The sequence below is a fragment of the Coturnix japonica genome, chromosome 1 (assembly GCF_001577835.2).
Source record: "Coturnix japonica isolate 7356 chromosome 1, Coturnix japonica 2.1, whole genome shotgun sequence".
NCBI lineage: Eukaryota > Metazoa > Chordata > Aves > Galliformes > Phasianidae > Coturnix > Coturnix japonica.
The window spans coordinates 94,298,273-94,580,839 of NC_029516.1; the positions used below are offsets into that span (position 1 = coordinate 94,298,273).

The following is a 282,567-nucleotide window of genomic DNA, read 5'->3' on the forward strand; positions in this document are numbered from 1 at the left end:
CCTTCTGCTCAAAACATTTGTCTTTATCTTTTTCTTGCATCTCTCCACTGCATTAGCGCGTACAGTGAGTGTACCCCTTAGCATATTGCAGTGACTGTAGGAAGGCACAGTCACCTAATTGCAATTAAGCAGTAATTTATATGTCTGCTTAAGCACGACCAGTATATAACTACTCACATACAATCAAGCTGACAAATACTAAGGTGACTTTCAAATAACTTCAGGTTATCCTCATATGTGAGTGTTTCAGGACTAAGACCCACACAGATACAGAAACACTGAAAATACAAACACAGAAGTAAGATACCGTCTGTAAGTTTTACTGCTGTTTTTGCATTATTTTACTGTAACTGTATTCAGAACACATGTGACTTTGTAGGATGTAAACCTCTTAAAGTTGCCAAGGGAAGAAGGGATTTCTTGTTCTCATCCTGTTGGCTATTTATTGAAGGCTTTACATTGTAGACAGAAGATATGTGGACCAAAGTTATTTAAAGTTTCACTGGATAAAAATAATAATAATCTACTGAATATTCACTTAATGAAATAAGCATACACAATTTCAAGACAGAAAACTTTCCCTGTCAGTCCAAACTCTCCTTCTTCAGCCTTCTTTCTTTTCAATACACAGACTGGAAGAGTTCGGTAAAGCCTCCTATCTTTCTCCAGCTGTGCATAAAATCTGAAGGACAGCACATGTTGTCATCTCTTTAAATCAGGTGTCTGCAACTCCCATCTATGAACTGTGAATTTATTTTTCATTCAGCCTGGATAACAATTAATAGCATACTGTTAAGGAAATCTTTCTCGTTAGTAGCGTGAGGAAATCATAAAGACACAGCTGGGATCCCAGTAACAGCTTTTATTGAGTAGGTATATAAACAAACACAGCTTTGCTCCATATGTGGATCTGAACTTGCATTGTAGAAAAGTGGGAAATGCAGCAGGGTGTCCCACAGACCTCCATACACCACAGTCTGCAATGCAGAACTGTGTGCAGGAGTTGCTGGGATCAGCTCCTTCAGCCTGGTATCCTTCCAGACAGGATGCACCAAGTTCTGAAGTCTCCAAAGGCTTCAGGATGCGTGTAACCAGCTTCAAGATCCAGTAAAGCAATGCTCAAACCCCTTGAAGGCTTAAATTAAGAGGGGTTGATTTTGAAGGAGCTACAGGACACACATTAAGAAAATGAACCATTTTACGTCTGTATTCACATCAGTTCAAATGTTCCAAGTTTGATCTGAGTTAGGACAAGAGCAGCCACCTCAGCAAAGCTTTCCCATGAAGGCTTTCCTGGGTGCATTTGGTACAAAGGCAGGGCCAACATTTTTACCCATTACCACCACAACCACCACACTACCCAGATGAAAATGGTCAGCCTAGCAGCCACCTTCTGCTTCAACTGCCCCAATTGGATATTTATGCATCATTTTAACTGGAACAGAACACTTTCTTACAACATTCCCTGCAGGTGGACACAATCGAACATTAAAAGGCATGTAAAAATGAACTTTGCAACTGTCTTCTGACATTAAGTTCTTGTTGTTTTGGCTTTGTTTTTTAATTAAAATAAAGCAGGTTATGAGGTGCCCTTTGGAAACGCTCTATCTTTCTGCATACTTGCTTCAAATATGAGCTGAAAAAAGAAGCCATGATGCTTGTATTTTAGCTAGTGTCAAGTTTCTACATAAAGGAGCAGAACAGTGTGAAAGGTGTATGAATAAACAGCCGCAGTTCCCATGTATGGACCTTCCAGTCCAGGAAATTAATGACAACTCAGAACCATGTTCCTCTAAAATTTCCTCCACTAATGCACATGAACCAGTTGGAGCACACAATTAGGAGAAGGCTGCCTGTTTCCAATTAGGTCTGAAGAGAGGACCTGCCTCCTTCCTAAATGAATTGCAGATAAACTTGCCAGAAGTGGGCCTCCTTCTGTCTGTATCCGCTTAAATCAGGGACAGCAGCTTGCAGCATCACACCAGGGCAAATAGGGTCCAGCCTGCCCCATGAGTGCTGCCTGCCCGCCCAAGGCTCCCATCCTCCCCTTGAAGGGCAGCCACAGTTCAGTCTGGCCAGCTTTGTCCTCTCTTTTTCCACCATTTTCCAACAATGCTTGGTATATAATGCTTAGAACATCTGTATTTAATTCCCTCCCTTCAGTCTGGAGGGTCGGTGATCTTACTTTCAAAATCTTTGTCAAGAAAATGAAGATGATGGAGCAATTTGAAGGGGAATGGCAAGTTATTTTTGCTGACAGGATTTCAGCAAATAACAGTTCTGGCTAATTATGCTGTAATTGATTTGGCATGTTTGCATGGACTTTGAGAGACTCTTTTGTGTTTTTATCCATTACAAAGGGATTTTGAAATACAGGCTGTTTTGCTTTAAAAAAAGAGAAACAAAGTAAATAAAATTGAGCAATTCAATTAATTTACTCAGCTCCCTCAGGAACAGGCAATAGCAGTTATGACTGAAAAAACAGATATTCCCATATGAGGAGCGCTCTGAGGAGCTGTAGGAAAGGAGATGACCAGGATAACTGGGAGCTGACTGCTTAGCATTAGCTGCAGCCTAGTTTTTGCCAGAAGTCACAACAGAGCTTTTTCTGTCCATTTTTATGATCAAAACCCCTTGTTTCACAATATATATATTTTTAATGATCATTTTTAAAAGGAAAGAAAATAGCTGTGCATTTATGTGAGAAAGAAATATCTCAGTCTCAGATCCACACTGAGGAGAATTTATGAAGTACAGCCTCTCCCTTCTTTTTCCCCCATGTATTTCAGAAGTTAGGCCAAACTTGCATTTCAATCTAATACTGGGAGAAATCTTTCTTCTTGTCCAGGATGATCTAAAATCGTCCGGTCCTTGTTCTGCAGCATCTGGCAGGGGTCACCTCTTGCAGTCAAGCTATAAATGATGAACATGAACCTAAGGAAATGAGAAAAAAAAAGCTCTGCTTGTATGAGGACATTAACATTGTTTCTATACAACGCAATCTCTACAGTACAATAAAAGTTACATTTGATGGCCTGTAGGTGTTCAGCTTATAACACACGCCCAAGAACACCACACATGTGCTTTGGTTCATTCAGTCACACAGCAGCTCACTCATCAGAAGTGTGAGAGACTGAGGTTATGTTTCCTTCTGGGAATGAATATATTTGTTGAGACTTAGAAGTATGGCATCAAAAAGCGGCATTTAATTCCATCATCCCTCACAAAGGTATTGTGGTTTTAATGTTACACCCATGTAAATACAGTGCAATTTGCCTATTTAGCCTTTTTCTTAATTACTTCCAATTGCATCATCTCCCAAATGCTCTTTTTCACAGTAGGTGCTTCATTTTTTGAATTAAATGTCGCCCAACAAAGTCTCAAAGGAAGCAGCGCATTTACACAAACCAGCGCCATGTAAAAATAGGGTATTTTGTCATGAAGCACAGTGAAACTCTTATCTCTGAAGAAGAGCGATGGCTGTACATGGTTGCACTCAGGGTGCAGACATGCTGGGGACACGTCCCCATGCCTGCATTAAGTGCAGTAGGGCCTTTAGAGGGCCAAGGCCCAGGTTCACCCCACTGCAGTAGGGCCATGATAGAGTAGGCCAAGCACCACAGTAACAGGGTGTATCACACTGCACATACTGGCCCAACCAGCTCCGCCTTGCAACTCCCAACAGTCAGTATTGCATCTCACATGAACAGAGTCACTGTAAGTGATGGATAGAAGGGAAAGAAAAGCAGCTTGGGCCTTTTGTGAGTTCATATTCAAGGACTAAACATGGCTCTCATGCCAAGTACCATTGCAAAGACTCTCTGAAAATGCATTCAAAGTTTATTTTCAGGGCCTCAAAGGTGCACAAAAGCTTTCAGGATCCACTGCAAAATGTTAGCTTCATGATCTCTGACTTTTCTGAAGAAAAACATCAACTGGACACAGCCCACAAAACACTGTGGCATTGTTATTACAGTGGGACATATGGTGCAGCTTGATGTATGCGTTCACAGATAGCAAAGGAAAAACTTTCATTCAATTAAATGGGCTTGAAGCCAGGCCCACAGTGAAGCCTTGTCTGTAGCTGTTACTGTGATGGTGGATTCTATAACAACTGTATCATAAAACACTTTCTGAAAGAGTCGTGAACTCTGGGAAAAAGTAAGGCTTACATAGTCTGTTTAAACAGAGGAAGTTGCTCAGTGACTTGGCAGCAAAGCATGACCCCCAGTTATGGGTAACTGTAGCCAGCATCAGAAAAAATTATATAAGCAGATAGTTAATATCAAGGCTCACATCTTTCCACTTTGTTACTGATTCTGAGCTGGACCCAAGGACAGATGAGAGGAAAATAAAAGTGATGCATGATGAGCGTGACAGGCCCCTGAATGCAGAGCGTGGGCATTGCTTTTTGCAGTCTGACAGGTCACTGTTTGTATTTGCAATTTCAGTGAAATCAATAGCTAAATTCCTCTTGACGTCAGCTGGGCCAGAGTTTCCCATTTTGAACTAATAAAATGTCAGAGAGTGAAGGGAAGTTACTATCACAAAAAGACAGAATGCAAACATAAATAGAATGGGGATGAATTAATAGTTAACAAACACTCTTTCCTAGTCATATGAAAGATCTGGAAGAAAAAAGCAGAGTGTAAGGAATAAGTTACTCCCCAGATTTCTGTTTTGGGATGATAAATAAATGTCTGAATAAAAGGAGGAGGAGGAAATGAGAGGCAGGAGCACATAACTTTTCACTCAGAAGAGTCTGAATTTTGGCTAGGGAAAGGCTAGAGTGTAAAATCAATTTCTTTTATTCTCAGGCCAAAGTTTGAATAGAGGCTTTAGTGAGAAAGTGGCTTAAATAAGTGCCTTCTCTGACCTCTTATTTTCACTCCTGAGCACCAGAACCAGTCTTCATACTTCATCGATATAACTATAGAGTCACGCTGTAAACAGGCTCAAATAACTAAGCAGTTAAAAAAGACTATATAGGAATTTGTTGGGAAGATGGTGATGCTGTCAGACCTGGAATGGGCATGGACCTGGTGACACCAAGATGCTTGATCCATGTTTGGATGTTCTCTGATTAGTTGTAGAGTTGTAGAGAGCCCTCCTTAGCGCAGAGGAAGGTTTTGCTTGCATGCAAAACAACATGATGATGGCAACAGTTTTGATACACTGCCCTGTGCAAGCTTTAACAAACTTGATGTGCAAGCCTGATTACATTATTCACATATTTCTATTTTCCCTAGGTATTAATCTTCCTTTTTGCTATGCTTCTCTTTTCCCGCATCCTAGGCTTCCTCCAAATAAACAATCAACTCTTAATTAATATATTTTTTTCTTCATTTGGCCCAGTTTTGCTTCAGCTGTAACAATTTTAACATTTCTGATACCAGTATCTAGGTAATACATGCTCATACACTGTTCTTGGCCTTGCAGGATCCTACTCGCTAAAGATTCCCTTGAGTTATTTGTGAGTTTTGGCCATTGCTCACTAACACCTCCCTGACCACATGCAAAATCCAGTCACTCTTTCTAGTTACTGTTGGCACTTTTGTCAGCTTCTCACTTCGTTATCTCTCATGTTCAGTATTTTCTCATGTCCTCCCCACTAGTTTCCCTACTTCCTGTTTGGTTAATTTAACCAGGCCAGCGCCAAGTCAGTGGCCTTGACATCTGCCCATTGCCTTAAAAAAAGAGGAAGGAAAGACAGTGAGATAATGTTTCTCAGTCATTCACTATCAACCTGGGAGACTCTATTTCGCTGTGGTCTCCAGGGATCTTTCCTGAAGCCCACGCCACCCAGTACTCTCAATAATGACTTACGAAATAGATAGGATACTTAACAAATATGCAAATATTACAAAGCTGTGCAAGACTGTAAGCCAACCTGAGGACTATAGCAAAGAATATAGATTGATCTTTTCCATCTGGGGATCTAGTCTGAAGGAACATTAGTTGCAATCCAGCAGGGAGAAGCGCACTGCTCTGTGTGACGGTAGGGACCACCTGCACAAACACAAGCAGGAACAGTCAGTTTTGCAGAAGAGCAGTTCAGATGGTTCAGTGATAGTAGGATGAACTTGAATCTGTAAAAAACAAACTGCTGAGAAGAAAACACCCAATGGTGAGAGCTATGAACAGGAATGCTCTGCATAAGATAAGCAAAAATAATCCCTTCACTCTGTTGGCTCCAGTCATGAAGGTTTTGGTTTGCTGCTCTGCCTTGTTTTTGGGACAGTTCTCCAAGAAGGGTGAGAAGAGCAATGACAAAGGGAACCAGGACTAAGAGAAAAGACTTGTGAAGAAGTGGTGGTGGAAATCAAAGTGTTTCAGACTAAAGAGAAGAAAGGGAAAGATGCCAACAGTCTTCAAATGCATAAAAGGTAGCTGCAAGGAAGAAAGCGTGAACGGTCCTTCACGTGCTCAGGGCACAGAGAAAAAATTAACTGCCTCATGGGAAGACTTAGGTTAGTTGTAAGGAAAGATATTTAGTGAGCTGTGGACACAGCTCTGTACCATCTTGCCTGAGAGAACAGAGGAAGCTCCAGTAGTGGCAGTTTTTGTAAGCCAGCTAAAGTAGCATCTGCCAGGAGGGGTTAAGTACAACTGATGCTGCATACATCTGTGTGACTGACCTTGTGAAATCTTTGCCAGTCATCTCCTCATCAGAGTTCCCAGAGTGAGATGAGAATTTGCTCAGTATATCATTAGCCCTTCTGATCTGATCCATCTGCTGTAGCCAGGAGAAACTGATGGTGGAACTGGGAATTTGTGACAGAAATATGTTTACAATAGATGGCCAAAACCCCATTGTACCAAACCCAGTGGAAATCCTACAGCAGGGACCAACTTCTTTGCATAGAGTTTCCAGATTCCTTTTAGCCAACTTTCACATCAAAAACATTCCCAGAGAAGCTCTGAGCAACTGTATTCCCAGTGCTGAGTCAAGCTGCATCTGGTGTTTTTTTTAATGCCTTCTCTTGGACTTCTTTCCATCTATTTCCCTTTTAAAAGCACTCAAGTCTTCACCCTTGTTTTTATTTCCCTGTATCCTATCATCACTTTGTATATAAGATTTCATTCTGAGAGGGATACCTGGTTGTGTAGAGACGTTTCTTTCCATCTGTTCTTCCAATAACCAGAAGTGAAGGGGGCTGTTTAAGCTGCATGTTTAAATAATTCAGACAGATTTAATTCATATCAAGCGAATATTATGAATGACTAAAGACTCCCCACAAACTGCAAAATGGCAACATTTGCAGGCAACAAAAATGACTTAGTATTAGTCATGAACATGAATGATGATTTGGGTGGAAAGTTTGTGAAGAGGAGCCTTAGAAAGCTGAGTGAATGCTGAGTGAATGAGAAGGAAGATATTTAGTTTCACACTGGCGAGTACTGGAGCACACATGGGGTCTTGAAATTACACAGGTGAACCCTACTTCAGCTGGAAAAAAAAGCCAGTCAGCTGCAAAGGGGTTCATACTAATGACAGCTGCGCTATTCCTGTTTAACAAGTACCTTTGGGCTTTTTTGCCTGAAGAGCAGCGTCTCCTTGCTCACATTAATAGTGATGGTTTTTTTAAAAAACACTATGTTAAGCAGCAAAGAATAAAAGATATTTATTCCAAATGGAAAGGCAATTACCTGACTGATGTTCCCCTGTGGATAAAAACCTACATGTGCTGCTCAGTGGAGCTACAGTAACCCGGTTTTGCAAGTCATTTAGCACATGGAATTGAGTTGTTTTTAATTGCTTGTTGAATTACCTGGGTTTTAGCTCTCAGCCTGTTGCAGCTGTAACTTAGCTACAAGCTGAAACAGGGAAGGTATTAATCTGTGGGTTTCAAATGGAAGCTGCAAATTTCTTTCCTTTACAGGTAAGGTATTTCCAATCTGAATGTAAATTGCTCTCCTATTGGAATAATAATAATAATAATAATAAGGTTGCTGGGGATTCACCCTTCAGATCTCAAAAGAGACTTCTTGATCAGGTTCTCCCAGACGGAGACCAGCTTTGGGCTGGCTTGGGCTTAGTTTTCTGCCTACTAAAGACAGTAGTTATCTCAGTGTTGTCTCCAACCATAGGAGGGAACAGGTTCACACCCATAGTAACCAGGGTTGTTGGGAATCTGATGATATTCAGTGGGATTTATAAAGAATGGCTATTCTGAGTTAGCTGAGGATCTTGCTCCAGGTGTGAGGAAAACCATTCTGACCCCTGCTGTTAGTTCTGAAGAAAATAACATTTTTGGCAGCAACAGCAATGTAATCCTGAAAGCTGATCTGGAGAAGAAATGGTATCACTGCAAAATGCCATTGAGGCTGAACCAAACTTCACTGGTTCCTGCAGTGCAGCAGTTGGAAAATCCCTCTGAAGCCCCTGTCAAAGAGGACTGTATTAGCGGAATCTCTGCCGCACCTCCCATGTTGTCGCTTGTTTGAGGTCTACAACATTCCTTTCCTTTCTCTGCTCTGGGCATGCTTCGGTAGCAGCAAAGCAGACCAGCTCCTCTGTGAGCAGAAAGAATAGCAGCTGGATTCTTTTTGCCTTAATTTCTTGCTCTTCCCATGCTCTTTTATTTTTGCCCAGGTCTCCTAGAGTTCAAAAATCTCAACCTGCTATGTCCCTGAAAATAATTTCCCATGCCCTTCAGCAGTCCCCCTGCCCACAGCACTGTCCCTGCGCATTTGCACTGATCCCACACTGTGACAGCAGCTAGGCTCTGGTGTCATCCCCACAAGCATGTAATGATGGGCTTTGGGGTAGTCTTGATGCGAAAAGAGACCCTCTGCTAAGTGAGCTGTACAGCCACGCAGCAATGAAGAAGGAATGCATCACAGAGTGGACGAAGAGGATTGCTGCTTGTAGATGGAAAAATTTTTTGCATTTCAAGCACCAGGGAAGCTGGACCCCCAAAAGTAACTCACGCTCATGCTTCAGAGTCCTATAAAATAAAGCTGTGATTACAAGTAATAGCAAACCCAAGCCCAACATTGAAGATATCACTTAATTCTTTGCAAATGTGCATGTTTCTGTCATATTTGTTTGCCAGATTCCAGCCTGATGCAATTTGAAGCAGCTGGGACCTTTAAGTCCTGTGTTGACTGGCTTGCATAAAATCAGAGATTCCAGCACTGTGCTGTTCCCAGTCACCACGGGACTCTCTCCTTTTCATCTGGCAGCAAACGCTGTTACTTGCTACCCACTGTGGGTGACTAAACCCCATTCTGGGGAAGGCAATGCCAACAGTTCCCACGTGCCAAAGCTAAGAGGACACAGTGTACAGTGCTTCTTGGTGCTTCATCCCAACATTGTTAGGATTCTGCCACCTAGCAGGACATCATTTAATATCAGGTCAGATATTAGGAACAATTTCTGCTCAGATAGAGAAGACACAGGCTGCTCAGGGAGGTGATGAAGTCACTATCCCCAGAGGTGTTCAAGAAAAGAGTAGATGTGGCACTGAGGGACATGGTCTAGAGCAGTCACAGGCATGGGCTGATGGTTGGACTAGATGATCTTAGTGGTCTTTCCAACCTTAATGATTCTATGATTCTAAGCAAGCCGAGAAATTTGTGATTCTACCTTGCTCGTTGCTCACAGGCAATGGAGCTTGGAAAGTGAGTCAGAGGAGGAAAACACATGCACTCTGCTGGAAGAGCACAGATGCTACACACCCAGGTCCAGAATAGGCAGTGGCAGCAAGCACCATGAACCAATAACATGCTAAAGATAGAACAACTACAGTGAAGAGGCAGCCCAGGAAATCATTATTTCAGTGTGCTACTGCTTTGGTCAAGCTAGTCCCTATAGAATGTGCAGCAGGTAGGCTCTCTAGACCCTGCTAGGTTGTATGCTGCACTGAGCTGCTGATGCCTGAGATGAAAACTCAAAGGGAAAGAAGTCCAGTCAGCACATACATTACACTTTTATTTTCATTTTCCTCTTTTTTCCCCAGTGTGATTCAAATACCATTCTGAGGAGGTCATTTGGAGGAAGGATTTGTTCTCTGCCTAGCTGTGTGAAGCAGTGTTAAGCTTCAGACACAGATGTGCTTTAAGAGCCAGCCAGCACACAGGATGCAACACGTAGATGTCCTTTACAAAGCTTTGACCTCTTCCACAGCTCTGCAGTGAGCTACCTGCTGGAATATAGCAGCGAGGTATATGTTTCTGTGCTGACATAGTCATCACAAGCAGAGACAATGACACTCCAGCGCACTCAGGTCATGAGTTTGGCTTTTCACCCTTTGATGGATTAAAAGCTCACAGACATTGATGGAGAGACTCCCACTGACTCCAACAGTCTCTGGAACAAAACTGAACACAGTGCAAATATCTCACAATACACTGCAGCTGCATGTCCAGCAATGTTCATAACAGGGATTAATCCCAGCCTTGCATCCTCTGTTCTGCATGTAGTCGGAAGAGAGAAGGAGTGCATGTAAAGTCAAGTAAACTTCCCAACTAGGAGAATATGAGTCCCATTCCATTATCCACAACCGCTGCTGCACTTATGATGTCAGCTGTGTGATGTGGTCATGCAACTCCTGATCTCTCCTTGCTCTTCAGCCACACAACAGCTGTATCCAGCCCTATGCACACACAGAAATGCCACTGTGCAAGTCCAAACCTATTACAGCTATGACTTTGCAGAGCCCAGCTCAGCAAGCTGGCAGAGCTAGCAGCACTGTGAAGCTCCTTTTAATGCAGAAGAGGTCATAGTGAAATCCCTGTCTCCTTCCCACAGTAAGTTTTTTGACATGGCTTTCGTTTGGCTGATTTTCTGAGAAAAGAACTCATTTCAGACAAATAGACCTGCTCTGAACTTCATGATGTTTTAAATGATACTGACAAACATGTCAATTGCCAGTTAATATAAGGAAAGAAGGGAGAGGAAAGAGGTAATTTTAGACATATGACACCTTTTGTTCTTAAAAACAAAATGGGAACTTAAACCAGTCAATATCTCATATGGGCCCAAATGATTGCTGCATACAACGGGTGTAAGATGGAATGATACAAAAATGAAAACAGATATTCAAAAGGTTATTTAAAAGGAAAACTCACTAATATGGATGCCTTCACTGGGAAATGCTGAGGCAATCTCCACCAGGGACCAATCTCCAAGAGATGCTGCCTTAGTGGTGGTCAGCCCTTAAATGAGGTCTAGGAGAGGTGGAACCAAGTTCCACCCCTTCGGGGAGCACAGCTGAATTACCCTCACCTGTGCTCCCACAGCTGACCCGACACTTGCCTCAGTGATTAATCAGAGGTTCAGGCTGTGATTACCAGTTTCCTGTACAGATGGGAATGCAGATAATGAGGGTTGTTTTAAGAACTCAGTAAATAATCAAGTTCCCATTTAGTCTTGGCTGATCACAAGCAAATGAATAGTTCCTTAAAAAAAAAGAAAAAATAAAGTAATTTCAGAGCATTTAGCCTTGAAAAGTCACAGTCTATAGCAGTTAGACTTTAAAGTAGTTAGATGCCTCTCTGTAGGAGTTAAATTGGGGACAAAGGGAATAAAATAGGAGGCATATCACTTTGTTGATGTGTGATGTGTGTCTTACCTGTTACAGAAAGTGTTTTCCTAACGATAGGAAAAAGGAGTGATCTTCACTGGCACAGTGAGGCCTTTCTGCTGCCACTCTTACAAAGGATCTGAAGCAGATAAAAACCTCCAAAATCTGTCTCAATCATCCCCTCATTTCATGCAGATCTACTATGCAGATCTCTTTGAAAGTAGCTGATAGTGCCATTGTCTCCAAGAAAAAAATGGCTCTTGAGGACACCTAGGGCCTTAAAAATACCCCTTTTGGCTTAATGCAATACAGAAGGAATAGCAATAAAAGAACATTTCTGGGACTGCAGCACACATACCTGTACTGACAGCAGAGTCAGGGACTTCCGTACCCAGACAGGGCAATTGCTTATGAATTCAACTGAATTTTTGTTGCAGATGTATTCCTAGAATTAATACAATTGTTTAGATGTGCAACAGGAATTTGGGATGAGCATAACATAGAAACTGGTTATGCTGAGCAATAAGCCAGCAAGACATGCTGGATGTTTTGTAGATGTACACTGATGGCAAAGACGACTCATCCTGTGCCTGAGGACTTATGCCATTATCTACCCAAGGTAAGGGCTAACATAAAGGAATGCTCAGTCTCATCGTGTGCATGAAAAGTAGGGACAAATGGGCAAATAAACACCGTGAGCAGAGTGAGGGGAATTTGTGGGAAAGCCAAATCGATATAACTTTTTTGTTTTAGAGTTGTTCTGCTACTTTAAGGGTCAGGTGAATGGGTTGACAGCTGCTAGAAAGTCATTTTTGTGTCTGTGTGTACGTATCAGCATCTGTCTTCATGTGCTAATGTACAAAACTTGCACAGAACTTGCATTTTTCTCAGAATTAGCAGTCCTTTAGGCTGAGGGCTAAGTGTAATTTCTATCGAACAAAGAAATAATTATGGTTCATTAGTAGACTAGGTGCTCTGTTCTCTCTCAATTTAGAGAACTGCCTTTTCTTTCTATTGAATCAATGGAATATCACTTTGTAATAAATACTGAAAAGTACAGTACGAATCTAAATACCAGCAAGGAGAAGAAAAATCCCTTTAAGCCTAGAAAAATCTTGTTCTTTAAACTTTGTGGGTAAAGATCTTGGACAGATTGAAGCCAAAGTAATGACTCCCGCTTATTTTTGTGGGGCCAAGATTTCAGTGTGCTTTATGTATTCTCAGTGTGTATAACTTTATCCTTTCTAAAGAGATTTATAGCAGACAGGGGAAACTACAATGCTATAAAATGCCGGTGTGTACATACAAAGTGAATTAATAGTCACCAAAGATTCTGGCACTTAAAAGTCGGATTTGAAAATGTAGCCCTTTATCAATTTGAACAAATGCATGTAGTAAATCCTGATAATGCCTGTGGAACAGTTTGCACATTTTTGATATTGTGGTTTCTGAGTATTGCAGAATACCCAGCTTTGCTTGCTTAGCACTTGAGCCTGTAATCAGTGGCAGCTTCGTTTGAGCCAGGACCAAAGAGCAAGTCATAGTAATGCACTGCAGAATATTCTGCTCACTGAATGTTGTCTCTGCAGACATTAAGTATAGATCTGGAAACTTTCTGTGGGGAATTTGATCCATTTCCCATACACAGAAATTCTGCTTATACACTGAAGCAGATTAACTCTTGTTTGTAGGAAAATAAGTCACAGGCCTGGATACAATGCAGTATTGAACTATTAAGCCATGCATTTTTCACAGTGTGGAAACACGATCAAAGAACTATAAAAAGGCAAAACTGCAATGTTATAAAGATATAGCCTAGCATGAAATGCATATTTCCAATATTCATACTGTTGATAAGGGAGAGAAATCATGTTGATAGGCAGTTTAGTTGGGCTCAGAATTAACCTTGAAAGAGACCTTTAAGCAATCAGTATCCCCGGCAGTTATGAAAGTGGAAGTGGACAATCAATCTGTAATGAAAACTGATTTTAATCTCAGGATCTCCTGTGAAATGGGAGAGCTGGCTGACTGGTAGGATAGAGAATAGCTGGCACTTTACCTTCTCTTGGAGCAAGTCAGGTACTTTTGCCTGTAAGTCCAGCTCCTGGGAAGCAGCTGTCATTCAAGGTACTGTCATCTTCTGCCTTCTCCTACCATGTGGGGAGGCTGGGCAAGTGGAAGGAGTTCCTATCTCTGTGCTGCAGCACTTCACAAAGTACAATTAAGAACTGTACAGATTGGCATCTCTCTAGGCAAACAGGACAGCCATTGTGTGTCTGGCAGCACGTAGAAACATGAACACTGGGGACTGCCTCATTGAGGGAACAAATGCAAGTTAGAGGGGTGAGGTTGCCTTCTCTGAAATAGACCAGCAACCAGACAGACCTCACTGAATGAGACTCTCTTGTCTCTTTCAGGCAGGTTACTTTTCAACCACCAAGTATTCAAGCTGATGATAAAAGAATTAATCTGATGTACTGCTTATGCATTTACCAAAATGTCCATAAACTGTCAGACTGTAAAAGAAAAATGTTTTATTTAATTTCAAAATAGACCTGCATAACCTTAGCTTTCAAACTGGTGAAAGGAAAACATCAATTGTATAAAATGTGGTATCCATGATCCAAAGGCAGTACAGTTTTAGCCTCAGGCGTTTCCACAACTGCTGTGCTTGGGGCTACTATTAAACTTTTCAACTTGGAAAAGAAATATTTTTAAAACAAGAATAATCCTCCAAATTATTCTGACACAAGTTGGAATGTTTACTTTACATAAATCAATGAGGAACGTTTCTATATCCAGTGTAGAACTTTAAATAGGATTCAAGGTGCTGCAATAGACTTACCACCTACAATACTGAGGCCAAGGGGATCATTTCAGTGACAGCCAGAGATACATGATGGATTTAGTCAGGGGAAAAGATTTTCTTCTTTTCTTAGGAAATGGATTTCCTAACATCTTAAAGCTATTGAAACATGATTCCTAAAACTTCAGCAATCTAGGGCATGCATTATGGACATGATGCTCCCTTGCATATTTTGCAAAGGATGAAAATGTTTAGTAGATATTATAAGAAGTTGCTGACATGAGCAGTATGTGCTGCAGATGATTATAAATACATCTGTAGAAGTTTGATTCAAAGGATTTCATTGACCAACTGTGTCTTTCTCTTTTTTATTCTTTCCCCCCCCCCCTCCCCCATGAATAGTGAAATATTTTAAGGATATCTATTACATGGAAATTCAGGGACATGATGGCATTTAATAATCAGTCATCAGATAAACAATGAAAAGCTGTCAGGGCAAATGTGTACACTTTTACTGTACTAAAGTAGTGTGGTCAGAAGAGCTGTCCCTACACTCATGTTTCTCAAAGCGGTGAAGTAACCATTGTGAGGTTAGCCATGCTTTGAGCACAAGCAATAGGAAGAGTTCCTCCACCCTCCCTCTGCCCTACCAGCATATGAGCCCCAACAAGGGTCAAGCTGTCAGTGGGGTGGGCAAAGAATCATTTCTGAAGGAGGGAGCTGAGGGCCAATTGGTTGGTTACTCAAGTTAGCCAGCCACCCCAGTCTGTGCTTCTGTGCCGTGACAGGAGACCTTATGACTGAATGGCTGGGCCAGAGCTACTTGCTTTTAAAGCCCTGTTGTTCAAAGCCCTGGCAAAAGAAATGGTGCAGCAGGACAGCCACATGTACATGCATACAGGCTCTCTGCCGCATGACTTTTCCAGGGATGGCTCTTCAAGGGTGTTTTAGGGGATGTATATACTAAAAAGGATGGGTAAAATGCACTTCTCCCTAGAAAAACATCTTCACTTCCAGAAATCAGAGGAGTAGTGACAATAAGAAGCACTTCAAATCACAAATCTAAAGAAGTCAAAGGCCCTTCTTTAAAGCTTGCTCTGACCACTTGCTACCCAGATAAATCATTTACATATTTGAACTCCCAGGATACTTTACTAATGTTCATTTGTTGAACCATTTCAGTTCAATCCAAGTTCAGAGCAGCAGCAATTTCTCTTATATCAGATGAGGTTTAGACTGGACATAAGAAGGAACTTTTTCTCTCAGAGAGTGGTCAGGCACTGGAGTGGCCTGCCCAAGGAGGTGGTGGAGTCTCCATCCCTGGCAGTGTTCAAGAGGTGTCTGGATAGGGAGCTAGGAGATATGGTTTAGTGGTTTTCTGTAGGTGTAGTAAGGGGGGGACAGTTGGACTAGATGATCTTGTAGGTCCTTTCCAACCTTGTGATTCTATGATTCTCTTTTGCACTGAGCTTCCCACTTCTTGCCATGCCCTGTGGTCTGTGAGACTGAATATACAAGATGCTTTTATTTCTCGTTAATACAAAAATAAATGACAAACCTGTGCTCAATCATGACCGTCTGCACAAGTGGGCCATCTGCTCCCACGTCACTGACTAATTCATATGCTTAGAAAGGTGAATTGTATGAACAGTTTAAACCATTTGGCCTTTTCAAAGTAGCACTTCTTTTTGTTCCTGCCACACAACAGAAGATTTCTATTTCCCTTTGTATGAAAATTTCCGTAGAGCTTGCTTCAAGACAACCAGCAAGATGAGCCTAGAGGATTCCTAACTCCATCACACAATAATGTGATTATAGCAATTTTTTAGAATCAACAAGTTACCTAAAGGTTCCAATTATCCAACAGGCAAATCACTTCTGGTTGACACATTATTACTGTTTCTTGGACTCCTCCTTCCCTTTGCTGGCTTGTCTTACCCAGCTTGAAATTCCCGTGACAAGGACCATCTTCTTACTCCCTATTTGCAGAGTTTCCAGCACCACAAAGTCCCCCCTAAGGCTGGTGGATATTGTCATCACAGTAACAATTGCAAATATCAGATTTACAGTGGAGCCTCTTGAGCCCTTCTGAGGTTACACAGCTCTGCTTCTTTTAACTTTGCAGTCCAATTTGCAAACCGCACTTATTCTGGGGAGTTTCTGGCAGAAGCTTGGCTTTTAGCAAGGACTTAAAACCACAAAATATTGCTATATTGTACTGTAAGGAAAAGCCTTCTTGAACAGGGGCAGACTGGTGTCCAAACATATGTGCTTTGCTGTAGGTGGTTATCAAAGACCACTTCCGTGGAAAGATGTGTTACCTTCCTCTTCTCCAGTCCTGAATTTCATGCACTTATGAGTTTCTCTGAGGTGACATCAGTCCTCTTCCAGAGTTTGCCACATCGTTAGCAATGGGGAAGGGGGGGGAAGTGTGGCCCCGTGTAGAAGGAAATAGGCTTCCTACCTGGACCTTGAACTTCTGGAGCTTCAAATACAACACTCCGCATTATTCATGAAGAAAAGGCCTTCCCTCAGGATCTCTTCTGTCAGCATCCATAGCCAATATGAAGCATCAACTGCACATGCTGCTATTCTTGCTGGGATTATTACTAATATGCATTATAATAAGGAAGCTGCTGTCTATTCCTAATGAACAGAGAGGATTTAAACATCACCCTTCAAGGGAAAACAGGTGATTCATCTCTCTTACTGGGAGGAAAGACTGACATATGCTGAGCATATTGTACTCTCTCTTGTGAAGTTATAAATCTTCCTCTGTAGGCAAGGATCACTGAGAAGAAAATGCCTTCCTTAGCTCTCCCTTCCCCCCAGAATGGAAACCATTTGATCCTTCTCTATGCTATAAACAAAGCTGCCTGTGTGCAATTGAGAAGAGCTGTTCAAAGATGTGAGATATACAGTTGAAGTCAACCACAGAAAGAATGACTGAAGCTTGGCTACAGCTAATTAAAGTCATTCCCTTACTTCTGCTGGAAACCCAGACGGTCTAAAAATACCGTGGCTCTCTTTTCTGCCTCAGATTTAGGCATGTGCTCTCTGTTTATTTCTTTTCGGTGGCAGTAAATGTTACCTAAGAAGTTACCTCTTTTTTTCTGAAAGCCAGGGCATAGATATTTCAACAGCTGGCTTTTGCATTGGTAAGATATGTCATCATCTATAACCACTTGTCTGTTGAATACACGCAGGCACTTGGTTGTGGTGGGATTGATTTAGATTGCAGAATAGTGAAGCAGCTGAAGCAAAATTCTCACCCTTAAATTTTCTGCAAAACGGTCCTGAAATGGTTCACACAACATGCTGACATCTGAGTATGGGCAACACCGTCAACTCAGAGACAAAGTCTGATCTGGTCTTCCTGCCTAAATTTGAAGCAAGTCAGAATTTCTCCAGCTTCCTATGGATGGCCTTGGCTCAGGGCCTGGATTATATAACTACGTTGAAGATCATAGAATCCAAAGGATGAAGTTTTAAAAGTTTTCCATAAAATAAATGTTTTGTCATTGTTAGAAATGCAGAGTCAGCAACTCTTTCTAACTGCTTCTAGGTTGGTGAGCACACTTTCCTTAATGACCAAGGAATACAAAAAGTCTTGCCAGTATCACTGGTATACAAAAAAAATAATAAAAAAAAGTTGATTGAAAAATGTATTTTTTCCCAAGCATGGTGATGAAAATGCTGCCTTTAACCAAAACTTCAAATGTCAACCCAAATCATGTCAGTTTCGATTTTTTAAAAGCTTCGTAGCTGATTGGAAACAAAATTATATTTTCAACCTTTTCAGCTGAAAATGTTGATTGGAATTAAATATCTAGACCAAAATAGCAAACTTTGCATATTACATGAGCAACAGCTCATTTCTCGTGCATGTAAAAGTAAGCATCTCATGATATGGCTGCAATACCTACACCACAATCCAAGGCATTATGAAAGAGTTGAAAATAAAATCAGTGAGTGAAAGGACTGTGGTATGACAAGAACAGGAGATAGCAGACAACCCTTTCTTTCCTCTTAGGGAAAGAATTCTTTTTCTTGCAAAGTCAGAAGCATTAGTCTGCAGGGGATTCCAACAGGGCACTGAACATACTGCTATGTTGGGGTTTTTTTGTGGGTGCTTTGCCTTCGCCTTTTGGGAATGAGCATCCCAGTAGCTCTAGCAAAGCAGCTGTCTCACTCCAGAATAGTATCACAGAACCATAGAATCACTAACTTTGGAAAAGACCTCTGGGATCATCCAGTCCAACTGTCAGCCCACCCCCACCATGCCCACGTCCCTCAGTGCCACATCCACACGGCTCTTGAACACCTCCAGGGACAGTGACTGCACCACCTCCCTGGGCAGCCTGTGCCACTGCCTCACCACTGTTGCTAAGAAATCCTTCCTAATACCCAACCCAAACCTCCCCTGGTGCAACTTGAGGCCATTCCATCTCATCACTGTTACCTGGGAGAAGAGGACAGTCTCCACCTTGCTGTAACTTACTTTCAGGTGCTTATAGAGTGCAATGAGGTCTCCCCTGAGTCTCCTTCAGATTGAACAATCTCAGTTCCCTCAGTCGCTCCTCATAAGACTTATGCTCCAAACCCTTCACCAGATTCATTGTCCCTCTCTGCACATGCTCCAGGGCCAGTTCTCCAGCACCCAGGGCTACCACGGTTACTCTGGACACTCAAACCTTGTTTGACCCTGTGGGCCTATTTCTCAGTCCCAGACACAGCTGCACCAATAAAGGATCTGTTCTAAAGCAGCCGTTCTAAAGGACCCCAGGATAGACCTGCAGTCCGCTTCCTGCTGCCCTTCTCCCTCCTCCTTCTCTCTGTTTGTTGGCTCAGCCTCTTCAGGTCCACCTGTGGATGGGGAGTAAACTGTTGCTCTGACAAATGCCTTAATCTCCTATCGGATAGACTGCAAAAGTGCACGTGTGGGTGAGACCCTATCAAATATACATACCGCTGCACAGAGTACAGATTTGTACTTTAAAGCTTCTTCTCACGTGTCTGGCTCATAAACTTTCCTCTCCACCCCTCTGCCCTCATGCTGCCTTCAACTGCTGAGTCCACATGTCATGGGTAGACATCCCAGATTTCCCAGGTGGTTCAAGGAATGGTGAAATACATGCAGAGTGCTGGAGGGTTTAAAGGAGAAAACAGGCTTCACTTTTTCTGCTTCAAAAAGATATGTATAACCACACTTACTCTGAGCATACAAACACATGTGGAAAGACTTGCAGCAAAGTATGATTAAGACCCTCAGCACTGCCAAAGCAATGGCAATGGCAAGCAGATGTTTGCAGGGCCTTGTGGAATGCCAGCACCATGGCAGGAGGGAGCAATGCAGTGTCAGAGACTCTCAGAAGCCCCTTCTGGACTCGATTCTGTATCTCTGGGCACTTTCTCCCATTCACTGCACCCTTGTATTAAAAGGAGATAGACTGATTGTGAAATGCAGAGAGATAATGTGATTTGTGATTTGCTCAATTCTGTACATTAGTTCAATAGCACAGTACAGTGACAGCTGCAGACATCACTCTGTGGCAGACTGAAAGCAGCGCAACCTCCAGAACAGGCGGCCCTTGCACAAAATGAAATAAATTACCTACAGTGACAACTTGACAAAAGGGTCAGGGAAAACACGTTAAATTAGACTCCAGAGTGGTGGCTGCTCAAGTTCTGAGAGGCGACAAATCTGAACCACACACACCAAAACCAACTGCTGACCAAACAGTAAAGAAAAAGAAAAGGAGAAAAATAAAAAAGAAGGCTGCCCTGTGCAAGGAGCCATGGACCAGCTCCACTGGGACACGTACCAGCTTGAGGCTGTGCTGTGTGTCCTGCAGCCATTGGGAGCATCGTATAGCAGCATACCGTGCTCAGCAGCTTCCCTGCAGGGCCCCTGCCTCCCTGCATTTCCTGTATCCCTGCAGGGCCACAACAAAACCTCATGATGCTTAGGAGGCAGAGCACCCAGATGGGAAGGCTCTCTTGAAGACTCTCTATCTTTCTTTCCCTATTATTCTTATAATAACAAGATCTTGCACCTCTAGAGTTAGAGACAATCTTTTTGGCAAACGTGCAATCTCTTCCCAGACAGATGTTAAGGGATGAAAATATTCCCCTTTTGGGTTTTCTTTTATACTCCCTTTTTGTGGCATAGCCAAAAAATATATATTAAAAATGACCACAATAACTTTCTGTACAGGCTTTCCCTGATCTCTGTCATAGGGTGTGCATCTGGCTAAGATTCTGACTAATTAATCACAGCACACAAGGCTTTAACCTTTAAATAGCTGAGAAGAAGCCACCAATAGCAGATGTAAGGCTTGACTTTATGGTCAGTGTCGCAATAGAGACTTTATGGCACTTTCCCCCACTATTTTTATGTGTTACTGTTGTACTAAAATCTTGTTATATAAAAACTGTCCAAAGACTTGCAGAAGATGGACAGGAAAAAGAGAAAACAATTGAATTTCTAGGTCTAACTAATTCTAGAAAACAAATCAGATGATTCCAGTTATACCTGAAACATTGGGTGAAAGGAACTTCAAAACTTCCAGGTAAATGTACAGTATTCACCCCATAGAATTTAGATTGTATAGAGCAGGTGAGTATTTTTTTTCCAAGTAATAAAATCACTAGAACATCCAGTTCTGAGTTAACCAAAGATGTTCACAACTCCAGGTCAAAGTCCCATACAGCTCTTCAGTAAAAGGGGGGAAAAAACATTCAGAGAATTTCAAATGTTTCAGCTTCTATTTTCGAAATGACATTTTCAGCTTCTGAATTCACAACAATGTTGTCATTTAAAACTGACCATAAAAAAAAAGGTTCACAAAAAAAGAGATGTAACATTCAGATCACCCAGTAGCAATACCTTGCTTTATTTTCTCTTTCTTTGCTGCTAATGAGCCAACTTCAAACCCCAAACCATTAGTATTTTAGCTGTTACTGCTTTAAAGGAGAAGGAATTCTTCCAAGAAATGCAACTCTTTAGCATGCAGCCACCTAATATTTTTCTGAGTTATATATAGCACCGGTTCTCTCTGGACAAATCTAGTGAGTGCTGAACTCATTTACTCCAGAACGCTTTCAGCAAATACCAAGGATGGCCTCATTAGTATTCTGCAAAGGTTTCAGGATCAACAGTAGCATGCATAATAGTATTTAATGACAGCGGGGCTTATTATCAGAACAATTTGGCCTCATCTGGCCCCTTTTGGCAAAATAGCATGCATAATAAGGTATGTTAATATTCGGCTCTTTGGCAGGTCTTAGAAGATGAGACGGTACAGCTGGCAGGATGAAATGAGAGAAGCTGGAAGTGGAAGACCTGATTTCTACATATTAAATCATTTGACATTTGGTATCTGAAGGGAACACTGTTTGTTTAGAGCTAATATATAACTCGCCAATGATGACAACTTGTAATGACAGCTTTTATTATGGTCTGGTTAATCCTCAAATTCAGCCTTGTCCTTTTAGACCATCTGCCACCAATTTTTTGCTGTTGTTGTTAAGTGTCATGCACTTGAGATGTCGTAGCCATGCAAATACGGAGCATGTGTCCTGGTGCCTCTGTTCACAAGGAGCAGATCAAGAGATACGAGTGCAGATTATCAAATGGGCAAGCAGATGTTTTACCATAGATCACTCAGCATTCCCCTTACGATGACACTCGATGGATGCTGGCTTGTCTGCAAGTCCAGTTGAAGTCATTTTTCTTTTCCACATTTCCAGGCATGGGAAAATGCCACTTTCTTTCCCTCTGAGTGAATGTGGCCTGTTTCTGCCAGAGAAATTACAAGCCTCTCTCTCTACAAACATCAAACACATGCCAGCAGCAATGATTCCTCCAAAGCCTGCGGTGATAACTAGGCGAAGTCATGTATATTCATCACAGGCACATCTGGTCAGTGTGGATGTGACGTTACTATTTCTGTCATGGTCCTCATGATGTCTGATGTCACTCATTTTTGGTATAAAATCATAGAATCATGGAATCACTGAGGTTGGAAAAGACCTTAAAGATCATTGAGTCCAACCACAACCTAACCATACTACCCTAACAAACAACCCTCTTCTAAATCATATCCCTGAGCACCACATCCAAACGGTTTTTAAACACATCCAGGGATGGTGACTCAACCACATTCCTGGAGAGCCCATTCGAGTGCTTTACAACCCTTTCTGCAAATAAGTTTTTCCTGATATCAAACCTAAACTTACCCTGGTGCAACTTGAGGCCATTTTGCCTCGTCCTGTCACTTGTCACCAGTGGGAAGAGACCAACCCCACTCTCACTGTAAGCACCTTTCAGATACTGGAATAGAGCAATAAGGTCTCTCCTCAGCCTCCTTTTCCCCAGACTAAACAGCCCCAGTTCCTTCAGTCTCTCCTCATAGGGCACATTCTCCAAGCCCTTCACAAGCCTTGTTGCCCTTCTTTCAACCTGCTCCAGCACCTCAGTGACCTCTCTGTACTGAGATGCCCAAAACTGAACACAATACTCGAGATGAGGCCTCACCAGTGCCAAGTACATGCAGGATGACTTCCCTAGTCCTGATACAAGCCAGGATCATCAGACTGAGGCAGGGGAGGTTTAGATTCTATATTAGGAGGAAGTTTTTCACACAGAGGTTGGTGATGCACTGGAACAGGTTGCCCAAGGAGGCTGTGGATGCCCCATCCCTGCAGGCATTCAAGGCCAGGCTGGATGTGGCTCTGGGCAGCCTGGTCTGGTGGTTGGTGACCCTGCACACAGCAGGGTGGTTCACTGTGGTCCTTCTCAACCCAGGCCATTCTGTGATTCTATGGGGGGAAAAAAAGTAAAAAAAGAAAAAGAAAAAGAAGAAAGCCTGTCTCTAAGGAGATTCAGCCTGGTTTGACAGAAGAGGGCAATATTTCTTTACATCTCTGTAGAGAAAAACTGCGTGTTATTTGAAAGATGAGTCTCTAAAGAGTATTTTGAGCCAGTTAATTTAAATGTAATAAATGCCCTCTGAATATGCCACTTAGTAAAAATATTAGGCAATGTTAAAGTAGATATTATAGTTACTTAATTGTTGTCAGCGTTAAATCATACTGACCCAAGGAACAACATATAGCCTTTTAACATACCACATAGATGATTGATTTTTGTGTATTATCTCAGGATTAAATCTGTAAAACAGCAATGCAGGCTGAAAATGGTAAAACTGTAAAAATTGAACCTACTACTACTACAACATTATGGAATGTATTAAGTACATTAGTATCAATAAAATACCTTCGCAGGAATCCAGTGGATGAATCAGCACTAACAGTCTGGTCTTTCAAGAGATTTCTGCTTGAATGTACTATCCAACTTATATCCAACAGCCAAACAGGAAAAAAATATAATCACAGTTTATTAAGGAAATAAGATAATTAAGTACATATTTACTTTAAAAGCTCTGACTAGGCTGGCTTACTTCAAATTAATATTTTATTACCCTTCTAAGATAGGGATGTCTGCTAAATTTGAGCCCTTATGACTGACGTATTTATATGTCCTGAGTGGCTTTCTTTATTTCTGTCTGAAGTAATAACACGAGCATGAGTTTTTTTTCCCTTTCCTTCCTCTTCCTGCTAAAAGCTTATATTACCATTTGTCCTTCCCCATAGCTAGGCAGAAAAGCTTCTCTAGAGCTTAATGCAAGTGGTGGTGTAAATAGGTGTTGCAGTTTGCTCTACTCACTGCCAAAGAAAGATTCAAAGTGTTCTCTCATTTCCACATAAGATGATGATATTGCTGCCAGCTTTGTCCACAGCTGCCCACAGTTAAACTCTTGTCCTACAAAAATCTTACTTACAGTTGAATCCTAGGAAGAAAATGGACGTTCAGTTGAGAAATAACAAATTTAATTAAATTATTTAATAAAGCCTGATGTGGTTCTTGGGGTGGCAGCAGCATCCTACTAAAGGCAGTGGGGAGGTTGGCCTCTATTCCTTAAACAGTCCAATACCTTCTGTTGGCAGCTGTTGTTACTTTTCAGATATTCTCTTGTGTAAAATGTGTCTTCCTAACAAGAGTGCACAGCAAAACATATTTCCCTTAAGCCTACGTATACAAACACAACATTTATGAGATATGTTTCCTCTTTTTTTTTTCTTGAGTGATGTTCGTTCTGCAAATGCCAATGCCTTCAGTTGACGTAGTGCTCCTTAAAGAAATCAAAGAAAGGAGACAATGTGATCTGACAGAGAAAACATCTCTAAATATTAATAATAGTCTTTGGAATAAAACTCTGAAGTGTTTGACCTGTCCTTATGCTAAGAGTACACCAGATGCAGTGCATAATGAGATACTGCAGATGATTGGTTCTGAATAGTCTGAGAAGTAAAAGTAGGGTTTTTTCTTTGTCACAAAGGGCTTGGCATTATACTAATTTACTTCAACTGTACTGTATGTTGTTTTCTGTTGTTGTTGCTGTTGTAGCTTCTGTTCTTATTATGTAGTTATTTATGCAGTAAAACAAGTGGTGAAGACAGTGAAATGAGCATAACATTTTGAAGAAGGCTGTATATTGAGGAGTTGCAAATGTGCCATTAACTGTTTAACACATTTCACATTCAAACACTGGTTGAAGGCCAAAATATGAAGATACAAAGTCAATTTTCTTACACTCAAAATAATCATTAAATGAACGCATAAGGTAGAGAAGATCTTGGGGCAGAGTAAAGACTGATGCAAAAATATATTTTTTATATAAACATGGATACAGAACTAGAGAAATTCTGTTGTTAATAGATAGACGCTTGAAATAGATATTGCTTTTATGTTTTATTGTAAAGTCCTCTTCCTATGAGGAAAGGTTGAGGGAACTGGGCTTGTTTAGCTTGGAGAAGACACTGGGGAGACCTCATTGCAGCCTTTCAGTACTTGAAGTGAGCATATAAACAGGTGGGGGAATGTCTGTTTACAAGGGTGGATAGTGACAGGACAAGGAGGAATGGTTTTATACTGAGACAGGGGAGGTTTAGGTTAGATATTAGGAGGAAGTTTTTCACTCAAAGGGTGGTGATGCACTCGAACAGGTTGTCCAAGGAGGCTGTGGATGCCCCATCCCTGGAGGCATTCAAGGCCAGGCTGGATGTGGCTCTGGGCAGCCTGGGCTGGTGGTTGGTGACCCTGCACATAGCAGGGGGTTGAAACTGGACGATTATTGTGGTCCTTTCCAACCCAGGACATTCTGTGATTCTACGATCTTAGTAAATCCTTGCTTACATGTTCGAACAGACATATGTAGTTGGCACTTAGGACTTCCACGTGCTTTGTTGTTGAGGGAAGAGACTATCTCACTCTATATTGCACTGGTGCAGCCTCATGTTGAGTACTGTCTGCAGTCTGGGGCACTGCAGTGCAAAAAGGACATTAAACAGTTAGAGAGCATCCAAGAGAGAGCTACAGAATGGTGAAGGGTCTGGAGGACAAGACATAAAAGGAGCAGCTGAGTCCCCTCAGTGTGTCCAGCCCAGAGCAGAGGAGCTGAGGGGAGGCCTCACGGAAGCTGCAGCTCCTCGCAGGGAGCAGAGGGGCGCACTAGAGACACATAGAATCAGAGTTGTAGAATGGCTCAGGTTGGAAGGGACCTTAAAGATCACCTGGTTCTAATCCCCTGACAAATGTTGTAGGCCAAAGAAATGTCATTTATAACTTAGTATATATTTAAAAAACATTCTTCTGCTTCTTTTGGGGAAAGAAATTAAAAACTTCCAAATGAATAGTTCAGCCTTCATCTGTGTGGGTTTTCTTTTGTTGTTTGATGAGTAAGATCCTAAAGAAGAACTGGCTGCCCTTTTCAGGTAGCGTTTAATGCAGAGTGTTTTTTCACCTGTTAATAGATTTCCATCACATTACTCATGTTCTGAGGTACACATCACGGTAGCCTGTCCTGAATATCAAGCATAATATATAAAAACAGGACTGTCTACTGATCTTGCATTTAATTATGTCTAATAATGCTTAAATATAACAACTGAGCGTAATTAGAATCAAGAGCAAACAGCTTACTTCTGATTTCACAGCTTTTTTTTTTTTTTGTGTGTGTGTGAAGTTGCCTTTGAGATACTGAATAAAATGAATCAATCAGAATATTTTAACATATTGATGCTTTCGAAGTAGCTTAGAATGACCAGTAATTCCAAACCTATTTAGAAACAGGCTCTAATTAAGCCATTTATGACAGTAAGCCAATATCAGTGTTTACATAGAAAGCTGCGTCTTGTCTCCAGTGTCAGTCCTGTGGGGGGTAATCATAGAATCACAGAACAGCTTGGGTTGGAAGGGGCCTCCTAGCCCACCCAGCCCCAACCCCTGCCTTGGGCAGGGCTGCCCCCACCAGCTCAGGCTGCCCAGGGCCCCAAACAACCTGGCTGCCCAGGGCCCCAAACAACCTGGCCTTGAGCACCTCCAAGGATGGAGCACCACAGCTTCTATGGGCAACCACACATTCCAGTACGTAAGGGCAATGTCCTGCCACAACTGAATACTGAAATGGAGTGCTCCTTGAAGACACTCTCTGTCTCAGTCTGGTCTCTTGTTTTCACTCCTACCTCGGCATGCAGCAGGCTTAGACCTTTGAACTCAAGAAAATCTCCCTCTTCAGATGTAAGAAGAGCCTCTTGTATCCTATCTTAGGTGGCAAAAAGCTGGCACTATGGTGAAAGCACTAGACCATATCCAGCCCTCTTGGGCTCATCCTCTGAGATGGATGTTGGACTGCTACCTGAACTTTTTCCTTTGGTTCCCTCTCTGCAAACAGAAAATGAGACTTCATTGCATGTAGAGATAGCTTGAATTTAATAAATTAATTATATCCTCTGCCAGCATAATTACAGTAGCTGAGAGACACAAATGTCTCAACTCAGAGATCAAACATATTTTTGCACTTACATTTGTGTTTTCTAGTCCTCCTTTAAACCAGCTTCCAGAAGAGTATGCAAACAGAATCTCAGGTGGCTCAAGGTCCTGCCTTTAGTACTGGGCAATTACCCTTTTGTTCAAGCCATGCTGAGCTCTATGATATCAGAGCCACACTCTACCAGCACCCACACATGACACTTCAAAGCTTGTTTGTTCAGTCTTTACAGGCTGATTTTGTATCTCTGCCTGGAATGTGACCTTACTCTACCAGTTGGGAGTACCCTGGAACAGTGGATTTCCAGCCCAGCACAGCTACCTTCAGCAGCATGCAGCTATCTGAGGTAGCTTTCTGTCTAAGACATCTCTTAATAAAGCATTTATAAACCTAGTGACAAAGACTAAAAGAAAATCAGGTCACTCAAGGATTTTTCACACTACCCTGAACATGATTAATGTGATGAATTAGATGAACTTTGAAGCCCGTTCCAACCCAAGTCATTGTATGATCCTATGGTCATTAGAGAAATGTACATGAGGAAAGACCAGATAGTCTTGGGCTATTTTACACTAGATGATCCACAGATGTCCTTTACAGAGTGAAGCATAAAATACATGTAAATGTTTGTTGCTGCATGTTGGGGCGGCAGGGGGTGGGGGGGATGGGGGGAGGGTTGTTTTATTTTTAATCTGTCTAACCCCTGTCTTTCAATGGGACTTTGATTCGACTTCTTAGGAAAAGCAGTGAAAAACCTTAATTAAAATTTTGCAGCTCCCTGGACATCTGTTCTCAAGTGTTATATAAAATATTACACATCGTTATAAGTATACATTCATGTTTTATTTTAGACACATTAGTAATTGGGATTTTATAGGGCCATAGAGATTTAAGCATACGGTTGCAGTAATAGAGGCGTGTGAGCACACACACACACACAAATTTCTACTGTAGACTTCAGTATACATATGTATGTCTGTGTAGAATTTTCTGACATTTAAAATATATGTATATATATTTGGAAAGGCTTTTTGGCAAAGAAGCAGTCAACTTTCCCATTTACGATGTGTGCCTTCTTCTAATGCTTGTGCTAGACTCACCATTGCTCTTGCCACTGCAGAAATGATTCAGATGCCCTGTATGAGAGGGTATTCAGGGACAGTAATAACCCACAGCACTTTTCATCCTGTTTGGTGCTCTATAAATGGATATCTGCTACAAGGCATGCTATTAAAGCATCTCTTAAAGATGTGTTTGTAACCGCTAGTCAGTTAGGACTCATGCTGTGTCCAGTGCATCCATCCATTACAGCCAATGCTGCAATATTTAAAATGTTGGAAAGAAGACTGTGAAGGCTCATCATCTGTTTATTCATCTGCTCTGAATGATTCAGCTGATGTGCTTTTTTCCCCCAGATGCATGTTCCTATAGGCCTCTGTACTACAGCCCAAAAGCTGACGGTGAGGAACTGTCCAGGACAGTAGTAGCTAAAGAAAGATCTCCATGTTTCCTTCTATGTCGTGTCATGTCAGACTACACAGGACAACAAATGTAGCAAGTCTACCATTCCACAGATTCTGTCAGATCGGTTCGTTATTGAACTTTGGACTTTCCCCAGTCTCCTATCCCTCTTTGTTTTCATTCTTTTTCCCTTTGGGCTCCAGAAAATTCTGCCCAGGGTGGTGGTGCAGTCACTGTCCCTGGAGGTGTTCCAGAGCCGTGTGGATGTGGCACTGAGGTACATGGGCAGTGGGCATGGTGGGGATGGGCTGATGGCTGGACTGGGTGATCTTAGTGGTCTTCTCCAACCTTAGTGATTTCATGATCGTCTTCCCAACATGTGCAGATGCAGAAAGCTGTCCAGCTTACCAGAACAAACATGAAATGGAGACAGTCTGATGTTACTGACTCACTGAATAAGGAACACTTTATCTGAAACAAGCAGGTTCAATGACCTTATTATCCAACTCAGTGCACAGAACATAGGAAAGAACACAGGTTAGATTCAAGGTGCATTGCCCTGGAGCTGACATCCTTGTGGGCTTGTGGTCAATAAGTCCACAATGACTTCCAGGAAGATCTGACTTACTTCTTCAGTGCTGCCTGGAACACAGCTGCAAGCCTTCACACCTCTGGGGGCCATCTGAGCTGGTGTTCTCCTGTGTTTTCTGAAAAACACCTGGTGCCTGAGGATTAAATTCTGTCTCACAGGACTGTGATATTCTAGACAGACTTTTTTGTAATCATTTTTTTCAAATTAGACTTTCTTGGAATTCTGCATCTTGTTGAGGAAAATTGAGAATATTTATGACTTTGGTCTACTTTGGGGTCAAAACAAACAGAAGAAAATATATGCAGCTCAGATGTCCTTCTTTCTAGCCTGTTTAAGCACTTGTGATAACTAAAAATAGAAATGATCTTTGCTGCTCAGGAGAATAAAAGACTCCTTACAATAAGTCTGTCCTACCAAGCAGAAAAGAAGAAATAAATCCACATGAATAAATAATAATAATTTAAAAAAAAAAAAACAAAAAAAACCAACAAAAAGTCAAACTTAAGATTTCATTTTGAATATTATCTTGGCAGCACATAAATCAAGCCCTAGATCACTGGATTGTGTCCTTTGTGATATATAAAGTTCACAAACAGTGTGCTTAGGTCTGAACTACCAAAATCTGCATTTTCCAAAGCAGGGACTCGGAGTCTACAAGCCAGATTGAGCTGCCAGTGGATAGACTTGAGAAGTACATGAGCTCTGGGTAGTCTCAGGTAGAAGTCTGATGTAGATTACGTCCGTAAGATATGTTAGCATACAGTCTGTGGGACACAGTGAGCTATCATATATGTATGTCTCAAGTTCTGGATTTGTCTTCAGCAGGACAAGGTTTCACAAAATGTCTGCTTTTCCCCTTTGGTGGCCAAAGGGGAAATCGCATGTCTCTGTTGTGTTACTGCCTTGTAGCTAGCACATCTCTGCACTGGCTGTATCTGTATCAATAGAGGTCCTTTATTTAGTGCTGTATACCATAATGTTTCACAAAAGCACGCAAAATTTTTTCCTGTTCTTATTTCTCAAGTGCTCTCATAAGTCAGAGACAAGAAAAGGGTCAGATGAGGAAGGATTCCCACTGCTAAAGTTACCTCAAGGAATTTCAGTGAGGTTTTTAAAGTTCCCCATCCACAATGAGAGGTCTGTCCAGTGAATTTGTATAGCTACATGACTCAGTTAGGGTTTGGAGCTCCTCAATCTTGTATCTGGGCTTAATGGATTTTCAAAGCTTCCACCTCATTGATGTAGCTTCTATGTAGATGTGGTGCTAGGAAATTGGAGCCAGCACCAGTTTTGGGCCATCCGTGTGCTTCATGCCACTATGTTTTAATTTGTATTACACAACAGGTGAGGAAAATCCGTCTTAATAGCATTCTATCATGGGAAACAGATGTCTCTGGGTATGATATACTACACAAGGGAATGAATGAATCAGATATAGTGAGATGCCTTGCTCTATGAAAAGGGATTAAAACACAAGGGAGACTCACCTCTTCAAACCTGGAAGATGATACTGGAATCAGTGAAACTGCTTGAGCAGATTTGCTGTGCACAATTTAGCGATTTGAAGACTGCTTTATCCAAGCAGTGTGTGGTTGCTGAGGACTAGCTATGCCACCAAGAGGAGGTAAATTCCTTATTTCTTCACCCAAGGCATCACTCTGGCCCCAGTGCTGAAGGTCCTTACATAGCAGACCAACCCCAGCACCAGTGGTGATGGAGCAGGAGCTCTCCTCAGCCCTAAAGCCACCAGTCAGCAGGCAGAGTTGCAGGATGCAGGTCATACACTGGCAGTGGGAGAGGGGGTGAGATGTGTGCATCTACCCACTAGGGAAGAAAGCAGCTTGTTTCAGGCAGAAGAGGACATGGCAAGCCTGACCTAAATCTGTGATGGCTCCGGTGCAGCAGACTGGAAACTCAGTGGCAGCTCCATATAAATTAAAAACGGGGCAGGCTTTTGTTGGATCGTGGAAATGATTAGCATGTAACATGACTGTGTCTTACTTAATTGTGTTAATTGAATGTTCCCACATCACATTTCATATTCAGATCACTGCTGAATACTGTATGGAAAAATAGCCACACAGACAGGAGATGAATGTCTAGCCTGTCAGGGAGAGAAATACAAAGAATTTCTGATTGTGAAGGCATAAGAATACATCCAGAGTGATTCTGTACATTGTATGTTTCCACTAAAATGATGAATAGGTAAATAGCCAGGTCATAATTTTTCTTGCTGTGTTCCAGAGTTAACTCCTGCATGCATTGTTCAGGAAGACTGAAAAGGACTCATCATGAGGCTGCTTGCAGGTTCAATCAGGCCTTGCTGATAGATGTTAAAGTGGCTTTCTCCAGGTCACATTTCAGGATTTTCTTTACAACATCATAAGCCAAAAATTAGAACTGGCTAAGAACAGGTATTTTGCATATTCATAAGTACACTCTAAATCTTCTTAGACCTCTACAGTTCTCTAAGCCTTAGAGGGTAATTTTGCTGAGAATGTTATTTTTGACATTAAGGCTGTCATAGGCATTTTAACTGGAATAACTAGTAGCTGTTTGGTGCTAGGCCGGGTATTTTATGGGAACCAATTTTCTTATGAATATGCTGATCAAGTTTGCAAGTAGGCAATAGTTTAAATCCTCCATCAAGCTCTACACAGACAAATATAAACCCACTTGTAAGGGAGAAATATTTTTTCCTGACAATCACAATGACTGGCTACTTCAACACAAGCTCTTTGTTGTCTGATTGAAAGATCAAGTCAACAAGTTCAAGCCAGTATGACTGCTCAGATCAATCCACCGTGTTCCACTGCATGATTTCCTAAATGAACCCATAATTACTTAAAATTGATGGATCTGAAAAGCATTTCTACTCCAGTATTTTTTTTAACTTTAGAAATTACCGTTCTCATGCCTGGATATCAATTTTCAGGCAGCTACCACAGAAAAATGCTTAACCATGATGACCTAATGAGGGTTTCCAAGCCTATATAAAATGTGCCTGCAGTATAGGTGTCATTAGCCAGGCGTCTTAAGTTGCAGGGACAGAAAACCTGAAGCAGAATTTCTGGAATGGGCATGAATGCCTAAGCTTTGTCTGTGGTTAAGGTATGATAAGCTGAGCAGGTGGCTGCTCCTCACAGTTAAGTCAGAGGAGTGCAGGGGTGGTCTCTTCTCTCTCTCTGTCGTTTGCAGTCAGAGGGATGTTGGGGCTCAGATGGATTAGCAACCATAATTCCTTTTCCAGCTGAACTGCTCAGCAGCGTCTTCTGCACCCTATGAATAAGGACCTCTCATGGAGGTCTTCCAGGCTCTTTTATTTATTACATACCCTGGACACAGAGGCAATTTACAGAAGCCAAGACACTGACACAGTCCTGCTAGGTCTCTAACAGACACAAGGCTCTCAAGCATGTACGAAATTTTGTGTGCCCTTACAAAGCTGACTATGGTTGAGTAAGCCTTTAGTTCGAGTTAATGGACTGAGTTCATGCAGCACTGCAGTCCTTAATGTCAGACATAGGGAGAAAGTAAAGTTTTTCCCCAGAAAACCATAAATGAATGACTACTGTGGGGTCTGTTGAGGATTGTCTCCAAAGAGAAATGGAATATTTTCCTCATGGTGAATCACAAGAGAATGTTACTATATCCTGTTTCTTGCATAATCTATATATAGAACAATGAAAGGAATGACTAGTCAACTGTTTGACCTCAGTTTGGGGAAAAAATCTCTCGAGAAACATCAAGAACTCACCCCATTAAGCATACAGGAAAATGTCACAGACCTGGAACCTTAATTATATGCTCATGTCATCCTACTAGAGAGAAAAGCTTCAGATGTCTGAAAAAAAAGAAAAGTATTTGACTGGAAGGGCTTGTTCGTGCTCACATAGCACTTTCCAACAGCCATTCCTTTCTTATTTTTTCTTGTTCTTTTTTTGTTTTTTTAGCTTTTGAAAAACAAACTGAGGTCCCTTCCAACCCTTAAGATTCAGTGATTCTGGGGAAAAAGAAAAAAAAAAAAGAAAAGAAAAGAAAAAAAAAAAACCAAAAAACAGTGCTGCAGAAAGGTTTGTCAAATTGTGTAGACTTTTGGTGACCCTTCTGTTCATAATACTTTCCTGATTCACTTTTTACTAAGGTTGCAAAGGGACTTTTACCCACCACCTCCTGGTGAACTTGTCCATAAAACACATACTATTTTTCAATAGATTTATTTGCTACACATGAGAAAAAATCTCAGCTGGTAAGGAACTCAAGTGTCCAGAATGAATTTTGTTACCTCAATGATTTGTTCAAATCATTACTTTACGAGGACTTCCGCATTACACCTGAACGCTCGTAGAACCCTCAACTAATAGCAGAAGCTAAAGATGGCATTTAATTGGACAAATTTTCTGACTCTCATTTATGTCTATTTTCATGTGGCACATTTATTGGCACTGGAATTATGCCTGTATTTTATTATTAAATATCATTTTGCAAAACTTTTGGCTGAGGATCTTCGTTTACACACTGATTGTTTCAAGCTTCAGTTTGATTAGTACTCCAAACCAGAACTGAATCTGGTGGCAAGGAAGTCATGATTCAACTGCTAGATCCCAGAGAGGTTGGGAGCAGCCTGATATGCCCAAGTCTTTCTTTCATGAAGCTTTTGCAGATAGGAGATGCTCCATGGAGTTCCAGTCATCCTAGCCCTGCAGAGCTCACTGAAATATCATATACACCTTAGCTCGTGTTGCAGACATCAGATTTGAGCAGAGAGTCAATACTGCTCACACATTTAAGAATTACAGTGGAAAGGAAATAATAGTACCTTCAGTCAATGTCTGGAAATAATAGAAAGAAGAGAAAAATAAGAAGGCAAGATAAGGCAAGGTGAGTCAAAGAAAGGCAAGGCAAGGCAAAACAAGGCAAGGGAAGGAAAAGGATACTAAACATTTACAGACACCCTGTGAATGAAAAGAACAAAAAAGAACAAAAGCGTCCATCATGATGAAGGCAATCCAAAAAGCAGTGGCGGAAAACTTGCCCTTGTCCGAACTAACTGGAAAAAAAATCTGAGCTAACATGGGACTTGTGGAAAATAACTACATGGAGAAACTGGCAAAAATGGTAATGGCAGAGCACACACTCTTGTAAAAGAATTAGTGCATTTCCAGAGATATGTCATTATTCTGGAATAAAATCTTTTTTTTTTTCCTTTTATTTAATAAAACAAAATTCTTTGGAATAACTCTGTGGAAACCTAATGTGACAATTATTTTCTCCAAATGGGCAAGTCTTTACTTACAAGGCTGGTCCTTTTGACTTCCCAAGTGTGTTTCATACATGGAAATGCTGCACACTTGAGATCACTACCTTGCTTCTTACAAAAATACTGTTTGACTTTTGTTCTTATTTTGTTCCTCATTTCTCCTCTGTGATGGCTATTTTTATTTTTCATTAATTTGGGGGTCTATAATTCACAGAATCATAGAATCACCGAGATTGGAAATGACCTCATTCAATCCAACTGTCCACCTATCACCAATATTTCCCACTAAACCATTTCCCTCACTACAACATCTAAATGTTTTTTGAACACCTCCAGTGTCGGTGACTCCACCAACTCCTTGGGCAGCCTGTTCCATCAACTTCTCAGAGTAGTATTTCCTAACTTCCTACTTGAATCTTCTCTGATGCATCTTGAGGCCATTCCATCTAGTCCTATTGCTAGTTACATGGGAGAAGAAGCCAACTCCCACCTCACCACAACCTCCTTTCATGTGGCTGTAGAGAGCAATAAAGTCTCCCCTGAGCCTCCTCTTCTCCAGACTGAACAATCCCAGCTCCTTCAGCTGCTCCTCATAATACTTGTGCTCCAGACCTCTCACCAGCTACACTGCCGTCACACACCAGGGCCTCAATGTCTTCCTTGTAGTGAGGGATCCAAACCTGAACACAGTACTCAAAGTGTGGCCTCACCAGTGCTGGGTACAGACAGATAATCATTTCCCTGCTCATGCTGACAATGCTATTTCTGGATATAAGACAGGATGCCATTGGCCGTCTTGGCCACCTGGGCACACTGTTGGTTCATGTTCAGCTTAATGTTGACCAATATCCCCACATCTGTTTCCTCTACACAGTCTTCCAGCCACTCTACCTTTAGCATTGCCTGGGGTTGTTCTGGCCAAAGTGTGGGACCCAGCATTTGCTCTTGTTAATTTCATCCCATTGAACCCATTGGCCCATTGGATAGCCCAGCTATCCAGCCTGTCCAGAGGCCTCTGAAGAGCCTGCCAGGCAGATCAACACTTCCATCCAACTTGGTGTCACCTGCAGACTCACCAAGGGTGCACTCAATGCCTTCATCCAGGTCATCAATAAAGATATGGAAAAGGACAGGCCCCATTAACAACCCTTCGGGGGCACCACTCATGATTGGTCGCCAGATGGATTTAACTCCATTTTCCACCACTCTCTGAGCCCAGCAGATTGAAGGCCTATATTGGGTGAGTCTTTCCTTTAAATAACCTTTTGGATTTTTATCATCATCTCTCTTGTACCATCTTTGCATTATTGTCACTATATGTTACTGTACAAGTAGAAAGTCTTTAAATGTTTCCAACTGAATCATGGGGAGTTTATTGTGTTCCCAATCCAAAACTTCAAGGTCAGGGGGATAGAGTACCATGATGACAATTCTCAGCAAAGGCTATGAGATAATCCCATTTCATTTAATGTTTGAGAAATAGCCATGCTAATTCTACAGTAACATGAATTTTGTTTTCTTCTGCAGGAAATAAATGGTGTTTATTAGATTTAATATTTTAATTATATGAAAAATGCTTTGTTTAAATTATGCTAAAATTATTAGTCTTGTGTGAGTCACAAGGATTAGCAGTCATGGGGAACAACAATATGGCTTTAAGAAATGTAGAATGGAGACTGTTGAAGTTAACAAGAGGCATTCTTTGTTGCTAAAAGATGTGCTGCTTCTTTAAATGTGGCCAAGTCATGTGGACAGGCAAAAAGAAAAATCTCATTCAAAGCTATCCGAGGTGAGTTTGCTTTGCTCTGAGATGGTCTTGTCAAGATTAGCCTTATCTTCCTACCACACTCAACATTAGAAGGTTTGCTTAAAGATAAAACAGGATAGGGTTCATCATCCTTGTTGATACCATTTGTGAGAATTAGCTTTTGTCTACAAGATTCCCCTGTTGGTATCTTACCCTTGAAGCCATCCTGATGTGGGAGCATGTTCAAACATCCTCTCTGCAGCATTCCTACTCCACCTCTGGTCTTTGTGTTAGGGATAGGATGCAAATGCTTTTTGCAGTGCTACTTACAGCCAAGCACTTTCATAGCTAAAGGTGTAATTCTTCTCCTACTTTACAGATAAGTAACTCAAGGACGGGTTAAAATGGAAGATTTGGGGGGGTGCATGATGGTATGGACCTCGTTGGAACAACCAATTATGTCAAAGGTCAACGTGTCAATTAGACATTTGCTCTGTTAAAATACATGATCACTAATGTAGTGTTAGACTTGTGTCTTGTTACTAACACCTGAAAGACCTGTTAGTTACACTGCCTGGACAGGATCCTCCCTGAATTTCATCCCAGATGAAGGGATGTGGCCATTAGTCCTTATTAGCATTATTTGATGCTCTCTACCAACTCATAGGGAAGAAGTTGTAAATACAGAGCCATCTCACCCACTGCACGGCTGTCTCCAGCTGAGGTTAACCTCAGGCTATATGTTTGAAGCAGCTGGTATCCACATGAATGAAAATGAGCAACAGGAGCTTCTATTCAATCAAAATGGACAAATGGGGTCAGGGAAGTTCTCCCAAACTCTCTGCTGAACACTTCAGCTCACACAGCAGCACTAAATGCTACTCTTCACTCTCGCCTGCATGATGAGGCTTCTAACTCTTTGCAGATGAAAGCTGTTTATTTAGCTCATTGATTAAACCAGCTGCTGACACTAAGGGGAACTTCACATTTTGCAGGAAGACAGATACAAATCTTGAAATGTGGTGACCCTTCCCCTGCCCCACTTTCAAGAGGATATAACTGATCTCTGTGAAGAGAGGCAATTTGTGCTATGCAAAGGGTTTCTGCTAAAATGAAATGTCTGAAGTTAGTGTGTCCATTTCACTTGTTCAGCACAAAATAACTAGTTTCCTTTAGTGTGAAAGGCAAAGGGACCACAGAAAATACAGTCCCTAAACTAGCCTGATTTACAAAAAACTTTAGGTTAAATTGCCACATCGATGAGTGACCTGGCGTTCCAGACAAAGCACTTTGAGCTTGAATGGAGGAGCACAGAGAATGTCTTTTCAATCATGGTGGCACCACCTATGTTGATAGCACGGTTCTTTGTGACTTTTTGAGGTTACCTGCAAACTGGTTTTCCAGGGAGTTCATCACTGGATCATCCCTTGTGCATGCAAGAGCTGAGGTCTCATTTCCTCATGGTGTAAAGCTATCTATCTTCTTATGTGTGCTTTCTAAGCAGGGAACAAGGAGTGGTTTGGACCAGCCAACACAGCAGCCTGGTAATATACCTGGAAACAGATCTCAGCTCACCTCCCTGCTTGTTATTTTAGGCTAAAACCAGATTTCTGCTGTTAGCCATGCCTGTGGTGTTCTTTCCTTTTTAGTAGGAAGTGACATGCTTTCTATCTACGAGGAAATTGTTAACACATCTGTGCACCTGGATCAGTTACGATCAGTACAAAATTGCATCAGTGCAGCTTTTAGCATAATAAAATGTCATTCACTCACTCACTTAGCTGGCAATCTTTTGGCAGGTTGTGGGGCAACAAACATTACATAGCTTCCTCCTTGCCTGTCCACCTCACAGCTGCACCCACCCAGCCCACAATATCACTGTTTGTGGATCAAGAACAGTGCACTGACTGCACCAAAGTAAACTGCACAAGTTTTCCTTGATGTTATCAGGAGAAAGTGAAGCTCAGTTGATCTGCCTTTCCCTTCTGTTTAGAACATGCTGGTCTTAATCTCTCTGGCATGTGTGAGCAAGGTCTCATTTCCCAAGCTTCAAATATCTTTTTAAGACTGATGAAAATCTCTGGAGGACAAAGGGGCAAAAGGATAGCATTATTATCAAGCTGCTGAATCTGATCAACAGCTCTGGAGCCATAAAACTGCCTAAGTACTTTGTGCCTGAACATCTGAAAAGAAGAGCTGGGCAGAATTTAAACTGAAGTGCCAAAGAACATATTGTCTTGTTATGTCTCATCCCTGAGAGAATAAGAAGCACAACCATTTGAGATGATCAGTTAGATGTTAGGACGCCCATCACAAAATCAAACAAGCACTGCACCTACAGGATTTCTTCTGAAGTGATGACTGATTCTCACTCCCTCCAACACTGCAGTAGCTCCAGCTCCTCCAAGTCCCCTGTAGTATACATACCAGATGAACACTCTTGTGTGCTGTAGTTGTCCTGAAGCTCTGAGTCCAGTATGTACAGGGATCTAATTCCACCCCCTTTCCCTCAGTAGGACAGTATATACTGCTTCCCCACCACAATGCTGGATTTCACAAAGCTTATAGCCCTCAGCTGGACACTCTTGCTGCTTTGCTAGTTATGAGTGAACCTTCCAGCAAAAATGGTTGTTACAACCAGAGACAACAGGAAGACAGACAAGCCCATCTCCATTAGGAAAAAATCATACCCACGTTCTGATGCATTTCATGTGTAGCATGTTCAAATGGCAGCTTGTAGAGGCTCAAAGCTGTGCGATGGGGCAGTGCCACTGGCTGTCCTGTGTACTGCTTCCATGCCTGCTAAATTGGCTCCCCATAAAGCAATCACCCTTTGCTGGTTACATTTCCAGAGAGAGCCACTGGGATTTGGCAAACAAACACAGAACAGCCTGGAAGGAACTGGCCTTCTTGTTGCTTCCTGATAGGAAGCTAATCTCATGGAGCACCTTACTGAAAGCCATACATTCTGCATGTGCTCCTTTCTGCTAAGAAAACATTCAAAGGAGGACATATTTCCTGCAGAAACTGGAGAAGTTCCAGCAGTTTGACAAAACATGACAGCTGTGATACAAACAGCTCCCCGAGGAAAGGATAACTCACAAGGATCTGCCTGCTGACTGACACGTGGCAGCGAATGTTGCTCCTTGGGCTCCTGTGCTTGAGCAAAATTCATTGGACCCTAGAATCATCGAGGCTGGAAAAGACCTTCGACATCGAGAGATTTGTTACAACATGAAGCAGAGATAGCAACAACTATTTTGCAGTGACATGCCAATTTATCTGAAATACATCTAACTGAAACCATATTTATCCTTAATTCCTTACGTTTCTCCAGGAAGGAAGGGAGGCACAGCTGTGCTGAAAAGCAAGGTGGACAAAATGACTGAATTCATCAACGTTCTCAAAGTTCATTTCAGCAACAGCTTCCATCTGATCCTCCTTCCCCTGCTACCACTGGTGATGTTTTCAGTAGTTTCGATGGAAGCATGGAGAAGTGTGAAATTCACACTTATTAAAAGCCATATTGTTAATGCAAATAAAAGCAGATGGCATCTCCACTGGAGGGAACACAAACCTCTGAGAAACTTCTGAACATCCTGAGAGTTTTAATGACCCATTCAATGCTTTAGTACTTCTGCCCTTCACTCACAGTTCAATAGCTTTAAATATGGAGGAAGTATGGTATCTACAGGGGACAGGGTTTCTCAGGTCTTACAAACTAATAATGTAAACTTTCTTTTTTTCTCTAGTAAGTATGATGTTTGCAAGACCGAAATCATAGAAGAGGACAGTAGACTTAATCAGAATCCACACAGGGACTGAAGCATGTATTTGTTTCTGCTCATAATAGTGCAGATTCACAAAGGAAGTCAGTGGCGTTCAATGAGTTCCACACTCTTGAGTCTACTATGTTAAGTAAGGGTAGTATGGCAGTCCTGTGTCTGTCTGTTTGTTTCACCTCTGCATTCCCTTTCTCCTCCACTCAGATCCTCTCTTGCCAACCATTTGGTCACCCAGGCAGTGGTGATCCAGTGTGAACCTGATATGAGAGCAGATCTGCTCTAAAACTAACCCCCCAGAAATTAAGTTGGGTTGTTACTGACTGACGGTGTAGAGCGATACCTTGTGAGCAGTCATCCTACTAAGAAGGTGGTGTTCTCTGAGTCTTCAATCATTAAAATGCTGTTATTTAATTAGTCTCTCCTAATTTGCTCTCAGAAGACATCATTAGGATGAGCATTCTCAGCACATGCAGCATGAAAACATCAACCAGTCTGTTACCCTCTACAGCTAAGAATCTAGAGCTTGATTGCCACAGAAAACCTTATGTGCTCCCTTATGGCCTCCTTGATGTCCCTCTAGTTCACCAGATGAGGGTGGACATCAGTTTCCCAAGCAATGCTAACACAGAATAGCCAACTCTTCCCAGTTTGTTACCATTCCTTTTACATGCTCCATGACTTTAACAGCACGGTTTCTGCAAGGGAATAGCTGTGTGTGCAGGCAATGTGCTGCCATGTCAGCCATCTCCCAGAGGCTGCTCTGTGGGTTCAATGGAAAAAGACACTGAGTGAGTTTTGCTGATGGCAGACATAGGAGATGTAAAGCTCCTCTTTTCTTTTAACTGATTCCCGCACTGTTTGATATTTTAGAAGTCTAGAGAGCAATCCAACAAAATCAGCCATGTTCTCTAAACCACTTAAATCACACTCTTCTCTACATGATCAAGTGCTCTACCTGTGAGGGAAAGGTTTGATCTAGAGAGGATATCTAGATGCAGGACCTAAATGTATACTGAGTTTAAGGACAACACTAAATTGGGAAGAGTTTTTGACTTGCTCAAGGGTAGAGAGGCCTTACAAAGAGATCTTGACAAATGGGAGTGCTGACCACATGGAGTTGAACAGAAACAAGTGCCAGAGTCTGCATCGGGATGGGACAACCCTTGGAGTGTGTACAGTCTGGGAGATGAGGGGCTGCAGAACCTCAAGGAGAGGGACCTGGGGAATCTGATCAGAGGTAAATTGAATCTGAGACAGCAGTGTGCCTGGCAGCCAAACAAGTCAACCATACCTGAGGAACACCAGGCATGGAGAAATCACACCACTTCAGGACTCTGTCACCACTGGCATTCAGAGAGGGAAAAGGGCTTCCATGGACTTTTCTAGAAGCTACAAATCCTGCTTGCAATTATGCTGCAGGGGACTTTTGTGAACACATAATTAACCTCTTTCAGTTGAAGTCTTCTCTAGGCAAAGTTCACATGTTGTATGTCTAGTGGTAAAGATGCTATTGAAAGATGGAAATTCCTAGGAATGCTGTGCTGAGAAAAGTGTCCTGAAACGAATCTGGCCCAATCTTCTTCCCCGGGATTCTTTGCAATGGCTCATTTCTTTGGAATAGAAAGCCCTTGGGTCTAACTAACGCTGCAGTTAAATGACGCATCCAAATAAAGGGTTGCAAAACTAAATCCCTAAGCCTGGGCTACCCAGCTCTGGAACCCAGCTTTCACCGTGTCTAAAGGGTTGAATTGTTCAAGGAGGCTAATGAGGCACGGGGAAAGGTAAAATAAGCAGCCTAGAATTTAACAGCAGTGTTATGAATGGAAGGCTGCAGATTTTCATGGCTAAGCCAACCCAACACTCCGTATTTATTGAGGCTGAGGAGGAAGTGATTTAAGAAACGATCTTTTCTGATAGTGGCAATCAGGAAGAGCTGATGTAGTCGCAAACTGCTTCCAAGCGTTGTTAATTCCTGCTCACATATGAAGCTTTGCAAGCTCTCTCCTCATCAGCTGCTTTCAGAAAAGCCCCACTGGCCCAATATAACGCAGATCTTTGCTAATGCAAATCTTAAAGAACAGCCATTAAAAGCCTAGTGAAAAATCCGCGTCCCGATTGAGCGGGACGGTTTGGAGAGAGGAAAATCCGGATCGTCACCGCTCAGAGGCAGCGGAATTCTTATGGAGATGTGCCCTCTTCTGGCCTCGCTGGGAAAGCATGGAGGGACGGTCAAGATTGAAATAAATGAGGCAGCTGCCCAAAGGTCACTTCCCAGGTGTCCATTTCAGCCCTGATTTTTCGTAAGTGATGAAACACCTGAGCCTAAAGCAGGCTTAATCCCCTTAGATTTCACTTGGATGGTAGCCAGAGTCTTGCAAGTCACACCTCGGGTTTAGGTGCATGAAAATGGTAACACGAACCCAGCTTCCAGTCCCTGTTTTGTTGTTATTGCTGCTCTTGTTTGTTTGTGGTTCTAAACTGGGGCCCTGAGAGGAAAGTTTTACCCAAATGAGGCCAGGGAAGGCTGCCCAGACAAGCCCTGCCAAACTGCATGGATCCTGGCTGCATGCCCTGCACCTCACAGGGGCTTTGGCACAGCGCTACAGCCCAGGGACCCCACAGAAACCCACAGGCAGCTGCCAGCAGTGCCTATCTTACAGATTTCCATTTATGGAGCGTATTTGATTTGATTTGAGTACAGTCATGTATAGGAGTTGGCTTATTAAAAACCACACACTTCATTTCAAATGCAGTTTTTGTGTAGCTTCAAATGAAATAAAGCATGTTACAGAGAGTGGTGAAGTGCTGGCACAGGCTGCCCAGAGAGGATGCGGATGCTCTGTTCCTGGAGGTGTTCAAGGCCAGGTTAGATGGGGCCCTGGGCAGCCCAATGTAACTTTGACAGCTTGGTGTATAAAAAATAAGTCAGAAAAAACCCAAATGTACTTCTGGTTTTTAATCCCTTGCTGTCAGGTCATTCTAGTAACTGTGACGGAAGTTTGGGGAAGAGTTTTCCCTGTTTACAAAGGATTTTAAAACAGACCTTCTGTCATCCACGTATAAGAAGTAGCCCTTAGGGCTTATGGGAGAAAAGTAGCTTTTACACCCTCAGAAAGTGAAAACAAGGGGATCTTTCCTGATTTATGGTCCTAGCAGTTCCGTTCTAGCAGCAGACATAAAACCTTGTACTATCAAATTACATAGGTTTGGTCTCCTGGGTGGCTTGGCTGAGCCTAGAAGAAAACACTAGTTTGTTTCTGTGCTCATTTTCAAGTTGATGACGATTCTCTGTTCCTCTCGCCACACAGGATGAAACTATGGGAGACATAAGGAAAAAATCACCTGGGCGGCGTCACGCTATTTGACCCTGTAGAAATGAGGCTTACCTCTATTGTAGTCCCGTAGCACAGTAAATACAGCGTCTCCATTAGCAGACCACCATCCCTGTATTCTCATGGCAATAAAAGAGTGAAGGGTTTGAGAAACGCTTCTGGCGCTTGTCCAGCCTTGAGCTTATTTAGCTTGGTTGTAGCTGTAACAGCACATTGCCAGTGGTGTGTTGGCTGGAATCTCATTTGTTTTAGCTACATTGACAAAACTGTCTAGTAAGCAGCCAATTAGTGTTTAATTTGTTTTAACTTTGCATTCATTTTGCATAACTAGCTATTATACCAAAGCATTATACTACACATGATCACTAATTTACCACTAGTTTATTACCATTATATATATATTCATAGTCCAGCCAAGAAGATGTGCTAACAAACAGCTGTTTGAAAGTGTGCAGGATTCAAGCCATCCCAAGAAACTCCTTATGAACACATCAGCACACATCACCTGATGAAGAACCAAGCATTGGCAAATTGCTGCAACATCACAGGAGGAGGTGCATCATGGACTGTGGGCACAAAGGTGAACATCTTAGTGGAGAAGGGGAACATGGTGGAGTGAGAGTTAATATCCTCAAGTTGTGCCAGGGGAGGTTCAGGTTGGATATTAGGAACAGTTTCTTCTCAGCAAGAGCAGTGCTGCAGTGGCACAGGCTGCCCAGGGAGGTGGTGCAGTCACTGTCCCTGGAGGTGTTCAAGAGCCGTGTGGATGTGGCACTGAGGGATGTGGGCAGTGGGCATGGTGGGGGTGGGCTGGTGGTTGGGCTGGGTGATCTTAGAGGTCTTTTTCAATCTTAATGAATCTAAGACTCTATGACAAAGTCGGCATGTAACAGTTTCAATTGTTTAATTATAGAAAAATGTGATGATTGGAAAATTTTAACAGCAAGTGCTGATGTTATTGAACCCTGACTAGTGGTTGTTGGCACTATTTGGTGCAGATTGCTAAAGCATTAATTACAGTAACAATACATTCCAGTTCATGGCTCCATGTAAAATACACCAAGTGTTCATTTTAAGTGTCACATCAAAGTGTTCAGCCTGAGTGTCATTCTAGGCTCTTGTAGATCCTATGGATGTTGAGTACAAATTTACCAGCACTTAGCTCATTTTGCAATTTTATTCCTGTTTATTTTTTCACTAAGAATATTCACTGAGTAGTTCTCTGACTTTCTCTTTTCAATCATGGATTACACTTTCTGCCATCCTTTCCTTCCCCGAAGGGTTCTCAAAGATCTGACACCTTCTTTTTTTTGTATAGAGAACTTGGCGTGTATCTGCACTACAATGCTTGTTTTGTAAGAGTATAAAGAACGTATTTTGTAAGAATAACATTTATTTCACTCAGCATACAATCCGCTGTGGCACTTTAGCCTCTGGTAACTGTATCAGTCATGTTGCCTGTGTACACAGGACAAGAATCTGAAGTTCAGATCTCTCTGTAACAAAACTAATTCAGGTGCTTCGCTCCCTTTGGAATCCACACATCTATTTTCATCCTGCTCACTCCCACAACATCCAGCTTCCCTGTCAGGATATGATGTACCAGTTCTCTCTTACCTTCTGTTCTGTTCCTTCTGATTTGGCACATTTTCTCCAGTCCAGATTCTTTTTTTTTCAATCCTAACACTGGAAGAAGAATCATCATTAAATGGAGCTGGTTTTCCAGCTAATAGCTGTTCAAAGACAAAGTGTGGATAAACTGCAGGACCTTAGGAGACATAAGGGAGCTAGAGGCTCCTGCCAAGTGTCTCATTTCACATTACACATTCACCTCAGGTCTCTACACGCAGATACCACCTTCAGTCAGGAAAGAAGCCACTTGCCCTGTGGAAAACACATAGACCTTGACCCATTGATGTAGAAACCTTAGTCAAGAGGTTTCTCCTTCCTCATGAGCATTCAAACTACAGCCATAGTTTTTCCGCCTTCCTCTCAGTTCTCCAACCTGCAATCAGCCACACTAATTTTCCTCTCCCTAGCAAAATCTCTTCCAACCTTGAGCAACATATTCCCCTCACTGCACAGTGTGCAAGGTACCTGGGATAAGTAAACATACAACAGAGCATGCAGAACCCCCAGCGTTAAACTACCCTGTTTTCAAAGGTTGAAAGTGAGCACAGAAGGAATAACCACCAGTAATGGAGACTGCTTATTAAACGAGAAACAATACCTTTTCATATGACTGCATGCCTATAAATCACGTTGGCACATTAGAACTTTATTACTAACTTTAGTTGTTCAGGGAAAAATTACAGCTTTTATTAATGTTTAACAACTATTCAAATGTATCACAACAGACATTTCTATATTTAAAAAAACAAGCAATCAATCTGTGCTGTATTATCTTTACCCAGTTAAGCGCTCCAGATACCAGCTCCTACTTGAACTGCACTGCAAAAAGCAAAGATTATTTCATATACACACCCAAACACACACATTTCCCCATGCAGATGTACATAGCTCTTTGGATGAAATTCATTCCAGATTTAGCCTGTTCATTGCACACCTTAGCAAAGAGCCAGCTTGAAACTCTTGAGAGCATAGACCTATTTTAAGAGCCTATGCGCTAAAGTGTTTGAGCTCCCACCTACAATATGCTGAAAGGCACCAAATATGCAGTGTAGCCAAAGGCAGGTAGTTTATAAAAGATGGAGAACTATCATTGTATCTCATCTTAGTTTACTGTTATTTAACACATTTAAAAAACACATTACCTATGCTCCACAGCAGAAACTAAACTGGGCTATATGGTCACTTCTGCCTGCAATTTGAGGGCAGCAATTTGCTTTTCCGATTCCTTTCATCAGCAGGTGTTTTTTCTCTTAGTAGCTAAGATAGACGGTTATGAAAGGTATGTGCTTACCATAAGATAAGCAATCATTACTTATTTTTAATGCTTGCTTACGCATTATATTCCTGCTACACACTACAGCAATACAATACTAGCACCCATCCCCTAAAGTCGCTGAAGGAACTCAGGTGATGGACTTGTTTAGGGAATAGCTCTGAACTACAATTAGCTGCCCTCCAAATATTTAATGGAGGAACATGTCTACAGATGCTACTTGAGGCTGGTTAACTTGGCTCTCAGAACCCAAGGTAGAACTAGAAATATTAGATATACATTTAATGTCATTAAACACAAGGGCCTACTTGGAAACCAAGTCAAGGTGACGATTGCTAGGTTGCTGGATCTGTCACCCCCAACACGCTTGTAACTCAGACAGGGAATAAGCAGAAAAACACACAAGTTCACCTTTGTGAACTTGATTCACATTCTAACCTTTGTTAGAAGACGTTAAGAACACAGCATGCTTTGACTTTGGCCATAGACTTTGGCCAGAAATGGCCATTTGGATGGCCATAGACTTTGCCCAGAAACCAAGGGCTTGCATCCTTGCTCCCATAACTGTACTTGATGAAAAAGAAAATACACACATTATACAGATAAAAAATATAAAGGGTTATGCCTGAAAAGGCAAGCTTACAAAGCCAGTGTTAGCAATTGAGAAAAATACACTCTATGAAAAACGTCAACCAATCTTCAGTTAAAGGACAGCAAAGTTCATGGTTGTTTTCAGATGGTCTGCTGCACAACTTTCAAGCAAAAGATCTTGCTAGAGATGCTGCTGCTTCTAAAAAGACACTGAGTAATTTGACTGGAACAACCAGAGCTTAGAATACCTCAGCAGGCATAAACATAACAGTGTTTGAGTTGCCTGAACAGGAAAGACTACAAGACAACTGCAATGTGCCAAACTGCGTGCTACTTTAAAACGAAATGGTAGATAAAAAAAGAGAGAAGAGAGAGTGAAAAATAAGAGAGCTCTCAAGAGAAATGGTAGTTACCAGTAGGAAGAACAGTGGGAAAATTCATTCCAAGTTTCTGGAGACTACTTAAAAATTAGCAGTGATGCAATTAAGTAGCATCGGGCAATGGTATGTAAATAAACAGAAATCAGATTTTTCCCTTACACGATTACCACTTACTTTGATTTATTGGGGATTAAAAAAAAAACAACACAATGCTAGGAAGACATACATACAGAAAACCATAACAGTAAGATCTACATGTTAACAATGAAATATTGACAGAAGTTTCTTAAGCAGCACTGAATTCTTTGTTCAAATATGCACCTAACTTTGATTAAAAGGTGTGCTGCTAGTAGCCTTGTTTCTTCTCCTCTTTGAGGCTGTTACACGCGTGACTCTCAGTACTGCACAGGAAGCCATAGTAGCTGATGCATTTGAAGCCTTCAGTTCAGCAGATATTAAAATACAGGACAACCAGGAGATAAGACCTTTGCTTTCCAAGGTAAAAAAAAATAAATATTTCTATATAAACAACAAATTGACTGAAATGTTTTTTAGAAGTCTTTTTCTTCCCAGGGTATTCTCTCAAGACAAAAGGGGAACTCCTCATCTGTGACAAAGACTCAGTAGCTGGCATTGTCCTACTGCCCACATCTTTCAGATCTTCGAGCAGCTTTTAAAATATTCCCACAGATCCCAGTTTCACACACATCAATCTCCAGCAGTTATTTTACACGCAGGATTTTCTTTCAAGCATTACTGTGAAGAGAATCGATTCTTGATTCAACAGTAGCCAGCCTTGCCTCCAGAGCATTTAGTATGGTGTTTGCCTGTGAAGTAAATGGGGAAAGACCTGGTTAGAAACAGGTGTACAATATAAAGAACAAGTATAGATGTCATCAAAACAATGCAAGATTAAGCGTTACCCTTTTTAGTGCTTCTTCCAAGGCAACTCGACTTTCGAGAGTTAAAGGTTCCTCATCAGTAACAGCCTGCTTTTCTGAGGATCCTAGAATGTAACTGATATGCTACAGTTTAGATGATGCACTTTTCATTCTGAAGGCAAAAGAACACTTGTATGATTCATCCGCCACTCTTGATAAGATCGCAATTAATGCACCAGCACAGTCAAAGCACTATTTTGGCAACAACAATAACACAACCCTATTTTTAGCAATCTTGCAAATGAGCTGTACGGTAAAACTTCAACAGCTTTGAGCTCTAAACAACCAAGATGTCATTCAGATATTAAGATTAGTGTAGCACTAGATGGGAGAACTAGACATCATCACTACTCCAAGAGAATGCTGCTCTGTAGCCCTGTCATAGTCTTCCAGAGACTTTTACTGTCATCAAAAACCAAAGTATTTAGCTGTGTAAAGAAGAAAAGACTGTTCAGAGTAGGAAGGAAAACACCCATGTATGTTCAGCAGAACAGGCTGGAACTTCACATAGAAGTAGAAACAGTAAAACTAGCCCACATGGAAGTAACAGTAGCTTATCACTAGTACTATAACAACACTTGGATAAAAGATCTCTAGTCTGGATACTTAAAATCTTCCACCTTTAAGATGGCTCTGAAGATTGAGATTTTTAAATAAACTTCGGACAGAACTCTAATGTGGAGACTTAACAACATCCTCAAACATCAAAGAACAGTTTAAGACCAGAAGGGCTGAGATCCTGAGACTATTCAGCCTAGAGAAGAGAATTCTGAGGGAACCGATCTTATTAAAGCTTATAAATATCTAAAGGGCAGAGCCAAGCAGTTGGGCACCACTGAAAAGAGCCTGGCCCTATCAGGAGGGCAAGATGCACAAACTGGAAGACAGGATGCTCCATACAAACATGAGAAAAAGCTTCTTACCATGAGAGTGGCAGACTACCAGAATGAACAGCATAGAGGGGCTGTAGAGTCTCCTCCAGAGATACTCAAAACCTAACTACCATAGGGAACTTGCTCAGACTGTTAGCAGCAGCATCCCTTGATATGGTGTCTGGAAGGTGAGGTTAACCCGACAGCAATGCAGATTCTGTCTTTACCTTTCAATTGAGCCAACGTTGAAACAAAACAAATCCCTCTTGTAGTCGAGATGCTTTGGGGTGCATCTGTAGATGCTGCCAAGTGCCCTCGAGCAGCCAGAGCAGGAAAACGTTTCAACCATGCTTTAAAAAAAAACAAAGAGAGCAAATCACTCCTCCCTTCGCCTATTAAAAGTACATACACATGTATTTTATCGACTGTGGTTTGAAGAGCGCTCACCATCCACACTCTCCAGGCCTTTTGGACAGCTTCTGCTCCTTGTCCACTGAGATGTTGCTGGAGGCACCTGCACAGAGCCAACACTGACCAAGGGCCCCCAAAAGCCGTCATGCAGGAGAGGGCAGATGGGAGCAGCACTCACTGCGCAGCAGAATACACGTCGCGTCCTCATCGTTGGCCACCCAACTCAGCGTATCTCCCACAGGCCGCTTGCAGCCGCCGCACAGGAACACCATGGGCAGGTTCTCGTCGTTTTCCTCTTCCTCCCCTTTCCCGTTAGCCCGCGGTCGCTCCATCGGCAGCGCCTCCCGAGGGATGGTCGACTCGAGCAGAGGCAGAGACGAATCCAGCGCAACCGCCCCACCTGACAGCGGATACAACAAGCCCGCCATCACCTTCAAACTGCCCACGACGGAACCGGAACCAGCCCGAATACGTCGCGTCCATGAGGCGGGGTTCGGTGCGTGGCTACGCCCCACAGCGTACATACGCAACTAGCGTAGCAGGGGCGGGGATTAGTACATGTCCCTGCCCACAGCGTGGTTACGTTACTAGCGTAGACGTAGGAGGTGGGGTTGTGTGTCAGCGCTGGTCTAGCTCAGTGCTGTGCCTTCATAACCCCTGCTGGAGTGTGTTAGGAGGTGTTTGGGTGACGTAGCACTGAGAAGGCAGAGAGAAAGTGGCTTTGGTTGGTTTCAAAGTTGTTTTTAGCCAAACTGGTGCGTTGTGCGCTATGGGATGCGGCCCTGGCTTCCCCAGCCACCACACGCACTGAAGGCTTTAGGGATGCAGCCAAAAGCCAGCTGAGGGCCTGCTGTCCTTGCTGCTCAGCTCAGTTAAGCACGTTTAGGTACCACTTGCTATGCTGCCACGGCCCAACACCTCAAGCCTTCAGCTGGCTCTACCTACGTTGTGGCCCCCATGCCCACTGCCCACGTCCCTCAGTGCCACATCCACACGGCTCTTGAACACCTCCAGGGACGGTGACTGCACCACCTCCCTGGGCAGCCTGTGCCACTGCAGCACTGCTCTTGCTGACAAGAAATCCTTCCTAACACCCAACCTGAACCTCCCCTGGTGCAACTTGAGGCCATTTCTTCTCATCACCATTGCCTGGGAGAAGAGGCTGTCTCCCACCTTGTCACAGCTTCTCTTCAGATAGTTGTAGAGAGCTGTGAGGTCTCCCCTGACATCCTGTTCTCCAGACTGAACAATCCCAGCTCCTTCAGCTACTCCCTGTTATGATTTTATGCTCCAGACTTTTCATCAGCTTTGTTGCATCCTCTGTCTATGATGCATTTTGTCAGGTACTTGCCCCCTCCTTTATGTGAATAGAAAGAGATTTCCTTCAGCCCAGCTGGCTGTTTCCAGTAGCTCCAGAGAACACTTCATTGCAGCTGTCTCTCAGAGAGAAGGGTTTGTGACACATCTGGCACTTGTCCATCCCATTCTTAGCTTACTTGGCATCCATCTCAGCTCTGATATGCTGAGGAATAATGTAACTGCCCACCAGGAAGCAAGGGTTACGCTTAAAGGCTGCTACTATTTATCTGTCAGGCATTAATATTCATTTTTGCTCAACATTAGTTAGTACCAAGGCAGTCCTTGAGCTACAGGACTCCAGAGTGATTTACATAGGCATCAGTTAAGCAATCTCTTTCTGAGGGCGCTCAAGCACAATGAAAAAAAGTACTTGGTTGAAGCTGATTTAAAATGCACTACTGACATGGCCAACAGAACAAACTCATCTGAGTACTTCTGGTCTTACGAATATTATTGGGATTACATAGATCCAATTCCAGTAGATGGAAGGAAGTTGAAAGTTAATAAATGTAAGTATCATAGTGTAGTAGGTGTTTATCTAGTACAGGAAAAATGAGCGGGCAAAATGTTGCGTAGCTTGTCTTACTGACTTAGCTTGCTTTCTTTGTGACTGAGACCATAATGCTTTAAGCGTGCAAGGTTTGTATGGATGGGTGTCTGTGTGCCAAACTGGCTTTCCTTGACTGTGTTCTAACAGCAGTTGCTGCTAATAATGAAGCTCTATGATTTATCTTACAATACTTGAAACTGTAAGACTGCTAATATTAACTTTTATTTAGAAGGACGGGCTTTTTATCATTGCTGAGTGTAAATCTAATTACATGCAGATCTGTAGGCTTGGGGTGTGAACTACTTGTCTGCTACACTAAGAAAAGTTACAAGTTCTGTTGTAAGACTATCATGTTTTCAGCTTGGGACATACAGCTTATGTTACAACTGATAAGTATTTAAAACCTTGGTAAAGGAAGAGGTTTGTTTCTGCTGGCCAGGAACAATAAGCTGAAAATACATTCTATCATTCTTCCTCTTGTGGTTTAGTGCTACCGAATGATCAGATGAAGTAGTAATATACATTGTCAGCACAGTACCTTATTGCCATGGAAGTCAATAGAGCTGGATGGGTGGATGAAGATCAAGGGAGAAAAGACAGATATGTTTGAACTGCCTGAGCTATGGGCAGTGTTCTGCAGTTTCTCTCACATCTTTGTGATCGTGAAGCCACAGCAGTGGCTTTATTAGTCTCTGGTTTACTAAAGACAACTGCAACTATGCAGGTATAGTTTCAGGAACTATTATAGCTTTCCCCAATGTTATTACAGTGATCAGGTCTGCAGGAAAAATATCATATGCTTTCAAATTATTTCCAAGGCAGTGCCTTTCTAATAGTGAAGGTTGAGAGTGTGCGGGAGGAACGTTCCGACCACCCTCCTCAGGCACCTAATTCAGTTCACTGTGCAGGGGAGCTTTGTGATCTTATGGGAGCAAGAATGAGAGCAGAGTTTTATTCTGCACTGCCTCTAGAAGAGCTTTTCTGCCAACTCTAATGAGCCTAGGTTTACTGCCTCCAACTTTAGGTAACCAAGAGCAACATACCTAAAAGAAGAAGATGTAAATATCCACAGCCTTCCATATATAAAATCCCGCACCAGAATAGTGTAGAGCAACGTTTGGTGCTGCTGGGAACAGGCAGGTTGTGAGCAGCTTTACATCACTTACCTAAATCTCTTCGTTTGAAAGTTATATCAGATAATCTCTGGCAAATCCCACCAGGGAACCCCTTATATGCTCCTGTGAGAAGATGTTTCCCCTCTGAAATTCACTGATAGTTTCGCAGGGAGCATTGCCACATACCTGTTTGAGTGCTCATGAGTGATCTCAAGCCTTATTTCAGTTTAAAAAGCAAACAAACAAACAAACCCACAACATAGTAAACCAATCTCTTAGTGATTTTTTTTCTTCCCTATTTCTTCTCTTACCATAAGGAAACAGAGAAGTCTGACACCTTTCAGGCCTCTTTATATTCTAAGGAGGTGACTTACGTGATCATGCTTTTTGTTTACGCGTCGGATCTTCTGTTCCTTTGGTAACTTCAACTCACTGATCTAATAATAAAGGAACGGAGACTTCAACAATATAAAATACCCATAAGTTCCTGTAGCAGCTGGTTAAATAATGAAGGAATAATACTGTGAGTGAAGAAATTTCCTGACCAAAAAAAAAGCTTTATGAAGAAATTGTGCCCTGTTAGGCAGCAAGAAAACCCCCTTTGGCCTCAGCTTTGGGAAACAAACCTGCAGGAAACCAGTCTTCTGTATGTCAGCTGCCCATATCCCAGGCAAAGAGGAAAAAGAAAGATGTAAGAGTACAGTGTGAGATTTACAATTTTCCCCCCTCTGCAGGGCAAGGTTTAAGGCAGCGTGTGTTCCCTGGGGCAGCTGTTTATGTAACAGATCTCCAGGCAGTGTTCCAAAATGGGATTCTGCTCCACGATTCGTGTCTTTAAAAAGCTCTTATTGGCTGTATCAATTTCCAAATTACAAACGTTGGGTTTGGTTTCCTGATGGACAGGAAAGTTAAACTGTCTGGTCGCTGGGGGTTTTTTGGGTTTCCTATAAAAATAGATGTTTTTCCATGTCAGCAGCCTAGAAGGAATGGACGCTGCGTCATACTAGAACTTTTATTCTTCCTTCTCCAATTGCCAATGGGAAAACAAGCTATAAAGAAAATAGCAAGGGAAATAATTCCACAGCTGGTTAGGTTTTTTTTCCTTGCTTTGAATAAAAGGACTGGTAAGGCAATGAATATACTTTATAGGTTTTCCTGTCTTTCCACAATATTTACATTCTTTTACCTTCAAAAGCAGCTGCTGGGATTATTGTCTTCATGTGCTTGGAACTATGTAAACAAATCATGTTCAGCAAGTTCTTGCCCTTTGTGCAGAAGATGAAATGTGATCATTTCCCCTTAAATAGGGGCTTATAGAGCTGTAAATATTCCAAAATTGGCAAAATATATGATATCTCTAGAATTAAAATAAGCGCTATATTGATGTTCCAGGGGACCTCTCCTGATTGACTGCAATGGGACTTGAACATTTGTTCAGGTGCCTCTCTGAATCAGCTCTAATGAACTATACATTCGTCATAACCCCTGGGGTGGGATTATAGCTCCCTAATTCCGTCTTGCCTTATTTTTTTTATTGAGTGTAAAACAGAGACCTGAATCTCTGTGCTTTCTCCTCTGTTATGTGGCCTGTTCCCGAAGCACGGTGAGAGCTTGTTTGTCTCATGAAAATGGATCTAAATCCAGCAATGAAGTCATGTTCTTGCTTTCTATTCATAGCATCATGCATCTACCCATTTTGTATGAAAATAATACAGAGCTTAATTGGCCCACAAACGAACAGGCTGTTCAAAATCATATCCACATGCATATAGAAGCTGACTATGAAAGTTAGCAATAGAAGAGATTTTTATAGGTTCTTAAAATACATTGTCCCAGTTCAGAAAGAATCCTAATTAGGATTAATAAGACTGTAAAAACAGCCAGGAAGTTTCTGTTTATCCCTCACGAGTTGCCCTGAGATCTGGAACAAATTTGATAAGCTTCAGTGAATTCCATGAATTGTATTAGTGGCTCTTAAAGATGAAACTAAAATAGCTTTGATATGGAATTTGGTAAATCTGTGCTCTTCATTTCTCTCCACGTGGCTCTGAGCACTTCAAGTTTTTCATAATATCTCCATTTCTCCCCTGAGGAGCTGAGACTGGCAGTAGCACCCAGTCACTGCCTCATATAATAACTTTTGGGAGAGTAGGCCAGAATACTGGCCCATCCATTTTCATTTAGCATCCCTTGAATTAAAGTTCAGTGAAAGGGTTTTGGTTGTTGTGTGGTTGGTTGTTTATTTGTGTATTTTACCAGAGGAAGAATAAAATAAGCTGATGCCTCAGTAGTTTTTTGTACATTCTCATTTCTCAGTAGCCCAGCCAAAACTCAGCACTCTGATAAGCCTCCTGCTGGGTCAGCTCTAGCTGAAGGTATAAAGGACCTGGAGTAATTCCCCCTTATCTCTTTGTGGCTCTGATGACAACACGTTCTGAACTTTTTCACAAAGAAACACCTCATCAGATATGTTGGACCTGTTTCAAAGAACATGACTGTTTTTTGTCCTTTGAGATAGAAGATTTATTTTTTCCTGGTCAATATTTGTCCCTGGAGTCAATGACCCTTCTTTTTCACCTTAGTCTAAGTGAGAAGCCAGTGATGAATTTGGAGCATTTCTTGACTTGTGCTCTGCCCAACACCCAACTTTTCTGAGGCTTTAGCTGGGAAGTTCACTACTGCACTGATCCTAGGAAGGAGCATCTATGAAACAGTGCTGCTGGGGCAGAAGTGGATTCATCCCATCTAACAGCAAGCTCATAAATGAGGCAGTCATTTCAGAAGCACTGAACCTTAAGTCATAGAAAACGAGCTCCCTTTTCCCTCCATATCCTTTCTGAGCTCTGCTCTCCTGAACTCCTGAAGCCCTGTGGTCACTCAGATCGGACCTCCAGCTGGTGTAAACCAATTGAGAACCTGTACTTCAGTGCTAGGAATCCATTCACTTGTTCCTTAAATAAATCACTTAGCTCTGGTGGAGTAAGCTTCTTTTTGAACTATTCTGTGACAATTACAGAAGTACTGCAGCTGAACAGCGGGCTCTTCACAGTTTGTTCCACTGGTGTATCCTGGAGGCCACAGGCTCTTTACAGAACAGGCTTTCCTGTGTGGAGGTTTAGTGTTTCTCCTGGTAGAATATGTTTTCAAAGCTAGGCTTTCCTCCCTAAAAAAGCATCATATGAAAGGTCACGGGTTACATTTTGTTTCACCAGAGACTAGGATATGGCCACACATTGAGACAGTAATGGCTTTATCTTGAATAACACAATGCTGACTGCACAGTGATTTTGTAAAAGGAAATGCGTCCCCTGCAAGGAGCTGAAAATGAAAACCACCCTCAGTACTCAGCATTACCTTTTAAATGCACTTATGAGATTTTATTTTCCATTCTATCCCCCAGCCCTGGCTGTACAGTGTTAAATTACTAGGAAACTTCAGATTTTTAACAAATTTGCACTCAGATTCCCCTCCTTCAAGGGTTTAGTTAAATTCAACTAATTCAATGGCATACCTTTCTTACAGATCATAAACTGCACTGTTGTTTTGCTTGTAATTGCCATGTCACCAGTGACAGAATTACTGTGTTGTGTTCACAGATTCTATTGTCATAGCCTTTTGGGTTGGACTTGCTGCCTTTGTGATGTTTCTTTTCCTTATTTTGCTCTACATGTCCCGCTCTGGATCAAATCCAGTGAAGTAAGTACAATGAGAGGTAAAAGAGCTAAGTGTGATAAATCTTATTTTTATTTATTCATTATTTATCTTATTTATTCAGATTTATAAATAATCTGCACAAAACATTTATTCACTGCTTCAGATGATCCAGCAGTTACATTCAGCATTTACAACTGCACACTGAGATGATGCTGCTTACTTATCATTTGGTTTGAGTGTCCCTCAACCAACTGCTGCTCACTGTTTCTATTAATCGCTTGGGCTAAAATATGAATTAATAACTGTTGTGGTTTGACAATGACAAAAACATTGGGTATAAATGTTACTTATGTCAGCTATCAAGGCTGTATCTACATCTTTAGAACTTTAGTGTCCAACTGGAGAGCCACATCATCACAATCAAATGCCAAAGTATTTTACTAAAATGTAGTAGCTGAAGGTGATGCTATTTGAACAAAGACGTACTACATGATTTATGTAAGGGTAACCATTCACTGCAACAATTTCTGTTAAATGGGTCATGATTAATTCTCTTCTTTATTCAGTGACTTAACATCATAGTAACATGCAGTTGTGTTTGACCCAGGATTACTGTGAGGAGCCTACGGTCTAGCGTTCTGCAGTCTGTTATGCAGAAACTTCTTTCTTGCCTGAGATATGTGAGTGGCTTATTATCTAAACATGTTTAAGTTCTTGCTGTTTAAACTAACTCTGTGAGGCTACTGATGTGTGCAACTGCCTGAAGATCTGGGCTTTTTTACTATTTTTTTCTTGTTTGGCAAATCCTGGCAAAGGTCTGACATTGCCTTTCTTCCCAAAGGTGGCCTATATATATTTTTTAAGTTAAAAGAGGGAAGATTTAGGTTGGATGTTAGGGGGAAGTTCTTCACTAGGAGAGTGGTTAGGCCCTGGAACAGGCTGCCCAGGGAGGTTGTGGATGCCCCGTCCTTGGAGGTGTTCAAGGCCAGGTTGGACGGGGCCCTGGGCAACCTGATCTAGTAAAGGTGTATGTTTGGTGGCCCTGCCAGGCAGGGGGGTTGGAACTACATGATCCTTGAGGTCCCTTCCAACCCGGGTCATTCTGTGATTCTGTGATTCTGTGTATATGTGAACTGTTGTCCTTTAACATAATAAGCTCTTGGTAAAACTATAATATGCTTATTCAGCAGTATTGATTTGGAAGTGTAGTTATGAAGTCATAGAGTTGTTGAGGTTGATAAAGACCATTAAGATAATCTAGTCCAACCATCGACCCATCACTGCTATGCCCACTAAGTGACTTCAGACACGTGCCAACCATGAGCCTCTAGCATTCACTGTATCAGTCAGCTTAGGGGCAATACATCATGGTGAAACTTGATTTTCTGCTGGGCCAGAGTCTCCTGGAATTAGCCTCATGTCATTTTCCTAGCAATTAATGCTTTCAGGTGTGATTCTGTTACTCATATCTTTCTAAATATAAATGTCAGTAGCGCACTATTCGCCATTAAGACAGTTGGTTCTTAGCAAGAGAGTAGACCACTAAAGCACAACAGCATTTACACAAAAAGTGTACAATACATTTAATGCTACAGAAAGACATCCAGAGCTACAGAAGGAGATTCTAGATCAGCATGTTAGTGTCATCCAGGTTGTTTTTACAGCTGGTCTTGAAAAAACAAGGACAGTATCTTTCAGTGATAGACAGGTGGGTTAGCTAATCTGTTTTAGAATATTTCAACCTGAAACCATTGTGACTGAAAAGAGAGGCTGAATAAACACCTCACTGTAACAGATACGTCTGCAGCCCTCTAAACAATGATTGACCCTGCCCTGTGAAGAGCAGAGCAGGTGCTGTACAAGTACCTGTAGTGGATATGCCTGAAGAAGATGCAATGCCCACTGATGTGCAGCACTCACATTAGTTGAATGAGAGCACAGTTCTAACACTACTTGTCATTTTGAACTTTGTCTAAGGACAGGTTTCTGTTTGCAGCTCTCTACACTTGGCTTACTTTGTTTGCTACTAGGTTTTTTGTGTGCTTTTTTTTTTTTTTTTTTTCCCTGGCAAACATGTTTTATGTAAACAAGGATGCATTTGCCCACTGTTCCACCTAATCTGATCAGGACAGAGAAAATTCAGCTCAGCACATTAGGAAGAGGTTCAAGATTAGGTCACAAATAAGCAGAGAGAATATTATGGCATAAAAAAGGAGCACTAATAGCCTAATTTATTTGCATCCCGAGGCCCCTGGCATGCTCACAAAAAGTAACAGCGACAATAAAAAAGGCAACTTGCCCAAATAAACCACAAAGCAAGAGGCAGGCTAATAATACAAGAAATACATGGAAATGAACATAAATGTGTAGGGTAACATTAATTTACTGTTCTCAAAAAAATCTGGCAGAAGACTATATACATGAATAGCTCAGTGTATTTGGAACATTCAAACAAGTGTTAGTTTTTTGTTGTTTTTTCTTAAAAATCACTTTATATTATGTTACTGAATGAAATGCTTGGCTTAAAAATATCCATATTCATCCTCAATATGTTCAGTTTTGCTGCTTAAAGACCTGCTGTGAGCAAGGCAATCTGGCAGTGTTTTGTGGGAAGCCCAAGAATGGTTAATGGAAAGCAGAATTGGATGAGAGGTTCGTAAGTTTTGAATCATTTTTCTAGGCTTGAAATATAATGAGAGAACGTATCTAGGAATGAATAGTCAACCCCCCACCCAACCCCCCCACCTCAAACTTGCTCTTTTGGATTGAGTTCCACTTGTTTTCTTACTGCCTGCTCCAATTACACTTCTCTTAACTCCAGCAATAAAACACAGTGAACTGCTGTTCTTGTTAGCCTGCACCATCTTCTTTCTTCTCCTTATATAATCTATCAGTTTTCCTTTGCATGAAGATCAACTAGTATCTATACTGAACTCTCTCTTTTGCCATGATAATTGTGATGCATTCACCTAACAAATGTACATGTGCGTCACTGGTCAAGGCTGGAGAACTTTTACCTTCAGTGTTTCTGTGCTCATCTCTCTCTCTGTCAAACCCAGGGGCATATAGGACAGTATGTTCTGTTTCAGCTTGCTCAATTGCTTGGTGACACACCGTGCTTTCAAGTCTGACCGTTCATAAGAGCACATCTTCTTGCTTTCACTTGTCTTCAGATGACTGTCAGGCATACCTCTGCTGCTGTAATTCAGCTGCATTTACGGTCAGCTGGATCTTTGTGGGGTCCCTGGAGATTACATTTTGCTCTTGTATAACACAGATTATATCTGTTGTATAACAGTGATTGAATCTATTTCACCACTGTGTACACTGATGTCTATTATGTTGGCAAGGCTATGACATCTGCCACGGTATAGTCTGCTGATTTTAAGCTGCATATTCATACAGAAGAGAAGTCAAAGTGTCTTTCCAAAGTCACTTTCGAAATAACTAGACTCACTTATTCCACAGCATGATCTTCAGATGCTGAGAGGCCCTGGACTCAAAGCCGTGGTCTAATTGCACCACACTCACTCTGCAATGCAAAGGATTTGGTGCCAAGTCCAAATGAGAGAATTCAGGAGGGGGGTGGGGAGGAGAGAGTTGATGCATACAAGAGAAGTTCAGAGAGGAATCCATGTCCCAGTCCCTTTTGTAACCATTATGCTGTTCCTGCAGAAGGAAAGAAAAAAGGGCTTGAAGCATGGCACCAATTATTTCAAACCTGTTAACATGCCAGAGCATTTACCACAGTGTTGTAATCAAGAGCCAGTATTAACATCTACATCAACAATTTTTCTTAGCATCCAAAATGACAGAGAAAATAAGGTTTGGTGGCTGGAGACAGTTCCCACTGGAGGCTGGCACATCATGCAGTGGAATGGAGGCAAGGAACCAGCCTTCCCAAGCCACTCAGGGGGAGATCCCATTTTCCCATGCATTTCACTGGAGGTCGTGCATTCCTTGCTGAGTCTCAATTTTTGCCTATCTGACAGTATAATGAAAAGAGAGAAAGGAAGGTCTGCACAGTCAAACAAGCAACTCTGGACTCCTTGGTGTCACGAGCCTTTTTGATGTCTGACACATTTTTGTTTTGCAATAAGAAGTACAATTAAGCGTTCAGACCTTCTTCCCAACTACACCCAACTTCTGCCCAGTATTTCTGGGACGTACGGTAACAGAGTTTCAGAATCCCTCTTGCCAGACGGCAATGTGTGACTTGGCTTTGAGACCCTTGTTCTGCAGCCAGCTTTCACCTCAGTTTGCAGGTGAGGGTTTCCTGCATGGACAGTCTGTACAATGTCCTCGTGCTCTTCCAGTTTTCTGCTCCATCCAGATCAATTGCAACAGCTGCTTCATTCCTGGAACCTGGGAACTAATTTGGATATTTGACAAGGCCAGGGTCGATTTAAAGAAAAAAATCGATAGCAATATCCTAGATCTCACATGAGGGCAGATGGCTTTCTGAGGTGGTGGTTGTTTTTTTCTTAATCTTCAAGATTGTAATATTCATAACTGAACAACAAAACAGCCATATATATATCCTACAATAACAAAGAACACCTGTTCCTGTACACAAAGGTAGCAGATTTGATAGTCTGAGTGCTAGTTCGTACTCTTCCCGATGACAGCAAGAAGTATTGTAGCTCTCCTTGGCCATGCCTTGTCTTTGGGAAGAGGAGCTTACTGTACTGTACTACTTACTGTAGTAAGAAGATCACTGTGAGAGGTACTTCCCTGAATAAGCAGGGAATGCTTTCAGACAGCTGTTCCTGTTCCCTGTTTTTCTCAGGCCTCTGGTTTCAAGGAATAAAGCTGTCTTTCATGCTTCCATCATTAGGAGAAGTTTCTACATTGACAGAACCTGTGTTGGCAGCTCCTCAGCGAGCTGCCAGACCCAAAGAAGCATGGGCTGTTAAAATAGTTAGCTATGAACTGTCAGAACCTGTTACAAGTCTTCCATCATCAGAGCTCAAATCACAGGGTCTTCACAGAAAGCTGTTCTCACTCCTATTATCTAAAGGCTGACGGATGGAAACCTACTCCATATCTTTTGGCAGGCTTCCTGTCAGTGGAGAGTCCTGTGACTCTGTGGTGACACTTGGTACAGTGGTACGAATAATGCTCAGAGAAAAATGATCTCCGAATGAAAACTAAGTCAGGGTTTTTGTTTAACACCATCCACCCCCTGCACATGCATGTGAGCGCACAGACAGGAAGAGAGATTGCCTACCAGTGAACAGTGCCCTTCCAGAAACCTCATGCACTGAAGACCTGTAGGGGAAACTGAAATACCGCTTGTTGAATGTGAGGTTAGAACGTGGCCCCCATAGTGGCTGCTGCTCAGACTTTCTTGGGCAGGCCGTGCAGTAGGATGCACTTCTGAGTCACTGGGAAGTAGTCTGCACTGGCATTAAGATGCTCACCAGTGCTTTCTGAAGGCCCTCCTAGTTCTTGCCCTTTCTCTTAGAAACAAAAATGATGGGGATTTTTGTTTTCAAAATGTTTAACCGCTTTTAATGACAGAAAGTCTTCCTGTTGGACATTTACAAATCTCATGTCAGAAAGAGTGAAATAACTCTTGACCAGTGCCTTCAAGTAGTGTCCTAACACCAACTGTATCATTCAAGACCACATCAGCTCTTCTGAGAATGCCAAGTGTCCAGTCCAGTCCCTTGCTCCCAAGGGACATAAACCACAACTGATGCGTGGGAGGAGATCTGGGAGTGCTGCCTACTGAAGGCAGGCTCCTCTAAATTGTATTCTCCCGAAGAAAGGAAATCAGATGTTTCACTGTTCCCACCTTTCTATAAAGCCATACTATCTGGAATTATTTTTTGTTGGCGGCTCTTGAAATACTTGTTCAGTTGTATCTTATCTTAGTTTTAATTCCATGATTTTGTCTGGGGCTGAGGTCAGTTACACTGGCTTGTAGTGACCTGGCTTGACCAGTTCACTCACTTTGAGTACTGGGACATTAGAGCCTTTCCAGTCTCATATTTCCCCACTGTTCCAAGGATGGTTAAAGATTAACAAGAGACGCCCAGAGTGCTCCTCAGACAGATTGCAGGTCTCTGGGATGCAAGTTTTCCCGCTGGTGTGAAAGTTTGGATAGTTAGCTAATGACACTGAGCTACTTAATGGACTGCAAAGGAAGCATCCTGTTTAGGTAAGAATACTTTTGTCTCGTTTCTGTCCAATGGAGAAGAAAGATCTCTTGAATATGCCTGCATAATAGCAAGGAAAAGCCCAAGTATGCTTGCCTCCATCTTGTGGTGGGCTTGTTGCTGAGACTTGGGGATTTTGCTGTATTTATTTTTTCATTACCATTAAGCAGAATCACTGCTGTGTTAGCTTTGTCAGGAACAGATGTTTTTCATTAATTAATTGTAAATTTGATGTTACCAAATTGTTATTTCCCTCCCTCCAAATAATTGTTTCTCTTTCCATCCCATTAATTTTATCTTGCATTTTCAGTTTCGTTATGTTCATCTGAGTGCTGATACAAATGTGGCTTTTCGTCAGAGCCCTCCTTTATTTCTCCTGTCAATCAGTGGCACCACTGCATTAATAAGACTTAGCAAAAAGTTTCCTTTTTCTTTCACACTTTTGGGGCACTTTTTTTTTCTTGCCAATATGATTTTCCTTTCCCCCTTTAAAGCCCTAAGGATGGAGTGGCCCATCACCTTGTGTTATGCCATATTTGGTGCAATTTGCTGCTTTTAGGCTAGGGTTTACCTGTCATTTCTTTTTTATGGGTGAATTTTGGGAACCTGCAGGGAGGACTGAATGGGCTACAAGAGGCAGGGTGAACTCAGCTGTTCTCCTGTCGTCACCTCATCTACCTCTCAACTGTTTTTGTTTGGTTTTTTTTTGGGGGGGCAGAATCATAGGTCTTTGTTATGTACACTGAACATTTCCTGCTGCCCTTGTCCAACATGCTCTTTCTTGCTGAGATCCTGGGGGATCTCTCCCAGGTACCACACATCCCTCTTGCCCTTGCCCCCAGCAACAAGGACTGTCTCTCTTGTATGCTTGCTCACATTCACATGAGTCCTGTCCCCTTTCTTTCCCAGGAGTGCTGATGACAGATCCCTTCACCCTCGCTGCTGAACAAGTCATAGCAATGTTCCTAGTTTCCTCTATAAAAAGACAGGTGGAGAACCATGCCTTGGATTGGACTGAAGGGCAACCATGATTGGGTTGGACTTAAGGTCTCATTATGAGCAAGGTTGTCCACCAAGCATGGCCCACAGCTCACTATTTTGCTGTTGGTCGTCACCAGCTAAGGACATAATTCTCACAGTGGATGAAGAAAGCTGAAATCCAAAAGTATCTCTCATGCTGGATTTGATGTATTTGTGTTGGGAGAACCATCTCCTACATTTATTGAAACTTTTCTAAGTGTACTTGCTTATGAAACTGCTGCTTTCTGTCTTCCAAACAGCAGTCCCTGATAACAACACATTTTGCCTTTCCACCCATTACAGACAGGTGGTCGCAAGGAACCGGGTAGAAGAAAGCAATTCCAACAGCGAGCAGCCTCACTGCGACAATCTCAGCAGTCCGTTCTCAGATTTGGTTGCTCCTGGAACACCCAGCTGCCTTCCAGATGACAGTGGCTTTCATGGGAGTATTTCAGCCTGAGATAAAACCAGAAGAGGTGAAATAGAATCAGCAGGACAGTCCACCCGGCTGTGGAAACAATTAGTACATTAGCCTGCATTAGTTCAGTAAAAGAACAGCTGAGACCAAACCTGACAAATCCTGGATGCCTAAAATGAAGAACTACCTGCTATATTTGAGCAGCATTGCTGGAGTGGCCAGATTAGAAGAACATTTTAGATGGTGGTGATGATGACTGCAACATCTCTCTCAGTAAAGATTCAAACTCTTCTCTCACTTATGTCATGCAAAGTGCTTTACTGCCTGTTGAGTAATTCTCATTACCAGGCACTCGGTTGAGAGCAGATCTGCTCATCCAGCAGAAAGCACATACCAGTTACTTTTTGTGTTCTCTGAAGCACACTGTGTTGCTGTGTCCTGTTATCCTCAAGGGTATCTCTGCAGAATCAGTTATCTCTGAGTTTTCTTGCTGTGAATGAAAGCAGCATCACATAGATTGGGCAGACATTGTGAGAGCTGAAATGACACATCTATTTCTAGCTTTGTCCTCAGATCACAATCTCATCGGCAGCATCTCAGTGACATCTCCATTTGGTCATCCTCTCTCAAAAGTAAGCAACAATGGCAAGTATAACATCAGCAATAAAACTTTGCTTTTGGAAGGGTCACAAGTTGCTTCACAGAAATAGTTTTGCCACAAATAGCCAATTACCTTTTGCTTTCACTTTGAACTGGTAAGTGTAAAAGAAACGTAAAGACTGAACAGATTTGAAGAGGTATCTGTGAGTTAATCAGGCTTTAGAAGAAGTGTGTTTATCATGTTTTATACTAAAGGAAAATGCTGGCAAAACCACAAAAGCAACAACGTATTTCTGCATAAGTTGCTTGCTTTCATTTGGGGCTGAAAACTATTCTAATAGAACCTATAAGCCCTCTGTGAGGGCCACAGCTTTTCCATGAGGTGGAGAGGGCAACTCACACCCCCAACCCTGCAGCTCTTTCCACCTTTCCTCAGCCTTGGAGTGCCATGAAAGCCACACAGAACCAGACAGGTCCAAGAGATGGTGAGAAACCCTTAGAGCTACAGTAAAGGTGTGACCAGGATTGCAGAGTTGGGAAGGCATTAATAGTTGGAGTAGAGAAAGGACTGCATAACTAATTGCCTGTCTGAGGATAATACAGAATTAACATGAGGAAAAAAAATAGCAATTCCACCTCACCAAGCAGGTGGCAGAAACTCTGACAGTGAACCAGTGGCAGAGCAGTTTTATGCTGCATACAGGGGATGTGGGCGTATCGGGCTGTATTAAACAAAGCCTTAAACCCAAGAGACAGACCAAACCACAGAGCGTGCATTTGAAGTTGTATTGTTTTTCAAAACTCTGTTTTCATAAATCTCTGAGATAAACTCTTCTTCAGTTTGCTTTTTGAGCCAATTGACTATTGCTGGTATTGGGTTTGGAATCCTATTGAGGCTTCGCATCTGCTGAGTCATGGACACATGGAGAAAATTAGGAAACGCCACAGGAACTGAAGATAGAACATGGATAGAAACGTATCAGACCAACAAAGCGCTACCCACAGCAGCTCATGCTGTTGGTTCAAAGACATAATCAACTCCCATAAAAACATTATTCCTCAAATGTGACATCACACCACCCAATCGCTCACGCTGCTTGAAGTCCCTTCCTTCCAACACGTCAGACAAGTTGTGTACCAGCAGCCCACTGTGGGGCTGAGATCCACTAACAAGTCAAGAAACCCCACCTGCACTCAATCTTGCAGGTGCCTACCATAGTCCCCGTGCCTCAGGAAGCAATATATTCTTTAGGGGCTGATGACTTTGCTAACTTCCTGTGCATTTTAGGAGATAGGCCGAAATACCTGTCCTTGCAATGAGGGCAGGTTGCTCGGTCCACTGCAGCACACCCTCAAGTTTCATGCATGTGGTTCTCATCACAAGGACAACAGCAGAACAAATGACCCGTGTTAAACTGTAGAAACTCCTTGTTTTAAAATATAGGCTCATTTAGGGGGCAAGTTTTCCACTCCCGAATCCTCTCCACGATTTATTCCATTCAATCTTAACTTCTGAAGATACTGACTCACCGTCCAATTTACTGACATTCATTCTGAATACGCTGGCAGCAATTCACACACACAAATCATTCATCTGCCAGCCATCTGTGGGGGGCTTCTTATTTTAAAGATACTTGACCATTATATCTAGAAAAAAAGTTCATCATAATCTCTTAATTGCTCCATTGTTAGATTATATTGAAGCTCACAGAAGCTGCACCTCTTTACTGAGAATCACAGAATGGCAGGGCTTGGAAAGGAGCCTCTGGAGACCATCAAGTCCTGCTAAAGCAGCTTCCCTACAGGTTGCATAGTATCCTGCATTACTTTTGTTTCCAGAACAACCATTTATAAATGAAAACCTGTATGAGCAATCCTCTCCTCCAACCTTGAATATTTTGTTATTAACAATATTGGAGAAAACAACAAAACCAGGAAGATATTAATCACAACTGAGCCATTCTGAATGCTTAAGGCCATCAGAAAATCTCCCCCCTTAGCGGGGATTCATATTAAAGTAGTTAGCCTGCATTTTGTATGTTACTGCAAAGAAAACATACCAGCATATATGATTGGCCCTGTTCACAGCTGTGGTCTCCTTATGTTACTTTCCACTCCTGTAGTACCTTGCAACTCATCAGCTAAAGCCAGCTATAAACATGACAGTCATTTTTCTTATTCTAGCAGTGACTGCATAGAGAAAACACCGCATCCATTCACAGAGGGAAATATCCAGGTGTGCCAATAGCTGTTAAAGCAGAAATAATTGAGCATGCCTGTTTGTGTCTGATGCACTTCCAGAAATGGGTCTTAATTCATCAATTACTCTTCCAAGTGGATGAGCTTCAACAAACAAATGCTCCTTCTGCAAGCAACACAGTTGCACCATCCTTTTAAGCAAACACGGTGTGTAAAAAGGTATTATTAGGAACCATTGAGGTACATACCCCAAAACTTTCTCATAAAGCTTGCTGGGAGACAGAATAACAAGGGGTTGTGGCATTGAGACTTTGGGTTTTGTTCCCTTCAGAAGTGCTTGGAAGGGTCTATAGTTTGCCACTGCTGCCCTGCAGTACATCAGCCATTGCAGTGGGTTGGCCTTGGGCTGCATGAAGCTGCCCACCCAGCTGCTTTCTGGCTGCCCCGGGGTCAAAATTAAGACTGGGAGATTGCTTAGCAGTTACCATCAGGGCAAAACAGACTTGGCTTGGGGAAAATTAATTTACTGCCAATTAGGATAGATTTGGGCAGTGACTGACTTTCTATAGTTCCAAGAGAAAAGTATTTGTGCATTATGGCCTTTTACAGTTTGAATGGTTTTATCTCATTTCTTTAATTCTCTCAAACAAATCACATTATAAACCACTGCTTGATGCGATCTGTCCCTGAAGACAGCTGAAAAACTTCTCCTACGTGCCATGAGTATCCTTTCCCACTCAGACGAGATGGCTTCTTTTCGTCTCCAACCCTCACTTTCAGATCCTGCCTTGCGCAGCTCCTCTGGTTTCATTTTGTCTGTTTTGGGTTTCTAAATTAAGCAAAATACTTTTGTTCTTTGCAAAGAACATTACTTGCTGTTGCACTCCAATGAGTCTCTATTAATATCATGTCCCGCTTCAGCCTCTGTTGGGCTTGTACAGCTTTTTCAAGGTAACATTTTAAATTTTAAACCAGGTCTTGATAGATGTATTACGGCTTCTTTAGGACAAGGATACAGGCAGGCAGAAGCAATCCTCATCTGCATCTCATGTTCTTTTATTCTTAAAAAAAACCAACACATTATATAAAGATCACAAGGAGTGTGCACTTTGAATTCTTCCCTCAGCACAGCCCCTGTATGGAGTACCTGGGCACAGCACATATTCATGAGTCGATTTAATAAACCCTGTTTTACATTTCAAAGGTTTGAGTTCAGGCTCTGCCTGTTTGCGTGTCTGGAATGATGCGTTAAACTGCCCTGGAGGCCATGCTCCAGAAACATTTATCACACTTCACAGAGAACATCCAATAAAACACATGTTTTATCAATCACCAGCAAGTTGTTTGGGTCTCAGCTCTCTCTCTCATCTTCTTAGAATGGAGAAGTCTTTGCTGAATGTTCCAGCAGTGATGATGGGCAGTGCGTTTTTTAATTAAAAAACAACAACAATGCACAACCATAAAACAACAACAAGAGAAAAGAGATTAAAAACAGACCACCTCTGATAGAAATGCTTTCAAAAGCAATCTAAAAATGAGAAGAACCCGAGACCATTACGAACCCAAGGGCTCGGTGCTGTCTTTTTTAGTATCAAGTATCCTGAAATAAATGTTTCTTCAAGAAACAGCAAACCATTCTGGCTAAAGCTCTGTGCACTTATGTTCTTTGCTCTCATACCAAACCGTGCTGAAGTACTGCAGTCATTTTTTCAACATCCTACATCAGAGAGAGGATGGGTTTTAATTGCATGGGGACTGAAATACAGACCAGAGGAGATGCACTGATAAGTTTTCTTTGGTTCTTCATAAGATTAAAAATGCTTGTAATAAAAAATGATATAAATAATGTTGTGTTCCATAACTGAAGAAGGAAAAAAAATATGGCCGTGATGAATCGCTCCTCCTCCTGTGAGTTCACACCAAGTAATAAAATATTGATCTTTCTGACAAGTTAGTTTCACATGAAGAACAGTTCAGGAGGGTTTCATGGCTCAAAGCAATGAAGGCTGAGCATGTAACATTACAGACGTGTCAGTTTGCTGAATCAGTGTCCCAGTGCAGCTGAGGAAAGGGTTCTGCAAAGAGGCACAATAGTTTCTTCTCCGTGTTTGTCAGTTTCCATGTCATCATCGTTTAATTTATCATCTGTACTACTGCAGATCAATCTGACGTGGGTTATTAACATATCTGGCTCCTGTGCTCCAAGCCATATGTCCCCGATGTAAACAGAAGTCAGGAATACAGAAACAGCTGTGGAAGAATAAGCAGAAAACAATCAGAACAGATACGTTTCTAATTCCGTGTAGCAGTAACAAAATAGCTCACTTTATCTAGACAACTGTATAACCTTCCTAACCATTTTCTAGATGGAATACACGCAAGTTACAAAGCCAAACTCACTCCTACAAAGCCAACTATCTTTCCCATAGTAAGGATAGAAAACAGTTTCTTGTTAACACACCTTGCCAACATCTTTAAATAAAAAGGTCTGGAATCTGACCTGTGCCTTTTGCAATTCAATGGGAACAATGAACAGTATTTGGATAAGAACCCATGTGGATTTATTTGTTGCAGACTATTTTTCCCCTTGGAATTACATTTATGTACCTCACTCAACTCCATTAACATCCTAGAAGGGAAAGTTTCTTTCAGGGAGTATGACTGTTGTACAACCAGAAGCCCCTACAGCACAGCCATATTCTCTGCCAACCCACATACCACACCTGAGACACAGCTCTCACACTGTTCAAGTAATGAGCACCAATGAACACAAAACTCCAGTTCTGATGAATAAAATACCCACGGAACAACCTACTGTCTATCACAACTCTGCCTTGTAACATGACTGAGAAAGAAGAGTCAAGTTACCCTTCTTGTTCACATCTTCTTCCATCACTGCTGACTGACACAACGTTTTTACAAGTTCATGACAGCTGTTGTTAGTCAGGCCTTGAGCATCCATCAGGTGAAGCATAATTGAACTGAACAAGCAGAGATCTTTTAAGTGTTCCACTGCCCCACTGCTGGCCTCGCAGATCCGACTGTAAAACTTGAAGATGTTGTTCCTCAGGGTCTCATCCCTGAGCACCTCCTGCACTGCCATTGGGTGTGGCAAGATGCAATTCTGCAGCCACTGCAGAGTTAATGAAACGTTCTGCATATTGAGGCTGTGCTCAACCATGGACTTTACCAGCCATTTAGTTACTATGTATGCGGATGCACAGGTCAGGCTGACTGCTTCATCTGCAGGGTCAGCAGATTTGAGGGATTCCTCTGGATTTTTGGTAGGCAGTGCTGGGAAAACGGGCTCCCAGTGAACAAGTATGGCATTTAGATCATCTCTGCATTTCTCCAGCTCAGACGCATTCAGGTCTGCAGCCATGCTGTCTTCTTCTGCCTTTCTCCTTTTCTGAGTACGATGATGAGATGAGGCTTGGGATTTGCTCTTTTCTTTGATATTTTCTATAAGAAGAAAAACAATATCAACATACTACATTATTTGCCAAGAGAAGCTGTGATGCCCCATCCCTGGAGGTGCTCAAGGCCAGGTTGGATGGGGTCCTGGGCAGCCTGAGCTGGTGGGGGGCAGCCCGGCTCACAGCAAGGATTGGGGTGGGTGGGCTTTGAGCTCCCAGCCCAAACCATTCTGTGATTTTACGACTATTTACACAGGATCATGAGAAATTCACACAGCACAATTCTTTGGGCTAGTGGAGTCATAACACACACCAGCTCAAGGAAGGAGGCACCAACATAGTTACGTTTCTTTTTAACAATGTAGGCTAAAGGAGCAAAGCATGCCCTGCCCCAACATAGCTGCATCTTGACCAAGTGTGACTGATAAGCATGGGATATAAATTTTTCACATCCCAAGTGTGCTGAACCTCCAACTAAGTTTTATTTTAAAGCTCTTTTTGAAAATTGACTGCCTTAAGGCTTCCAGAATTGTGTTAAAATTAGAAAATGCAACAATAAAGATCTGAAAATTGGCTTTCCATTTCCATTCCTCCACCCCCAAGCTGCATCTGATTGACTACAGTTATTAATACTTCTTTCTAGGAAGCTTGCCTAATTTGTATGGTTAACATACAGCAATTCTAGCAATATTAATCTTCTTAAATACTGTTAGTACTTACTAAGCAATTCTTTGATGTGGTATTTCTGAGCAAGATTCTGTACATCCTCTTGGAGCTGCAGGTCCTTTTCAGTGATGCTCCACTTATGCAACAACAGCAGGATGTCTTTGTTTGAGAGAACACTGTCATTCACAGTGAATCGACTCATTTCTTTAAAGGCCTTGACAACGAGAGCACGATATCCCAGCACAGAACTGAATGTAGTGAAAAACTGCGCCAGCCTGGCTTGATCTAAATTAGTCCTAGAGAAACAGGAACAAGCTCCATGTATTTTTCTGCATGCTGATGAGTTAAATGCAATAATAAACACAGGTTTTCCTCCTTCCACTTTCCTCTTATGGTTCTCCACTTCAGTTTCTCAAGGTACCAGTATTAGCTTCGTTCCCACTGAATCCCCAGAGCTTCACACCACTGGGGTCTGGCATACAGCTCATGGAACACAGCCTTTGCTCTCCCAGCAGTAAGAGCCAAAGGCATATGGCACACTAGGAAGAGGCCAGAGGTCTGGCACTTCATCTACACTTTATTTTGCATGTATCAGCAGAATTTTGAGAAAATAAGCAAAGCTTCTCCAGGTTGCGGCAATACTTATCTGCAAGAAATGCTGCGGGTGCTATTAGGGACCCAAACAGAACTGCTTATCTACCTGTTTGCTTACTGCTATCTCTGCTGCAGCTGCAGTGTGTGGGCTCACTGAGTGTGCTGGGTCTGCAGAGAAGGGACTGACTTAATACTGCTGTGTAGAACCTTGCATGACTTCTCTTTATATAATTTTGCAGACATGGTTCAGACCATAAAGAGCCCAACACTTTGGATGGCATGAAAGACCCCTGCAACAAACAGTACCACTACCTGCAGGCGCTAATCCAGAAGTGAAAAGCAGCTTAAAACACAGCAGCTTAAAAATAGCTAATTACTAACGATGTAGAACTTGATGGTAACTATGCAACAGTTGCCATTTTGTTCCCAGTACATTAACAGCAGCGGCATCTTCCTGAAAATCTCACTGAGGTTCACAAGTTACATTCAGACTGAAGGGGAGAAGAGCATTACAGTCATCAGAGACCGAGACATTCTCTCAGCCTTCATAGATTTCCAACTGGACAGAGAACAATACGCAAACTGATTTTGAAAGAAAAACAACAACTTACCGAATAAGTTTAACTAAAGCAATCAAAACATAAAGAAATTCATTTACAAGCTGAATAGGAAGAAGCTTCCTGTTCTCCTGTGGCTTTTTCTTGCTTTCTCTCTTGCTTCCTACATTTGTTAGCCACAGAGTATGGACTAAGGAAATGATTCTGTTTAGCAGCTTGTTTTCCAGAAACCTGAAAAAGCAACCAACAAACAAAAGAATAAATACTCATAGGAAAGACAGACTTAACCAGAAACCATTCTGTCTCCCAGGGGGGGCTATATTCTGGTGCAAGCTGGGAGCAGCAACCTCACAGCCAGGACCTGTCAGGGCTGGGAGGCCCACGAAACCCCAGCAGTGGAGACCCAGGCTGCTGCCTGTCCTCAGACAAGGCAAACACCCAGCACTTCCTCCTGCCACACTGCAGTTGGGGAACAGCCAACAACCTCCCACGTCAATCTACACAAGAAAGACTGTACACACAGACGAACACATATCTGGGAGAAGCAACTGGGAGTCACTTAGTAGGACTAGGGGAAATGGTTTTAAGTTGAAAGAGGGAAGATTTAGGTTGGATATTAGGGGGAAGTTCTTTACTAGGAGAGTCGTGAGGCCCTGGAACAGGCTGCCCAGGGAGGCTGTGGATGCCCCGTCCTTGGAGGTGTTCAAGGCCAGGTTGGACGGGGCCCTGGGCAACCTGATCTAGTAAAGGTGTATGTTTGGTGGCCCTGCCAGGCAGGGGGGTTGGAACTACATGATCCTTGAGGTCCCTTCCAACCCAGGTCATTCTGTGATTCTGAGTATCATAGTGAGCTCAGAATCAATGTCATGCAAGTACTCTTTCAGAAGTCCTATAAGGTGTGAGGTATGGGTATTAAAGAGATTTGAATGCACTAAAATAACTTTTTTTTTTCTTTCTAAGGTTTTCAAAAACATGAAACTCTCCTCCTACTACAATTTGGAAGTGCCTTGATTTTGTTTTTAGATACACAAGGGAGCACTTCAGAGTTCAGCAAGTTCTGCCAGTACGGCCGGAGGTGCCAAATATCACAACCACTGGCGGAGTCATTTCTATATCTGCCACCCTTTGTTTTTATATTCAGTTGCATAATTATTTCCTGCATGTGGGACAGTAGAACTGTTCTCATTTCACCAGTACGTCCCTTGTTACCTTTTCTCTAAGATGTGCAGTATCCAGGTTAGGAGGCTGTGGTCTTGTATCAGCTCATAAGCAGCTTTGGTGACACAGGCAGCGCTTTGTAGCACCTCTAGAATGTGATTCTGAAACAGAAAATATAATTTGTTCTTTTACAAAATGAGAATATAGCCAACATGTAATTACTACCCATCTTTCCAAAGGATGTAATTAGCAATCTGGTATCCGGAATCTAATCAACTTAAAATATGTTCCCAAACATCATGTGTTCAGGGAACAAAAGACATTCTCTTTCCAATGTTTCATCTTCAAGGAAGCCCTGAGGAAGTAAGACAGCTTTTGCTCTGTCCAAGATTTTCACAGCTAAATGAGATACTCTTTAACAGAGCAGATTTTTCAGGGAGGGCGATTATAATCCTAAGAGCTGCTGGCCTCCAAATTTTCTTCTTTTTCTTAAAGCTCTGTAGAGATAACCTGCTAGTTAGGGATAAACAGACCTAACAGAACAAAGACCCTGACAGTACCAACAAAACCAAAGTCTGCAATGTTTTCCACAAAGCAGAAAAAATAACACTGTGCAGCCAGACCATCAGCTGACGAAAGTTAGTTAAGAGCCCCATCCAACCTGGCCTTGAACACCTGCAGGGATGGGCACTCCCGGCTTATTTGGGCAGCCTGTGCCACATGAGCAGGGGCCTCTTCTAATTTCAGGGCCCATGTATGTGACTGGATTAGACATGTTATTTCCCTCTTCAACACATACAAAATCAACAGTGAAAAAATTTTCAAGAGAGAAAGGGAAGAGTCAATTGATCTGTTCTGCGTCGTATTTAAGATATTCAAACCACACCATTTTATTTATCTTTATTTATCTTTAAATTCTTACCTGAGAGCCTTCATCGCACAAAGGACTGTTGAAAAAGGAAAGGATGACATGGAAAATCCTCTGGTAATCATAGAGCTGGTAGCAGTGTTTATCACGCAGCCCTTCCCCAAGAAGTCTGAGTACCCAATCACGTTCTATTTTGTGCTACAAGTCATAAAAAACAGCACCATCAGACATTTCAGAACGACAGCGGCTCATAAGCACAACAAACCAGTCCCCTGGGAACATCAGCACAGTGCTAAGCAGCTTCTTCTGGACTTCTCCACTTTCATCTCCATTACATTTAATCAATAACAACGTCCATCAAGAACAGTTACTCTACAGCCCAAATATGCACTGACAACGAGACTTGTAAAGTTCCTATTCCTAAAACATCTCAATCAAACCATCTATAAAGGGATTCTTACGTTACCTCAAAGTCAAAACTGTAGAAAAGCTGGAAAAATCCCGGTACTTTCCTCAGGTCCAAATACTGGTGTGACAAAAGGAACCTGTTGATCTTTGTGTACATGTGCTCCTCTGTGAAGAGAAACAATGGTTGGTTATTGAGGAGGAGGACAACGTACCCAATATGCAGCCACACAGTTTTTCAGCTAGCTGTCAAAACAGTGTGTTAACTGCAGCAAGGAGAGCCTGTGCTCTAAGGCTGATTATATTGTTTGAGCTGGGCCAAACTTTACTTGGAGGGTAAAATTCAAACTCAACTGTTTTTCCAGAGATGCTGAACTTTGGTCAGGCATCATCCACAGGGCAAAGCAGCTATCCCAATAGAGACTGCCTTTCAGCCACGTTCAGTCTAGCCCTACACACATTCACAGTTACCTCACAACTCTGTGGCATCAGCTGTGCTCATGAAAGAGGGAAAATAGCATAAGAAAACACGCAAATGAGCAGGAGCCTATATCATATCAACGATTCATAGACAAATGGTATTTAAAGGCCTGAATTTCAGGCGCAGTTACCCATGCAAACCACCATTAACATGCCAGAAATTCAACATGTGCAATAGATTATAGTACCTGGCTTCAGCATCTGCTGTGCCACACGAGCAATGTAGAGGGTGAGGGAGAAGGTAAATCTGAGGTTCTGCTGCCTGATTCCATTTTGCACAGCATCCATGAGGTACAGCAACTGCAGCACAAGAACCCAGGGGAGATTAATCTTGAACTATCACCCAAACAAATACAACAGTAGTGTATACATACAGAAGTAAGATTTTAAAATATTACAATGGCCACGATCAAATACCAACCCCACCAGGATTTCTGTTCCTACAAATAAAACCGTTATCTAGATGCGTTTTCCCCTCTATTTCTTCCCAATGAATATAGAATCACAAATACAAAAGTGGACAAGCAATGGGACAGAGGATAAAAAGCTGCCTTAGGCTCTCTTTCCACATGCAGGCAGGAAGATGAGTAAGGCAGCAACTTTCCCCTTAGCATCTCTGACCTAACATACCCAACCTGGTTAACTATCAATGGAGCTCAACCATACCTGTTTCTGCTCTCGAAAGCGAGCTCCTTCCAGATGAGAACGAAACGAAGCCAGGACAAAATATGCTGCTGCTCTCATGTTGGGATCATAGCTGCTAAGGGCAGCCACCGTTAGGCCCAAGGCATTGACTTCAACAAACTTGTGACACGCCACAAAACATTCTGTGTGAGCAGAGGAGAAAAATTAAGAAAAACATCCAGTGCATCATACTCACATTTCATAGAGTATATAACAGCACCACAATCCTTACTAAAACTTCCACTCATAAACACCAATTTCTAGATCTACTTCCACAAGCTCTTGTTTCATCACAGAGCCATATGCTGAAGGCTCCTTCAGCTAACAAAAGCATCCTGCAAATCACTCAGTAAGAATTCTTTCCTAGCACTGAAATTAAGGTGGTTACTCATTTCTTTGAGACAGATATGAGACTGTCTGGCAGACCACACAAAGTCAGCAGTAAATTCTCTTAAGATATCTCATATTCCACTGTTTCAGGAAAGCTAAGTGCAAGAAAGAAGAGGAGGGAAAATTCTCTTCCTCAACACTTTCTGGGTGCTTTCTAAGTGCATGCATGAAAGCAAGATCAGCCCAGACAGCAGAAAACCTACTTTCACCTAAAGAGTTTTCATTATACAGTGGATAAGAGAATAACAGAAAAACAACTGTGATCATGCAAGCATGGGTGATTCTGCTGGTAAGGCATGTTTCTACTGAAGCACTAAGCTATAACCCAGCAATGATCAGTAACCAGCCAAACAAAAAACATCCCTGAACCTGTTGTTTATCTTCCATTGCATTTTGTCATCAAGATGCTGAGTTTCTCTTTTAGGGGCTGTGTGTTTTTGGATTGTGCCATTTCTACTCACTGATGGCTGGCAATGACTTGATGTAAACCCTTCAGACTATCTCCTGTGCTATTTGTATTTAACAGTCACAAAGAGATCGATTAGGAAAACCATCTCTCACTGAAAACATACGATAGCAATATTTTCCATCCAGCTGACCCTGGGGAATGCATTCAATAATAACATCAAATAACAAGATATTATTATAAGGAGAAAAAGTTCTGTCTCTGTCTGACATATAGTTTGTTTAAAGTACCTTGAGAATCATGATGGAAAAGCTTTCCACAAGATGCTTATCAGAGCTAAACTTAGACAGAACTTGCTATCTGCCCAGCTCCAGACTCACTTTTTACCCAGTGAGCATTAAACACCGTGCAGTAAGTCTGTGTTTATAAATCCAGCAGTTATATAACATCTGTGCATAGGGCAGCATGCAGCCGGTACAAAGAGCAAATAAATAAAGAATGAGGAATTCCAAAAGCAGCTGACATGGTTTAGGAGCGCGACGGGACTCAAATGCGCAAATCACTTGTGCCCTTTAAAATGCTTCTTTGGGAACAGACTCATGAAATTACACAGAGCAGTTTGCAACTATACCTAAATACAGGACAAGGACATACAAAATAGAAACCCCACTATAAGAGGTTAAGTGAACAAAGACCAAGTGTGATTTCAATGACAGACAATTATCAACATGCTAATTGCTTGTGATGCTGTTGTTGTGGAAAACAAAACCCACAAAACTACACAGTGGTTAACCACAATCAGCAAGGGGAGGGAGCTGGTTAGGAAATTCCTTATGATCTATATGCTACTTTGGCTTTTAATTGCCCTTGAAACAGGCAAGTGTGCAGGTGATTAATAGCAGGGATGCGCATATGTGAAGCAGTCACATCAAAAAATCTAAGTGAGACTAAGCAAGCAGCTTCCAAGCACTATGTAGAGCTTAGTTAACTTTTCAAAGATACCGAACATGGGCACAGTCACCTCCATGATGGTCCAGTTTAAAAACCTCTCATCATTTTAAGCAGATCAGCCCCTCTACATACGGTTAAACAGCTGCAATTGAAAACGTTATGAGGGAATACTTACCATTCTGGAAAAGAACAGCTTGGTGCCTATGCTGCTACATAGTTCTAAGTACCTAAATCCCACTAGAAATACTGTACTATTTGGAAAAGTGCTTTAAAAAGACTTTAACAGCAACTATGCCTGGTTACCTTTTAAGCCACTCTGAAATTATATTGCAGTTCAGTAGGTGGTAAACCACATATATCTTTCTCCTTTCCAAAGCAAGCCATGTGATTTCTTTGAAGTATTAACCCTCAGACTTTAAATAACAGCACTACAGATGGAGCCGTGCAGCTCCCACAGCAGAGTAAAATGAGACAAAATGTCAAAGTGGGAACATTCAATTTTACCTGGTCTGGTCAATTCACTGAAGAGCTGAAGCAGAAAACATGGATCATAGAAATCATCAAGATTCTTGATGCTTTCATCTCTATATAGTGACTCCTGCACCTCCTGAAACCAAATCCAAACCAAGATGATATAAGGAACAACACCAATTTTCAAACTGTCCCAACCACCTCATTCCACTACACAGCAGCAATCCTAAATCTTGTGCAATCTAATACAACTTGGGCCAATGCATGCTTGAGTTTACACTTAGCTTTCACTAACATGGTTCCAAAAGCTATCAGATAAAGATACAGAAGCATGTTAGCAAGCTATCAAAGACAAAAAAAAAAGCCCATTGTTGGTGGATACTTGGACAACCAAATTTAACAACTTTAAAAGTCAAATTCTGATGATGGTTACACGTGGCAACATATATAATCACACCTACAGACAAGATGTGGTCCTATTGCAAATCATTTGAAAAACAGTTCATTTCAGGCAAAAAAAACCCACCAAAAACACATTCGGCAAAGTGCTCCAAACTAATAAAGTCCCTCTTACAAATGTAAATGTTTATCCTGATGTAAACAAATTGCAATATATTACACAAGTGCAAAACAAACAAACAAAGACCGAAGTGAAAGGCTCTTTTTCCAAATCACAAGGAGGATAATTCAGCAGGCTAAACCACAGCACCTCAGATGGCAAAAGATGGCGATGCTGAGGGAAAGACAGAACTGTCTTCATCATCTTTTCTCGATCGAGCAGACACAGAATCTCTTCCATGCTTGGCTGCTGCCACAGTGACTTCCCTAGACTCTTGCAAGCCTTGTGATGCTCCACAGCAGCTGGACCCCACAGCAGGATTCTTAAACATTGTTAAAAGTAAAGGTGTTAGTCAACATGCTGATAGCACCGAGCAAAAAGTAATTACAGATGCTATAAATTAGTATTTAAATTTTCCCTTCACTTCTACTCGTTATCCTGTGGGAACTTGAAACTAGAACTCGTTTCCCTGGCAACACCTTTCTCATCCATCCAAAAGCTTTTCAAATTCAGTCTGAGGGTGTCTCATTAACTATTTCCTAATTCAAGGGAAAAGGTAATTCAAGCCAGAGCTTACATTCTCACAAGAGAGGTTTTTTCTTTTAAGCTATAAATGCAGGTAAAAATGATAGCAACTGCATGAAGAGAGTGACCAAGATCTAGTCAGTGAAGGTTTTCTCAACTGCAAGTGACGTTTCAAACCAGCATCACGGTGCTTCAATGAAACAACATTCCTACATTCCTCCCCCGAGTTGCCCCTCAAACCCCACTTACTGTGCTTAAGTTGCTACTGATATTGTCATTTACTATGCGGGTACTGGCATCAGCATGCCTCTCTGTCAGTGAAGCAATTGGTGGGACGGCATTGGGCTCCTTATCACCCAGAACCTGTATGTCCTGTAACACAAGCTGGGATCTGCCAGGTATTCAGTTTTCCTGAATGTGCTCTATATTCACTCAATCTCTTCAGTGGTGGGATCATGAGTAGTCAGTGTCTGGCCACCAATCCACTTCAGAGTACAGTATGAAATTCTTTCTCCTTTAAAAAGGCTATATAAATGTTTGGGGTCCTAATTGCCTCTGACAATGGACTCGTCCTCTTAATGCCCTGCCATTTGCAAATGCTTTTGGTAAAGATTTATGCAGCACGCAGCTACTGCCACAGCCCTTACTTCTGCAAGCCACTTCAATTGCCTTCTAGTAACAACTTTCATTTATGGTCCCACATTATAGGCTGCAAAGATTATCTACAGTCTCAGACAAAGCTCAGGAAGGAAATTAGGTTTCTAATTAAGAGTCCAGTCCCTCTCCTCCTACCTGAACTGGTACTCTTAGAATCACTTGAGTTGGAAAGAATCTTTAAAGGCCATCTGGTCCAAACCCCTCTTCCACAATCAAGAACACCCACAGCTATAGCATGTGCTCAGAGTCCCATCCAATCTGACCTCTAGCTGTATGCACATTAATACAAGAGGTTACACATCACTTCTTCACTGGCATCTTCCTGTCCTCTACAGAAGAGCCCTAACAGAGTGTCATCTATTCAGGGGCAAGAGTACTGCAAATGGCAAGGGTTATGCTAAGTAGCAAATGACGTATCCCAAGAGAACAGGAAGGAATCCTACACTAGCAACTAGATGATTGGCCTTCTGGTTGAGTGGGGCACTCATTAAATGAGAAAGCTAAACACTGATGCTGCAGATACCCACATTCTGATCCCTTTGTCCAAAAGTCTGGGCAATATGAATTTTACCTTTTATCCATTTTTCCATTTTTATATGAAAAATGTTTCCAGAAGCAATATTCACCTCTAAAATCCCAGTTCTGAGACTGCTTACTTGCATATAATAGGTAAAATAAAGGACGGAGGTCAACTTACCTAGAATTTATAAGACTTTGATTATTCTTCTCATATAACTGAAGCAGCAGCAGTATCTTCTGATCTAAAAAACCCAACAAAAATGAAAGCTAAGTCAGTGATCTGTGAAGATGAGAAACAGATCTAGTAGGAGCTACCTTTCCCAGGCTGACATACCTACAGTACTCAGCGTAGCCCCATAGGCACCCAGCAGCACAGCAAGGTGACTGCTCTCACACACTGAAGGGTCGAGTTTCACAACTGTCAGCAGGATATCCACCAATGCCTCTGAAATAGATGCATGCGGGTTTAAACAGTTTCATGACTACACCAAAGGACAATCATGGGACATTTAATTCAAGGAAAAAAATGAACATGTTTTGAAGTAGTTTAAAAAGCATTTCCAAGGTGAACAAACAGATGTTACTGTGAGGCAAGCTTCATAATGTCCCTGATGAACTTCTCTATGGTCATACATTTGTTACCTTGGAAAAAAAAATGCCATACTCTACTCTGCCCTGTCAGTTCCATACTCCCTCAGGAAAGATTAAGGTAACAGGAGTTGCAAGGAGGAAAGACACACATCCCAACAACCTTCCCAAGGCACTCCAGAACATGGAACATCATGCTCTAGCTGCAGTAACTTATCAAAATGCTTCTATAGAGTACACTTAAAGAACTGCCTTCACTGCAGAGCCATTTAGCAAGCTACAATAACTCTGTCCTGAGATGTACAAAAGTTATTCACCTTTATCTTATGACTAGCTGAGAAACAGATGAGTAAGTAATTAGGTTACTCAAAGTTAAATAGGTTATCTGTAGCAGATTCTGAATCCAGATCTCTCTGCTTCCAGTACCTGAAAACACACAGTTTATTTCCCCGAGGATCTACAGGATACATACCAAAACAATACAGGTCATAAAGACATCGGTCTACATGAATGCACTCTGGACACAAAGTTAGCTCCAAACAATCCATCTTGCTGCTTTGCAGAAATACATTCAGATGGCAACATACATACAAAATCTATTACTTGTTAGGACCCACTTTGTATTATTGATGAAAGGACAGTGCAAGCTTTCATGAGGAATATCAGATACACATGGAGTAAATTAACACTCAAGAAAGAGTTCACAAAATCAATTTAAAATCTTCTGTTCTAACCAATTCTAAAAAGAGGCCCTCTGTCACGTATCTCTAAAAGAACCTTCACTGATCTTACTCACAACTTCACAGCAACCAAAAGGATCAATTCAAGATTTCAAGACGATTTAAAAAGAAAAAAGGCACGAACCTTCCTTAACGGAGCTTCAGAAAAGGTGAGTACTTAAAACTGGCAACCACAAAATAAATGCGAACATCTGAACCCAGAGGTAGAATTTAAAACTAAATGCTAATATTCTGGAATTGTTTAATAGCTCTGTAAATGTATGTGGGTGGATAGGCTCCGGGATGGATGGAATACAATGGGAGAAAGACAAGATTACTAAATATAGTTAAATGGAAGGAAGAAGAAAATATACCTCTTGTCTGGATGTTCGTGTCATCTTCTTCTCTTGACCTCAGCATGGCTGACAAAAATAAAGAGTGGTGCGTGACCATCATGTGAAGTTTGGAGAGCCTGACTAATCTCTGACTAATTGAGGATTCTTTCTTGTATAATAGCTGAATAGCGGTGTTCAGGACCTTGAGAAATGCTTCATCTCTGTAGCGGTACCTTTGGAAGTAAAGATCACAAAACAGTCACGAACATCTATCCTTCAGCCATTTTGTTTTAATGCCTTTTATGCAATTAACTGCTATAAATTACCAAAAGGAAAAAGAATTGGGACACAGTTATACCTGTAGATGCAATGAACTTAACAAAGGACGATAATTTCTCCTACTACTAACACTTCAGACAGCAGCCCTTCATATAAATGCTTTTACCTCTACAGAAACTACGATTATCCTGAACTACCAACTTCCTTTGATTTCTTTTCTTTAAGTGGTTCACATTAATGGTGTGTCATGGTCTGATTTATTTTCATACTAATAGTATTTAAGAAATGCCTTAAATAAAAAGGAGCATAAATAAGCACAGGACTTCTTTATGCCAGTCAAGAAACAGCTGGTCCAACTATCTAGTTAGCCGTGTTAATTATGCAGACTAGAGCACAAAACCCCAGAGTTTCAATGAAAACAGCTCAACCTGAGAAGCAAAAAGCACCTTCAAATCTGAGTGAGTTCAAGGGAGACAGGATGTTTTCAGGGTACAGGACAAGGCCACATGAACTGAACAGCGTCCTTGGTGCATCTCAGAGTTACTTACTTTAGTCCTGCCTTCACAAGGTTGTACCAGTCATCTGGGTCCACTTCTTCAACTAAGCTCTGTGCATGTAGTAAACAGAAAGATGTTTATGTTTAGCATATAAAATTTCTACAGGTTATGACCAGCAATTTCTGTTCCATAGACACATTAAAAACACGCAAACCAAACATGTGAGACAATTAAAGGATAACAGGAAAGAAAACTCTTAGACACAATAATCCTATCTCCTGCTTCAAATGAAACTGCAAGTATTGTTTTGTTGGGTCTGGGAATGAGGAAACATGTGGGCTGTATGCAATTAAAAATCCAGCTGGTCTCTAGGTATCCAAAAAAGAAATAACCAAAAACAAAACAACCAACAACTATCTTTAAATTCATGAGGCTCTAAGAGTCTGCAAGGATAGCAATGTTGGCAAGTTAAAGAGATTGTTACCCAGGCACTGAAAGATCTTCATGTACTTATAGGGCACTTAGCTAACAACTGGACATGACAAACGGGTATGACAGCAGGATGAACTGGGTGTACAGTATGTTCTTTCATAAAATTCAGCTTCCCTAGGGTACTGTAGACCACAGTATTTTAAACAACCAGTTTTCAGAAGGCTCAGAACTGCATATGTCAGCGGTCCTGGCAATGCTAAGTGTTAACCTTGTGAGGCCTGCACAATCAAGATGAATGTTATGACCCTCAGGTCCTGCAAGACTCCAGTTCTGCACGATCAGGTCCTAAAGAGAGAATCTCATGAAAAGTTTCCAAAGAGCATTGTTAGCAGAAAACTATCATCAACATCGACTCAAAACTGCTCCTTATCAAGGAGTGGAGGGACTAAATTAACTTTGAAAAAGCAACTAAAAGCCCTCAGAAGCCATAAGTTACAAAACGAAAGAAGAAGCCCAACCTGCATTTACCCAAGATACAAATATAAAAGCACAACAGCACATATCCGTACAGACACAATCTTGGATGTTGGCAATAGGCATTAAAAAGAAGTCTCACCAGTAATTCTTCCAGCCTCAGTAGCCCTGGTCTCTCTGCATCTTGCTTGCTTTCATCTTTACTGCTGTTGTACATGACAACTAATCCCTTCATGCAGGCTGATAACAGGCTTCTCCTCCAGGAATGCAGCTCTTCAGAGTTTTCAAGCACTCTAGAGACAGCATCTGCTACCGTCCAACTGCAGAAATATATATTAAAAATGTTACATCAAGCTTTATGTGTAGCCTAAAGCTCTGTGGCTGCCAAACTTAAAATGACAGATTCTCTGAAGATGGCATTTTGCTCATAATATTTCCATTCACGTGTGTCTATCACAATGCTTTATGATTAAAACTTTGTCATAGAACAGGGAATTGGATCTGCCTACCTCTCATTATTTCCTGCTTTCTCAAGAGCAGCAGGGAGCTGGTCCATAAGCTTTCTCAGCCCTTTGCTTTGTAAAGAAGGCACTAACTTCGAAAGAACTTGCAATTTCACAGTGATTTCATTCGATGCTTCTGTGTCTTGAAGTACACTGAAGAGCTCTTTCCACAGAGCCTTTCTTAGGACAGGTAGAACAGCTGAGACAACTGCAGGGAGAGAGCAGGGGGCATCAACTTCACCAAAAGTGTTAAGTAACAACTGACGTAATCAGAAAAATTCCAAACCACTTCTCTAATTAAGCCCCAGCTTACTTAGTTTTGAACTGTTATGCTGTCATTGGTGCTAAACTGCTTCTGAGGAGCACACTCTGTATTGCTCCTTTAATATCATTAGGATAGCAAATATACCAGAAAACCGTTTGCTACGCAGCTGAAATAATTAGACATGGGAAAATAACGCAGACATTCAAAAGAGGGACAACTATGTGATAAAAAACCACGTCCTTGATTATGAGGAACAAGGAAATCCTTACCAGTTCTCTGACCATGGACTCAAGGGAATTTACTCTCACATCAGCAGACAGCACGTACCTTATAAATCAAGTCAGCTTGCCAGCAGTTTCCTATTCTAGCATTCAAGCTCAAAGTCATCAGTTGAATTAAGTGCCAGAAGAAGGCTTAGTTCTTTTACCATCCTGTACTGATGAGGTCTTTCCACTACTTGAACTTCCCTTTGCAGAACTAGCTTTCCCAACCAACAGCTACAGTCAGCCAGATTCTATTGTTACTCACATTTCTACACAATAAGAGAAACTAATCTAACATGATCCTACCCATCTGAATCCTGAGTCAGTTTTGCTGGTTGAAAAAAGAAATCTTGTCAACTTAACGCTGCTGCTGGTTTGGAAAGTTTTGGACTGTGTGCCAGTTTAGGAAGACAGCAAATGAGAGATTTATTTTAGCACAATGTTTTCAACTCTTACATCTACAGAAGCAGAAGATTAGATTCCAGAAAACCATATGGCAATGGCATCCCATTCAGACAGTGTTCTATCGACATCCAAGAAAAAGTTTAACCTCCTATACTAGATAAGCACGAGGACAGATTTTCAAGTATGTAAGTAGTATGGGTTTCAGAAGAGAGAATCAGGCATCAGCCACCATAAAGGTACTTCATAAAGACTTCAGTCTAACATCCAAACTTCACTTCAGTCCTTTACCTTCTTTATTGCAAAGGAACTTAGAAGAAAAAAAAAAAAAAAAAAAAAAGAGTCCTTAGAAGTTAATAAGAGAACTTCTATGAGCTCTACTTATTGAGCAGAGGATACAAGATTTTTAGACCATAGAATTTAGTCCTCTAAATCAAAACAGGGATCAGTTGTGGCTTTACCTGCGGAAGGTCGAGTGAAGTCATGCTGGTCTCTGCATTGCAAATATACATTAATGAGCGGAAGAAATCTCTCTGTGTTTTTTCTGAGGCACTTTTCAACAGAACCGCTTAGACACCACAGCTCAAACTGCAGCAGGTGAGTCCTACAGAGCTTTATCAGCATGCTCACAATGGCAAGGGAGGTCTCTGTTCCCTGGTTAAGGCAGTAAACTTGCACCTCCACACTGACCGCATGTGCAAACACTGGCTCGCTTTGGAGAGCCTGAAGGAAAACTTTCTCCAGATCTTCACTGGCTGATGCTGACACCAATATTCCCAAAGCTTTCATGTGCTCTGTGGACAGCAGTAGTTCTCCTTGTTGGGGCTGACTTTGGTAGCTGTCTGTGAGGAGCTGCACCAAAATCTGTCCATACAAGCTCAACTGTTTCCCTGTTTTAGGGGATTTTTCAGATTTTTGAGCAGTCAAGCTCATCTCAGGAAGTTGCAGCATGGTTAAAGTGATCTCCTTCAGCTGAGCTGCAGACATGTATGCATGCAGTTCCTGAAGACCATCTAGCTGGTGAGACCTCTTGGGAGTGACCTGACTTCCTCCTTTTCCAACAGCCCGTAGATCGTTCAAGACACTTTTTATGATTGCTTCAAAATACTTCAATAACACATCCATATGATTCATGCTCTGCAACATTGGGGCACTTGTCTTCAGCAGCTGGAGCACACCGGAATTAACATGAGCTGACAGAATCTTCACAGTGACAGGGTTCAAACTGTGTTGGGGAAGAGAACGTTGCTCTAAAGCCAGGAACCAACTCTCCAGCGTCGGATGTTTGAAAATCAACATAATCATATCTTCTAGGGTCTGTAACAAATAGTTGTAACGATATCACTGCATGGATAATTATAGATAGGAAAAAAAATTATCTTCCAGAAAGTGTTTATTACAATTACTGGACATGAAATTGGCTATTAACGTATCAGAGAATAAAAAAATTAACAGGCTACAAGCATATTATTACCGTTCTTTCAATATCTATCATGTGGGAGACACCGAGCATTTTCCACAACAAAGCACATTTTCAAGGGGAAACTGTATATTCTTGGATTCTTCAGTGTAATTCCATTCTAATCTCCAATAATCCACATAAAAATCAAAGGAGAGAGAAAATTCACTCCTCCGAGTATCTAATTTTGATAACCAGCCTTGACACATGGCTTTGGAAAATAAAATTGCCTCTGCAAAGCTGAGTGATCCCTGTCATGACCTCTCCTCACCACATTCCAGCTCAGGGTTGGGACTGTGGATGCTGCAGTTTGTGTTCATCTCCAGACAGCATTTTCAAAACTACTGAACTACATACTCACAGTGTCTTCTCCCAGATACAAACAGCCTCTCTCTGCATCAACCTGCTGCCGTGTAGCACACTTTAATCCTAAGTGAAATCCCAGAAATCCTCGTGACTTCCAAAATAACAGTGCTCACAAAGCCTGATGCTGGCTATTTTCCCTGTGCTCTGTCATAAGTAACCAATTCCATGCGTTGGTGAATTGCCGATAACATGTCAACAAAATCTGTGCTGAACTCACTTCTCAGACAAATTCCTTTACTAAGGGGTTCAACAAAAAACTCACAGATATTTCCCTATTCTTTAGAATAACTCAAACTGAAGTTTGTTATCAGGTAAACTTCTAGCCTGTGTATCAGAGGATTCTGTACCTTGTCGTTTAAATACTCCTCTGTAATCAGAGACTCTTCATCCATAAAGAGATCCGATTCAGTCTGATGCTTTTCTTGTTTCTGCCGATTATCCAACTCTATCTGATTTCCCCGGCACAACAAGCTGTTCAGCAGGTCCACAAAGAGGTCAACAAGGCGAGGACCTTCAGTTTTACTAAGCTGTGAAAACACAGACACTTTGAAAGCTGAGAAAAGAGGAGGATGGGGACAGAAAGATAATTATCCAACAGTAACAGAGTAAGTTAGGAACTTCCTGGATTACAACCTTTCTAGGGGAAGGAATCAGTCCTCGCTGTAGAAATCTGGTTCAAAGAAAAGCCTCAAGGTGCCAAACAAATATTTTTAGATTTTCATCTACAGTGTGATTTCTAACACAGCACATGCCAATGAATTTCACTCTCCAGAAAGGTTTCTTAGAGACCCGCAAGCCAGCTTAAAATCTGCAGTTTATTTGCTCTGCATGCAGATCAGTAAGGCAATCCATGCGAAACAAATTAAAGCCCCCCCCCCAACAATTAGAAGGTTAGGATTTCTTTACAAATTATCTGCAAGTTTGTCTGGTGCTCTCAGCCCCAGTGAAAGCTGTGTGTGTGAAAAAGGTGCAGAACTGGATCCTAAAGGTTTAACAGCCAAGTTATTTCTATCTGCAGCACAAAAATAAAGCAAACCCGCAGTGCCACTGAAACATTGCTCTTACATCACCAAAATTTTCCACTGTGGATTTCAGGTACAGCAATACATGCTTGACTCCTAAGAGAAGTTGTTCAGATGGAAGCTGGCAAGCCAGGTCTCTCAGTTTTGTCTGGATATCATCTTCCAGTAAGGCACTGCTTCCTCTTGCATAGGCATTCTTTAGCAAAGTTGTAAACACAGAATCCAGGGCTACAGCAGGTTCTTTGCATTTCTCTTTGCGTTTTTTAAACTGTTTAAAATAAAAACAAAACAAACACAACAACCATGTAAGAGAAAATTAAAGATCAAAGTTTCTTTAGCTACCTACATGTGGTATCCTGGACTGACCCCCCAAGGACACAACTCTGCAGCCCTGCTGTCACACACCTAGTTAAAGGATTTCCCATGGGGTACCCGCACTTAGTCACTGCTTGGCTAACAAAAACACAGCATCCCCCCGCATGGCTGGTCCATGCATTCCAAACCAATACCTGAGCAAACTCCAGACAGTGTTATAACAGCTCCTCTGGCCTGCAGCACTAACATAATGCTACACTGTGCCTGATGAGGAACTGGAGTCTTTGGTAACTGGGTAGCACCCATGTGCTCTGGCTTCATTACCCAACCATAGCAGAAACCTCTCCTTATGTTGGAAAAATGCCCTAAAAACATTTGTGTCCCTTGATAAGATCAAGAAGGAAGATGTAAGCTGAATGTAAATCTACTTTCTGAAGAAAACCTAACTTTCATACACTGTCAGCTTTTTAGTAACAATGATTCAAGCGCTGAAGTGAATTCAGGTATAGCATACCACAGGCTCCTGAGCTTGCTGAGGTATCCAGAGATTATAATACTGGTTAAATTGGTAGAGCTGAGGATACTTAGAAACTTTCAGCGACTGCAGATCTTTATCATAGAGCTGGAACATCAAGCAGAGGGCAAGGGCGTCTCTCTGAGAGTGTAGAAGATCGGTGAAAACACCAACAAGATACTCTACGATGTGTGCTCCTAGAAAAGCAGAATTAAAAATTGACACTTCTGCTGATAAAATCCAGGGTTAGGAGAGAAGGACAGAATTATCTCACACAAGCTTTCATGCCTCTCTTGAGTGAGAAACAGCATGGAGGTACTTCTTCATGCTTGCAACTGTAATAAAAAGTCCTGTAGAGCTCCCTAAGTAAGATTTCCATTCTCCATATAAAAACAAACAAACAAATTCTGTACCTGTTTCATTTTCAGTCTGAAGCAGCAGTTTATTCCTGGCTTCTAATGCAGCGGGGACAACAGCACTGAATGGAAATGTTTGAATAACAGTGTCTTCATTTAAAGTGAACCCAATTTCTTCATCTAAGCCATCACTGCCCTCAACTAGGACATCTACCATATCAAGGACATCTGTTGAGAGCAGATAAAGCATAAATAAGATTCACACTAACCAGAAACCAAAGGAGGTAGAATTCAACACTCCAAGAGTATGAGGCAGTTTCTGAATTCCCAGAGCAAACAAAAGGGATGAAAACACAATTGTCCAGCAAAAATCACTCTTACAGTGCACTCAGTTTCACAGTTCTGTCTTCCAACACAGCTGACAGAAGTAAGAAAAGAGATGCATCACCTGTTGCTACTATGATGGCATGACCACCACAGTGACAGGTAACACAGACGAAAGCAGAAGGGAAGAAGCTACTGGCTCATCAGAAGAGCAGCACAGGTAACCCTTGAAGAGCTTTTCAGCTTCGTATAGATATAGTATCTTCATCACGAAAGACTCAAAAGGCAGCTTCAACATATGAAGAATAGTGTCATGGTGTACAGAAATTGGTATTAAGTCTCTGTAATGCAGCCGACTCTAGGCATCATATCAATCTGGTGCTGAGGGCTGAAGGATTTCAATTATCTTATACTTAGGTACTGCAAATTCCTACACACAGACTGTTAGAGCAGAATAGCCAGAACATGACATGTCATCTAGTGTCCATCCACAGAATTTTCACAGTGCCAGCAATAGGACTGTGACTGGTCCCAGAAAGCAGAAGCAGAAAAATTCCAGCCACGGTCTTGTTAGTAAGGGTCCCTGCACAGCCCAACCCCTTAACTCATGGATGAATGGAGATGAGCAGCCCCATGGGACGAAATATTAATACACTCAGTTAGAAAATGCTGGTACAGGATCCTGATGTGAGACTTTAAATACTGCTGAAACAGCTTAAATACACCAGAAATTATTTCTCTGGGCAAAGAGGTAACTTTGTAATTACAAAGTTCTATTTTTGATACTAGCCACAGCTGAAAGGCTGAATTCTGCAGATCATTATTTACCCAGGACTTCTGCAGTTATTAGTCTTTAGTTTGCCTGATTAAGACTAGAAGATCTAGACCAAAGTCTTGGAGTACTCTGTAATTGCAAGAATTGCTACATACCATCAATGTGAGAAATGGGGATGCTGACATTGTCAGAGTCCTGTTTAAACATGTTCACTTGGAGCATACTCGCCTCCTGTACAAGGTCTGCTGCTTTATCTGTATATGGATAGGGATTTGTCACCAGTTTCAACAGGATCTGTTAATAAAGAGAGAAAGATGTAAGCACACAGGCTAAGTACACAGAAACAATGTCTACGTCTATGAAAAACTATGGGTTAAAAGTGCTTGAAAGGTCAACTCCCATGTACTTCTGCAGGAATCCGCCTGTGATTACCACTGTACGTGGGACACTGTGCCTGATGGAAAAAAGAAATGTCCACTGCAATTTTGCAATCAAAGTACCACAGTCTGAGTCCCTGGGGAAACTGTAATGAAAAGGAAGCTCTGGGCATTGAACATCCTGAAAAGTAAACAGGAAACATCAACTTTTCTTGTAAAAGATTACAATTTACTTAGGTCTGATAATTTTGGCAGATAGCATTACACAGAAAAGAACAGATAAGAGTTATTCCCCCCCATCAATTATTGTTGATACTTTCCTATCAACAGTGCTGTAATAACAACTTATTTTTCTCAATTTAACTTTCCTCCAAACATTTTCAGCCCCATTCCAACCTAAGACAACAAAGATGTCACCTCTGCATAAAGAATCACAACCACCACCTTCCTCAGAATTCATTCACCCATCTCTCAGAGTTTTCTCAAGAACAGCAGCAAAATAATTCCTTTCCATCAATGCTATTCTCAGCGTTGTTTATCCAGCTAATTTGAACAGTGGTTACCCTTTCCAAAAACTGAATCACTGCTTCCTTTTGGTCTTCTTTTGTATTATCTAAGTGTTCCAGCCAAATTGAAAGTTCCTTCCATGTGTACTCGAACACTCCGCTGTCATGTAAAACCTGTCCAGAAAAACAGAGGGGAGTTAAAAAAAAAAATATGAATTACAGATCCTTTTGTATAGGAACTTCATGGTTTCTTCACACATAAAACCAACTAAGGTCAAGGCTGTCTGGACACAGAGCATTCGTTGCCTCCACCTTAGTAAATCTTATTCTTGCTATTTCAGGAGTCAGCTTTAAGCAGGTTGTACTTCCCCAAGGCCACACAGTGGCATTACAGCAAGTTAAAAATAAAAAAAATTTAAAAAAGAAATAGACTGACCCATTAAAACAGCCTGTTGAGGGGCGTCTGAAAACCACTGATGTAATTAAATGAAAATCACTGCTAACTTAAACCAAAATCAGCCTACACGTGCTTCAAAGAGTCGTACAGATAGGAAAATAGAAGGAAAATGAACTGCAAGCCATGTCTGCTGTTTACAGAGGAGTAAACATATTCACAGGTGGTATGGATGGGGAGGTAGACATAATTTTACCCCAGTAGTTAGAAAACTGTGCTCACTTTTATCCTATCTGAAGCTCTCATCTGAGACACCTAAATTAGGAACTTGGTGACCCTGCACTCCCTCTGTGAGAGAAAGAAGAGGAATGGCTGTCCAAAGAACAACCCAGATGGCAGGCCATTTGCACAGTGCAATGGTGTCACTTGCCTGTCCCTCACCCTCAGCAACAGACAAAACCTTGGCCAGTTTCCTAACTCCAGCACCTACACTGAATGCCTGAATTTACGTGGGATAAATTCATGCCTTTGTTCCTCCCCTCACCCAAAACACAAAGAAAGCTATCACAGCTCAATCTGCTCAATATTTACTCTGTGTACGCCACCAGCAGCTATAAAAATAACACTACTGCTTACTTGAAACTGTCAGGATAATTCATTTAATGAAAAAAAAAAAAAGGTCTATTTCTAAATAATTCACTATTTTTGGCAGTCTCAAAATAGAAATACACTTGCAGCCTTCATGAAAACAGGCAAGAACAGAATGTGAAATCCATAAATACGCCTTCTGATTGTAGAGCACAGTGTTGAAAAATAAGCAAAACACACTCATTAGCATCTATTCTTAGAAGCCTTTCTGCTGATATAACTGCCCTAACTTCACTGCTTCTGTCTTCTCTTCAGAGAAGATGAAATGGACTGAAAGTAAAAGAGGAAACAAGAATGAGTCAGGCAACCCACATCTGCACTTGGCAGAAGAACCCAAATACACTAGAAAAACTGCACTGGGTAGATTTTGATTGAGACATTCGTTACCTTGAGACAGAGTCAACCTGCCTTTAATCCCCTGCAGCATTCAAGGGCAACTATAAACCTAATTCAATCAGTGTAACTTTGGGTTAGCGGATGGAATGTAACAATTGCACCTTGAGATTGAAGCTGAATATCAAATCTAAATGCACAAAGTTGTCTACATAAACTTATATGCCACTAGAGCTACGGATAATGCACAGGGAGCCCTAATCAGAGCCTACAACACTTTTTTAGGTCTGTCCTTGGGAGGAAAAGAGGGTTGTTAGGTTAGATTTATTTTTAATATAGTTTTCCGTCTCTATTTAGATAACTAAAGATGTTCAGTTTAAAAAGTGTACTGAAAACAATGGCTGCTGCTGCCTTGTTGAAATCTGTAGTTGACAAGCATTTCTGAGAAGTCAGACCCTTCTTAAATGCACCAAAGATTTTACTTCAAATTAAAACAAAAGTATTCCTTGAATCAGAGCTTCTGCCTAAATGCAACACAGGTGATTTTCCAAGGGCAGGTTGAACTAGCTACATATAAGGCTTTAGGAAGAAGAACAAAGTACAGATCAAATAAATCAGGATAAAAAAAGTAAGATCAAAAGCGATCTTTGCTTGATCAAATGATCATCGCAGACACAGACTACATGATCTCATTAAAGCAGAACACTTAACTGAGCCTACGGTATGAGCAAACACTAAAGACACATTTCCTACTATTTTATCAATTGCTGCAAATTCAGTTGATAGCATTTATTCTCACCAGTTATTTAGGTAACAGGTAGTTTAGCTTACAGCAACTTCCAAGAACATTCACAGAAAACAGAAAGAAGTCTCTGTTAACCAGATAAGTAGGCAGTGAAGGCTTAAGAAAGTGTTTTTAGAATCCTGAAACTTCAGACCAATGGAATACAGTAACACTTTGATATTTCAGATCAAACCCTTACCTTGACGATCAGTTTTTTTGTTGAAATTTTCAGATGAGAATGCTTACTTGTAACAAACATTTTCATCAGTAAATAAAACACTGATTTTTCACCAGCTGCTTTCTCTGTTTCAGAAACATCCTAAAAGAGAAAAAATTAAAACTCCTCAACAACATTGTACCAGATTACATTGCACTAAAGTAGATATGCTAAAGTATATTATTTTAAAGACGTGCCCAAAAATACCAAGGCCAGAAATTAATGGGATGACTACATTCAGTGAACAAAGATGATAAGTATGATAGGTTTTTTTTGGTAAACCAAAAGAGAAGTAGCAGAAACACTGGCTAATACAAGGGTCCCAGGTAAAAATACTTTCCCTTCCTCTGTGATCATTTATTCTGTTTGTATTTCTGTTGTCCCCAAGAACTCACATTTCCTACAAGTACTGTCTGAGTAAGAAACATAATCATTTAAGACACTGAATTTGATTCCCAAAGAAAGGAAAACTATGCAATTCAAAGGGATACCAAACATCAAATGACAATCCCCCACTTATTTCCCCTGTTGTTCTCATTGACTTGTACTTGATACGTAAGAACTGTTACCCTCCACAACACTATCAGATTTGACTTTTACCTATTCTGTTGAAATCTGTGTATATTAGAATGCCAAAGCCAGAAGAAAATACTTCAGCTTTTTTACTGTTTCTATAGTTTTTCACAGCTTGTTCTTCACTCTTCTTATTTTTCCTTTATGACCAGTTGGATAAGGACAGAAAATCTCTAGCAAGGCAGGATCGCAGTCACAATATTCAAAAGGTTTCTCTCTGCTTCCTCTCAAAGCTAGGCTCGCTCCTTTCTCCAGACATCTAAAGCAGGCTCTCTGAAGCTCTTCAATTTTACAGTAAAGAAGAGAACAGGAGCCCTAAAATACTCTAGTAATTACAAGATGAGGAAGACAGCCTTATTAAATGTCAGGATCACCACCAGGAATAAGTGGAATGTCTCCCCACTGTGGTTGATTTTCTTGATCTGAATTCTGAGGCTTTCTGAACAAGTAGAAACAAGAAAATTCTCTTGCACTCAGCAAGAGCTGGAGAAACCCTGTCCAGTCCCCTTCAAAGAGACAAGAATTACTGTAATTGCATAAAGCCTTTTCAGCTCAGAAAGAATTCCTTACTAATGATTAGACTGCAATTTTTACTTGTTTTATAAAAGCATCACCATATAAAAGAACCGGACTGGGACTAATTTAAAAGCAAGCAGTGATAGATTTGAAGACAATGGGCTAAAGGTGCATAAATCTGCCTTAAATTTTCTTACCTGTACTCTGAACCAGGCAAATTTATTTGCAGGAAGCTCCAAAGCAACTTTCAGTACGTGGTACTGCAGAACATGGGGGACCTCCTCTCGGAGACCCTGCTCAGTGACGATACCTGAGGTTTGAAAGCAATATAATAACTTTTATTTGGAGTACCTTACTGAGATCATCTGGAACACTCATCATCTAGGGCTTCAAAACATCCCTGTGCAATTTAAACAACTGAGAGTAGAAGATACAGAAAAAACAAATGTCAATGCAATGAAGAAATTGAAATGAGTTTCTTACAGAAACCTTTCTCTTGCTCACAAAGCGAATATTCACTTCTACTGCAGACTTTACAAGTAGCCATAGAAAGCAACAAGGTAAAAGAAATGGACATTACATACCTTTCAGCAGCTTGCTAAAATCAAAGTTGCTCCGTGCTACCAAGTGGGGCACAACCCTCTGATAAAGGCAAATGACCTGAAGCAATGCAGCTTTCAGAAACAGTGTCTCAGCATCATCTGAACCTAAACCAAGAGTTGTGACAATCATTAGTTTCTCCTTCCACCACAGCAAAAAAGCACAGTGTAGCACCTACGTTATCCATTATGACAGTGTTTACTAATTATAAATATCATTACTGATAACTATTTTTGAAAGATTTGCCTACAAACTGATCAGTTGCCTTCTTACTGACAAGCCATATGCTAATTTATTAGTTCAATTAGAGGTTTCTTCCTTTTCTTTCCCTCCTTCAAAATAAAGTTTTCTCAAAGTGGCCTCTCAACAAAAGGACAACAGCAAATACTTGTATGAGAGAAAGGCCAACCCCTACCAAAGCAGCCACTTACATCTTGAGAGAAGTTCTTTCAGTAGCTAAGTATTCTTTTTTTTATAAGGTGAGGATGCATAAAAGCTATTTGCTATCCAGTCACTAATGAAAGGAAGCAAAACAAGTAAATAGTAGCCATATTTTTTAAAACAATTATTTTTTTCCTGTTAACTGGCTCTCCCTCAGGGTGTCATGGAGAACTGGATGGATGCCATGCATAAATGTTGTCACTGTTTGCCCAAGTCTCAACATTCAGAAAAAGTTACCACAGAGCAAATAAAGCTGCAAATGGTGAGCTAAGGGTATTATCATTCTAGCAGGAAGAGAAACTAAAGCTATAGTTCTTTAAAAAATGGTTGCAGTTTTAGCAGGCACTCTACCAGTAAGTAGCCTTCCAGTGTCAGTACTGAGGAATAACTGACTGCCAAAATCACAGACAGAAGGGCAGACACTGAAAAATTCTCCGCTACAGAAGGTCTCAGTGTGGAATATGCCCTGTCAAGGGCATAAAACTGTCTGTAGATTTATTTTCAGGCTCAGTAAACCACTGCAGGCTGCTAGCCAAGATACAGAAGAGCACTAAAAATTTCAGTTTCCTGGAATGGGATTATGAAAGCAAGTCCTTTGGTAAGGACAATGTTTTTGTGAGAACAAAACTGAAGCCTCCAACTCCAGCACTCTGTCCCTCTTCTGGCACTTAAGTATTTCCACTCCTCTGCTACAGCAACACAAGCACTTGCACAGCCACAGTAACAAACTGCTTCACAAATATGTTCTCATGGCTAGATAACATGGCTTAACTGAAATCACTCAAAGTTATTTTTCCAAGCAGAACAATTTTTCTGCCTGTTTTATTGTGTCACAGCAAAACACAGAATGTTTAAGGACAGGAAGGTTCTGTTCAGTAAGATGAGCTACAAAGTCCTGCATCTGGGGAAGAATAACCTCAAGTACCAGGACAACACTGACAGCCACCCAGCTGGAAAGAAGCTTTCCAGAAAAGGACCTGCGGGTACTGCTGGTAGATACTGGCTCAGCATGGGTCAGTACTGTGTCCTTGCCACAAAGAAGGCATACATTAGGCAAGCTGTTGCCAGCAGGTTAAGGAACTCCCTGTATGTTCAGCACTGGTGAGGCCACACCTGGAATACTTTGTCCAGTGCTAGGCTCCCCAGGGCAAAACAGACACAGAGTTACTGGAAACAGCCCAAGAAAGAGCCACATGTCAACATCTTCCTCATAAAGAAAGGCTAGGACAGCTGGGACTGTTTAGCCTACTGAAGAAAATTATTCTCTCAGGGTATTCTCATCAATATACATAAATAGCCGAAGTGAGGATGCAAAAGAGATGAAGGCAGGCTCCTTCCAGTGGTGGTAAGTGCCAGGGCAAGACCCAAAGGATGCAAACTGAAACAGAGCAGGCTCTGTCTGAACCTCTGGAAACAATCTTTCTGTGATGGTGATGGAGCACCAGCATAGGATGCCCAGAGGTTGTTGAGTATCCTCCTTGCAGATCTTCAAAAGTTGACTGCACATGGGCCCAGGCACCCTGCTCTGGGTGTCCCTGCTCAAGCAGGGGGGTTAGACCAAATGATCTCCAGGGGTGCCTCTAAACCTCAACCATTCTGTGATGCTGCAGCAGGAGGGAGAGACATTGCTTAACCTCCTAGTAACAATGTCAGTCTTTATATCAGATGGTGTTCTGGGCAATTCTTACAACAGTCAGAATTAAACTGCCCAAACAACTGACAGAAGTAAAGCTCAGTACTAAATGCATGAGTGATATTGGGACTCTGATGAAGATAACTACCTTACATTACATGAGGATTTCACAATATTCACACATGTAAGATGTGATGACTTCACCTGCTTTGCCTACCATGTTGTTCAGCAACTTCTGCAGTCTCAGACACTTCCTCTACAGTGGATACAACAGTTTCACTCTTTTCCTCTTGTCCATCTTGGTTTTCCTTCCCTTGCTTCAGAAGAGACTGCCAAACAGCTACTATGTTGTTCATGTCTGGTAAAAGCTAGAAGCAAAAGGAGTACATTGCATTAGCTCTCCTGTATGAGATAAAGCCATTCCAACGCAAATATTCAAAATCAACCGACAGGACAATTTGCTGTTCTTCATAAAGTTTATGACTGATCTACCACGCAATCCAAAAAAGATCTAAAATCAAGTAGTCTGCTTTCAAATCTACAGAACATATATATGTGAGATGACATTTTATTGAAAAAAGATTCCTATAAAAAATATAGGTTTGTTCTTTCTTCCTAATGGTCAATTATCAACTCAAATGCTACCTTGTCTTCTTCTACTACTTCTAACACTGGCTTCAGTTTACTCAAACCAAGGGAATTTGATTCCTGACTGAGTCCAATTGCTCTTGGAATGTGTTTGTTGCATAGTAACTGCCAGTGTTGCATGTTTGACAATAAAACGTTATTCGTATTTCCATCAGCCAAATTTGTTAGAAAATGTAGTCTACTATGGCATCAGTTGTTAAGACCTTTTAAAGCACAGTATCTTTCAGCAGGGAAGGAAGCTATCTCCTCATTCCCAAGCCATAGCCACTTAGGGAGAAAGTGCACAGGAGTAGTTACTTGCCACATAATGACTTAAATTAGACCTCAATTGTTTTTTCACTTTGTACCTTGCTGATGGCTTCTCTGTACAGCTGTACAAATTCCTGCATCACTGACAGTGAGTAGATTTCTGACTTTCGCCAAGTCTCTTCATTCAGGCAGTACTCAATATTCTTCAAGGCTCTTTTCAGGATGCTTGACACAAGTGATAGTATGCTGTGCTTCACTGCTTTGCTGGGTAACTAAAAGGGCAAAATTGCATTAATGACTGCATTAACGGCATTTCAGTGCTTCCTCATTGCTCTGAACATTCTCTGTACTCCGAATATATGTATAAACAGTTGCTAACAAATGAATTACTTTTCACATTTGACACTGTGGAAGAGAACCTGTAGGCTTTCAGATTCCCAGCCCAAATTGTTAATAAGCATTGGAAAAACCGGTGCTTGCAATTACCTACTGGAAGCAGTGCCAACAGGTTTTAACTGATGTTTCCATGCTTCCCACACCAGCTTTATGCTGGAATGGACAATATAAAACATATAACCCACTTAAGAAACTTCTTTACACACTTTAACAAAATAGCATTAACTAGGACAAAAAAATCCACTGAAAAATAAACTGCTCTTACATTTAGCCCTTGGGTGAACATCGCTTTATTGCATACTGCAGGGAGTGTTGTTACCATCACCATAGAAAGCAACCTTGGAAGAGGAATAAACTCAGGAGTCTTAAAAGAATTGGAAATCTCTGGCTGAGCTTCGTAGATCTGAAATAAAAATAACAATTTAATCAAAACTGACAGTCAGGGAGCGAGCAGCTTCTTCTGAGGAACAATTTACGCAAGAGCTTTAACTTTTCAAAAGCAGTGACAGCACTAAATGTCAAATTTTACATAGGAATGCTACAGAGCATCCCCCAGACTCCAACTAAATGAAACATCTGTACGTAACCTACAGCCCTGCTAAAAGCCACTACTTTTCAAGACATTATATCAGCTTCTTGCTGATTTTAAGCAAAGGCACAGAGGCCAAGGAAGACTTAGAAAAGACAAAAAGTTTTTCTAGTTGAGCTTCTGAAATGCTGTATCTCAAAAACTGTATAATCAACATGATGTTTCCTACAACTTCTTACACCAATTCCCTCTTTCCTGGTTTAGCTAAATGTTTATACAGCTTCCTGCTCTAAGAATGACTTTTTAGCAAGTGACCTTCCAACTCTGTCTACACTTTTTAAAACAACTGAGGCTCTGAGTCATTTCATTTTCCTCAGCACCCACAGAAAATAGAATGCCATTTCCCCCTCTCCATTTACTAACTTAAACATTTAACAGCATCCTGTTGCTTCTTCCCTAACATACCTAATTGACATCGTTTTTTCAGAGCAATTAAGTCCTTCCTGCTTAAGTCACTTAAACCTTATCACCTTACTTCCTCACTGCTGGTTTAGAACTGTTATTGCGTCTGACTGTGTCTGTCTGCCTTTTAGTCATTTTAATAAACCCTCTTAAGATGCTGTCATTTACAGCTGTGAACAAAATTTATCTGCAGACATGGGAGCCCCTTCCAATACAGAACAGCCGTGTATATAACAAAGAACTCCACTCCCTGATCTTCCATTTATTTCCTGACTCATTTCAATGAAATCTTATTACCCCTTACTAGGAAGACTTTATCTAAGTTCAGAAATTCAGTTTATATCCAACACGACCACTAACTGAATCCTGTACTGCAGCAGCACCCAAACTGTAATAAATTTTACTTAACAATGGCAGAACATGTAAAACATTAATTATTATATTCTTATGTAACAGCAACAAATATTGGGATTGCATCTTTCTGTGTAGAAGCAGCGTGCAAGATTCATACTTTTTACCTTTTTGAGTAACTTCATATTGTCCATCCAAGCTGACTTCACTCTAGGAACAAAGGAATACTGGGTCTCCTTGAAGTATCTATTCAATAGATCTGGACATACTTTAAGAATATTCACCACGAGATCAGCAACCAATTCATCCTCTGTTGCAGTTTTTAAACCAAGCAAAAAGCGCAGAAGCACTATATTTCCTCCCCTATTGAAGAAAAAAAAAGCATTAAAAAAAAAGAAATCCCTACTTCAGTAATTCACGTGCGATTCTAACTCTGCAGCTCTAAACTAATACCACAGTGCAAAAAGTTACACTTCCTCTGCCAGCGGGGAAAATCCACGGCAAGACATATTGAGAAAAGTAAGAACTGAAATTACCTCTTTTTTGTGTGTATGTGTGTGTGTTAACAATAATTACTTTTAATTAAAACCAGAATGTTTCAGGACACTCTAATCAAACCTCACAAAGCTGAGGATACACAATTATAGATTAATATTAAACTTGGAAGGTGAGATGGTCTTTCAGTCCCACCTGCCCACCCCTTTTTTCTTTCCCCCCTTCTTTTAAGTTTACTTCTGTATGTCCCTGAACAAAGAGAGAATGCTGCAGATACCATAATACCAGTTGAAATTCTAATCAAAGCAACAAAACATCCTGCTGTAGCATCACTTAGTACTAGTAACTGCTACTACGATCTGCTATCTTCATTGCCCAGCTAACATGACAATGCACAGGCTCATCCTATGATAGTTCCTCCACAGAATTACAAGAGTTGAGATTGTTTTTCTCATCAGTCATAATCTCAGCGTATGTTTATTTTAACTAGTTAATCAATGGAAACAGTAAGGTAAAGAAATGTTTCCAGATGGTGTTGCAGACCAAATTCTGGCATTACTGAAATCAGCAGCGACATTTTGCCAAAATCTGGGATAAACCTCATCTGGTTCTACCAGCAGTAAATTATTTTACCATCATCTGCTATACAGCTCAAGTTTGGCATTTTATTCTCACATCCAAAAATCATATCTTGCATAACTGACAAGGTATTTAGCTATGTATGGAAATGGCTCAGAATAACAGGAGCACTTCCACCAGGACCCTACGAGTATAGCAAAACACTCTCCAGTAGGTAGAGGTCTAAAGGAATCCAACAGTTTGATCTTGGGAAGTTAAAACAAAAAAAAAAACAGCAATGAATTTCTCTCTTCTGCCATAAATTATTGAGAAAGAAGCAGAATTCAGCAAACTTAACTTGCAAAGGCCTGGAAAGGCCGGCAAAATAACTAGTGAGACCTGTCCTGCTGTAGCACAAAGCACACACACGGTTTCAGCTCACTGGTGACCTACCTGCCAGAAGTTCCAAGACTTGGATCATAGAAAGTAATGCCATGTTTCAGAGAGCAGCAGAGCTCCTTTAAGAAATTATGAACAAGTTCTCGTACCATTGCCTTTCCCACCTCTTCAGAACCTTGAGTTACCTATAAAAATCAAAAAGGGGTAAAAAATGACATGATTTTTAGAGAAGAAGAAAATCTTACAGCAATTTCTCTCTAAGTTTTATGGAAAACACTCCAACTCATATATATATATATATGTACTATGTGCAGGGCACTGCTGACCTAGGACGGAAGCCAGACAAAAGAAAAGACAGAAAAGTGAAGCTAAAGAAAAGTACATGATTTATATAAACTGGGGTGAGGCTATCCCGGGATTCTGAAGAATAGGAACTAAATATTAATCTGAAAGAACAAACTTTCAGGCTGACAGTTCAGCTTCTGTCTGAAGAAGTTCCAAAAGACTAAAACAAAAGGCACCGAAGCCTTCAGTATAAAGCATACATATGTTCTTTGGGCCAATTTGGCACGAGATGGAACAGCTTTAATATGGGACACGAAAGATGGGAAGCTAACACTGCACTGAACTTGTCAATATTACAGGTGGGGTATGAAGGTACAATCATCACACAAAAATGAAAGAACTGATCAAATAACCATATCAATCACAGAGATGGAGGGGGAGAAATAAGTGAACCCCTATTCCCTTCATCTTTTACATTCAAGACAATGAAATATTCCCATAAATGACCCTTTGACAATTGCAGTTGGGAACTGTTGTTGATAATTGTAACTGATAATTATAAGCACTCCAAAAAAGTTATAATTATTCCAAAAAGTTGTTAACAGCATATCAGTATTGGAATGGCATAGGTGTAAATATCCAGTAGAGGATGTACAAGAAGGTAGTTGTTCAGTGATGTAAGATTTGCTGAGGAAAGATTTCTAAAGATCAAGTGATAATGAAGACAGATGAAAAGACTGGAAGCACAACTCGGTGGAAGCAAAGAAAGTCTTCCTACTGCTTTCCATCAGGCTTTATAGCCATGCCTTAGACAGTCCCACAGCAAAAAAGGTAAAAAATAAAACACCAAAAATTACAACATTAAGAAAAATAAAAATATAACCCATTCAAGTTACCAGACCTTGAAATCCTTAGAGCTGACATCAGTAATCCCATTCCATCTGTAAAGTGAAGCCACATGATTCAATACTTCTGCAGTAAAAAAGCGCACCTTCTGGGTTTTGGTAATACTTCTATTTTGAACCACCTGAAAACAAGTGAGAAAAAAAATGAAAAAACAAAATACCACCATTTCCAGTTATTTTAAGTTAACAAAAAGAGTGGCAATGTAGCAACAAACTTCACAAAATCCTTTCTCTCCAGGAAATAAGACTGCATGCCATAACCTAGCTCATATCCAACAAATCTAAGACCTCCTCGTTTCAGCATGAGATGCATCCGTGGAAGGACCAATCCCATTGTCACTGGAAGCATTAAGATTACAGGATTTTTGACCTTCAGACTTGGCATTGCTGCAATTGCAACCCAAAACAGTAGGAATCTGGTGGATACTACACACGACAGATGAGCTGAAATTAGCATCTAAGTAGTAGTTATGCAATTAATTCCTTTTGAAGAGGATATTAGGAAGACATAAACTTCAGTGCTAAAACAGTCTGTTGCCAAGCTATCAACCTCCAACATGTCATCAACAATGGAGAGACTGACAAACCTGCAGCAGCAAGGTGACACCTTCAGGAGCTGTACATTTTATATGAAATGGCTGCAAAGCTGTTTCCAGGAGCAAAGAAAACAGAAAACGAGATAAAGCATTTTCAAGGCTATACCATACCTTAGTTTTCAGCATGGAGAGAAGAAGATTGACAGTAGAAACTTTGTCTTCCTTTATTCCAGAACGAAAAATATCTGGAATGAAATCTAAGAAGACATTTCAAATGTTTAGTGAAGACTAAAACGCATCAGGGAATTCATATCCATTTCTCTTCTATGTCATACTATTGACTTTCCTCTTAAGAATGACCCAAAAAATTGCGATAAGAGTTCAAAAGGATGATGCGTCTGGAACCAGTGATGAGCAAGTAATGCTGCCAAACCCATCTCAGCATAACTAGCTAAAATGCCAACTCGGTTATTAACAATTTCTGCAACAGCACCTGTCAACTTCAAATATATTTCAGATCCCAACATGATATGCAGTGTTTAAACTTGAGTGAATAATGGGGCTCACGGGGTAGTGGAAACAATGGAAGTCAATAATTATGGCCTAGTTTCATGCCCTCATGGCGGGAACTGCTGCCAACTAATGAATACTTCTCAATCCTTCCTGAATTCTTTCATAATTGCACCAAAGGCTACAACTGAGGAATATCACAAGCCACTGAAGTCAACAGAAGTTCTACATTCAACTTCAGTACGTAAGGGATCAAGTCTTCATTAACTGTCAATAGGATTTGACTTCCAGGATCCTACTCTTTGTCTGGTGAACTTAACCTTCTCTGAGCGACATGGGCTGAATTCTCATATAACACCTTCATAAAGGATGCAAAGGACATTACACTGGTCTTCTGAATCACTGACAAAAAGCAGTCTAAGGCAGCACAAACAAATTGTCCTGCGTAACAACAGAAAGAGACTAAGTACACACAGTCCTTACCTTCAATGCTTTTCCAAAAACCTACCAATGTGTTAGGAGAAAGCCCAGAGGCCACAGAGCTTTTTCTGCTTACCAATTCTCTAGAATTTGTACTACATGTTCTCTTTTTTTAGATCTGTTCCATCAAAGGCTTTCTATTTTTGTAAAGTTTCCACAGATAGAAAACACCACTCTCAAATCGAAGAGGCATTCTCTACAATACTGAAGAAGTTCACAGTTTTTCAGGAAAGAAATTAAAAACATGTTTTGTACCTTATTAGTGTTTATCTTGTTCATACTTTGAGTTAACTCTTACTTACTACCATCTTTGAAAGAATCTGTCCTAAAAAAATATCCACAAGGGTGGATAGTGCTAGGACTGGGGGGAATGGTTTTAAACTAAGACAGGGGTGGTTTAGGTTAGAGATTAGGAGGAAGTGTTTCAGTCAGAGCGTGGCGATGCACTGGAACAGGTTGCCCAAGGCGGCTGTGGATGCCCCATCCCTGGAGGCATTCAAGGCCAGGCTGGATGTGGCTCTGGGCAGCCTGGTCTGGTGGTTAGTGACCCTGCACATAGCAGGGGGTTGAAACTGGATGATAATTGTGGTCCTTTGCAACCCAGGTTCTTCTATGATTTGTTGATTCTATGATATATAAGTACACAAGCAATTATTCAGTACCTTTTAATTCCAGCACTTGCATCAAGACTGCAGTGTCACCAGCTATTAAAAATGAGAGAGCAAACTGAACATAGGCCATACGGACATCAGGTCTTCCCTGTAAGAAAGATAAAATGCAATGTTGACAGAAACAGTACACAACTGCAACAACTGATTATCACTATAAGTACCATAAATGGATAAATTAAGCAACTTCCACAGGCAGATTACGTACAGCCATGCACATGCATTTATATGCAACACATCTACAGTACATATAAATTTTAAAAACTTTTTGCATTAAACAGATCACAGTTCATTCAATTTAAAATCAAATATGAAAGCATCTGTTTCCCTTCTCAATAGATAAGATAGGCTATTTTATATATATATGTGTGTGTGTATATATATATATATATATGTATGTATGTATATGTATATAAGATCAACACACTTTTCTCCCAGAATCTACCTTCTGCAGGCTCATTTATCACCAAATAACAAAAACTCAACAAAAATGTATAGATTTATTCTACACTAGTGTTGAAAATGATACTCATAAAGACTTATGTTGACAAAGAAATATAAATATTCTTGTTCTAAAACACTGGTTCAGGTCAACCCTGATTACAGGAGAAATGAGAATCGGAGTTCCTTTTGGAAATGAGGACTGATTTCTGCTTATTTACATGTCCTCCACTAGGATTTCCAAGACACTGTCTTAAATTCTTGGCTGCGTTTCAAACCTTTTTACTCTGGTTACTGGGCAAAATCCCCTCTCCATTAGAACAACCTGCAGAACTTCCATTTATTTCACTGGGATCAAACAGCAATCCTCAAATGGGAAAAATGCTTTTCACCTAAACTTGTCATCAAGTACCTCAGGGTGCAAGCCAGCTCCTCAACTGCAGATACTCAGACACATGCTCTGGGGGTTTCTCACCTAAGCAAATTAGAAACTCATGTCCTATGGATCAGCTCTGCTGCCAATTTGAAACAACCAAGTAGCACCTCAGCCTGACACAGCACAATAAGGAAGGGGTAAGTTCATGCAGATGAAAATATGGCAAAAGAGACTTTGTCAACAGTTTAAATACTTGGCAGAAGAAATTTGATAAAGGCAATGTATAGCATTTCACGGCGCACCCATGGACAGCTGTTTAATTTACCTTCTTATCTCTTCTTTTCACTAATCCATGCAGAAACTTATTATTGAAATCAAAATGACTAAACACATCCCTTGCAGTATCTGGTCCCTGAGCCACCATTGCTGACAACAGGGTAAGGCACACTCGGCTCAACCTAAAAGGAAAGAGGAAAACGTGCAGGTTACTTCCAGGATAACAGTTATGCAAACCACCAAAATGAAGAGATTAAATGTAAAGAAAGATCTTTAAATAAATTATCCCATTCCGCCTCCAACAACCATCAAAACCTTCAGAATTTGCAGGCACGAAGCAGTTGTCAGAGTCATCCTCAACGTGAGCAATCAAGATAAGCCACTAGCAAGGTAGTCCCACTCATGCAAAGCCCTTGCTGCAGTCGATGGAAGCTTTAACTGAATAAGTAACTGATTACATAAATGACCATCACAATACACATTCAGGCAAATCACGCATTACTGCACTACCTACAAAGAATTTTGTTGCTTTTTTATAAACAGCTAACAGCAGAATGTCAGCAGTTTTCTTGTATTTAAATCTGCAGCACAAAAACCATGTTCTTGCCCTTCAACTAAATTCCTAGATATACACTCTGTTGTGACTCTTGCTCACTGAGCAATGGGATAAAATTGCCTGGAAAGCTAGAAGAGAAGTAAAAAACAACCAAAATCATTGTTTGGGCAACGATAATGGCAAGTGGGTTAGATGGGGAGACGAAAGAAGGGAAAAGGGAATGTCTATTCATATCCTTTTCAGTATGGGCAGTTTCATTACTGAACAAACGATACCACCATAAATCTGCAGTCTGCCCCATGCAGGTTCTAGAAGGATTTCTCCAAAAGCTGTACTCTTTAAATTATTAGCAAGAAATACAGATCCTGCACCGTTTCAAAGTTTATTTTACAACACACCTACCCTCACATATTTGGGATTTTATGTACAGTTAAAAGTGCTTGTTGCAGTAAGATCATCTCAGTGGTCTAAGTAGCGTGGTTATGACCATGAACTGGAAGGCAGAAAAGACTTTTCTTAATACTGGCCTGTACAAAGTCCAAAAGAGTAGCCTTGGACAACTGCCTTCTGTCCAGGGGTAAGGAGCAAAATGTACTAGTTACATTCTATCTGCCACACAGGCAAAGAAAACCTGGAATAGGTGTTTAGATCAGACCACATAACAAAAGCACTCAAATCAGCCTTAGATTGAAAGGACAATCTGTTTTACAATATCATCCAATAAAGGTGGATTGCTAACAGTAAGTTCAGTTGAGCTTTGGACAGTCTCTTGGGATCAATGCAGAGCAATTGACAGAGATTCCCTAGAGAAGACTCACCTGTGATTTTCAGAATACAGTGCAGCATAGACCACTCTCATGTAGCTGTGAATTAACCTTTTGACTATGTTCGTTCCCACAACAGAAAAATGGGAGAGGTCACTGGCTGTCCTCAGTAAAATAGCTTCCAGGGCTTGAAAGATTAACAACATCTGTAGAAACGAGAAATGTGTTAATATTTGCCAAGAACAGGTAGGGCTTGAAACTATTAGCTGAGCAAACAGTAAAAAATGCAATTAAAAAAGAAATAAATCCTACCATAAGAGGAAAACTTGTAAATATGAAGGCAAAATTAACTTCTGAATTCTGTCCTAAATCAATGCTTCCTTTCCTAAAGGACTAGCTGTGAAGGCATTAATCTTCAAGGCAGCCTCTATAGAGGTATTACGTGAAAGACTAAAGTGCCACAGAAGGGCAGCAAACTTTGTTGGTTTTTTTAAACAGCTGTTAGATTGATGAAATTCAACTGGAAAGCTGGGTGAGCGTGCTGACTAAAAATAGGGCCTCTCCTCAGATGTGAATGGAGACCTACACGGATACACGTGATTTGTCAGTGTACACAACTGCCACTTCTGGGAACTCAGAAACTTACTGCAGCGTAAATCTTAGCAAAGGCTGATGAATCTCAAAGGTCCTTTTTAAGCTGGAGGCCAAGGCTGAGGACTAATGCACCAATAATGTGAAAGAAAACTGTTGCTAAACAAGCTACAAAACCTGCTGGAGAAAATCATGCGAGCTGCTCCAGTCTTGCAATGAGCTCCTTCTGGATGAAGCTGGAGTCCATGCTACACAAGAATTGCATTCATTATTAATTCACTGTACAAGGTAGCTCCTGTTCACTCAGTGCAGCCCAGGCAAGTCAAAAGGTTGGACAACCATGGGTGAGATGTTGGAAGGAAATCCTTTCCTCAGAGGGCGATGAGGTGCTGGCACAGCTGCCCATAGAAGCTGTGGTGCCCCATTCCTGAAGGCGCTCAACGCCAGGTTGGATGGGGCCCTGGGCAGCCTGAGCTGGTGGGGGGCAGCCCTGCCCACGGCAGGGGTTGGGGCTGGGTGGGCCCTGAGGTCCCTTTCAACCCAAACCATTCTGTGATTCATTCTATGATTCTATGATCATTAACTACAGGAACATCTCTGCATTGGAAAGGGCTTCTCCTACTTGATCAGTACTTCTGTCACTGTGATTTCCAATATCGCAGTTATTACCAGTTATTCATACTGTCAAGCATTTCTTTGGCAGTTCTGCTCCCATCCAGCTCAGACCGTACCACACCAAAACACAAAACCCACGGACGACTTACTTCACTTTCAGGCTTCTTCTCCCCATCCAGCAGCTTGAAAATTTCAGCACACTCCACCGAAATCTTTATGTACCCCTCCACGACATCATATAATTCATCGGACGGCAGCGCCTTCGCCGTGGAGATGAAGGTCTCCAGACCTGCAAGAAGAGAGTTCCACATGGAGGGCGCCACGCGGGGCGGGTGACACACAGCAGCCGGGCGGGCAGAGCACGCCTCTACCCCACGGATCCCACCGCCCGGCCCCTCCTCACCCTTCCCAGCAGTGGCAGGGTCCCGTAGCAGCGTCTTGAAGCGGGCTCCGTTGAACTCTCCCTCCTCGCTGCGAGCTCGTTTGGCCGCCGGCGGGCCGGCACCGGGCGCACCGCGCCGCTTGGCCGCCATGTTGCTGTCACCGCCCCGGAACCGCAGCCCGACGGGAAGGGGCGGGATTCTCCTCAGCACTGAGTGCGTTAGTGTGGGAGGGTACATCATACATTGCAATGTAAATTAAATCATTCTCTCCCCTCACAATTTACTTCAAGCCAGTCTACTTCCATCATGCTGCCGCTTCCTTTCTCTGCCACAATTATGAGTTTTCCACCCCAGAGCCTGCTTTTTGGCAAGCACAAATCATGGAGGCCTGATCAGTGAATGAGACATCACTGAATGAGACATCAGACAACGTTCATCTGCCCTGTTATGGCTGCATTTTTAGGAGATGGAAGCAGTAAATGACTCAAGTATTAATTTCTGAGCTGCTCAGTTTTCAGTAAATTGAAATATATTCCTTTGATTCTTGCCAAATGAACATGTAATCATATCCAGGATACACATTGCCCCTTTGGCATTTGCTAATCTGAAAAATAACTCCCAATCCCTCACGAGAACCTTAGCTCTTGCTCAAGATCAATGAACTCCAGATACAGAATTAATCGAGCCAAGTGACCCTCTCTTGCCTCAGCCATAATTCAATTTAAGAAGCATTTGCTGGCTTGAACAGCACCTGCTCTACAGTCCTGCTCGACTTGCCTCTTCTCAAATTTGAATATTACTCCTGGTTTAGGATCCTTTTTCATGTGATCTAGAAGAAAAAATGTATCTTCTTAGGTTCTCACTACTAGCTTCGTGAAGGTCTATCTTGAGGTTACAGCCCCTACCACCCTTGCACTGATGAGCTCAGGACCAACTCACATGTATGGAGACAGAGAGATTGCAGAGCTTGAACTACACAGGTTTAGAAACAAGTGTCCTGGGTGGCACACTAGAATCAGGTTTGGATTCAGGAGCTGCATGGATAGGCTGATCTGAGGTAAGAACTCTCACAAAACTGCTTCACAGGGCCAGTGTCTCTCTGGCATAAGCAGTTGCAGCAGTTTAGTAAAACAACTTTTGATCCTGAAGCTGAAAAGCAAAATGTTCTCACCTCTTCCAGTCTCATAGTTATTTCAACCACAGCAACACTTTTCTGAATAGTTGAAGGAGTGCTTTTTGAGACCTGACTAATGACAGCTTATCTTCCCTACTGTTACACTAGAGCCCTATCGATATCAAAGGACCCAACTTGCCTGCAGCGTCAGCAGCATGAACATGCATTAGCACCAGGCTTTTGAGCCAGGGCACAGGATGAGTCAGGAATCAAGCTGTTTTCCCAGATGCTGAAGACGGATGGAAAGGCTGAGCAAGAAAGGAGGAAGATAGAAGAGGGGGAAGGACAGTGAGCAGGCTGGGGTGGGCTACCAGAACTGAAAGCAGCTATGGGTATCTACTTATACATAACTGAAGAAGTCCTTTATTTAGTTCAGGCAGGCTATTAGTTATTACTTATTTAGTGCAGGCTAGCTACAACCAGAGGCACAAAATGGATAGCTTCCATGAATACTGACATCTTTACCACCTTCCACTCATGGAACAATATTCAGTTATCATTACCCTGAGTTAGTGTAACCATAAGCACAGATAATCTCTCTTACCACTGGACCCTTATAGTACTGAGAGGAAAAGCAAACAATCCTGAACTCTCCAAAGCTATTTTCAAATTTCTGTATACATTTCTAATTTGGGGGGGCTCAAGTTGAACTACTGTGAGGTCTTGATCTCAAAACTTTTAATTCTCTCTGATTAGATACTGAGAAGGGCTCATATTTTCTGAAGTGTTCCCAGTTCAACATGCCTTTGCACGCTTAACTTGAGTGACCTTGAGGACAGATTTTCAAAAGCTTCTGGAAAAGCCACAGATTTTTCATTGCTTTGACATTGATTCTGTGGCTGTAAAAACCACTGTCTTGAATTTCAGGGACACAAAATCATTAGTCGTTTTGGAAAATCTAAGCCTAAATACGTATTAAAGGAGAAACAGTGACAACACCAGCCAAAAGGCAGCCTTATAAACCCATAATAAGTCACTTTCACAAGCAAACAGGCTGTTTTCCAATAATAGGGTCTACCTAGATACTCTGTCCTGATGTCCTTCTTAAGCGGAGAGGAAAGGCATATGGCATCCTTTAGTCCACCCTTTAAGATCCTTTCTGGAAAACTACCAAGAATGATTTCTGTGCTTTAAAGGAGGCATGATCAACAAAGCCAAGACCTTTTTCTTGGTGCATTTATTCCTCCTCTCACTTAGATCTTTCTTTGTTTTTTTCCAGCAGTTAACTCAGTGGGAAGGGGCATGCCTCTTAATTCATGTCTGTACAAGTGCACTGGGTGTACTGCTAGAAAAATTAATTTGTGTACAGGAGAGATGCCAGTAAGACTGGCAGCATGGAGGAGGATGAGGGGCCGTGATCTTTCCTCTGCATGCGGTGAGAAATTCGAGATGGACTTCGATGAAATGAGACACAAGTATATTAGTTTCACAAACTTTGTGTGTTTCATCTTATTGCTTCTTTTGTGAAGTGGTCAGGATCTCTGTGATGCTGTGAATAGTTAGGTCAAGAGCTGACTTTGCTTGAAATCTTATGACCACAAAACTCATAAGGCAAAACACATCAAATAATTCCTCTACTTGTAAGCCTGCTGGGTGAAGTACTGTACTTTGTGTTCCTTCAAATTTCTACTGATATCCATGGGAATGTTTCCTAACTGTAGCACTCAGAGTCGATCCTCTCAAGATCAAATTGCTGCACACTTAAAGATGTTAGAACTTAAAAACTGTGGCACCCTTTGAGAACTCATAACATCCAAAACACACTTGCAGCTGAAATATACAAAAGAGGCTTCCCTATCACTATTTTCATTCTTGTATCTATAGAAATAGAGGTTGAATAAGGAAAAAAAATGTGCTGTGTTATTCTAAATAATCACCATATAGTGATTACTGTGAAGCATGTGCTTTGTTTTAACTGGTTGGACGTTCATTTCCATAGAAACAAAAGGAGGGTAACAGCCCACTTGTTTGAACTGTCTTGTAGATTTCATCTGTGTCAGAATGCAAGCATATAAAGCATTTGAAAATGTGGGAAAACCCTTTGGGTTTTGTTCTTAGCTTTTTTTCTTTGTCTTTTTCTTCCAAAATGCTGAAGAGACCATTAGTGGATTTCTTGGACGCTTTATTCCGGGTGAAGAGAATAAAAATGAAATATTTAAGTTCCTAAATTGACAAGAGAGTGAAGAGGAAGAAAAAGAGGCAAGGAGGTATGGTAGGAAAATAGAAGGTAGTTCCAATCCAACAAGTGCCACAGTTTTGCTACTGTGCTGTATATTTAGTTATGATTTTTTTTTTTCCTAATGGGAATTTTTAGGCCATTTAACTCAGCCTTCTTCTACAGTTCCACATTGTAAGTTTATTTCCTAACTGGCAGCATGAATGTAGTTTGAATTTCCTAGCACTAAGCCATGACATGATTCTTAAATTGGTAGTTTGGCTGAAGTTCAGAGGAAAAATGATTAATATAGAGAAAAAAAGAACTCAAATTCTTGCTTCACCCTTCCAAAACTTCGATGCAACAACACAGCTCCTGCATTTTTGACACTATGAAATGATTCCTTTCCTCCCTGAGTTCGAAAGAGAGAAACTTTTTGCAGAAGGCCTGCTATCTGGTCTGCATTCACACCTACAAGCTTTCGTTTTGTCTTTGGTGAAAAATGGATCTCACTCCAGTTGCTCATAAGGAAAGGCCAAGGCTGAGAAATTCTGAACATGTCTGGATTAGTTCTATCGTCTTCTGACTGCTGAGCTTTGCCAGCTTGTAGAAACTGTCTTAATGGTTATGGCATAGAAATACATTCTGCACATCAGGATAAATAATAAGTTCTGCCTCTGTACCTTGGTGTTTTTCAGTGTTGTCTCTAACTTTACTATTTAAGCCTTACCACAGAAAGGAGTAGAAGGGATTGCAACAACAGCAGAAATAATAATTACAGATTAGAGTTGACTACTGAATAACAAAGTATTCCCAGAGAGAGAGAGAAAGAAGTGAGAAGAAAAGGACTGTCAATGCCATTTTACTTGAGGCACATTTGCAATTCCTGTTGGCATCAATATCCGTAAGACGTTCTCTTCCATAGGAAGACTTCCCAAATGGGAGGCAACTACACACAGCAGCACCCAACTGCCTATTTTGTTGTTGTTCAGCCCTCGCTGCCTCACCTCCCGGGAGGTTACCTACAACGTTTTGAACCTCTCCCAGTTCAGTCATTCCACTTGAAAACTGACTTTGCCTTTGGGTCATATCTGAGCAGTGCCAAAAACATACCGGGCTCATTCTTGCACCATTGATGGTCTTTTACTTACAGCACCACAGGGCTAGGAAAGGCAGTTTTATCTCATTAGAAGGAGAAAGACTGAAGTTCTCATTAAGAAAACAACCCCACAGGATCTTCTGACTCAAAGCCTTCCAAGCGTGAGTACAGGGTGGTATTTCCCAGTGATTTTTGATGTTTTATATGTTCTTCTGCACTGGTTCTGCTTGTCACAAACCCTCTCCAAGTCATACGCAGCAGAGCGAATTACCATCATGGACAGCTGTGTCTCATGGATTACTGAGCAGTTCAGAGTGAAGGAGGTAAAATACTTCTGTTAGAGCTATAGCAGGTGGCCTGAATGTGAGGTGTCTTTTGACTGTGAGGGTCTAAAGCCAAAGGTCATCTGAGCTCACACACTTGAAGATACAGTAGATATGTTGTTATGGTTGATGTGGCAGAGCCAAGATTAGGGTAGACCAGCCCACCTCCATCACCTAGACATTTCAGAGCACCGTTCCCAAGTACTCCCTCTTACTAAGGGATATAAATACACACTACTTTTAACATTTCCTTGGCATTCATTTCTGCCTTCACTAGAACTGACTTACGACAGCAGGTGTGTGAAGTGTCTGTTTAAATGACCAGGCATAGCAAGATCAAAGGGAACAAAAAAAGAGGGAAGTATACAAGGGAGTCCCATGGCTTTTTATCTAGTATAATGGTTACAAGACACTGGGAAGGTGCTTCAGCTCAGAGGCAAGTACAGTCCTTGTCTGAAGCAGCTGAAAGGAAGAGCTCCATACTCCCAACAGAGCTAGTCCTGTCTTCCCACCAGTTTGCAGATGCAGCTTCTCTAAAACTATTCCATTTTCTCCTGTTTTTCAGCATCATTTATCCCATTTCTGTGAGTTTAGGAAAACTTGATGGGATGTTCCTGACCTCAGCCAGGTTTATCTGAAACCTGATTTGCTCTTATCTGACCAAGACAAAAGAAGGATGAGCATACTATGCAAGTTATCTAGTTGTTATTCTGTGTGTGAAGAGGGAGAGGCTGAGGAGAGAAAGTGAATTCAGATGTAAACACGGTCAAAGTTCAGCATGACTTCCAGAAGGTGATACCAAAGTTAGGAAATAATTGAAATCTGGATGTGATCCAGCTGCAGTTGGACCAGGAGGGGAGGAACAGTTTTAACGGAATCTGTTAGGTGTAATCATTTCTTACCTACTCACTTGTATCATTGCTGGAGGAAGCAGATGAATGAACATGTTGCCCTGAGAGGTGGTGGATGCTCTGCCCCTGCAGGTCATCAGGGTCAGGTTGAGCTTGAGCAGCTTTGATCCAGCTGTAGGCGTCCCTGATCACTGCAGAGGAGCTGGACTAGATGACTTTTAGAGATCCTTTCTAACTCAAAAGATTATATGATGATTGTATGAAGAGCATCCATCATCCTGGGAGCTTTGTCCTGATTGCTGCAGCACTTCTCAGCGGGGCTGGAGCGGCTCTGGCAAGTGGGCCAAGGAGGTGTGAATGTAGGATGGTTGTGCTGTAGGGAGAGGGAGCGATGCGGAGCACCTTGCGTTTGTCGTGAGGGAAAAAAGAAGGGGGGAGGAGGGCATAGAGAATATAGAGAACACAGCGGGAAAGTGCTGTCACATGAGGCAGGGAGTGTGCGCAAGGCTGAGGGCGGCCCTCCGACCACTGCCAAGCAGAAATGACGGGAGGAAAATAAGTTGAAAGCAAAGCCGTAAACGCGGGGTGCGAAGGCGGAACGCTGCCATTTAGCCAAGAGGGAGGCGCCGGGCCCGAGAACTGCCCGAAGAGGGGTGGAGAGAGCCGGGGGAGGGCGGGCGAGGTGCACCGGGACTGAGTCAGCCCGGCCCGCACGATGCGCACCGAGGGCAGTGCCAGGCGCGGCGCCGCCGAGGAGCCTCTTCCCTCCCCCGCGGCGGCGACCCGCGGCCGGGACCCCCTCTCGCGGCGGGGGGGCGGCCGCGCTGCGGCCTCGGCACCGGGCAGGGCTGCTCCGCCCCCCCGCTGCCCTCTCCCGCACCATGAGGGGAGGGGACGCGGGGCAGCAGCCGAGCCGGCGGCAGGTAGAGCGCGGGCGGCTGCTGCCCCTCCTCTCCTGCGCCATCCTCGCGTGCTGCGCCGAGGTGGCGGCGCTCCGGGACTTCTCAGGTACGGGGCGGCACGGAGCGCGTGGAGGGAGGGGGGACGGACGGAGTGCGCCCAAGGGAGCGCAGTGCACGATTCGCATGTCCCGCCGAGGAGGGGACGACAGGGTTAAGGGGAGCCCGAGGGGTCTTCGCCTGTTGGCCGCCGTCGGTTTCCAGCACCGCGCGCTGGGAAAGCGGCGTGCGGATCGAACGGGACCCGATTCCGAGTGCGTGGAAGTTCTTGGAAAGGTTCCCACTTTCTCCCGTAGGCTTGGAGGCGCGCCCTGCGGGCACAGCAGCTCTCTTTGGGAGACAGCCCTTGGTGCTGCTGACGGGAGTGGCTCGGAAAGGAGTAGGGTCCTCCATCACCGTGTCAAATAAGGCGCCCGTGCCAACTGGGAGGGTGTCCTCGGTCCAGCAGAGAGAGGAAACGATCTCTGTTCTGTCTGCGACTGCAGCACGCTCCTGTGGTCTCCTTGTATTCCGAGGCATCTCGCTGCTGTTACGAAGTTATTTTTACAGGAACAGTCTTTTTCCTCTCTGCGTTTCGCAGTAAGCACAGCCTATTCCTGGCAGCTGCGAGCTTAAGGAACTGCCCCTAAGGCAAAAGGCAGAGCTTACCCTTAATGATCGAAGCAGAACTTCCCAAAGCCAGTCAACTGCGCTAGAACTAAGTTAGTATATGATTAATAACACAAATGTGGTATTACTCAGATTAATATAACTCATATTGATGCGGTTCAAAAGGCCAGTGGGGGTTCTGCAGGAACCAGATGCATTTTCTCAGCAGCAGGACCAGAGATTTTGTTATCGTGTCAAACTTCTTAAATCTGAACATTTCTAAGGAAGCAACCACCAAATGTTCTTTAAAAAGAGAGAAACAAAACAGAACTCTATGCTAGGATTAACTACATTTCTCCTATTAGATTCCTTCACAAATAAAAGGCTTTTCCATAGGTGCTTGCTGGTTGTTTGCTCTGCTTGTTTTGCTGCTGGGTTTTAGATGTTAGCTTTGGAGTTGCATGTAGTTCTTCACAAGGAAACAGAAGTTCAGATTTTCCCTTCCAAACAACCACTGAGTTATAAAATATCCCTCAAGTTTATCTAGGAAAGTTCCCCTTACAAAAGTCCATTCACATTTGAAATGAAGTTATTCAGATAAGGTTATCCAAGATACATTTCAGCTGTATTCAGTATTTCATTGTGCACTTTCTAAATAAGCAGAGAGACCAAAGATAATTCTCCAAGTTGACCCAGAAATCAGCATTAAAATTGTCGTGTGGACAATTCAGTAAATAAATAAAATGAAGCAAAGATTAGATTCCAGAGTTGTTGCCAATCCGGACTGGGGGCGTTTCCAGGCCTGACAAAAATTCCAGACTCATTTTACTTTTAATAGAGACACAATCCAGAAAAGACAGAAATGTTACTTTATCCCTTTAAAATGAAGGCATCCGGAACACACCGGGAAGTTTTTAGCTACTTCAAAGGTAGGGAAATGCTTGACAGGTGCTGCAGGCCAGGAGCTGTCAGATGTAAGACAACACCCTGTAATGCCATCCTGAGCCTGCTTTATACCTGTTGCACGGTTACAACAAGCTCTGTAACAGCAGCTTCAAGCTGAGCTTCCAGAACTTCTGGATTTCCTTATTTGCTCTCTCCCTCGGTAGGAACAGTGACTTGATTTTCACAAGCTCTGCTAGATGCGTGTGGAAACAAATCTGCTCTGTTTAAAGGGCCAGTGCCCTACAGCTGCCAGATGCTGGTTGCTCCTTGGGGATTATCCTGTAGGTGACAGGAGGGGAGCTGGGTATCCCTGCTTTGCAGCCATCCTGTGCTTTCACCAATCTGCAACCAGGCAGGTCCAACTCTCTCCCTTCTGAGGGTAAAGCTTTCAGGTGTCATGAAGATCATGTCATAGCAGAAGGAACTGAGTTCAGGAGCATGAATGCATTCTGCACGTTCTGATCTCAAACTGGAATTTTAGGAGTGCACTGAGAACAGGAGGGAAAGGTGCTTAAACTTTTCTTCTTCTTCACAGATTTCAGCCTTTTATACTCAAATCATCAGGTGCATACTTTCTTGGGTCATTGCCTTTTTCCGCTCTGTGTGTTTCCAGCATCAGATCTCTACCTCAGCAGCCCGAACTCTGTTTCTTTCTTTTCTTTCTCTCTCTCTTTCTCCTCATTCTCTCTCTCAGACATCTGTGAGTAGAATCTCTTCGTTTGGCTATTGCAAGTCAGTTGTCATTGTGGCCTTGTTATCACACTTGCTCTCCTAGCGTATATAGCTGCAGATTCTTGTTCTTGTATTTATTAGTCTAGCTTTTAACTGTGGAAGTGTTTTGTTTTGTTTGCTTGGAGACATTTGTTCACTGTGCACTAATGTTCTATGAATCGGTATGTGAATTGGTATTTTCTGGACAGAAGAATATTCTGAAACAAGAATCTGGCAGCTTGGTTCTAAATCAGCTGCGTGTGAAGGACTCAGTAAGCAAAATTAATGGCTCCTTAGTAACAGGAGATATCTGAGGTAAAGTCATGTTGATAAGCAGGATACTTAAAGATCAATGTAGTCTATTCTCCTCCAGCAGTTTGGCAGGAACAAAGAACATATTTATTGGTTGTATTGGTTATTGAAATCCGAGGTTTGCCCTCAAGTCTGCAGTCTTCTGGAATGATTCCTTTCTTCAAGTGAAATCCAAACATGTATGCCTAAGTTTGAAAATGAAAGCTGAAGGTTAGGGGAGGGAGAGGGGAGAGAGAGAGAGAGAATCCACAGTTTTTTTCCTTAGATCTTTGTGCATATTGGTTTGAGGTAGAGAATTTTCTTCCTCTTACATCTGCTTTTCAAAAGGCATCTAAAAGCTTGTTTCACCAGCATTTTTAATCGTGCCCACAGTTTTGTTTCTACTTGGCAAAGCTCTGTCCTCATGTTGTTTTTCTCAGGGCTCACTTGCAACTTTCACATTTCAGACTGGACTTCAGTCCAGGAGACTGAAGGCTGCTGTGAATTTCACTAATTCTCCCATCTCAGGGAGCCAAAAGCCCAAGTGATCTGGGCTCCCAGCAGACTCTCAGCAGTGAAAAAGGACACTTTTTTCAACAAATGATGGCTACATGACAGCCATTTCCCCACCGCTCCTCTGTGCTCCTGGACTGGTTCTCAAAACAGGCTAAATAAAGAGCTGACAAGACCAGCATGCTTGCATACTGCATTTAATATACAATTCATCCTGGTTATATAGAAAGCCCAGCTACCTGCTACCACTGATATTGTGCTGGTAGACATCCCTAGGCTGGTGCAGTGGGGTGGTGGCAGTTGAGGAGCACATACCCTTCTGAACAGCAGGAGTCACTGCTTCCTTGTCTCAACCCCCTGCCCTCTAGGTTGGCTACGGAAAAAGCACTGGGCTCTTCCCTTGGCTCTCTGCCCTAGCTCAGATTCTTCTCCCACCTTTTCCTGCCCTGTGGCAAAAGTGAACTCTTCTAAGAACAAACTCCCCACCAGCACAAGAAAATATGAAAAAGAGGGATGAGTATTTAACTTCATTTCTTTCTCCTCTTCCTCCTCTATGAGCTTCATTGAGCTTAGGCCTTCTGCTTCAACGGGCTTCCATTGCTCAATTCATCACTCAATTGTCCTTTCTTTACCTTAGTCCCAGCCAGGTTTTCTGGGTAGCTTTCAAGAAATGTGTCTGTAACCCAAGATCAGAAATGAAGCAACGGTGTGATTGCATAACTGGGCTGAAGAAAGACTTTGTGGATGTGAACAGAGAAAGTGGCCTTTTTTGTAGGTAGAACCTTTTAACCTTTGTGCACTGGTGACAACTTTTCTTTTGTCTTCCAGAAGGTTCAGACAGAACTAGGCATTACTTTAACTCCATAGACTTGATCTTCTGGCCTAATAATAGAGAACAAATGGATCTAATGAAAAAGCAAACCAGTTCACCCAAGAAACATAATCTCATCTTGTGGCTTGTCTGCATTAAAAGTTTCCATTAAGTTCTGTGGCATTTTCTGATTCCCAGATTCCCCCAGGCAAAAGGAAAGCATACAAATACTTTGAGCAAATGCTTTGTTTGTAATAATGTGGCAGGATCAATCAAGACCAACCACAATGATGCAGAAAGGGGTTTTTATTTTGTTGGCTTTGCATTCGACAGATAAAATCCTGTATTAATTTTCTGGAGTCAGTTTTGTTGATTCACTGTGGCAAGTGGAGCTTGTCCTTCCACCAACATACTTAATGAGGTGCTAAAAGGAGTGATGTCAGTGATGCATCCTCTTGATATTGGCTTGTAAATGTCAAATGCAAGTTTTGGTTGCTTTGCTTGAAGAGGAACATTTCATTTTAGAAACATGTTTCATTTCAGTAATATGGGAGTTAAACCTCAAGTCTGGTTTAAAGTTTCTCAAAGTGGAGTGGGCTTGGATTTGGAAATCAATTCTGTGAATCAGAGGTGTGTGTCAGAAGTGAGAACCAAGGTTTTGCTCCAGGCTGATCTCTGTAGTTCTACTTGATTTCCTGAGGGAATGTAACTTGAGAAATCCAATTTTATACATGGATTTTGCCTAGTCCTTTTTTTGTTGTTAAATCCACTGATTTTAATAAACGTTGTTGAGGCTTTGGCCCTATTAAATTCCTACTTATTTTTGTAGATTAAGCAGCTCTACTAGCTTCCTGGAGGGAGGATGTTGCTCCAATAGTTCTCTGTGAGTGAGTTAAAGCTTAGTTTGATAGTCTCCACATCCCCACCACCACTGCCAAGAGACACTGGGAAATTTAGACGTGAAATACAAAGCTATAAGAAACCTGACTTCCTAAGTGCCGCTATATGGAGATCAATGCCTTTGAGTTTGTCTTTCAGATTACACAGCTTTGGGGCAGGAACTCTCTTCATTCATCACTATGCAGTTAGGTTGGTACCTAGCACATCCTATTATTTTTATTCAAAATAAATAGCAGGGGTTAGCTCCTCCTGCCTTCCTATTCTGTCTAATACAGATACCCTTCTCAATTAGACAGAACTTCCAGTCAGTCTCAGCTTCATTAGGGAAAATGATTACAGACCAATTCCAAATAAATATTCTTAATCTGATGGAAGTGTCTCCAGACAGAGAAGGCACTGTCTGACCAGTCACCAGTTATCAAAAGTCTGTCAAACTTCCAACTATAATCTACAATTAAAATTAAAATATTTTGGTACGTAACCAAACATGAACAAAATAGCATCCTAAAGAGAGCTGAAGAGCAGAAGGTGTGGTTGTGCCCTATTTGTTCAGCATTGGTGAGTCATTTCATCTGAATTTCTATGCATTTTAAGAGTTTGTTTCAAAGGTCTATTGTGTGGTTGCTGGCAACCAATTAAATACCAGTGCTGTTTGGGTCTTAATTTAGAATTCATTTAAAAACATCACTCATAATGTAATACTTGACTAAGTCTGTGGAGGTCACTGGAAGGATTATCAACAATTTCAATAGACTTTGGGGTCTCAACCCCCAAATATCTGCTTATTTTTTCTCATTGTGTATATTCTTGAATGGGAAGACAAGCATTCATTATTTCAGAGTCATTTTACAGTTTTGGACTTTTCATTTCTTCAGGATAAAACTGAGCTGGGGAAGAGGAAACGTAAAGAAAGTAATTGAGCTTTGAGAATAGAGGGCTGTGGGGTTTTGCTTTTCCGGCTTGGACTGCTCAACTATAAGCTTTCCTAACACTGCAGATAACAGCTGTCAGAGGATGGATTTAGTGAGTCAATAAGGAAATTCCCTGATCTTTAATTTATCTTATTCCTTGTCATTTGATTTTTCAAGTGTCAAATATAAAGGAGAGAACATTAAATTCAGTGTTTGACTCAAGGTTCTCTTTGCAAAATAAAACCTGTATTTTGCTTCCTGAGGGGCTGGTAATGAATAGAGCTCCCACCCACTCACCCTTTCGCAAGATTGCATGGGAATTTAAGCCCATAAATCCAAGTTTTCAAGTAAATATTTCCTCTAGACTCCGGGGTCCTCCTACTCGCAGTCTTTGGGAAGATCGTACCTTTGCTGTCTCTGGGGCATGGTGATTCATTCATTCTGTCTCCAAGATGAAATTGCCACCTGCTGAGCCTTTCTCTTGTTACTTCTTGTTAATAGCTCTAGAGGAAACTACTCTGTCTCCTGTCAGAAGAAGTTTGTTTTGGTACGAGCAGAAAGGAACTTCACAGTCTTTCTTAGAAATATTTTATCTCTTGTCAGCATCGTAAGTCACAGGACAAATATTTGCCTTTTCGGCTTCATGAATAGCTGGGATAAGAATAACTGACTATAGCACAGTCTTACAGCTCCTAATCATCAGGCTTTTGTACCACACATACTGCTTACTAAGGAACTGCTGGAAACTGTTACCTGAGTCTACCAAGTGTTGTATGCTACTCTTCCTAACAATTTGCAGTAGAGTCATTGGGGCATGTATGTACACTGGGAGAGAGAGAGGGAAGGAGAGAAAGGAAAGAAAAAGAGGAAGTATGAGAAAAGAAGTGTGCAGGGATTTCTAGTTTCCTTAGAGAGCCATTAGTGTCAAAGGAAAATAAGCATCACTCCGGTGACAGTGCAAGGGAACATGAAACCATCAATTTGAATGAAAGAGAATAGCTGTGGGAGGACATGACAGAGAGAGTGGTCTTCTGGCCTGACAGTGCAAGATTCATGGGTTTCCCCACTCTGCAAACATTTCTTACGCATAGCTTCAAGCCTGTATTGTGTGGCCTGGGTACAATGAGTTGATGTGTGCGGTAGCTATAGAAGCAGTCCCATTTGGCATAACCAGAAAGTTGCAGGTGGTCTATTCCTCCTTTGTGATACTTCGTTTTTGTTTTTGTTTGTTTGTTTTCTATCAAGAAGCTCATGGTTTGTTTTGTGTGCATGTGCCTTTACTCACTGAACAAACCTTGTTCACGTATTTGGGTTTGAATGAGATCTTAGGTTGAATTATCTTCTTATTACCTGAGTCCCTTCTCTGGCTCAAGTGGAACAAAGCCATTGCTTAATTTGATCCTCAGACTTAGCAGACAGGAGGGAGTTATGATCAATAAGATGATTATGTCCATAGGTTCTGATAATGAGGGGAAAATCACACAAAACAATTTCCTTCAAAAAGTACACGAGTTGCTAAAGCAGTTCACAGGAAACCTGAATTCTTCACCACTAATACCTGCTTTGATTGCCATACTTTCCCAAAAGCGTTCTCATTTTTAATGAAAGTGCTTTCTTACCGAAGGCTTAATCCTCCATCTGTCATGAAGTCCAATGAAAACAGGTTGCCCCATTAGCAGCGGGCTGGTTAGCTCTCCAGTATGTGTGTGCTATGTCTTCAGCAGCCAGTTTACTTTTAGCGTGAGTAAGGAATTGACTTGAAAGTGAGAGCTCTTATTTTGCCTTGTCAACTCAGGGCAATTTCAGTTTTCAAAGAATTAAGCTGTTATGCTCATTTTAGAATGGTAGGTAGAATAATCAGTGCTTCTGCCCAAGGATATTTCTCGCTTATGAAAGACGGTAATACCACATCTTTCTAGAAAGACAGGCAATATGCTTACAAGGCACTTGGTGGATGAAAAGGAGTGCAGCAATAGGGCAAATAGCTCTGAGCAGCATCAACTCTGAAGACCAACAGAGAATGTGGCAGAGGAGAGGGAGAGGAAACTTGGGGGTTTGTTTTTCTTCAGTACTTCCTTCACTAACCGATGGAGAAAATACTGCTGGATGAGGACTGCAGCTAGTTCATAAATACCAATAAATGTCACATTGATGCCCCTGATGGTATTTGTAGTAGAGTTTATCAATGATTCTGTTATCACTGCATGAAATCTTTTCCTTGAAACTCGTCAGTCTTGCTTGTGTATTTTTAATGCCTGTTGGCACAATTCTTCAGAAAGCTGCGGGAGACTATTTAGATGTACTGAAATGATTAGCCTTCCGGGACTCCCACAACAATGTGAGTGCTATTTTGATCTATTTTGATCTAAAATGGATTTGTGTATCTTTACAACATGCTAGCAAATCGCTGTGCTAATTGAGCTCAATAGGACTATGCACAGTAACCAATATTCCTTAATCTGCGTATTCTGATTCTGAGAATCCTTGTAGGCTGCAAACTACTCAGCTTCAGGCTGTAAAAATATGACAGAGCTACCGTCTTGCCAAAAAGACATTGCATCAGTCAACGCTGAGATTGCATTTAATATGTGCTAGGCAATAGACTCACAGCTCAGAATGCTGTTCTCCTTGATGTTTCATGTGGTGAGATGCATGCCAGGCAGTATATACACATCTCTATAGCCTAATGCTGACAGCTGAAAAGGGGCCTTAAGGCATTGTGCCTGTGACCCCCACCATGAGGAATGAATGCAGCGTATCTGAGTGTCCTTCACTGTCTCTTGCCACACATTGGAGGTGGAAAATCTCTTCCAGCTGCTCCCTTCCAGGATTTTTGGCAGTTCTATTTTTATTTTTTTTTTAAATGAGACATAAGTTCCCAATTTTTCAATTGCCTGAAATGCCGGGAAGAAGAAAAGTTTATTTGTAGATTTTCTTAACTTCATGTTTGTGGCAATTATTGTTATCCAAAGCAATAGTACCAGGAGCAAGCATCGAGTATGAAACTACATTAAGAGCTCTGCTTTACACAAAGAAGTGCCTATTTACAATGTTAACTCTCACAAGCCAGTTATTTTAGCCTGTCATAGTCATTACTGTCCTCCTTTGCAAGAAGAACTGATCCATAGGGCTTAAATTTTTGTTTAGCAGCTTAGTCTCAGTGTTCTGTGTGTTTTTCTGGTGCTGTGTTATTTTTTGTTGGAGTTCTTTGTCAACACAGTTGATGCTGTGACTAATTTGGCTAATTCTGGAAGAAAGGATTACGCTTGGGTTTTGCATTGGTATTTTGTAAGAAGTTACAATGAATGAGTAGTCTGGGTTAGGCAGACAGTTGGGTGGGATGGTACCTTCTGGCCTTCAAATCAATGGGATGTATGATTCAGGCCTAACTTCTGAGCCAGTCTGTAATGTCTTTGAGATGATTTTGCATGCGGAGCACTCCATACAATGCTCATGAATGTGCCTTGGATAAATGGGAAAGCGACTAGTGGGGCTTTCACACAGCGGCATACAGATGCTATTAGGACACTGCAGTATTGCCAAGTTTTTCTCATTTAGCAAAATCTCACGACAGTTGACATTTTCTCAAAAGTATCATATTGTTTTAAAGAAGTTGTGTTTATTATTTTGGAAGGAAAAAAAAAGAAAAAATAAATGAGAACAAAACCAACCAACTGACCAACCAAACAAAAAGGTTTTCTCAGAATCTACAAGTAACAGACTTTGATTAATTAAACACAAAATGGGGGATTCTGAGCAACAAAACGTGCCCCCAAGTGCCTGCAGCCCAGACAATGTGTTGGGCCGGTGCCTGAAAGTGACACAGTCCTGCAGTCTGGTTTGTATGGTGACACAACCCTGCTGCCTATTTTGGATGACCTGATTTAACTGCGCCAGCAGAGAGAAATGCAGAAAAGGAAGCGTGCTTCAGAAGGAGTGACAGAGCCATTCAACTGTTACAATGCCCTCTCTCCCGATAATCAGAGCTGCTATTAATTGTAGAGATAAGAACATATTTTTTGCCTGACCTTACATTGTCATTCAGCAGAATGTGTTGCCTTGAGGGCAGTGCATTTCTGTCCAATTTCTGGTAAACAATATAGGAATGCTCATGGTCTGGAGAAGATGAATCATAGTATCATTAAGGTTAGAAGGACCTCTAGGACCACCAAGTCCAACCATCATCCCATCCCCATCATGTCTACTGCCCACATCCCTCAGTGCCACATCCACACGGCTCTTGAACACCTCCAGGGATGGTGACTGCACCACCTCCCTGGGCAGCCTGTGCCACTGCAGCACTGCTCTTGATGAGAAGAAATTGTTCCTAATATATGGCCTGAAAGTTGTGCACCACAGTGGCTTTGAGGCCACACTGCCCAGAAACTGGAAACTGCTGCCTTCTGTGTAGGCAGCAGCTTCTAAGAAAGCACTGTGTCTTGTCCAGTCCAGCCTTCCAGGTGAGCACAGGGAAGGCAGAGCCCTGGGACACGGAGAAGGGCCAGCATCAGGAGTGGAAAAAAGCTTGAGACTTGCAGGGAGAAAGCAACAGGAGACTGTGACTGGGGTCAAAGCCCTGCCCAGTGTGGGCTGCCCACTCTATACCGCTCTTGAAAAAGGGCTAACCTCTTGACCTGCGGCTACGTAGTTTGTGTGTATAGTAATAAAAAAAGAGAGAGATTTGCATGGTCTGCCATGCGAGACAAGTGGTTCAGATAGTATTACGTCACCGCTTCTCTTATCGCAGGTTAGCAGCCAATTTCCATTGCTATATTTATCCTTTATTGTGTGCAAATAATATCCTTCATTGTGTGACTGTCACTTTAAAGGCCACTTGGAAGGCCAGGGAGCATGATGTCTTATTTTCACCAGTCCAACTAACACTAATTTTACAAGCGAGCCATATTGCTTGTTCAGAATGAGAGCAGGATTTTTTTTAAAAGGTTTTTTTTTTAATATATTTTTTTTAAGAATTGAATAGTTGCAGTTGTTGAAGAAAGGTGCTTAGATACTGGATTAGGAATTTGCAAGATCAAAGTAGCAGTTAAGATGCCAGGGAACTCATCCAAATCACAACATAGCTGATATTCTTTAGGGAATACTGGGCTGTTTTGTATACGGTACTCTTGGCTCCCCGTAACTTAAAACCTGAAGAATCGAAATGATTACAAATATCGGGCGAAATCTTTCAAGGTGTTGAGTGCCCACTACTCACATTGGGCTGAATGCTCTTTTACACTGTGGCCCTTTATGCTACAGAGGCAATGCGAAAGGCCCTTGGCGGCAGCAAATGCCACAGGAGGCCCCTTTGCGGTATCAGACCGTAGCGAAGTAGCTTGGGTGCAGCCGGGCATTGGGCCCATTTTCTTGGCGGTACTCAGCACCTCTCAGGAGCAGGCTGACACGGGAGCGGTTCTGGCAGGAAAGCTCAACTATTTGTGATCTCAATTACACAGGAAAATATAGGGGATGGATTGATTCTGCTTTCTTTCTTTACTTTTTAACCTGTGAGAAGCCACAGGGCTGGTCTCCTTGAGGTCTAGGCTGTAAATACAGGTCACGGAATGTTCTCCATCCTGATGGCAATGCCAGCACTCTGAGGCCAGCGAGGTGCAGAGCTCACCTGCTTCTTTGCTGCAGTAGCAGGTGCATCCAGTGACTCCTATCCTCTCTAGGGCTATAGAGGGGGCATGGCAAAGGCAATAGTGGAGCAGGCCTCATTCTTTAAACTTAACAACTGATAGGGGGGCTGAAATTTCATCCAGCTGCAGCAGGTGGTAAAAACACCAGAGGACTGGAATATCTTTTTCTCGTCATTTCATTGTTTACTTGGAATACTTGGATTTCTATTTCAGAGCATCTATTATTATTATTATTATTATTATTATTATTATTATTATTATTTTCTTTTTAAATATATCTTAAAAGGACAGGAAATTTGAAGATTCAATAGCATGAACAAACTTATTTCCTCCAGAAAACTGATTTTATTTTTACATCATTCAAAATAATAGTGGTTCTCTTTCTGATTCAGCCACAAAAAAAGAAATAAAGAAAATAGACATAGTTTTTCTCCATTGTACTCAATAGTAATAATATTACCATCATCACAGTGGGATAAGCAGGATTTCTGAGGAGATAATGCTTGTTTTGCCTTTGATTCAACCAACCACATGTTTGGAAAAGAGATAAAGATGGGAAAAATACAATTAAAATGATGTTTATGTAATCATGGTCACAATCTTAAAATTCCTGCAAACCTTTCTCATAACAAATCAGAAACTCTTAGCACTTTCTCATTACTTAATAGATTGGGTCTGGGGGAATTTTGTTTGCTGTTTTGTTTTATTGGGTTGTTTGGCTTTGGTTTTTTGCCCTAAATGTGGATGAACTTGGTGCTATATGTTCCATATATTGAGAAGTTGGGTATTAAGTCTAATTTCCATGTGTTTATTGCTGAGGAGTGGGAAAGATAATGCTTCTCATGGAGACTGGTATTTTGTGTCCTTTCTCTCCCTTGTCCCTCACCTCTTCCTTCCTATTGCCCACAGATATTCTCTGTGTACAGACAGGCTTCAGTCGAGTTCATTATGTATATTTATATATACGTGCTTATCAAAATTTCATAAGTATAGGTGCGGAAAGTCTTTGAATTGAGTTACCACAGTAGTTTCACATCACAATGGCTAATTTATAATGGTCAAAGGTAGCAGCCTGTGTGTTTCCATGGAGGTTTTCTGCTCAAGAACAGAGAGAAGGGCACCAGGACATGAATTTTATAAATACTTGTGGTGATAAGAGAAATCTTGGCTTACAAAGCCCACACGATGAAATACAAATCGGGAGAACAGCTTTCATTAGCTTTTTCATTAGTTGCTCATGGGATTGCTTATTAGAAGATGCAAACAGATGGTACAGCTGCATGCAGGCCCTACCTCTCCTTTTCCTGGTAATACTGATACTCTCTAGTAAATACAAAATTCTGCATATAGTGCTTCTGGGTTTCTGTCCAGCAACTTCCATGTCCAGCATTTGTGAAGCACCTTTCCTCTCAGTTGTCCTACCACCTGGCTCGTTGGCCCACATGGAGTCACCTTCCTTGTCACCTGTGTTTAACACAATTGCTAGGAAGCCTCAAGGTGCAGAATTCTGGCTTAAGCCAAGTTATAGCAGCCGTGACCAAGGAAGGCTTGAGCCCCTTTTGTTGTCTGTGAAGTGACATCTCCAATTGCTGTGCCACTGCTGGGGTACCGATGCAGCACTGAGGCAACACCACAGCGACCTGCTGTTCTCCAGACATGGGTGTTACTGGCATGTAAGGACTGACCCAAGCAGTGTGTTGTGGCAGCGGGCCATATGTTTAACCTTGACTACAATGCCCTTTTCCAGAGACTGATTGTGGTTTTCATATTATTTAACAAGCTTGTCATTTCCTGTACTAGTTGTAACACAGCTGAATATTTTTTAGGTTACCTAACCAAACTTCTTCAAAATCACACTGCTTATGCCTGCGATGGGGAACGTTTGAGTCTGCACTGTCCTCGGCATTCGACAATAAGTATTCAGTCAGCATTTTATGGGCAAGACTACCAAATGTGTGGCACACAACAGCCTGAAGCCAGAATGACAGAACCCACAAACTGTGTGGCACCCACCTCCTTGCAGGTATTGCATCTTGTAAAGGTTCACCATGCACAGCATGCCTGTAGATGTCCATGCAGTGAGCTATGCTGTATAAAATCTGCAAGTGTTCACCATGTTGAATGAAACGTCGCCGTGTTTTTGTCAGTTTGTCACAAATAGTATTGCACCTGAAAGGATTCATCTGGCCAGCAAGAAATTACCATAGGGCTGTGAAAGCTGTGTAGATTTCCTTCCATTTTGACAAGCCTTACTTTTAAAACCACATTCTCAGTGTTCTCTAAAATAACCAGTTCCCTTCTAATCATCTGTCATGGCTCAGTAGACCAGCCTTAATTTATTACATGGGCGTTCTTTATCCCCAGCAGAGGATGCTAAGTTTTAACACAGTTGGGTTAGAAATCCACCAAATTGGATGGCATCTTGGCAGGAGTTTGGCTTGTTCCATGCTGTTGTCATTTAAAGGCTCTGTGGCACCTCAGCATGAGGTTCTAAGCACTCACACGGCTATCTACATTTCAAAAAAGATGTAATTTGTATCAAGAATATTCTATATTTTGTTTCCCAAGCCCACTTCAATATAATTCAGAATGACTTATGTTTTATAAATGATTGCTTTCTGCCATGTTATAACAAGGCTTAGAAGCCCTGGCTTACACTGCTGTTAAGACGTTGTGCTACACCATAGCGGAAATAGCAGTGTTAAACCTAATTCAGTAAATCACTGGAAGAATGTGTAGTCAGTGGAATCTAAGCATGTTCTGTCAGTGAAGCTGTTGTAAGTGCTTCACAGAAGCTTTGATGAAGCTTGCAATGTTTGTGCTTATAGTCAACATGCCACTCTTTGACAACAGGGAACATCTGTTTCTACCACTAGTGAGCTGAAGGGTTTTATGGAGTTGTTTGGCAGTAACATCTTCTCTCCAGAAACATTATTAGGCCCATGGTTTATAAGTGTGGCTTGCCGATGCTGTACTGCAACTGCTAAAGACATTCCAGCCTTGACCTGTGGGCCATGTGAAAGTACAGCTCTCCACTAGAAAGAGTAGGCCAGATGCATCCTTGATGTCATTTTACTGATTACTGTGAGGCGACACCAATCATTATTTTGGGTTTGTGATGTTGAGCATCTTCACGAGGTCTCCTTTTACAGCCTTTTTTTCCCTTGTATATAATAAACACAGCGTGGGACAACTGTTATATAAACCGCCATCATTGTTTGGGCACTGTCACTGATCAAAGACATGAAATCACTTTGACAGGGCCACAAATGTGAGACATACAAATGCTCTGCATCTCAGGGAGTTCCTGTTCTGTCAAGGAGAAGAGGAATATCCTGTAAGCTGATTTCTTAGAGAAAAAGCACCAGTGATCTCATCCCTCCTCCCTTTCCCTTTGGAACTACAGCTGCAGTCTGCATAAACAGGCGTGATGCTACCCTGCAACCCTGAGGATGCATAACAGGCATTTTATGTGGTGTCCTCCTATTAAAAGGATTACTGCAAAATTTGATCTGTTCTGAGATATTAATAACCCCAGGCTGTCTTGTTATGATTATCACTGTTTGCTTTCATAGTTGCATGTTTTTGTGCAGCAGCTTGATAGAAAATGTGACTGCTCTTTGCCTTAAGCAAGAGAAAATACAAACAGATGCATAGGAGATGATTCAGCTTGGGTGCAAGAAAATGACTCAGTAGGGGACAGCCATCTTCATTTACTGAAGTCATAACTCTATTTCACTGTCCAGCTCCAGAACACTCCTAATTAAGGAGGAGCTGTTCGTGTAACTTGCAACTCTTTAAAAGAATAGCTGAGTGATAAGATTAAATCTGCTGGGCTTTTCCTTCCCTTTTAAACTCTTCAGAGTGCACTTAATGCTGAAGAAGCATTGGATGCAAATTGTCTTCTTCTACCCAGGGAAACAAAAAGACAAGGATGTTATGGGATCACTGCAATATGCTGCCAATGTGTATCATTTCTGTTTGGAAAGGATGGCTTCCAGGGATGGCAGGAGAGGTTCAGCCACTGCCAGTTCTCTGAGCCTGGAAGCAGGAATGCAGCTTGTGCTAATCTCAGTGGTGAATTTGTGATTTGGCCTCTTGGTATGACTCAGAGCCCTTCTAATGAGAAACAGGGCAAAAAAAAATCCTATAAATTTTATGAAATGTTACTGTTACTCCTACTTAGAGCCGAGTGACATAAAGACAGTGCCCTGCCTTCCTTAGTGCGCTGTTCTTTTATATGTCAAGAATCAGGGGGAGACCAATCAGAGAATTAAAGAACGTCTTGAGTTGGAAGGAACATTAAACATTATCTAGTTCCAGCCTCCCTAGTATGGGAAATAGTATGTAGAAAGCTTTATGTTGTGACTGGGTTAAAGCTGGTCTTAGAGTCATCTTGGACAGCAGCTTCACGTTTTCTTTCACCATCATTGCTACAGGTCTGAAAGCACTGATAATCAGGAATATTACTGAAAGTACGAGGAATGCATGGTCCTTTAACTGAGCCTAGAGAAGGTCCACATGACTCTGTGTGTAGCAGTGGTGACCTTCCTGTTGTCATCTTTCAGTTGCCACTCTCAAGGAAAAAGTACAGTAAGAACTACGGTTTATTGCTATGCCAACGGATCTAACGTAAATTTGACCTTAAAATGACATTAACAAATAAAAAAATAAAATAAAATAAAATAAAAAGAAGAAAAAGAAAAAAACAAGTTAAGGATAGACTTACATGTGTTCTTGGCTCTGTTCATATTCCCAAGCATCATTAGGCTGTGATGGCATGCAACAGGGTCTTGCTGACTGGCTGGGGTCAGAGAGAAGAGTAACTAGCAACAGTGAATGGACAGCATCCTCAATTGCCACCGGTGTTGCTACTATGAATGTGTTACTATAAACTTGGCCGTGGCTCAAAGGCCATAGGAGATATGGCCTAAATCCAGGGATACGGATGTATTACATGTTTATAGCCAGAAAGCTGTGAAGGAATAGTTTGTCTCCTGTATAGAACAAAGTACAGCTAAGTGTTGTCATTGCAGTATAGCTTCATACCTTGTTTTCAAGACTATCCCTTTTGCCTGTTGTTCTAGAAAGTACTGGATGAATGCCAAAACCTGAGATCCTGCCAACTTCTTGTCAATAGTCGGGTTTTTGGACCTGATCTATGTCCAGGGACCACTAAATTCCTCCTTGTCTCCTTTAAATGCAAACCTAGTAAGTAAACCACGAGAGAAAAATGTGCTTTTGTCTGTTTTATTTTTTTTTGCTTTGGTTAGAATGCCACTGCACAAAGCTGTACATAAATCCATGTTGAGTTTTGAGACTCTCAGATTAATAACGAGTTGCTTTTTTTCCTACCCTGCCTTGGCTCTCTGCTGTGCTTACAACTTCACTGTGCTTGCTGCCAATTTAGTGACCAATGTAGTTTGTCAGAACCAGATGTCGAACGTCAGACTCTAAAGGAAGAATGTTTTGGGAATTATTTTTAAAGCGATGACAGTGATAATGTCTTATTAGAAATACAGAGCTGAACAGCAAAAACAGATGTTTGGATCCAAATGATGAAGAAGATATCGTAGGAAGAAGTATGCAAAAATGCTTAAGAAGTAGGACCAAAGTTTTCAAAGATCCTCTGTTACGAGCTACCGTTTATAGACTGATGACAGGAGGACACACGTGCGTGGCTGAATTTGTTATACAATTACATGTATCCTAAGCAGGTAACTGACATTGGCATGGAAAAGGGGCAAACATGAGAAAAGCATCAGAAAAGTTAACAGTGATGAGGTTTAATTGATTGTTTTCTTTTCTTTCAATTGTTTTTCTTGTTGCTATAATGTATGAGAACAAGCCAAGTTTGCCCAAGGGCTCAGCTTTTTCTGTCAGCTAATTTCCAGTGTGGCTGAAGTGCATCCCAAAGAAAATACTTGAGGAATGATTTATGCGTAGGTTCGCCAGCCAACACAGGATACCTTCCCGCAGCTAAAGGAGGAAGCACGAAAGAGATTTTCTTTAATCACGACATCAGGATAGGCTTCATTGGTGGAATAGGAATAGGTGTGGCACAGCAAACTGTGTACAAAGTATGCAGCAGAGAACTGAAGAGCAAAGATGGAAAGGAATAGACGGTTCTCACCTTTGGCAAAGCACTGACAAAAGAACTGCTGGAGAGATTTACTGGGCCAATTATTTAAGACTATGTCTAGAACGTATCATTTCTGTGATCTGTTTTATTACCTTACAGTTTCTATTTTATTCATATGCTATGATGACTACATTACTAGGAGTAAATTCAATTAAATATCACAGCTGTGACTGTTTTCATTAGAAATCTCTTTCTACTAATGAAAAGTGGATCCTTTTTTTAATTTTTAGTGATTATTTTAGTATTTTAAATATTTTTCCTGCTGGAAGGAACTTACTTTACATAATACTGACTGTGGCACGAATATTACAAAAGCTGGTCAAAAGTGTATTTAGCTTTCAGAATAGAAGAGAGTCCAGTTCCAGTGCAAATTACATTATTTCATCAACAGGAAATTTATATTTGTAGATGAGATACCAATATTGTTAGACTTGGCTGGGAAAGCATCCCTATTCAGGAAACCGCTCGGGAATAATTTTAAGCATATGTTGCAAACTTCTTGCCTTCGAGTGAGTACTGAAGTGATTACCTGAATTCCTTAGTTTTTAATCTCCTCGGAAACGTTGCCCTCCCCTCTGTATCTCTTCAGAGATGTCTGTTGTACACCAACCCTTGCTGTGTCGCATGACACCCAGGGCTCTGCCCCGCAGCCCCTCCAGCACAGCCTCATAGAGGCAGAGCCCAACATCAGGCTGCAAGCCCTGGGGTCAGAGCCGCCATTTTGTGGGCACAGACCCCATGCCAGTACAGTATGGCATCTGGGAGGGACTTTAAAAAGCAACAGAAAGAAAATTAACCCTTTATATACATACATATATATATATATATTCTAAACGGAGCAGTGTTTCCTTTATTGAATAGATAGGAGTTTTTCTCTCTGGATCCCCTAGCACTTACCCCCGCACTCTGCTCCCTCAGTAACAATAAGATTTCCCTTTGCTCCTGCTTGGCTCAGGAGCCTCCTTTCCTGTTTTCACATTTTTGAAAGACAAAAAAATGGAGCAGAATGAACTCTTCTCCCTGGCTCAACTACATGAAGAGATGGTTTGGCGCCATAGCCAGGCTGGGGAGACCTGAGCAGTGGTAGACCACAGGCGGATGAGTGCTCAGGCTGCATCTGACCAGATGGCAGAACCCAGGCTAGGTTCGTGCCTGGCTGGGATCAGCCACACTGCCCCAAAGGTCACCCTTCTTAGCGTGGGGAGCAATGCCAGCCAGCCTGTGCCCCCTGAGAGAGAGCAGGCGGTGTTTTTCTCAGGCTCCTGATCCACACTGCTTTGTCAGCTAAACTTTCAAAGGAGCCTTGCCGGGTGGTCACACCCAGGGAATCCCACTGACTGGTGAAGCAATGCTAATGCAACTCAGAGCACCGCCTGGCTTGGGGCTTGTGGCCCATCCTCCATTCTTCGGCACTCGCTCAGTGCCGCGTGCTGTGCCACCAGCGATGCCAGCCGCCTCCGTGATTGATGAGGCCCCGGCGTTTGGAATGGGGCACAGAATGCAACATTGTCCTGGGGAGGTACAAAAGGAAAGGATGAGGTTTGTCCTCCCAAACAGTAGTGGAAAGCAGGCCAGAAAAGCAGGCAGGATTGGGGGTGGAAATTCCAGTGGGAGAGAAGATTGGCAAAAGTTAGTATTTCAATTCATTTTTAAAAAGAGCTGGAGGCTTCAGACAGTCATAAGGGAACAATTTAGTTGGAGGAAATGTTCTACTTTACTATTGGCTTTGTCTGTGGTTGCAATTGTTCCACATATCACTCAAAACACAGCTTGCAGAAAAGCTGTTCTCTGTCATGCTGCTATTTGCTATTAACAGTCCAGCTGAGAAACTTGCCTCATGCTACTGTACTGTTTTTTGCTTCTATTTCAGCTGAATACAAAACCAAATCAGCCTGTGAAAACCAGGAACTGAAACTCCACTGTCAGGAGTCCAAGTTCCTTATCATCTACTCTGCCACCTACGGCAGTTGGGCACACGAGGACAACATCTGCTCGGCCAAGGCAGAACATGTCCCTCAGTTTGGTAAGTTAGTATGCTCTCAATAGACCTTCTCCATGTGGGTGCACAGGAAAGGCGGGCACAGGTGGGGAGAAAAGGTCAGTCATGAGAGCAGTGGCATTTTGGAAGTGTTTGTGGTTGTAGCATGAGAGATTATTTCCGAAACTCAAACAAACTGCCAAGCACAAGGGAGACATGAGTAAGAAGTGTAAGCAAAGTAATAGCCCTTGATGTAGTTAATAATTTTTGCTATGATTACCATCAAATGTTCTTTCTATTGGCTCTCTTGAACTTATGTGACTGTATTCAACATCAGCTGCTGGCCTCTCATCTTCTTCCAATGTCTGAGAAAGACCAGGCAACATGAGTGTCATGGCAATTTGTCTTTCTGATGCCTTTTGCGCTGTTCTCTCCTTGCCTTAAGTACAGATGGTCAGGATGAGGTCCACAGGTCAGGACCCACTGCTTTGAATACAGCTGTATTCAAACTTCAAGACTGTGGTAATGTGTTAGTAAATCAGATCCATCTGGGGCTTCCCTCTGTCAGGATCCCAGAGAGCAGGAAATGATCTGTGTGTGTGGCACCTAGTTGTCACCCCCATAGCAGGATGGCTGCATGCAGTCTGACTTGTAGGGCTGCTCACCAGCCTTAATTGTGGTAGAAGCTGTTGGCACTGGACAGAAAAGTGCAGGGATCATAGATATCAGAATAGAGCACTGTGTTAGTGTTAGAAATGTTCCCTGTCACTGCTGATTTACTACAGGTGCATCTCAAGGGATGTGAGTATTAATGTTGCACTTTTAATATATCTAGCCAATATAGTAGTGTTGCTATAGTATTAGCAGCTTGGTCACAGACTGTGAGCACCATCAAACTCACACTGTTCCCCTTCAAAAAGGGAGAAGAACCCAAAATATCATCAGTAGTTTACAGTCAATATCAATTAACAATCACTAACTTCAAAGTCCCAACCTAATTTTTATCATTAGGTACCTAATGATATACTTCATGTGTTTGTGAGGATGCTTGTATGAGTAATGCATTCGATGCCAGACACCAAAAGCACGGGCATATGTTTTTGTGCTGTTGAGAAGGCCAGTGCAGGATCTGCATGCTGCCTACCTCCCTTCACACTACACAGGGAAGGACTTAGATGGCTGACACCAGTTCTGTGCAAAGCCCGAACTTTTACTCACTTCTGAGAAACTGCTGCAAGTGAAATCTATAAGAAGCATCTCTGAACAGCAATAGAGATCAATAACTACTCTTAAAAGCCATTTGTCTGCAAGCCAATATTTCTATTTAGTTTTATAAGTATTAAAAATGTATCGGCTGAAAAATGTATTCTGTTCTTTTGCAAGAATCTATTTAAAACTGCCAGGTCTGTATTTCACACTGGCTATTTCAACACAAACCTTAGCTGTGTGTATTTGTTCTACAAAGGAAATATTTTGTTGGTTTTCTGAAGGACCCATATGTTCTCTGTGATTATGGCCTTAGAGTAGGACTCCAAGCAGAGCAGAGAGAGCTCAGTTGGTCGAGAAAGGCCGTCATACTTGCTTACTTCTTATATTTCATTCCCCTCTGGAAATTGCATACTTTCCTATAGTGTCCTGTAGTGCTTACTTTCCACAGATCATAATACTGCAAATTCTTCTTTCTGGATAAAGTTTCCCAGTGTAAACAGATAAGGAATTTGCAAGAAAACAAAATGTGTGCTGTGACCGCCTGCATAAAAACACTTCTTGGCTATTGCTCTTCTTGTGTTCAACCTAAAACTGGTAATAGGAGAGAACGTAAAACCTGAGGCAAACTCAAGGTAGAGACGTGGCAGGTAGACCCTGATATAGGTTTCCCATTAGTTAATGAAGTAGTTGGCCTCTTCCTGCATGTTGCCCGTAACACCCTGCAGTGAGTACAGTTTTCCAAAGCACTTTCCAAAGTGCTTATGAGTATGCATTCAGTTATCCCAAGGGACTTAGCACTTAAGAACCAAATTGACTCCAGTTCTGTCCACCTGGAACTTAAATCTTACTTATGTGATTATTCAAGCACATACAGATGTCAGTGCATGCATAGTTAAGACTACTTAAGTGCCGGTATACTTTGTCTCTGAGAAAGCAGTGGTAGTTTGAATGTCAACATCATTTCAGTGATTTGAGGCAATTTAGAAAGTGTAGTGCAGCCATTCTTTATTTCAGAATCAGAGCCCCTATAGATGTTTGCACCAAAAGATAAATATGCTCCAGCTCAAACTCATGTTTGTACATCTTGGCCTAAAGACAGTAGTCAAGTCGTACCATTTCTTTCACTCTCTATAACTCCTGAAGGGAGGTTGTAGTGAGCTGGGGGTCAGCCTCTTCTCTCGTGTCATTAGTGATAGGACCAGAGGGAATGGTTTCAAGCTACAGCAGGGGAGATTCAGGCTGGACATTAGGAGGTATTACTTCTCAGAAAGGGTGGTCAGGCACTGGAATGTACTGCCCAGGGAGACGGTGAAGTCACCAACCATGGGGGTGTTCAAGGAAAGGCTGGATGTTGTGTTGGGGGACATGGTTTAGAGGGAGCTATTGGTAATAGGTGAATGGTTGGACTGGATGATCTTTTAGGTCTTTTCCAACCTTGGTCATTCTATGATTCTATGACTGCATCACAGGAAAGCTGTGTGACATTTTTTTAGTACTATGCAAATAAGAAGTTTCTGATGACATGACAAGGCTCTGTTGAGAGAGACTCAGCAAAGTAGGAGCCTGTAAGCATTTGGTTCCTCTGTAATGTCTTCTACATTTGTACTAACATGTACATGAGGAAAGACAAAATTTATTGGCCAAATGAAGTCAGAGTTGTGCCAAACCAGGTTACAATAGAGAGTATGAGGAAGATTCAGATCAACAAACACTTCTCAAATCATAGATTAGTCTTGTTAATACATGAAAGTACTTGAAAGAAGGCTTGGTAGTAGGTAGCCTCTTGCTGCAGCTTGCAAGCCAGAACAGTAAAATGTGCTTACCAGAAGTGTTACCTGGATGTACATTGTCTGGTCAGAAGTGTGTTTCTTTAAGCACTAATGACAAGCAGAACCCAGAATTGCCTACCTGCATTAGGAAAAGGTTGGGTCCTTCCTGGCACAGCCCTCATTTTAACTTCTTTCCATTTTGAGGAGGTTGAAGGAGTGTGTGTGTGTGTGACAAATTCAGGCACTCGCATGCCATAGCTTTCACCATGGCATAATGTACCCTGGGGCTTGATTTTGTCTAATCCCCTCTTGGAATTGAAATAATATTCAGGCAGGAAAAAGGGGTATTAGCAGGAAACAAAGTCTTCCAGAATCCTGTAGATGCCTTCTAGCTAGCAAGGTATTAAGTTATATAAGGGTATTTTGTGATGTCATAGTTCCTTTTATTTGTTACATACATAAATTTTATTTATTTATTTATTGGTATCAATTTTGTGGACAATTTATCTGCATCTCTTCTAGCTGAAAGTTGCTGAAGACAACATGACTGGCTCCTTTCTAGACTGCAAGTACCATCAGCTCTAGGCCTGGGTATACTCTGCTACTCCTATTCCTCACCTGCATAGTTTATATTGCTAGCTAATTAGAAGTTGATTTCAGACACAAATCCTGTGGATAGTCATACAAGTGGCAGGCTCCGCAGCAGAAGGAATCTAACACTTCAGAACAGTTATTTTGGTAACATAGTGTAGGACCTCCACTTGTATCCTCTGCTTGGTGCTTTTGTTGTCCCTCACTCCATGCCTACGTTCATGCGAGGAGAGGAAGACTGTAGGTTTCTGCACCAAGTGCTTAGAGGCTGAATTCTGAACTCCAAGCCACTTGCAAACAGCACCAAATAATGGGCTAATCTCCTGCAGGCTAAAGGAGCCTGCAACAGGCACATGAGCTGCTGCTGCATGGCATGGGAGAGAGATGGTGCAGCTTTGCAGAATGCCGCGGTATAGTATTCACTCGTAAGGAATGGCCTGTTCTGACAGTAAGTATTTTTAGCATAGCATACTGGCAGAACTTGGACGTGGAATATGAAGGTACCGGCACCATTTCTCATAACTGTTTTTGCTAGAATCAGCAGCACAAATGGCCCTTTTCTGATGCGCAGGCAGGACCCTGTGTGCCGTGCTTTTGCATAAATCACCATATTATTAGGGAAACTTTCTTTAGGAGTATGCAGCCCTCGCTTGGTCCGGAACTCCACAGTTTCCCCTTGTCACTTCTTATTCTCAGAGCTGATATCTGGGCTTCACAAAGCACAAGCCATGTTGATTTGGTAGTGTGAAATCTTTGCTTTCACTTGATTTTAAAAGCATGCTTCTTGTTCTTTTGTGGGTAGGCACAGCCCAGCAAACATAAAGCACTGTAAGGCAGCCGGCAGTTTGGGATGAAAGCAGCGAGCAGCTGGACTCTAGCACCAAAGTTAAAGATTGAGAAGGGGTTCCTCTTAGGGGAGCCATGATCATTCATCAGCATGTTACTTTTGATGTAATATGGATCTGTGTTTGAGATGCATCGCTCACCTGCAATATCTTGTGCCTTGTGCATAGCAGTGTGGGAGGAAACAGCAGCCAGTCATGTCTGCAGAGGGTGTGAGTAGAGGCTGTTGGCAGCGCTTGGCACAAAACTCTTGGGCCAGCTCTGGTTGTTCCATCACCTGCAGCTCTTGTGTGGCAGGAGGCAAAGAAAGGGAGGGAAAGCTCCGATGGTCTGAATTGAGAGAAGCTTTGAAGAATCGGAAAACAAATTGCTACTCATTAAAGCCTGCGTGATTTATGGCATGTCATTTGCATGCCAAAACTTTCCGAAACAAAGCTAATTAAGGAGCTGAAAGAGCCTTGCCTCCAGAAACAAGGCTTGCTGCTCTAACTGTTAAATAGCTGCAGTCAGGTTTGATAGTTTACCACTGTGTTAAGAGCCTCTGCTTCATGCCCAGATCTCCATGCCATCCATAGAAGTGTGCATTTCAAGGGACTCACCAACACTCATGATGTGTAACAGGCAGCTTTGACCAAAGGGAATGAAAGATGAGTGTTTTCCCAGCCATCCTGAGCTGACCTTTCTGCCACTTCTAGGAGTGTCATCAACCTTCTGGCATTCTGAGAAAGTGCTTTTCAAGAGGCAGTTTATTTTAAACATCTGGTACCAATTTAGCAAGCCCCATAAAACGTAAGTTTAGTTCACACAGTACTTAGACATTCAGGAAGAAGACACAAGACATGTTTATATTCTCCTAATCTTTGATTTCTTCAGGACTACTGAGTGGGACTACTCACTCATTTGCTCAAATTTAAGCATGGACTGAACCTCATCCTCTTTCAGTCGCTGCAGTGAAATGTATGACCTGAAGGAACAGGTTGCCCAAGGAGGCTGTGGATGCCCCATCCCTGCAGGCATTCAAGGCCAGGCTGGATGTGGCTCTGGGCAGCCTGGTCTGGTAGTTAGTGACCCTGTACACAGCAGGGGGTTGGAACTGGATGATAATTGTGGTCCTTTTCAACCCAGGCCATTCTATGATTCTAAGAAGGAGAAGTTATCCCCAGCATCAGCTCTGTGTTGCTGCAGCTGGTTTGTTATTAGACCCCCAAGCAAGTTTGAAAATAGCTTGGGCGTCTCTTCAGCACACACCAACTCCTCTGACTTCACTGCAGATATACTTCTGTTATGTCTGCTTGTGGGAGATAGTACAGATGAAGCTGCAGCCGATGAAAAAGTGGCCTTTGGTACTGAGTACACAGAATTCCTCTGAGCTGAACTCATGGTTCAGCCTTCACTGGAGCTGCCAGAGCAGCTTGGGGAGGCAGCAAGGACTCACACAGAACTAAGAGAAGGAAACTGAACAGGTTTTGACTGTACTAAATGCCAAAATCTTACTATACCACAGATAGCTGTTAAGTAGTGCTTGTTTCATTTTGTTTTATTTCATTTTTTTTTATGGGTCTTTTTGGTTAATGTCTGTGCTGTCCTGCAGAAGCAAGCCAGCCTTAGTTTCTGTTCACACACCTGTGACACCAGCCAAGCCTTGCAAAGCTCTCCAAAAACAGGCCTGCCAGGAGCCTACAGGCACGTGACGGTAGAGGAGCCAAAGCCAACATGAATGTAGGCGATAAGGAGCTATTAACTCTCAGAGGAACAAGAGCAAATGTCTGCCAGAGGCAAAGTGAAGCATGTACTCACTATATCACTGGATTTGTAGAGAACCATCAGTGCAACAGCTGGCTCTTCCTTAAGACACTGCGTGCAGCTCAAAGGCCAGGAGGGTTTGTAGAACATATCATTAACTTTGCCAGATTGCTGTTGTGCGCCCAATCTATTCATCAGTTGGATGTGATGATCCTGAAGCTCACTTCCAACTTAGATGATTTTCTGATTTATGAGTCATCCGATAGTTCCTCCTGATATTCTCCAGTTGTTTTCTTGCTTGCCAAAAGATGCTGCTTAGCTGTCTAAAATGTCCACCTGAATGCATTCATAGTTAGCTGAGATGGCCAGAGAGACTAAAACAACTGAGTTATTCAAGCAGAGCTATCCTGTGTCTCAAGACAGCTTTCCTTCCTCTCCCAGTCTCCTTCTAGGTATTAGGTTCTTAGGTCCCCAGAATGAGAAAGTTGCTCTCCCCTAAAATCTATCTTCAGTTCTGATCCCTGGGCCCTTTGCCAGATAGATCAGCCCAGTATCTCCTGATGTTCTGTTTACATACATGACATTGCTGGTGTCAAGGGATTAACTCTAAAAATCACAGATCTACCCCATGTACACAGATGGTTCTCATGAACAGAGAATATGTTGTCAAATCTATAGCATATTGCTGCTCGGGGAAACTAGAATGAGAAATATCTGCCATCCATAGAAATGTACCAAAAGGGTGAGGAAACACTGACTGGAAGCAGACAGCTTCAGGAAAACATTGCTTACTCTAGACTTGCAATTTCTACTGACTGTGTCTTATTCATTTATAAATTGTGGTGGAAGTTGGAAGGCTGGAGTGAACAAATCCCCGTCCCAGCAAATGCAGCAGGTGCAGCTGTGAGCATTGGTACAGTGCACTGTAGGTGCCTTTGACATTGCCTTAGGCATTCAATTTTGTCAGCCTGATGGGAGCAGTGCAGCATTTGGTATGGCAGAGAGAAGTCAAATGATTTTCTGGTTAAACATTGAGCCTATTTTGACCTCTTGGCCATAGCAGAATGGCTCCTAGCAGCACCAGGCAGAGTAAATCATAAGCTACCCTTGATTTCACCATAGACCTAGCTGCTGTGGTGCACAGAAAGTGATCTCACCTAACTTGAACTGAAAGTGGGCATCCAGTCAAACCATGGTGGTAATCCTGGGAGATGAGAAGGAGACCTGCAAACAGCACTGCATCGCCCTTTACTGGCACACTCATCTTAAGGCAGAGCAGGTGGAGCAGGTGGAGAGCTATGTGAAGACGATTAGTTCTTCCAGGTCATCCTGCAAAGAATAGAGAGGGCGTTTGCAAGGCACTTTTCATTTGGACTTTGACATGAATCTTATTGTGAACTTAGTGCGCAACTGGAAGTCATCATGAGGGAGTCAATCTGATGCAGTTCCAGTGCTGACTTCCTTGTGTTCACAAATGTTAATACCTAATTCTGAAACCTTGCTTAGGCAAGTACAGGTGTCTGAAATTGACAGCAGATCTGTATCTCTAGCTGTGCACATAGCAGTTATTATTCCAGATAACAGCACAGTTGTTTATTTGTTGGATGCGTTTTTCTTTCAGACTGCATGTCTCACACGGCGCTAGAAGTTTTATCAAAGAGGTGTTACGGGAAACAGAGATGCAAAATTATTGTCAGTAGCCAAGATTTTGGAAGCCCGTGCCTACCTGGAGTGGCAAAACACCTGAACGTCAGCTATGCATGTGGTAAGAGCAAATGAGCGGTAATTTTAAAGCCCTCGTTCCCTGTAGAAATGTCTCACTGAAATAAGGGCTGGAGGTTGTGCATCACTCACAGAACTGAAGCAACACAGGCAAGAAGGAAGAGTTTCTCATTTTCTTGTGACAGCAAAGTGTAGTACAAAGAAAGATGAGAGAAAAATGATTGCGGGACTTCCATGCCGTGCCTTATATAGGTTCTGCCTCCTCTTAGGAATGTCTTTCTTTGACTGAGGACTGGAACAGATTTCCTCAGCTTCTGCTTTTGGGGATGAACTGTGACCCCCAGGTGGGTGACTGACGTGCTGCTTGACGTGTCCAATTGGTTTTACCAAGTTACTGCTCTGCTCGCTGTGCGCAGCCTGGGAAGCTGCTGGCTTCAAAGGGCACTGGCTATCTGAGTGCTTTTGGGAACAGCCCTGCAGGACTGACTGCCAGATCACTGCCCACCTGAGGATCAGAGGAAAGGGAGCCCCAGCTGTTCCCTTGCTGGCATGAGAGAATTTCTCTTTCATTCTCTCCATGTGTATGTTGTCAGGCGAGAGGCGCTGCAGCAACTCTCCTCTTCACATTGTTGAAGAGAGCTGGAGCCTGTCTTTGCACTAACAAACACACAACATTATTGTGTGTTTGCCTTCATGCCGTAGTAACCTTGTGAATGTGTTAATGCTATTCTCTTTAATTAGAGTAAGGATAATTACAACAGATTGTTCTTTCTTACGCATCCGTATACTGGAAAACAAGCGTATGTTTGTTTGCAGTGAGGTTCTGCACTCAGATGTGTAGTGAATTGTTTTTGCACTAACGCATGGATAATAAATAGTGCTTGTGTGCTTTGCTGGCACACGTTGAAGACTTTTTCTTCTGCCAGATCCTACTGAGCTGTGCAGTCTGAAACATTAGCCAATGGTCTGCAGGTCTAATTATCCTACAGATCATCTAGGGAACATGGGAAGAGGCTGGGCGTGGTTCAGAATGGCATTTTACATTCTTTCCCCTCACTAGAAGATCCCTTCTATCCTGATGCTTCCCAAGCTGAGGTAAATGGGCACAGGGACACAGCAGAGCAGACCCTGTTTTCTGAGGGCTGTGCCACACTTGAAATCATGATCAGGAGTGTGAAAAACCCAAACTCCCTACCTCAGAGGTCAGCTGCTAGTTAGTGTCTGCCTGCATTTGTATTTGATGGTTAATAACAACTTAGCGGGAGCTGGGAGATACTTTTTTTTCTCAGTCCCTGTCCCACAACCTCCTCAGCATCACCTGAAGTCTGCAGAGACTATAATCTACCAGCTCCTGCTGAGGCAAGGAGCCAGCCCTGAGAAACACAGCTTCTGACTGCACGTCCTGGATGCCTCTGGCAGTTTATGGTTGCTTGCTGGCTCCTGCGCCACCTGGCAAAGCAGATCTGCACAGGATCTAATGTAGATAAAAAAAATCCTTCTGTTGGTATCGGCTAGTCTGTCCAGTGACCCTGGGCACACCTCATCTTGGTTGAAGTCCTTATGAATATAGCGTGTCTGAAATGAAACCCTAACAAAAATCAATAGTGCAAGCAGCCAAGAACAGTGCAAGCAGCTGAGAGCTTCTGTTGCCTGTGTTGTTCTAAATCAGACATCCCCCTGCAACAGATATTTGCATGAACAGAGGATGCTGACTTGGCAGAAGGTGGGACAACAGGACAAGACAAGGCCACAGTCTGACAAAGCTGGACCAGCTGTGTGTCCACCATCAGGACCCTCCTGCCCATCACAGTGCGGCACTCCCAAACCAGCACCATGAATCCCCCATGTACTTCCTTCCTGCTACTTCCTTAGCAATCTCTCCCACCTCTCAAGCACACTGCTCCTAACAGCCAGGTCTGTGAATTCAGCACATGGTCTGAAAGGAAACCAGCCTTGTCCATCAACAAAAATATTCTGCTGCTAGAGAACAGTTAAGAATTATGATGATGTACGGGCCAAAATAGAAATCAGTTCATTTGCCCCTGTCTATCTCTGCTGGCTTTCTATTGCAAACAGGAGCAAAGAATTCTAAAAACAATCCTTCCTCAGGAAAGGCAGCAGTTCTGACTTGGAGCCCACACACACAGAAGAGTTCAGCTCAGAAAGAAGTGCTATTTTTAGTTGTTTTGAATATAAAAACTATGCTGAGCCCCAAACTTCTGTCTCCTCTGTTCTGTTTGACTTTCTTTAATGCTACTTATTGGCAAATGTTTGTGTGTAGGGTATAGGTGGGCTCCATACTTGGAATTTCTGTCTTTTTTTTCCCCCTTCACATCAGTCTGAAAATCAGTCTATCTGCCTTCATACAATACAGGGAACGAGTGCCAAGATCTGAATCCATGAAGGGCCCATTCATCTCGTGCACAATCTGAGAGAGCTCTCCATATCTACACGATGTGCTTTCTTTTAGCTCTTTCATTTATTTTAACAAGAGTGGGAAAACATCCCCAGAGACAAGAAATAAATGAGAAGTACCCAGCAGCACCCTGCCACCTGGTCCTGAGCACCTTCCCTCTCTGGTACCGCTCACTTTAGAGGCTCCGCAGAGAGTGTCAGACAAGACTTTAAATGTTTCTGGGCCATTCTGACAGTGAGTTGAATCTGAGTCAGCAGTGTGCCATGGCAGCCCAAAGGGACAACTGTACCCATAGGTGCACCCAGCCCAGCACTGCCAGTGGGTGAGGGAGAACAGGCTGCCCAGGGCTGTGGGCGTAGATTGAGGCACCACCATCAGAAACCCCATTCATTTAGAAGGCAGCAAACACTCCTTGGCTGTGGTGTCTCCTCCTTGGATATGGCCAAAAGCCACCCACACATGGCCCTGGGCACCCTGCTGTGGGTGTCCCTGCTGGAACAGAGGTTGGGCCAGGTGGACCCAGAGGGCCCCAGCAGCCTTAGCCGCTCTGTGATCCTGTAATGGGGAATGGTTAATTAACAGGGCATCTGGTTTACTAAACTGACAGTGCATCATTTGCTTTTCTTCTTTCCAGTTCCTAAATTCATCCTCACAGCTGTCAACCACCTGGTCACTCACAGCAATTCTTCCGTGAAGCAGAATGATGGTGAACGTGGTAATTAAATAATAATAATAATAATAATAATAATAATAATAATAATAATAATAATAATAATAATAATAATAAAAGTTTTCCTGCTCTCCTTTGATTGCAGTAGTACATTGTGGTGCAGCGGAGGTGGGTGCGAGGGAGGGGACCTAAATGCAAATAAAATGAATGATGTGGCCAGTGCATATTTGCTGCCATCACTGATGAGAGCACTGCAGTGACTGGACGGGGAAGTCCATTTATTTGGCAGCTGTGAAGTTAATGTAGTAAATGATTTCAGAAAGCTTAATGGGAAGCAGGCAAGGGGGTTCACATGGCAATAATTGCTTTTTTAAAATAAGGTGTCCATTTTATATGTATTCAATATTTTCAATGCCTTATGAATTATATTTTACTTCAAGATTTATTTTAATATTTACTTCATTTACCAACATTTGGTTTCACATTCTGTAAGGTTCCTATGGCACAGTGCTGACCTGCCTGTATTTTGGACAGACTCATTAGTTCAAAAGGGATAAGGGGAATATCAACGCGATGGCTTTATCAGCTACGATGTGACTGAATTTGTTCTACCTCCTCTTGCTGCAGGTATTGATGTTGATCCAAAGGAATCAAGATCTCCGAAGAAAGATGGCACCATCGTTAGCAACTCCTTGGCTACGTTTGCATACATAAGAGGTAGGAAAATGAAGCAGCTTGGTTAATTAGGTGGTGGCATTTTGGAAGAAAGGGGAAAAGGGAAGACGACTTCTGAAGGTCACAGGTGGTAATCCCATATTTATAGTAACGGCATTATTACAGTATAATTACAGTCCTGTGGATGGGACTATCACAGCTTAACTGACATTTATAGAGTATTTTCCATCCTGAATGATCCAAACTCTTTTAGGGACTGCAGCCAAGATTTCTTCAATTAATATTTTCAATGGGGGCTGTTGGTTGTTTGGCAGTTATAAAATCTGGTCCTGATCTGGGAGCAGAGTTGGAGACATCCATTTTTGGACATGTTGGTTTACGTGAGTGTAAGGATCACTGAAGAGCTATAAAGAAACAACCAAACAAAGAAAGCAGCCATTTCCAGTATGGATCATGACAGGTCTTGTGACGTAGCAACACTAAGGCAAATTTCATTGAGGCCAGTAAATTCACAGTCACCAGATCTCTGACACCACAGGAGAAGTCTAATGCATTTCATAAGTAAGCATTAAGGAGCAACTCCAGAATGAAGATTTCTGCTCCTCTAGGAAATGGTAGAGCCATGCTGCTGTGGAGTCCCTGCCTCTTGTGTTGCTATATTGAGATGCTATCTGAGAGCATGCTGGAAACCAAAATGTTTCCTACCCAGCCTGGGCTGGGAATGCTACCATAGCTTCTCAGAGCATGGAGCTGCTCATCCCATAGAATCAAAGAATCATTAAGGTTGGAAAAGACCTCTAAGATCACCTAGTCCAGCCCACCCCACAATGCCCACTGACCACATCCCTCAGTGCCACATGGTCCTTGAACACCACCAGGGATGGTGACTGCACCACCTCCCTGGGCAGCCTGTTCACTATGACCATGTAGTGCAGGGCACTGGAAATGGCAGCTGGCTGCTGTGTAGCTAAACTTTGGCAAAGCAGGAGAAGAGTTTATGTATTGGATTTCTAATTTCAGATCACCCGGAAAGAGCCGCTCTGTTGTTTGTGTCCAGTGTTTGTGTGGGATTAATCCTCACGCTGTGTGCTTTGGTGATCCGCATGTCCTGCTTTAAAGACTTCCAGAAACTGCAGGGAAAGAAGGAGCACTTGGTGCCAGAAAGCGATGGAGTGGATGAGAGCAGTGAGAGCGAGGAGGAGGAGGATGAAGACTTCTCTGGGTCAGAGCTGCCAGACGAGCTGGCAGAACTGTATAGACCTTCATACTCAGGTTATAACTCAGCGGAAGCAGCGGACCTGGCTGAGCGGATAGAGCGGAGGGAGCAGATCATGCAAGAAATTTGGATGAACAGTGGTTTGGATATGACACCGCCCAGAAATATGAACACATTTTATATCAACGAGGAATAATGGCTTATTTCAGATGACGCTCTCACCCTTTTTTTTTTTTTTTTTTTTTTTTTTTCCTTTTTTTTTTTTTTTTTTTTTTTTTTTTCTTTTTTTTTTTTTTTTATTAAAAAAGAAATGTACCTTCTGTGAAGGAACATTTGTAACAGCTCTTATAATTATTTGTAAAGTAAGAAGAAATATATGCAATTAAAAGAGAGTTTCAAGCCCTCCACTGTCCGTAAATCATTCTGTGGAAAAACATGTGCATAAGCTTTCAAAGCTCTGAATTATGGTTATAGATGGCTTTTCGGTGTCATCTGGGATCAATTGCCACATGCGGTTTATGAAATATTACAAAAAGGTGGAGAAAAGTTGAGAAGCGCAATGTAGAGAAGAGCCTTCTGCATTAGGATGTGTCACTTGTAACCAGTTGGTGTGCTGCAGCTCATAAATCACGTGAGTATGTGCTGTTGCTGAGAAATGTGTTATTAACAGAAAGAGCAGAACAGGACTGAATTAAACACAGGTGACTGAAGCTTGAAGCTGAAGCCTCATTTAGAACACATGGGGAGCGTGAAAAAATAGTGTCCCCTCAACATCTCTTTGGCTGCCCTGGCCATCCCCAGCAGCCACCACATTTTCCTCTGAAGGAAATGTTTGATCATGGAATCACAGAATGGCCTGGGTTGAAAAGAACCACAATGATCATCCATTTCCAACCCTGCTATGTGCAGGGTCGCCAACCACCAGCCCAGGCTGCCCAGAGCCACATCCAGCCTGGCCTTGAATGCCTGCAGGGATGGGGCATCCACAGCCTCCTTGGGCAACCTGTTCCAGTGCATCCAGTGCACCCTCTGTGTGAAAAACTTCCTCCTAATCTCTAACCTAAACCTCTCTTCTCAGTTTAAAACCATTCCTCCTTGTCCTATCACTGTCCGCCCTCATAAACATCCATTCCCACTCCTGTTTATACACTCCCTTCAAGTACTGGAATCACAGTGAGGTCCCCCTGGAGCCTTCTCTTCTCCAAGCTAAACAAGCCCAGTGCCTTCAACTGATGATTTTGATGAACCCAAAGTTATAACAGCATATTAAGGCCACTCCTTCTTAAGGGAAATGCCGTGTTCATGTTGGTGATTTTAAAGCATATTTTAGAGACAACATTTGACTTAAGGTTATCGTCTGAAGACTTCTTTGGAAGTTCATGTGTTCAGACCAATTGGGTTTGGTGTGGTGCTATCAAACAGCAAATGAAATCAGAAACATATCTGAGCTGAAAACAGAACCTTTCTGCCTTTAAATAAAATGCCTCCAATATTTTAGCTGCGGGCCACTGGGAATTCAGCGAACAAAAGGAGGAAAAATGTCACTTCCTATTGGTAAGACTTCATGAGCTCATTGTGCTTTCCCACTCTGACACCGTGCTTTAGGGCAGCACATCGTATGGAATGCATGGAAAGAAAGAAATGACACAGCTCGTCATTTCCTGCCTATGCTGAGACAAACCTAAGTATGGGAAAGCTTCGCCAAGAGGAAGGGACCCACTCCATGACTAAGGTGCAATCATGTGCTCAACTGGAAAAATCTCCGTGCTGATTGGCATCCTCTTAGCGGAAGGAAGAGGGACCGAGGAGTGATGCGAACAATGAGCATGGGCTGCTATTTCATCCTGTCTGTGGAGAACTTTCCAAGGCAAAATGGGGAAAGGTATCAATCAGTGCTCCGTCTTGTGCCCAAATGTTCACTGCTCATGTTGGTACGGAAGACAGAGTGAGAGCAAGCAAGAAAACTCAGACTAAACTACTTTGATCTCTCTGAAATAGCACCTTCTGCAGAAAAAGCATCCAGCACGGAGAACAAAAAAATAATGGGCGACTTGTCTAACCACTCAACCTGACCATACATTTTATTTCTTGGACAATATGATATTTATATATCATATGTTTCATCATATGTATCAAATATTTCTTGCCCATTAAAGACAAGCAGTGGTACAGTGACCCACGCTGGTTTTGGTGGCAGGTCTGTGGTAAGAAGCAATGGGGTGTTGCCAGCTATTGGTGGGGTGTATAACATGAGAAAAACAAGCAGCAGAAATACCACAGCCAGTATCTGCCTTCTTTCCAGGCTGAGGGCAAGAATACAATTTAAGAGGGTTGTGCAAGTCAGCAGCAACACCGTGAGGAGGGCATTTCAGTGCATCAAAAGATAATGTTCCAGCAGTAAAATTCTTGCAGTGGCCAGAAAAGCAGCCCAGGACTACCTACAAGGGAGGCTTTGCAGGCCGTGTGGCTGGCTCTGCATGAAAGCAGCTACTAGGCTCAGGCTGCTCACATGGCTGCGGGAATGACGTGCATCTGAAAGTGATACGAGCCAGCATCAGCCCCGAGACTGCAACAGCAGTGAGGCTGTTTTAGCTCTCCACCACTGTTTTCAAAACAACTCAGAACTTCCCAGCAGCAACCCTTGCGCTGAGGCAAGTGGTAAATCAACCCTCATGAAACTCTCCTTTTCTCTCGGTAGTCACCATGGGCTACATATACAACACTTAATGGCTGCAGCCCAAGCTCCCCAGCTGGGCCCTGGCAGTGCAGCAGCAATGCCTGTGATCAGCGGAGCCCAGCAGTGTCCAGGGTGCGGCCAGGCCGAGGGCAGCAGAGGTGGTGTGGGCAGGGCTTGGCGGGAGGGAGAGCATGAAGGGCCTGGGAAAGCAAAGCCCTGCGTGGGTGAGCAGGGGGTGACGGACCGAAAGCAGGCGTGGAAACCTTTGCACTGGCACTGCCCGCATATGGGGAAGCCTAAGGGATACCTACCTTAGCAAGCATCCTGTTACGGGCAAGGTGTGCGGTCATGCAGAAAAGTCAAACACAAACCAGGGCAGGGGATTTTTGTATCGGTTGTGAAGTCATCTGTGGTGTGTTTCCTTAGGCTTACAAAGGAAAGCTGACCTTCAGCCCTCGCTAAAGTAAGCAGAAGTCCATCCAGAGAGATTTGGAGCCCTGCAAAGCACCACCAGGGTTTTCCTCAGAAAGCCGAATGCCAGCCTGGGAGCAAAAGAGTAACACGCAGACTTTGCCGAGGTACAGTCCTAATGTACTGCCCCAGTCAGTGCCTGTGATGTCCCACCCAACTGGTGCTCATCACGCTGTGGTTCTGCAGCACTGAGCTGCCAAGGGCAGCTTTCCAACATCATGGAAGACAGCAGAAGTTGTGGCTTCTCGTGAAGAGAGAGCAAAAATCCCAGCTGGAAAGCTTCAGTCAGAGCTTGCACCTTTGTTAGGCAGCCAAGTCAGTCAGCCTGAGAAACTCGGTTATGCTCACAGACAACAGGGCTGCCTCCTCTGCCTTTCTTTTTTAACATCTGAATGCTCTGGACACAGCAATGTGTGGTGGTTTTGGAGCTGGATGGCGTTTGAAGCGAGGCCCTGCTCAGTGGGCGGTAGGACCAGCAGACCTCCAGGGACCTCCAGATCCTCACAACTGGTCTGACTACACCATTATAGATATTTAATCATATCTGGCTGGATTACTCTGCCTTTATTGAGAGCTGCTCTCTCAGACCTAATCCTTGAAATACAACAATAATTGCCTTTTTTCTGGTTTCCTTAAGGAAGTGCCAAATTTCCTATTTTTGCTATAAACTTCCTCAGTTTGAAGGCAATCCCACAATGGTTACTGCACAAGACATACTTACACAGTGTGAGGACAAACACTGTCCTTGACACCGCAGGCAGGTGCCACTGTGGCCAGCACAAGGCAGATGGAACCAGTCTGTCCCCATCACCTGCTGTACCCTGGATCAGATGGAGGGCAGCTCAGAGCTCCTCCTCTTGATGGCTCCTAATCACAGCTGGTCCTTGTGCTATTCCCAATCGCAATCAAGCAGTTCAACTCATTATGGAATCACTGGGGTTATAGATTGGTTGAAGTCAGCAGGAACCTCTGGATGTAAGATGCAGGAGAGTGGGAAAACAATCAGAAAATCAATTTTAAAATGCACTGTCTGTGTTAGGTTCAGGCCACTCTATGACTTCGCAGTACAACAGCCAACCCACGGCTCCCCGGTGGCTTCTGTCCATGGCTCTCGTGCAGTAGAATGAAGCACAACACATTTGCAGAAGTTACAGCAATTCAGTGGAGGGGTGAGAAATGGCCACGAGGAGCTGATTCATCTTTCAAGGCAGAGCAGGCCTTGCTCTGTCTCGCTACAAAATGCTCCTTCACGAGGAGCCTGTGCCAAGGACTACAGTTACGTTACCGACTCTCACGATATGCAATATAAATTTCCACTAATCAGAACGGCGATACGACCACAAAACAAACATTTTAGCCAAGTTTTACTGTATGTGGCCTTTGACGGATAATTGGTTTTCCCTCTGGAAGGGCATGTCTGCTATCAAGCTCTCAGAAATTAGCAGCTCTCAGAAATTAGCAGTTTAGAAGGAAGATAAAATGCTTTCGCAAACCCAAGAGCAGTGTTCATATCACATAATCCCAATTCTTTGGAGCAGATCTTTAAATGCTTCTGGTCCTGTGCTTTGTTCCTGTGCTCTTTCATCTTTTTCCAGCCAGTTCATTCAATTTCAGTTGTAACAAACGAGCGTAGCGGCTCTATGGGCGCTATCGTGAGTGCTGCGAGAGCATTGCGTGAGCACTGAGAAGGGAGAACAACAATCAAAGGTATTTAGAACAAAACACAGTTTCTTCCATGTTAATTATTTCCTATGCCTTGCTTTTCCTCACCTTCAGAAAGGAAATGACAACGCTACAACATAATCGAATGCCCCCCTCAGAGATCAGAGCCCTCCATCTAATGGTAGTTGAAAAGGTTCTTTTTCACTGAAACAATAACTCTCAATGAGTCTTGGAAATGTAACAAAAGTCCATAGGCTCCTTTGATACACGTGCCAGAGAGCTCTGCTGGGAAGAGGATGCTACCAATGTGGTGTAGTTTCATCACGGAAAACCGCCTGCTTCCAGTTGTGGATGTGTTTAATGCAGGCAATCCAGAGAAATATAGATACTCAGCTGTATATTTTTTCACGTTGTCATGGCTATTGAACGCTTCTGGTAGCGAGGATGTTAAATGAAATGGCCACAAGCCAACAGTGACTTCAGCTATTTGCAGACTGGGAGTGTACCGAACAAACTTCTCAGAATAACACTGAGCTGAGATGAAAGCTCTGCTTGCAAGAGGGATTCAGGTGGGTATTTCCAAGGATTCATTCCAATGGATCCAGAATATCTGGGAAGCTTCCTGCCAAGGACAGCGACCTCAGAGCAGTTATGACAAAGTAACTGTAAAAAGTTGTTTTCAAATGAAGAGAACAGGTAAATGCCTCCCCTAATAGTTCTAGGGTGCATCAATAAATTACTACTGTACACGTAGTCACGTCACAAATTATCATAGAATCACAGAATGGCCTGGGCTGAGAAGGATCCCCTGCTGTGTGCAGGGTCACCAACCACCAGACCAGGCTGCCCAGAGCCACATCCAGCCTGGCCTTGAATGCCTGCAGGGATGGGGCATCCACAGCCTCCTTGGGCAGCCTGTTCCAGTGTGTCAACACACTCTGTATGAAAAACTTATTTATTTCAGCCTACAAGAATGAAACAGGTTCCCTAGATCACTGCTGGATTTAGGACCTCAAACACTCACTGACATCCATGTGCAACTCACTGAAAGAAAGCACTGTGAGAGATGGGAGAAGAAGGAGAGGGTTTGTATCTGTAAAGAGCACTTACAACCAGCAGGAGCTATCAGGAGCTGGCCTAGCAAATTATATGAGAGATCATTTTTATGATTCTATACTGATTTCAATGAGTGCTACCAATTTTTTTTCTTGAAAACATACTACAAAGTTGATGCTTGGGAAAAACTACTGGACAACTTCAATCACTACAGCAAAACCACACTCATACCATACTGAATTACATTATTTCTGTTTTCTATATCGTAGTTCTCAGCTACAAGTTGAACAAAACACTTCAGTTGAACTTGATCAATGTCTTTTCAACCACACTAACACATAAAGAAAATTATGACTGTTTCATAGTAATGGAAAAATATTTAGCAAAGCACTTTGTTATTCTACAGTGACTCAAACAAGCAGGGAGACTGAAGCCAGGGACAGAGAATTGCAAATCTAGAGAGGAACAAGCAGGTGTTTTTAATGGACAGTCAATGACCACAGTATTCCCCACTAGCTGCACTGACAGGTTTGGCATGGTAGGAAGCTCCCAGTTGATAATATGTCAGACATTTGTCTCTGCCACTAAGCCCTTGTGACAAGAGGATTAGGGTGTGAATAAGACCAAAAAAACTAGCAATGGAAAATATCAAGTGTGGGTGCAAATTCGGACGGCAAACACAAGCGATCTGTTAGAACTGTTGGGCAGCCCTATCAACACAGTGCCAACATGTGGCACCTGCAAAAAATATTTCAGATTAAAACTTGATATAAACTATATGCTATGAGCAATCACCTGTTATTAAGATTGAGGTCGCTTGCGAGCATTATCTAGTCTGCTCAAGCAGAAGGCAATTAGACATTTGTAGGAGCAATTTGGCACATGGAGTATGCTAAAAACTACAATACCAAACCAGCTGCCTTGCCTTTCTTCACTGCAGAACTGAAAATGATGACTGCTCTGGGGTGTGAATGAAGATACCACTGCTGGTTGTGAGTGCCCACAGGCAGGTATGGCTCACCTCTCTTTCAAACACCCAGCTGATCCTCATGTGAGATTTTCAGGGCAGTTGGGATTTGTGCTGCACAGCTACTGACATGGATGCACACCTCCTTAGTAGTAAAGAATCCCTATCAAGCAGGCAGAAATCTAACACGTAAAACTTCAAGTTAGACATAAAACTTCTCCCTAAATAATTGTTAAGCAGTCAAGTCATTTAAAAATGAGTTTAAAAATCAGCTCTGTAGAAATGGTTGTAAAGACTGATCAAAACAACACCCAGCATTTTAGTACACATTTATTACTTATATTACCTGTGAAATACGTTAATATCACAACATTCAAAATACAAGTTCCTAATAAAATAATCAACTTAAACAGGATTTATTCCGTTCTTTGCAGAGACAAGTGCTGCTAAAGTTGCATAGAAATGTAAACAGGTATCAAAAACCTAAGGCTGAAACAGGCATCTGCTTAGGAAGTGACAACTTCAGCTTCTGTCAGAAGAATCTAACACACAGTAACAACCCTCTTTGCAAACCAAACAGTGGAAAGAGGCAAAAAGTGCTTGTGGAGCTTCATCTTGGCCCCCATTTGATGTCTTTCACACCATGAAATTGTCTTTTCAAAGCATGGCTGTCTGCCCACTCAGCGTTTAGAAATGAATCGTCGTCATCCTCTTCAAGTTTCTATGAACAGAACCAGTAGGTTAAGGCAGCAGTAATAACTGTAACCTGAGCTTAGTCTCTGTGCTACCACAGCTCACAGACAGTTAAAAGACACCGTTACCTTAAGTTCTTCCTGCTTTTTGTGGTAATACAGCATCATCTGTTTTTGTTCTTCATGGCTAATCAGAGGCTCACGCCCAGGAGCTCCTTGTCCTTTCTGAAAGGGAAAGCAGACATCTTTTTTCAGATGGTATTTATGATACAAAATAGAACAGCAGAAGCTGCTAAGCAAAGATAGTAAAATCTTTCTTCAGACACTAAGATTTCTCAAACTTAACAAGATTTTCAGGATGGGAAAACAAATGAACACAGGATTACTGAGTCTGCTTTACTTAAACGTCTGCTCTGAAAGACATTAGAAATCTCTCAGCTTTAAGGACATTCCCAGTGTCTCAGAACAGGCCGATACATCCTTAGCTCCTCTGCTAACACAGACACAAGATGGTCTACGACTTGGTAAAGGAAAACAGCTACAAAACACAACAAATAAAAATTATTTGTTACTATAAAGAAAAGAAGAAAATTTCCAGTCAGTTATCTTCATGGAAGAAGTGATGCATGCAGCAGAAAATAGCCGATGACAGCTATTGTCAACAATAGCAAACAGAACCGTTTAAATAGAGATGGCAAATCCCCTATGGAATAAAAATGGTCTGGCTTGCTTTAAATTAGCTCTGCAACTCAAGAATGCAGGCATCCACTGCGAGATAAGAAAAGCACCATACTGCTTCACAGAGAAGCTCTTACTGCCTTCAAAGTGAAATGCAGCTCAAGAATAACTCTCAGCTGTGGGCAAGTACTGCCCATAGGAAATGTCAGTCATCTGACATTCATAAATGCATCCACTGAATGGCACACACCAAAAGTGAATGAAAATCCAAATGTTCTTTCCTTGCGTAAGGCTTTCTCACCTGCGATGAGCAGAACTGCACAGTTCTGCACTACTTTGTCCAGAAAATTGTGAACAGACCGATCAATTTGGTACTTAATTCCGATAATGTGAGAACATGACTGTGGGGTCAGATGGCAGCACACACTTAATGACAGCCTTTTGCTAAAACGTCAGGCCTATAAACTGAGGGGAAGTGGGAAATCTTTGCCTCATTTTTGCTCACTATTCCAGAAGACAGCTCAGACCTATGTTCACAAGCTACATGTGTCTCACCACATCTGCCCACTAAGTCTGATCTTTACAAAGTTCAGCTGTGAGCTTTAAGAGGCGCAGCTGGGCAGTGCAGGTGCAGCAGCTGGTCCTTCCTTCTAGCAGTCAGTGAATTCTCACCAATGACTCTGGGAGAGTCTACATTTGGGCTCAAATACACAACCTGTGTCCTCTAAGTAAGCAAGTTCACATTGCAACTGAGGCAGCTTGAGGACCCGCCATCAAGAAGCTCAAGATACCACATTCAGGAAGGAAATGAGTTGCAGATATTTTCTCTCAATTAACAGACTTAAAAGTTGATGAGGGTATTCTGTCTAGTGATTTGCACTGAGATGGAACTGAAAGCCAGCTGGGTTTTTGTGTGTGTTTTTAAGCTTTTCAGGTTGTGTTTAAACAAGTTGTAAGTACCTCTTTGGTGCACTTTAATAGGGTGCTCTGGAGCAAGTAATAGAAATTGCAGTATTTAACTGATAGGTGAAGAAATTACTAAAAAAAAATAATTGGGATATAATAAACTAGAAGCTTTAAAAAATAGTTGTCATTTTAAGATATTTAAGCTGGACTTAATTCTAAACCATTTCATACACCTAGTAACAGTTCTCTACCATAGAGAACTGGACTACCAAGAAGGGATCAAGAAAACTACTAGCGATACTCACTTTCTGTATCTTGACAATGATGGTTGTTTTCTCATTTCTTCCCACATAGTCAGAAAGCAACTTTGTTTCTTTCAACTCTTTTCCTGCCCACCATAACTGTGCTTCGGATTCTTCTATGACTTCAAGCCCAGCCTGTGGCAAATAAACAAGGCGAGGGCTGTGCATGAGAGAACTTATGGGGTGGCAACATTCCCTTCTTTTTCAATTATTATTATTGTTTTTCCCTAAAACCAGATTCTTTTCCCTGGAAAATAAACCTGGAATTAACAGGAAGACCAGCATGATCCACCTGATTTTCATCTCTCTTTTCACATTAAAGGTTCATATCCCATTCAGTTTTGATTTAACAGAAACACTTTGGGAAGCAAAATTTTAGTACTGACCTTAAAAAGAAGCTGCAAGCTGTTTAAATTGGGTCCCAGGCTTACCTGAAGTCAGCTTTTACGTAACATTCAAAATATACTTATCTTATTTCTGTAGTTAAGCTGCTGTTGTGCTTTCACGTAACGTATCAGACAGTAATACCTAAGAAAATTTCTCATGCACATGGAAACAAAGTCACTTTAACTGATAAAGTGGAGAACAGCACAGCACAGACGGAAGCCAGACACTACATACAACACAAAGACATGACTGCATACGTGAGTCCCCGACAAGTCTTCTTTATCTTCCAGCTCCATCCTGACTGGATCATGCGGAGGCAATCCCATTGGATACACGATCATCACAGCCCCTCGGAGCTGGTCCAATGCATCTTTCACCATGTCCAGATTAAGACACACATTGGCCTGAACTTGTTTCTGAAATACAGGCAGGGGTCGTTGATAATTTTTTTATATACACGCACATGTGGACACACACAGAGCTATACGAAGAAAGGCTTTGTTACACAGTGATTTTAAAGGTTTATCACTGAGATATTTGAACTCAGCTGTCTACACAAAGATACTAGGAATGCAAAAATATATGTATGTATATGTATCTATATATTTGTATATTTAATTAATTTGTATATATAAGACATTCCCTAAATTGCATAGGGTGCACATAGTAACAAATGTCTGTGGAATGAAGGCACTCATATATACACATATGACTGCAGAAACTGGATGGGAAGCCTTTTGTTCCAAGTACTTGCAATTCACCAACTCGAGTCAAATTAAAGTGCAGATTAGAGGAAGGATCTAAAACTTGAGTCTTCAGTAAGATGTGGGGTGAATGTAAGTAAAAGAGTGAAGTTTGGCATATTCATGCAAACACCTGAAAGACCCTGAGATTATTCCAAATCAGACTGCAACAGACATAGGGGGAAACCACCCAACCAACCACACAAGGTGCATCTAGAAAATAACTGAGGGTTTTTTTTTTTCCTTGGTGACAGAATGGTTGCAATTAGTGTAGGAGATAACAGAAGAGTAAGAGAATGCTGCCTCCTGGTGGTCAGTATTAAGCTCATTAACTGTTGAGTCAAATTGGTATCTCAACCTCACAAGATTAACACGCTTATCAGCAATGGAACTGTCAAGAAGGTCGATTTAAGTTCACAGACGACACTAAAAACTGATTAACAATCTGTATATGGCTCAACGCTGTTTTAAGACTTTCACACCTACTAATTCCCAGAAGCAGAAGACTGAGGAAAAGAACTTGCAGCTGCTTACCAAAACATTAATGTGATAACAAATGTTCTTGAGTTAGTGCTTCCAAGTTGTGTGAAAGCCCAGACACCATGCAGAACACACACACACGTTTGGTAAACTGAGACTGTAGTCCCATCAAGACTCAGAATCACAGAATTATCAAGGTTGAAAAAGACCTAGAAGATCATCTAGTCCAACCATTACCAATACTTCCCAGCTAAATCATATTCCTCAACACAACATCCAAACGTTTCTTGAACACTCCCATGGTCGGTGACTCCACCACCTCCCTGGGCAGTGCATTCCAATGCCTGACTACCCTTTCCGAGAAGTAATACTTCCTAATGTCCAGCCTGAATCTCCCCTGCCACAGCTTGGAACCATTCCCTCTAGTTCTATCACTGTCTATATGAGAGAAAAGGCTGACCCCCAGCTCACTACCACCTCCCTTCAGGAAGTTATAGAGAGCAATAAGGTCTCCCCTGAGCCTCCTCTTCTCCAGGCTGACTCTTATGCTTATCTTCAAGCACACAAACCCACTGAGACCAAGTGCACATCTGAGTGCTTGTAAAACCGAGGCTTAATCTAAGAAATGAGAGTTTTTCAATTAGTCATAGGTAACAGTCAAAAAACCGTGTTAATGAGCGAGAGGTATTTTATTCCAGGAACATCACAGTACACAGTTAATTTTTCACCAGGAAACATGACAAGCATTCACCTAAAGAATGCATCAGTAGCAAATTAGGGAGTGTGGGGATGAAATTAAACGCAATTTAATCATTCAGTGAGGTCTTGGCTGCCAGCATTCACTTGGTGTTTAATACCTGATTCCTTAACTTGTTGAACCAGCTTGCCAGAAGCCATTAAGAAAATCATTAACAGAAGCGTCAGTTTCTGTTAGATTATTCCCAACGCTGCAGGATATTAATCAAAAACTGTTCGCCTTTGCACTGAAAAAAGTCCACTTTAATTAAGCTGCGCAGCTACACAGCCCCTATTAGGAAAGTCCCATGTATCACAAGCTGCTTTGGAAAACTTACCTTGGAGATTAATGCCTTGGCTTCCTCTATGGTCTTTCTTATAACTTGTTGCATTTTTTCGTTGGGAGCTAGAAAGTAAGAGACCTGTACTCAATAAGTCTATATTTGCTATAAAAACAAACTAAACAAAGCAAAACAAAAAGAGGGAACACCAACCAGAACATACATAGAAAACCCAATGAACCAAGCAAACTGCCTCCCCAGGTTATTCCCTACTATAAGCAAATGAAACATTGCTTAGTCACAAGGCAAGAAATACCTTCACTGCTACATTGTAGTCCGCCCACAAAATAGATGCTTTAGTATCAGATTTCTTACTAACTTAAGAAACAAAATAGCATTTCTCATGGGCGTAGTAAAGCTCAGTTTTCCCTAGAGACACCTGACTGATAATGGGAACTTCACTGAAGACAAAAATACCGAGTAAAAAGCAACAGCCATAACCTCACACTCACTGCAACCCAAAGCGAGACTCTTCCTCATATGACTATCATGGACTGTATTGGTAGATGTGCTTTAATCAGAAACAACAGCTTGGAGTTTGCTGGCTTTTTTATCCTAACTAAAAGCTCAATCTAATTTGCAAATACAACATGTTTCATATCATAGCTATCTATTTGACTGCTATAAAAATAATCCCCTCGCAAACAAAAATGAAATCAAATCATACTCATTTGCAGCTGTGCATTCAAATGCATCATTTAATTTGGCCTGCATTTGCATACTGTCCAGGATTATAACTGTTAATCCAGTTCCAACCCCCTGCTATGTGCAGGGTCGCCAACCACCAGCCCAGGCTGCCCAGAGCCACATCCAGCCTGGCCTTGAATGCCTGCAGGGATGGGGCATCCACAGCCTCCTTGGGCAACCTGTCCCAGTGCATCACCACCCTATGAGTGAAAAACTTCCTCCTAATATCAAACCTAAACCTCCCCTGCCTCAGTTTAAAACCATTCCTCCTTGTCCTATGGCTGTCCACCCCTATCATAAACAGCCCTTCCCCTTCCTACTTGGTCCCTTCAAGTACTGGAAGGCCACAATGAAGTCACCCTAGAGCCTTCTCTTCTCCAAGCTAAACAAGCTCATGTAAACGATAGATTTGCAGATTCATTGTGAAAACAGGCAATTAAATAGATACTACTTAACAAATCTATGCCTTCAGCATCATTTGTTCACAGGATGATTGCTGTAATTAGTAAACAAGCATTAGCTGGCTAACCTGCTGTCCTGATAGATATTCAGCATGCAATTCCTGGTTGGTCTTATATTCTTTTCATGACAGCAAAGCAAGAAAGAGAGGTTCAGAATCAGTTTCCACATTTGTGACGACATCACAGATCAGGTTAGAGACAACCACCTGTACCCTATTTACCATGGCCGTTCCTTCGTCCAATCTCATCCTTCTTGAAGACACTCCCACCACTGGGAACGCATTTTTCTGCCCACTCGTCCTTTAACTTCAGCTCTTCGATCTGCTCGTCCGTCAGCCCTTGCATGTTGAGTGGCAGGTACACACCGTGCTCCGCCAGCTCCTGCATCTCTTCGTCGAGCGTTTAGAGCACAAGGTTAGAAATCTGCCTTACTGCGAACACACCACTTATAAAACCCTCTCAGAAAAAGCTTTTGGGATGGGGATCCCCGCACCCTGCGCTGTGGGGAAGCGAGGCCCTTCCTGACACCCTTAGGCCCGGAACCCTTAGGCAGCAGCGGGGCGGTACCTGAGCACAACCGCTGCACCTTCAGCCTGCCGTTGTAAATACGGGCGACCAGAGGCGCCAGCTCGGCGATGCGGGCGCTGCAGGCCGCCTCCAGCAGGAACTGGCTCTCATCGCCGCGCTTCACGTGCAGCCGCACCATGACGGGGCCGCAACGAGCGGGGGAGACGACAGCGGGACCCTGTGGTGACTACCGCCCTGCAGTCGCGCATGCGCAGGAGGCGGTTAGAGCCGCTGCCCGCCTCCGCGCGTCCCTGGATACGGGAGGAGGGGGGGGGATGGCGCTTCCGCCCTAGGCGGGAAACGGGGAGGTGAAGGGGGTCTGTCATGGCGGCGGTCACGCTGGTCACTTTGAACCAACAAGGAGCAAATAAATCTGTGTCTGAAGGGGATGTCTGCTCACACAGACCTCGCTTCCCCTTCCCTGTGTGGTCCTCAAATTGCTCCCTTATGGCCTCCTTGATGTCCCTCTGGTTCTCCAGACTGGGGTGGACATCAGTTTCCCAAGCATTGCTAAGAGTTTGTCACCATTTCTTTCACATGCTCCATGACTATCGTCCTTGGAGGTGTTCAAGGCCAGGTTGGACAGGGCCCTGGGCAACCTGATCTAGTAAAGGTGTATGTTTGGTGGCCCTGCCAGGCAGGGGGGTTGGATCTACATGATCCTTGAGGTCCCTTCCAACCCGGGTCATTCTGTGATTCTGTGACTTTAATAGCACAACTTCTACAAGAGAGTAGCTGTGTGTGCAGGCAGTGTCCACCATGTCAGCAGTCTCCTACAGGCTGCTCTGTAGCTTCTCCAAAGGAGGGCTGGAGTGATCTCTAACCCAGAGAGACAACTGCGAGCTGCTCTGTTAAACAGGGCCCCAGGAAAGCATCCAGCATAAGAAAAGAAAAAGGTAACTCATTAAGGGCAGGTATGTTTTATTTTGTTAATACAACACCGCCTTCCACAGGATATATACGGAATGTTGTACGCCACTGAGTTTCAATACTGCGCTTCTGTAAAGTATACAGCCATAGATATTGTGTGCCACAAGCAATAAAACTGTTACATTTAACAGAGCAGATTACCACAGGGAACATGGAATTCGTGTAAATGTGTCGAGCGTTTCTATTTTTAATTCTTAGTATGTTCAGAACTTCTGCTAGTAATTCTTTTTGTTAATACACGTTACAGTGGTTAGCAATATATATATATACACACACACTACAGTTTTGGAGCAGTTCTCGTGATCTTTGTGGTACTTTGCTGTCCATCTCCGTAATCCTGTATAGTGCAGAGGTGCTGTATACCAGGTGCATTTTAGACAGTAGTTTTCAATCACTGTAATTAAATATTCAACAAAGAACATATTTATCACGTAACTCCCACTAGGAAAAAGTTTCCCCCCTCAAAAAAAAAATGTTTTGCTAATGTAAGAATATACCAAAACACTGATCACACAGATGTTTATAGCAACAGTGTAAAACAAGGTAATCCACATACCGAAGCACAAAGGTACCACTGCTGTTTAAAATGTACAAGTACTGTTTAATGAGTTGAACAGAAAAAAAAGCACAATATAAGATTTACTATAGTCACTCCTCTATCCAACTGCAGCTCATGGCTAACCAGACAGTGTTAAAGGAAAAAATGGGTTGTTGTATAAATAACCTTTCAGTTGTGTTTGAGAATTTCTAAAAAGCACTGTCATCGTGTATTTTGCTGCTATAAATATAATGCTGATATGTTGAGTTTCAGTCGCTGGCTTTGCAGAACCACTATGGCTTGTTTGAAAGTGAAGCCAATGAGTGTAGTAGGCGGGTGTTTGCAGTCCCCCAAGAGATGACAACATTGTGCCACATTCAGCTTTTGATAGAAGTACACAACTGCGTATAAAAGTTATGTGCCAAGATAGCATGAATTGTAAGGAGAATGGCCAGGAGGGGGGTTTAGCATGTGTTAGTAGAGCTAAGTAGATCAGTTGTTTTAAATTGCCTCAAGATAACAAAATACCGCATTTTATGTAAGGTCATGTGAGCTTTAGAAAACATAAGAGCACAGAGTTGCCTTTTTATAACATAATATGCAGAACCGTGACTTAGGCTTTGCTGGCCTCAAAGCAGCACCAAACATGGGACGGTCGCCATCTTGGGGATGAAGGGTCACTTGTTTAGTTTAACTGCAGAAGTAACAGAATGATATCTTGCAGCTCAGAGAAACGTTCTCTTCTTTGAAGGCAAGGCTTTGAAAATACAGCGGTAAGTATAGCAGTAGACAGGAAGAATGCTGGCAGGACAGCCCAAACATGTAAGATGACTTCTTTCCTCTGCTGCTGCACCATGACTGCCAGTTACTTCACCCGGGTCCTTCTGTAGGATAAGAAAGCCCTTCCAAAAACATGAAAGAAGAGTGGGACAAGCTAATGGCAGTATGTTGTCTGCAACTGGTAAAAGACTGCTTGCTTTATCAAAATTCAATGGGATTTTTTCCAGAGGCTGAAGGAAAACTTCTATCAGTTGTTTCCAATTTGTGTGAAAATAAGAAAAAGTATTTTAAAATAGCAGTGAATAAATGGATGATATGAAACAGTAATTCTGACCTAATGATGGTGAATATGTCACAATAATATTTAACAGCTGAAATGTACCGACGCAGAAAATTAAAGTCAAATACTGAATATATTAATATACAAAGTATTGTTTGTATTTTGAAATTAAACTATTCTTGTTGTGCCTCAAATTCAAATATAAGCCTTACAAATCTCCATAGCTTCTGTTATAAATTAACTTCTAAGCAATACTTGTCAACATTCAAATCTCAATAAACTTTGGCAGCTCTTTGGTAAATACTTATAAATAGCAATTAACAAAACAGTAAAAAGGGAGCAGGAAGGATACCAGCAGGGAGCCCCCTTCATTGAAATCCCACAACGGGGAACAGAACAGAGAGAGCTCCCTCGGCAAAAAACTATTTCCAAGATTGGTATATTGTACTGAGATTAGTAGCTCATCCTTCTTTCTTTTCCATCTATTCATATACTACCACGTTGGGATTTTAATAAACTTTCACGCCATTTTTTGTGCTCTACCATATATACATATTCAAAATTTATACACAAATAATAGTGGCTGTTTACGAGTAAAGTTTCAGTGCATTTGCCAAGTAATTATTGCACACAGAATAATCTCAAATGCCCAATTATTCTACTGGATAAACGTAGCAACAAATATAACCTCTTATATTTTTTGAAGATCTATCTTTCTGTAAAATCTTGCATTGGTGACACCTTAGGTGCCAAAGAAGTGAAAGGATCTGCAGGGGATCTGTTGCTGGTTAGTCTCGATGGGACAGGAGGTGCAGGCGGTCTTCTTGCTGGCATCGTATAGAAACAATCAGTAGAACTTTTATTCCAGTCATTACCGAAGGTAAAGTCTGAACCAAGAAAAGTATTTTGTTCAGTGCCCAGCAAATCTGGAGATCCAGCTGACTTACTGGAACCAATTTGCTTAAAATCTGGAACACTTTTAGATGGCTTTAGCTTTCCGTGGAAATTCTCATCCTCCTCGTCAAACGTTACCCATCCTTTTGGCTGTACGTTTTTAACCATGAGAGATCTGCTTCGCAAGCAAAAACTGTTTTCAGGTGCATCAACAGAAAATACAGGCTTGCTTGTATTAGAACCGGAGGGATTTAGAGAAGGGAAAGGATTGAAAGCGGCGTGTCCTTCCTGTAAATGTGAAGTTATTTCAGATTCTTGAGTTTCTGTTCTAAATGGGTTTCCAGCATTAAGTGTTCTTTCAGTGAATGGATTTGTGCGGTTCAGTCCAGTAACAAATGGATTTGGAGAGCTGCGCGTGTGTTCCTGGGATATGTTAAGGGTTGGAGCAGGAGGCATTGCTGGCATGCAACTTACAGTATTCAAAATATCATTTCTTTGTGTTGCGGAAGGCAACTGCATTGATTCCTTTTGGTTTAAGGTTGGAACAGCTGACGTTCGAGCAGGTGTCTGCATCTTTGACACAAGCAGCTGAAATGACAAATCTTCAAAAGGGTCACTATTTAACTGTGTTTCAAGCTTAGTGCCATAGGTTCCATTTGTTTTAATCTGGAAAGAAAACAAATTGCTTAGTAATCACATTTTGAAGACAACACCAACTCCCCATTTCTCAGTTCTAGGAGAAGAAAAGAAGCTCTTGGGCTTCAATACTTCAATACAACTTGGCTGCAACTTGTACAAAGCGCTTATTATAGAACGATTGCTTCTTTTCTGGAACAAAACAAAACCCCTTATCTCCTTTTACAAAGAAAAGCTTCCTAGTAGCTAAAGTTAACTCCCCATCCCACAGCTTTACGCAGCTCAGAACCCTGGCCAGAAGCTCTGTTGGATGTGGTATTGGAAACTCTTCAAGAAACTTGGGCAATGGCGCTATATTCTAAACAAGTGATAACCCAGCATAGATGTGAAAGGAAAAGCTCTGGTTTTCACTGTTGGAGAGTTTCTAACACGGATGTTAAAAGCAATACTTAAGCATCACAATGGAAGAGAAAATTAGTGTTATTAGTGTGTGCATTTTAAGCATCTCTATGAAGATCTCTATTTTGTAGGCATCTCTAGTGCTTCTTGACGTGTGAAGCTACAATCATCATCCTTGTCAGGACGGGGAAGGACTTTCTTTTAAAATGCATTATGATTTTAAAATGGCAAGTTATCACTGTTCAGAATAAGACCAAATGGAGAAGATAAGTTTTCTCCATGAACCTTCCTTATCTTTTAAAACCAAACTTTTAAACAATAATGTAATCATTATACCTTGTTCCAACTGTCCAAAAAAGGCAGAATATTTATTACCTATAGATTGTTTGAGTCATGACACCAACAGAACAAAGTTTGGAGTTCCACCTTATTAAGCTAAGTGAAGCAATTAAGGTTGTTAAAATCACTTCTGAGAGTTCCAATATCACAAACAGCTCTGTCATTTTAACACATTGCTTTAATATACCAAAACAGTTCAGATCTTTTGCATGAAAATTGTTAACTATTTCATTGAACTAGGATGCTAGCTAAAACTATCAACTGAAATACAGTATTATTAAGTAGCCTAAGCTCAGTCTTTACAAAAATGTTTTTATTGCTTTTTTTTTTTTTGGCAGTAGTTTGAAGCACGTCTCCATGCAACCACTTACTAATATAAAAAATGGGATGATTCAGTTTAGAGACTCTCAGCACTGACAAAAATACTAAAGTTTTGTGCTTTTACCAGAACAACATTAGTTACATGCATCTCTGGTATTACTAAGCCAGAGAGTTTCTAAAACAGGTGAAGCCTAAGATTACCAAACCAAAAACAGAACTGTTCACCTGACACAGCGCTTCAGAAAACAGTACAAAGACATCAAGTAACAGAGGGGAAATATGTAAAACACTGAACTGTAGAATGAATCCACACTGAATGCAGCTTGGCACAAGTTGGTTAAATCCTATGTTCATTCAGCAAGTAATCAAAAAGTACAAAAATCCTAAAGAAACTATGAATCCCAATTGCTCTTTATAGTAGACAAAATTTGGTCTGAATAATTCTGGAAACATGTACTTCTAAATCATCCTAAGTATAACAGCATTTTAATTGTAACATTCAGCTCATTTTACTATGGGTAATAGTAAGATCTCTGTTTTTTGAGAAATGTGAATCACAGAATCGGCATTGCTCAGGTTGGAAAAGACCTTAAAGATCATCAGCCACAACCTAACCATACTACCCTAACTAACAACCCTTTGCTAAATCATGGCCCTGAGCATCACATCCAAATGGTTTTTAAACACATCCAGGCATGGTGACTCAACCACCTCCCTGGAGAGCCTATTCCAGTGCTTAACTACCCTTGCTGTAAAGAAGTTTTTCCTGATATCCATCCGAAACCTCCCCTGTTGCAACTTGAGGCCATTTCCCCTTGTCCTGTTACCTGTCACCAGTGAGAAGAGACCAACCCCACTCTCTCTGCAATCACCTTTCAAAACACCTACTTGTTTCTTTGTTTTTCCAAATAAACTATGAGCAGGAGATTCAGACTAAACAGCATATGTAAGATCTAATTGTTTCATTAAAGGTAATGAAGCAAAAATTTTTGCTACGCTACTAGTAAATACAGTTAACAATATCATTTTTACTGCATTATGAAAAGAAAAAGCAAACTATGGTATGAGAGTCAATCCATTAATGTGGACAGGTGATTTTAATGTGGATGAGACTGCAGATGTATGAAAAGCAGATTCATACATCTTTTCTGCTTGAACAGATGGAGACCACATACAATATTGGTAAATAGGCAGATACCTGTTACCCTGACGGTTGCTCCTGCTTGTGAAAGAGAAACAGACATCAAAGGAAAGAACATTAGGGAGAAAATCCAAGTAACAAAGCAATCTCATGACAAAAATACTTTGTTTTAACATTTTTTTTGGTGATATGAAAATGAAATAAAAATATTTGTTATAAAACACTTCAATGATTTAAAATTCCTGTTATATTTTACTGTAATATCTAAAAGCTTAATATTAAGAGTCCAAAAAAACAGCTCAAGCCAATTCTAAGTTTATTTCCATATGAACATTCATTGTGCAGCTGACTTGTGCATGTTTGTGGAAAATAGTCTATATAGAAATTTGCATATGGGTGGTCTAATTCTAATCACCCAGTAATATAAAAAGCACCACAGCCTCCTTCTGGGAACTGCGCTGATAAAACATTCCAGCTACAGCAATAGCTTTTGAATCTGAAAAACTATAAAGACTTCTCATGCTATCAAATCTTCTTAATTTGAAATAAATAAATCCTCTCTATTTACAATAACTACTTTGATCTTTTAATGTATTTCTTCATGATCTATGAAGTCCCAAATACGCACTCTGTATAGAAGTGATTATTTTTATAAAGGAAAAATTTAGTTTTTTGAATATCACAGTCAAGCTCTGAATCAAAGGATAGGCTTGGAATCCATTGCCCCTGAACAGACACTACGTTTATTTAAACGCCTCTCCTCAGAAAATTTCATATTTGTAAATGGCAATAAAAAAAGAAAAGAAAGAAACATCATTTAACTGAACTCTTAAAAGAAGAAAATGAAAAACAGAAAAAAAGAGATTAAAAACTCTAAGCTGGAGACAATCAACGAAGCTCAAAGTGGGCTTCCCTTGCGATTGAACAGCCTTGCAAGACAATACAAAAGCCATTAAGTACTATTCAACCAGACACTGATTTATGGATGCAATCTTTTGACCTTTTTACTTGTTTGGGTTTCTCATAAATGTACAGCATGCAGTACAGACTTTTAATTTGCTTAGTGGAAAAAACAAATAGACTTTTTTTTAAACTTACTTGCTGCTGTGAAGGAGCAGATTCAGAAGGCAAAGTGTGGGATGATCGGCTACGAGGAGGTGGTTGTGGGGGTGGTTCCAGACTTGGTGGGGCACTTGTCTGAGGTGGATGTGATGCCACAGGTATCAAAGGCTCTTGCATCTTTAGCGCAGGTGGTGGCTGAGTCACGGGCTGGGCAGGAGCAGCCTGAGGCTTTAATGGTTCAGGAAGCAATGGGGAGCCTGCAAGTATATTTTCAGTATTTTTCAATGAAAAGAATTGTTATAGAAACTTCAAAAATGGCATGAATGAGAATGTGTGGATGTGGAAGCACCAGACAGGAACTGCAGCAAGAGTGGCTGCAAGAATAAGCAGGTATTCTAGATCAAAAGTCAAAAGCCCAGCATATCTCCTTTAAAAAAATATTACTCCAGATAGAAAGCAGAGCCAGAAGATGTACTATTCTTTACTGAACTTCAGTTACATTTAAGCATATTTATGATGTCACTATTATAAAGTGCGTATTTTGACATTAGCACACACACACACACACACCAAAAAAAACCCCAAAAAACCTTTAAAAAAGCCTTTATCTTTCAGTTTAGGGAGTGGAATGTAATTCCTATGCCAAATAATATGATTATGGAGCAACTGCTGCAGAAAATAATCCATGATAAACACCTCTGATCAGAGAGGCTGGTAAGCCTAGACCAGAATGTAGCAATCCGATATAAGAGTTTCTCTTGCTGGAATCAAACTTGCAAGCCCAGACTTCCTCCAATGCTGCCTGCTATCTGGTAAAGGTTTTCAATACTGGTTGATGATCAGCACTAACACAGACCATTAGATATTATTGCATTTGAAAACTTTCATTTGTACTAAAAAATGAAGACATCTGTGAAAAATGAAGACAGCAAAACATTGAAATCAGAGACAGTACCTCTTGATCAAACAGTGACATTTAGATTTAACTTGTAAGTGTGTATACACACACACATGTGCACACACTTTGGAAGAAATAAAACTTACCCCTTGGTGGTTCAGCTGGTTTGGTTTGAGGTTCAGGTGTTGGTCTTCCACCAGAGGGGCGGGCATGGCTTTGCGGTGCACTAATAACTCCAGCTCGAGGTGGAATAGTCTAATAACGGGAAAAGAAAAAGGATCGTAAATTCAACTTCAAATCTGCAGTCATCTACTACTAATTGACTCAGGATAATTAGGGGCTGTGAAAAATGAGTTCTTTGGTAATAGCTGTTATTTTTTCATGCATATATACAAGCAAAGAATATTTTCCACAAAATATTACAGGTGTTCAAGTCAAAGCAAAGGATTTTTACAAATCTTCTACTCTGTACAGTATTTGCCAGCATAACAACATTTAAATCACTTACTATTTTGTCACAATTAGTAACTGAATTTGACCTGTGAAATATTAAAACAAACAAACAACAAGAACTTTATTTTTTAAGTACCTTATTTAGTAAGCACACACTGATGTCAACACAGGCTGTAGATACTCTCTACTGTTTGGGCTGTAACAATAGCCTGCTATTCATAAACAGCAGCTATAGCCAGGTCTACTTACAGAAGTTCCAAGATACGGGTAAGAGACTATAGTAATTTCTTTTAACAAATGTAAGTTTGCTAATTGGAAAAAAATTACTCTGGTTTCCCAGCAAAAAGGATTAGTGAAACATACATTCTGAATCAGCTGAAGCCTGGAGTCTTCCCAAAGAAGCTTATATGCCAGGAATAAAATTGTTCATTCAAAACTAAGTAAAAGAACCTATGTGTGAATTTAAATAGAAACAGGATACTACTGTAGATTGCAGCTCTGGAGCTGAATGAGTTACTAACACTTGAAAGCCAAATGTAAAGCACTAGAATAAAAATAATAGATTTCAGCAAAAAATAATTATCACGAGACAAGATAATTTAAGAGTTGCTTCCTCCAGAATTTTGTGTGTGTTATATATTCTGCCACAAGAAGTGAATAGTGATACATGATCTAGAAATGGTTTTCAGAGCTAATCCGCAATTCCTAACAGAAAATATGCAAATAAACTTTACTTGAATACTTGAAGTATTATACTTGAGGCTACTTTTAATAGACGTATATACTGTACTTTGAAAGCTTCTTCTTATATCTGAATCATCATGCTTGGCTGAATCCATCTAACAGTGATCTCATGCTTCATGCCACATAACCTATGAAATACTTGACTTCACTTTCCACTTCACTTTGTATTGCCAAGATACATGTCACCAGGCTTATTTTTTTACTTTTTTAATTATTATTTTTTTTTTAATGTTTAGAAAGCAGGCAGAATGATTAGATTAAATTCCAAAAGTCAAACTGAAATTATGCACTAAAACAAAGAGAAACTAAACTGAAAATAATCCTCCAGACCACTTAGAGGGGAAACAGTGTGTACAGCAGTTACTGTCCCTGGTGCTGAAAGCTATGAAAGGAAATGCTGCCCAAAAAACAACCTGAGGAAAGGATGCCGTGTCAGCTCAGAAATCTGGAAAAGGGTCGAGTTTAAGCTTGAAAAACAAAGCATCTCTTAGACACACCACCAATGTAATAAAGTGTAGAAATGCAAAAGGAAAATGATTTTGAGAAAGAATGCATACCGGTCGAGCAGCAGTATATCCAGCAGTTCCTGCACTTGAAAATCCAGTTGAAGGTGGAGGCTGACTACGAACTGGAACAGATATTAGAAACCACTGACTTAGAACATATTTCAACATTGACTTATTTCTGTATTATAATTAGTACAAAGCATGTGTCTGTATTACCTAAGTTATCTTTTCTTTGTGTTCCAGGACTTTTTTGTGCTTTGAAGCATGGGAAAAAAAATCAGATTATCTTTGTTAGATAAGATACAAACAGGCACTATAGAGTAATGGCACATTATTACTAATAGAAGCAGGAGCAAAGAGACATTAGTGATTTATTATACATTAGAGTCTATCAATCAGCTAAACTGTTATACTAGTGCACTATTACCCCACACTGTACCTGTGAAGTAATTTGACTCTTCTAATTGCCAAATAAGTCAAATCACCTCCTGTTTGTTGCAAGCTAAAGATGTCGACTTGTATAGGTACCCTGTGTTCTGAACCTTGCTAGAAGCAGTTGTTTTCTTTGTAGTATATCCTGTAGATATTCTAACAGCAGTCTTTAAAACAAAGAGAACTCTTATAACATACTAATTCAAAAAAATCACATGATCAGAAGTGTACATCTGTAATTAAACATGATCCAGCAATCTAAAGGGCCTACACCAAATTTTCTGAACCTACTCTCTACACTTATAGGATAAATATATTGTAGCACCAACCTCAACATTTACATGCTGGTGCTAATGACCTTGTATTCAACGTTCAAGTTGTGAAGTGTAAAATATGAAAAAGTTACCTTTACTTCAGATTAGTGCACAATTCCTAACAGACAAAGAGGTTTCAGGCTTGTGTTTCTGTTGTCTGTTTCCCAGGAAGGTAAATCACCACATGAGTTACAGTAACTGGAAGGAATACTCTGTGGTGCATAAGACACTTTATCAAATCAGCTTCCAGATGGCAGACAATCCTGCTTTCTTAGAACCACTTAGAATATGTCTCTGGGTCTAGATCTCAGTATATACGATTTGTACCCAGAATAACCTGGCTAAGTTCACCTTACTTTAGAAGGGGGTTGGACTAAGACGACCAGCAGAGGTCCCTTCCAACCTGACATGCCCTATATATATTTCTTGTGATTTTGACAATACTGCAGAATGAATCAGCAATACAGCCAAAATTCACTACGGCATACAGGAGTAATTTCTGACTGTGACTATATTAGGACTTGCGCTGCCATACCCATGTTTACTACAAAGAATAGAAACCTCAAACTCTGCTGTCAAAGCTTAAACAGGACCCATTCAGAACCACATATACATACTCCAATTAGAATCATACAAGAAAAATGCTTAGTCCCTAGAATTAAAAACATATATTATGCTCTTTAAGGAGAGATAAAATATTAAATTATATGCTGAATTATTTGAATGGGAATTTCTATTGAAATACATGAATATGTAGTTCTTTATGAAAAAATCTAGATTCCTAGTTTAGTTACAGATGTAGTACTTATTCCAGCTGTCAGTTACATCTTCCTGTGAGTTTGCCTTGAAAGTATTCTTGATTTGTGCAGTTTTCATTTTGTTTTTTTGTAATTGAAGACTGCTTCTGTAACAAATCACAAAATCACTGGTAAAGCAACTCACCTTTCTGAAAAGTATGTTAAATAAAAGAAAATACCCTATATAATAAATGCCTTAATGAAACTGCCTTTAGTATCATAAGAACAATATTGCTCATGTATTAAAATTTAAATTCATTTCCAGAATACAAAAATTGTTATGTTACCTTCTACTTCTCTCTTAGCTACCCCAGGACTGGGAGGAGCTCCAAGACCTTTTCAGAGAAAGAAGAGAAGCTGTACATTGCATAAGAAAAGCAGTAGATTGAGAAAGTAAAAACAGAAAGGACACTGCCCCAAGACAGCTCTATATCATTTAAAAATGGCCTAGCTAGATTGTAGGTCCTTACAGAAGAACTGTTTGGAGCAGCATGGAGAAAACAGACTGATAGGAACTAGAGATCAAAAAACACTTTAAACTACAGTTGAAAAAGATTGCAATTTCTTCAGTATATGCTCTCCACAATCTTTTATAAATTCAGAATGATATAAAACGTAATTCTTGTAATGTTTCTTAATCAAAATGGATATCTATACTCCAACACTAGAAAGCAAACATCATGACTTATACTCAGCAGCATTAGGCTTGCTTCTGAGAATTTGGGAGAATAATATATATTTCTGACGAGACTACATCTGAATGAGCAAATTAATGCAATAAATCAGGTTTGCATTTTATATAGTGTATTCTATCATACAGAATTATATCATTATATCCAAGCAGCACTCTTTACATCAGAAAACTGTATCAACTCACATAGAGAATATCTGCAGTTAGTGTGGAGGTTCTCACTGAAAGAAAAGATTCTCAATCATGAATAATTGCACTGAATTATTTTGATTCTGTGATATGATCAGGCACATGCGGAATCCATAAGCTTACATGATAAAAACAAAGCAGGGCATAATAACACCAAAGGATAAGAAAAGGAGGAGTCCTTAAGGCATGCATATAGGAGTAAGTAAAAGTAATATCTGGTGACTCTCAAATGGCTTTAGCATAGTTGAGGAGAAGGGAGCTAGCATTCAAGAAGACTACCTTAAAAGCAACTTTTGCCTTAGCAGTGATACAGACTCATGTGTTTTTTCTAATCATGTGCCAATGTGTGGTATATGCTCAGGAGCTCTTTATGATCTAGAAAGAGTGCTGTGAGTTTTGTCACATATGGGTTGAAGCGTCACTGAGAGTAGGAAGATTAAAGGCTGCAGATGAGGCTGGTGTGTGACTATCTCCAGAGATGCCAAATATCTGGTTTTGATGAACATCTGGTTCCAAGATGTTCAATACTGGCACATTACATATTCTGGGTGAGTTCCAGGTTCTGCCAATTAACCTTACATTTCCATTGCAAAAGTTTCTGACAGCAAACTTCTCAGAGAGAAACAGCACTGCAGAGGGATGAACAAAAAATGCAGGAGGATAAAAAATGAAATGTCATTGCTTATACATACATATATATATATATATATATGCTACTCAAGGGTGCACCAAGGAAGAAAGACTGTAGTAACCTAGAGAACATTAGAGATCTACCTGCTAACTGGAGAAAAGACAGGGCAGTGGAGAGCACTCCCAAGGAGTGCAGGATACTCCTCTGACCCTAATTGTTCTGAAGAGAAGGGCTGAGAGGCTGAAAAGGTCAGCATGGGCAGGAAACTTGCACTTGGAGCTCAGAATGCCTGCTGCATCCTAGGCAGCATCAAGAAAAGAGTGATCAGCAGAGCAAATGAAGTGACCATTGACTTCTACTCCACTCTTATGAGACTCCATCTGAAGCACAATATCCAGGCCTGAGAACCCCAACACAAGAAAGATGTGGAGTTGTTGGAGTGAGTCCAGAGGAGGGCATAAAGATGATCAGAGGGCTGGAGCACCCCTCCTGTGAGGACAGGCTGAGGGCTCTGGGCTTGTTCAGACTGGAGATGGCACCAAGGAGACCTTACTGCAGCCTTCCAGTACTCAAAAAGGGCCTACAGAAAAGCTGGAGAGACTCTTTATCAGGGTGATAGGATAGGGAATGATGGCTTTAAACTAAAAGATAAGAGATATAGGGTAGATCGCGCATGCCTAACCTGTGGCCTGGCCTCTACCTCTCACCATCTGCCCACAGTTGCTGCAGCAGTAGCTCTGCCCTGCTGAATGGCCCTGCCCAACTCTGGGAGCACATCCACCACTCAACAATAGTCAGATACCAGTGTGCTATTAGCACAGGTGGAAGAAAATGCCATCCAAGATCTCTGATGAACACCTGGAGAACTCACTAAGAATTGCAGCCACTGCTCCAAAAGTAATGCTTTGTTTTATGATGTTGGCCTATGGTGTCAGAGGCCGATGGTGGTGGTATGGCAGTGGAGGCTGAACCTTCCCACCAATATTCCATTTTGTTGCCATGTGACAGATGGCAGCAGAGGGGCAGTCTGACACAGCACCATCTGACATGGATGTGTAGACAAAGGAATGATGTAAAATTGAATTCCTCCATGTGGAAAAATGGCACCCACTGACATTCATGGACGCTTGCTGAATGTTTCTGGAGACCAAACAGTGGATATGACCACAGTGAGGGAGTGGTGGATGGTGTGTTATATCACTGGCAACAGTGGTTCACCTCCACTGATGCAGTTTGTTGTTGTTGTTGTGTTTTTTGTTTTTTTTGTTTGTTTTTTAAACAAGTGCAGCATGCAGACTTCTGTTCATTGCTGACAAAAATGCAGAGCTAATGGCAGTGACTACACTGGAAAGGAGTTTTTTGTAGCTGAGTATTTGCTGTATAAAATAGTGAGACTGTGCTCTTTGCAACAGTTGTGGTTTCCATGGAAATAAATAGGAGGCATTACTTTTGGAGTGACCTTTGTGTATGCAGCCCAAGACAATTCCTGTTCACTCAGTGCAGCCCAGGCAAGTCAAAAGGTTGGACAACCATGGGTGAGATGTTAGAAGGAAATCCTTTCCTCAGAGGGTGGTGAGGTGCTGGCACAGCTGCCCATAGAAGCTGTGGTGCCCCATTCCTGAAGACGCTCAGCACCAGGTTGGATGGGGCCCTGGGCAGCCTGAGCTGGTGGGAGACATCTCTCTTCATGGCAGGGTGTTGGAACAAGGTGATTTTTACGATTACTTTCAACCCAAACCATTTTAAGATCCTGTGTATGCATATCTGAGAAATCTAAGCTATTTGTTTACATTTGAACAACGCAGTAACTGCTTTAGCATCAAGGCTTTTTGTTTACTCTGTTGCAGAACACTTCTTCAGCAGGAGAGGAAGAAAAGTTCAATATTCTCTTTAAACCATTAAAAATATGTTCTTCAAAAGGACTGTAATGTCCCACATTCCAATGTACTCAAACAACCTTAGCTCTATATGAAAAAAAAAAAAAAAGTGACAGGAAAAATAAAGATGTTGAATGGTTCTTGAAAGGTTTTTAATGTGTGACTGTAAATATCAATGCACACTAACCACTATTTGCTTCTTAGGTGTATTTGCTTTCACATCTTACAATATTTGCATTTCCCTGCATATCAACCTTGCTACTATATTTTCTAGGTTTATAATCTTTATTTAGAGGATAATCACAGCAAAGAGGCTACACATGTTACCCAGATGATTGCATATACTGAAGCTGTGCATTCTCTCAGTCTTAACCCTGTTCTAATAGTTTAAGCCAACGACAAAAGACAACCATCAGCCTTTCTTGCATTTATCAGGAAATGTCTCACTATTAAAGGGAAAAACAAGCAAAAATAATTATTAACTTCAAGTAACTGAGAATAGCCTCTCTCATTTTAAATATTCCCTAAGAATTTATAATGCAGTACAGCATCTTAATTTTGAACTATAAACAATTGAGAGCTTATAGAATTCTCGAAATGACATTAGCAGGCAAAAAATCCACACTTTGCAAACCTCTACAATTAACATGTAGTTTTGGATAGGTTATTACTTAAAATCTGAATTACTTCTGATATAAAGTATAACCAAATTCTAGAAAACCTCTAGATGCCCAAACCACAGTCCCATCTTGAATGCATACTGAGCCATGAGAAGAAACTTGATGGGCACTGAAGGGATGGAAGCTCTCAGAATAAAAGGTTATGGGGAAAAACACCTTAACATTTAAAATGCGTGACATTTCAAAGATACAAACAATGTCATTTTGCATGTGCTATAGAAGTCGAACACTTCCACAGGACGCAGGGGTATTTTCACAGTGTTTTAGGAGCCTGCATTCTAGATAAGAAAAACGGATGCCATTTACACAAGCACTATGATATTTATGCTCTGCTTCCACTCCTGTGCTAACTTCCTTTGGACTAAGCTCAGGTAGTGCTGAAAAGCAAAGCATCATGCCTTACAAATGTACTCGATAAATGGAAAGCATAGGAGATAGAAAAAGTAGGATGAGTTTTATGTCAGAATATATGAAAAAAAGAATATACTACACTCTTTTAAAAGATTGCATAAAAAGCAAGTTTTATGCAAGCTGTAACTCTTTATGGTAAGCAACGTTGGAAAAGAGCAAGAAATGAAGGCTAATCTTTGCACAACTTACACGCTCACTCGCTGATCTCACTAAAGCTGTGCACTCTGTATATACTGTTTTCTAAATCTTAAGCATTTTAATTAGTTTGAAATATTATGCCTTTGGCATAATAAGCCCCTATTCTCAATATTATCTAAGCACTGTGCACATCTCTGGCCCCACAACAGAATAAGTCATATTTATAGACTACGTGAAATGATTACTTCATTTAGAACTGTTGTCACCAAAAAACCTTATTTCCTACCAATTGAGTGGCAATACCTGAATAGCCATTAAGAAAGTATTCCAAAGACTCATTGTTACCCATGTATTAATGAACTGATTTAAGTCCCTGCAGGACAGCTCAACTACACGGCAAGTGACAAGAAGGGACAGAGATTAGTTTCAAGAAGCATTCCGAGAGTGGGTGAGTTGTTATAACGTGAAAAAGCAGATCAAACTGGAAGAAAATAAAACCAACCCAAAGAGTTTATAAGGCCCTTAACATTATTAAAAGGAAAGGAATTAGGGGAGAATGACTTCAGGATCTTGTTTCTTTGTAGACTCATAGATCTTGGGTGCCTTTAAAGTAACTGCATGAATTCCTTTGCTAAATTTGTACTGCTGAATTACACATCGGTTCCAAGAACTATGGATGATGATCTTTCACGTGTCTAGAAAAGGCTTAGGTGCACATTTGGATACTTGGAAATAGCAAATAAACTACGCAGATGTGAGTGTTCCAGCTAATGCTGATAATCCAGGGGAAATCTGGCCAGACTTAAAGCAGTTTCAATTTGAGCAATTAATGGATAACTGCTCCAAGCAGCTACAATCTGACTTCACAATACACCTTATCATGAATAGCAAGGGAAAAAAATAAATAAATCTGTGTCTTTCACGACTACCACCAAGACAGCTTTCATTGAAAAGTTAGTTGGGTTTGCTGTGATAAGGACAAAGAACGAGATAGAAACACAGACCAGTGCTAATCTGACTACAATGTACCAACTTCTGATTTACTAAAAACAAATAAAAATTAAGTGCAATTCAACAGGGGATACAAATATTGGGAAATAAAATTGAATAACTTTTCAACACAAATGTAATTTCTGCCTTTGGACATCAATATTAAGTATTGTCACAAGAGACCATTGAAATTTTGTTATTTAGTCATATTTGAAAACAATTAAAATCATTACCTCCAAACTCCTTTCTAGCAGGTGCAGGACTCCTACCGCCTTACAGTATTTAAGAAATGAATGCAGCAATAATGACAAATACCAGTATAGTGAGAGGGAAGAAAAAGAATGAGAAAGTTAAAAATGATGAGGGTCAGTGCGTTAGTAATCATGCTGCCCGTATGCTTCTGGACATCCAGTTCCTCTTAACACTCAATTGTTTACATTTTCAGATGATCCAGATGAATACTATATTAAGAACTCAGACATGATAAAGTACTGATGTCAAAACGAATGGAATACAAATCAGCGATTTCATACGTTTCTTTATCTTTTGTATAAAAAATTAAGATGCTATACGAAAATGAAAATGCTGATTAAACAATGCTATGGGAAGCCCACTTTTTAGAGCTGTGGAAATCAGCCTGTAAGCATTGTAAAACTTATTCATTAAATAAAATAGTAATTAAACGGTGCTGGAAAATGCTGTTACCTCAACATCATAATTTTGCTACTAAATGTATCAACTTTAATCTTATTTAAAAACCTCTGGTGAGGTTGTGTTGAGCCCCAGACCATATGCGCTTTGGGTATGGAACTTCAAAGCTCATCTCATAGAGCCAACACAAAATATTCCCAGTCTCCCAATACGTGTCACCACATTACCTGATGGTGGAGGTGGCCTCTGCGGTGGAGCAGGACGTGCAGGAGGAGCAACAGGACGAGGCGGTGGAGGGCGCTTGGGCTCCAAGGTCTGAGAAGCGTCTTTCTGCTGGGTACCAAGTTGAGCTTCATCTGGAGAACGTGGCAGAACACAGTGCAAAAATTAATCACATGCGTATCTATTCACAGTTAAGCTTTTGTAATAATAAATTATTTCCACAAAAAGGATGGTCAGTTATCAGAACTGCAAATCCAGCAATACAGAAGTAGCACTGAGTTTTGGGGAGAGGAGAAATAATATTAATCCAACAGCGAAAACAAGCTGATTTTTGTGTACTGTGCTTTCATAAGTATATGCTTTCCAAGATTGAGGTGGTTTACCAAGGCTAGCTATACGTAAAATGCAATGAAAAGAATAGCCTTTTTTATTTCTCTAAAAGGGCTATTAAAAATTATCTACAAGAAGGTATTCTGCCACTAGGCCATTGCACTGTCACACTGTACAGTAACAGAGGAAGCTAAGCAACATAATACACACTGTGCATGGAAACTGGTGGTCCGGGAGTTTTTGCTGGGGCTCGGCTTGGTCTCACTGGAAGTGCAGGTCCATCTGACAGTGTAGGGGACTGACAGGGACTGGAACGTGGTGAGGAGCTTGGGGAGGTTCCAAGGCCAGAGCTTGAGGTTGGCTGCAGGTGCTGAGGAAGGATTTCTTCTACTTCAGCACTATAGTCATCAATGTCACCTAGATAACAGCGACCCAGAAAAGAAAAAAGCATGTCAAATTAAAGGAGCTATAGTTACTTATTTTCAAAAGTGGGAAAATTATCATCTGGCTGTGGATGTAGGATTTTCTGCAAAAAGCCCTCGAGTTTCTCAAGGAATTTGCTCACGGAATGCAATACCACAAGAAGTGTCACCAGGCAAGGTGCTTGTAGCATATGTTCAGCGGAAAAACTGAGAAAGTACATAGATAAAAAACATGCAAAGTGAAGAAAAGCAAATTGCAGAGGTGTGAGGGATGCAACAGTGATATTCAGCAGCTCAAGGATTCCATTTCAGAAGTGCTGACAAAAAAACCCCAACAAAACAGAAGCAAGGAAATGGAAAGCAGCAAATGAATGCTGAAGACAAGCCTGTTCCAAGGAGAAACAGAGGATGAAGCCTTCTTCATCCAGTTGATAATTGCCTGCCTTTAAAAGGTGCATCAGGTGTTAGGAGTGGTAAGTGTATCGATACTTAGCATGGGAGCTCATTAGTCCTATCTGTTATATGGCCAAAAAATAATTGCTTTGTAACCTCAATTTGGATATCCTTCTTATAGTTCGGCTCCATAAAAACTTAAAAGCTGCCTGAATGAAGTGATCCCTATGACAGTACAGGATCAAGTGAAAAGAATAAGAAGGAGTGAGTAAATTACTAAAACCTACGCATACAGTGCCTACAGTGCAAACTGCTGGTAGAAATGGCAATGCTCAATAAGTTGGCAAGATACTATTGGAAATTAAAAGCTTTTTAATTACCTGTTTCTGCTAGGTATATGCTTGTTAAATTACAGTGGTATTAAATTAACTAGATTAGTTAGAACTATAAACATCTCAAAAATAGTATTTTATTCCAACAAACCTTCCATATCATAGTCTGCAGTAACCTCAGCATCTTCACAAAGCAAAGTGGAGCTTGTTGACGAAGGCAGCCCAACATTAATCTTCTCTAGATTCATTTCATCCTCCAAACTTCTGATCCAGTCAGGATTTTTTAAACTTATGTTTATAATCCTTCCTAGTATCTGAATTGTCATAAAGGTACAAATAAAAAAAAAAAAATTGTTAAAAATGGGGATATTAAAATCCAGCATTCTGCATTTAAAAAAAAAAAAAAAAAAAGAGAATAAAACTAGAAAAAATATCACAAGAAAAGTTATCAGAATTTATGGGACCAAACAATAACAGTAACATTTCACTTCATTTTTTCTAATTAAGTGCATCTACATAGTTTAAACCATAAGGTTCTGGGCAACCTGATGTAGCTGCGCATGTCCTCGTTCACTGCAGGGCAGCAGGACTAGATGACCTTCAGCAGCCCCTTCCAACTATGAAGTCTATCATGGGATCTTATTTTTCGTAATAGTCCTTATCCCAAAACTAAATTGATCTTATGAGTCCCTTATATCAGTTTTTGGAAGACGGTATAAATGCTACAAGGCTATCAAAAAGCAAAAAAGACTAGATGCAACAGTCTCGTGTGGAACATGACAATCTTGCAAATATCAAAGCAAAAACAAAGCATTGCTTAAAAACAGTCCTGGTATAAGAAAGTTTAGTAATTTTTACATTACCTCAGTACCATTTAAATTCATAACATTCAAAGCAGAGCTTCCTTCCAAAAACGTTACCCACATCTTGTCTGCCACGAATCTGCAAAGTCCATTGATAAATACTTCAGAAATGACAGATAAAATTCTTTTATCCTATCTATGATTTGCTAAGACCCTTTAAGCTAAGGGGCTTCAAAGTCACAGGAAAAATCGTTTTTCAGTGATTCACTTGATGGTCAAAGTTTTTTGGTTTTGTTTTTTTAAATTTCAAGTGTGTGTGCATATACATATACATATGTATATCTATCTATATATGTATGTATTTTTACAGGCAAATAAAGCTTTAGCAAATGGACCCTTTGGGGAAAAAAGAAGGCAGAAGAAACTGATAGACAGTACACAGAAACAACTGTCCTTTTAAGATTATATAGCTACAGTTATACAGTTTACATTCAAAACTAATTGCGTGGCTAGAGGACAGGTACTCGTATCAGGCATTCCACATTAGATCAAGCTGCGCACTTGGGACCATTCTCTTAGGGTTCTAGAAAAAGTCAATGAGTTCCATTAACAGCTAAGTGAAAACAACAGTCACAAGGATCCTCTCACATTCAGTTCCTTAAAAGCCACTGATCTAATTTGTTCAAAATCATACAGATAGCAGACTTTAAGTCTGATTTCCAGCAAACTATGATACTTTATCTCAAAAATAAAGATGAGAAAAAACCTGAAAACTGAAATGCATATAGTTACATGAAACTAATCTTCAGCTCCTAGTAGATTAAAATCAGAGTTGAAAATGGAACATTAAAAAACGAAGCAGAACTGAAATGCCCACTAAGACACTTAATTTGGGAAATAGAAAGGAAAAATGAAAAGGAATAGAGATTAAGAATAAAAAGCCTTTTAACCTTATAAGTATAACCTCTCCGTAGTTTGCAAATTTTTGAAGAAGGTCATCAATCAGGTTATCATCAAAGTAGTTTTCTTCTGCTGAAGAACTTTTGATGGAGACCATTATTGTGCCATCAGGTGGTCCCTGTGTTGCAATCACCTCTTTATAAACTTTCTGTCTCTCTTCTGCTTCAATTTCAAATATGTCAATGTCAATCAATGCCACCACAGGCCTTGGGGAAAAAACAACCAGAAAAGAAGGTTGTAAACAAAGAAGTAAGATGCCTTAAAATTAAATTTTCAATGATTAGTAAGTAATGTTTAAAAATGAAACCTATGGTCAGATGTCTTCAGCTCTGCTCTTCCATAGTGCAACAAAGTACCAGGATTCCATGTGTAAGGGACTTTACTGTTATCATGAAAGCTGGCATTCAGAAGATCCAGGTCTTCGGCTACATTCAATATTAACAAAAACAAAAGGGGAAAGGTACAATGATTGCAGGAACATGATAAAAAAAATCCAACTAGCACAAAAGAAGGAAGAAATCAGACCAAGCATTTTACAGAAAGAAGTTTCTTCTGAACAAGTGAAATGCCAGTAACTATTGTCTGCTTCATGATCAGTGTCGCTCCTGTGTATAAAAAATTCTGTTAGAAGCTTTCTGTCTGGTACAAAGCCAGGGAGACAAGCTCAGAACTGCTGGCAATCTGAATGTCACTCAATAGATTCTTTACGCAAGTTAAAAGAATATTTAAAACATTTTAAGGAAGGACTCAAACCTGATCGGTCAAAAGGCCACTTTCTTCTTCTCCAAAGAATACGATCTGTCCATGCTGGCGTGCGACATTTTTCACTGGTGTCATAGTCATCAGAAAACAGATCATATTTGTATGTAGGAGCAAAATTTATTTTCCCCTCTAAAAATCCCCTAAAAATCTATAAAAAACCAAAACAATTATGTCATGTCAGAAGACAGTAACAGATGGGAAACAGCTTGAAACTAATCAGAATTCTTTTTTAACAGTGAAAACCTGTATAGACATCTCCAAAAAAAAGAAAAAGGCATTTGATAATATGAATCTTTTTCCAAATGTTATTTACTAAGAACATTCTACATCTGCCTCTATGACTAAACAGCAACCCAGACAGATCATCATTAAACAGAAGTATGTCAACAACTATGTCTTGAAACCCAGACTCCTCAGCAACATAAGTTTTCTCCAATATCATACAGAACTTGAGGCCATCGAGACGCTGTCCACAGCACTTTAATTAGTTGAAAAGTTGCTCTTTTGTCAGCAAAGTTGGGAACTGTGATTATATTTAATTTTCCTTTCTGAATATACACAGCATATTCAGAAAGGCAAGTGCCCTGTCTGTAAATTAATAGGATTTAAAAAAAAACACAACAAATGAATTTTAAAAAGCCTTAATAGACTTTAAAATCAATACATCTGACACAATGTGAAAGATTAAAGAAATAGAATTGTTGTTTCCTTCAATTACCTGCCCAGTATTAACAGATAAAGCTGGTCAACACAAGACATTAGAAGGCCAGAGGATTTGCTCACTCCCACAGTGTTCAGATTAAACAAAAGCTAAGACCCTTTAGTTAATGGAACAAGGTCCAACCTACAGCCTACTCTTGCACCAGCATTCAACTTGACTATAAACTCAGTATGGATCTTACAGATAAGTCTGTATCAAACAACAGGTTAGAGTGCTTCTCCACTGTTCTTGAATGCAGCGCTATATTAAACATACCTGTCCAGAATTTTTCTGATTAATAAGCTGGTCTCCTGCTATAAGGGAATCCCAGTTTTGTTGTCGGATTAGTTCCTTAACCTCCTCATTAGGGATATCTATTCGATAATTAAAGTCACCACACCAAAAGATGTAGTCATGGGAAAAAAGCATCCTTCCCTGTAAAAGAGTAGAATACACTGAAATTAAAAAACAATCAAGAGACAGAAATTACCTAGTATCAGGTGCAGTTCAGTTTAGATGGTGTTGGTTTGTTTTTTTTTAATTAATCATAAAGTGTTTATTGTTTCTATCTCATTAGGACAAGTGTTAGTATTTAGCATCCATACAGTTAGAAGCACATAGCCACAGGTATGGTATTCACACATGCAAGATATGAAAGGAGATAGAGAACACTTTCTATGCAGTTTACATTCCTAAAGAAACACAAATAATCTGAATTGGATCCCATGAATTCTTCATCGTTCTGCTCTGGTTTGGAAGTTTGCTCTAAGATGATGACTACTCTCTGTGTCACAAACACCCTGAGATCTTCTGGCAGAATATCCTGGCACAAACTGCAAGCTGAAGGCCTTATTATTTGGATTTAATTGAAGATTTTTCGGTTACATACAATTTTTGAGGCTAGGGACAGACAGAGGAGCTTCTTTTAGTTCTAAGAAGGTCTAGGGCTTAAATGAAAATTATTAATTTGTTTTGATTTTTTCATTGCCCTCAAAACAAATGAAGTGGATTAAAACAACAGTGTTTGCAAAACTGTTTCTGGAAACCCTAAAAATACAATACATTCAATAAAAACTAAAATAGAACAGGGGTGAAAAATTGAGAAAAGAAAAAGAAACCCAATAAAATCACATCAGTTGTCTGCACAGTGCCACAGAAGCTGACAACTGCAACTTAAGACAGTTTTGTCTCAAGCATTTTATTGCAGTGTTGAAATTACTATTTATTAGCTATTTGATAACCTTTTATGAGAATAAACTACAGAACAGAATGATCTAATTTGACAAAAGTAACTTAAAGGGAAGCTAAGATGAGCTAGCCAAAAAAAAAAAATCACTATTGTGTACTGAAAACAGAGCCATTCCCAGAGTTGGCTTTTTTCCCCTTGTAATTGATTAACTTTAATACCTACACAAGTTCTAAAACGTCTCGGGAATCTCTAGGGTCTCTTCCCTATGCTAAACCCTCAGACCTCTATCTTTTCCACCAGACACTGCTGTGGAAAGCTCTATTTTTCTCTAATCTTCTATTTCAATAAAAATGGTGGGAATTTATCTCTGATACCTCTAATCCAAGAAAAGTTGGAAATTCCCCAGAGGTGTCTGGGAAGGAAAGAAAAATAAACTCTTGGATGATGATGCTGCTGGTGCTCAAGGGGTTTCATTTCTCATTTGTTAAGGAATTTGAACACTATTGCTTACCATTGGAAAACTGAGCTTGCGAGCTATTTCTATGAAGTCTTCATTTCTTTCTTTAACTTGTGATTGTCCTGCAGCAAAATGGCTGCAGACAAAGCAAAGACTGGATGTATGAAACAGCATCCGAATTGCTACTGCACCTTTATTACCAGTGGCTCCTCCCATGCCAGTCTTTACAGTATCAACAGCAACATCCCTGAAAGAGTTAAACAAACATTAAACCTTCAAACTGAAGAGTCACAGAACACCTCAAGCTGGAAGAGTCCCACAGGGACTCACTGAGTCCAACTCTGAGCTCCACAGAGCACCATATGAAATTCAAATCCTATGTCTGAGAGTGTTGTTCAAATGTTCCTTGAACCCCGGCACTATGGGCTGTGCCCACTGCCCTGGGCAGCCTGTTCCATGCCCAATGTAACTGGGTGAACAGTTCTACATTTGTCTTTTCAAGCCTTCTAGTCAATTGATAAGGCATTTAAAGCTACAGTAAAAGAATTTAAGCAGCTAGTTCCCCAGAAGATGGAACAGCTCTCTTGGAGCCCAGCACATTTCTCAGTATGCTTGTGTATCAGTCTGCAATACCCAACAAACTGCAGGTGACCCAGCCCTGGGCGCAGCTGTGCATTCACTAACCTGATAAAGGGAGCATGCTGGGGCCTGATGAACACGAAGAGGCAGACGCCCACTAACTGCTCAGAAGCCAGCAGCACATACTTGTAATCTCTTGATATGGTCTTCTGTAGTTCTGCAGCCCAGAGCTTCTGATTGGTTGTGCTAGGAGTAAGATAAAAAATGCCAGCTTTAAAATAAAAGAAATTAAGCAGGTATTGAGAGTGTTGATCTCATTCAATCACCTTCATACAATAACTTCAACCAGACACTGGGGAAGCGGATCAAAGCCAAGCTGTGAATGTGCCCTCTAGCACATATAACACAATAACAAGGACTATGTTAGAAAACAGGACTCTTTCCCATATTTCTGAGGCTAGAGTACAGGAGTAAAAATTTCTCTTGCAAAGGCAAACACTGCAATAGGCTTTAAATGTTTTTGATTTTTTTTCCTGATGAGTTAAAGCTTGACAAACAGCAGAAAAACATGCAAAACAGACAAACAGAACAATGGACGAAGTGAACATAATCCTTGGACTACACATGAAGATTTCATCTCTGGTATCACCCACAACTGACAAAAGTATATTCTCATATCCTGCTTCACCAGGGGCAAAAAAACCAACCAAACAACCACAACCCAAATTCCACAGTAACGTATATGGAACAACAGAGCTGAAAATGAACTACAAGTAGATCAAGTTAAGCTCAGAGGTTACTTCTGTTTTTGACAACAGCAAAAACTGATGGTATAAGAGGATGCACTCATTTTATATAGACCAAAATTTGATGCCAGACAGTCCACAAAGGCATACCAATGATTCATACTTTTGGAAGGGATTTGACAGGACTCACTGCTCCCAGTAGTAGGAAGACACAGAGACTGCAGAACACTACCAGCATCAGAGTTCAATGTGTTTAACAAAAAACAGTTTCAGGGGCTACTGAACTTCTTCAGTGCAATCTAAAATATAGCCAAGAACTGACTGTTTGGATCCTTGAGATTATTCTGAGTAATGCCAAAGTCAACGCTTTGCTAAAGAAAGCTGAGATGATTCAGCAGTCTCGGCAGACACAGGCAGAGAGAACTGGAATACAGGCAAAAATTAACACAGAATATTATACAGCATTATACTTAAATCTGGTTGTTAGCGGAACTAATTTTGTATAGATTTTATCACCTACCTTGCATTCACAATGTTTCCTGCATTTAACTCCACCATTTCTTCAAATCCAATGGCAAATATGTCCACAGGTTTGCTTCTTCGATCTGTATTTAAATATTGAAAAAGCCATTTGTTGGTTACAATTAACTTCAAAAACCAAGACCTCATATTTCTATTCTCATGGTCAAGGTCTAATCAAGAAAGAGAGCTTTCAATTAAAAAAAGAAAAAAAGAAAGCCAGACAGTAAATCCTACCTTGGAATTCATGAATACCAGCTATGCTTGGTGCATCTAGAAGCCAGTCAGTGAGGGTCTGATTTTTAAAGGCAATACTTCGAAACTGCTTCCCCCCGTTGACATTCCACGTCCCAACGCAGACTCGAACTTTTTTGGGTTTTGCATACTTGTAGAAGTTTTCACACATACTCTTCAGAACTTTTACAGAAGCTGCAAAAACATTTGAAAATATGTTATTCATATATAGGACTCCCTATTTTTCCCTCTTTCCCCCCCATATAAAACTTGGCAATGAGAACTTTCCTTTAAAATAAAATAAAATAAAAAGGCAATAAATCCATGCATAGACAAACAGAAAGTTAAAGTGTGAAAGCAAAATGGATGCAGCATTTCACCAGATGAAGTACATTTGCAGACATTTTATTTGCCTGGGTAGGATATTGACTGAATGAAAGATGGTAATAATTTGTTCAAACTTATGGATTATGCAATACATACACATATGTATACTTACACACGCTACATATATAGTAATACAGATTACTGTATACATTTTATATAGTATGTATATTACTATAAAATTTACAGTCATGTTATATATATATACAATATATATAGTGTACACATGTATTATTATACATAACTATATATTTATCTGTACAGTAATATGTATATTAATACATGATACACATCTACCATTCTCTAACCTATCTATGATCCCTATGGAAATTAATTTTCAATACATGACAGCACAGATATCATACATAGATTCCATTTATGAAATTAGAATCTCCACTGAACAACGCAACAACGTGCAAACATTAATTTCTTGAAATGAAAAAAATGACTGAAGTAGATCCATTCACTAAAACAGATAAGGGAAATTATCCCGTCAAAATATGCTCTTTTTAAATCACAAATCCAAACTGCTGTTTAGGTAAGTTCAATTCCTGAAATTCTGTTCTAACAAGGGAAGTAGGCTGGGGTTTGAAACTAACTTCTCTGCTACCTTGTTTCTATGTGCCAAATGGGAAAAAGATTAGTGAAAGATGTAAAGTGCATTGTGAGAAGAAAACTATACATATTTAATGCTTAGACACTGAAGTTACAGGGATTTCAAAATTCCCTTCACCTATCAGCTGCATAATAAATATATATTTTATATATGTATATTTCCTCAAGCAAACAAATAGATCTCTCTCTTTTTAATTATGCTATTTTTTCTCTAATTGAAGCAGGAAAGAAATTGCTTTAGATGTGAACGCTATTGCTTGCACTGTAATTTACTCAAGCAAAGTTAACTTATCTACTTATAAGTCTGTCATGATTATCAGTCTATGAGAATCATGGAAGCTTCACTGGATGGAACTTCACTCAAATCCCCAGAACAGGATTAATATTGAGCTGTGTCAAATTTGTGTTTGTTAAAACTTTTAGTTACTCTATTTGCTACCTTTCAATTTGCTCCAGAATTTTGGCTACCCAGTTAAAACAAAAACCAAGGATGCTCTGGCCATAGTGGTTCTAAAACAAACTAAAACCATTAGAAGAAAATATAATGTATTTAGCATTTGTGAAGAACTTTGCTGCAGAGTGAATCATATATCTGTATGTGGGGCAATCACACACAAAAGCCAGCACATTGACTGGTGTCTCTGAGAGTAATGCAAGCAGATCACGTTTGCGACCATCCCATCAATTTCCTTATCGTAGTCCAGGCAAATGAAGTCAACAAACCTGTAAGGAGTCAGTAAAACACCTTGCACCTTCATAAGACAGCCACCTACTGAGGTTACTACCAGAAGTACCTACATGCTAAGCAACAGTCAAGTCAAGAAGTCCACCAAGTGCTGCAAAAACCAATGAGGGTCAAAGAGAGAAACTACCCCAGCACTTCAACACTGAAATGAAGCCAATCCAAGAAATGCTGCAGCCAGAACGCATGCAAGTACCCAAATCACCCAAAGGGTGAGCTTAACCCAAGGAATCCAAAATGATACCACTGAGAGACTCTGAAGATCTGGTTAGATGAGTCTTTGTAGTGTTCTCAACAAGCCTAAAAACTGAGCTTGGATTTCTACTTTCTTCACTTCAGCCCCTCTTCCTTTTCTTTTGGCAGTAACTTTGAGCTTAAACAGTTGCTCCAAATAATTCATACTTCCAACCGCGCAAAATCCAATTACAGCCTACTTAATCATACTGGAACAGAATATAACTTCATAAGGGACCTAACAGCACGCTTATGGCAAACATGGAATTGACATTGTTACTTTAGAAAAACGTCTAAACTGTAGAATGACTCTTCAACCAAAATGAGAATAGAGAAGGAAAACCAAGATATTTTTACCCTTCTTTTCCAAACCAGTGAATGAACCAATGGTTTTTCAGAGCTCCTGAACCTCCTGCACATGTTATTTCCCTTCATATTTCTAACCATTTACCATTTTAACAAAAAAAGTTGCCTCAATCCTCAACATAAATAACCCAACACATTAAATTGTATATTATTTTGTTACAAGAGTGTTTTAACTGCTGTTCATACTAAGCAGGCACCCATTCAGAAATCAATTCCACAGAAGGAACATTAATTCAAAATTCTATGTAACTGACTCTTTTGCTGCAACGTCCAAATTACTGCAGGTATTTTTCAATGTATGTCAATCTGTATCCAGATGAAGCCCAAAGTAAAATATTATATCAGTAAATTGAAAAAAAAAAAATCATCAGTATTTATGACTTCTTGTGAGTCTCTGTCATTTATAGAGAGTTTCACATGTATCTTAAGATAAACTTAGTCAACAACAAATTCTTCCGAGGATCTTCCCCATTCATTCTGCAGTACATGGGGCACATGGCTACTACCTGAGTATCCATTTTAGGTTGGATGTTAGGGGGAAGTTCTTTACTAGAAGTGGTGAGGTCCTGAAACAGGCTGCCCAGGGACATTGTGGATGCCCCATCCCTGGAGGTGTTCAAGGCCAGGTTGGATAGGACCCTGGGCAACCTGATCTAGTAAACACGGAAGTTTGGAGGCCCTGCCAGGCAGGGGGTTTGGAGCTTCATGATCCTTGAGGTCCCTTCCAACCTGGGTCATTCTGTGATTCATGGAGACTGTGCAGGACCCCACAATTCCTAAATAATTGTTCAAATTTATTTATTCAGTTTAGTAGCCTCCTGATTTCACTCCATCTTTCTCCCCCTTTATCTTCCCAGGTACTGAGTATCTACTTTTTCCCCTCACCTAGAAACTAAGCATCTAATCTGGCTTCACCAACATTACTTTCAAAAAGTAGCAAAATGAACTCAATTAATACAATAACTCAGAAACTGCTGCTTTAGGTTTTCTCAGCATATAGTAAAATCTGAATATACGAGTATTAGGAATATTGCATTTTAACTAATATTTTCTAGGAGCAAGAAGATGATGAAGTGTTGAATAGCTGAGAAGTATTCACAGTCCTCCCTTAAAAACACACAGCACATATAAATCATCTCTTCAAATGGAGCAGCTCCACGTAACCAGATAGCATTACAACGGAAAGGGGAATTTCCACTAGCTGTTTTCTCATTTGAAGCCCAAAAAACAATGGTCAAGATATCATTACCATCATGTCTCAAGATTAGGAGTTAACTATGGTGGTCCTTCTTCGAGTTTTCTTTTCACTGAGAGTTCTACCTAAATAGATACTATAAAACTTCAGTGTTGCATGCAGAGGTAACTGTATCTTAGCAGTTCTGCCTGTACTTTCACTCCACAAAATTGTGCCAGCACATTACTTCAGATCATTCTTGTACAACATAAGCCATCAGCAGGAGATTAATACAGTCAGTCTCATGCAAGGACACAAGCAGGTAGAGCCTTCTAAAGGCGAACACAACAAAATTACAAATTGTACTAAAGAATTTTACTCTATATTCTCCCAAAACCCAACCATTTTGACAAAACAAGAATACTGAAGCTCTCAAATCAGATAAAAATACAAATTCCTCTACAGCTAGAGTAAACCATTGGGAAAAATAAGATACAATAAAGCAACCAAGAACTGGCTGTCTGTTTTTATAATCCACACCCAAGCACAAACGTAACCTTTTCCACTTCCTGTATTTTCACTTCTCTTGTATTAAAGAGACTTCCTTTTATTACAGAATTTTGTGGCATAGAAACCTCAGGTCCAAATAACACGGAGAAAATGTGAGCCCAAGACCAAGTATTATGCAAATAGGCACAAGAAAAAAGCCAGAGAAGAACAGCTACTCAGATATTAACAGCTTAACTTCTATACTATACCTGATTGTAATGACTGCTCTGAAACTACGGATGCAGTAAGAAGGAAACAAGAAAAGAATTAGTCAAACAGGCATTACTTAAAATAAAATAAAATTCAGAGAGAACGTGCTATAATACACAATTTATTACACATAACTGTTCACATCAGTTAAAGTGCATCTTTTCTGCTGTGAAATCTAACAAGTTTCACAGCAGTATTGACAAAGCCTCCATTTTTGCCCTACTTATACTGGTTCTATATACTCTGAAATACCTCTTTAGTTAATTTCTCACCTACTACAAAATGCAACAACCTGATGTTCTGTGAAGTCTGACTGACATTCTACCACTGACAGGAGCTGCAAATATCAAAAGGCCAGCTTGCATTCACAGAGCAGGCAAGAAGGAACAAGGGCTTTCAATTAGCTTTGAGGCAGAGACAATTCAGCAAGTTTCTGATGCAGGAAAAGTTACAACAACATCAAATCTCATGATACAAAAAGCTGAGAGGGAAAATCTTTCCAGTTCCACATAGTAAATAAGATGAACACAAGATGTACACTACCACTGAGCAAGATTTTTCTTGCACCATTTGCTCCTTCTCTGCATATTGGAGTTCCAGAATGAATGGATATGACTGCACTCCTGGGGATTGCACAGGCTATACCTCTGGAAATGCAGGGTTCTATGATGTAATGCCCCGTTCCCATCAGGCGAGCTAGATTCAGGTATCCCAGACCCTCCAAACCCCTCATGACTGTGGCCTAAGCAGAGCTTCTCATTAAAATCTCTTGCTCACTTTGGTGCAGAATGTCACCCATTGCCTGACATATTTTGGTGGTGTACATGTTCATGGGAAAGGTCTTTTCACACACAAATTGTCTTCTCTTAGGAAAAACCTTTTTGCTCCTCATTAGAGGAAACCAAAATGATAAATGCAATCATTAAGCACTCTTAAGTTAGCCAAGAAAAAAAGAATAAATGCTTTGCATCTGGTATAACACCACAGTGAGAAGTTCTTCATTGACATGACATAGCAAATAAAGGAAGACATTCAGCAAACAATCAAAAAAACATTTTTAACAAGAAACCAGGATTTACTTTCCCCAGAATTCAGCATGTAATTGCTGTAGTGAACGCTTGCTGTGAATGGATTTGAAGATGTGAACAAACCCTATCTCATGTGCATCCACCTTAAAGTTCTGACAAACACACTCCCCACATAATTTCCCATTAAACCACCAGATATGAACAAAATATGAACAGTAAACAAATTACTGCAGCACATGAGTTCAGTCATATTAGTCAAGGAGAAGTAACTTTTACCTTTTAATAAGCCAAAAGAACATAAAAAAGCAATTACACTTTCCAATAGTGCTTTGAAAACAGACTCCATACATCTTTCTTACACCAAATAGTTATCAGACAGATAAATATCCTGAAAGACACATACCGCGTAAACTGCTGGTGGTTAAGAGAGCCCGTGCTTTATCTGCTAAATCACTATTTAGGGTATTTCCCAATAACAAAACATCAATGGCCTCCTGCTTGGAGCTATCAAAAAAGTTATTTTGAATCGTTCTGGTCACAGAACGAGCACCATCCTTCAGCTTTCCAGCCTGTTAGGGAGGAATATGTATAAAATATTTTATGTTGGACATTGCTCATAAAAACATTAGCAATATTCAGTAACATTTTTGTAAACCTCATTAATAATTTTAAAATCTAGGAAAAATTTGCACCCTTCGCTGTTAAGTAAGAGTCTTCTGAGACTACAGTACTATGTCCATTTTTTCCCCCCAAGTGCTAATCCACATACTAACACCTTCAAGGCACACCTAAGAACCAGATTATTGCAGTTTAATTATTTAAATTAAGTGAAATTCTGCTGGAAGGGGAATACATTTTTTTCCCCCTAAAGCCTTAGTCTTCAAAAATTAAATCAATATAAAGCCATGTTTAGACCACAATAGAGGATTCCAGGCTTTTCCCCATATCATGAAAAATAAAGCACTTAAGTGCCTGTGTCATGATACATGAATATGTGTGCATGTACAAGCACATGAATTCAGAATTCATATTCAGAAATATCCACATTACAGAAGGGACAGCTTCCATTTATAGACTTCTCAATGGTTTAAAGTAACATGCAAGTCTCATGCAGTATCCCAGAAGGAACATACACGCTAATCTATAGCTACATACATACCAAGATACATCATTGTACACATTGCACACCAGCAGTGCAATGGAATAATGCTCCAATAGAACACTAGCAACCTGAAAAAAGAATCTCCAAGAGATGTACTGGTACTACAGTACATCTGGTACTGTACAGATACAAGTGGTATCTGTGGGTCAGACTTATAGATGATAATGTAAATGGTATGCAATGCAGTCTCCTGCTTGACTCAAAAGCCATCAGCATTTAACCTGCATGCACATCACTGATAATGACTTCACAGGCACAAAGATGTTTTCTTGATTACATGGCTTATCTTATGTAGACAAATGTATTTTACCTGCAAAGCACATGTAACACATGCTATTGCATATATGTGAAATATAGATCGTAATCCATCGGGGATGCTGCATGGTATTACAGTATTGTTAAAAATGCTCTAAGTTAACAATCTGCACTGTTCATGGAGGTCCCTTAAGTGCATATACATATAAGTCAAAAGCATAAGAAAACTATAAACCCAATCAATCCGTTAGTTCAATGAACTGTACTACGTAACAAGAAAAGGAATTACTCTTTTGTCAAGGATAAGTAGTAGCAGATTAGCAGCATGATTTCGTAAGACAATATGGATGAAGTGGTGGGGAGCATATTATTGCAACAGAATTTTAATAGGATGCTGCTCATTTTCTGTCAGAAAATGTACGACTTAAGACATGATCCAAAAAACACACTCACCATTCACATATCAGGCAATTAATTGAAAGGAACCCAGAGAGAGCAAAAGAAAGAGTAGGTAAGGAGTTAGATGTAATGAGTATTAACATGCTTTTAAAAAGGACTGTTTTCCAGTACATTAACATGTTTAAAATACATTCTCCTCCATCCCAAATTTCCATATTTTCACTTCTAAGTACTTTTGGATTTTGAAGAATCAAACTGACAAACTTCATTTGAGCAATGAGAAAAAGGAGTTTAAAACAAAATTCTAAGATATATTAGCAGAGTGCTCACAGAGATACTGAGTAGTGACCTGGTCAGGTTTCACTGAAAGAATGGCAACTAGTGGATGGCTTTGAAAGTATTAGAGGTCCTCTTCAAATTGACAGACTTCTATCTGGGAAGCTGCCTTTGAATTATGGTACTCCCTAACAGCTGTACCAGGACGGGGAACCCAGTGACAATGATGGACTACTCTGTATTATTATAAAAACAGCAAAGTAAATATACTCTGCATTTTACATGTTAAAAATTGAAGTGCAAATACAATAAATGCATTTCACAAAGTAAAAATTGTAAGTAGTCTAATGAACACCAGGAAAGTATTAATTTAGGAGAAGAAACAAATAAGGTTGAACGAAAAAGTCAGGAGAAGGGGAAATGCCCCATAAAATACTTACTGTCGCTTTCCTGAGGGTCTGGTTGACATAAAAAAGTAAAACTAAATGTTTTGTAACAAAATTCCATTCTATACTAAAATACGAGCAATTACCGAATGAGAAGGCCTTGATGCACCAATTATGGTCAGAATCAGAAACAAGCCCATTTAGTTCCTTTCATTTTATGTAGCTTACTTGTGATTCTCTCTACTTGTGCAGAGAAGGACCCTGATATGGTTTGAATGAAGAAACAGTGGAAAACAAAATAGTCAGCTATGAATATGCAGTATGTATGGAAATGAGCTGAAAAGAGATCACGTAATGAGAAGCAGTGAATAAAAAGAATTGTATGAAAAGAGATTCCTGAAGGAACTAAGGATAATAATTATGGTTCAATATTTTTTTGTCTTGACAAGTATTATGGGTAGAGAACTACAGCAATAAAGAAGCAACATTGTTTAAAAGAGAAATAAGAGATAGCATTAGGAAACTTGAACCAATCACGCATCAATAAAACCAAACCAAATCAATGAGAAACAGAGCGTGACAGTGCCATATAGTACAATATTCCATTAAAGAGGAATGCAGAAACAGAATTTGATGGTTTTTGGGGTTGTTATTGTTGTTTTTCAAGTGTGTGCAGAACTAAAAAGAAACAGCATGCAAAGGAAAAATACCCCACCACAACCTGCTGAATTTTAGCACTGTTAATCAATGCTATAAGCACAAACAACTATGTCCAGTGGAATGCATTTGAAAAGCAAGGAGATGCACTGAATGAAAGTAAAGCAAGAGAAAGCAGAGGTACAGACAGAAAAGTGAAATGATCAAAGAGATTAGAGCTGATTTGAATACACAGTTTTTTAGAGCTACGATCAAAAGAAATCAAAGTTTTGAGCCTCATCCTTTCCTAGAGGGGTAGTATTATCTGGGAAGCAGGGGCATGGCTAAGAAAGGAGGTAATGAAACAGGATCTGTCTGTCAAGATAACCAAACTTTTCTCATTAAATGCTTTTCTTTTTCCCTATTCACTGGGCTTATTAAGATTACAACAAAACTGCACTTTTTAGAATATTAGTTCGTAAATTCATGACAGAATCTAAAAAAATAAACACACATTGAAGACTGCTGAAGGTTTAAATAAAATGCACTTTACCTTTGCTTTTCCTTCAAGGGCTCCAGTCCCAGCATAAATTTTACTGACAGAATCTCCATTCACAGACCACATGGATCGGAAGACTTCCTGAAAGCGAGTAACCAGCTGAGGCTTCTCAGCTAATCCTAACACCTCCAGTTGTTTTGTTAGCATCTGCAACAGTTGAAGGCAACATTTGCAAGAGAAAGACTTTTATTTTTATTTCTAATATATTTATTAAAAAGTACATCACATTTTTTCAGCATATATACATCCCCCTAAAAAAAATCTTTGCTTTATACCCATTCATATCATACTGAACAAATTAATAATTTAGCAAAAATAAGAAGAGAGAACTAGCAGATGCTGGGAACTGTAATCTCATCTTATAGAAGAAGAGGAAATGGCTTCAAGCTCAAAGAGGGTAGATTTAAGTTGGATATATGGAAAGAATGAGTGGCAGTATATGGATATATGGAAAGTGAGAGTGGTGAGACATTGGAACAGGTAGCCCAGAGATGTGGTTGATGCTCCATCACTGGAGACTTTCAAGGTGAGGCTGGATCAGGCCCTGGACAACCTGATTCAGCTGTGCATGTCCCTGTTCACTGCAGGGGAGTTGGACTAGATAGCCTTCAAAGGTCCCTTCCATCTCTAAGGATTCTGTGACTCTCTGTCACAGAGTAACTGCAAATGTTTTGTGAAGGACTACACCACCACTACCTATTCTGCAGTTGGAAGCCTTGATCTTAAAAGACAAACTGATACTTAACAAAGAGTGAACTGTTTTCATAAAGATATATGACAATTGTGTGATTGCAACTACTGCACAACTGCTGTTTCATCAAACTACTAAGAGCTGGCTGCCTACAGAACAAGAGAGTATGATGCTATAAATCAAACGGCCACCTACCATTTATTTTTATTCATCTATCACGTGAAAGGTACAGCTACTTTTACCATCTACTTCCTACAGAAGCATCAGGAACAGTTCTGTATCTGGAAATGCACACCATTTTTCCTACCTCTAAGCCAAAGAAAGCCTGCACGCTGTTTGTTCTATCCAGACAGTCCAAGCAGTTTGTTCTGACAGTACCACTTTGAGATCTGTGCCAAGGACAATGAGAGACAGAAACAGAAAACAACTGAAATAACTCATTTAACGCATATCCTCAGTAAAGACAGGGACATTAAGATCTGAACCAGAACAGTACATTATGGTATTGTCACTGCATTGTTATTGCCATCTTGAGTGCATTTATAAATGCATCAGCAATAGAGGGTTAGCTACAATAACAACAGTAAATTTGCAACAGCACTGACTATACAAATGTAATTAGTTTTCTGCAAATAAGATGAGCCTTTAAGTTTTTCTGCAGTTCTCCTTGCTTTCTTGGTTAAGCTGTTACGCAACAGTAAGGTTCATTTTCAAAGAATCTAGCTAACACATTCTGTAAGAATTTCAGAGAGAAATAATTACAAAAACAAAAAAGATAAACAAAGGAAAAGATAAAAATAACTGTCCTAATGGAAGTAACAACAACTTGTGATAACATTAAACTCAATTTCAATCTCTCTTTACTTTCCTTTTCCCCCCCAAACATAAATGGAAGTTAAACATCTTCCCTTTAGCTCAACAGATGATCGATGCTCTCAGGATCCCTGAAGCACATCCCTTCTTTGAAAGAAGTCCATTAATCTTTGCTAAAAACCTCTCAGAAGGCTTTTTGGCTGGCTCTGAAGATAAACATCTGATGGTTCTCCCAGAGATTTATACTTTTCCTGTCTTTTGTCATTCCCACCACACCCTTAGTCCAAATAAAGTCAGTAAAGGTTGATAACATTTACTCAACTTAAACAACTAATAAAAAAATTGCTGAAAATGTTGAAATATATTCAAGGTTATTCCGTTGCTATCTCTATATTTGATTTGAAATAGAAAGAAAATTAGTATCAATATTAGAGGGCACCAGAACTCTTCCCTCTCCCACTGCATCAGCAGACAGAACCCAGGCGGTAGCAACGTTCCTTCACTCAGCAATTCCTGTCATGGAAAATCCCACAGAAAAGCTCTGCCCTGGTGTTAATTAAATGGAAGAAGGATGCAAAGGCGAGAAGAACAGGAATATTACCCATCCCTAGCCCTGCCTTTTCCTGCTGAGATCTTTGCTCTAGGAACAAGAAAGGGGAAATAAGGACAACATACATACAAGCAGGACCAAGTAGCACACAGCAGGAAATACAACATGCATCCTTGCTACCACAGGATACAGAGCCCCAGAATTCTGATATAACTGTAATTAGAGTTACTATCATGGTACTGGTTTACTGTCCATCACATATCTCAATACTTGCACAAGTGCTAGAAAGAAAAAATCCATTTCTTTAGCAGAAATGCTTGACTTAAAACAAGTATCAGCTGTTGAAGACGTTCCCCTATACTACCCTTGCCTCCTCTCCCACCACTAGCTGTATTTGCTGCATCAGCAATACGTTCTTACATGATCTGCAAAAAGCACAGATTGCTGATCAAAACTCAGTAATGAATCTTGCCTACAAGGCTACTGAATAGCTGACTGTTCACTTCTTTTTTTTTTCTTCCCACAAGGACGTTTCAACGTATGTTTTTTGTACCTCAGTAAGATGCATTTCTCACATTCCAATATGATGTTTCCCGAATAATAATTCTCCCCAGTTGCAAATCTTTATTTTAAATCCTCTGGAACTCATTTATGTTGGGTAAAGATCATACAATAAGAAGGTGTTACGATGTATTATATTTAAAACTCATATGGCTACTGTGAATGACTCATTTTGTGGAGAACCGAATATGTCAACTGGGGGGAATCCAGATAGAAATTTCAAGAAAGACTGCACTGAAAAACGACATTTACAAGAAACTGAAAACAGTGTGCTCCACTGTTGAGGAAAATAGGAATAAGTTATACAGGGAATGGGAAAAAATATTCATTCTTCAATCCCATTTGAGTGCACTCAAGAAAAAGGACAATCGACCACATTCTCAAAATGATGAGTTTGAAGAACCTGAAATTAAGCCATACCCCACCAATGCCTCAGAGACCGTTTCCATCAAGACTTTCAGAATATATTCAGAACAAAACAAAATTTTCATGTTCATGATTCATATTCACGATTCATATTTCAGTTGCTGAACATCATCATCTTGTATACAACAGAAAGACAATAAGAAAAATATTTCTATTTAACTTATCTTCTGGCTACGAGGTAGAAAGCACATCAGAATCATAATTTAATTTCAGTAAAGTTGTAGGAAAAAAAGAAGAAAGAAAATGCAAACCTTTTAACTTCCTTCCCATCAAAATAAAAAAATCCACATTCTAGGAATTTCTGGACTTGAGGCTTAAGCACACTGTGTAGTTTTTCTGCCTTTCCACCTTTAACCATTTGATGATAGTCAAAGTTCACCATTTTGATATCAGCTGAATGTTCAGATGCCTTTAAGTGGCTCTGGTTTTGTAAATAGAGAAGAAAAGAACATAAACATGCTAATATATGATCATGGAGTAGCATAAGTAAAACGGGATCAAACGAGGTTAAACAAGAGTTCAAACATTTTACAAGCAGTTTTATTAGACACTCTGTGCTTTCAAAATTGTTTTAACATTACTGTGTAACAAATCACTCAAAACTGACAAATATTTCACCTTTGTTTCTATGTTTGTTTGTTTTTTTTTCCTTATCACAAACAAAATAGTGTTTTGCTTTGGTTTAGTTTTGTTTTGCTTACTATACTAGGGGTCACCAAGCACACATATGACAGCTTCTTCTGTTAAAACATTTCCCTTTACAAAGCCCTTCCACTAAATGCACCACTTCAGAAATAACAGACAAATTATTCAGATAGCTGTGGAGGACAGCTTGAGTAAAATTTCCCCTTCAATTCCCTGAAAAATCATAAAACTGTTTGCAAAACCTCTGGTGATACTTGTCTTAAGCAGTACTTTTATGATAGATTCTCTTTTAAATCCAGGCAGTAGTTGTTGCTGGGTATATTGTATCTATTTCATTTTTCAAAGGCTATATAAAAGCTTCATAGCACACACACCAATTCCAAGGAAAAGCACAATGAGAGAAAGGTAATTCTTACCTGAAAAGCTTTGCTGAGCATGTGCTCCCCTTCTTTTGCACCAAGTAAATTCACAATAATTTGTTTGCCATATAAATTTTTAAGCGTTCGGAAATGCCTGTTAACAGAAGAACAATTCCATGCTCATTTTCTGAAAATGCCCATGCTGAATATTAACATGAGCATGTGCAACACTGACACAAACATAGTGAAGATTCCAATAAGTCTTTTATTATGTTATGGAAAGACAAGCCAATGTTATCCAATAACAGCACATAACAACTGACTCTTTAACTCAGAGAATAGCATCAAAAATGTTGTTTGACAAAATATATGTAGTTAAAATCATAATGTTGTGAAATGGTTGCATCAAGAATCAAATGAAAATACTGATTTTACTTTTACAACAGCAGTTGACAAATACAGTTATTCAATACGTATCTATTATAATTTTTGTTCTAAATTTAATGAAGCATTTCACACTCTTACATTTTTCTCAGCCTTTTCAACAAAGCACTCAAATGCACAAGAAAACCTGCAGACATTTGAAAAGACTGCCCAGACATTCTACTGCTTTGGAAAATCACACTTTTGCAGGAGCAAAGCCTCCTGCTTGAAATAATATATCCCATCACATTGATATATCACTTATCAGAGGTTCATAACACCTTCACAAAAACTCAAGACATCACCTGTCAAAAGCTGGTGCATTCGCCTCGAAACCCCTTGACATTCTGACACGATGGGATCCCACCTGTAATGTAGACATTAAACCATTTGTCATAACACATTTGACTTGTTCTTCAAAGACCACTTAACCCTCAATGACTAAAAGTGGCTTAAAAATGCATTGTATCATCTAAACCAGCTCCCCCAAGTTCATTTCACCTTTCTAACAAAGAAAAAAATACTTTTTTATTTAATATGTTTATCATCTCACCTAATTATTTCCGAGTAAAAGGCATGTAAATGTTTTAGAGGCTCCACTGCAACATGCTTACATGCCCAGCTTAAAGAACCTAACATAACTGCAAAGCATGAACTTTAAAAAAAAAATTCCCTATAAAAGCTACATCCCAATAGTAGTTGCTGATGAAATCCCTCTTCCAAGAAAACAGGGATTTAATTATATTGCTGAAACTTGTGACTTCCTGAGAAATCTTACAGAAGAACAATTCAGAGGAAACCGGTCTCTCTGCATATCATTAGATAATCTATTTCGAAACTGCTATTTAAATTAAAACAAAAAAAAACTCCGAACTTCAAAAACAAAACATTTCAAATTAATGGACATTCAACCTTCTTCAAGAGAGCAATCAGAGACTCAAAAGTAGCAGATCTGCTATATTAAACAATAGCATCAACTTGCTTCCAAAGGGCAACCTCATTCTGCTAGCTAACTGCAGGAGAGCCTAAAAGTTACTCCATGATGCTTAAAAAGACATGAAAAAGAATTATGAGTATAATTAGATCCATCTCCTGCTTACCTGCAGGCCTGGCTGTTCCCAAAACAAAGGAACAGACCCTCTAATCTGGATGAAAGATGACACAGAATCATCTAAATATATCACCTATTGAGAAAAAAAAACAAACAAAAAATACATAATATTAGAAGGCATCAGAGAATGTATGGAGGTTTAAAATTTCTTAGCCTTAGCTAAACATACAGAAAACAAAACATATTTATACATTGCCTATTCCACTGTGCAAAATACCATTTGTCTGCCTCACCCTTATTCCTCACCCAGATCTGAACAATTCATAAGAAGTTCTGGCACTTCTACGCTTCCTGTGGAAACACGGTTTGGAAAGGTTGAGAAAATATTGCAAGATTCTATTACTTGGGCCTGAATGACTTTTGTACTAAGAGTAACCAACTATTTCGAAATCCTGATAAAAACCTTACAGGAAGCTGTTGTTTCCTACATCGCAAAACACATAATAGTTGAAACGTAAATCAGGACACAGAATATAGCAATGCAGCCTACTCAAAACACCTGCATAGATTTTGTGCACCAGAATGTGAAATGCAATGGTCTGCTGACTATAAGGAGAAGGAAACTCAGTGGGATGATATGCCACAGACATCTAGTGACATGATCTGAAGGAGGCTTGCACTGAGAAACCACAGGAACCACTAATTAAACTCCCCAAAGTGAATTTGCATGGGCAGAGCTCTAGCAAGATAAAATCCTACTGAAGTCACTTAGGATTTCCAGTGAGTCAACCAAAAATACCTACTCACACGAACTGCAGGAACAACATCTTGGTAACTAGGTTAGCAGGGAAAGAAAGTTCAAAGAATGATTTAATGGCTCCTTGCATTTTGGTATAATAAGGGCAAGGAAATACAACCAAATGCAGCAGAACTACACTGGTTTTAAAGACTACCTTTCAGCTGAGCCATATTAAGCAACCACGGGAATGCTTTTATCTTTCCCCAGGCACCAGGCAACACGTATCTGCCAAAGTCTCTTTTGCTGATGTTTACAATTAGCTCAGCTAAAAGCAGAACACCTACAGCTCAAGCTAAAAGCAAGTATGGCCACCTACAGCAGCAGTTCAGCTGATGGGTAACACCTACTTAAGCAAGTGAAACTCAGACCCATGCATGTCCTGACCTTAAGCTACATGAAAAACCAAGATCAGCAAATTATGTAACCTACTTAGATTCCTCATTTAGCAGCAAAGGAACTATTCCCATATCTGCTGGTTACACACTTGATTCATAATCTGTAGGGTTCAGGAAAATAAAAAGAACTTACACCAAGCTCATCAAATGAACATGCACGGTGTCTGACATACCTGCTCTGTTTCAACAAAGTTAGCAACGTGACCATCATCATTGGTTCCCCGGACGTTAAACCTGGTCCCAGCTCGCTCACAGCTTAGCCGTGAAATGAGACAAGCCTTTGCCTGCTTGTGAGCTGCATAAATTGTCCTTATCTCCACTCCTCCACACATGAGACGTAACAACCAGTCATCACAATTCACACCATAGTGTTTCAGATGTAAATGTAGTGATTGATTCCTATTAGGAAAAAAGATGTATATATATGGGAAGAAAATAAAGCACAGCTCTATTTGTTACACCAGATGCTAACTTCTCGTATCTTATGCCCACTAAAATAAATGAGAAAAGGAAAAAAATACATCATAATTATGTGATATAATTCTTATTTAAACATACTTAAAATAGCAGAGTTTACAATGGAATAGCTTTGATGATGGCACAGTAAAAGTCATGAACTTTAATGATCTTAAAAACAAACAAACAGCTAAAAAAAAAAACAAAAAAAAAACCCCATAGCATCTGCTCTTCAACTAGAGAGAAAAAAAGGAGAGAGAAAAAGCACTCCCAAGTAGAAATACATTCATAACCAATTGATTTTCAGAACTCTGTAAGTATCAGTTTCAGGGTTAAGCATGGTTGCATTTTATGTTGCATATAAATTGCATGTAAATAAAGGTGAATGTTGGGATTTGTGAGAGTTGGCGTTTCATTGTTTTTTTTAAAGCTCACTCTACAGGGGCTTGGCTTTTGGTTTTCTTTGGCAACGTTTGTTGTATAAGAAGGAAGTTTTCTGTATAGCAAAAAAAAAAAGCAAACTCTTATAAGAGAATTGCTGATAGAGCCCAGAAAAATCTATCACAATTGCAAATAAAGTTTGGTCTAATTGTTGGGAGTATTTACTTTAATTTTAGCATTTTCATTCTAAATTTCTAAGTAAGAAAAAATAAAATAAACCAGCAACTTATCAAACATGTCAGCTGCTTTAAAAGTATTCAGTAATGAATACTCAGTATAGGAAGTTCCGCACGAATGTGTGGAAGAACTTCTTTACAGTGAGGGTGACGGAGCACTGGAACAGGCTGCCCAGGGAGGTGGTGGAGTCTCCTTCTCTGGAGATATTTAAGACCCGCCTGGACGCCTACCTGTGTGACGTGGTGTAGGGAGCCTGCTTTGGCAGGGGGTTGGACTCGATGATCTCTAGAGGTCCTTTCCAACCCCTACAATTCTGTGATTCTGTGATTCAAATCAGGTGAATACATTCGTTTTACAAAAAAGTACATGGATGTACTACAATAGAAGGTTAAGAAAGTAAACAATATTCCTCCCTGGACTGTCTGAGACTGGGACTGTTGAACAGAAAAAGCCCAGAAGAGCTTCCTGAAATGCATAAGCAAAATACTAGGCCTTGGAACCTGTGATACTTCATCTTCTTCCTGTTAAGACTGATTCTTACTGGGGAAAAAAACCAAAACACCAAAACTGAGAAGTTTTACATCACTGACGAAATGCAAGGCCAATCAGATTTGGACAGGATCATCATGCATCACCACACCTTGAAATACTGACCTACAAACAGCCCTTTTCCAGACACAAAGCTAAATAGCCAGGTTCCCTTAATTCCTGTAAATCTACATTAACATGTAAGTCACTGAGGACTACAACTTCATTATTTCATAGAATCACAGAATCATTAAGAATGAAAAATACACTAAGATATTCTAGTCCAACCATCGACCCATCCCCAACATGCCCACTAAAGCATGTCCCTAAGTACCACATCTATATGTTCATTGAACTCCTCCACCATCTCCCTGGGCAGCCCAACCTGAACCTTCTCTGGCACAACTTGAGGCCATTAGCTCTTGTCCTGTTGCTATTACCTGCATGAAAAGCCTGACCTCCAACCTTGCCACAACCTCCATTCTGGTAGTTGTAGAGAGCGATGAGTTATCCCCTGAGCCTCCTCTTCTCCAGACTGAATAACCCCCCCAGTTCCCTCAGCTGCTCCCAATCAGACTTGTGCTCAAGACCCCTCACAGCTTCACTGCCCTTCTCCAGACACACTCAGTGGGTCTCAGTATCATTCTCATAGTGAAGGGACCAAAACTGGACACATTATACAGGGTACTGCCTCACCAGTGCTGAGTACAAGGAGATGATCACCTTCCGCTCATTGGCAGAAACATCAGTATTCCCTTAATAATTTTGTGTGAAAACTTGTACTTATTGAAAGATATTCTGCAAAACGATAGTAAGTTCAGTGGCCAAGCAGTGTGTGTTGTAGTGTAACATATCTGCTCTGTTTCAACAAAATTAGCACCAGTGCAATTATCCATGTGATAAAACTTTTGAAAACACATTCGGAAACTACATATAGAAAAGCCCACCATTTTAGCATCCACCATTCTCTAAAGATTAAATTTTTTCTTGAAGTTCCATTACCACACATTCTAAAAAATCAACACATTTCTGAAGAATTAAAAGACACCAAAGCTGAAACATAATATCACAAAGACTATTCAAATCCAAGTATCATACCAGAAGTAGTAAAAACCTGTCTCATCCAATTAAGAAATACCAAGCGGCCATGGAAACATGATATCACTAAGATTATACATATGTCCTCAGAGTTAAAATAATGCTCTTTAGCTAATTAATATTTATGAGGGATATATTTAAGAACTGACAAAGACAGGGTTGAAAACTTAATGCAGCTCAGTTTGCATAGACATACATTACTCTACAGAACATCTGATAAAGCTCACTGTGAACTCACCAGAAAAACCTGTTGTCAGTGGTGTGCTCTTGCATGCTGCGGTGAGCATTGAGACTAAGATCTAAGCTGACACCAGTGGCAGACCACGCAAAATAAAAGTTGCCTGAATTCAAAACTTTGCGCACTTCTGAAATGCGATCTTCATCTGTCGATTCAATTCGTAACGATACGAATTCGGTGGAGGTAACTCGAAAGACTTCAGAGTCTTGAATCTTTCCCACAGACATGCATCCTGTTACTAGAACCAAATAATGCAGCAACGTGTCTCCTGGAAAAGCAGATAAGACACATGTAAGAGAATTAATCTTAGACTGTGATGCTGACATATTCATAAGTGAAGAAACGACTGGATTTTGTGTTAAGGGACATGGTTTAATGGGAGCTATTGGTAATAGGTGAACGGTTGGACTGGATGGTCTTTTAGGTCTTTTCAAACCTTGGTGATTCTATGACATTCTTCAGTGCACACAATCTCACCCTGACTTGGCAGAAAAAAGTATCAACATGAAGAAGCCATTCCCAACTTCAACAGAATAAATGGAAACACAAACAGGAGAAACTACGCTGAAAATTACAGGGATTGCGAAAAAGGAAGTTATTTTTGTCCACTCCCTCATTTCTGGGTGTGCTCCAAACTTGCAAGTTACTCTACAAAGACAAAAGAAAAAGTCAAGCACAGTTCCTGTTCTGGAGATCCTGAGCTGTTCCGTTTTGCAGAAGCAACACGATTTTCTTTCCCAAAAGAGAAATTAAGGTTTTAGATAAGTTTACTCACCCAGGTTTAGCCTTAATACTCCCAGAAGCCCATATGCATCCATTACTTTGGAGTAGGTATTCTTGATAGTATCTTTTTCCGCAGATGCTAAGAAAACAAAACAAAAAGTTTTATGACATTAAAGACAGTACGCTACGGTGTGGAAAATGAATCTGCTCTAAACTGAAAATCCAGGAGAGTACAGCTATATTGCTTATATAAAACTGCAGGAAAGAAATGAGAATTTATAAGCATATAGCATCTTATAGTGAATAATGAGTATTTGATTTTATGACAATTATGATACCCTCTGTTTTAAGCCCCCCTCAAAAGAAACTTGCATAATCCTCACTGGTAGGTATTAATATTATCACCAACTAACATAAAAAGGATCGAAACCACAAGCACATTGGATCTGTAGTATTTTAGAAGAAACTGAAGTATATCTACTACTACTTACCTAAGAGTTAATTTTAATGTACACACTTTAGAACTCTAATCAGCTCTCAAAAAAACAGGCAAACAAGGTTGGTAGTGGAGCCAGGCAACAGCCTGCAGAACAGAGCAGAAACAGGATCCCACTTGACCTGAGCTGCTTGCTGCTCATGACTGAGTCTGCTCCTGAAGCACAAGGACTGACAATTCCAGCTGTGCCACTGGATCAATTGAGATTCTCAGGCCATCAAGGATCAGCACCTTCTCCTTCCCCAAAAATAGTTAATTTTCACTTTGATGCTAAAAAGCAAGCTAGCAGTTCAACTCAAGGAAAAGTGTAAACTGAAACACTCTCTACTCTGACACTGTCATGTCCTATTTCATGTCAGCTCTCTTCCTACTGAGCATTCCTAAGCTTAGCACAGCGCTGCCTGCACACAAGTCCATATGCCTTTTGTTTAAATGTCTGCCAGTTTTTTCCTTAAGGGAGATTATAATCCACTCTATAGATGAAACAATTATTTAACCTTAGTCTGAAATCCAAGCTAGCTCAATATATAAAATGCAATTAAAAAAAAAAAATCCTTCTTCAACTATTTACGCTGTATTCTAGAATCTAGAACCAAATTAAAAAGAGCACTATAGAAGCAGAATTCTTCCCCAAATCCTCATCCGTAGTGTTACGAGCCACAGCTCATATAAACACATTGCTTACAAATAGCAATTTTAACAGCATCACCAAACTGTGTTTTGCTTAACTAGAACACCATCAGGCTAGGAAGAACAACTCCCAACTTCCAATCCATTTTTCTATTAAGCATTCAATGAGATTAAAGCACTCTTCCAAACTCATCTTTTGGTAAGCAGAAAACTGCTGCACTCTTCCACGTTTCAAATTATTAAGGATAGATTAGGTTTCCTTTCCAACGAATGCCTTTTTGCAGGGTTTTCCTTAGGGGAGCCTGGCAGTATTTAACAATATCATAAAACAATGGCTTTTTTTTTGTCTTCTGTGGATTTATTCTGTTTTTCTCACTGCACAGAGCGATTGTTATCCTTGTTAAGCCTCTATAAATAAATGCCTGAAGTGAATTAAGTAGCGTGGGTTCTGCAAATTCAGATTCACAAAAAAGGCCAAGAGAGACTAATAAAGCAGTAAAAGGTGGCAAGAACAAAGAGAAAATGAAACCAGAACTTACTATAGCCAGTCAACTATTATTCTCTCAGCCAAGTTCCCAGGCACTATCCCAAAGCACCTAGGTCTCATGCCATGGTTTTCAATTACACTATATCTAAGTGTGAACTCTTCCACAGTCAGGGCTTAAGTACCTCACTCTCACATGCACTGGCTGATGCTCCATCTTTCTCTAAAGCCAAAATTCACATGAGAAAGTGGCAAACGCCTCAGAAGGTTCAGATCACCTTGTTCTGGCCCATCCTTATTCGTGTCATGTTTATTACTGAGTGAACCAGTTGGATACCAGGTAAAGGTTCTACACTGAGAGAGCAGTCAGGCCCTATAACAGGCTCCCCAGTGAGGTGGCTATAGAATTAAGCCTGACAGAAGCACATGGATGATACTCAAACATAGTGCTTAAATTTTGGGCAGGAGTTGGACTTGATGGTCCTTGTGGGCCCCTTCTACCTTAAGATATTCCATGATTTCTCTCATCGTCAGCACTCAATCTTAAAATAGTTTTGATGTAGGGATGATTGATATTAGCCAGTACAGAAAATCACTGAAGGGACAACAAATGGTTATCACATAAGCCTCCACAGCTACACTGTTCTTCTCCCTTCTGGTTTCTTTTCCCCACTTGAGCTGTGGGGACACTGTGAAGACCTGCAGCTCCCTGGTGGTCAAGAGCTACAGGCAGGGACCTCCCCAGCCAGCACTTGTCCCACTGCCCCAGGCAGGGAGTAAGGCAGCTGAGGACAGCTCCAGATACCACAAAGACAGGCTGATGCCAGGCCATGATGTCAGGCTGTGGAAAGGATTTGGGATTCCTAACAAATGAGAATATCTCTTCCCCAAATGGTGGGCTAGCCTGCAGCCATGAGAAACCTTTTGACTTTGATTTATGAGCTCCATACCTTGAAAAAAAACATGCAGTTGATATAAATATCTACTCAAAGAAAGCAGAAACTCCTGCAAATTAACGAGTTCACTTCTCTCTCAGAAAAAGACCTTTCTATTTATTTTTAATTAGTTGGACGTAAGCAAATATTGAAGCTATGTGAACAAAATAAAAAAGCTAAACAAACACTACGAAGAACGAGTCAAGGCTCATACAACTTCTGAAGACAGAAATCTGCAGTTAGAATGACAACTTTCATCTGCAGTGCAGAAGTCCATAGATTTTTAAATTACAAAGTATGGGGCACTACAGAGTAGACATAATGTAAGCACATGCCTATGTATAACAATAGATAGAAAATGTTATGAGCAAGAATTCTTCTATTACTTATTATTTAACAGGACTAAAAGAAGACAACAAACCCACAACATCTTTAATGTGGTTTTCAGGTCAAGTTTTAATGCATTCCTACTGAAAGCCATCAATACTCTTTGCAGCGTCAAGCAAAAAGGAATAAAATAATGTAAAGTCATATTTATTAAAAATTGATAGGCCATAGTATTTTTAAAAGGCCACATCTCACTTGCACGTATCTGCACCTTATCAGCCACTGACTCATGTTTAAGAGATGTGACTGACTTTAGAGGCTGGAAACTCCATTAAAATCCCTGTCTTTGGGTCAACTTCAGGTGCACAATCCATTCTGTTTAATTCCCAGTTAAAAAAAAAAAGGTTTTACACTCTCTACAGGGACTGTAAAGCTAAGATTGCATTAAGAGTTATCCTTTAGGCTCTCCACAGTTCTGTTCTCAATGGGTTCACAAGGTATCATTACGACACGTGAACTAGGGCAATTTCCAACCAGAACATGGGATACCTTTCGAAATTATACATAGCTCCTTCACAAACAGGCCCATTCTCATTTAAATTAGAAGAGGGAAAAGATATCATGCAGTTTTAAAATGCTCAAAATTTAAAAAAAAAAAATAAAAATAATGTATTATTAAAAAAATATATGTTTTTTTTTTTAATATTATTCTTTAACTGAGCATTTAAGATTGAGATTTTCACACTTTTTGTCAAATTAGGACAACTAAGATCTCAGTATTTAAATGAAAACTAATACTTCAGCATTACCATATATGGGAGATATTAACGTCACCACCTTCACTTATAACTCAACCAACTGAAGACCCATTTTGATCCTCTTCATACTTTGTTGATGTGAACAGATTCACAGTAAATTGGAAGACAGCTGATATTTACATCTGTCATAATTAATAGAACTGTTCTGAATCAGCACAATGACTTTTTTTTTCCATTTTATTGACTAGTTCAAATTATTAGGTATATTATCTCATGTGAAATAAACATGTAGACGATACTGTTATCTAGAGATATCGTAAGACTGAGGGGAGAATCTACCAAATAACAAATCACCTCTACCCAAAAAAGGAAAAAAAACAACCCACAGACATTTCTAGATGTTAGCAACTACATTTAAATAATAAACACCAAACACAACATTTGGGATAAGACAAAAAGGTTGTAAAAGATTAGCAGATCAAATGAATGGTTGTTTTAGAATTATCCTTCAATATTGTGCAAATGTACTGTACCTTAAGAAAATTTACCTTATTAAACACTGAGAACTGAAAAAAAATAAAATAAAGCTGCCCTACTTAACAGCCTACAGTTTTCAATCACACTTGAGCTTCCTGACCCAAGTACATATTTTGCATTGAAAACCAAAATCTATAGCTTTAATAATCAAAGGTGTTTCTTTTTTTCCCCCCGTACCAACTGCTTTGATTAAAATGTAAAAAGTATTGTACACAAAGGCAAGCCTTTTGCTTGCATAAGTCAATTCTACACAGAATAATTTGTAATACCATGAACAATTACAAAGGTTTTCCAATTAAATACATGAATACATGCTAGCATGCAGTAAATCTTCCGAATTATCTCAAATGTAGAGATGTTAATTAGATTTTCTAAATTATGTCAGAGTAATTCTAGAAGTATGTAAACTAACCTTAGCAGCCATTTAATTAGCAAGAACCATCATTCATTGAATGTCTAGTAGGGCAAAATTCAAGCCTTTTACTATTTCTTCTGTGCTAACTTTGAAATGAAAATGTACTGAATTGAAAAGGGAACGTTCCAGAATTATGGACCAAATTTTTATAGCTCCAATATGCCATTCTAATAGGTCCACCCAGACACAAATTATCACCTCCACCAATCTCCTAGGAAAATTCTTACTGTAAATAAAAACTTTTCCAAGTACTCTAGGCTAAGATATTTGATCTTTGTTAAATCATGTAGCTTTGTAGGAAATGTCTGGAAAGCAATGAGCTGAGCACCTTTGCAGATTTGAAAGGGGAGAAAATTCTGGCAGAATTCTGGGAGAAGCATCTGATGACAGTAGGACAGATGATATCTTCCTCCAGAAGCACTGAGCTGTCCACCATCACTTTTGCTTCCTTGCAGCTTCCAAAACATCTTAAGATGTTGTTTAATGGGTAGGCATGGCCCAGAAGACTATACTTAGTCAAAAATGTAATGAGTGGGGGCAGGGTGCAGTGGAAATTGCCCCTTGCATCCATCCTAATCCTTTCACATTGATATATAAGATCGCCACCATACAAACATAAAACTATATCACAACACAGTCAAAAACTGTTCCTACCAAACCTTGTAGTCGACCTTTCCTCTCTGACATAATGTACAGTCTGGAAAGAGTGCCTATCACTTGAAGAGTTTTAACTATTTACAACTATTTATTTTAAAATAGGATACGTATAGGCACATATACACACACATGTATATACAAAGACATAGACGCATTTATATATATATAAAGGCTTATTTTGAAGCAGGGGGATTGAAACCAGATGATCATTGTGGTACTTTTCAACCCAGGCCATCCTATGATTCTATGAAAAACAGCATGTAGAAATTTCTATTGAAATGGTCTCCCTCCCTAATTTTAAGGGGATGCAGTTCCACTCATAAGGCTGCACTAGCGTTATTTGGTGATAAAGAAAAAAATCACACAGTGGCATGATGCTGTGTTATCCTGCCCATTACGATTATGTACACACATAGGCGGTGCTCAAATATCTGTCACTATGTTTCTTTTCTGGGTAGCTCAGTTTCCTAAACCATCACCAACCCAAAGCTTCTTGCAAAATGCTTACACCCCCGTCTGCTACTGTGGATAGATACAATCTATCTGCTACTTCTCTTCCCAGTGCAGCATATCATAGTGTTTGAAGTGGAATGTGAATGGGTGATAGTACCGGGACACCCGCAGCAAGTGTAGGCTGTTGCAGTTCTTCCTCCATCTAGCTCAACAAAAAGCTCAGGGTGGATACAGTGCCTCTTCTTGTGTTTCTACCTGCTCCCTTTTCAGCCTTGCATGAAACCAAACTCCAACGATGTGCACAAAGCTCCATCTCTTCGTGCTCAGGGCTCAGATTTTCCCAAACGACAGAACATTCTTCTTTACTCATCACAGGCGACAGGAGTAAAAGCAGCTTCCCACTCCTTTCATTGTGACTCACCAGAGAGGCACAAGGAGAGAGAACAATCTCCCATTCAATCAATGAAATCTCTGCAGGTAAGATACCTCATTAAAGACTCCTGTTTCATAGAATAAATAGACCGCCTATTTTACATGCCAAATAATTAAAAAAAACAGATCAGTGACATCCTCCAAGTAAATGCTAAACAAAGAAGCAGTCGAGCTGCTGACATTTAAAACCAAATGCTCTTATAAGGCCTTGAGAAGCAGGCTGGCAGGATCCTTTCAGACTTCAATATCCTGGGCTAACCTGGTACTAGGCATGAGCTGATCAAAGAGGTGCTGGGTATTTTTATGTAAGGCAAGAGAAGTATTTCTCAGAGCTTTTGGTCATGCTAACTAATGCACATTACAAGCAGTGCACAGACCACTTCCAGCAGAGGCAAGGCTTGGACTGTTTCCATTTTAAGACTGAATGATTATGCAACAATAACCCCTGTGAACTACCCCCTTCTGCCCTCTTCCTTTCTTCATGAATAACACACGCTGTAAAACCAAGCAGCATATGAATTGTAGAGCACTACATACAGAGGCCAAACAAAACTCTTTGAATTAATCTTGCAATGCTTTGTTGAATGGAGAGGGGATGAAAGTTAATACCATTATCCTTCCCTCGGCAAAATGACAGATGGACTTCAGCTAAGATGACATTTAAGGGACCGGTAAACTTGAGTTCCTTTATCTCAGCCCAGTTCAAGTCCTGATTACTGCACATGCATACTCCAAAAGATGAGGTTCACTGAGGTTCTCAGAACTGAGTCACATCAATCACTTTCAATTCTAAGTGTATTTCACTGGGTTGTACATATGCTATGTATTCTACAGCCAGGCAGGAGCTGTCATAGGGCATAAGGCTAAACAACAAATCTTCAGTATTTAATAAAATCTTATACACTTACATAAAGAAACCATCAAACTCTAGCAGAATAGAAGGAAAATAATCTAAACAAGGGAAGTTCAGCACCTTTCTGCTATCAAATCAAGGTTGACTGTGGTCTTACAACCATTAAAAGAATCATTCAGTAAAGAATTTAGGCTCAAACAAACAAAAAAAACTAGAATGAACTGCCACAGCATAACACATTGGGAAAATAAGCTCATCCATCAGAGTAAGCAGTTCAGAATCTTAAGTTACTGAAAGCAGTATTTAGAGTAACTACTTGTAACTAGGCATAAATATTTACTGTATTGCAACCTACCAATCAGAATACCAAGGACAGCTCTTACAAAGTAGGAAGAAGCTATTACAAAGTACAGGACCCAAGAAGAGCCAGGCTGCTGAAATTCTTCTGGGTTTCAATTCCTGTTTGATTACAATGCAAGGCATAGGAGAGGGCAGAATTTCAACACAGATATAAACAGTGAATTTCTAGAGAAGACAGTCTACTCAGCTACCTGCACTGTATCACAGCACAAGAAAACATTAACTCCTTTGACTTTCTGAGCATAACTTCCAAGAATAAATTACTTTGAATACATTCCTGCTTAGGTACCTTAAACAAGTGCACTGATTACTGAACATATACTAAAATAAAATGTTTCCATAATTCTTCACATTATTCCCATGCTGTACTGTTCTTACTAAGTATGTTCTTTATCTTCATGATAAGACACTTACTTCCATCACAAACCACACTACACAATGCCTTTCAAATACTGCTGGCAAAGTCAACAAGATAAGTTACACAAATATTAAGAAGAAACTGTAACAGATAAAAACAAATATCAAAAAATGGGAAGAAAGCACTCACAGTTTTTGACATTGATAACTGTGAGTTAATTTCATTTGTAATGTCAACTGTGCTAGCAAGTCCCATGGCTAGACCTGTATCGGATCATAGCAGCTCCAAATATCACATTAACTAAGGTACAGATTGAGACACAGGCAAGAGAGCACTAGCTCACACAGCCGGTTCAGCACAAACTATGGCCTGATTTCTAAGCACTTAACTTGCAGGATACAGGGTCAGCCAGGTGCCTCACAAAGAGGCAATGCCACAGCTAAGGAGTGCATCAGGCATACAAACAATTACAGATACCAAAGGTAGGGTAGGGAATGCATCTCCAATCCCACTTCAGAACTCCCACTTCTAACCTTCAGCCTTGCTGTAGGAGGGAACATGTTGCCGGCTCAGCCCACTCTACCCTATCTGGGCCAGAGCACCCTACGGGGAGACAACAACCCACCTGTGAGCCCTGTAAGGCTGCAGGCAATGCATTACAACCTCACACTGGGCACCAATTTTCAACAAAAATTGATCCATTCAAAAGAAGTACATCCACAGTACTCAAGCTTTCCACAAGATTCAAGAATCACAGAATCACAGAATGACCCGGGTTGGAAGGGACCTCAAGGGTCATGTAGTTCCAACCCCCCTGCCTGGCAGGGCCACCAAACATACACATTTACTAGATCAGGTTGCCCAGAAGAAGCCTAGGAACTCTTGGCAACCTGGTGCTCAGGCCTTTGTACTGAAGAATACAAACCAAAGTATATTTTTAGACCCTGTCTGTAGGTTTAAAGGATCTTTTCTGCACTTCCTGTTTTAGAGCCCTCCTTCGACTCTGACTTGAAAAAACACAAGCATTTGATGCATTTAGCACTGAAAGCACATAAAAATGACTATGCAATACAAGACATCTTGCTCAAAACATTGACTGACTTTATTATGAGATGATCTAACACACAATGTATGGTGATAGGTTAAAAACACAGGTGCAACATAGATTTAAAAACAAAAAAAAAACCCATCTAAGTCATAATACAAAGTGAGATAAACAAACTAAGATGATGCACCATTTAAGAATACAGCACTTTGTAATAAGTGCACCACAGATTTTGCTTTTTAATGAGTCATTGTGTACTCAAAGGCAGACGATTGCTCAGAACCAAAGATAAGCAGACGCTGGCAGATATTGGAAGAATATTTTGTATACATGGCAATACATATTCATGATGAAAATCTAATTAAATGTGTAAAATTCTCTTTCCAACAGATAAAGATACGAAACATTTCTTCCATTTAAATCAAAAGGATCTCCATTAGCAAATAAAAACCAGAATTGCTGCTTCTTCCTTATCTGTCATAAATAAAAACAGCTTCCACAACGTCAAGGTTGCCAGTTTTTTCATTGTATTTATCAAAACATAGTGACTTACAGAGGACAGCCACGGCTCCAGATTCAAACATGAGACATTCTTCTCTGTTTCTGGCTTCCACTATCACGCTGAACGGGAGCGGATCCAGCTTGTGATAGACACGATATCCTTTACTGAAAGCCATTTTGCCTTTATCGCTGGCAGTCCTGTCCAACACAAGATGATGTTAGTGAGAGCTTCCTGTGCTTCCAGATACCTTCTGCAGAACAGGTCTGACTTCCATTCTTTCCTAAGAATTTTACAGATCTAACAACAAAAAAGAGAAAAAGAAGAAAAGAGATGCTCACTCTTTCTAGTTCATGAGATTTACTTTATGTTTCAAAACAAATATATCTAAAGATAGCTTAAAGACAACATGCCAGCATTGCAAAAACATAATTGCCCAGAGCAGCACAAAGGATTTATTTAAGATCTCCTCCAGAACAACCAGAATTTCTTTTGCAATACCTAAACCAGACTCAGAGAAACTGGAGATGAGGTTCTCCTTTAGTCGCCACAAACACATTAGAGCAGCAGCAACCTTCTGCTGAACACAGAGGGCCAGGAGCTTCAGTTTTACGATGCCTTTTGCTCATGCTGACCTTGTATAAAAGGACACTACATTTCAAACAGTAAAGCTGCTAAGAGGCTTTGGAATAACATACAGAGACGATAACCTACTGCTTGGTTTCTCTTTATAAACGAACGCGGAGCTCCGTCTGGACTTAAGCCCTCCCTCGCAGCGGCTGACGATTAGAAAATCGCAGCACCGCACGAGAGAGACCGCTGACAAGCCATAAAGGTAACACCTTCCTTCGGAGCAATGAAAAAAAGCAATACCAAACCACAAAACACCAGCAGCCCACCGATATATCAGGGGCTGAAGGAATGCACAGAGCATAGAGGAGCGGCTAGAAAGCAGCGAACATGCTCCATTCCCGCAGCCCCACGCCGGTAACCTGAGGGCTGACAGCGGCACCGACCTTCCGCCCCCTCATACGACACAGGCAGGAGCGGCCGGCCAAGGAGCCGGCACCGGTCGAGCAGCCCCCGCCCCTCCACCTGCCCGGCGCCCGCGGCGCTGACAGAGCCTCCATCTTGTCTGGCGCCCGCGGCGCCCCCGCAGCCCGACACCCGCCACGGCGACAGCCGAGCGGGCTCCTCCCGTACCGACAGCCGCCCGCGGTGCCGCCGACCCGCCCCAATACCGGCCCCGCAGCTCCTCACCGGCCGCCACAGCTGCCGCCCGCTGCGCTCCCTGCCGCGGGAGCCGGCGGCACCTCACTTCCGCTCCGGCCCCTCCGTCCCTTCCGCATTGCGCCGCCCGCCACCGGAAGGCACGGGGAGGCGGCGGAGCCATGGTGGATGTTATGGCCGTGCTACCTTGGGGCGGTGAGGAGGGGGATGTGTGTCAGGACGGGGCTGGAGCCGAGCCCTTAGGGACAAGTATCCAGCAGGTTGAAGGAGGTGATCCTCCCCCTCTCCTCCCCCTCTGCTCTGCCTCATCTGGAATATTGTGTCCAGTTCTGGGCTCCCCAGTACAAAAAAGACAGGGATCTCTTGGAAAGAGTCCAGCGGAGGGCCACTAAGATGGTGAAGGGCCTGGAGCATCTCCCCTATGAGGAGAGACTTAGGGAACTGGGTCTGTTTAGCCTTGAGAAAAGAAGGCTGAGAGGGGACTTGATCCAGGTTTATAAATACCTGAGGTGTGGGAGCCATAGTGGCGAGGCTGGTCTCTTTTCAGTAGTGCGTGGGGACAGGACTAGGGGTAATGGGATGAAAGTACAGCATAGGAAGTTCCGCACGAATGTGCGGAAGAACTTCTTTACAGTGAGGGTGACGGAGCACTGGAACAGGCTGCCCAGGGAGGTGGTGGAGTCTCCTTCTCTGGAGATATTCAAGACCCGCCTGGACGCCTACCTGTGTGACGTGGTGTAGGGAGCCTGCTTTGGCAGGGGGGTTGGACTCGATGATCTCTAGAGGTCCCTTCCAACCCCTACAATTCTGTGATTCTGTGAAGTAGTACCCCTGCCCATTAAGCTGACTCTCTTGAAGGTAGGGAGGTCTTACAGAGAGACCTTGACAAATGGGAGGGCTGGGCAGTCACTGACTGCGTGGAGCTGAACAAGAGGAAATGCCAGAGGTACTTGGCAAGGTGTCACTAAAATCTTAAGGCAGAAAATAAGACAGTGCTCGAGAGCTTTGTTGAAATTTAGGCTATGAAAAGATGGGTTTACATATGTATGAAAAATATCACACTGAGTCTTGGAGATACATCTGTTATATGATACATTTCTGTTATGAAAACAGAATCACAGAATTACAGAATTATCAAGGTTGGAAAAGACCTAGAAGATCATATAGTTCAACCATTACCAATACTTCCCGGCTAAACCATATTCATCAACACAACATCCACATGTTTATTGAACACTCCCATGGTCGGTGACTCCACCACCTCCCTGGGCAGTGCATTCCAATGCCTGACTACCTTAGACATTTAAATATGTGCATGAAGCACAAAAGTGGAGTCAATGGGACAGGTCACATATATGAAGAAAAACAAACTTACCTCATGGTTTGGAGCAGAGACTTAAGTGGTCGGCTCTTGGATTATTAAGTGTGTTTATTGTTGTAGGCGTTAGTGAGGACTCTGTCTGCGATGAGGCAGGAACCCCCTTGTAAACAAACCTCCCTTTTATCACAATTCAGAATGTCCCCCAATTTTACATGCAATGTTATACATCTTCCCTGTTTCTAAACGATGCTAACTACCTAAAGAGGTTACTACATCTCAAGAGTTCCCATAGAATTTTGAGTATAACTAAGACTACCATGTCATATGGGATTTTATCACCTTCCAGGACATCAGTCTTTGAATATATTATGTGCATTGATTTTGATGGTGAATGCTAAGACAACACAAAGCCAACCATGGGAGAAGTAATTTTAAAGCAGGTGTGCTGAACTACTGGATTTTAAAGCAGTCACTCAACCAAGCAGCAGATATATAACGTTTTTGAAGACCACTTCATGAAGTGCAACTGCTTTGTTACATTTAATTTGAATCAATGATTGAGAACAATGGCTGAAGAAGGGCAGAAAGGCAAGTGGTTATTTTGCTTATAAAGGTTTTCTGTGGCTATATTTTATAACGAGATTAGAAGGAAGTAATTTTCTTGACCTCTTCCTTATTCTCCCAATTATTATCCAAACTGGAGCAAAATGCCTCCATTTTTACTAACAGCATTTAAAATTGTCTCAAGGTTTGGAGCCCTGAGCTACTGAAACTGCACTTATACACCTTCAAAACTTAACTGCAGGCTTGTATGTGCTATATTAGAAAAAAAGCAAAAGTTTGAGATGACAAAAATAGATAGCATGCATATTTTTTTCCTTTACCACTTAAAGGAACAAAGCTTATCAAGTTGCACTGCAGCAGCTCCTTGACAGACGAGTTTATTGAAACGATTTTTAAAAGCAGATATTCTGAATGTACTCCATCGATCTCAACAGTTCAGAAAAACAATTGTTCGGTGTCCAAATGAAGTGTGCATCTTACAAATGGTACATTTTTAATATATTCATTTATACCACGACATGACCTTAAAATACAATTAATCTTTATGTTCTCCAGGATGTCAATTTATTGCTATAATTCCCCCCGGAATGTCGGGTTCACCAAGAAAACAGCTCTTAATCCAAAGCTGCTACAGCTGTTTACATGCCTCAGACCCCAAAACCAAATTACTAGTGTTCCAACGTGGATCACCCTGTTTTAAAGGATTTTCCTTCTGATTTCCAAAAACTTAAATGCTTTGCTTTCCAAGACTGTATTCTTAGCTGGTATTTAGCAGGAAATGTAACATTTGAATATTTAGTACAGTATAAACACTTCAAATTCTAGGATATAAAGTTTTCTCCACCTTCACTTAGCTTTGTATCTTTAGCCATGCCAATCAGAAGAAACAGATTCCCAAGGTGAAGTTATAAAATGGGATATAAACAGTGAACTTAACCACCGAGGGGCCCAGAGTTCACAGGTGAACTATCTTCTCCTTCAAAATGAAAGGTGTTCAGGGATTAGGAAATACTGTAAATTTCCACAATAATCACAAATTTGCAATGTCTGCCTGCATTAAGAAAACAGTTGAAACACTGATTTGTGTTTTCTTGGCTCTTGTTTCTAAGCACAGTCTTTAGAGTTCCAGTCTGAGTGCAGCACAGCTGCTTTTTAAAGGTTTGGTTGCATTTGGAAGCGTTCCCACTATTTAGGCCAAACGATTTTCACAGATTTAACCTTCTGACCAATAATATGATCATTTTATTTTCAAAACAAGTAATTTTTAGAAAAGGGAAAAGCTTTTTCAACAGTAAAAGATTTCCATATCCAGTGTGAAAGTAACACGGTGGTATAAGTATATGCACGCATTGCATTACACTTAATATATTATACACATTCCAGTTAGCCATGGAACAATGAACAAAGGAGTAGATGACCACTAATTGTGGGTACAAAGTGTTTTTGTAAACAAGATTTTGAGAAACTTTGAGGAAAGCCTGATTTGTGGGAAAATGACTACCTTGGAATTTCATTTTTGTCTCCAAAGAAAGTCAACCTTGTCATTTCTTTTAAAGGATGCCTGTATATAAGAATGCACTTTGTATTAAAACAAAGATCAATACTTTACAGTTTAAGAAACTTTACATATGTACATAAATTACACATCAGGAATGGTTTTAAAGCTCGTAACGAGATGTCAGAAAACTCTATTTTCCTTCTATTAAAATTTTTAACTCTTTTACGTTGTGATCATTTGCGACTGTCACGGCATGATCCAGTGCTCGTATACTTGCTAGTAGCTTTATGATCTGCTTTATTTGCTCCCTAAAAGAAAAGAACAAACATGTAGAAGTATTAACAGAAAAGCACACTATGACAGTACAGCAGAATCACAGAATGACCCGGGTAGGAAGGGACCTCAAGGATCATGTATTTCCAACCCCCCTGCCTGGCAGGGCCACCAAACATACACATTTACTAGATCAGGTTGCCCAGGGCCCCGTCCAACCTGGTCTTGAACACCTCCAAGGACGGGGCATCCACAACCTCCCTGGGCAGCCTGTTCCAGGGCCTAACCACTCTCCTAGTGAAGAACTTCCCCCTGACATCCAACCTAAATCTTCCCTCTTTTAACTTAAAACCATTTCCCCATGTCCTGCTATTGTCAGCCCTTTCGAGGAGTCTACTCCCCTCCTGGGAGTAAGTTCCCTTCAGGTATTGAAAGGCTGCAATGAGGTCATCCCGCAACATTCTCCAGGCTGAACAAGCCCAACTCCCTCAGCCTGTCCTCATAGGGGAGGTGCTCCAGCCCCATGATCATCTTCGTCAGCAAATCAGTTTCAGGTAACTTTACATCATCTCCCTTAGTCTTTAAATGAAGCTGGTCATTAGCTTAGCAAGGAAATTGGAAGAGGAAATAGGAATTAGTCATTCAATACTAGATGCAGTATAAACTAAAAAAAGTCTTGGATTATTTATGGCGCTGAGTGCAGTGAGTCACAGCTCTCTTGATAAATGACAATAACAACAACAAAAAAAATCTTACGAACAACAAACAGCGAATATGTTTTACCACATGTCTTACAAAAGCCTGAAACTTGCCACCAACAAACTGCGTTACAATTCAGGTCCAGCTCAGTCCTGGGAAGAATGTACTTCTTCAACAGTCAAGAACAATTTTAGTGTCTTTCAAGTAACGTGGACATGAATTTTCACCAAGTCCCATAAAAAAATACTAGAGGTTCAAAATTCATCTTAAAAATGAAACCAGCTGGTTGGGTGCCTTTTCTCAAACATTTGGAAATCCAGTATCAACAGGTGTGGATAAAATATAGGCTTTCTTCTCAGGAGAAATTAATGCATTTTTCTTTAAAGCAACTTATTTTACTGGATGTTGTGTTGAGGGACATAGTTTACGGGAGCTATTAGTAATTGGTGAACGGTTGGACCGGATGATCTTTTAGGTCTTTTCCCACCTTGGTGATTCTATGATTCTATATGAACAGAAATGTCATTCTTTCGTTATGCAAAATAATATTTCTGCTGCAGACTTCTTTTTTGTCTTAATGGGGACAAAACAACAACTGATACAGGAAAGAGTCCTAATCAAGATTTGTCTGCTTCACACCAAGGGAAATTCCTGTCCCTGGATTTCAGTGCTATGCATAAGTTCAAAAAAACAAGAAGGATCTAATTCCACTGAGAGCCTCAGGAATTGAAGAGTAACTCAACAACGGCTCAGGCAAATACAGGTATCAAGAGTGACTAAATGCAGGTAATGAAGGATCCAAGTTTCAGTTTAAGTAGGTTTTCTGGTACAGCCGCACTACTGACCTTGCTACCTCTCCCTGTGCAATAGCACGAGAACAAACAATCTTCCAATATCATTATGTTCCTGCGTATCAGTGTAACAGCGTGGATTTAAAGTTCACCATTGATTTAAACAACCCACCACAAAGCTTTTCAGGTTACTCAGCTAGCAGTCACATTCATGCACACACCTAACCCAGACTTTCAATTATGCTGCTTATCAGATACAAGTAAAATTACTCTGATCAAGGAGAAAACAGGTTCATCGAGTTGGTTGCATAAGCAAAGACAGAATTTTTGCACTGTATACAAAAGCATAATCTGTAATTCTGGAGCCATTACGTAGGAATGTGCAACAGGTTTACAAGGCAAAGCAGACCAGGACAATTAATTACAAAATCTGCCACAATCAGGGACACTAAGGATTACTGCAAAATGATACGGATGCTTAATGAATTTTGGCAGCAGTTCTCAAATACCTTTAAAAATCCACCCCATTAACCATAGCACAAAAAAAATTAAAGTTTGAATTCAACAACCTTTCAAAAGACTTGCAATAGAATGGAGATATTAACCGGTGTTTGCATACAAATAACAAAGCACAAGTATTGCAATTGAATCATTCAAACTAAGTTACCTTGCATTTCTTTTCTCTACATCAGAGCAACCAATGCTGTTTCTGTAAATTGTATCAGCCAGATGAACAAGGTATCTACAGAAGTTTTCTAGCTGAGAAATAGTCTTGTCTCCTTTTAGATTAACAAACCACTGTTTAGGAAAGCAAGCAATTACCTAGACAAAACAGGGGGAAAAAAAAGGTTAAAAAAAACCAAAACAACAAATGTTAAAAGTTTAATGCCACAATCTGTGAAGTCACCAGGTAAGACTGTGTCTACAAGACTCAAGTGAATGTAACAGGAACTCCCCTCCACCTCCATCAGTTCCAAACTTCAAGCGATAAAACACTGAATCTCTCCAAGCATAAGCCAGAGAAGCTTCTCTTTGGTTCATCAACACTACAGTATTTAGATACCAAAACCAAAGTTTCAGAGGTAATCGTGAGTTTTAAATACATATTAAATATTTTGTTTGATATACTCACACTTTGCGCCTTCTTAATGCTGTCATCTCCATACTCGGAGTTTTGAAAAGCCATAAGAATGTATCTATTCAGTAGGCCATCTATTGACAGCTCCTGGAGGGTTTTGTTTGAAAGGATTCCATACCACTGGAGAAAGTTTCCTAACAACTGAAAATACAGTACAGGGAAAATAATAGTTTAAATTGTCATGAATCTTTAAAGTTAATCAAGTATCTACAGACTCTTCAAGTGCAGCAGCATAGCTTAAGTAAAGCAAAAAGAATATGCCTTCTGATAGTTCTAAACGTGTTCAGAATTCATAAAGTAACAGCTTAGAGTGTTATAAATTCTTGTACAACAACCATCATCTAAACGTTGCTTATGTTTGCCCAAAGAACCGTTGAAAAAGCCCCTAAAGTTTCAGGTCATTTTGACCTCAAAATGTGATGTCAATATCAAGTCAAGCAAGACCTAGCATATGCCACACAGGGGCAAGTCCACAGCCTCTCATCAGTGAGACTGCCAGGCAAGCTGTCAGTGTGCCCTTGTTTCCAAGGCACGCTCAAACAAAAGGCACAGAAACTGTCTGAAGGGAAGTGCTGGCTAAGCCAACAGTACAGCTGTTATTCCCCAGCGGTATATACACAGCCTGTGGAAAACTGCTGCCAGCTTTGTAGAAGGGAACACAGCTGGCAGTACACTGTCAAAGCAGATCATCAGAAAACAGTAATAAGGGACTTGCTTCCCAGCTTCTATCTCTGATCTTCTGCAATGCTATCTGTACCTGCCTTGCAGGTACAGTATGTGCAGCTCTAAATGGCCCATGCTCCAAAAAATATTGCCAGAAATGGGCAGTTTCATTCTTAAGAGACACAAGCCATAGAAGTGTTAGCACTCTTAACAACAACATTCTCATAAATAAGCTTTATGCCCTTCTTGCTCTGGGCAGCACTTAAGAAGTTGACTTCTACTTCAAAGAACTCAGTGCTGAATGTAGTAAATGATGTGAATGCAAACCCATTCAGTGTAAGGTCTCCCTCTCTTTTAAACAGCAAAAAACCCAGATAAAAGTTGTTTGTATGACTATGGAATTCAGCAGTTCAGTCAGTGTCTCATACTTGCCTATTTAGCTGAGTTAACACTTCCAATAGAAGGATAAAAATTACAACAGTTACAGCTTCTTATAGACCTCTGACAACTCTATGGAGCACCTTCCACAAATGGACATTTCTTTCACACTCTTCATCATTTCAAGTAAACTAAGATGAGAGCTGCTTTATATTTTACATATATCAACAGGTTTTCCAGAGGGATATAGAGAACTGTCCGTTTATCTAAGTTATTTTCATGAAAATTCTCATGCTACTTAAAGAAATACAGAAAAAAATCCTCTCATTACTACAGAAGTAAATTAAATTTTTTTTTTCTTTTTTAAAAACAAATACAATGACATTAAAAAACCTTGGTCAACAAATATGCCAAAGAAACCCACAGTGTAAAAATAAAAACGATGCCCTTTCGCTTAGCAGTTTTTTGAAGAGGACACAGCGTGTTACAGAAGGCTAAGAACCCTACTTCAGAGTTCTTTCAGCTAGAGAGAAAGCCATTTTCCATCTACCATTTTCCACAAATATGAAGGGGATTTTATTGCTATGCTGACTGCACCAGAAATTTAACAGATGCATTTAGTGACTTACCTTAACAGAGGACCAAAACTGACGTTGGAAGAACAAATATGGACCAGAGTTCTTGTTTTCTAAGACGCTGGAAAGTAAAAGATTTCTTTCATGAGCAAACACTGTCACTTCCATCTGAAGTTTGCTGACCTCCTCCTTCCCAAACAAAGTTCATTTCTATAAATTCTTCCATTTTGCTTGTTTTCTGATAATTCCTCATGGTAATCAATTTGTTCCCACATACAGCCAGTGAACAATGCAGAGGTATGGAAAAAACCTTACCAATGCCATGGTCAGAAGACACTGACCTGTTAATAGAGAAGTCTAGTACCATAGTTGACAGCAGACTTACTTTTTTGGATATAAGGGCATGAATACATCATCATCTAGCGTTCTCCTCATTCTTAGCAACAATGCCTTTAAAAGCATCTGAAAGAGATTTTTATTTTTTTTTTAATAACAGACATTGTAATGCTTAGTAGTTAAGCACTCAGAAATTCATTTAAAAACAATAAAGAGCATTTGTGATCCTAAAATTTCACAGAGCACGGACAAGCAGACTAACAAGTCTTAGTACATTTGCTATCTCTAATTAGTCAACAGAACATCAAATAATTAAACAAAACTCCCAACAACTACATTTTGACCCTCATTAAACATGCTATATTTTTCCCAATATAGTGTATTACAAATACACTCAAATTCCTTAACGTTATCCAAGACACTCGTGAAAAAGAGCAAACTTACTTGTGTATTTTTGTTTTCAGCATTAACCACTGAAGGATATCCATTTACTAGTTTTTGTACAATTGCTACCATTCTTGATGTTTGTGTTGTAGAAAAAGGATCCCATATATTTTCAGAAATCACTAGTAAAGAGATAAAAGAATTACTCCATTTTGCAAATGCTCAAATACAGATAGAAGGACAGTAATTTACAAAGCAGTAAAATCTAATGGCATAAATAATCATCGACTTCCTTCTCCTCCCCCTTTGTTTTTCCTAAGATTATACCTGTTAATTTAGGAAGAACAACTCTCTCTACAATAGTAGGTAATAGTGAAATATCAGCATCGTCTTTTTCTTGCTCCTGTTCTTCACAGCCATAAAAGAGCAACGATTCAAACCACAACATAGTCTCAAAATCTTGACATTTGCCCTAATAAAATGAATTGAGAAGATATTAGCTTCTTAAACAGACATTTGAAGTCAAGACATTAAAATAAAGAATAACAGCCAAATGAACAAATTCGTTGTAGAATCACACAATCACCAAATCACATGAAAGTGAAAATGGTTGAAGCAAGACTACTTTTGTGGGCAGCTGCTGCCACCCAACGTATTTTAACAACTAACTACACCTGAGCACAATAAGGGAAACATGAAAAACAGAGTCCATTTGTACTGCATTAAAAATGATGCTTTCTGAATTAAAAATCTCTTGCCTTGTACTTTTTCAAACTTAGCAAGATGTATAATNGGAAACAGTGAAGCAAAAGATAATTCTAAAATCTTACTTAAGGAGCTTTCACTGCTAGGAAGTAAAATGGGAGGCCAAAATTAGGTGAACTAATTGTCCTCTCATGGCTACTCCTGACAGTACACACACAAGCTGGACATTGAATACTTGCCAGGGACACTGTGTTGCAATTGTGCTGTCCTGCTCCTCCCATGTTCCTTACCTAATTACTGGGTGATAAGTACTAGGAGGAAGAGTTGAAAACTGCCAGCCAGAGTTCTATGGGGCATGAAGGGGTGAGTGGGAGAAAGAAAGAGGATAATATAGGGACAGAGATCACAAGCACACTTGAAAAACAGGCTTCTTCATTCCACTTCTCTTGAAGAAATATTATCTTTAGAATCACAGTATTCTCTGAAATATTTTTAAACCTAGATGTATTATTTAATACATTATTTGGTTTGGTTTTTGGTCTATATTGCTCCCTGAGAAGGTGCCAGTACATGCTGAATTCAGCTCTCGCCTACTAGGAACACAGTGGGCAACAGTCCAGGAACTCCCCAGAAAAGCATTTCAACCCAAGACAGGTGACCACTTTAAGCTTCATGCCTACAACATGCATTTGTAAGCAAAGATGCAATTAACTCTGCTCTGCAGATGTATGAAAGAACTACACTATACAGAATCTTCTGTGAATATTGCATGACCAGGACTTTACCTCCAAAGGAGTCCAGACAAGCAGCTGAAGTCTGATTAAAGGGTTGAACAACTTTGGTAAACAGAGGCCAATATAAGCATCCTTGTAGGAAGCAAAGTACTTTGAACGCCAAGCTTCGAACTGGGACTTAATACAATCAATTGAGTAAAAGCTTTCCAAGACATCTTCAAAAACTTTGCTGGATTCTTTCAATATACGATCTGGTCATCAAGAAAAAAAAATAGCAATAAGTTATTAATCTATTGCACATAAAACCTCTTTCAGACTTTAATGCTGACTGGCATAAGCTAATTTTTACCAACATTACAAAAAAAAACCAAACCAAAACAAAAAACTATTAGCCTTAAAACTTCCAATAATTTTGCCTTAAATTACTGTATGCATTCCTAAAGGTGTGGATCTAACTTCAGAGCTGGCCTTGTTTTGCACCAGTGTTTGGAGCAGCTAATCTCTAAGTACCTTCCAACTCATACTGTTCCACCTGAAGTGCATCCCTCTGTTCCTTATAGCTCAGCGATCATTCTGGGCTGTCGTAAGGGTGAGCTACGAATGATTAAAAAACGCTTCAGAAATCCCATGCTTACTCAGAAGCTGACAGTACTTGTAAAAAAGGATTTTGTACATGTAGCAGTGCTGAGTTACAAAAAGCAATACAGCCACACAGAATTCTTAATCTAGATCATTTAACTTGTGAAGAGAATTACAGCACCTAACAACTCTTAAATAGTTTCTGTGTTCAATCAGAGCTCTCTGCCTACATTTGCAATTCTGGTGATGGGCCAGCAACTAAAGGTGTGATTGTCTGCACTTCTGATGCATTTCTAGACAGTTAGTTTAATTGCTTTTTAATCTAGTTATACTTTGGCTCTCCACAACCGCCTACAGCTATGACTTAAGCATTTTTATTACACACTGTGCAAAAAAGAAACTCACTTTTTGATCACTTCTCTTTATGCCCCCAGTTCTCACAATGTACAAAATAAACATTCTTCTGGCTGCATCATCCCTTCTCACATATACACAAGCAGTTCCATATGCATGGTCTATACCAATCTACTTCTCCGTGTTTCTTCTAATTTGATTAATTTTTCTTTCATTACTGATAACTGTACTCAGTTTCAAGGTGAGAAAGCAATATGTTTATTACTTTGCTACTGCCTTCACAATTACCTCTAGTATTCTGTTTGCCTCAACCATTTAATCAAACTATATTTTCCCAAATTTCAAGTTTCTTACAGTTCTCCTAGTGCATAAGAGACGTTAGATTAACTTATAATTCCATTAACTGTATGATTAGGGTTATGCATAATTAAGGCTACTTTGAGCAAACCAATCATAAAACCATGGGGGAAATTCAAGACAGTACAGAACCTTTCTGCAATGTTTCCAGTCGAGATCATTTTCTGTCACCTGCAAAGTTTGCTGTAATAAAAGCTTATGAAATTTTTGTCACTTTCTCCGAAATAAGGTGAAATACATGTACAGGGTCAACTTTTATTCTTCCTCTGTTTTGTCTACATTTGATAGCATAAGGCTTCTTTATCTTTTCTAACCTCGCTCCATATTGAAGTTTGTAATATCTGTTGAAGTTTCCTCATCATCACTGGAAAGGCCTTCAAGGTGATCTGCCATCTTCCCAGTTTGTTCTCTTGCTTGTCTACGACGAGCTCTAAAAATGATAAGCAGTACAATACAGTTGTTACATTTCCCCCCCCCTATATCATGAACACAATTATAACTTTTAAAGTGGAAGGAAATTCAGGTTGAAAGTAACTACCAGCTTGTCACTGCCTCAAACATCCCACTGTGCTGCTGCCTCAAGCAATGGAAAGAAGAGGAACCAGCAGAATCCACACAGATACCAAATAGGCTTATTATACTCTCTTAGAAATTCTAAATCAGCATCATCTAATGGTCATTCGTTTTTTACTTTCAGATGTTAAGTTGGGATACTTAGGACACCCCTCCTGAAAATACCATCTGAAGTGTTTTCTTCCCTTCCCAGGAGAGGAACAAACAATGCTGTTCATGCTAGGATGTTGCACCAGAAAACTGCATTTTGAGAACAGGCAAAAACTCCCAATGGACAAGAAATCCCAGCACTCTACCTTCTAGCCTCTCTTTCTGCAGTCCGACGCTTAACTTGTTCTTGATAGAGCGCTCTGTCTCGTCCAAAAGAATCAAGGTTTGGTGCCATGAGTGCTTTATCTGTAAAATTACATTGATGAAAATTAAAATGCTTTTCTACGATTATATAAATATACTACAGGCTGTTTCAAAAGAGCCCTGTACCTACTTTAAACTAAATGTATTTTGAAGTAGAAAGTGTAAGATGTATCTAGAAGCCTAGAATCCACAAATGTAGAGGTTAAAAGAGGAAGTAATGGGGCTCAGAAAAATCTCCACTTGAATGTCAAATAGAAGAATGTTTTCACCATACTTCGCTCTCGTCCCTCTCACAACAGTGCACAACTATATAAAAGTTAATATTTTAAACAGAAATTGCTGACATTGAATATTCCCCAACATATAGAGCTCCTTATACATGTTTACCATGTATCTTCTGAAATTAAAATGAACAAAAAGATGGATAGAGTGACAGGAGTCAGAATATATGATACTCTAAGAGTTCTAGCCATTACCTCTATATCTATATTCTTTGTATAGTACACAATTTCAACTGCATCAAAATCTACAGGAAAATGGGTCTTCCTCTCCTCCTCTTTTTAAGCGGCAATTCGTTAAAGATGTTCCTGACAATAGCACAGCTAACAGTGAAACCTGTTTACTCTTTTGAGGTGAATTTTTAGAAGTGAATTGAGTATTAGTCAGTACTCAAGTCCACCCGCTAAGGTACAAACATCAAAATATAAACATAAGCCTATCCAAATCTCAGGAGTAAGTTTAAATGTTCTAACTAAACCCATTTACAAATCTATCGCTAAAAATACCAGTGATGTTCTGCATTAGTATCACAACTCTATATCAGAAGTACTATGAGTCTTAATACATAGAGTAAATCATGCCCATTTTAAAGAAAATGCTGTTATTCAAAGCTACTTATCCTTACACAAAAATAAAGCAAAACATGGCAGACAAATCTAAACTGACTTCTATCCCCTTTGTGTTCTGACACTATATGAAGGAACGCAGATTGTTTGAGTCTGCATTGCACAACACATTGAAGGTTGACATTAGTTCACTAGTTTCCGTGAGATTATCAAAGAGCCAAACCATTTCAAGATGTCGTGCAGTTCATTCTCAAGATTCCCAGATGCTAAATAAGATCTTGATAATGACATGTCACTACCCCCACCATCAAATTCCAGTCCAAAAAATAAAGTAAAATCAATTTTAGGCTTAATTTAGGCAAAGTACACTAGATACACTAGGTTCTCACAAGCACTTTTTTATGGCAAAATAGCAAAGCCAACATGTGATGCTTGGAGGCTACAAGTAAAGGAACATGTATGCTGACCATTCTGTAAAGAGATGACCAAATCTTATGCCCTACTGCTTTATCACACTCAGTAAATTATATATAATGATACCAACACTTCAATTCTGGCAACACCGTGACAGAATAGGAAATGGCTTTTATTATAGGATATTAGGTCAGCAATAGGATAGACAGGAAAGCTATTCTAGAAATGAGGTACTCTCCAAAACAGAAAGAAGACTACTATTAATGTACGTTACCCATCATTTACCATGCAGAACAAAACTTCCTCCAAGGAACGTATGTTTTCATCTAAGGTAATACACCTTTGTAGTGTTCTACGTACTTAAGTGACTGCCACAAGAAAACTCATTGAGAATCCCCCATCTCCACACTAACAGTAAGCAAGAGTTTTAACTGACTTTGAACTGTAATCCATATGGATTTATGTTGTATCAGTCTGATTTTTAGCAAGTCTTTTCCATATCTTTACCAGTCTGAAATCAAACACTTCTGCTACCTACAAAGTAGAGCATCAGGTAAAAGTAGCCTCTAGCCCAATGTTTCACGGCTTTGTACAAAGTTAAATGCAGATGTTACAGGAAATTTCCAGATTCAAAGTAATTAAAAAAATAAAATTCTGACATGAAAGTGTGGAGTCATGTGGCACCAGTTTGGCCACTACCACCATGCATACAATTCAGTGCTAGAAAAGAGGAAACATAGTTAAGAGCAATAGAAAGGAGAGATGAGGTCAGAGCTAGAGTGGCTCTGAATTTAAACCAAAATGGATTAGAGAACTTTTAATCTAAACTTGTTTCTATCTATCTCAAGAGTTAGGATAAACTTCAAGGCAGTCATACTTTAAACATTTACATTTAAAATTAGCCATAATAAGTAAACAAGGTTGTTTAATGAATAATAAAAACCTTCAAGATGGACTGACTTGAATGGCTTGAAAACTCCGAAGATTCATCTTTAATATCATCTTGTCGTCTTTGGACAAGGCGGGAAGCTCGCTGTTTGTACAGCTGGTGCATTGCAGATTCAAGTTCATTAATCAGAGGCACCTGTAAAAATACAACACACTACGTAATATCAAATCCTCCGGGTGCTTAGCTTTCTGGGGTACCACACTATTCCGAAGCATAGCACTGTCACTGCACTTCTAGCAGCACAAGCTGTTTTGTTTTAATCATTTTTGTCATTTGGACCAGGAAATATTTCAACTTGGAGAAAACACATGCATTTAACAACGTAGGCAGCTTTCAATCACAATGATTAGTGTTCTGAAAGAAACTGGTATGGACTGAATGAGGCAAAACACTAAGATGATCATTTCAAAGTGAAATGTTATTTAAAGCGCTTGTTCTCCCTGCTAAGTGCACTTAAATGTTGCTACAAAGCTTATCATGCAATGGTTGGATCCACTCTAACTCTAAACAAAAAAATGTAGCAATATCCTATACTTTATGTGAACCTGACTATCCAGTGGGGAAAAAAAAAAAGAAAATCAATAATCATTCTAACCTACCAAACACTAGCAGGTATTGTTTTGTTGTAGCTTTTATTAGTATGTACAGAAATACCGTTAAAGTGAAGTAAAACAATGTTGCTGAAATGCAGTAACACAGTGCGTAAACGCATTATGTGAACATGTAAATCAATAAAACGTTATTCTAGCCTATGATTAAAATCAAAACTGTACAAATAGGAGTTCTGCACTAAGTATAATCTTTGAAGGATACACACTTCAGTCAGACCTGCTATTTAAAAATAAACTTAAAAAATTAGACTGAATTTTAGGAGCTACAAAAATAGATGATAACAGCCAGGAATATCCTGACATTAAATAGCAGATTCACTGCCTAGTTTTGCAGAATTTCATTTCCCGGGACAAGTTAAAATTAGAGCACCATCATCACCCGAATGCAAAAGAGAATTTTTCATGATCTCTTAATTTAGAAAGGCAAGTCCCGTGAGTCAGTTACTGCTAGTATGAATATTTTTATGCCATATCCTCCTTACCTCCAAAACATATGTTTAGTCCAGTCTTCCAGCCTTAGCTTAGATATTTCATTGCTGCCTATCATCCAGGATTACATTTTTTCCCCCAAAAAAGAAATAAAGTCAGAAATTGTTTCCTGACGTAATTTAGAAAGTGACTCAGCAGCTATTTAAAGAATTCCCCCAGTAAAATTTAAGATTATGACATTACAGCTGCAGAGCCATTTCAGCTGAGGATGACACGCACGTCAGAGGACAAATTAAATGAAAGAAATATCAGCTCTTTGTGGTATAAACTGGTCTGTAGAGATTAAAGTCTGTGGAGTCGCTCAAAATACATGCAATTTTCTTTCAGAGAAAACAAAGCAGAGAAAAGGCGGCGGGGAAGAAAAATCCCACTGTTGAAAGTGCACATTCTGAATTCAAGACAATTTAGGAAAAATAAGTAATAATTATAAAAGAAATAATGCAGCTTGCCAAAGAAAATACTGTTTCTTCCCTTACATATGTCAAGGGAATTCTAAAATTGAAAAGTTAAATGAAAAATCTTGACAGCATCTCTAGAGGCTCTTCTGCAATTGCCTCAGTATAAACAGATAGAATAATTTAAAACAAAAACAAACCAACAGAAAACCCTATGCATTTCAATATCTGAACCCAAAATACTTCCCACTTAAAACATAAGAGACTTAGAAGCCATAACTCTTTTATCAGTACTGTGGTTTATGAGTGACAGGTTCACCGACTACAAGAGCTCTCATTCATTCACTTAAGTCACTACCATAAATTCAGCAGTTTATTTTACAGTTTTCCTCCTTGCCCCCTGCATTCACTGTGAGAGGAAAAAATGAAAAGTTCTCTGAATATTTAGTAGATGAGGATAATTTAAACCTAATCTCAAGCCCCTTCCTGACACAGACAAATTGCTTTTGCAGGCAAAATAGAAGTTCATCTAGTCATGCTAACAAAGATAGGCTTGGATGAGTTGATCTTTCTGTATCCCCTATTTTTGAAAAGGAGAAAATGCAATGGACACATTACAACTTCCCAGCCTTCTCTGAAGGCATAACTTTAACAATTGAAGCTACTAGTGATGCAAAAAATGTTCAGTTTCCTTGGTTTTACCATTTGTGGGGGAAATCATCATACAGGATTTGGCATTTCTATTGCTTGATTCTAGCGATCATGTAAGACCTGACCCATTATATTCTCTATCACACCTTACCAATAGACAAAGCATTTATAACATTCAGCATTCCTACAAAATCAGAATACAGACAAAATAGTCTTGCTTGGCTGGGGTATCAAAGGGTTGAACATGGCACATAGGTGCAGAAATAAGGTTATCAGAAAAAGAAGTTCTTCTTCATGACATCGTTACCTTTTGTTCTCAAAAACTAAGACTATGAACATACAAGGAAACTCTGGAGCAATGGACTCTTTTTGAAGAGGACAAGTACACTGTGTATCCATTTGTGCTTGTTCAGCAAACAATTTCCTTATTCAGACCAATATCAATGTGAATTTGACTAATAACAATGACAAGACTTCATACAATAAAGAGAGAGCATCAACGCATCGTATTTGAAAGGACAGGGAAGGCCCTGGCTTTACAGATTTAGGATGTGTATAGCCCCACAGTATTATTATATATATGCACATAGGACACATTTCTTTTTGCTTTTATATATTATAATAATTATATATATTATTATTATTATAATAGCTACATACATTCTATGTTGTAAACACAGATAAATGCAATTGTTTCAAATGTGTGGCATTAAGAGCCACAGGTTCTACAGAAAGCTGAGAGTAACTTATGTCTACACTCAGAAAACAGAAAGACTATTTTCCTGCTACATTTCATTATTTTACTTAGTTAAAACCTGATAATCATTAATTACTTCTTATTCCCTCCTCCTCAACCCCTTTTTGAAAACAACTTGTGGTCTACTTTTGATTTGATAGTAATTTTGTCATGCTTAAAATACTGAATTCTAAAATAGATTATTTGGCAAAAGGTCTGAGGAATACAAATGACACTGTAATTTATGTAATTTATCTGTTAGTTAAACTGTTTGACATCCTAATTTTGCAACTCACTGCAGGTACAGGCACTTTTAACAGCCTCTAATTGAAAATAAAAAGCAACAAAATATCTCCTAAAACAGTCTTAAGTATGAGATGATAAAAGTCACAGCTTAAGAGTTTGAGGGACTGGCATGGGGGTACTTTAGGAAAGTTGTGGGGAAGAGGGGGTCAAGTACAGAATCCTTATTAAAGCAGCCATTGGGAACACAAAAGAGTATTACAAGAAAGCAGCTTTGACAAGCCTGTTTGTTAAATTATCAACAGCTAATCATCACAACTAGAACTGACTTACTTCCTAGTACCGTAAAGTAAAACTTTGTTCTGAAAAAATGACAGAAACTGTTCCCCTATTTGCTAACAGTAAACTTTCCCAATTTAAAATGAAGTCTGGAAGACTAAGGGGCTTGGTTTTCACTCAAAACAATGCATTCCAAACCAATTTGTTTAAAGAAAACATTTGAACAAGACTGTGTGGACAATCAAAGAGAACAACCACACAACAATATATTTCTGGTGTTGTTGTGTGGATGTTCTCTTTGATTTTAAGAGTTCTTCTAAAAAACAAACACTGTATACAGACACTTGACTTCTGAAATACAAACTTATCTCAGACAAAGAATATAATTTCTCTTTAGTTTGGAATTTAGGCATCTGTGCAACCAGCAAAGATAGAATGGCAAAGAAAAGAAGGGAAAACTGATTATCCCTCAATACCTAGTGCACTAATAGAAACTCAGGAATATTGCTTCTTCTGTGAACAATACTTTTTGTAACTAATCAATTAGCTGGGCAAATTAACTGGTCCAAACATCCTGGGTTTGTCCACAACCGATAGTTCTCTAGCTTACAAGAATGAAGATGGGAATCTTCACGAAGCATTAATGATGGACAATTACTAACTGATTAGGAGTCAGAATGCTTCAATAGTCCTCTCTCACACCTAACAAGATATCTGAGCAGCACCTTTGACCACTGAAGTAATTCTGGCAGCTAATACAATAATAAGATGACATATTATTGTATTTGAGTCAAGACAATGAAGCCTGTACACTGCTAACTGAATTTTACAGCTCCTGTATGTGTGCACATACACATATATATTTAAAAGAAAACTAACTAAATATAGCATAACGAATAAGATAGTGAAAAAAGACTAAGTTCTCAAGTTAGAAACACGCAAGAGTATCATACTACATGATGTATACTACAAGATGTACCTGTTTTAATTGTCTTCAGATGCTTACAATTTTTCTTCTTCAGACATTAGAGCACTAACAAAGCCATAAAACTATCTGTCAGGAGGAAGATTGCAATACAAAATACAAATCTTTCTTATTATGTTCATAAAACATTTAAAGAACTGGCAATGTAATTCAGTTGTTATTTTTCTTCACCTTATATCCAACACGGGCCACAAGTGGCATCTACGTAAAGCTGAAACACTCTAGGGACAGAGAATCTAGAAATGTTTTTAGGTGATCTAAAGTCACTAATCTGTTACGCTGCGAAAGAAAGGTTCTCGATAACCAACACTACTTTTCATGACGCTATCTCTTCAGCACTTGAATAACCAAACCTTTAGGAGAATATGTTCTCAGGGGGCTTTTTGAAAAAACCATGATGTGGTGTTTGGCACGTACTAAGAGACTTTTTTTTTTTTTTTTTTTTTNTTTTTTTTTTTTTTTTTTTTTGAAAAAAAAAAATAGGAATGTTTTTACATCCTTACCTTTTCACTGAAACACTCAAGCAAGTCTTGGACATACCCTCGCATTTCTTGCAAAAACTTATACTGTTCACCAATACCCCCAGAAGACCCTTCTAATCTTTCAATTGCCTTGGTAGAGTCCTCTCGGCTTTGCTGATGTTTCTCAAACTGCTGCCGATTAGCTCTGTGCAATTCTTTCATAGAGTCCAACCTGAGGGGCAATGGATAAATAACAAATTTACATCCAGAAGTCTCTATCCTTCAGACTGTTGAGATATTAGACAGTGCAAGTACTAAGTATATATATGGAAATACTGTAGGCATTCTCTAACTTTCGCTTGTCACTTTCTCTCCTCTCTACATAAACAGCGAGAGTACTGATTTAAATTCATTTTCTAGCATTAATTTTCTAATGCTGAGTGCATTATTCTGTCAACTCCTCTGAATTTTTACAGGAGTCGGTAACACTTAAAATACTACAAGGTTGGCCCTACAGAAAAATGGAGAGGAAAAAGTAATTTATGAAGAGAGAGAGAAAAAAAAAACAAACAAAAACCACAGATGAATTATGGCTGCTCCAAAGCAGTTGCCTTCCTCTAACTTGATTTACTAGTGGAGTTTCTAACACTACAGTGGGCATACAAACCATCGTTGCAGTTGTTCATTACTAATAAGTTCCCTCTGCAATTGGGATGTTCACTTAGTAGGACCTCTTGTGTAGCTGACAGATTACAACTTTTAAACAAAAGAAAAAGCTTACACTAAAACATAAACTATCTCTCTACTGAAGAGTAAAGTTTTCATTTGCAGTTTAAAAGAATGAAATCTGCTGATAAAGCTAAACACCTCACTGGCCTTTCATTTCTTGACTATCAGATTGTGTAGTGTCCAGAAGATGCAACTCAGACCTGTCTTCAACAAGATCAATGGTCACAATCCAGGGAGACTTTCGAACAAAGTGTCAATGTCATCTTCACTTTGAGCTTTTTTTTGTTTGCCTCTTAATTTTTTTTTAATGGATGTGCCAGTCAGTACTTTTCCAGCGATGAAACTGTTTTCTCGGGACTAAAAGATGCCTGAGGAACAGAAAGCTAGGGGAAATGTCTTTAAGTCTAAAAAGATGGTCTGTCCTACCTGTCTTTAAGCTGTTTCTTTACCAAATCAATAGTAATAGGAGTCATCTCATTACTGGGTGTTTTGAAAGGAACTGTATTATCTGTTTTTTGAGACTTGGCTTCCGATGATCCATACGCAGCATAAGTGTATGGAATGCCATATGACGAACCATAAGACAATGTCTGGTAAGTGTTCTGGTAGTACAGATTATTCACTTCAGCAGGCTGACTTGGTTGAACCTGAGATATGAGGACAGATAATTGTACTGTGTTAGACTTCAGGGAAAGAAGACACGTTGTTTCACATGTTAAATGTTATAAAATGAAAACGGCAGTCAGAAACGTATTTGTGTGGCAAATCCATGTGGGTTTGGCCCTAGAACTTTCAATACCTAAGGTTTCAGAAGCAACTTCTTATAAGGACAAAGTCTTAATATCGTGATTATTCTAAATGTTTATATTTACAGCAAGTTACTAAACACAATTTTATCCAGCCTACAACTCCTAAGGTAACAAGCTATTTTGAACTAAACTCAATTTCACTAAGACTATCTATTAAAATCGGTGTTTAGTTAGGACTTTTCTGGAATGTTTTTTAAAAACACTATTATTATCTTCAACTGAATAGCAACTTTACTGTGACGACATATGGCACAGACTGCTACTGATTCCAATCGCATGTTTATACCACAAGAGAAGACACAGAAACATAAAAGCAGCTCTGTTTATGAACTGTAAAGCCACTGACAAATAGTAACAGAGGTCTCTTCAAAGCGGCATTGTTTTAGCTCTATTTTAGGCTGCAAATATATGCTGCTTACACTGTAAGTATCTATCCTTAACAGAGAGACTACAGAAATGGATAACACTCAATACTTAAAATCTGATTTCTCATTTCTTTTTAAAGAATATCAGAAGTCACACACTGATCTTCTCAGACAATACAGCCTTCTGTAAACTACCTAAGTTTACAATGGATTTAGCCAATATAGCAAAAACGGAATAAGAGCAGCTCACAACAAAATACATGCCTGAGGTATGTTGATTCCTTTCCGTATCTGTTCTTGCTCCCATCTACTGAGTTCCTCATCTTGTTCTCCTGCCACCAGTGCCTCATCATCACTCCCCTCAATACCTGGAGAGGAACGAAACAGACAGGTAACAAAAACAAATTAACATATTCATAGTAAGGACCATGAGTTCCAAAACCTAAAAGGCCAAGCTTTGGTGGGAACATCTCAGTGCATTCTCTCTTATTCTCCACAAGAAATTAAGGATGCTAGTCCATGAATCATTACTGCAGAGGCTCCACTGCAAAAACCTAATGGATAAGTTTGCAGTTAACTGCCAGCAAAGCTCTCCAATATTACAGATCTGTTCTCTTACTCTTCCTCCTTCTCCAGAAAGTTACTTCACTTCTTTGCTGGGAAGCAGAATCCTACATTCAAAAACTAATGTTTTTCTTTTGACAAGTATACAGACGTTAAAACGATATAGGAGCAATACTAATTGTTCCTTAGTGTACGTTTCTACCAGATTAAATAAAGTTGTGTGCTTCTAACCAAAAGAACAGAGTCTGTGCTCAGAAGTTTACAAGTAGATTCCATTATGCAGAACTTTTCTTAAAAACAAAATTTAACTCCAGACTTCAGTCTGACAAACATGTTTTTGAAAACGCTGAAAGGGAGCACTTGCAATACAACCAGTGCAAATATTGACCAGCTGTCTCTCTGAGAAGATTTTACCTATTTCCTCAGCAATCTTTTGCCTTTGGGATTTTTCCTTCACTGTAAAAACTATCCTCCTCTTCTCGTCATCATCTTCATCATCACTGGCATCATTTTCATCTTCTCGAACAAGGCGGCTTTTACCTGGTTCACTGTCAACAGGAGTAAAGTCTCCAAGTTCACGAGCCATTTGACGCTTTTTCCTAGCGGCATGAATAAAAGCAGCATCTGGAATTTCTCCTAGAGACAGATGTTCACAGTGTTAAACATCCACTGCAACCAAACAGGTATTACAACTCCTTCTTACTCATCTCTGCCATCCTACCAAAGAACGTTAGAAAGTGGCAAAAAAAACAAGAGGAAAAAAGAAATATAACTGTACTCACAGATTTGCAAGCAACCCAAAAGCTACACACATAAACTTTCAGAGCAATAGCTCTCAGATATGGAATCTTTGCCAAAAGATCTGGCTCTGCTTTTGTTAGCTCACATGCTACAGTGGCAGAAGCTTGAAATCTCCTTGGGAAACACTCCTAGAGGAGTTCCTGCCTTTTACAGGAACCAACTGCTGCACTAGGAAGAAGAAAATGACATTCCTCTGAAGTCACTTCCTGTTCAGATATTGCCCCTAACTCTTATTCCTTTGAGGGAAACAAAAATCCTCAGCCATTTCAACAGATGATGGCAGCTCAGGGGCCAAAGGACACCAAAGAAGAAGGGCAACACTAATAAAACTGTATAGCCGAGAGGAAATAAAAAACCAGCCCACAAACCCAGATTTATAAAGAAAAAAAAAAAAAAAAAAAAGAGTAAAATCACTAGTAGAAGTTTAATGCAGCTTACTTATGTAACAAAAAGAATAGCCCCCGCATATCTATTTTTTGAAGCATTAATAAATCTTTACCGCTACTTTGACTAGTCATGGACAAAAGATTAAAGTTCACATTCTCTTTATACTTGAAATGAGACATTTTTCTCAAGCTTACAGTAACTCCACAGATGTAAGAACATTCTGCAATTTACCCTAGAAGGAAAAGTCACTTGGGAATCAACTAGGAAATTATTTTTTCCCCTGAAACGCAAACCCAAAGCATGCAGATGGAGTTTCCATTTGGGGAGCAAGCCATCACCCGAGTCAGCTACCAATTAGCAAGCTACTTTCTCAATTGGATTTCTTTGGCCTCAGGGTCTGACAGAAAACTTATTAGATGAAAAATGATAACATTTGAGATACCTTGCAGACCCATAACTGAGACACTCAAAGACAAACACTGGCTAAAGCATTTGTTTAACATATCAGACACGCTGTGATAACCAACCTGGGCGAAGAACATTCAGCGATGATAGAGCACTTGAAAAAGCCCCACCAGGTTTTGGTTTTTCTTCTTCCTTCTCACTTTCAACTTCCATTTCTTCTTCACCGTGTTCACTGTTTGCAGTCCCATCTTCTTGACCTATGTCCTTAATCTGTCCTGTCTTTTCTAGTGGTGGCTCCACTGTTAAGACAATAAAGCCTACATTTTACTCTTTGGTGAAGGACACTTGGAGGCTTTTTTAAAAGGATTAACATTGTAGGATTGAAACCAAATGAAGGCAAATTTATCCATGGGAATACATTCAACTTCCATAAGCTTCAACTGTATCACTGTGATCTCTAGATAACACCTGTACTCATAGAGTTGGAGGTTTCACTCTACCCAAAGTAAGCGGTAGAGGAAAATATATCAAGACACTTTACCAATGATTTTCCCAATAACCAACAGCAGAATTACATCAAAACCAAAATCTCAGGCTCAACCTACAAGTTGTGGAAGGCTGTGTATTGTTAAAAGGTCCTTCTGCTCAAATACTTTCATTCTATCATCTTGATCACCAACTCTGCTCTAAGGTCAAACTGTGAAACACACAGCTGTTGAGATATTGCCCCTAACTCTTATTCCTTTGAGGGAAACAAAAATCCTCAGCCATTTCAACAGATGATGGCAGCTCAGGGGCCAAAGGACACCAAAGAAGAAGGGCTTTTACTTAACAACAAAATTTACTTACACAAATATACCAATTCACTGCTTTTACTTAACAACAGTAATTTACTTAACAACAAAAAACCATCACTGCTCGCTCCCTCATTTCTTCTTTCTGACAAGCTGCACTGCAAGGACATCCTGTCAGACAAGCACTAGGTGTAGTGCTGAACTAATAAGAGGAAGATGAAGAATACATGAATCTGTATCTACAACAGCGCTGAACATAAACTACTGAAATCTACTGACAATTGTAGAGGCAGCTATCTGAGAAGTTTCATCCTTCAGCAATCGTATCTACCTGACAGAGATTCAAAGTTCTCTATCAGCATCAGAATAGCATTTGTGAGGTATACATATGCTCTAGTATACTAAACCCTATAAAAAGACAGACAAGTCATCCCAAAAACAAGCGATCTGTATTTACAACTCTTAATCTCTGCCATTAGAGAAGTTACTGTTAATTTAGCAGTTACCATCTGTTGGAGAATTGACCTCCGTTCTAACTTTGGATTTTTCAAGATCTTCTTTATATTCTTTCTTCAACTGTTTTACAATCTTTTTGCTGTAACTTGATTTCTTCACTTTGAAAACTTCTTCGGTTTCTTTAAAAGAAAAAGTTGTAAAAACCCTTTCGTTAGAATTCTGCCAATGATAGCATCTAAGTTAGCTGTTATACCTCTTTTGCACCTAGATTCTCAAGAATTTGCCAAATGAATTATTATTTTATGTCTAGGAATCTCAGCAACTAGTATATACCCATCTGATTTCAGCCCAGAGTCGTACTCAGAACAACAGGTGATCAGTAATTCACTATTCGCATGGTCGGGATATTGAAAGCAAACTGCGATGTCATAAACGCCAGCAAATGTCCGCACTCTATCAGCACTTGCTGCCCCGGTGATGCCGAACTACAGAATTCACACAGACTGACCGGGTTTGGATAGGGACCTCAAGGAATCATGGTAGTTCACAACCCCACCTGCCTGGCAGGGCCAACCAAAACATACACATTTACCCTACATCAAAGGTTGCCCAGGGCCCCGTCCAACCTGGTCTTGAACACCTCCAAGGACGGGGCATCCACAACCTCCCTGGGCAGCCTGTTCCAGGGCCTAACCACTCTCCTAGTGAAGAACTTCCCCCTAACATCCAACCTAAATCTTCCCTCGTTTAACTTTAAACCATTTCCCCGTGTGCTGTTGGGCACAGCTCCTGGCACCGTGCAAATCCACGTCTGGCTACTTCTATGTGGGGCCAGGAGCTGGACTGGGTGATGCCCGTGGGTCCCTTCCAAGTCGGGGTGCCGTGACAGTAACTCACCCCGCTAAACCGCAATAAAACTAATGAGCACTTTCCGTTGCCAGCACACCCCTGTCCGCACGAAGTCTGGCCGCAGCCCCTCACAGCCCAAGTTCCTGGACCAGCCCTCTGCCTTAAGATAACAAACCGAACCATGGCGCAAGGCCAGTCCCGCCACCGCGGCCTCACCTTCCTCCTCGTCCTGGAAGCTGAGCAGGCTGGCGCGGGGCAGTTCTTTGTTCTCCCGCGGCCGCTTCTTCTCTTTAGGCCGCCCGGCGGCCGGCAGCCCGTTGCCCTGCGGCGGCGGCGGAGGCGGGGGGGGCAACGGGGAGTGAGCCGGCAGCGCCCCTAGCCCGGCCCGGTCGCCCCCCATCAGGCCCAGCCCCAGGCCGAGGGCCGCACCGTAGCCCGCGGCGCAGGCGAAAGCGGCGGGGCTGCCGGGCAGGGCGAGGGGCACGCAGCCGGGCGGCAGCGGCAGCAGCCCGGTGCCCGCAGCCGCCAGGGCCACGGCGGAGGCCTCGCCAGGCCCTTCTCCTCCGGTCCCGGAGGCCGGCGTCGGCGGCTCCTGAGGCGGCTCCTCATCGCGCTCCTCGTCCTCCTCCTCCGAGTCGTTCCGCTTCCTCACGTTCACTCTCCGCGCCTTGCGGAACATCCCGCCGGGCGCCGACCCCCCGCGCCGCGCAGCGCCGGCACCGGCACCACCCACTGCTGCCGCCACACGCCGCGGCACAGGCCCGGCTCGCCGAGCATGATGGCCGCCGCTCCGCAGCCCACAGCGCCCCCTGCCGGCTGCCTCCCGCAGCCTCCAGCCCGGCAACGGGAGCCGGCGGAACGAGGCTACAGAGACGGGACTAGAGCGGCTCCATGCGCCGCGTGCCGCTGCCTCCTCCCCTTCTCTCCTATGGCACCGCCCCTGCCGCCATCTTGTGTCGGGACGGCGGCGGAGCGGGGGAGGGGAGGGCAGGGCGCGGGCCCTTTGAACTAACGGCCTGTGTGTTATAAATACGTGCTGAAACGCCATAAAACCGTGATGCTGAGTTTGGGGTGCGACTGAGCAATCTTACGCTAACACTGAATGGATTCAGTAAATCTGGGGCCGTCAACGCAGGAATATGACGTCTTTTATTTGAGCGTTATTCAGCTGTGGCGGAAGTGGTTGAAACTTTAATTTACAGCACTAAAAGCACACACATCTATTCATGTGATTTCTTCCCCAGAAAGCCACAATACGTATCTCCTCAGTTTCGGCTCCGTGTGTGGGTTTTAAACAGCAACCTCGGCAATCGCTGCTGTCACACAGAATCACACAGAATGACAGAATGACCCGGGTTGGAAGGGACCTCAAGGATCATGTAGTTCCAACCCCCCTGCCTGGCAGGGCCACCAAACATACACCTTTACTAGATCAGGTTGCCCAGGGCCCCGTCCAACCTCGCCTTGAACACCTCCAAGGACGGGGCATCCACAACCTCCCTGGGCAGCCTGTTCCAGGGCCTCACCACTCTCCTAGTGAAGAAGCAACTGTCATGGCAATGTGGTATTGTGTTACTGTGTTGTTCAGCACATTTTGTACTAGAGGGCAGCAGAGCCTCGGTGAATGTAATGAGGAAGATTTAGGCTTGATTTTTTTAAAGAGAGGGTTAATAACATTTAGAAATCAATAAATCAATGTGTATTCCTTGCTATTCCTTTAATGGAATAGCAAGGAGCCTCACCTCACTTATCAGATGAGTTACAGAATGTTTTCTTTTTCTTCTTTTCTTAGAGAGGAGAGTTTACTGTTATCACAAAAGATAAAGTCAACTGCTGTATTTGGGGAAAGGAGCCATCACTGGGAAATACACTTGTGTCATAGAATCATAGGATGGCTTGGTTTGGAAGGGACCATAAGGATCATGAAGCTCCAACTCCCCCCGCCACAGGCAGGGCCACCAACCTCCATATTTAACACTAGACCAGGCTGCTCAGGGCCTCATCCAACCTGGCCTTGAGCACCTCCAGGGATGGGGCATCCACAGTCTTTCTGGGCAGCCTGTTCCAAATGCCTCAAACCTCACAGCACAGAGATATGTCAACAGGGGTGAGGCCAGTAAATGTAAGCAAAGGGTATTCTCCCTTTGTGCAGAGAACGACTGGCAGTTTTGTCCTCACTCAGTGAAAGAAAAGTATTGACCAACTAGAGTCTTCCCAGTGGAGAACAACCAAGATAGCTGACAGAGTACAAGTTCAGTTCTTAGCTTACAGTATACACAATTTGTAGTGATGCTTTCACCTTGTTTCATGTGTTCTTTGTTCTTTAAGGAAGTGTTTAGTGAGTTAGTCAGATGAACCTGTATTACTTTAATTGCCTCTTTGAGTACACATTCAAAGCTGTTCATCCCATAATGGCTCCTTTTGGCCAAACCAAATAGAGAAGTCCCATTTCACTCAGCAGTTCACCATGCCTTTGGCTGACTGTGCTGAAGAACTCAGTAAATGAATGTTACAACATAGCTTTTGTTATCTGAGGTTGAGAAAACACTGGAGTGCAGCAGGTTGTGAAAGTGCTCCGTGATACTAGAGACATTTTCCACGCTGTACGACTTCAGCAAAGAATATCCATTGAAAAGAGAGGTATCCAGAAAAGAGATGTATACTAACATTTGCCTGTCTTTGCTGTGCATTGTGAGTAGATCTTCCTTTTCACTCTTGCTGCTACTGTAGATGGTTACGCTCTGCTCTGGAAATTGTCCCTCGACCTTATTTTTTACCCGGAGCTTTCTCAGTCCCCAAATGGTCAAGTATTCTGTTGGTAGAGGAGTAGTGCCACAGAAGGAGAGCTTCAAATCCCACACTGTTGTAAAGTTGAGGAGCAACTCCAGCAGAGACGTGTCCGTGAACCAAATGGTCAGGTCGCTACTGTAGTCAGTTTTTTCCATGGTAGAAGGCAGCACTGTTCTGCAATTGCACAACAGGTTTGCCAGGCTGTAGTCACAGTCGCGGATATCTGCCAAGCAACTGCAGTTGCGAATATTGCTTTCCTTGGTGAAAATTAGTGTATGGTTCTTCTGACTTCCCACAAAACTGTCAGTAATGCGCATGCCAAGGAAGCCAGCCAAAAAGAGAGACAGCCAAAACCAGAAAGTGGAGAAGGCTGTTGGCTTCATTAGTACTGGTGCCAAGATGCCACGTGTCTTCTCCTTTTACACAGCGGGTTGTATCACTTGTCTTTACCTACTGAAAGAAAACAATTTATTTATTATACTGAACACCACTCAACTGTTAATACTGCTTTGCTCTTTTCATTTGCTATCAGAAGCACTGCTGGATGCAGCATGTGTCTTTCTGAGCTATGTGTCACGATACCAACTCGTTTCCATAAAACTTGCTTTTAGTTCACATAAAGCTACATCTTTGTTTGATTGATTTGTCTGTAACTATTTTGAACCACCAGGAAACAGCGGACCCAAATTTTGACTAAAGGCAGCAGGTCCCAGTGAGGGCACCAGCAGGGCATGCGGTGGGAGGAATTTGGTCCTTAGAATGTGTGAAGATTGCTCCATGTCCAGAACGTGTGTCCAGCACTTCAGAAGACATGGCAATGAAGCTACAGTCATGGAAAAATATACCAGATAAATAGGAAAACAATAGTTTTCCATCATTAGGCAATGAAGTCTTCTCTTAAAACTTAATGGTAATTTAACAGAAAATAAAGGGAACACTTGCAATTGAGATTTGAATGTTTCAAGCTGCTGAAAATTCAACTGAGGTTGTTCTTTCACTAATATTAAACAAAATACAGACGTAATTGCATTTTGGCCAAGTGATTTATGTCCTACTCTCCATATTCTTCATTTATAGAGGATATGGTACTTTAGTTGACTTTTTTCTTTCAAGTTCAGCCTGCTGTCACTGAATAGTGACACGCTAGGAGATGACTGCTTGACTAGGTAGATCTCTGGGCTGACAGATTATGGCCACTCATAAGCATTCTTATATATTCTTGTGTAGTGTAAATGTAAGCAAACTGACTCCAACATGATTTCATTCTGCATGTACTCCTTGAATGTAGAACACTGTCTTCTTAAAAGAGTACAGACATTACAATGTTGAAATCAAATATTTAACGCACATTCCTCAGGCTTATTGCAGAACATACCAGGAATACCAATCCAACTGCTAGCTAACGTTTAACTTCAAAGGTCAGACACATCCAAGCTGTGACTGTCCTGGTATCCTCAGTGTCAGATGAATTTGATCTCTGGCACTTAGGCCTCTAAGCACAGAATGTGTTGAAAATCCTATTTGCTAAACCTTCACGTTGTGTTTGCTCAACTCTTCAGCTACAGCTAACAGTGATGATAAAATAAATTGCAGATCTGTAGTATCAACACTGTTTCACAAGTCAATAAAGTTATTGGGATTTATCTATTTAAAAGAAAGTATTTGCTAGAAGAATTTCTAGACAAAGTTAACAGTATGAGTGCAAACTAAGTGAAGGTAATTTTAACTGAAGACTCAGAAATAAAATGACAACATTTTCATACTAGAAATGATTGAATTTGTTCATTAAGCAACTGCAGAGAGGTGTCTGATAAATACACTTTAATTACAGTATTTTATATACTATATTAGTAGTAAAGCATGTGCTATAATAGGACTTCTGTGCTGCTGCTGGAAGTTTGGTTTCAGCTTTCTAGTAGCAAAGTCTAGAGCTGTGCAAGGCTGCAAGATAACCTCCAGCACCAGAGGTACCACTATGGCTTCATCTGTTAGTCTGATGTAGCAAATAGACAGCATCCAAACTGATGGTGTGCAGGGCTGCCTCCCACCAGCTCAGGCTGCCCAGGGCCCCATCCATCCTGGCCTTGAACACCTCCAGGGATGGGGCACCACAGCTTCTACGGGCAGCTGTTCCAGCTCCTCACCACCCAAAGGTCGTTTTCTACAGCCAGCTACCATCCTGTTTTCCTCTTAGACTCATCTAGAAAAGTTGTCCTTGACAATGGGGAGAAACTCCTTCATCAGCCCAAGTTATAGGACTTCTGGTCCTATACACGATCTTTTTAGGGAAGTGTTTTAGGGAAGTGTCACGTGCTGGAGATAGCAGCAACCTGATTCTGAAGAAAAATGTCCCCCAGTGATGTGAACTCAGCTGGTCATCTGTTCATTTTTGCCCTGAGCAGAGGGCCTTTTCAGTGGAAATTGGATTAGACACAGATACCAGCATAAAACGCTTCTGCTGTGACTGCTTGAACTGTGAACACTGTTACTTGTGTAGCATCTTTCCAGCACCAAAACCCCATTTTATAGCACATTATCCCCAAAGGCTCCTGGCACAAGATTCCACCCCCTCCTTTTTCTTTACAGGTTTGGGTATCTACAGGACATTTCCAACACTTACTTAGTAATAGTGTCATTTCAGATTTCTGAACTTGCTTTCATCATCCCAGTAATTTTTTATTTTATCATCATTATTATTATTTTCTAATTGCAGGTCCTGTCTATGGAGAAAACTGCAAAAAAGCAATAAAAAGCCTTTGACTGTTGTGTGAGAATGCTATTGTCTCAAGGAAAGTTAATCCTATTCAATGGGAGTCCCCAGCCTATACAATTAATTTCTTTACAGGGTGCTTTCTTCCATTCTCTATTCAGAAAAAAAAAACCTAATTAAAACCCCTCATTGATCACTTGTGTTAGCATGTGCCTATGTGAAAGTGCTGTATTAAGCTAAGAGGAGCTTAAATCCATATAATCTTGTGCAGCTTGGGCAACGTACACAGAGTGAATACCAAAACCAGCCAATTTAGACCAAAATAACATGAAAGCCTGGACAAAGCCCAAAGCATTTAGAAGGAGAGGCGTGAGGGAGGAAAGCCTCTCTGCTTTCCTGTTTGCATGCAGGTATGAGAGGGCCATGCAGTATATATTGCCATTCACAGTCCAGGTGGCACTGAGGAGGTGGGTAGAGCAGCAGTGGGAGCTGACATTCTGCACACTTCTGGACTGCAGCACAAACCATGTTTGTTGGTCATAACTTGAACGTTGTTTCTTCATTTCCCTGTACAGCAAAAGCCTGAGCTGCTGTCATTGGGCTGAGTAACCGCTGCTGCCATGGAGGTGCTGTCACACATAGGAGAACAAAATCCTTCCTAGCTGTGATAGAAATGCAAGATAAATCAGGCAGCTCTACTGCATTGAACCTGAACAATGCATGAACCTTCAGACATCCTGGGCAGCTGTATATGTTCCTGCTTCAGTATTAGGCTTGAATGGATGAATTTCAGAAGTCACAGAGTCATTTCAGGTGGGAAACCCTTAAATGCCATCTGGTCCAATCCTCCTGCACTGAACCTACAGCTCCATCAGGTGCTCAGAGCTCCATCCAGCCTGACCTTGAGTGTCTGCAGGGATGGGGCATCCAAACGGACCCCTGACTTTGTACTAAGGTGAAACACAGAGTGCATGGGTATGTGTTACACTGTGAAAACATCTTACTTCTACTCTCAATCAAATATCATTACTTTCCAATATCTTTCTGCTTTGTGTACTCTTCTTAATGTAATTTCCATACAACGAGAAATGCTTTGTTTATTTCTCTCTCTGCTGAAGGGGACACCACTGGGGACATCAGGATGGTGGGCCACCCTGTCTGAACACCACCGAACCAAGATGAGCACTTCAACATCAAAACTTTAAAACCACTTAATAAGATTCTCTGTTTTTTGTGTCCAATCAACGCCTTCTTAGAGCAAAGGTATCCGCACTGTGTGAACTTTAGGAAAGAGCGTTTGATGGCAAATTTTCAGTCATATCATTTCTAAGCTCCGTTTCTAACCTGACCGACACAGAAGTTCAAGTTAAGCATTAAGCTAAGTTAGACATTCCCCAAACCCAAGGAGCTATGCTTAATTCATTAGTGCAAACGGTATACAAAGCGTACACTAACAACTGAGCTGCTTCTGTTCAAATCTCAAACTAAGAAAAAAGACACAAGCAAGGAAAGCCACATGTTAGAAAGAAGCTAAAAAGATGGCCGTGAACAGGATGGAGGCTGGAGTCCATGAGCATTGTTACCTGGTGCTGGGTGTCTCAGCTCCCGCTTCCACGTTGGGACAACACATGGTGTCACTGCTGGCAGACTGCAGAGCCACACAGTGATGGCGTGTTTGTTGTGTTTTGCACTCCCTGCATCACCGGCCTGACTTGTAAATGAAACAGCAGAATAAAGCACAGGTCCCAGCTGCTCTTCCCCTGACCGTCCTCTGCCAGTGCCTTCCTCAAGGCTGTTTTTTCAACTGAAGACAATGGGAATAATTGATAGCAAAGCTCTGCTGCCCTCAGCAAATGATTTTCCTGAAGAAGCGTTTGCAGGAGGGAGCAGAACCTTTCCATAGTTCTTTCAGTTTATTGTTCACGCAGCTATTAATTATTAACAATTATTAACTCGGGCATATGAGTATAAACGATTGCAACACATCCAAGACAAACTTTGCATAACCTGCTATTTCCCTGTGATTACAAAGCAACAAATCTGAAACGTACCTTCCAGGAAGAGAACATCAGTGGCAAGGCAATAATTGTGCTGCTGGAGAAACTGCCTCAGACATGAATACATAAGCTATTAAGCATTCCCCTGCTCTTTACCACCCCCTGCTTTGGGACAGCACAAAGGCAGAGACTCACTTTCTCCTGGTGCAAGTGGAGCATCCATCCCTGTCTGGAGGCGGTGATGTGTGGCACTGAAGTTAACCTGCGGGGCAGGCAGGATGCAGCTCTCCCACTCACTGCTCTCCTGTTGTGTGGGGCCAGCAGCCCAAGACAAGCAGGAGAGAGCTCCAAGGTCTGCTTGTTTCACTGCCACCACAGCAGGTCCCTACCTGTCTTTGCCACCTCTGCTCCTTTGCTCTTCCCACACCAATGGGATTGGCCATGAGGGACGTGCCCTCCCCTGCCTGCTTTCCCAAGGCAGCTTTTGTAGCTTTAGAATGGAAAAATGCCTGTCCTCCATGTCCTGCTCCAGAGGCTGTTTGCCCAACATGTAGGAGTAGATGGATGTTATTGATCACAAAGAAATGCATCAAGAGGATCCTAAAAGGGTATGAGGCAGAATATTCTGACAAGACTCCAGGGAGATCACTTCACAGCCTTACAATACTCGAAGGAGAAGGAGAAGAGGAGGCTTAGGGAGACCTTATTGCTCTCTACAGCCACCTGAATGGAGGTCGTGGCGAGGTGAGGGTGGGCCTCTTCTCCCGGTTACCAGCATAGGAAAGGAGGCGCCCCCGTTACCCAGGGGAGGTTCGGGTTAGGGCAGCAGAGGGCGCTCTCGGCCCGGCAGTGCGGGCGAGCTCCGAGTTGGGGGCAGAGCTGCGGGACAGGGGCGGGGGGGGGATGCTGCGACCGGGGCTGTGCCTCAGAGCCCGGAATCGCCCTCTCGACATCCTCGTTCGAGGAGGACTCTGAGCCGATCTGAATGTAGGGGAGGGATTTCTGCCCTTATGCCCTGTTGAGGAGTACAAAGCAGCAGGTGCTTAGGGCTCAGTGGTTGCAGTGGGAGTTAAGAAGTTGGCTGGGGCAGGAGAGAGGTATTCCCTGTGTAGTTTTGGCCGTACGCCCCTTGGGGAATACGTGGCCCCTGCAGAGGTAGAAAGCAAGTCTCTTTCATTGCCATTAAAATACCTTGGGAGGTGTGGAAGGGGGGGAACAACAAAACCCAACAAACAAACAAATCCAAAAAACAAGTTCATCTTTCCATTCAGGATTTTCCTAAAGTGCCACAAGTTCACCTCTGAGGTAACCAATCTCATTACTGAGAATCCATTCAGTACATTCCTGTGTTTGAAACAAAACACTGGAAGTGGCTGCACGTTTACCAAAGGGTGGTCCGTACCATTTTAGTGTATGGATGCATCATGCAGGGTTTATGCAGTGCGTTATTCCCTTTGTGTCGCACTTTCTTCACTCAAGGTAAGAATGGCATATAGATAGTGCATATGCAGAAGTTTACTGTGAGAGTAACAGAGCACTGGAACAAGCTGCTTGGAGATATGTGTCTCTGAAGATATTCAAGACCCACCTGGGTGCTTTTCCGTGCAACCTGCCATAGGGAAATGCTTTAGCAGGGGTTGAACTTGATGTTCTCCAGAGGTCCCTTCCAACCCCTGTGGTTCTGTGCTTTATTTCTTGCTGAAGAGAAATACACCTTGTTTCCTGCTTCAGTTATTCCCAGTTGGGACCCCCTGATTAACTAATTTTCCCATATTCACTGACCATGCCAAAGCAAGGCACCACCCCGTGATAAGGACAGCTCCTTGCTCAAGAGTCTCTCACACTTCTACTTGGCAAGCTGTTTAAAGCATAAGTGACTCATATCTGACCCATCTGATGGTCTTCTAGGATCAGTGGACAAAGGAAGAGAGAGTGATGTTGTCTTCCTGGATTTGTGCGAGGCCTCTGACAGGGTTCCACATCACATCCTTGTTTGTAAAGCAGTGAGATATGGATTTGAAGGCTTGACTAGGAAAAGGGAGAAAGGTGCGAATAAGAAACACCCGAGTAGGAATTTTATGTAAGGACCCAGGCACACAAGGGTTAGGTGTTGAGTTAATGGATGTGTCAGTGCTGCAGGTTTTGGTCTCTGTCACCTAGACGGGTGATGCATCTGCATTTTCTTGGACTGAAAATCATTTAAAAAACCACACTGCTTAACATGAGAACTACAACAACAAGCTGCACTTGTGTGTCTGGAAGTACATACCATATGATTTTCCTGTTCTCCACTGGAATAAGTCTTAATTACTCTCAGTAACGCATACTTATTTATGTGGCTTTTAATAACACCGCTTTAATGAGAGTAGTTTTACAACTGGCTAAGCTTACAAGCGACAAAGTCACCAGGTGAAATCCTGCCTGTCCTGAGTTGGTGAGGTCTTAAAAGCATGAAGAGATTTAAGGCAGGTCCAGTAAGAGAACATAAGGCACACCAGGCTGCAGGAAAGTGATCAGAGCTTCCAGCGAGTCATATAATTGATAGTTACCGCGAAGCTTAACAATTATCTAAAACGCTGCCTTTAAAAATGAACGTTTGGAAATGCGCCAGATTGTGAACTCCAATGTTTATGATCAGACAACGCAGGCGATGCTTCCTTTTAGAAAGTGGGCACAATGAGAAACAAATGACAAAAGCATTTGATTTCACGTGTGTGGTCTTCATCAAATTAGCAAAAAGAAAAATCCTCTGAGGGCAGGATGAGAGTTTGCGGGCATCATGAAAGAAATTCATTTTTAAAAGGGTCTTGAAAGAGGGCCGTATGAATAGCTGGGGGGAAAAGAAATAGTCTGATCGGGCGGTATACGGACAAATTAGAGGAGTTATTACTCATTTGTATCTTCATCTTTTTGGTAAGCAGGCCTGTTTTCTGGGAAGAAAGTTTCTTTGGAGGACTCGTTATTATGAAAACAAGGGCTGTTAGTAGAGTCCTAAGTGCACCACCCAAAAAGGCAGAGTCCCCACACACATCTGTTCACGTGTTGATATCTGGGCCAGCATTCAGTCAGCAACATTACAGTGTATTCTTCCTTAATGTGAAAGGCAGACCGGATTAGTAGATGCTATAATTCAATATTGCCTTCTTTTCCTAAGCTGGGAGCAACCTGACACTGCAAATGACCATCACTTGCTTCTGTGTTGCTAGTAAAAGTGGGGTTTTTTGTGTGTAAGCAAAGATAAATACCGATGGACAAGCAAATAAAGATGCCAACAGGTGTCCTTTGTACACAGTGCTGCTCAATGTCTAGCAGTTAGCCGACTACACATGTGCTGGCACTTTTGGTTCTTGTTTGTTTCTTCTGAATTAGTTCATCTATTCTACGCAGCAGGTTTGTGAAGAAATATTTAACAGACTTGGTCAAATCTGAATCCAGTGCTGCAAACTGAAACGAAGGGTCCTCAGTGGGACATCTGCTTGTAGACTCTCCTGCTTGAAGACGTGGCTTCCAGGCTGATGATCACACCCATCTTTAACTCAACTTTTTAGATAGCAAATATCTGCCCAAAACAGCAGTGGTCAAGCAGACCTTGCCACTTTTTTGGGTGAACAGCTGAAACAAATAAACTTAAATGGAATTAAATTTGTTCATTTCTTCCATGTTCTCCATCAAGAAGCTCCGTTTTGGAGAAAAACAGTTCTTCTGAAGAAGATCACAGAGGAGAGGATGATTTCTCTTGTTTCGAAGTACGTAGAAAATTGTAATGTTATAGGCTTTTGTCATCTAATTATCAGAAATAAAGGCTTCCACCTTTTCCAGTTGCGAATTTGCATTCCTAATAGCATGTTGCCATGGCAAAATCTTATAATCCTTGACTTCCTTGATGAAAACACATCTTTAGAGGAGTATAGGGAAAAAAAATTAGGGCAGCGCCCAGGTTTTCTTGCTCCGAAGCAGTGAGCCCTCCCCACAGGTGGGCAGCACCAGGGGCAGTGAGGTAGCTGGCAGCCTGGGGCCTCAGGCTGAGACTGCCCGAAGCCATTTCATCTCAGTGACATTTGGGGATCACATCCCGTGCGCAGCACGCGGAGGTGGCGTGTCCTCACTGGAGGGACAAAAGAAGGCTGGATGTGTCAAAGGGAATCAAGCTGCAAAAAGCTGGAGAAGCTGCCTATTGTCCCCAGCTCGTGCTATTAAATGTGGGATTAAGGAGGAAACAGCCCCCTGGCTCATTGGGCCCATTCAAGAGGAGCTTGTTCCAAAATTTTTTGACAGGGGTGGCTTCTATTCAGAGCCCTGGCTGATAGCACCAGCCACACAAAAGGGCTTTAGGGGGCTAATTAAAGCCAGGTAATAGAAAGAATCGAGTACTGACACTTCACGAATGCCTCCACAGATCCAAAACAAGAGAAAAGACATATGGTAGGAAGAGCAACCTCCTGACTGCCCTTGTCCTGCTCACTTGTCCTAGCCACTGATTGACACTTGGTTATTTCTTGGGTGAAACTGAACATTGGCAGTTAGCTCCCATTCTTCTGCTGCTCAACATGAGCAGGACTGGCAGCCCCACAGAGATCTGCATCTCTTGCAAGCCTCAGTACTCCCAGATGGTTTCCAAAATACTCCTGTAGGAGCAGACGGATAAACCTTGCAACATTCCTCCCACCCTCATCAGTGGTTCTGCCTTTGTCACTCCAGATGAGAGTGAGCAGGATGACCCAGCGCTGAGGATGTACCAAGGATCTGGGTTTGTCTCTGAAGCTCCTCTTCCTCTGTGCCTTGAGTGCGGCTGTAAGTGCAGCATGTGGTTGCCTGGTTCTACAGCTCCCCTGTCCGGAGGGACTGAGCAGAAATGAAGGCTTGCTTGGGGCAGCCACAAAATACCACACATTTATGCCAGGCTTACCCAGGTCTGAAGTCTCTGGGAAAATCAATCAGAAGCATTTAGTATTTATAATGTGAGATTTCACACATGTGTTACTTAGGTATTCTTTTTTTGCTAAACTTGTGTCTGTTTTGTATTCTAAAACCAAACTACCTTAAAATGGAAAAAAAGCACTTCTATCTAGATTAAAGCGGAAGGTTTGCATGGGAGGTGTTTGTTTTCTTTTTCCTACTGATTTTTTATGCTTTGTGGGGTGGAAATTCCCTTTTTGGATCCTCTACAGCGAATGTAGCTCTAGTTAGAGCTAAATCAGCCATTCCAAACTTTTCTGATACTGCCACTGTTTACAGAGTGAGCACTTTCTGTGATTTAGCTGCTGAACGACATTGTATTTCAAGTGTGGTCTCAGCTCCTAAATTCAGAAGGGCTACGCTAACTAAGTCATGAATATTACCGCCTGGAAAGAGGTTCTATTCTGGAGATATTGACAGACAGACAATTTGCTGTAAATCAACCTGGGCCACTAACATGCAATACAACAGCTACTTCACAGCACTTTGTTTGCAAGTGGGCTCTTACACAGCAGTAAATGTGAAACAAATGTCCCTTCTTTGTGGGAGCAGCAAGTGTCCTTCTTCCTGACAGGGGTTACGAGAGTAAGAGCACAGTTGTAAGCACTTCATGCAAAATAACTGGTGTTTGGCAAGGTCAGACCACATCACCCAGTTTGCTGCTCTGTGCTTATAAGCACTGGATGAGGCAAAGCTCGCTTGGAAGAAGCCATCCTTACTGCAGCAAATGAGTGACACACTCCTGGAGGTAAGAAACCTGTTATAAAATCCTGCCTGCTACTGAATGCACTCACCAAGCAGAAACTAAAGATCCTTGAGCATTCCAAGCAATGAGCTGCAGAGTGCTGCTTTCCTCACTGCAGGAAAAACCCTTGTTCACCCTGGGCACTTAATTGTATGATAGATCCCTCCTGCTGGTCCCCCTATGCCTCTTGTGAGGAAGGCTGAGCATCAGACATCTGAGCACTGCAAATGTCCTCTTTGCCTCCACTCTTGCCCCTTTCTGCCACTTATTTAGAAAAGCAGAAGGAAAGAAGTGCTGTAAGCCAGAAAGAGTGCAGGGACCATGACAGTAATTATGCAGATGTGTAAGTCTGGTGCACCCAGGTGAGGGAGGGGACTGTTCTTGTGAAACCCCACCTGTAGTACCTCATCCACCCATGCCTGGGGCCTCCAGCAAGAGAAGGATGTGGAGCTGTTGGAGCGGGTCCAGAGGAAAGCATGAAGATGATCAAAGGGCTGGAGCACCTCTCTTGTGAAGACAGGGTGAGGGAGCTGGGTTTACTCAGCCTGGAGAAGAGAAGGCTCCAAGGAGACCTCCTTATGACCTTAAAGTACTTGAGTAGGGTCTTCAAGAAAGCTGGAAAGGGACCTCTTACATGATCTGGTAGTGATGGACCAAGTGGAAATGGCTTTAAAAGAGGGGAGATTGTGATTAAACATCATAAGGGGGAAATTTTTTACTAAGTGGCTGGTGAGGCTCTGGCACAGCTACCGTAGAAGCTGTGGTGCCCCATCCCTGGAGGCACTCACGACCAGGTTGGATGGCACCCTGGGCAGCCTGAGCTGGTGGGAGGCAGCCCTGCCCACTGCAGCAGGTTTGGGCTGGGTGGGCTTTGATGACCCTTCCAACCCAAGCCATTGTATGATCTCACAGAATCCAGTCTCAGCTCAGTAAAATGTTTCCATCTCTTAACATTTAAATGAATGCAAATGATTGCACAGCAACTCCACCCCATGTACGGTTTGCTATGAGTCTGCTCTTGGCACTGCAGCTGCATGGGGGTATGTTGCTTCACTCCCTCCATGATCCAGCCACTTGGATCTCTCCAGGCCAGGAGAGCAGTGTCTTGGGGCTGGAGGACAACACAGCAGCCGAGTCCAAAGTTCCTGAGCCAGCAGTTGCCCACACAGCTCTTCCTGCAGCCCTTGCTGGCAGGTAGGTGGTGGCAGAGGGGTAGCTGCTGTGGGTGTGTGAGGGTGGCTGATCAGAGGCTTTGAGGCCATTCAGTTCAAGAGGATTAGTCACGGTCCAACAGTGACAGGGTAAAGACCAACTCAGTGAAACAGAGTTCATGTGGCTTCGTGCATCTGTTAACAGAAACATGTCTTCCTGGTAAAACTTCACACATGGTTTCTCTCTCCATCAGACTGTCCCAGCTCCTGGATGTCTGTAAGAAAGATGTTTTGTTATCGGCTTGGCAGCCCCCTTTCTGTAGAGTGACCCTGATGGGTGCACTGCCTCCACAGCACCCACAGGGCAGGCAGTGCCCAGGCCTGGGCCTTCCTGCTAAGGGGGAAAGTATGGCAGTGGAAGGAAATGTATAGATAGAACCCAAGGTGTCGATTTCCCACTGTTTTCTCATGCTTGTATTACTATGATTAGTTTTGTGATATTTGTGAGGCTTGGCAACAATAATGCTCATTGTGTTGTGTGACTGTATCACAGGGAAGCCTGAGGCCTGTCAGGGTACAGCTTGGCTTTCTGGTTAAAGTATTCAAGTACTGTTTCTACTAAACTATCAGGAATCTGTCCCCATGCCCTTTGGTTAGTTTAAAGGCCAAGAACTGTCTATGACTCTGTGATCTTGGGTATGGCTGCATGTTACCAGTGGCAGTGACGGTACCAGCTGGCTGCAGTGTAATTCATGCTGCTCCCATTGGCCACAGGTGATCTCCAGAGGATCTTTGCTGGTCTCAGGGCTTTACTCTGCTGTCCTGTGCATGTATTCTGTTGCTGCCCTAACTTGACATTTTCTTTCTTAATTTGCTGTGGCAATTTCTGCGGTGCTAACATGAGAGGGAAAAATATTAATGCCCTTCCCAGCAGCGACCAGAACAGTCCAGCTGATCTACAGTTTAGCAATGGCTTGCAATTAGCAGGTGCCTCTTTACCAGGCCAGCTGCAGGAGAAATTAATTAAATTTAATGGATGCTGGTTTTGATTTGAAGCCCTCTTCCTTTTAAAGCTTCAGGAGGAAACAATTAATCATAGTGTATGTGATGGATTAAAAAATACATGAAAATTGCATAGGAAAATGTGATCCTCACTGATCTGCACACTCAACATAAGTCTGCATTTTACTTTAATAGGAGGAAAATACTTGCTTATCATCTAATCATTCCGATTCCCATCTTGCCTATGGGGATCCCATAAAGAAAAATTTCCATTATAGGTAAAGTCCTGCTTGTCTGACATGTTCTGATTCTTATGAGAAAGTAAAAGAGGAAACGACCAAAGAATTTTCTTGAGTTTGTGTTTTGTAGTTACAGAGCAGCAACACAAAGCCACTGAGTTCAGGTAGGTATACATGCGTTAGAGTTCACCCAAACCTCAGGAATTCCTATGAATTGAAATAATTTGCCAATTCTGAACAAGAACAGAAACCTGAAAGCCTGAGAAGCTTTACAAAGCCAAGTCCAAACAAACACCAGCTCAAATCACCACAATGTGTTCCAAATTTACGTTGAGGGTAGGACATTTTGTATGTTGTTGTATGACAATAAATGAACATGATATAGAACATTTTGGTCCATACCGCTTTACCTGGTTCTAGGCTCCAGCACCCAAATAGCCTGGCAACGTGCATTAAATAACCCAGCAAGAGGAAGCAATTGCCTGCAAACAAGTGGAGCTCCCGCTATTTGGTTCAACTGGGAGCAAACAAAGAAGTTATGCAGTCTCTGTCCTGAAAACTGATATTCAAAGTGTCTCTCCTCCTTTGTTTGGATGGTTCCTTAGGAAGGATAGCAGGTTGTAATTTTACTGAAAATAAACTTGCAAAAAGAAGGAAAATGTTATTATTTATAATTCAAAAGTCACCTCTCATTCTAATAGTCAGAGATCAGAAAGCTGGGCAGAAGCCTCCTCTCTTATATGTTAGCATTTCTGCTTGGCTTTATTGCTGATGAAGGGCCTGACCCAGAACCAGGTAAAGCATGTGGGGATCCCTCCTTTAACTTGTGCTGCTGTCCCCCAGGCTATAGATCTTTCTGCATAGACTTAACTGTTCTGCATAGACTTAAACTTAAACAGAACTGTTTGTGTTGGAAGGGGCCCTTAAAACTTACCTAGTCCAACCCCCCTGCAATAAGCAGGAGCATCCACAGTCCCACCAGGTGCTCAGAACCCCATCCAGCCTGACCTTGAGTGTTTCCACAGATGGAGCATCCCTCACCTTTCTTGGCAACCTGCTCCAGTGCCTTGCCATCCTTACTGTAAAAACTTTTTTCCTTATATCCAGCCTAAATCTCCCCTCTTGCATGTGGGAAGCTGGGGGCTCTTGTGTGACAGCCCTCACAACAGAGCCCTGGCTGTGTCCCTTCCTCCATCCCAGCAGCCTTGCAGTGCTGGCACCTCCACACAAGCCACTTGTCCCCCAGGAGGAGTGTGCACAGTCTGACCCCTACACCATGATTAACTTCCACCTTGCTCCGCTGAGTACAGAGAAAGGAAATACAAGGGTTTGCCTTCAGCCCAGGGGGAGAAATCATCCACCTCAGCCTTTTTTTTCTAGCCAGTGATGCAGAGAGGGAGGAGGAAAAGGGTCTTTTGGAAGCTCTCTTTTTCATCCAAGAGTGAGTTGACAATTAAAGCTGACTCGCTTATTCATTAGATCACATTAAAAAAAAACCCACGCAGAGCAAGTGGTGGGGAAACTCTAAATAAATTTGGTGCACTCTTCTCTCATTCATCAATAGTTATGACTAGTCAATGTGCTCAATTTGTAAGCTAACTGCTTCTGAAGTAGAACCATATGGTTGCATTAAAACATCTTTTTCGTGCTTAATTTGAGGCAATGATGCACCCTAATCAGCCGTGTGTGGATGAGACCCGTAATTGATGAATAATGAATCACGTGCTCTTGCTCTGATTGCAGCATCACCAAATTAATCCTTTTAATCACTTGAAATTGAATTGTTTTGCAGGACGAGGTTTGTTTTAATGGCCAGACCGTGGCACTGCAGGTGGATGGGATGCACTGAGAGACGCCGTGCTCAGCAAGTGCCTCTCCCTCTTCAAACTCTTTAGGGCACAGAAGACACCCGGAAGAAGTCAAATCATGGCCTGCAGGATAAAGCTGTAGCCATAAGGACTGAGAACATTTGGTGGCAAGAAGATGTTTCATTTTCTGCCAGTGTCACCACATCAGCGTGGTCACCACTGGACATCTTTTGACTTTTAAATGAATTTTGATATACTCAAGTATGAGCTCAGCTGACTGCCCCCTGCAAAACACAATAGTACACAATTGGGCAGACCTGATAGCAGCCTTTCACTATCAAAAGGGAGAAGACAGTCTCTTTAGTGAGGTCTGTTGGGATAGGACAAAGGAAAATGGTTTCAAACTATAAAAGGAGAGATTTGGACTGGATATTTGGAATAAGCTATTTATGATAAGAATGGTGAGGCAGTGGAACACATTGCCGAGAGGCAGTGGTGAATGCCCCATCCCTGGAGACACTCAAGGTCAGGGTGGATGAGGCTCCAAGCACCTGATGGAGCAGTGGGTGTTCATTGCAAGGGAGTTGGACTAGATGGCCTTTAAGGTTCCCTTCCAAATCGAACAGTTCCATGATTCTACGATTCTGTGATCACTGCTGGTCATTCTCCTGGCAGCTACCTGCGTACCACAACAGCAACAAGGAGACTTCACTGCACGTTTAAATCAACATCCTTGCATGGATTGGGACAGAGACTGAACTTAAAACAATATTCTAAAGTTACACTTAATCAAAGAAGATACTTGTGAGCCTGCACTTAAAGCAAGTTTTAAAAAAAATAAATCAATAATGATTTGTCTGGTGTTCATTATAACACTGAAACATTTGTGCTGTGTTATTTTTCCATTGCTACCTCCAAGCCTTTCATACAGAGGCTGAATTGATTATTCCTATCTGTCAGAAGCATCCAGCTCTGGCATTATTGACCTCATACAGTTAATTGCACAATTATCTTTCAACTCTGCAATGAAGTGCTGCTTATTCTTATGTTTTGAATTTTAAAAATCTTACTGTTGAACTCCTGTGCACGGACCTTTAGCTGCAGCTGAATTTAAAAACATAATAATAATATTTTCCCTTCTTCCTCACACTAACAAAAGCATAAAATAGCAATGCCGAGCTGTATTGTCTTTCCATTTCTAATGGCAACACAGTTCGTAACTGTTTTAAAAGCACAGTGCATAAACAGTACATATGCTGCTAGTGATGCCTACTGATCCTGGGAAACCTACAAATAAGGCGTTAATTTACATCAAGAGGATGTGAATGCTTTAAATTAAATGATGAAAGACTCAACAACACTGGCATGGAAAATAGTTACAAAACGTTGCTGTGACTCAGTGTTACCAGGGTGCTTTGGTGCACTGTCCGTTCTCATACACAAAAACCCCTCAGTCTTCTCTCATTAATGTGATACTGGGCAAAAAAAATCTACACAATGCTATTTATCCTCCAGCTTCTCTACAAAAGCTGGGATACATTTAACTTTTAGCCTCCACAGCGTTTTGAAGGATGACCAGGTGTCCCAGGGCTATAGACTTTCAGCTGGCAAGTCTCAGCCCTGTGTTTTCTGAAGGGTCTGCACACTGGAGAAGGGAAGGCTCATTGTTGGGGCAGACAATTTTAGTCACTGTGCTCTGATTTTCAGAAATTCTGGGTAACTGTGGTTTAAAAAGTGGGAAGAAGGCTCTTGTTGATAAAGTTTTATGAAAGTGCATCCCTCCTTATTTTCCAGTAGACTGTCCGCTCTCAATAACACTATCATTTGCTTAAGATGCTTCCATCTAAAACTGTACTGCAGTGCCATTAGAGCTGTCATTCTGCTACCAGACCTCCATAAGGACTCAGCCTTCTGTCCTTTTCAAAATGCAATATCTCCTTTGCTACCCTATTGCAAGCTCCAGCAATCCTACACACTTCCAGGTTTTTTTTTGCCATCAGTCAGCATTTTCTCTGTCTTTTCTTTTCGTGCTGTTTTTTAGTTCATTCACTCTGTTCCCAGTTCTATTCCCTTCCCATCTAGGTCCTTGTACTTCACATATAATCATTAATGTTGGAAAAGACCTCTAAGGTCACCTGGTCCAACCATCAACCCATCACCATCATGCCCACTAACTATTTCCCACCTGCCTGATCCACTCTGGGAGGCATTTTGCACTGCTGTGGGCACAGATCTTTGCCATTCTTCCTCTTGTTGTGGTGGGAGCTGGGTGTTTTCTTCATTATGTGGGGTTCAGATCCAGATGTATTCATCTCTATCACGTGTCTGAGCTGCAGCAGCACAGCTGTAACCCAGATCATTGCAGCCATTTCAGGGCATATATAGCATTTTATGGGCCCTTGCTCACCTCCATTCCTCTGCCTGAGTAGAAGCAGTGGGTTCTGAAAGCAGTTACTTGTCATTGAAACGCCTGTCGGATGAGGCTGGCAAGTTATTTCAGACACGTCCTGAGATTATCCTTGTTTGTTACTTTAGGAACATATTTGGCTGGCTATTTTGGGGCTTTGTGGAATGACGGTCATTATGTGATATTGCAGGCAGCTATTATTCCTGCTCCAGCTTTAATAAATGCGTGGCAGATTTAATAAAACCAAGCCAGATTTAAAGTGTTCCTCTGGTGATAAATCACCTGGTAAAAATTTTCCACAATGCACTCTCACTCTGGGATTTCTTCTCAGTTCAATTCATTAGTCAAAATAAGTCACCCTACCCTATGAAAATCAAACTGCTCTCACCCAGCTCAAACACCGTTTCTGAACAAAGGAGTTCATAAATCTAAATAGCGATAGTTAATGATCACTGCAATTAAAAACTTAGAAAATATTGCAAACGGTTTCAATCAGCAGGCATCAGAGAGAATTTAAATGCTTTCTGCAAACCCACAGATACGGGAATTAATTCCATTGGACTTTCTGCTGCTTTGAAAAGAAGCAGCTCGGGGTGCTGGCAAAGCCAGGTTGCCCTTTGCTGAGTGTCAGAGCGGGAGCTTCTCTGTCCACCTTTTCTTTTTTCTTTCTCTTATTCTTTCTGCGATGGGGAGGGGAGGAAACGCTCCTAAAACAAACTGATTTTTGGTCATTTCATTCCTTTCGCAAACAGTTTGAACACTGGGCAATTTGTACTGACAAATCTGAGCCATTAAGAGATGGGGGACCCTAAATCCACATGCACACAAGCAGTAACTGTTTGTATGCCAAGCTGTTTGTAAGCCTGATTTGACAGCGCTGGCTATTCATTCCTTTGTCCCTCGCTGGTCTCACAGCGCTAACCTGCATGGGTCTTGGGGTATGGGAGCGCTAAACCTTCCTTCCACCCCTGTATAATGAACAGCCTGTTTCATTAGGAGGACAATTCCCTCGGCCAACCCAGCCCAAACAACTTATTTCATGATCTGTGAGTAGAATTAAGCTTGGGGGGAGCGGGGCGGTGGGGGGGGGGAGAAGGTGAGAGGCGCACAATGTGAGGCGGGGGATGGAGGGGGCCCCGGCCCATCCAGGGGCTGCTGCGGGCCGGCCTGCCAGGCTCCCGCATGCAGATCAGCGGATTAGGGGGTCCCCGGCACAGGGTCAAGTGTCTGGAGGGGAGCTGATAAACACCCCAAACCTGGCAGCAGATTTTCCTTTCTTCCCTCTCCACTTGTGAAGTGTCGGAGCAAATCTCCTGAATGGTGTCGGAGTTTACTTAGGGGCCTTTTCTTCCAGAAGACACTCCATCCATTTTCTGAAGGCTGTTCCGGGCAGTCTCCGGCATAAATTTACTACGCATCCTGCACAAAAACCTTCCCCCACCCCCTTCCAGCCTCAATCCTGGCCTTTGTCTCAAGGTGTGTGAGCGGGGAGAATCCGCCGCGCGAAAAGCAGCACCAGGCCCTGCGGATTAAGTGGAGTGCTTTGAAGGTTGTCTGAACAACTGACTTGTCATCTTTAAGAAAGTTATTTCTTTTTTTCCCTTGCAGGCAGCTCTACTTTCCAAAACACGTATATATTTTAAGAAAAATTGTTGGGCTGGGAATCAGCCAGTCATGTACTCAGTACTGGTGAGGCTGCATCTTGAGTGCTGTGTTCAGTTTTGGATCCCTCGCTGCAAGAAAGACACTAAGACCCTGGAATGTCATTGGAGAAGGGCAGCAAAGCTACGAAGGATCTGGAGCACAAGTGTGATGGGGAGTGGTACTGGGGTTGTTCAGCCTGGACAAGAAGAGGCCCAGGGGAGGCCTCATCAGTCTCTATAACCACCTCAAAAGAGGCTGTGGTGAGGTGGGGCTTCTTCTCCCAGGTAACAGTGATAGGATGAGAAATAGTGGCCTCAAACTGCACCAGGAGAAGTTCAGATTGGATATTAGGAACTATCTCTTCTCAGCAAGAGTGGGGCTGAGACAGTGGCACAGGCTGCCCAAGGAGGTGGTAGAGTCCCTGGAGGTGTCCAAGAGCCATGTGGATACGGCACTAAGGGGGGTGGGCAGTGAGCATGGTGGGGGTGGGTTGACAGTTGGACTGAACGGTCTTAGAGGTCTTTTCCAATCTTAATGATTCTGTAATTCCATAAATCTGCATTTATGGCTGTATCCAGACTACTGTGCCTTGAGACCACATTGTTACTCCACTGGTTGGCAGCTGGATTTAACTCCTCTTACCACCCCTTCCTGTACCCAGCCCTGTAGCCAGTTCTTTAAACAGCAAAGAATGTATCTGTCCAAGACACAGGCTGCCAGCTTCCCCAGGAGAATACTGTGGGAGACAGCATCAAAGGCTTTGCTGAAGTCTATGTTAACAGCCTTTCCCTCATCCACCAGGCAGGTCACTCGATCACAGATAGAGGTCAGGTTAGTCAAGCAGGACCGGCCTTTCAAGAACCTGTATTGTTCAATAAGAACTTCATTTTGGAATAGCTCCTTTCCTCTTTGCTGAGATACTCTGTGGATAGAAGACAGGTAGGACAAGTGTGTCAGACATCTGTGTTTAGGAAGTAAATCTGCGCCATCTATGATCTACTGTCCTTATATGCATATTGCTGCTAACAGTGCCAGTATTACCTCTCAGGCACTCCCAGAACAGGGAGCTTGCAGTTTTCCTTGGCTTCCAAAGCATTTCTATTTCAGGTGGCCACCTATGGGAATGACACCCTGTCCTTGGATGGGGGATGAGGGTGGCCTTTACTCCAGTGCTCTGGACAGAAAGGCAGTGCTGCTTGCCAGGTGAAGAGACCTCATCCAAAAGCAGTCCCAGCAAGGGCTAGAGGAAGAGTTTCTGTGTCAGAGGCAGGTTTTGTGCAGCTAAGTGGGCTAAGCATGCCGACTACATAGAAGGAAAACCATTAGAAGAAAACAGCTTTGATGGCAAGTGTGAGATGCGTACAGGTCAGAGCACATAATGAGATAAACTTTAACTTGAAACTAATTCTTGAGCTTATTATACTGAAATGGCTTTGGAAAAATCACTTCACATGGACGTATTACAGTCTGTAAGGTAGCACTTCTAACTACCACTAAGCCAAAGAGGTTATTTTCCTCTCTAATGCTTTCATGGATTAGAAAAACGTGTTCCAGTTAAGTCGTGCTACCCATGTGGAGGTTATATGTAATTAAATTCTATCACTGAGATTACCAATTATTAGATTATACATCTATTTTTTAAAAAAACAAGCATGTTTTTGCTTGTGTGACAAGGGGTGGCATGAAGAAAAACAGCAGTATGTGCGAAGAATCGCTAAATAACTGATAAATAGGCTTAAGTTATTTAAACTGGCATCACAAGTAGCTTAAGCAGTATGTTTTGTATCATCTAAATTTCTAAATACCTGTAGTATATTTGTAAACATGGCAATCTAACATTTTGCTGAACAGCACATTCACATTCAAATTCACATAAATGAGGATTTAACAGCTGATTGCACAGTGTGAATGATAGCAACTAATTGTTAGAGAGGGAGTTGTAAAATGATGGTTCTAATGTGATCACAGAGAAGTGAGGTGCCTTGCAGCAAAAACAGGGGGATTTTTTGAGGCTGTGGTCTCCGCCTGGGGAGACAAATGCCACCAAGGGTGACGGCAATGTGGGCAGAGGGGAACATCAGAGGAATGAGACTTAGAGAGCAGGAGTGAGTGCGAGGGGCAGCGTGAAGCCTTTCTCCAGCAGGCCCCCACCTCCTTTACAGCAGGGATCAATGGGATCCCTGGCTATTGAATGCTACTCCTCCTGGAGGATGCAATTGTTGGGAGGCGTGGCTCATTTCAGGCATTTAATCTTTACTGAATGGAGGCTGTGTTACCCATTTTGCTTGTGGGCCAGGGAGCGCAGGCAGCTGGTCAGTGGGAGGCAACAATGACGGTGAGTGGGAGCAAGGTCTGGGCTGCAGTTGTCTGTATTCCCCCCCCCGGGGGATGTTCAATCCTGCACCCTGCCCTTGGCTTCCCTATGGGTCTTGTCCTCATCTGGTAGTGGAGACCTGATGGACACATCGCCTCCAGGCACTGATTTCAGTCTCCATAGCGCACTGTCAACACCTTTGTCCCCAACATGTGCACCCAAGAGGAGGATCATTGGGAGGGACCTGTGTTTACCTGGGAGCTCTGAATAATTCCTTGAAGAATCCCTCTTCTCTCCATGCCTTCCTCAGTATTTGTCACAAACAGGTCCCATCATGGGGGTGAGAATTTAGCAGTAGGGCAATGCCAAAATTTCTGTCTGGGAGAAAGTCTCTCAGTTAGATTTGGGTTCATTTTATCCAAATGAAATCATAGTATCATAGAACCACCTGAGTTGGAAGGGACCCTTAAAGGCCATCTGTTTCAAACTCCCCTGTAATGAACAGAGGAACTTACAGATCCATCAGATGCTCAGAGCCCTGTCCACCCTGATCTTAAGCATCTCTACGATGGAGCATCCACCACCTCTCTGGGTAACCTGTTCCAGTGCTTCATAATCCTTACTGTAAAAACATCTTCTTTACATCCAGCCTAAATCTCCCTTCTTTTAGTCCTCACTCAGGGCAACTATACGTGAGGGCTACTCCAACAGTAATGCCTCCTATTTTATCATGTCAGCTCATGACACCAAGGCAAATGGTGGTGATGTGGCAGTAGAGGCTGAACCTTCCTGCCAAAATCCCATTACATTCTGTTGCTGTGTGACAGCAGTGGGACAGTCTGACAAAATGCCATCTAACAGGGATGTATGTATAAAGAAAAGGTGTGAAACTGAGTTCCTCCATGCAGAAAAAATGGTATCCACTGATGTTCATCGACACTTACTGAATGTTTATGGAGACAAAGCAGTGAATGTGAGCACGGTAAGGGGTGGGTGGTGTGTTTCAGCAGCAGTGACAGAAACATGGAAGACAAGCCACATTCCAGATGGCCATGAACACTGTCACCACAAAATGAAGAAAGTCTCAATCAAATCATTATGACCACAGAGCTGTGTACAGAGCAGAATACCTGCTTCAGTCTGTTGGAAATGGTGCTGGCAACATTAGAGTATCACCAAGTTTGTTCAAGTTGGATCCCATGATTGCTCATACAGGAACAGAAAGAACTTCATATGCAAGTTTGTCAGGATCTATTGAGCCAATACAATGTGATCCAGGAAACTGACACTTAAAGCCTCATTACTGGTGACAAGATGTGGTTTTGCCACTACAAGCTGAGGTCGAAACAACAATCCATGGAATGACATGTGAACTCCACACTGAAGAAAATGTTCAAGATGCAGACCTCAGTGAGTACAGTGATGTGCACTGTATTTTGAGATAGGAAATAGATGATTCTTCTGCATTTCCAGGAACCCAGACAAACCATCAGCTTTAACAGCTAGATCGTAACAGTGACTAATGCTCCCAAATGAAGCTCAGCTGCACAGCACAAGGAACAAGCGTTCAGCCACTGGGAACACCTTTGGTACTGTTTCCTTGAGCAACTCCTAATTTCTTGGCAGATCTGCTAAGGAGCTGCTGGAGGCAATCAATTTCCTGAACTCAGATGCCTGCTTGGCTGGAAAATGAAGAGCTGATTGTCTCTGTGCTCCCCTTGGTGCCTCTGCCTTTGATGGTTTTACAGCTCAGCACCCCACCATAAGAGCCACTTGCCAGGCTGTCTCAACAAGGGATAAAATTACTGAACATATTGTAGGTTTCTTTTTTTTCTATCAAGATCTCTTCATAGCATAACCGTATGATTAGTAGCATTAACCAACCTGGCTACTGCAAGGGTGATTTTGGCAGGAAATGTTGACTTTGGGAGATCGGATAAGCAAAAATAAAATAATTAGCAGGGTCAAAAGCCTCAAGAAGATCTCCAGTTACCAATAAGGACGTTTTAACACATCTAAGATTTGGGAAAACAGGCAAAATGTTTTCCACAGAATTGAACTGTTGAGACAGGAGTTGGATTTGATGATCCTGTGGGTCTCTTCCAACTTGGGATATTCTGTGATTCTATGAAATGTCTAAATCAAAAAGCATCTAAATCAAAGAAGATTTTAAAAAAGAGAAAGGAACTTTAAAGAAGTCTTTGATGCTTCCTCACCCATCACTGGTGTGTTAAACAGGCAGAAACCCACATTAAGATTGTTCTGTCTGCCACAAGCGAAGGAAAGTGTCGCTGGGGTTAAGTGGACATCCCATAACTCTTCCTGGCAGCATGCAGAGCAATTGGCCCTCAGTGGCTCACAAGACAGTTTGCTGCTGGTTGCCATCTGCAGCTGGCCTGGCTTCACGTGGAGTGCTGGGGCTACGAGGTGCAGCTGATGCTGTGCCGGTGGCCCTCGGTGGCAACAATGGCAGCACTCCAAAGTGAGGAGGGCAGCCCCAGCACGTTTAGCACCACAGCCTCCTTGAAAATAATGAGAGCTGAGTTCTTTGTGGGCCCAGGGCTAAATGGGCATAGTAAATCTTGTCACCTTTCACTTCTGTGTCCGGGAAGACTGGTGCTCTTCGTTCATTTGTCAGACCCTAAGCATCTTGTTCAGAGAAGGGTATGATGGTACCTTATCACAGCCCTGTGCTAAATCACTTTGTGCAGACTGTTATTTGGTATCCTCCTAATCTCCTCCCTGTATGTCTATAATGTTTAGCCTTATTAAGGGCTTATGGCCTTATCTTAATTTTCCTGTCAAACCAGATGCATTTAATGATATTCATTTCTATTATTTTCCCAGCTGTACATTCTTTTGCTGGTTAATCTTTGCTACCATGTAGTTTGACAAGGGCTATGTGGATGTGCGTAGACTTCTTGCTAACTCTTAAAGGAAAAAGAAGGGTGTGTTTTATAATTCCAGACTTCTGCAGAAGCACTACAGCTAGCTGGCATCTCTACTAGCTGGGTACAGTCATGGTGAACTCAGTTCTGCCCCAGAGGAGCCACTCCACCTGCAGCACAGGCCATAGAGGAACATAGGTGGATAATGATAAATGGATCACAAAGGAGTTCATAGGATAGAATCATAGAATTGTTTGAGTCTGAAGAGACCTTTAGAGGTACTCTGGTTAACTCCTCTGCAATGAACAGAGACATCTATAGCTAGATCAGGAGTCCAGAGCCCCATCCAGCCTGAGTGAGGTCAAGCAAAGCCTAAATCAGTGCTTCAGTGATGATGTAGCAAATAACAACAGGTGAAATGGACTCCCAGTGAGTGAGAAGCAACATCCTCTGATCTTTGAGGTTTTTATTTTGAGGTCACGTAACCCCATGTGGGGATTTCTGCAAGAAGTGTCCTCCTTTCTGCTGGTGCTGCCCACAGTCAGTTTCAGAATGACCCAAGTTCAATCTGAATCCTGCCCTGCACTCCTGCTGCAGACCGAAGCCCAACAGGTCTGGTTAAGCATGCGTAAGCTAATATTTATTGAGAGGTTGTGCTTTGACCAATGGGGTGTATTTTCACATTAATAAAAAAGCGTAAGCAGCTGCTAGATTTGTGATATGTTGCCTAAAAAAAAAAAAAAAAAAAAGTGGAATTTTACAGCTGTTTATAAATAAAACAGCAAACATACTCATGTATATTTTATCTCATTTTATTTTTTACATAGAATCAAACAGACGTGCTTTCTTCTGTTCTAAATTTCAGGAGCTGTTCTGACAGAATATAGATCATGAAGAAGAAATACTGCTCGAGGTTTTTGTGATCTTTGACATTTGCTACTAAAAATGAGACTGGATAAGGAAATACCTCAAGGTGTGTTTCTAACTGGAGGTGCCTCCTTTCTTCTTTCCTCTCCAGGTAGAATAAAAGAGAAAAAGAACAGTCATTTGCTTCTCTATCCCATCAGATTTAACATGCTTTGGTAAAAAAACTTTGTCTTCCATATGTCACAAAGCCACTATGCCTATTTCAATTCCTGAGCTTCACAGAATGCTACTGCTACATCCCTCTTTCAGATTCAGACCCAAATACAGTGAAGTTTGTCTATTCCTTCTTCCCAGGTGCAGGAATTGAAAGGATAATTATCAACTGTGTCATCTGATTTGGGGCAAAAAGGAGGGACTGAAAACACACTTGAACGAGAGTCCATATACTTAGTGACCCCCAACTGGTGGCAGGACAGGGCTCAAGGCCATCTGCCCCAGCTTCTCCCGACATCTGCTGCCCTAACTGGCCGACCTGAGGATCCGAGCAAGTAACTATTAATTATTGAAGGCAGCATTTTCAGTACTGGCTTCTTCAGCAAGGGTCAGCGCAATGTCCATTCAGTTGCAGACACGCCGCGAACTAAATGCATGACCCCAGTCAAAGTTCATTGTAGAGACACAGATCTGGGCCATGACCTTAGAAATAGCTCAGCCTGTTTTGCAAGGACGACAGGGCATAGAATTGCTCACGAGAATAAAGTTACTGTCTTCAAAATGGGTGTCCATATAGATCAGCAACTGCTACCATTAAGAAGTAGAAAGATTTCTGAGGGTGACTGACATCATCTCCCAGCCTATAGATTTTCTTGAGTGAGCCTTTCACCTGCAGTGAGCTCTGGGTCATCTTCCTTTCAGTATCTAAGGGGGGTCTATAAGAAAGAAGGGGACAGACTCCTTATCAGGGTCTCTTGGGATAGAACAAGGGGAAATGGTTTCAGAATAAAAGAGGGAACATTTAGATTGAATATAAGGAATAAGTTATTCATGATAAGAGTAGTGAGGTAGTGGAACATGTTGCTCAGAGAGGTGGTGGATGCCCTGTTCCTGCAGACACTCAAGGTCAGGCTGGATGGGGCTCTGAGCACCTGATGGAGCTGTAGGTGCCCCTGCTCACTGCAGAGGGTTGGACCAGATGGCCTTTAAGGGTCCCTTCCAACTCAAATAATTCCATGATACTATGATCTCATCGAGTGTGCCAACCATGGGATAGCAGCATCCTGCGTCCCCAGGGGGGCAGCAAGACACTGGGGAGAGCCACAGCGCTGACATTGCTGCCCCTGAGGTAGAACAGAGGCTGCCTGTGGTTTATGTTAAATCATTTCCCAGCTCAGTTAAGCAAACTGCAGACTCGTGCCTGGACGTGGAGTGTCAGAGGGCACAGAAGAGGGCAGCGGGGGTACTGCCATCCCCACGCACTTTTTGCCTGCTGGATGCAGCACACAACCGAGAACAAAACCTGGCACTGAAACAAACACAAACTGCCATTTCCACACGCTCACTGCAGCGTTACTGTTAGAAAACCCTCAGGATCAGGAAAACTGGAAACACCGCTCTGAGAGTGCAGCACTTCTTGTTCCTTCCTTGCACTGGTACTTTTGGCCTTAACTAAGTATGCCAAAACCTGTGTTTTCTAGAAGAGTTTAAATCTACTTGTTGTTGTTGTTGTTGTTGTCTTGTTTTACCTTTTTTTTAATAATTATTATTACTTTTATTTTGGTGGGTGTTACAGAAGGGGTGTGCAGGATCACTGCAAGTGTCTGCCATGGTTCAACCGTAACAGAGACTTCAAGGGTCGCCTAGGAAAAAAGCTTCCCCTTGGGCTCCACGGATATTCTACACACTGAGTTCAAAGAAACATAAGCACTCATCCCTTAGGATGCACAGCGGCCCATAAACCTGTTGAGCCTCAGGAACAGAAGTACACGGGGGAGTGCCCAGTGGAAAAAGAGCAGAGTGATCATTATATCCATGGCAACAAGGGCATTTAATTAATGAAAAGACAAGCCAAAAGACTGGCTGTGCCTCCAGGGACAAAAAGGGACAGCAGAGCACAGATAGCAGCTGGGCTGGGAAAGCCCTGACCATCTCATTCTCCCACTGAAGGGGACTGGGGCAGCGTGGGGCAGAGGGCACAAAGGTGGAACCTCCAAGAAGAGAGCTGAGATTGCAGCAGGGTGGGTGCAGTGCTACCAACAGCAGGGGAAGCCAGGTGAGATGATGTGGTACTGAAATAATACAGGGGAAGGTTCTGCCTCCAGCAGACGCCTTCCTACCTTGGGAAATCAGCCTATGACCAATTATTTCCCTTTTTTAGTTTTAAGAAGTTATTTTTACTTTGAAAAATGGAGATTGATGTTTTGTTTCAGGCTAAATGGTGCTTTCAGATTTCTGATTTTTGTCTATAAGAAAACCACACGGACACTTCTTTCATTGCTGTTATTTTTCCCAGCTACACCTCAAACCGACAGCATAACACCAACAATTTTCATGGATATCTGCTTGGTAAACGCCAAGAATAAAAATAGTGCATAGCTTAGGAATGAAACAGAAGCTCACAGACAAATCTACACAATCCACATGCTCCCTGTTGGGCAGTTGGCTTCTGTCAGTCTTGGATTTGCATCAGACTGCTATAACAAGTGAGTGCAAGTGCACAGTATGCATGTACATGTAAGCTATAGACCCTTATAAGACATATCTTGGTCTCTGGTTTTACAAGAGATTGTGAATTTGCAAGCTGAAGTTCTTGTTAACAACCTGAATCATGCATCTGGTATCTTTCTAAAGTATAGCATGAACTTCACTGGCTCTCTGTGATATTTTTATGTTGAAATATTCATTATTATTACTTTTTCTATTTAAACATTGGCAAATAATTTCATCCAGTGCAACTCTATTTATCAGAATATAAAATACTTGACGAAAACTCTGTTTCTCCTATTACCAGTACCATAATCTCCCTGCTTTATGAAACTTACCACCTGTTATACCTGCAACAACCTATCTGCTCTTTTTAGTGTCCCTAGGTAGGAAAGAAGGAGCATTGCATCACCATCTCCTGTAAGCTCTGGAGAATTTCATTTGTGAAAGCAACCAGGATTTTTATTTCACTGACCATGACCCAGACAAAGTTAATCCTGAGTATGTGACTTCCCTCCTGCCTTATCATAGAATCGTAGATTTATAGAGTCATAGACTCATAGAAGGGTTTGGGTTGGAGGGGGCCTCAAAGCCCCTCCACCCCCAGCTGATGTGCAGGGCTGCCCCCCACCAGCTCAGGCTGCCCAGGGCCCCATCCAACCTGGTCGTGAGCGCCTCCAGGGATGGGGCACCACAGCTTCTATGGGCAGCTGTGCCAGCGCCTCACCACCTTTGTGAAGGGCTCCTTAGGCACTTGCCCTCTATGCGAGACCTGAGTCTGGAGTTTTTCAGGGTCCTCTCCATCATGTTGAATATTTATGGACACCAGTGTCAGGGAGGAAAAGTGGAAAAGAATGGAAAGCAGAAGAGTATGGGATAGCATATGACTCAAGCTCAGGTTTGCATGCTGTTAAAACAGCTCTCCCCTAGCAACCATGCCTACTAGTGGCCAGCAGTAGTTTGGCTTTATGACAGGAGTTCTGAGGAAGTCCTCACCACTTTGATGCTTCTAGCTGACAACTCCATCTTATTCCAAGCTGCAGATACCTAGCAGTTTATGCATACCTTCCTCCCTCTCCGCACCCTCCCCCCCACCCCCCCTCGCCCCGTTCCATAAACCAGGCCTGGAACTGCTTTCCTCCCTGAGACATAGGTTCATTTATTCCCCTCATTCCCCTTACATCTTCCACATCATCTTTTCATTAGTGCCCTTCCACAGGGATACAGGTCTGTGATTTCATCCTACAGAACGTCCCACCAAAGTCTCTGTCCTTGAACTGTGCTTGGCCCGTCAAAGTGCACTTGTAGTAAGCTGCCACAGTGTGGGGGCACAGGATTTGGATTCCTTCTTATTCAAGTGCAAATTGAAGAGTATGGCAGTGAATTTATAAATACACTTTTTTAATCTTTTCATAAATAGTACTTTGCATGCATATTTTCAATGGTAGTAGAGCTAAATAGTTTTTTGTCCAATTAAAAACTGAACAGGAATAGATGTAAAACATTCTGTCCCTTCTCTTTGCTTCAGTGCTCTGCCCTTAATTTTCAAGAACAAAAAGATACATCTCTGCAGCCTTGCCCTACACTTACCTGAGCCAATTTGCCATCATTACCCATAACCCATGCCACAAAGTTTGGGTTCCTCGCTTTCTCAATTTCTTTTAATGAGGAATGTATGCTTTGACAAACAAATAACATTCATCAGAAATGATGGCTAGTTTTAAATGACCTTCTTGCGAGATCTTTAAATTTAAAAATTCAGAAAAAAAAATAGTCAGTTCCATTAGAAATCCTTGGAAGAGAAAGGATGGGACCAACCAGTACAGGAAAAACTCAGTGATTCCATTACAACTAAACCAGCAACTGTGAGAGGTAGAGCAAAGACCTGCAACACAACCACTTGGGCTTCTGTCCTTGGCCTGCATCCATTTGGCTTCTTGGTCACAAAAGTGTCCTGTTGCTTTCCCCAGAGAGGCCTGAGCTGTAGGCTTGTGTCATCTCTTACAGAGGCTATGCAAGCCTCAATAGGACTGGTGATCTGGCTTCTTCTCACAGAGTGCTGTGGCATGAACTCAAAGCCAAGGGACTATCCAAATGACACATCAGTAAATTCCCTTCTTCATCTCATCTCCTCTGTGGCACCATGAAGCGACAGGTGGTTCTCCAAGGAGGAAGACCACAGAAGGAAGGTTGATCACACAGATCACAGGCTGGCAGATATGCTTCCAGAGGTAAGCAAGCATCTGTGCTTTATACTTCATTTTCTGCACTTTGCAGGAAGCCACATACAAAATCTGATGTGGCCATGGCAAAAAGCACAGACCACGTTAGCAACATTCAAATATGAGCAGAAAGAGAACAGCTCTCTTTGCCAAAGACAGATGGAAAATAGCTTGTCTGGTTGATGCTGTTGATTTAAGTGACCTGGGATTCTGACCAACTTCCAGAAAGCAAACTTTGACAGAAGTGACCAACACGACCTTCTCTCCACAAGATGAAAAATATCATTGCCATCAGCTGCTCTCCTACAACACTTTAGTGCAGTTTCATTGAAGCTGAGCACTTGCCAGTTTCCTCTTCTGCACATTCCCTGCATCTCCCTCAAACAACGAGGAACTCTCAGAAATGCTTGTCTTGGCTCAGCTAGAAGTTACAGCTGACAGCAGAAGCTGATGGATGACATTGCACCAAAATTTGCTTTCAGGGGACCATGCCGTGTAATCACAATGGTCCCTTAATCTTACTGTCTCTTACGGTCCATAGTTTGGGTAACTGGAAATCCAGCCACACACTGGTCCGTTGAAACTGGAAAGACTTCGGTAGATGGATTTCAATTAGATGCACAAAATAAAGTCAGTCAAAAGAGTGGTGAGACACTGCCCAGGGAGTTGGTGCAGTCACCGTCCCTGGAGGTGTTCAAGAGCTGAGTGGATATGGCACTGAGGGATGTGGGCAGTGGGCATGGTGGGGGTGGGCTGAGGGCTTGGACGAGGTAATCTTAGAGGTCTTTTCCAACCTTATCGATCTTATGATTCCATGATTCTCTCAAGCCTCGTCCCACCTAGCTTTACTGTATTGCCAGGTGTGTGGCTATTTCGTCCTATTAAGCTCACACAGAATGAGCGGGTAGACATGGCACTACTGTGGTGGGGTCAAAGTGGTACACAGCAAACAGGCTGGCTTGTGTGCCCCTCAGCACCGGTGGTGAGGCTTCCCTTGTCCCATACGGTCTGTCTTCCTCTTCTCTGTATTCTGAGAATACTCACTCACTCACAGGAGCCAATGAACATAGTGCTTGGCACTGTGGGATTAAACCCCATGGTCTGCGATGAGTTTTCTTCTGGGGCTGGATTTCAGTGCTCCTTGGGCTGTTGGCAAGTATTGGTTGGGCCTGTGCAAGGGTTTGATAAGACCATCCTGGCTCCAGCCTGTTCTGCATGGAAGGAAAAGAAAGCCACCCAAAAACACAGCCCGGCGTCTGGTTGTGCAGTATGCATATGAGGTGGATTTACTGTGGTGCTGGACTTAAAGCCGCCCCATCTGGATCTGTTATCTGCTCTGTAACCCGAGTTTTCTTGTGACAGAAGGTCTGCTTCTCCTCTGCTGGAGACAAACACAACCAACAACAACAACAAAAAACAACAAAATCAAAACAAGTGGTTTTATTAAGCTTGCATGTACTTAAGCCATTTCTTTGAACCTTTACAATTCAGCACAGTGTTCACTGGCTATGAATGTCTTCATCTGGATTTAAAAGGTGGGAACAATGTCATGCACTTAAATCCCTTAACTGGAAATTTCTTGCCTTTCATTTGTTTAGCCACAGTAGAGAAAAGACTAGTCACAAAACTTTCCTCTGTGCTTAAGAAGATTTCTCCTTTGAAGCAGCACCAACAATAATACTGTAATAGAAGTAAAGCCTGCTCTTCTCACACCAAGCATATTTTCTTCTGAAGAAACGTGCTGCAATTGCGGTGACAAAGTAGGACTGGCTAAGCAGGGCCGCTTCCCCCTGCTACTTTGTGTTGAACTTTTACAAGCAAGCCATAAATACATAGATACCAAAGAGTTAATTTGCGTTTTTAAACCTCCTTCCCAATATCCTCTCTCATTCCTGCATAAAATCCCCATGTCCAGACATCAAATCAGTAAACCCTGTTGCCTGTCAGAGAATACAATGTCAGGCCATTAGTATGTTAATAAGTCCGGAGGGTGACAGGTGGCCTAGTAGACAGCTCAATTAAGCTGCTCATTAAACACACGCTAACGAACAGCCAAGGCAGGGCCTGAACAGCACCATTCTGTAATGACATGATGTCAGAGCGAACAAATGAGGAAAAATAACAAAAACATTACAGCAGTGACAGACGCCACTAATAGGGACCCCTTGCACTACATCAGCCCTCAAATCAATGAGCAACAGGGATCAAAAAACTCGACCCAACATTCTCAGGGGACTGAATGCAGCAAGATTTTTTTGGTCAGTTTTTTTTCTCTCTCTCTGTTTGGTTTGTTGTTGTTATTTTGTTGGGTGTTTTTTTTTCCCCCCCTCAACTAAAATTATCACAGAGTATCACAAATTCATATTGGGGGTGGGGGGGAGGGAGGGAATAAAGGGACAGAATTTGTATCCCGTAAGACATAACCACCACAAAATGTGAAAGCAAGGACTGAATGAAAATCATTATTTAATGGGATCATCATTTCAATTTGATTGGCGGGTTTTCTTTATCTTGATTTTTTCCCCCATCTTTCTGAAGCCCAGAGGTTCCAGTGATGTCTGTACCTGCTCTGCCTCCTTGCTCGGCATAGGTCACCCTCCTGGTTAGACAGCACAGAGACAACTTCTAAAGTGCAGATTTGTAGCTATTATTTTTAAAAAGGGGCCTTCTGGCAGAAAAATCCCATCATTTTCAAGTAAGGAGCTTTCTGGATAATAAATTCAAGCATCCGACTGGTGCTGGAGCGACATTCGAGTCCCGCGCTGCTAAACTAATAGGCTGGTGGGCTATTATAAGGTCGCGACCTTGGCTCTTATCCTCACTGCAGAGCTGTGTTAAGTTAACAACTGATACCTTCAAGACCTAACTCCAGAGTTGTGTTAATAACTGCGATAATCAAGTCGAACTGCACAGTGAACCTGCACTGGTGACTTTGGGGAAAAAGATCTGATCACTCAGAGGCTAGCGATAGGCAGGTGTGAAGGCAGCTGCAGCAGCAAGCAGGCTTGCAATCACAGAGTCATAGAATCAAAGAATCAGAGAATCACAGAATCCCAGAAGAGTCTGGGTTGGAAGGGGCCTCAAAGTCCACCCAGCTCCAACCCGCTGCAGTGAGCAGAGCTGCCCCACACCAGCTCAGGCCACCCAGGGCCCCATCCGACCCTTCTGTCATGTTTGGGGAGCCCCTTTAATCTCAAGGTAACCCAAATCCAGTCAAACACAGAGTAACAGGAAATGGGGTAATGCTGTGCCTCCTGTGCCTTGCAAAGCACCATTTACCTGCCAGTGTAAAATGGGACGTCTTACTGTACACTTGATTTTTCCAGCTCCTTTTTGGCCTCCCACAGATAAGGTGTCAAGAGATAGGAAATAAGAAGTGAAAGATGCGAGGCCAGTGAGTGTTTCTGGGCTGAATCCAGCCGTGCCACATTGAGTGATGCAAGGCCGACATCAGATGTCAGATTAGCGCTGAGTAACAATGCAGCCCGACTTGCCCCAATATGGTTACAAAAAATGAACACAGCGGAGGGCTGGCTCATGCTCAGTGATTGTGCAGCTTTTCCAAGGAGAAGCTGCATCCCTTCTTCCCCTAGAGGAGCACTTCAGCACTTGTTACTACTTCTAGGAAAAATCCACCCATTTCACGCTGCTTGTCACACCCTTTTTGCATACACAGAGTGATGGCTAAATCACTGTAAGTTGTGTTACTTCACCTCCGAAGTGCAAAGGTACTTTTATTTGCTATCTGCGGGTGTCACTGACTGTTCTGTTTGTGTGCATCTCCTCCCAGTTTTCTATTAGTTGTATCTAAGTTCAGGATGGACCAAGAAACATCATCCTGAAGAAGGCAACTGAAGTTTCTATTGCCACCAATCTGGGAGTACCAAAATCTGTGTTTGGTGTCAAAACACAAGCATTGCTTGCATCTAGAAGGCTTCACAAAGTTGTTTTTCCATGAGCACAGTGGTATCAGCCCTACAAATATTTATCTCCACCACTTCTGCATGAAGGAGGAGAGAAAATATACCTGGTCTGAACTGAGACATGGGATCACAGCCACAATTAGTAACTAACCTGAAGCCTTTGTCATTTTGTAGTATTCCAGAATCGCCCTGTACTTCATTAGACAAAAGCATCCCCCCTGCTGACACTAACAGCAGCTGAGACACTCTGCATCTCTGAATATCATATCACACTTCTTGTTGAGGCAAGGTTTGTCCCTCCCACCTTTCCCTTGTCCCTCCCTCCATCCTTTCCCCATACTCAGCCTCTTCCAGACCCCTGCCCTCCTGTCCTGGTTTTGGCCCCACTGCTGTGTCCTGCCTTAATCTATGTCCAGTGTTCCATTCCTGGTTACACTGCAGAGAGCTCACTGACCTGGACCCAGGGTCTCCCATCTCTGGCTCCAAGACCAATTTTTCTCCCCCATCTTTACTTATTTCCAAATCCTCACTCCAATTGCCTTGTCCAGTTACTCTCCTTCCTCATGACAGGGTGGGCTAATTCTCACCCCCTCTGCATTAAACCAGGCAAATCTTATTGCATTGGTAATGGAGGAAAAATTGTTCTCCTGCAGTTTGAACCCATGTCAGAGACTCCCCTATCGTCCACAGAGAGCTGTAACTGTAGATTTTTCTCTGCAAATGTACTAAAAATCGTATTTGGCTCTGGAGTGTACCCAAAACCAACGATGTTTGCAGGGAATTAAGTTGCTAAAACCGATGAGAGCTCTGCTGAGCATGTACGAAACTCTCATCATTACAATTTTATGATAATTTCTGCAGATTTGGCTGCATTTTCAAAAAGGCAATAAAACAAAACTCCCCAGCAAACAGCCATTTTGCCAAATTCAGATCGGTCTGATTTTCTTCTGAAAAGCCCTGCACCTCTGCATTCAGGAAATGTCAAAAAGCAATGTTTGCACATAACAATTTCTGGTTTATTTTGCTTCTCCCTGAGTTATGTTTCTGTAAATGTCCCAGACACCCGCTCTGGTGTTTCCCAAACATCCATCTTGAACAGAAGTCTGTGCAAAAAGTAGCTGCTCAAACATTTTGAAATCAAGATGGTACATTGTAAACTGTAGTTTTACAGTGTAAATGAGGAGAAGTAGTAGGCTGCCTTCTCTCACAGACAGCAGCTTTCCATAACTCAGGTGTGATGTAAAAAAATATACGAGTACATCGTAGAATCTCAAACGGGGCACAAAATCTATATCAAAGCTCCTTCACATGAAGGTGCACAGCTGAAGTTGGCTTTTGGAGTGTGAGTATTTAAGATAAGTGGGGACAGAGAGATGCTAACCTGAAAGGAAGACCCATAGGAGCACACACACCTCCCTGCTGCTTCATCCCATTTAGTGGCACTTCCATTAGGAATTCCTGCACCACAGTGACTCTTTGGTAGATAAAACTAGTCTGTATGGGTCAAGCTCATTCTCAGATATAATACTGAAAATGGGCATGGAATAAGATTGCAAATTTTTGCCTAAACCTTTTCTTTTTGCTCAGACTACGTCCTAGATACGAAGTTATGTCTCCCACACCCAAAGGCTCATCCCGTGCCTCCAGGCTCAAAGCAGCCCAGTGCAAATGCTTGGTTCCTCCTTTCATTGCAAATGGTACCCATGGGCTCCCTCACGCCCTAACCTGGCATGAGCTCTTCTCATCTTCTCCCACATGGAAAATAAACATTTTTTACCTGTCACCAACACTTTGCAGCCATGCAGGGGGAAGGTCCCTGACCCCCAAAGAGGAAGAGGGTATTCAGCTGACACAGTAGTCCTTGCTTTCTGCCAACTAGGAGCATTATACTCAGTAGAGATGCCTTCCTCTTTTTGCTTTGTGTTTTAGGGAAATGCTACTGGGTAATAAATACAGTAAAACTGGGTTCAGGTGTAGCACTGGGACTTTCGGTTGCCTAGACTGGTTCTGTGAGCCTATCTTTGCTTGTCCCAGGGAGTGTTCATCTGTCAGACAGAGGCACTAAAACAGATGTAACAGCTCCATTTTGGGGTACTTTGTGTAGGCTCAAAAGATGACACACGTCAAGTTTTCGAGACCTGCTGGGAATTGTCTGCCTGCTAAAATTTAATAAGCAAGCTGAGGTTTTAAATCCTACTGCTGCATAATGCCTGAATTTCTTCTTTTCACTAAAGCCTGGAATGTCAATATAATCTTTAATGTCTCCACCTCACTGAGAATAACAGTAAGTTTGGGGCCACACAAGGTCTGAAAAACACAGAATCGTGGAATCATTAATGTTGGTACAAACCTCTGAGACCATATAGTCCAACTATCCACCTACCAACAATATTGCCCACCCGACTGTCCCCTCTGACCAAAGTGATATACACACTTTACCCTTTAAGCTGAGCTTTGATACTGATTCTCCATGCTTGAAACTATCTTAAAATACGTTCAGGAAAATGGAATGGTTCTGGAGAGAGTGTTGGACCCTGTCTGGTTCCTGGTTTTTCCTGAGCCTTCTATCCAGGGGCCAGTCCATGGGGGGACTGTGGCCTGCTACAGAGGGGTAGTTGCCTTTACCTGTGTCCTGCCTGAACTGAGGAAATGGTGAGTATATGGGGAAGGTGGCCAGTGGTCTGTGTCTCTTCTGCTGGACTCTGTGTCTTCCTGGACAAACATGAACAGACATTATGTGATATTGTGATGCATCAGATTTCCCAAATACACCTGCAGGACTTTGAAAATTAATTCCAGAATCAGATGAAACACAATTTAAACGCTAGCAGGAGCCCAGTCTGGATGTCCTGCACTTTGGCTGGAAAGCCAGAGGGCTACAGGAGCGACCTGGTGCCCCTCTTACCCTGACAGGGCATCCTTTCGGAGCCGGTCAGCCGTTCCCTTGGAAGAGGAAGAGGACCAGAAGTAAGTGTGGGATAATAGCCCACAGGCACACAGCCCTCCCCTCTGAGGTCCAAGTTATTGCGCCTCTGCATGTGAGTTTGTTTTTTGATTTTCCACGGTCCAGCCCTGTATTTAGCAGAGAAAGACACTGCCGAAGTTCTGACACCGATAACAGCCCTAAATACACACGTGCACAAAGCCCAGGGCACGTCTGTTTTGTCCCTGCACACAAACCATGATCCGCACATTGTGCTCGCACCGTTTTTTTGTCTGGCCGGTGGTGAAGCTGTGATTCCTTCTGAGGTGGTAGCATGCCACTAAATCAATCCCCCTCCTTCCAAATAACAATAAAAAATGCACTAAAGAAAAAGAGCAGGGTTTAAATAAGATTTAGACAGTTGCAGAATGCAATGCAGCTCTTCTTTGCAGAGGAAAGCAGGGATGTAAAATCAGCTCAGCTTGGACAGCACAGGGTGGGTCTCACCAAGAAGCTTGCACTGGTTTGAAGAGAGAAACTTTAGCAGGACGCTGTAATTTAAATTTAAGCAAGAGCTCTGTGGACTTCTGCCTGAGCACTACCAATCCTCACCTGAGCAGAACTCCCCTGGCAGCAGTGGAAGTGGCAGACGGTTAATTCAAGATA

The 282,567-nt window shown here is 41.4% G+C and overlaps 8 protein-coding genes across 24 annotated transcripts; 2 read left to right on the plus strand and 6 right to left on the minus strand.

The window, feature by feature from the left end:
• Nucleotides 1-47,438: 47,438 nt before the first annotated feature.
• Nucleotides 47,439-50,013, minus strand: MIS18A (MIS18 kinetochore protein A). Its single transcript, XM_015881304.2, has 5 exons — nucleotides 49,686-50,013; nucleotides 49,544-49,610; nucleotides 49,324-49,446; nucleotides 48,207-48,300; nucleotides 47,439-48,110 (listed from the first exon to the last, which is right to left on the minus strand). The coding sequence occupies exons 1-5, from the start codon at nucleotides 49,933-49,935 to the stop codon at nucleotides 48,030-48,032; spliced, it is 615 nt and encodes a 204-aa protein (XP_015736790.1). The 5' UTR covers nucleotides 49,936-50,013; the 3' UTR covers nucleotides 47,439-48,029.
• Nucleotides 50,014-51,009: 996 nt separating this feature from the next.
• Nucleotides 51,010-65,239, plus strand: MRAP (melanocortin 2 receptor accessory protein). 2 transcript variants are annotated; one of them, XM_015881350.2, is made up of 3 exons: nucleotides 51,010-51,375; nucleotides 56,128-56,227; nucleotides 63,673-65,239. In XM_015881350.2, the coding sequence occupies exons 1-3, from the start codon at nucleotides 51,270-51,272 to the stop codon at nucleotides 63,827-63,829; spliced, it is 363 nt and encodes a 120-aa protein (XP_015736836.1). In that variant the 5' UTR covers nucleotides 51,010-51,269; the 3' UTR covers nucleotides 63,830-65,239. The 2 variants fall into 2 exon arrangements, 1 of the variants encoding a protein (XP_015736836.1); XR_001559066.2 differs by lacking the exons at nucleotides 51,010-51,375; nucleotides 56,128-56,227 and adding an exon at nucleotides 58,937-62,351 and having other exon boundaries at nucleotides 63,673-63,759.
• Nucleotides 65,240-67,620: 2,381 nt separating this feature from the next.
• On the minus strand, nucleotides 67,621-108,994 carry URB1 (URB1 ribosome biogenesis homolog). Its single transcript, XM_015881319.2, has 39 exons — nucleotides 108,296-108,994; nucleotides 108,042-108,181; nucleotides 106,741-106,892; nucleotides 105,416-105,548; nucleotides 104,268-104,364; nucleotides 102,787-102,872; nucleotides 102,076-102,201; nucleotides 100,944-101,074; nucleotides 99,605-99,800; nucleotides 98,361-98,498; nucleotides 97,798-97,971; nucleotides 97,020-97,170; nucleotides 94,713-94,835; nucleotides 94,326-94,438; nucleotides 93,022-93,141; nucleotides 90,721-90,837; nucleotides 89,936-90,074; nucleotides 88,739-88,909; nucleotides 88,326-88,522; nucleotides 87,540-87,764; nucleotides 86,822-87,001; nucleotides 85,111-85,966; nucleotides 83,726-83,927; nucleotides 83,359-83,536; nucleotides 82,362-82,420; nucleotides 81,574-81,767; nucleotides 80,227-80,337; nucleotides 80,071-80,134; nucleotides 78,342-78,513; nucleotides 77,666-77,768; nucleotides 75,397-75,557; nucleotides 74,919-75,030; nucleotides 74,312-74,418; nucleotides 73,900-74,043; nucleotides 73,029-73,138; nucleotides 71,874-72,050; nucleotides 70,723-70,964; nucleotides 69,455-70,048; nucleotides 67,621-68,836 (listed from the first exon to the last, which is right to left on the minus strand). The coding sequence occupies exons 1-39, from the start codon at nucleotides 108,513-108,515 to the stop codon at nucleotides 68,631-68,633; spliced, it is 6,921 nt and encodes a 2,306-aa protein (XP_015736805.2). The 5' UTR covers nucleotides 108,516-108,994; the 3' UTR covers nucleotides 67,621-68,630.
• A 5,617-nt stretch (nucleotides 108,995-114,611) lies between these two features.
• EVA1C (eva-1 homolog C) lies at nucleotides 114,612-147,529 on the plus strand. Of its 2 annotated transcripts, XM_015881330.1 has the most exons (8): nucleotides 114,622-114,885; nucleotides 127,975-128,171; nucleotides 131,236-131,359; nucleotides 134,161-134,313; nucleotides 142,045-142,188; nucleotides 145,196-145,276; nucleotides 145,859-145,948; nucleotides 146,927-147,529. In XM_015881330.1, exons 1-8 carry the CDS (start codon nucleotides 114,759-114,761, stop codon nucleotides 147,316-147,318), a joined length of 1,308 nt encoding a protein of 435 aa, XP_015736816.1. In that variant the 5' UTR covers nucleotides 114,622-114,758; the 3' UTR covers nucleotides 147,319-147,529. The 2 variants fall into 2 exon arrangements, with proteins under 2 accessions (XP_015736825.1, XP_015736816.1); XM_015881339.2 differs by lacking the exon at nucleotides 142,045-142,188 and having other exon boundaries at nucleotides 114,612-114,885.
• A 6,739-nt stretch (nucleotides 147,530-154,268) lies between these two features.
• On the minus strand, nucleotides 154,269-161,177 carry CFAP298 (cilia and flagella associated protein 298). 2 transcript variants are annotated; one of them, XM_015881365.2, is made up of 7 exons: nucleotides 160,935-161,177; nucleotides 160,589-160,756; nucleotides 159,217-159,284; nucleotides 157,178-157,336; nucleotides 156,537-156,668; nucleotides 154,777-154,872; nucleotides 154,269-154,676 (listed from the first exon to the last, which is right to left on the minus strand). In XM_015881365.2, the coding sequence occupies exons 1-7, from the start codon at nucleotides 161,071-161,073 to the stop codon at nucleotides 154,566-154,568; spliced, it is 873 nt and encodes a 290-aa protein (XP_015736851.1). In that variant the 5' UTR covers nucleotides 161,074-161,177; the 3' UTR covers nucleotides 154,269-154,565. The 2 variants fall into 2 exon arrangements, with proteins under 2 accessions (XP_015736851.1, XP_015736859.1); XM_015881373.2 differs by lacking the exon at nucleotides 156,537-156,668 and having other exon boundaries at nucleotides 160,935-161,165.
• A 661-nt stretch (nucleotides 161,178-161,838) lies between these two features.
• SYNJ1 (synaptojanin 1) lies at nucleotides 161,839-217,247 on the minus strand. 12 transcript variants are annotated; one of them, XM_015881447.2, is made up of 33 exons: nucleotides 217,153-217,246; nucleotides 215,947-216,092; nucleotides 206,706-206,792; nucleotides 205,931-206,198; nucleotides 203,166-203,391; nucleotides 201,848-201,931; nucleotides 201,053-201,114; nucleotides 200,382-200,478; nucleotides 199,572-199,741; nucleotides 197,278-197,359; nucleotides 196,274-196,426; nucleotides 193,010-193,166; nucleotides 191,578-191,601; nucleotides 187,308-187,499; nucleotides 187,072-187,156; nucleotides 185,911-186,051; nucleotides 185,281-185,473; nucleotides 183,857-184,015; nucleotides 182,872-183,028; nucleotides 182,426-182,543; nucleotides 182,109-182,324; nucleotides 181,219-181,297; nucleotides 180,507-180,669; nucleotides 179,419-179,625; nucleotides 178,884-179,012; nucleotides 178,239-178,277; nucleotides 172,686-172,733; nucleotides 171,072-171,110; nucleotides 170,907-170,977; nucleotides 169,299-169,407; nucleotides 168,291-168,511; nucleotides 167,250-167,273; nucleotides 164,892-165,022 (listed from the first exon to the last, which is right to left on the minus strand). In XM_015881447.2, exons 1-32 carry the CDS (start codon nucleotides 217,239-217,241, stop codon nucleotides 167,253-167,255), a joined length of 4,032 nt encoding a protein of 1,343 aa, XP_015736933.1. In that variant the 5' UTR covers nucleotides 217,242-217,246; the 3' UTR covers nucleotides 164,892-165,022; nucleotides 167,250-167,252. The 12 variants fall into 12 exon arrangements, with proteins under 12 accessions (XP_015736920.1, XP_015736870.1, XP_015736878.1 ...); XM_015881421.2 differs by having other exon boundaries at nucleotides 193,010-193,175; XM_015881425.2 differs by having other exon boundaries at nucleotides 164,912-165,022; nucleotides 167,250-167,270; nucleotides 193,010-193,175; nucleotides 217,153-217,247.
• A 2,121-nt stretch (nucleotides 217,248-219,368) lies between these two features.
• PAXBP1 (PAX3 and PAX7 binding protein 1) lies at nucleotides 219,369-243,413 on the minus strand. Of its 2 annotated transcripts, none has more exons than XM_015881464.2 (18): nucleotides 242,832-243,413; nucleotides 241,817-241,945; nucleotides 240,639-240,815; nucleotides 239,464-239,559; nucleotides 238,624-238,727; nucleotides 237,612-237,832; nucleotides 236,499-236,688; nucleotides 231,618-231,741; nucleotides 229,341-229,440; nucleotides 228,786-228,901; nucleotides 227,233-227,432; nucleotides 226,070-226,214; nucleotides 225,803-225,924; nucleotides 225,408-225,484; nucleotides 225,077-225,143; nucleotides 223,401-223,547; nucleotides 222,936-223,090; nucleotides 219,369-220,813 (listed from the first exon to the last, which is right to left on the minus strand). In XM_015881464.2, the coding sequence occupies exons 1-18, from the start codon at nucleotides 243,292-243,294 to the stop codon at nucleotides 220,696-220,698; spliced, it is 2,751 nt and encodes a 916-aa protein (XP_015736950.1). In that variant the 5' UTR covers nucleotides 243,295-243,413; the 3' UTR covers nucleotides 219,369-220,695. The 2 variants fall into 2 exon arrangements, with proteins under 2 accessions (XP_015736950.1, XP_015736944.1); XM_015881458.2 differs by having other exon boundaries at nucleotides 239,338-239,559; nucleotides 242,832-243,412.
• A 1,549-nt stretch (nucleotides 243,414-244,962) lies between these two features.
• On the minus strand, nucleotides 244,963-250,050 carry C1H21orf62 (chromosome 1 C21orf62 homolog). Of its 2 annotated transcripts, none has more exons than XM_015881484.2 (2): nucleotides 249,699-250,050; nucleotides 244,963-245,855 (listed from the first exon to the last, which is right to left on the minus strand). In XM_015881484.2, exon 2 carries the CDS (start codon nucleotides 245,786-245,788, stop codon nucleotides 245,111-245,113), a length of 678 nt encoding a protein of 225 aa, XP_015736970.1. In that variant the 5' UTR covers nucleotides 245,789-245,855; nucleotides 249,699-250,050; the 3' UTR covers nucleotides 244,963-245,110. The 2 variants fall into 2 exon arrangements, with proteins under 2 accessions (XP_015736970.1, XP_015736963.1); XM_015881477.2 differs by having other exon boundaries at nucleotides 244,963-245,858.
• Nucleotides 250,051-282,567: the final 32,517 nt, after the last annotated feature.

Bases quoted from the DNA above. Each gene is read 5' to 3' on its own strand.
- MIS18A (XM_015881304.2), bottom strand. From the start codon at position 49,935: ATGGCGGGCTTGTTGTATCCGCTGTCAGGTGGGGCGGTTGCGCTGGAT. The intron at 49,611-49,685 runs GTGAGTGCTGCT...GGCTCTGTGCAG, and splicing joins GACGTGTATTCTGCTGCGCA to GTGCCTCCAGCAACATCTCA. The intron at 49,447-49,543 runs GTGAGCGCTCTT...TTTTTTTTAAAG, and splicing joins AGGCCTGGAGAGTGTGGATG to CATGGTTGAAACGTTTTCCT.
- MRAP (XM_015881350.2), top strand. From the start codon at position 51,270: ATGGCCAACAGAACAAACTCATCTGAGTACTTCTGGTCTTACGAATAT. The intron at 51,376-56,127 runs GTAAGTATCATA...TTGTGTTCACAG, and splicing joins GAAGTTGAAAGTTAATAAAT to ATTCTATTGTCATAGCCTTT. The intron at 56,228-63,672 runs GTAAGTACAATG...CACCCATTACAG, and splicing joins TCTGGATCAAATCCAGTGAA to ACAGGTGGTCGCAAGGAACC.
- URB1 (XM_015881319.2), bottom strand. From the start codon at position 108,515: ATGATGTACCCTCCCACACTAACGCACTCAGTGCTGAGGAGAATCCCG. The intron at 90,838-93,021 runs GTAAGGGTTTGA...TTTTCTGGACAG, and splicing joins CAAAAAAACTGATCGTCAAG to GTTTTACATGACAGCGGAGT. The intron at 87,765-88,325 runs GTATGCTATACC...TATTTTAAACAG, and splicing joins AGCAAGCTCAGGAGCCTGTG to TTTAAAAAACGCAAAGAGAA.
- EVA1C (XM_015881330.1), top strand. From the start codon at position 114,759: ATGAGGGGAGGGGACGCGGGGCAGCAGCCGAGCCGGCGGCAGGTAGAG. The intron at 142,189-145,195 runs GTAAGAGCAAAT...TCTTCTTTCCAG, and splicing joins GAACGTCAGCTATGCATGTG to TTCCTAAATTCATCCTCACA. The intron at 145,277-145,858 runs GTAATTAAATAA...CTCTTGCTGCAG, and splicing joins GCAGAATGATGGTGAACGTG to GTATTGATGTTGATCCAAAG.
- CFAP298 (XM_015881365.2), bottom strand. From the start codon at position 161,073: ATGGTGCGGCTGCACGTGAAGCGCGGCGATGAGAGCCAGTTCCTGCTG. The intron at 160,757-160,934 runs GTACCGCCCCGC...CGCTCGACGAAG, and splicing joins GGTGCAGCGGTTGTGCTCAG to AGATGCAGGAGCTGGCGGAG. The intron at 157,337-159,216 runs GTAAGTTTTCCA...CCTGTATTTCAG, and splicing joins CCAAGGCATTAATCTCCAAG to AAACAAGTTCAGGCCAATGT.
- SYNJ1 (XM_015881384.2), bottom strand. From the start codon at position 217,241: ATGCGGAAGGGACGGAGGGGCCGGAGCGGAAGTGAGGTGCCGCCGGCT. The intron at 201,115-201,847 runs GTAAGCAGGAGA...TCTACATTACAG, and splicing joins GGGAACAGCCAGGCCTGCAG to GTGGGATCCCATCGTGTCAG. The intron at 185,474-185,910 runs GTTAGTGAATGC...TAACTCTTTCAG, and splicing joins CAGCATGCTCCCTTTATCAG to GGATGTTGCTGTTGATACTG.
- PAXBP1 (XM_015881458.2), bottom strand. From the start codon at position 243,294: ATGTTCCGCAAGGCGCGGAGAGTGAACGTGAGGAAGCGGAACGACTCG. The intron at 240,816-241,816 runs GTAACTGCTAAA...TTGTCTTAACAG, and splicing joins GGTCAATTCTCCAACAGATG to TGGAGCCACCACTAGAAAAG. The intron at 238,728-239,337 runs GTAAAATCTTCT...GTTCCTCTCCAG, and splicing joins AAAGATTGCTGAGGAAATAG to GTATTGAGGGGAGTGATGAT.
- C1H21orf62 (XM_015881484.2), bottom strand. From the start codon at position 245,788: ATGAAGCCAACAGCCTTCTCCACTTTCTGGTTTTGGCTGTCTCTCTTT.